Raw genomic sequence first — 212,500 nt, forward strand, 5'->3', positions numbered from 1 at the left:
GGTAATGGGTATGGTGAGTGGAGGGTAGGGTAGGTAATAGGTATGGGGAGGGTAGGGTAGGTGATAGGTATGGGGAGGGTAGGGTAGGTAATAGGTATGGGGAGTGGAGGGTAGGGTAGGTCGTAGGTATGTGGAGTGGGAGTGGAGGGTAGGGTAGGTAATAGGTATGGGGAGTGGAGGGTAGGTAATAGGTATGGGGAGCGTAGGGTAGGTAATAGGTATGGGGAGTGGAGTGTAGGTAATAGGTATGGGGAGTGGAGGGTAGGGTAGGTGATAGGTAGTGGGAGTGGAGGGTAGGTAATAGGTATGGGAAATGGGAGTGGAGGGTAGGTAATAGGTATGGGGAGAGGAGTGTAGGGTAGAGTCGGTAATGGGTTTGGGGAGTGGGGGGTAGGGTAGATAATAGGTATGGGGAGTGGAGGGTAGGTAGTAGGTATGGGGAGTGGGGGTAGGGTAGGTAATAGGTATGGGGAGTGGGAGTGGAGGGTAGGGTAGGTAATAGGTATGGGGAGTGGGAGTGGAGGGTAGGTAATAGGTATGGGGAGTGGAGGGAAGAGGCTCTCAGACCAAAGCCTCTTAGCACTGAGCTGGATACACAGGCTGGGTGAAGGAGGTCACTACTCAGCCATGCGTGTCCAGCATCATATATCTTAAGAATTACTACTTACTTACAACCAAACTCACACTCACACATATACACACACACGAATTAGGGTCTCATTAGCATAACACACTGGAGTCTAATTAAAGCATCCATCAACACTGCCCTAATTAGCTCTCCCACGTCATTACTGAGCAAACGAATTACCGCTAATTTACACACCCGCAAAACAAACACAGCACCGTCTCCGTTGGGAAAGACCGGCGCGCGCCTTGCACACTAAATGAAAGCCTTGTACGGTGCGCTGCAGCCCCAACCAACCAGGCCCCTGGTGGAGCCCGCTATTCATCGGTCTGACAACGCAAGATTTACAAAAGATAAAAATGGAGAGAACGCTGAGAGAATTTTATCATGTGGGCTGAGTTGTGAGGACTAGGACTATCCAGAGTCATGTCTCTGCGCCTCTTTATGTTTAATATGCTTTCGCTGCGACTTTAGGGCTGTTGGCCATTGGACTGACTGACTGACTGTAGCCTGTAGGCCTACGTGTTACCTCTAGAGGGAGTGAGAGTATAGTGGCTCAACCACTGAGGGACCCTAACACTGACCAGCACATACAGGATCCTTTGATTGACAGGTCATTAACTACTTTATCAACCATAGCATCAGGCCAAGCTTTCATAGACTCCTTATAGCAATGTATTTTTTCTAAAGAAGATACAGTACATTATTCACGGCCTACACTTTATATAGACCGCTGTACTTAGGTATGGCCTACATAAGGGTCCATATTGAAAGTGAAAGAACTCAAATGTTTTGCCATTGGTTTCATGTTGGTCAAAAGTGAAAATAAGGAAGTTTGCACACTTCATTAGTTGAAATTGTAAAGGCAGAGGGAAACCCTGTGGCATTTGTTAAGTAGGACATGGTTGTTTTGTAGTAGCTTGGCTTACAGTAGAGCAAAAAAACATTTCACTTTAAAACTAGCTCCACTGTATGCTCCGTCAAAGTGCATGTGTGATTCTAAATAGCTGTCCTTTGTTTTTTAAATGTTTCTATTTATTTTGTTTCCTGGGAAGGTCCAAACTAACCTCTGCTCTTACCCCAATTCTTAACAACCCAGATTTTGCCCCAGGATTGCTGGATGCTGGCTTTAACGTTTGGCTTAATAAGGGCATACGCAGACTAAATGACTTATTTGCGGATAAGATTTTATTGTCATTTGAGCAGATGGTCGAGAAATATCAACTCCCAAAGCAGGACTTTTTCCGTTTCCTACAAGTAAGACATTATATTCTGAAGAGCACCACCTTAATTGGCAACCCTGATATGTCTGTCATTGAAAGAATGCTTTTTTTCCCACAAAGGAAAATGTCTGTAAGTCTGCTTTATGATGCTTTAAGGTCCTTTTCCGCTGTCGATACACAGAGGGTGAAACAAGTGTGGGAGAAAGAACTGTCTGTTACTATTGACGAAGAGATGTGGGAGGACATTTGGAAATATGCAAAAACAATATCTATATGTAATCGTACTAGAGCAATTCAATTAAGAATAATACACAGATTGCATATATCCCCAAACCGCAGACATGCTTTTAGCCCCTCTTCCTCCTCTCCTCAGTGTCTTAAATGTAAAACTGATACAGGCACCCTAACACATTGTTTATGGTCATGTACCAAAATACAAAGATATTGGTCTGGTGTTCTACAAGAAATTGAAAAGATCCTAGGGGTCGATCTAGAATTGGACCCAGTCTCTCTACTGTTAGGTCTCCCTAGTAGGCATGTAACTTCTGTGGGTAAGAGGAGGCTTTACAACATCCTCACCTTCGCAGCAAGGAAAAACATACTTTTACAGTGGATTAGTGATAAGGTTCCCTCTATTAAAGATTGGCATAAGATACTATTTGAATGGGTGCCGCTGGAATATCTGACATGTACATTGCATTCTAAGACAGATCAGTTCTACAAAGTATGGGAACCTTACCTAAATTACCTAGAACCTGAAGTGTCAGCTATTATGCTGCGAGGATTCTCTTAGAATGGTGGTCTATGTATTTCAGAATTACACTGTACGTTCCATGTGGGGAACTCAACTTCTTGGTTTAAACTGAGCTTTTATTTTTTTTAAATTATTTTTGTTTGTTTTATATACACTGCTCAAAAAAATAAAGGGAACACTTAAACAACACAATGTAACTCCAAGTCAATCACACTTCTGTGAAATCAAACTGTCCACTTAGAAAGCAACACTGATTGACAATACATTTCACATGCTGTTGTGCAAATGGAATAGAAAACAGGTAGAAATTATAGGCAATTAGCAAGACACCCCCAATAAAGGAGTGGTTCTGCAGGTGGGGACCACAGACCACTTCTCAGTTCCTATGCTTCCTGGCTGATGTTTTGGTCACTTTTGAATGCTGGCGGTGCTTTCACTCTAGTGGTAGCATGAGACGGAGTCTACAACCCACACAAGTGGCTCAGGTAGTGCAGCTCATCCAGGATGGCACATCAATGCGAGCTGTGGCATGAAGGTTTGCTGTGTCTGTCAGCGTAGTGTCCAGAGCATGGAGGCGCTACCAGGAGACAGGCCAGTACATCAGGAGACGTGGAGGAGGCCGTAGGAGGGCAACAACCCAGCAGCAGGACCGCTACCTCCGCCTTTGTGCAAGGAGGAGCACTGCCAGAGCCCTGCAAAATGACCTCCAGCAGGCCACAAATGTGCATGTGTCTGCTCAAACGGTCAGAAACAGACTCCATGAGGGTGGTATGAGGGCCCGACGTCCACAGGTGGGAGTTGTGCTTACAGCCCAACACTGTGCAGGACGTTTGGCATTTGCCAGAGAACACCAAGATTGGCAAATTCGCCACTGGCGCCCTGTGCTCTTCACAGATGAAAGCAGGTTCACACTGAGCACGTGACAGACGTGACAGAGTCTGGAGACGCCATGGAGAACGTTCTGCTGCCTGCAACATCCTCCAGCATGACCAGTTTGGCGGTGGGTCAGTCATGGTGTGGCATTTCTTTGGGGGGCCGCACAGCCCTCCATGTGCTCGCCAGAGGTAGCCTGACTGCCATTAGGTACCGAGATGAGATCCTCAGACCCCTTGTGAGACCATATGCTGGTGCGGTTGGCCCTGGGTTCCTCCTAATGCAAGGCAATGCTAGACCTCATGTGGCTGGAGTGTGTCAGCAGTTCCTGCAAGAGGAAGGCATTGATGCTATGGACTGGCCCGCCCATTCCCCAGACCTGAATCCAATTGAGCACATCTGGGACATCATGTCTCACTCCATCCACCAACGCCACGTTGCACCAGACTGTCCAGGAGTTGGCGGATACTTTAGTCCAGGTCTGGGAGGAGATCCCTCAGGAGACCATCCGCCACCTCATCAGGAGCATGCCCAGGCGTTGTAGGGAGGTCATACAGGCACGTGGAGGCCACACACACTACTGAGCCTCATTTTGACTTGTTTTAAGGACATTACATCAAAGTTGGATCAGCCTGTAGTGTGGTTTTCCACTTTAATTTTGAGTGTGACTCCAAATCCAGAACTCCATGGGTTGATGAATTGGATTTCCATTGATTATTTTGGTGTGATTTTGTTGTCAGCACATTCAACTATGTAAAGAAAAAAGTATTTAATAAGATTATTTCTTTCATTCAGATCTAGGATGTGTTGTTTAAGTGTTCCCTTTATTTTTTTGAGCAGTATATTTTTTATTTTATTTTTTATTTCTGTTTATGTTTGATTAAATGTATGTATTGAGAGACGCAATGGGGGGGATGGGGTGAGAGAAGCGCTGAGCGGGGAGAGGGAAATGGTGTGTGTGTGTGTGTGTGTGTGTGTACGTGCGTACATACATACGGATATGTGTAAGTGAGTGCTGTTTTTTTTGGCCTTCTCCTTGTTGTTGTATCTCTTAATATGGGTGAAAATTGTAAAACTCCAATAAAAATACTGTTACAAAATGTTTCTATTTATTTTAAGTTTTAAGTGTTCCTGATTTAAAGCACAGAGCAGCTATGAAAATGTGATCTGAAAAGTTTAGGGAAACAACTCCTCGTGAACACTACAAACAAAGGAGATGTTCCAACCAATGCTCCGTCTGAGCTTTCTCACCATTTCACACTCTCTGGTGTCACTTTCTGTTGTTAAGCAATCAAACTAATTGTACCTGCTGGGACGACATTTGCAAGCTTTCACATATTTTCATTCTTTTTTTCTTTTTTTGAATACATGGGGAACCTACACCCCCACCCCCCCTCTCTCTTTCTCACACACACACACACTGTAGTTTTTGGGGAGTTTGGGGGAAAAAAGTGGCTTTGAAGAGAAATAATGCATTTTGTTTTGCTTCTCACAGTGACACACCTCAAGGTTTGAGATTCCTCAATTAATAATGAATAATTAATGATGAAACCGGTCCACTGCAGCCCAGGAGAAGACCAGAATCTCTATCATCATCCCAATATTAGCACAGCTCCTTCTCACACAGCTAGAGACAGAGAGACATCTACTGAGAGTGACAGACAGACTAACCCAGGGAGAGAGAGCGAGATGGGAGGGGGGTGAAACAGAGAGGTGTTCAGAAGAGACAGAGCTCCTGAAACAGTGAGATGGAGAGAACTATAATTATGCCACTAATTATACATGCAATCACAGAGTTGGAGGGAGAGAGAGAGAGAGAGGGGGAGGGGGAGAGGGGAGAGGGGAGGGGGAGAAGAAGCAGGGGAGGGAGCGAGTCTCCACCGTGTAATTACAGTATAAGAACCAAATGAGACACAGAGGAGGAAACACAGGAACATCATACAGTACAGCTCATCCACTTATACATAGTCCACTCTCTCCTACCAACTCACTGTATAGATGTCTCATTACAGCATAGATACTCTAACACAACCCATGGTCAGTTGCTAAAACACACACACATGCACATACAGTACCAGTCAAATGTTTGGACACACCTACTCATTCAAGGGTTTTTCTTTATTTTTACTATTTTCTACATTGTAGAATAATAGTGAAGACATCAAAACTATGAAATAACACATATGGAATCATGTATTAACCAAAAAGTGTTAAACAAAACAAAATATATTTTATATTTGAGATTCTTCAAGGACTGGGTGTAAATCTCGCGCCTGGCCGTACCCATATCCGCAGCAGGTCTCCAAGGTGAACAGCCTCTGGCATGTTCAACTTTGAGGTGTGTCACTGTGAGAAGCAAAACAAAATGCATTATTTCTCTTCAAAGCCACTTTCCTTGAAGAATGTTGGAAAAGCATTCCAGATGAAGCTGGATGAGAGAATGCCAAGAGTGTGCAAAGCTGTCATCAAGGTAAAGGGTGGCTACTTTGAAGAATCTCAAATATAACATATATTTAGATTTATTTAACACTTCTTTGGTTAATCCATTATTCCATATGTGTTATTTCATAGTGTTGATGTCTTAGTACTTGGTGGCAAACCCCTGTTGGCAATCACAGAGGTCAGACGTTTCTTGTAGTTGGCCACCAGGTTTGCACACATCTCAGGAGGGATTTTGTCCCACTCCTCTTTGCAGATCTTCTCCAAGTCATTAAGGTTTCGAGGCTGACGTTTGGCAACTCGAACCTTCAGCTCCCTCCACAGATTTTCTATGGGATTAAGGTCTGGAGACTGGCTAGGCCACTCCAGGACCTTAATGTGCTTCTTCTTGAGCCACTCCTTTGTTGCCTTGGCTGTGTGTTTTGGGTCATTGTCATGCTGGAATACCCATCCACGACCCATTTTCAATGCCCTGGCTGAGGGAAGGAGGTTCTCACCCAAGATTTGACAGTATATGGCCTCGTCCATCGTCCCTTTGATGCGGTGAAGTTGTCCTGTCCCCTTAGCAGAAAAACACCCCCAAAGCATAATGTTTCCACCTCCATGTTTGACGGTGGGGATGGTGTTCTTGGGGTCATAGGCAGCATTCCTCCTCCTGCAAACACGGCAAGTTGAGTTGATGCCAAAGAGCTCAATTTTGGTCTCATCTGACCACAAAACTTTCACCCAGTTGTCCTCTGGATCATTCAGATGTTCATTGGCAAACTTCAGACGGGCATGTATATGTGCAGGATTTCAGTCCTTCACGGCGTAGTGCGTTACCAATTGTTTTCTTGGTGACTATGGTCCCAGCTGCCTTGAGATCATTGACAAGATCCTCCCGTGTAGTTCTGGGCTGATTCCTCACCGTTCTCATGATCATTGCAACTCCATGAGGTGAGATCTTGCATGGAGTCCCAGGCCGAGGGAGATTGACAGTTCTTTTGTGTTTCTTCCATTTGCGAATAATCGCACCAACTGTTGTCACCTTCTCACCAAGCTGCTTGGTGATGGTCTTGTAGCCCATTCCAGCCTTGTGTAGGTCTACAATCTTGTCCCTGACATCCTTGGAGAGCTCTTTGGTCTTGGCCATGGTGGAGAGTTTGGAATCTGATTGATTGATTGCTTCTGTGGACAGGTGTCTTTTATACAGGTAAAAGCTGAGATTAGGAGCACTCCCTTTAAGAGTGTGCCCCTAATCTCAGCTCATTACCTGTGTGAAAGACACCTGGGAGCCAGACATCTATCTGATTGAGAGGGGGTGAAATACTTATCTGCAAAGAGGAGTTGGACAAAATCCCTCCTGAGATGTGTGAAAACTGGTGGCCAACTACAAGAAACGTCTGACCTCTGTGATTGCCAACAAGGGTTTTGCCACCAAGTACTAAGTCAAGTTTTGCAGAGGGGTCAAATACTTATTTCCCTCATTAAAATGCAAATCAATTTATAACATTTTTGACATGCGTTTTTCTGGATTTTTTTGTTGTTGTTATTCTGTCTCTCACTAAACCTACTATTAAAATTATAGACTGATCATTTCTTTGTCAGTGGGCAAACGTACAAAATCAGCAGGGGATCAAATACTTTTTTCCCTCACTGTAGAGGATGTTTTGGCGGTGTTGGAGGTGGAACTACGTTGGAGCCGTCTTGCAGGGGTCCATAGGAACTGCATTACGCCAGTGAGCCACACCCGCCCCACTAGCCTTAGAAGTTCTGAATGAGAAAGTGTAGGCTATATAGAAATAGTTACCCTCAAATTGAAAAATCATTATTCAAAATAATGAGGATTTCTATCGTAATCGAGGTGTAAATTACATCTCACATTTCAGTGTTCAAACTTGTAAACAGGGATGCATGGGATTTCTGTTAATGCGACTCTGTGCGGCCAATGGCAATGTCCGCTTTATGTATAATTCCAGGAGCCGCTTGTGGATTTGACAGTTCTAACGCAATTCCACCTCTGACACCTCCAAAACAACCACTGTGGATGTCGGCTAAAGCGGATCTGACTGAATAGAGCCCTTTAAACCTGAAAATGTTTAAAACAGGACAAATCTGAGGGGGCACATGCCTTTGTGCCTCCTATGGGCATGAAGCCACTGCGTGTGTGTGTCACCGCCTGTCTGTGTGTATTTGTTAGCGTCTCTGTGCATCTGTGTGTGTCTCTGTGCGCGTGAGTTTCCTCATATCATCCTCTATTCTTCTCTATCCAAACGGCTCCTCCTCATAAAGTCCCTGCCTGACTTCCAGATCCTTGAATGTAAAACTCAGTCTCTTCATGGCCGTGGTTTTGCTTCAGCCTGTATCAGTCATCGCTCTCATTACTGCGGCCCAACCCACTCACTCCCCTCCCCAGAGTCCTGGGAGCTGGTTGAACCACCTACTAATCTCTGCACTTTGGGAGATAGGGCCTGTTCTCATGGGCCCCACAGCACTAGGAAAACCCTGTGTGCTCAATTCCATTTGCTTACTCTCTGCCCATCTTCAAAGACCCAGATAACTGAATATACCTTTCATTCATTTCAAGGCTTGGTAATTATTTTTTATTCTCTCTCACCGTATAAATCCTGAGCAGGTCTTTGGGGAATTGACTTGTGAATAAAGTGCTTTCATCTGCAGTATGTTTATTACTGTGTTATGTTATATATGTAGTATTACTGGGGTACTTTACTAATGATTCATATTCTCACTACATTTTTATTCATGTCATTTGATAAACAGTAAAAACTGATGTGCTTTTTATTCTGTTTCTGATTGCCGTTTTTTCTTGGGGACACTTGCGTTTTAGGTGAGTGAACTCATCTGCTATCACAGACTGGCAGAAGGAAAACGCCCGGAGGCTTTTTCATTAAAACAATTACGCTAATTACACTTTACTGGCTGTGGAGGAATGGAAATGCTTTTATTTTAAGACAGAGCGGGAGAGAAAAGAACAAACGTTTGAAAATAAAAATTAAAAGGTTGGGGGGGGATGCACAGGGATATTCTCCCTGCTCTTTTTCTCTCTCCCCCTTCTCTCTCTCTCCCCCTTCTCTCTTCCCCCCTACTTCTCTTCCTCTCAAATTATGAAATGTTTTTTATCTGTACATTTTAGACTGTGAGTAAAGAGAGTGATGTCATTAGTAGTGTTATTAGGTTCCCCATGTGTGTATAATCAGGGTCTTACAATCAGATCCAGGAGATAAAATCACAGCCTGCTGAAGCGTCTTAGCAGCAGTAAGATATCCATTATATCCAACCAATCTGAAGTAGGCCAGATTACATTTCACACTTTTGACAGCTGGTCTTTTTTTGGGGCTTTTGAAGTCAAGTCACAGAGAGCATTGTCTGTATCTGTGTTCTTCTTCTGTAGGAGACATCTTTTTACCTTGCTAGTCTCACCATCACAATCAAAGCCCTAACATGAAAGAAACACCTCTTACATCAACCAAACTGAAAAAAATAAACTCTTTGATGGTTGCTAGATGCTAACTCTGCAGCAGTAGTCATGGGATCAAGTTATGCAGAGACTTACTCAGGATTGCATGGTTTTAGAAACTCAAGTATTACTGTTGAAGAGCCTCCTCGAAGCAGTTAGCCATATGTAACCATTATGTTCTGGCTGTATCCTGGGCCTGGCCATACATTCCCAGTGCTACACTATCCCACCTATCTATTAGGCCCAGTAAATGAGGTACTAAATATGGTTGACTGGATGAACCCTGTGGTGAGAGCCATTTGGCCTAAAACGCCTGTATACTTTATGTGCTATCTGACTATAGTAAGTGAGCATCACTTGGCTGTGACATAAACCATCCGGTCTCCAACACATACGGTTTACCATGGATTATGGGTACGATTTGCCTTTTTTCTCTCTCCCTCTTTCTCTCTGGTCGTTGGTCCATGGTGTTGGTCCGTTGTGTGCTCTGTGACAATCCCACCTGTAGCCAGGAGAGGGCTGCTCAGGCAGGCAGGCAGGTCTGGATGGATCCACGTTGCTCAGCTTCACATAGGAAGTGCAGCAGCAGCACTGTTCACGGTTCACGTGATCGAGAGAGAGACTGCATGCTATAAGCCAGGGTGAGAGGCAGGAGCCCAGGGGGAGGAGTTAGTTTGACAGACAGGTCAGTATGCTCTTGCGTAACACTTGAGAAGAGTCAAGGTGCAGGGAGGAAGGAGGGGAGGATTGGGAACACTCAGACATAATCATGCTTAGCTCACATGGCAGGTAGACAGCAGAAAGCATACACTCTCACACTTATGCAAAACGGCTTACATGCTCACTCTAACACTCCTGGAGACATTTTCACATGCTCACCAACACACAACCGTCACTTGCCAATTCTTGCACACGCTTACACAAACACACACACACACGCACACACACACACACACACACACACTAGTTGACTGGATGAAATAGCAACACAGTGCCGATATGGAGGGAGCGAGAGAGAGAGGGGAAGGGAAGGGAGGATGGGAGAAAAGGAGGTAGAGAGAGGGGGATGAATGCAGCAATTTTGAAAGAGCGTTTGGCTCAATTCAAATAGTTGCCATGGTTTCAAGATGTTTCCATGGAAACACAAGCTGCCAATAAAATGAATTTGAACTGAATCTTTGCAGGGAGATGGCAGGAAGGTGAGAGAAGGGTAGGGGAGAGGATGGCAACGAGGGGGAAAGAGAGAGGGGTACTTCAGACCCTCAGACAGAATGAGCCCCTATGAATACAACAGTCACTTCACCGGGTTTAGGGGCAAGGGCAGAGGTGGGGTGGGAGTTTCAGGTAACTAGGAGGAAGAGAAAAACAAAAACACGGCACGCTATGGAAGCAAAGGGGGTTAAGAGTGGACTATTTTAGGCCACAGGTTGTCATAGTAACAGTGGCCTCACAGCAGAGGTGTGTGTGAGATGTGAGAGAGTGTGTGTGTGATGTGAGGGAGTGTGTGTGTGATGTGAGGGAGTGTGTGTGTGATGTGAGGGTGTACAATCATGATGTTCCATGCTTTAACGGCTCCTCTAAGTACAGAACAAGGCCTTTAATGTTTACTCAGTCAGTCAGCACGTCTGCTTTCGTTCCCCATGCTCCTCTCTCTCTCTCTCTCTCTCTCTCTCTCTCTCTCCTCTCTCTCTCTCTCTCTCTCTCTCTCTCTCTCTCTCTCTCTCTCTCTCTCTCTCTCTCTCTCTCTCTCTCTCTCTCTCTCTCTCTCTCTCTCTCTCTCTCTCTCTCTCTCTCTCTCTCTCTCTCTCTCTCTCTCTCCCTCTCCCTCTCTCTCTCTCCCTCTCTCTCTCTCCCTCTCCCTCTCCCTCTCCCTGCTTCCACTTCTTTCTCTCTCTCACTGTCTCTCTACCTCTCCTTCTCTCTGAAGGACAGAGGTATTCCCACATTTCTCGGTCGCCATGGTAACGCTGCAGCAAACAAGAAAGAGAGGCCGCAAGAGGAAGGGGGAGGGGAGACGAGGCTGGGGATGTGTGAACAATGCTAATGCTACTTCACTGATCATTGATTGTGTATTCCCCCCCTTCTCTCTCTCTCTCTCTCTCTCTTTCCTTCTTTCCACCTCTTTGTATCCTCATTACTCTCTTCATCTCACTGTGTCCCTCTCCCTGTGGTTTTAAAAGCCAATCTTTAAATAGTGCTGTCATTGTTATCATTATCATTATTGGGTCATTTAGCAGACGTCTGTATCCAGGGCAACGTGGAGAAGTGACATTGGTTCCTTGGTTAATACAAATATAGACAGGATCCATCAACATCCCTAGGAGTCATTATCAGTCTAATGGTGAAACTCTTCCTGTCCCATCCCACTATATATAACGCCATCTCATTACACCACTCCCACCAGTCCAGGAGTAAACAGGCGTGTGTGTGTGTGTGACCTCAGTGATGTTAATGCGCTATAGCTATCAGGGCAAGCATAGCATATCACACACCAGCAGCAGCAGAGGCACCTGGGCCTGCGGGAGCAGACAGCCAGGCAGGAAGGTAGGTATACAGGCAGGCAGGCAGGCAGTCAGTTATACAGGCAACCAGCCAGGCAGGCAGGTATACAGGCAGCCAGCCAGCCAGGCAGGCATACAGGCAGCCAGACAGGCAGGCAGGGAGCCAGCCAGGCAGGTATACAGGCAGGCAGCCAGTCAAGCAGGCAAGTAAACAGGCAGGCAGGTATACAGGTAGGGAGCCAGGCAGGTATCTATGCAGGCAGCCAGGCAGTCAGGTATACAGGCAGGCAGGTATACAGGCAGCCAGGCAGGCAGGTTTACAGGCACACAGCCAGGAAGCCAGGTATACAGGCAGCCAGCTGCAGCAGAGCCTGTCTAAGAGGGCTGAGGCTGACTCAATACACCAGGTAGTGGAGTGAAGTAAATAAGAGCCAGTCTCTCAGGATGCTTCACACAGGTGTCCACCGCTGCAGGCTCCCCTAGTGGTTTTACATCCTGTAGTTAGTTAGCCTACCTGCTGTTCTCTCACACTCAGGCACACACACACACGTGCGGACGTATGGACACACACACACACACACACACACACACACACACACACACACAACACACACACACACACACACACACACACACACACACAGTCTTCCAGGACCACATTGTCTGCTGCCTGTCATTACTCTGCAGCTAATCGATGGATTGAAGGTATTGGTTAGAGGGTCACCTTCTCCACCACCACCTCACCATGTCTCCACAGCCCCAAGTCACTCACTGGTGCAACTTTTTCAACCAGTTGACACTGAACCTTTTGATCTGCTGTGTACAGTGAGATTGCCTACCCTCAGTACATACAGTATATAATGCAGCCTAGCCACACTGTATCTGCATGTCAATCACCACAGTAAATTACACTGTGTGCAGCAATCCACTCACTGTCAATTCACCATTTGTGTGTTTGTTTGTGCTGTATCTACGTTGATCTAGCCAATAAGTCGTCTCATCCATGTCAATCATCACTAATGTATAGGAAATCTGTGTGCGCCGGTACCCATAATTCTACAGGGCGTGCGACAAGCCGTCGTTTGTATGTCTAGTGTAGATATTAATGTGTTCATAGCCGGGTGTTCGGATGTTTACCAGTTGTTCTCTGTTCTAGTCTGGAATGCTGAATATGAGAGATAATTATCCTATCACACAGATAACAACAGTGTCAAATCCTCTGTCTGCAACACTCCTCCGTGGTCTCCTCAGTCAGAGCCCTGCCTGTCACACGGCTTCAGGATTTGGGGAGCCATGGAAACAGACGTGTGGATGAGTAGCTGTCAGTGTCACTGGGGTCTGTGCTGAAGCCGTGTGTTCTGTCATACTGTGATGAAAGTCAACAGTCCGCACAACTCTTCCTGCCACCTACTTTCAAGGGCTCTTTACCACGTAGTCACAGTCACACACGCGTTGGCTGGTAGGCTAGTGTTGTGTTATGTTGATAACTCTGGCTGTGTGGCGTGGAGTGCAAACTGTGAACATATGTCTGCCTTCACATAAAAGACGTCTCTTCATGCATAGTTGTCTGTGAAATATGGTCCCTTGATAAATTCCTATAGATATTGCATGTCATGTGTTCTCTTTTCTACATTTACTGATATACGTTCTGTCAAAATGATATTTATAATATATGAACCTGTCGGAGCTGCATGTGGGTAGAAAACATGCAGCTTGTTGAGATGTCAATGTGTTTGTACACTCTTAGAAAAAAGGGTTCCAAAAGGGTTATTTGGCTGTCGCCATAGGAGAACTTGCCTTCGTTCCACATTGAACCCTTTTTGTGAAAAGGGTTCTGCATGGAACACAAAAGTGTACTACCTGGAACAAAACTTTTTTCTTCAAAGGGTTCTCCTATGGGGACAGCCGAAGAGCCCTTTTAAGTTCTAGATTGCACCTTTTTTTCTAGGAGTGTGTGTGTGTGTGTGTGTTATATACTGTCCTGAATGTCCAGTCATCATATATTGTGCTTGTATATTGTATGTGTAATGTGCTTGGTGTGTCATCTCGTCACCTCTCTCTCTCTCTCTCTCTCTCTCTCTCACACACACTCTCTCTCACACTCTCTCTCACACTCTCTCACACTCACTCTCACACTCACTCTCACACTCACTCTCACACTCACTCTCACACTCACTCACCTCTCCTGCTTCATGCTTTCTAATCAATAAGTCCTCTCTCGACGTCGATTACCCTCTTCCCCCACAGGAAAACAAACGTCCTTCCACAGGACAAACAGAGGAAAGTGAAAAGAGAGGGAGGAAAGGGAGAGGATAATTTTGCAAAAAATACTGTAAACCTGATAAAATACCTAAACAGCTGTCTGTGCCACCCCGGAGGAAGGGAGGAGAGCAGGAGAGAGGTGAGAAAGAGGGGGACATTGAAAGGGTAGTTATGGGATGGATGATTACCTCCTGTCTCCAAGGTTACACTTTAAAACTGTATCACCGCAGAGCGAGCAGGGAGGGAGGGAGGGAGGGAGGGAGGGGGTGACATGGACAGTCCATCACAGGGGACTGAATTAAAGAAGGCAGAGGTACCTTCCTCTGATACTGACCTTCACATTGAGGATTAACGCTGGTCCTGACCTCCAGACTAAAACACCATGATCCCTGCGCCACTCAACATGGCTAACACTAACCATGACCAGCAGACCAGAAACGATGGGAAGGAGAGGGATGGTGAAAAATGGGTGATATACAACAGACCTCAATAAGACTGAGCAAGAGAAAACGCTTAGATTCCAGCCAACTGCAAGAATTGACCTTTTAAAAAGGAAAAAAAGGAAACTTGTTTGCTTCTCTCTGTCCCCTCCTCCCTCTCAAATCGCTATCCATCTCCTCTGTGTCCTTTCCTCCTCTCTCCTCATCCTTCCATCAGTTTCTATTTTCCTTTGCGGTCTGCTCGGTTAAAACTCCTTCAAACCAGACAGAACCGATTCTCACCGCAGAATGAATAAGGAGCTAATGGTTGGAATGAGTAAAACAAGTACTGCAATGTTCAGTTCTATTACATACGAAGAGCCTGGATTTCACACAGTCCGTTTTTTATCTTAAATAAGTAGTCGCTGCTGTACCCTTGAGTCATGCAGATCCCACCATCAGAGAGCTGAAAATTATAATTGTTAGGATTGTTTTGCATAATCTATTCAGTGTGACCGTGTACTGCACCATACAGTAGGTAAGATGTATGTTATGGGAGTGATGTATAGCATCAGCAATTTGAAGGGCATGTTCACTCACAAGACTCCCATGATTAAAATGCTTGTTGTTGTTTTTACTTACCTGGATTACTGCACATCTACAGATCCAGAGATAGATACAAGGAATACATGCAGACTCACAAGGGCATGCTGAAGACGCATGCACAAGAAACAACCCGCAAACAAATTTAAAATGATATGTTTAAATACACACATACGGATATGAACAGCACATACGGTATACAAAGCAGGCCACTGGTTTTTAGCTATTTTTCTTCTCACACAAACACACAAACACACACCCTTGGGTTAGCCAAGAATTGTAACCCTGAGTCAGAAGCTGACCCTTTGGCTAACCTCCAGTCCAGCCAGCACGAGAGCAGTGTATACCGCAGGCTAAAAACTATGACACACACAGACTCACACACACACACACACACACACACGACTCACACACACACACAGACAGACAGATGTCAGGCGGGCGCAGGCGGTGGTCAGCCATTAGGGTCAAAATACACACCCCGCAGCCAGCCAGTCCACAGCCATACTGTAGTGTCAAATCAGCTTTAACACACTGACATGACGCCTTGCCTTTTAAACACACACACACACACACACACACACACACACACACACACACACACACACACACACACACACACACACACACACACACACACACACACACACACACACACACACACACACACACACACACACAAAAAAACAGATGCACTCAAAAGGAAAACAAATAATTGACATATGCATTGAAGAATTACATAGTTCAAACAAAAAGCCCACACATATTTAAATCTTACATTTCAAATTCTAATTTCTATACACTGAGATTATACACACTCAATCAGATACAGATACAGCTGAAGTCGGAAGTTTACATACACCTTAGACAAATACATTTAAACTCAGTTTTTCACAATTCTTGACATTTAATCATAGTAATAATTCCCTGTTTTAGGTCAGTTATGATCACCACTTTATTTTAAGAATGTGAAATGTCAGAATAACAGTAATAATAATAATAGTATTTCAGCTTTAATTTCTTTCATCACATTCCCAGTGGGTCAGAAGTATACATACACTCAATTAGTATTTGGTAGCATTGCCTTTAAATTGCTTAACTTGGGTCAAACGTTTTGGGTAGCCTTCCACAAGCTTCCCACAATAAGTTGGGTGAATTTTGTCCCATTCCTCCTGACAGAGCTGGCGTTACTGAGTCAGGTTTGTAGACCTCCTCACTAACACACGCTTTTTCAGTTTTGCCCACAAGTTTTCTATAGGATTGAGATCAGGGCTTTGTGATGGCCACTCCAATACCTTGACTTTGTTGTCCTTAAGCCATTTTTCCACAACTTTGGAAGTATGCTTGGGGTCATTGTTCACTTGGAAGACCCATTTGCGACCAAGCTTTAACTTCCTGACTGATGTCTTGAGATGTTGCTTCAATATATCCACATCATTTTCCTACCTCATGATGCCATCTATTTTGTGAAGTGCACCAGTCCCTCCTGCAGCAAAGCACCCCCACAACATGATGCTGCCACCCCTGTGCTTCAGGGTTGGGATGGTGTTCTTTGGCTTGCAAACCTCCCCCTTTTTCCTCCAAACATAACGATGGTCATTATGGCCAAACAGTTCTATTTTTGTTTCATTAGACCAGAGGACATTTCTCCAAAAAGTACGATCTTTGTTCCCATGTGCACTTGCAAACCGTAGTTTGGCTTTTTTATGGCGGTTTTGGAGCAGTGGCTTCTTCCTTGCTGAGCGGCCTTTCAGGTTATGTCGATATAGAACTCGTTTTACTGTGGATATAGATACTTTTGTACCCGTTTCCTCCAGCATCTTCACAAGGTCCTTTGCTGTTGTTCTGGGATTGATTTGCACTTTTCTCAGCAAAGTACGTTCATCTCTAGGAGACAGAACACGTCTCCTTCCTGAGCGGTATGACGGCTGTGTGGTCCCATGGTGTTTATACTTGCGCACTAAGGACGAACCAGACTTGCAGAGGTCTACATTTTTTTTCTGAGGTCTTGGCTGATTTCTTTTGATTTTCCCATGATGTCAAGCAAAGAGTCACTGAGTTTGAAGGTAGGCCTTGAAATACATCCACAAGTACACCTCCAATTAACTAAAATAATGTCAATTAGCCTATCAGAAGCTTCTAAAGCCATGACATTTTCTGGAATTTTCCAAGCTGTTTAAAGGTACAGTCAACTTAGTGTATGTAAACTTCTGACCCACTGTAATTGTGATACAGTGAATTATAAGTGAAATAACCTGTCTGTCAACAATTGTTGGACCCATTACTTGTGTCAGGCACAAAGTAGATGCCCTAACTGACTTGACAAAACTATAGTTTGTTAACAAGAAATTTGTGGAGTGGTTGAAAAACGAGTTTTAATGACTCCAACCTAAGTGTATGTAAACTTCTGACTTCAACTGTAGATACACATAGAACTTTCTCTGAGACATTCAAACTTCCCTTGTCACTCAAAATAACGACCAGCATCTCAATGGGGATTATGTGAAAAAACAACGTAATTTTTATTCCATAAATGTCTCAGTATGGCACATGAACAGAGGTTGAATGGTCTGAAAAAGATTTGGCACGGAACCTTTAAGCAGAACAAATGACCCCTCCTCCACACACACGTGACATGTGTCCAGTGTTAATACACACACCCATGGTTAGAACAGGCTAGAACAGAGTCATAAGAAACAATCACGAGAACAACCATAGTCAATATTGCAGAAGAAAAGAAGAAGCGAACCAAAAGAGCAGATGGAGTCTATGTTTAATTAAACAGAGGGAAGGAAATATCTCAAGTGTTGGCTTGTTGTAGTGTTAATTTTCCCTTTTTTCCTGAGAGAGGGTTAGGGTTGAAATAACGTGTGCACGCGCGTGTGTGTGTGACTCAGAGCGAGGCAGGGACAGGCAGAGACTGATGCTTTATCTACATTTCTGAGGGACAGGGTGAGAAAAGGGAGACAAGGAGAAAGGGGGTAAGTCAGCCATGCTCCTTCACTTCCCGTGGGTGAGGATTGGAGTCATCGGCCCCTCCAGCACTGGTTGACATATAAGCACCGCAGCGTTTCCCCTCATGTCCCTCTCTCTTCTTCACACACACACAGATACACACGTTACTTGCTCTCACACACGCTGCATACACATGCTCTTATACCCAAGCACACTGCACACACTCATAAACGCACAACTGTGCACAAGCACATGGGAATGCACGCACACATATAGACAGGCACACACACTCGTACACACACAAATATACACAAATACAGTGTATATACACACAGATACAGTGTAGCATACCCAGGCCAGTACCCAGACAGGATAAGGAGTGACAGGACGTCTCAGTGTCCTCTGACAGTCAACCTCATCGCTCATTTCTCCTGCCTCTCTGTCTCTCTGTGAGAGGGAGTTGTCTGCCTGAGGTATACTCTATGGGCGACCATGTTGGATATATGAGGTAAAGCACAGGAGGCTGCTGAGGGGAGGACGACTCATAATAATGGCTGGAACGGAGCAAATGGAATGGCATCAAACACCTGGAAACCATGTGTTAGATGTATTTGATACCAATTCCCTGATTCCGCTCCAGCCATTACCACGAGCCCGTCCTCCCCATTTCCAGGTCTATGCCAAAACAGTTTGAGCTTCTAATTTTAAATATGAATCTCTCCAGAAATAAGTCTCTCACTGTTGCCGCCTGTTATAGACCCCCCTCAGCTCCCAGCTGTGCCCTGGATACCATATGTGAATTGATTGCCCCCCATCTATCTTCAGAGTTCGTTCTGTAAGGTGACCTAAACTGGGATATGCTTAACACCCCAGCAGTCCTACAATCTAAGCTAGATGCCCTCAATCTCACAGAAATGATCAAGGAAACCACCAGGTACAACCCTAAATCCGTAAGCATGGGCAGCCTCATAGATATTATCCTGACCAATTTGCCCTCCAAATACACCTCTGCTGTTTTCAATCAGGATCTCAGCGATCACTGCCTCTTTGACTGTATCCGCTATGGGTCCGCGGTCAAACGACCACCCCTCACCACTGTCATACGCTCCCTAAAACACTTCTGCGAGCAGGCCTTTCTAATCGACCTGGCCAAGGTATCCTGGAAGGATATTGACCTCATCCCGTCAGTCGAGGATGCCTGGTCGTTCTTTAAAAGTCATTTCCTCACCATCTTAAATAAGCATGCCCCTTCCAAAAAATTTAGAACTAAGAACAGATATAGCCCTTAGTTCACTCCAGACCTGACTGCCCTTGACCGGACTGCAATAGCATCGAATAATCCCTGCGATATGCAACTGTTCAGGGAAGTCAGGAACCAATACACACAGTCAGTCAGGAAAGCAAAGGCTAGCTTTTTCAAACAGAAATTTGCATCCTGTAGCTCTAACTCCAAAAAGTTTTGGGACACTGTAAAGTCCATGGAGAACAAGAGCACCTCCTCCCAGCTGCCCACTGCACTGAGGCTAGGCGACACGGTCACCACCAATAAATCCATGATAATCTAAAATTTCAATAAGCATTTCTCTACGGCTGGCCATGCTTTCCTCCTGGCTACCCCAACCCTGGCCAACAGCTCCGCACCCCTCGCAGCTACTTGCCCGAGCCTCCCCAGCTTCTCCTTCACCCAAATCCAGATCGCAGATGTTCTGAAAGCTGCAAAACCTGGACCCGTACAAATCAGCTGGGCTAGACAATCTGGACCCTCTCTTTCTAAAATTATCTGCCACCATTGTTGCAACCCCTATTACCAGTCTGTTCAACCTCTCTTTCATTTTGTCTGAGATCCCTAAAGATTGGAAAGCTGCCGCGGTCACTCTAGACCCAAACTGTTACAGACCTATATCCATCCTGCCCTGCCTTTCTAAAGTCTTTGAAAGCCAAGTTAATAAACAGATCACTGACCATTTTGAATCCCACCGTACCTTCTCTGCTCCTGCAATCCGGTTTCCGAGCTGGTCATGGGTGCACCTCAGCCACACTCAAGGTACTAAACGATATCATAACCGCCATCGATAAAAGACAGTACTGTGCAGCCGTCTTCATTGACCTGGCCAAGGCTTTTGACTCTGTCAATCACCGTATTCTTATTGGCAGACTCAATTGCCTTGGTTTCTCAAATGACTGCCTCGCCTGGTTCATCAACTACTTCGCAGATAGAGTTCAGTGTGTAAAATCGGAGGGCCTGTTGTCCGGACCTCTGGCAGTCTCAATGGGGGCACCACAGGGTTCAATTCTCGGGCCGACTCTTTTCTCTGTATATATTAACGATGTCACTCTTGCTGCGGGTGATTCCCTGATCCACCTCTACGCAGATGACACCATTCTGTATACATCTGGCCCTTCTTTGGACACTGTGTTAACAAACCGCCAAACGAGCTTGAATGCCATACAACACTCCTTCCGTGGCCTCCAACTGCTCTTAAACGCTAGCAAAACCAAATGCATGCTTTTCAACCGTTCGCTGCCCGCACCCGCCCGCCTGACTAGCATCACTACTCTGGACGGTTCTGACTTAGAATACATGGACAACTACAAATACCTAGGTGTCTGGCTAGACTGTAAACTCTCCTTCCAGACTCATATCAAACATCTCCAATCCAAAATCAAATCTAGAATCGGCTTTCTATTTCGCAACAAAGCCTCCTTCACTCATGCCGCCAAACTTACCCTAGTAAAACTGACTATCCTACCGATCCTCGACTTCGGCAATGTCATCGACAAAATACCTTCCAATACTCTACTCAGCAAATTGGATACAGTCTATCACAGTGCCATCCGTTTTGTTACCAAAGCGCCTTATACCACCCACCACTGTGACCTGTATGCTCTAGTCGGCTGGCCCTCGCTACATATTCGTCGCCAGACCCACTGGCTCCAGGTCATCTACAAGTCTATGCTAGGTAAAGCTCCGCCTTATCTCAGCTCACTGGTCACGATAACAACACCCACCCATAGCACGCGCTCCAGCAGGTATATCTCACTGGTCATCCCCCAAAGCCAACACCTCCCTTGGCCGCCTTTCCTTCCAGTTCTCTGCTGCCAGTGACTGGAACGAATTGCAAAAATCGCTGAAGCTGGAGACTTACATTTCCCTCACTAACTTTAAACATCAGCTATCTGAGCAGCTAACCGATCGCTGCAGCTGTACATAGTCCATCTGTAAATAGCCCACCCAATCTACCTACCTCATCCCCATATTGTTTTTATTTACTTTGCTGCTCTTTTGCACACCAGTATCACTACTTACACACCATCATCTGCTCATCTATCACTCCAGTGTTAATCTGCTAAATTGTAATTACTTTGCAACTATGGCCTATTTATTGCCATACCTCCTCATGCCATTTGCAGACACTGTATATAGACTTTCTTTTTTTCTATTGTGTTGACTGTACGCTTGTTTATTCCATGTAACTCTGTGTTGTTGTTTCTGTCGCACTGCTTTGCTTTACCTTGGCCAGTTCGCAGTTGTAAAATGAGAACTTATTCTCAACTAGTTTACCTGGTTAAATAAAGGTGAAATAAATAAAATAAATGTAAGATGCCACCAACCTCCTGTGAGGTAAATGTATGGTAAACGTGTTAAGTAACACCAGGGTTTGAGCGCATTAGAAGCCACACTCTGCCAGCTGGTGGCTGATGGTGTGGAGCGGGGTAAAAATAAAGTATCAAAGGGGGGTGTCAGAGACAGAGGTTGAAGGAGACCAGCCTGAATAAATACATCAGCACCAATGAGGACAGCAGCACACCTCAAAACTGACAGGGGGAGACAACAAGTTAAAAGAAGTGTCAAAGTTAAAAGAAAAAATCAATATCTCCAGTTAAAGGTCCTTATAAATTCACGTTGAAAGACCCCAAACACCAAATGACCTCAGGTTGCATCACTGATGTGTCCATGAGCATCAATAGATGTATTCATTCAATGTACGCATTGATTCTTGAAGAATCTAACTTCTAAATACCTCACGGGCTTAGTTCAACTACAAACTATTAGCTTGTTTTACTCCAATGTTTATAAACAAAGTAAACGTAAACAAACACTGTATAGCCTTAAAACATAGTTAGAGCTAGAGTGTTGATATCATGGATGCGAGGTCAGTACTTGCATCCATAGCTCTGTCTATGAACTTGAGAGTGGTTACATTGCCTATGAATTTGAGAGTGGTTACATTGCCTATGAATTTGAGAGTGGTTACATTGCCTATGAATTTGAGAGTGGTTACATTGCCCAATCCCTCAGCCTTTTACCAAAACAATGGCGGGGAGGTGCTTTGTTAGAACTGAGGGTTGCCCCATTAAACTTGATTTGATATTGATGAATGTTTACTGCTACTCTGCTTCTCCCTTTCAAGTTGGTTCATTGCATTGATTCTGGAGGTAATATAATAGAACAATTCTATGCCATTTAGCAAACGCTTCTAAGCGACTTAGTCAGGTCAGCCCTCAGAGCCCTGACTCCTCCTCCAGCTCTACTCTGCTGCCTGGCTGACAGGGGAGGTTCTGACCACCAGTGTTGGCGTCTGGTTTGAACTTGACCCTGCATCACACTGGGTTGCGGGCACCAGTCTATCCCCACACAAGGAAACGACTATCAACACATGATCCCCTGGCTGCGTATTCCTCTCACACCGTGGTTATTCTACACTGGCCCTCCATAGGGTGCAGCGGAGCAGACCGCCATTTGCACTTCAAAGCTTTGTAATGTACGCTATGGCCGCCGCCCAGCTTCAAACAAACATCAGACACCGTAGAGTGTGAATATGATGGCGAGCCAAGGCGCCCATAAACTGTAAATCTGTGTGCTGTGTTGCTGTGGAGGAGAGGAGAGCAGAGTAGCAGAGGGGGGTGAATGTGTGTTGCTGTTGGGAGACTTGACTGCGAGCTTGTCCTCTGAGAGGAGAGGAGCACAGCTGCTGGCTCAGCACATCCTTTAATAATCGCCGATGGTTCAGGACATTCCAATATGAATCAAACAACTCCACAACACATCCCTGATCAACAGGGAAGGTTCCTGAGCATTGCAGGGGATGTCAGAGTGTTCTAGAACATCTGTCATATGCGGTTCCAATTCTCAAGTCTGGAACACTTTGGATTAGAGGAGTCAATTTCTCTCATCTAGAACTTCCAAAAACAAGGATGTTAATGTTCTAGAACCTTCAGAATGAAGTGTTCCATAATGTTCCTTCTCAGAACAGGGTGTTGCAAGACATGAAGAACAGTGTCCCAGCTGAACACCACAGCTACAGTGTGCTCAGGAAGGCCTAGCCTGATGACCAGATCCATTATGCTGTACTCCACAATTACAGGCTTTTCAGCATGTCCCATTAGAGTGTTGGAGTAACAGTGATGGCTGCTCCCTGTTAAAGGAGAATTTAGGTTTTTTGCAACCAAATCTCTATTTTTGATGTAAATGGCATGTTATAGAAAGGTCCAGTTTGCGGAAACGGATAAGCTCTCAAAATAGTGATGCAGGTCTTTAGATGTTATATACTGAGAGCTTTGCCGTTCCTAAAAGAACGTATATGGGTGTTTTTGGAGAATTTGTTCATGTTTTTTCAGAGCCCCCTTACGAGGATGAGGAAGTGAATCACTGGTTGGGGTAAGTGAAATCTAAATAATAGTAGATTTGGTTGTTAAAAATAAAACTTCCCCTCATATGAACCTCTCCACCTGAGGTTGCCTGACCTCTAGCACAGGACAGTCATCGACAGAAGATGAAGTCATCCACGATGAGACACCGCTAATCTCCCCCGCGTCACGGCACGCTAACACTCACATGTCAGCCGCCCAAGTCAACCAAAACGGACATCTTGTGACAGAGAACATGGTTGCCAAGGAAACAATGAAATAAGCCATATGTTAATGTCTCTCTGTTCTCAAATTAAGGACACCTTCACAGAACAAAAAGCCCCAGCCTCTGAACCGCAGCCCTGCTGGGAGCTGGCGAGAGGTTTGTGTTAAGCCCACCGCACAAAGACACACATCATTAAGAAAGCCCCTTTCAATCAATCATTCACAATCAATCAGTCAGTCAATGTCAGTCAGTCAATTCGCAAATGTGTGTGCGCTTATGCCTATATGTGCTTATGCGTGTGAACAGGTACGTTTGTGCGTAGGCAACAGGGAGGCCTGTTGGATAAGTGGCTGCAGGCTCTTGTACAAATCACACGGACGGCGCAGACTGACGTCCATGAGCATCTTATCTCAACCTCCACAAAACCTCAGAGGGAGAAGATGGACAGGAAATACTCTGAGCCAGCACCACACGCACAACCAGAATAACCAAGAGAGCATCTAAACACCAGCCTCGCAGAAGTAGAGTTGCTTAAAACCCATCTGAAGACCGACTGGCGTCATAGTAATAAAATCACCCACTGACTTCTGGTCTGACCATGATGTAGAGTTAAACTAGGAGACTGGAGACTACAGACACACAGATCAGCATCTGAACGTACCACCGTCTAATCATCATCATCATCATCATCATCATCATCTGAACGCACCACCGCTCTCATCATCATCATCATCATCATCATCTGAACGCACCACCGTCTCATCATCATCATCTGCATCTGAACGCACCACCGCTCTCATCATCACTCATCATCACTGCATCTGCATCATCATCATCATCATCTGAACGTACCACCGTCTCATCATCATCATCATCATCATCATGAACGTACCACCGCTCTCATCATCATCATCATCATCATGAACGTACCACCGCCTCCTCATCATCATCATCATCATCATCATCATCCCGAACGTACCACCGTCTCATCATCATCATCATCATCATCATCATCATGAACGCACCACCGTCTCAGTCGCCATCATCATCATCATCATCATGATGTGTGACAATAGAAGCTGCAAGGTTTCTCTGGGTCTGTATTCATAGGCCATCGGATGGCCATTAAAAAATATGATAGCAATAATAATGCTTATAAATTACAGAGGTTTGACACTTTTGGCCTTGACAACTGGGAGGAACATTTGCATTTGGCGCTGGAGCGTATGCATCATTGACACTGAGTATCAATAATGTAGCGGTTCCACTGTCGTTTCAAACTATTTTTAAATGGAATTAAACTAAACTCTACACGGGAAGATAACAACAACTTAATAATTCTATGGCTTACATCTGTCCACCACCCACATATGGGACCAGCTCCAATGGTGGACCTGGCTGGTTCCCTAAAGGTGTTGTCTCACCTAAACAAGGCTATGCTCACCTCAAGCTCAAATAAGGCCCCTGAAACATGACTATCTAAAAACACAAAGATCACCTCCCAACTCCTTAACTCTTTGTGTCGCACTGCTTTGCTTTACCTTGGCCAGGTCGCAGTTGTAAATGACAACTTGTTCTCAACTGGCCTACCTGGTTAAATAAAGGTGACATAAAAAATAAACAAATTAAAAGGTGCTCTGATCAGAACACAGCAGGTTCTACCAATTAAGATAATTAAGATCACATCCTAAATATATCAAAAGCCTGATTAATATTGTCTCATTAGACCAGGACCTGAGCTAGAACAGCCAAACATGTCAAGATAACCGAGGCCATCGGCCCCTGTCCAATTAAGAAACACTATAGCCTTGATTGTCTGGTTTAACAGTGAGGATAACTAGGGCAGTGTGACATGCGACTTGACCACAAGCTCGTAACCTCTGATTGACTACGAGTTGAGAGAGGCAGAGACCAGTGGAATGCTAAAGAGACTGGCCGTGATAGAGCAGACTTTTGATCTCTTGGGCTTATCCCAATAGGCAGAGGGGAGAGGGGGGAAAAACCCTGCTTAACTAGAAATCCCATTTTTACTTAAAGTGTCAGTGAGAGGATCATAGAACAGCCTGGAGCAGAGGGAAACAGACAGAGAGCTGCTTTAAACTGGGGATTTAAAATGGAGGTCTGACTGGCCCCCTCCCTCCCTCTCTCTCTCTGCATCCTCTTTACACAACCCACACATTACATACACTCACCTAGCAGGCGCATGCACACACACACTGATATAGCTGCATTATAAATAATGGAAACAATATCAAGTTGCCATAGTAATCGAAAATACTACTGTAGATACCATAACTGAACGCACGCACACACACCCTCGCACACATACATACTTTACTTATTCCCTGAATGGTTGCGCGAGCGGGTCTCTTCCTGCACAGTAAACACAGCATTTCCATTAGTGTTAAGTGTGTGTTCAGTGCTGTGTGACTCAGTCACTGCAGTGATGTTACTGGGACTGTGGGGCACTGGCCAAACTCGTTCTGCTACTAAGCCTTTCTAGCTTGGCTCTTCTCTGTGACACTTCATAAGAGCTTCATAAGGCTTCATAATGCTTTCTGAGGTGACAAGACAGGCAGGGAGTCACATCCAGAATACTGGGGGAATAGTTGTTGTGAGAACCACTGAACACACACACACACACACACACACACACACACACACACACACACACACACACATGAATATGTAAATAACTAGTGAGGGGATTAAAGATCCCTGGTGTTGGGAAAATAAATATGTTAATAACTGGTGCATGGGATATGAGTGTTAATCACAAGTGCAAGGTACATGAATACGTTCAGCACTGGTGTAGGAATATGCAACTGACATGTAGAAGTGATATAGACGATGCAAATCACTGCATAAGTAAATCAAAAGTGTGTGTAGAGGATATAGATATAGGATGTAAGTCACTGGAATAAGCCAATGGAATATGTTAATTATTTCCATAAGCAACATGAACGTGCAAATGACTTGCGTAAGCGCCGTGAAAAAATATAAATGTCTATTGTGAGGAGCATGGATATGTTAATAGCCTTCTATACTGTCTGTTCCCTCCTATTTGCATCAGAAACCCAAATCAAGATGCTATGATGAGGACTGTCGCAGCTGCAACAGTTGCCAGGGAAACCTGGAGGCAGGAACCTGTAGGGACATTGTGTTAGGATATGGGCACACTGTGAAAGGTGATTTGCTACTGTTGGAAGAACACAGGCCGGCTTGTAGAGAGATATGTTGTCTTAAAGGAACATGATTGACAGGGGGCATCGGGCACCATATGAGGTGCAAGCTGTGACGCTGTTTGGCGCATTATTCTGAGGGTAGGTAGTCATGGAAACAGGGTGTTGACTTAGCGAAATCACACTCGGAGCACTGATAGCTATGACATTCTGAAAATCACAGAGTGAGAGAGAGCGTGAGCAAGTTTGTAAATCAAAGCAGGATCTATCCTGTCCTCCTTGTTCAGGAAAAGACCCCTCGCAGGCCATTTCACATTCTGTGTGTCATCTCAAGCACAGCTGTATTAGCCAAAGGGATACACACAAACAGTTATATTTCAATTAAATGGAAAAAAACACAAAAAAACTAATGCCACCAAGTTTCACAGAGCTCAACCGCCATTTTGTGTGCCGGGTTTTTTAATTTTTCAATGTGACTTCTGCTGACAGAACATCTTTCAGAATTATAACCAGTGTAATTAGCGAATTATAATAACAATAACAATATTACAATTGAGATAACACTTGATTTAAAAAAAGATAAAGGAAATAATCAAACTAGATAAAAAAACAAAATGAAAAAACACTTATAATAGCTTTTTTTAAGAGATCTATACGTTTCTATATTTTCATTTATTTGTCCTTTTCCTTAAAAAAACAAATCACCCATCACCATATGATTCATCTAGGCTTTCTGTCTCTTCACTGAATAGGTTTCTCTTACCTTTCAAACGCTTCAAAATGCTGTCCTCCTTTAGCTCCCTGCTGCCATGAATTCCATTCACACATGAGAACATTGAGTTCTGATATAATCCTCTACAAACGAGCAGTCTTCGTCAAAGGTTCATGTCCTGTCTTTTACAGAACAGAATAAAATGAGGGGTCCTGATCGGCTGAGACTGGTGTTGTTGTACAAAACAGAGGAGTTTCTGAGGAGGCATGGGCTGTGAGGATGCCATGTGGGAGTAGCCATTTTGAGGACCATGTATTTCCTGTTTCTGCAGGTTGGTGTTTGGTGGAACACAGTCCATCCCCTGTTGTTGGAGTCAATATGGTGGTTTAAGGGATCGTCATCATTCCATGTGTAATCAAATCATTCCCCACTGGATCAATTATAAACATCACTTTCATAAGGATGTACTAGGCTGCTCTGCCACCTATACACTGACCGTACAAAACATTAGGAACACCTGCTCTTTCCATGACACAGACTGACCAGGTGAAGACTATGATCCCTTATTGGTATGACCTGTTAAATCCACTTCAATCAGTGCAGATGAAGGGGAGGAGTCAGTTTAAAGACAGATTTTTAAGCCTCGAGACAATTGAGACATGGATTGTGTATGTGTGCCATTCAGAGGGTGAATTTGAACAGGGTATGGTAGTAGGTGCCAGGCGCACCGGTTTGAGTGTGTCAATAGCTGTAACACTGCCGGGTTTTTCAAGCTCAACAGTTTCCCGTGTGTATCAAGAATGGTCCACCACCCAAAGGACATCCAGCCAACTTGACAACTATGGGATGCATTGGAGTCAACATGGCCCAGCATCCCTGTGGAACGCTTTTAACACCGTGTAGTCCATTCCCCGACCAATTGAGGCTGTTCTGAGGGAAAAATGGGGTTCAACTCAATATTAGGAAGGTGTTCCTAATGTTTTGTACACTCAGTGTATGATAATAACAATAATAATAATAATAATAATAGTAATAATGATGATAATTATAATAATCATTTGTTCTCAATATCATGATATATTGCATACATATATACCGAATGCATGAAGTTGAAACCGATCACATTGCAATTTTAGATATTACCACTTGAATCAGAGAGCATGCTAAACCTATATCTGCTTTTAAGAGTTATCTACAGTATACGGTTGATAAGCATTTACTGAATTATTATAATTATCATCATCATTATTATCATCATTACAATATCCATATTGTTTGTATCAAAGGGTGAAGTTTTGTAATCATATTTCATATGTTCTCATTAAATGGAGAGTAAAGATCCCCCTTCTCCAATGACCCTGTTAATGTAAATGTGGCATGAGAGGGAACGCTTTGTGATGCTACAAAAATTGAAGCCAAAATAAATTCAATCAAACACTGTGCCAGTTTCCAATTTTAGCTCTTGCTCATCCACAGCCTCCACTACAGTATGTCCCTTTCCAGCACAGAATGTCGGCCATCTTGTTTCTAGCCAAACAAAGTTTTCATAGTGATGACCGCTTTGACAGCAGTTCATATATTCTTCAGAAGCTGTGGCTATTTAGTCAGAAACTTGGTAAAGATTCTTCATAATTTATTTCTTCGAATGAAAATATATTTATATATAATATGTACTTTCACAGTTTATTTGTATCTTTCGTAGTCCTTTTTGCTATTACATTTTTTTTACGACGATTCACTCCATATACCTTCCTCTCCTTTAAAGAGAGTAGCCAGTCAGGTGTGAAAGAGAAAGTGAGATTGAGCCCACTAAGTAAAACACAACCGTTGCGGATGTTGTTTCCTCTTCCTACACATTGCTTGTTGTCCGACACTAAACTGTGTTCTGCTCAATGGTTTCCTTTCTGTCCTGTTCCACAGAGTGCGTCTGGGCAGCCCTGTACTGCTCTGACACAGTCCCAAACACTTATCTGCCTACTTCAACAGAGTGACTCAGATCTTATCTCTATATAAACATGGTGACTTGGATTGTATCTGGTAATATACGAGGTGATCTGTATTTAGTTATAACCATGGTGATTCTTATTGTGTCTGAGTATTGAACCTGGTCACCTGATTCAGTCTGGGAATGCTGCTGATGGATATAAAGATTGCAAGGGCTTTTACTTTGGCACAGATATGCGCAAGTTTGGCACATAGTTGTCAATCTCCTAATGCACTGTGTATGTGTTAGCTGATAGAATGTTCCTGTCCTTGTGTCGGGCTGTGTGTGTCTGTGTGTGTCTTGGAGTGTCTCAGAAGATGTTAATGCTTGGACGGGTGTTGAGCAGACACAGTAGAGGTGTGAGAACAATCTCTCCTCTCTCTCGCTCTCTCACTCTCTATGCACTAACCATACAAAGCAGTGTCTATGTAATATTTCATATTCTGCCTGCCTACACTTTCTATCGAAATATGGCCATGGGGATAGTACAATCAGACTCCTCTCTCTCCCTCCATCTCCCTGTTTTTCTGTCTCTTCATCTCTCTCTCTTTTTCCATCTGTCGCTCTCTTTCTCTCAGATCTGAGTCTCTTGCACATTCTCCTTGGAGCCACTCTTGAAGAGCAGAGGCTCGATCTGAGGGTTCTGGCCTTTCCCCATGAGCCCCTTCAGAGAGCTGTGGATGCCCAGCTGGGGCAGGGGCACAGGGGAGGGCAGCGAGCCACCCGTGGGGGTGCTACCACTAGTGGATGTGGGCCCCTGTGCGCAGGAGTTGGGGGTGCTCTGGGTCTGGGAACAAGGGGAGAGGGAGGGGTTGTTGTTGTTGTTGAGGCCCATGCCCAGGCCCATCATGTTGTTGTTGAAGTGGTGGGCCTTATAGTAGTGGTTGAGGTGCTCCTGTCTGGCCAGGTTGGGCAGGTTGACCATCTCCGGGTGATGCATCCTCAGGCTCTGCCCTCCTCCTACTCCTCCCCCATCCCGAGAGACGGTGCCGCCCCCTGAGATGCCGCTCCCGCGTCCACCGGCACCGGCGCCAATCTCGTCCTCCACGTTGATGATCTCGATGGCGCGGGCGGGGCCGTGGTGCTTGTGCAGCTGGTGCTGCTTCCTCAGCTTGTAGAAGACCACCAGCATCACGGCTGCCATGAAGGTAATGGCCACGAAGCAGCCAATGATGATCTTGGTGGTCTTCATCACGTCATCAAGGCCAGAATAGCCCGTCTCGGCAGTGATGGGCGCAGTAAAGGTGGGCCGGGTGGCCCGGGACGAGGACAAGGACCAGGCTGACAGGGAGGAGGCGGTGGTAGGGACCCCCCCCCTCCACTGGTGGCCAGACGGGGTAATGACATATGACTCATTGTGGCTGTTCATGACGCCCGCGTAGACTGTCGGGCCCTCGTTGGGCTCCACCGTCTCCACGGTGACAGTAGTGAAGTAGCTGACGCCAACGTCGGCGGCAGTGACATTAAGCACGGCGGTTGCCGTGGTGTTGCCAGCCGAGTTGGTCACCATGCAGGTGTACTGACCCGTGTCCCTCAGCGTGACGTTGGTAAAGTTGAGCGTACCGTCGTGCAGCACGGAGATCCGGACCCGGTAGGAGCCGTGGGTCATCAGGGTGCCGTTGGGCGTGAGCCAGTTGACTGAGGTCATGGTGGTGCCCGTGCGACACTTCAGCTCTGCAGCCATGCCCTCGGTAACGTTGAGGTCGGTGGGCGGCTCCACGATGACGGGAGCGTAGCAGGTGAAGTGGCTCTGGTCCAGCTCCCCGATGTACCGGCCCTTCAGGCCGGGGGGAGCGTGACAGCGGGCGCAGCACGTAGTGTTACTGGGCACCGTCTCCTTCAGCCACCAGCTGAGCCACAGCACGTCACAGTTGCACACCCAGGGGTTGTGGTTGAGGTGCACCCGCTCCAGCTGGTGCAGTGGGGTGAAGAGGTCATGGGGCAGCGAGTGCAGGGAGTTGTGGGAAAGGTTGAGCTCCTCCAGGTTCTTCAGGTCGTCGAAGGCGTTGCGCTCGATGACCTTCACTTGCGAGTGCATGAGCCACAGCTTACGGAGCGACACCAGGCCCTGGAAGGAGCCAGGCCGGATGATCTCCAGACGGTTCCCAGACAGCTCCAGCTCCTCCAGACGCACCAGGGCCGTCAGGTTGGGGATGTCCTTCAGACCACACATGCCCAGGTTCAGGTAGCGCAGGTTGACCAGGCCCACGAAGGCGGCGTCTGAGATGTAGTCCAGCTTCTTGAGCTCTCCCAGGTCCAGCCGGCGCAGCGAGGGCACGCGGTGGAAGGCGTAGCCCGGCAGCGTCTCGATGGGGTTGTTCCGTAACCACAGCTCCCGCAGCTTGCTGAGGTACTCGAAGGCCTGTGAGGGGACCAGGGTGAGGCGGTTGTCGAACAGCTCCAGCGTATTGAGGTTGGGCAGGCCATTGAATGCTCCCACCTCAATCTGACTGATTTTGTTTTTAGACAGCTGCAGGATCTCAAGGTGCCTCAAGTGCTTGAAGGTGTCTGACTTGATAACCTGGTGGGGAGAGAGGGAGAGGGAGAATGTTAATATCTCACAACATGAAGAGTGACTAGACTGTGTAAACAGGGTGCAGCTCCAGTGGCTGTGACAGCTGGGTAGAGTGTGAAAGCAATAGCACAGGTGTGAATGCAGGGACACTATCAGAACATTACCATAATGTTTTACAAACATGAACATCAACTCAAATCTTACAACGAGAGAAAACAAAAACTTCAAAATCACTGATATGAGCCAAATTAAAATTCACAACACTACAAAAAAAATTATGAACACAGAGGCTGAAATTATTAATTGTGGTGTATCCGTTTTGGTAAATGAACAGACAAGAGACATGGTTGTTTTTCTCAGAGAGAAGATGTTTGCTGGTGCACTTGGACTGGGTGGGCCCCTGGACACCCCACACCAGTATCTGGGCTGTCCAAGCGGAGCTCATTTGGCCAGGCATCAGACACACAGCTAGTGAGCAGGACTAAAATCCCTTTAAATCTATTTGAATTTGAATTTTATTTAACCTTTATTTAACTAGGCAAGTCATCTATGGCTGTGTGAGATATGTGTGGGCAATGCTCTCAGTGAGGGAGGCAGTGAGAAGCTCCTGGAGCCAGGCCACTGCATCCTCCTTATGTGGAGCAGGAGGGGGGAGGGTGATAGGGAGGGTGGGGGTGTTTAAGAGGGGAGTGGGAGCTGTCAAAGCTTTACTCTCAGGGTACTTGGGGGAGAGAAGAGAAGAAATAAGCCAGAGAATCTAGGATGCCTCCAGGTGTTACAATATTTTTAGATTTTTAATCATTTCAAGTGGGGCTTCGGGATACAACAAATCCAATCAGAATCCGTTGGCTAAGAGGGAAGTGTAATGAATAGTGTTATTATTTCTTTATTTTATATTTTAACAAGCTGCATCTCTTTAACTCCGTAAGACCAAACCATGAGGGTTGATGTTCCCTTTTCCTTCTGTAGCCAACATATACAGTTCAATCATGTGCCTCTCTGAGTGAGATAGAATGGCTGTTTGTCCACTTCCTCTCTCTGCAGTCACTTTACTGATTTACCACAAACTTTGCCAAAACTAATGAGCATTAGCCTAAAACACTCTGTATCCAAATTCACAAATGGACTTAGTGTATTCAGCAACCTCGTGTCTGTGAAGTTGTCTAGACATTTCTAGAGTGCAGCACATTTCTGAGCGCAAAGTTCCTAAATACATAAACTGAAAACAGCGGGAATATGTATTCTATTACACGGCTGACATGCTGAGGAAGTTCACATTGGGAAGCTGAGGTTAAATGGAGTGTCCCAGTACAGCTGTAAAACCACAACAACTACCTTGGGGTTCTGACATACAATCTGCTAACACATGTGTTCCTGGTGTTTTGCTGTTTGCTGTGTTACTGTTTGATTTCCATATTAACATGACCTCCCATTTGAATTGCAAAACGGTTGGGGAACACTTGTAGAACACAGGCATTATTCCATGGTTATTATGAGTGAATGACAGGTAATTACATTGAAACAAGTATATAAAAACAGGAATTTACATAATGATTACCAACATACAGTACACGCACACGCACACACTCATGCATGGGCATGCACGCACACAAACACACAGACAGTCAAACAAAACAAATTAACATAGTGGATAATGCTCAGTACAGTCCATATTTACCTCTATTGAATTCTCTTGCAGGTTGAGGTATCGTGTGTTGACTGATATGCTCTCAGGCACCCCATCCAGACTCTGTCTCGTACAGATGACTCGACTGGCCTGATTGGAGCAGCTGCAATGGGTGGGGCAGGGGGAGGCAGCCTCTACAAATTCTGGCCCAGACAGGAGGAGCCGCAGTAACAGCTGGACCAATAGGAGGAGGAGGGGGGAGGGGCAGGGAAGGCAGGTCACCGTGGTGATGCGCATGGCAACTGGGACATGACCCTGCCCTTTCTCCGAAGATGTTGATCCCAAGATGATGGATTCCTCAACCAGGTTGACTTTGCTTAGTTTCTCCAGTGGCAATTTGTTCCTTTTAATGTTTCATTTTGAAAGGTGTTTTATCTTCCGCCTATCTCTGTTTTTTCCAGGGCGGTTTAACAGAAATATGTGCATAAACAGATGTTACTCCTTTTTTTCTGTCGTCTAGGGATTTGAGTGGGGCCTTTGAGAAGAATCCACGAGTTACTGTGAAAGAGAGAGAGAACACAGATATTAGAAATAGTACAGTATATCATGCTGCTCCAATTGTTTAGACACATTTACACTGAGCAAAACTAATGGAAAATAAAATATTCTTCCAGGTATATGTTATTCTGAAAGAACTGTGTCATTGCTCATTAGTAAAGGTCAAGTCTTACAGCAAATCACTATAGTGAACAGCAGTGTCATTATACAACAGACATTTTTACAATATTGCAACTCTGCATCATACATTTCAGGTTACTGTCCGCCCTTGGAATGAAAAGTAATATTGTAATCCTAACACTCATGACTATGTTATTCATGAATTGGTTCTACAGTGTATGCACTCACACGTTCAAGACAACAGTTCTCAGGACGACAGTACAATACCAATAATATTCTGAAAGTAAAGCTCACGAGCCAAAAGTGGTCCCCAAAAATTGCGTACTACGTCACATACTGTTTGAGCAGATATGTGCACTATGTCATTGCTCTCTCTCTCTGTGTGTGTGTGCCTTTTGCTAGCTGTCACTCAAATGGCGAAGGGCTGAAGCTCCTTGGCTATAACTCGAATTTCTAGGGGGCTGGCCCACAAGGGGGAAAATGTAGGGAAATGGCACAGCACAGCTTTCAAACTAGGGATTTCGTGGCTAATTAAGGTAAGACAGTAATTCTACTCATATATTATGCATATATGAACTACACATTGACACATCAAGCCCAAAGCTGGAGATTTTTTTTAAATACTTAGTAGTCGCCAAAGTTCCGGAGCATGTCTTTAAATCCCAGTGTCCAAACACTGAGCTGTGACTTCAACCCAAATCCTCTCTCCATTAGCATTGCACTGGTATTGGGTTGACAGTACTAATTCTATTTCCATACTGGCTCTGCATTACATGCTCTAGGGGCCACAGAATGGTGGTGAAGGGTGCAGTCTTCCTTAACACTGATAGATGGTTAACTCTACCCAGGCTCCTGGAGCCAGCGAAGGAGAATTGTTCTCCCTCTGCAGGTCATTTAGACCTGAATAACCTTAAATAAGGGCATACAGCTATACAGCCCACTATTATTAATGATGATGGCTGTAATGATGGAACTCTGACACGCAAATACATTTCACACGCTTGGCATTCACACTTGGCTCAGGGTAAAAAACAAGAGGAGAGATTGAGAGCGAGAAAGGGAGAGAGAGGGATTATTAATCTGATAGATGACTGTACAGCTGAAGGGAGAGAAGGGAATTATCAACACTACAATAATAGATTAATACTAAACAGTTGCAGAGAGGCAATGGGAGAGGAGAGGGGAGGTGAAAGAGAGAGAAGAGAGAGGGGAGAGTGAGAAAGAACAAGAGGTTGGGCAAAGTGGGAGAGGGAGATAGTGAAACAGAGAGAGATGAGAGAGAGGTAGAGAAATAAGAGATTGGGGAGAGAGGGAGAAAGAGAGGGAGATAAAGATAGATGGATGGAGTAGAGGGTGTGAGAGGGACGCTAAAGGGACAGACGCAGAGGAGAGAGAGAGGGGGGGTAGAGAAAGAACAAGATATTGGGGATAGAGGGAGATAAAGATAGATGGATGGAGTAGAGGGAGTGAGAGGGATGCTAGAGGGACAGAAGCAGAGGAGAGAGAGAAATAGTTGGGGGAATGAAAAAGAGAATGGTCGTAGAGAGAGGAAAAGATGGAGTAAGAAAAAATTAAGATTAAAAAGTAGGAGGGAAAAATAGATAGATAGATAGATAGATAGATAGATAGATAGATAGATAGATAGATAGATAGATAGATAGATAGATAGATAGATAGATAGATAGATAGATAGATAGATAGATAGATAGATAGATGGAGGGATAGAGGGAGGGATAGAGGGAGAGAGAGAGAGATGGGAAAGACTCAATAGAGAGATGAATATAAAGTAGACAGAGATGGAGGGAGGGGAACAACAACAGAGATCCACATAAAACAGAGAGAGCAATGGAGAGATGGAGGGGAAAGACAATACAGAAAAATGAATAAAAAAAGATGGAGATGGGTACACAGAAGAGATTTCTCTCACTGAACGGTAGATGAGTAGGGAAAGAGAGAAGGAGCAAAAGAGGGGTGAGATTGATCAATAATTTCTACGCAGAGTGCAATGACATTAAAACACACACAAGGACACCGTGATAAATCATATCTCCAGCACCATCTCTGTGTGATAGAAGTGAACAGGACACAGGTCCGGTCCTGACCTGCTGCTGCTGGGACAGTCACAGTTCTAGACCAGAACCAGTAGGGTACTGGGACAGTCACAGTTCTAGATCAGAACCAGTAGGGTACTGGGACAGTCACAGTTCTAGACCAGAACCAGTAGGATACTGGGACAGTCACAGCTCTAGACCAGAACCATTAGCATACTGGGACAGTCACAGTTCTAGATCAGAACCAGTAGAATACTGGGACAGTCACAGTTCTAGACCAGAACCAGTAGGGTACTGGGACAGTCACAGTTCTAGATCAGAACCAGTAGGATACTGGGACAGTCACAGTTCTAGATCAGAACCAGTAGAATACTGGGACAGTCACAGCTCTAGACCAGAACCAGTAGGATACTGGGACAGTCACAGTTCTAGACCAGAACCAGTAGAATACTGGGACAGTCACGGCTCTAGACCAGAACCAGTAGGATACTGGGACAGTCACAGTTCTAGATCAGAACCAGTAGAATACTGGGACAGTCACAGCTCTAGACCAGAACCAGTAGGGTACTGGGACAGTCACAGCTCTAGACCAGAACCAGTAGAATACTGGGACAGTCACAGTTCTAGACCAGAACCAGTAGGGTACTGGGACAGTCACAGCTCTAGACCAGAACCAGTAGGATACTGGGACAGTCACAGCTCTAGACCAGAACCAGTAGGATACTGGGACAGTCACAGTTCTAGACCAGAACCAGTAGGATACTGGGACAGTCACAGCTCTAGACCAGAACCAGTAGGATACTGGGACAGTCACGGCTCTAGACCAGGACCAGTCGGATACTGGGACAGTCACAGCTCTAGACCAGAACCAATAGGGTACTGGGACAGTCACAGCTCTAGACCAGAACCAGTAGGGTACTGGGACAGTCACAGCTCTAGACCAGAACCAGTAGGATACTGGGACAGTCACAGCTCTAGACCAGAACCAGTAGGATACTGGGACAGTCACGGCTCTAGACCAGGACCAGTAGGATACTGGGACAGTCACAGCTCTAGACCAGAACCAGTAGGATACTGGGACAGTCACAGCTCTAGACCAGAACCAGTAGGATACTGGGACAGTCACGGCTCTAGACCAGGACCAGTCGGATACTGGGACAGTCACAGCTCTAGACCAGAACCAATAGGGTACTGGGACAGTCACAGCTCTAGACCAGAACCAGTAGGATACTGGGACAGTCACAGCTCTAGACCAGAACCAGTAGCATACTGGGACAGTCACAGCTCTAGACCAGAACCAGTAGGATACTGGGACAGTCACAGCTCTAGACCAGAACCAGTAGGATACTGGGACAGTCACAGCTCTAGATCAGAACCAGTAGGGTACTGGGACAGTCACAGCTCTAGACCAGAACCAGTAGGATACTGGGACAGTCACAGCTCTAGACCAGAACCAGTAGGATACTGGGACAGTCACAGCTCTAGACCAGAACCAGTAGGATACTGGGACAGTCACAGCTCTAGACCAGAACCAGTAGCATACTGGGACAGTCACAGCTCTAGACCAGAACCAGTAGCATACTGGGACAGTCACTGCTCTAGACCAGAACCAGTAGGATACTGGGACAGTCACTGCTCTAGACCAGAACCAGTAGTCACTATGGACATAACACTGGACCCTTATATGGCAAGCTTCTCACAATGTTAAATACAGATAAAACGACACTGGCATGACAAGGAATGGCAAGGAGTGGGATGTTAGCGCAAACAGACTGATAAACCCAGGCTACCTCAGGTTTGGCACCTCCCTGCGTTTGCGTGAAACTTTGAGGCAAATCTCTTAGAAGCATACCTCCACATCATATGCTGTGACGTCCTCATATACATCATCCCCATGACAGTTTCATTTAAATATTGTCTTTCAGTGCCAATCTCACAGGGGGAAAGAATCATTTAAATCTGGATTTAATGTTCTGAAAAACGAATCCCCGTTGTTTCTCTTCTCTATCGTGGCTATTATGTGCATCCCAGCATATGTAACATAACAACAGACTGCAGGCATTACCCTTGAAATGACAGCCACCTCTATGTTTAATTTTAGCCACCATTAGGACTGATGTGTAAGTACGGCAGTTATTTTGGGGAGATGACAGCTGATCCAAATCAAAGGGAGCCAAGGGAGATGGGATGAGATGTGAGGCTGAGAGAGAGATGCAGGCAGATAGTTTGGTTGGTTAGTGGGGAGTGGAGCGGAGTCCATCGAGGAACTGGAAGTAGTTGGAGTTGGCGTCTGCTTCACTGTTGTCGAACTGCTGTCACCATCAACATTTTAGTGGCCTCTGCCTGTCTCCATCTCTCTCTAGGTCACTCTCTTTCTGCTCTCTCCCTCTCCCTCCTATTTTTCTCTCCTCATGTGTTGCTGCTGTGTCCAGTGGCGGTGGAAATACTGCATTGACATCTCAGTTTGATGAACGATTAACCTGCTACACTGACATATTAACCCTTTGATCTCGGTTCTCTGTCTGCCTCGCAGGAGACCACTGTCGCTTCAATCCTCCCCACTTTCTCTCTAATCGAAACCTTAACAAAGAGAGTAACCATGGTTACCTATTCACCACACTCTGCCCCTTTCTCACTCTCTCTTCAGCTGTATCCCACCCTTTCCACATGCCCCTCCCCTCTGCCACTCATTAAAACATTTTTTTTTTTTAAAGGTAGACACAGGCACACCCATAATCACATATTCAGAAAGAAAGATACTAACACTTAGACAGATAGCCAGTCAAACAGGTAGACAAACAGACAGACAGAAATACATCTCCAGTGGTGCTCTGCCATCCTAACAGTTTGGAACTGGGAGCCAGCCATCAATAACGAGTGTTCAGACACCAAGATGTCCGCTCAGTAGACAGACAGAGCTCCTATCTATTCTACTATCTGTATGTAGAGGAGAACCCTGACCTATCTGATCAGACTGACACCTAGGGCTCCGTTCAATCTGGATCACTGAAGCGTAACAGATTGCACGATAGAAATGTTAAGGTCCTTTTGATTGAGTCGACACATGCAGCGTTTACCATGAATGCAGTCTCCGTTAACACGGGAACATTGCCTTTACATTTCAATCACGCTGTAACTCTGTCCGCGACACAGATTGAATAGAGTCCCTGGCCAGGGTTAGAACATAACACCCAAGACGGTGACAGATCACAGGCCTTCTTCTTCTTCACATGTAAACGCTATCTAATGACCTCTCCTGTTACCAACAATAAGTTCAATGTTTACAAACTCATTTTCAAGAGCTCGAGTATCATGAAACTGTTGAAAGTTACTGCAGAGAGGTCTATCATTTCCCCGCCCTCCTGCGTAACTTCCACAGTGAGCCCGCTCTCTGTTATCATGTGATCTACACTGAACAGCTCACAGCGGAGAACTGGAAGATATGATAAATCAGCACTAATATGATTACCCCGTGTGTCTGCTGGTTAACATTGGCTGTTTTTTTACTCTCCGCACTACAAGAGTCCCCAGCCCACAATCTCTCTCTGTTTATCCCTTCTAGTGGAAAAGCAGCTCATGCAGAATAATAGTCAGAAGCCAACCCCAAAATAAAACCATGCCACCGAAGAAAAACTAAATCCTTTGATACAGTATTTATTTGAAACAACTATGTAGAGAACATTTCAAATGCTGTAACTTTAAGCTACTGATTTGTTGTCAGATATTAGCAGCAGTCTTCTTCTTGTCTCTCTATAGTAGTTCTCAGCCATAGAGGTGCTTGGTTCACGTTATTCTACATATTCAACTTCTGTGTAATCCAATAGAATGACTACACACAATCTAGCCTAAAATGTTGGGCTGATGTAGTCATCCTGCTTCATTTTACTCTCACAGTAGACAACTCACTGGGTAGTCTACCAGACCCCAAGCATACTCTATACAGAGGCACTTGTAAATGTTTAAAGCATTTGAATAACAGCCAAGTGAAATTTACTCTGGGACCAAAGACCAGGAGCTTTTACATAAATGAAAAGGAGAATACTGCATCATGACACACTCCCCGATTTAATGGAAAACAAAAAAAATGGTTTTATTCTGCAGGAGGAACACAGTCACGCACAGACTAGTGGACGGAAACCAACGGAAAACACAGTCTATTATTTTCTACTGAGCCAGTTACTCCATGTTCACATTCTTATCTATTATTATTTCTTATTGTTGTCACATTGTCCAGAAGGAACCTGCAAGTCAGCATTTTGTTGGACGGTGAACATGTGTATTCTGTACATACTGTATGACTAATACAACTTCAAACTTGAAAAAAACACACACACACACACACACACACACACACACACACACACACATTCTGTGTGACTGAACACCTTTTCAATAGGCAAAACAAAGCTACACCTGTATGCCACTGTCTTGCTGACCTAGGTACACTGAGAGGAAGCCTATAGGAAGCCTCCTCCACCTTCACCCCTACCCTGATACACCTCCACCTGCACCCCAACCCTACCACTCCTCCTTCACCCCTACCCTGATACACCTCCACCTGCACCCCAACCCTACCACTCCTCCTTCACCCCTACCCTGATACGCCTCCACCTGCACCCCAACCCTACCACTCCTCCTTCACCCCTACCCTAATACACCTCCACCTGCACCCCAACCCTACCACTCCTCCTTCACCCCTACCCTGATACGCCTCCACCTGCACCCCAACCCTACCACTCCTCCTTCATCCCTACCCTAATACACCTCCACCTGCACCCAAACCCTACCACTCCTCCTTCACACCTACCCTGATACGCCTCCACCTGCACCCCAACCCTACCACTCCTCCTTCACTCCTACCCTAATATACCTCCACCTGCACCCCAACCCTACCACTCCTCCTTCACTCCTACCCTAATATACCTCCACCTGCACCCCAACCCTACCACTCCTCCTTCACCCCTACCCTGATACACCTCCACCTGCACCCAAACCCTACCACTCCTCCACCCCTCCTTCACCCCTACCCTGATACGCCTCCACCTGCACCCCAACCCTACCACTCCTCCACCCCTCCTTCACCCCTCCACTTGCACCCCTTCTCCTCCCTTACCCTGATATGTCTCCATGTCACGTGTGCTCCCTCTCCGGCCTCTAGGTCACCAGGCTGCTCGTTAGGGCGCACACCCGTCACCAGCGTTACGCGCATAATGACACTCACCTGGACTCCATCACCTCCTTGATTACCTGCCCTTTATATGTCACTCCCTTTGGTTTCTTCCCCAGTCGTCATTGTTTCTGTTTCATGTCAGTGCGCTGTTTGTGTTCCTTGTTTTGTTCATTTATTTATTAAATGTATTCACTGCCTGAATTTGCTTTCCCGACTCTGTGTACATCGTTACACTCCACCCCTACTCTCCTCCATCCCTACCCTGATGAACCTACACCCTACCCTGATACACCTCCACCCCAACTCTCCTCCACCCCTACCCTTACACACCTCCACCCCAACTCTCCTCCATCCCTACCCTGATACACCTCCACCCCAACTCTCCTCCACCCCTACCCTGATACACCTCCACCCCAACTCTCCTCCATCCCTACCCTGATACACCTTCACCCTACCCTGATACACCTCCACCCCAACTCTCCTCCACCCCTACCCTTACACACCTCCACCCCTACCCTGATTACCTCCCCCCCTACCCTGATACACCTTCACCCTACCCTGATACACCTCCACCCCAACTCTCCTCCACCCCTACCCTTACACACCTCCACCCCTACCCTGATTACCTCCCCCCCTACCCTGATACACCTACAACCCTACCCTGATACACCTCCACCCCAACTCTCCTCCATCCCTACCCTTACACACCTCCATCCTTACCCTGATACACCTCCACCCCAACTCTCCTCCATCCCTACCCTGATACACCTCCATCCCTACCCTGATACACCTCCACCCCAACTCTCCTCCACCCCTACCCTGATACACCTCTACCCCTACCCTGATACACCTTCCTCCCTACCCTGATACACCTCCACCCCAACTCTCCTCCATCCCTACCCTTACACACCTCCACCCCTACCCTGATATACCTCCACCCCTACCCTGATACACCTCCAACCCTACCCTGATGCACCTCCACCCCAACTCTCCTCCATCCCTACCCTTACACACCTCCATCCCTACCCTGATACACCTCCATCCCTACCCTGATACACCTCCACCCCAACTCTCCTCCATCCCTACCCTGATACACCTCCATCCCTACCCTGATACACCTCCACCCCAACTCTCCTCCCTACCCTGATACACCTCCACCCCTACCCTGACCTGCCTCCACCACTAAACTTATACACCTCCACCTCAACTCTCCTCCAACCCTACCCTGATACGGCTTATCCCTACCCTGATAAACCTCCACTCTCCTCCACCCCTACCCTGAAACACCTCCATCCCTACCCTGATACACCTCCACCCTACCCTGATACGCCTCCACCTCCACACCTACCCTGATGCACCTCCCCCTACCCTGACACACCTCCACTCTCCTCCACCCCTACCCTGATACACCTCCTCCCCTACCCTGATACACCTCCATCCCTACCCTGATAGCCTCCACCTCCACACCTACCCTGAATGCCTCCAACCCTACCCTGATACACCTCCACCCCTACTCTCCTCCAACCCTACCCTGATACATCTCCTCCCTACCCTGATATGCCTCCACCTCCACTCTGCTCCACCCCTACCCTGATACACCTCCACCTCCACTCTCCTCCTCCCCTGATACACCTCCACCCCAACTCTCCTCCACCCCTACCCTGATACACCTCCACCCTACCCTGATATGCCTCCACCTCCACTCTGCTCCACCCCTACCCTGATACGCCTCCACCTCAACTCTGCTCAACCCCTACCCTGATACACCTCCACCCCAACTCTCCTCCAACCCTACCCTGATACACCTCCAACCCTACCCTGATATGCCTCCACCCCAACTCTCCTCCATCTCTACCCTGATACACCTCCACCCCTACCTCCAGTGTAATCCGCAGGAGGAGCACTGGCCTTGTTGTTGAATGACAGCTGACAGCTCACATGCCCACACACACACACACACACACTGACACACACACACACAGACACATAATTCAGGGTGTGCTGTAAGCAGCATGACTAATAGTGTGCTAACTTCCTGCTTTGTGTTGGCTCAGTAATACCTGATTTATGTGGATCTCAGGGGAGGAAGCCCCCAGGTTATTGAAATATTGTGCGCAGGGTTCGAGTGGGGATGTTAGTACAGGTAAATCAATAGTGGCAGTCAATACCCTACCTGGGCTAAAGGCACAGGAGGACAGGGGAGGATTGCGCCAGTCAGCTACCAGATTCAGCTGAAAACACTACTATTGTGCTGCATATTGATTTCAACCATCATCCCGCATTTTTTACAGACACAGGTTTCTATAAAGAACATTTTTGTATGTCAGAGAAAACATCTGTTTTTGACGGTTGGTAATCCATATTAAGCAAATTACGATACAACATAATGTGTCATAAGTCATTGAATAACTATTGCAGAGTTCTCGATTTATAAATGATGAAACAAACCTTAACACCTTCAAAATAGCCGGGATAAATTGTAAAGCAAGACCTTATTTGTTGAGACTTAGCACTACACATTCACTGGACTTTACACACACACACATTCACTCTATACATAGACACATCAAGCAGTCTCTCTCAATGCACACACAGTCTGTGGGCTTCATTAGAATTCAGGATGCAAAGTGGAGGCCTGATCTATTCAGAATTGCTCATACAGGACAAAGAGAGAGAGAGAGAGAGAGAGAGAGACAGAGCTAGCCCTCCTCCCCTTCAGAGAGAGGGCCATGAGCAGCAGATTAAAAGTCAGTGTGTTCATCACCCTTCTAAAGCACTCCCATTAGCACACATTACATTACCTTCCCCACATGTTCAAATCCCTCACTGCAAGCTTCATACGACTCATCATTGCATGCCGGGATGAAAGACCTTTCAATGTTAACATCTTAACTCTAACATTCACTAGATGCCTTCAAAAAGTATTCATACCCCTTCATTTATTCCATATTCTGTTGTGTTACTGCCTGAATTCTAAAATTCTAAAATCTTGCCCACCTACACCCACTAATCCATAATGACAAAGTGAAAACATGTTTTTAGACATTTTTGCAAATGTATTGAAAATGAAATACAGACATATCTAATTTACAAAAGTGTTCATACCCCTGAGTAAATGTAGAAGCACCTTTGGCAATTAAAGCTTTGAGTCCTCTTGGGTATGTCTGTATCAGCTTTGAGTCCTCTTGGGTATGTCTGTATCAGTTTTGAGTCCTCTTGGCTATGTCTGTATCAGCTTTGAGTCCTCTTGGGTATGCCTGTATCAGCTTTGAGTCCTCTTGGGTATGCCTGTATCAGCTTTGAGTCCTCTTGGGTATGCTTGTATCAGCTTTGAGTCCTCTTGGGTATGTCTGTATCAGCTTTGAGTCCTCTTGGGTATGTCTGTATCAGCTTTGAGTCCTCTTGGGTATGTCTGTATCAGCTTTGAGTCCTCTTGGGTATGTCTGTATCAGCTTTGAGTCATCTTGGGTATGTCTGTATCAGCTTTGAGTCCTCTTGGGTATGCCTGTATCAGCTTTGAGTCCTCTTGGGTATGCCTGTATCAGCTTTGAGTCCTCTTGGGTATGCCTGTATCAGCTTTGAGTCCTCTTGGGTATGCCTGTATCAGCTTTGAGTCCTCTTGGGTATGTCTGTATCAGCTTTGAGTCCTCTTGGGTATGTCTGTATCAGCTTTGAGTCCTCTTGGGTATGTCTGTATCAGCTTTGAGTCCTCTTGGGTATGTCTGTATCAGCTTTGAGTCCTCTTGGGTATGTCTGTATCAGCTTTGAGTCATCTTGGGTATGTCTGTATCAGCTTTGAGTCATCTTGGGTATGTCTGTATCAGCTTTGCACATCTGGATTTGGGGATTTTCTCCCATTCTTCCTTGCAGATGTCTTTCCACAGATTTTCAATGGGATTCAAGTCTGGGCTTTGGCTGGGCCACTCAAGGACTTTCAGATTCTTGTTCTGAAGCCATTCCAGCGTTGCTTTGGCTGTATGCTTGGGGTCCTTCTCCTGTTGTAACATAAATCTTTGCACCAGTCTATGGTCGTTTGCACTCTGAAGCACGCTAGAAATTGTTTTATACCCTTCCCCAGATATATACCTCATCACAATTCTATTTTGGAGAAGTACGGACAGTTCCTTGGACTTCATGGTATTAAGGATTTGCCTGTATTTGGCTCCATTCATTGTTCCCTCTATCCTTACCGGTCTCCCTGGCGATGAAAAGCATCCCCATAGCATGATGCTACTACCTGTCACATCGGTTGAAAGGAGAGGACCAAGGTGCAGCGTGGTGAGCGTACATATTCTTTTTATTAGAAAAGACGGCGAACAAAACAAACACTACCCAACAAACCGTGAAGCTAAAGGCTATGTGCCATAAACAAAGTAAACTTCCCACAACACAAGGGGGGAAAGGGCTTCCTAAGTATGGTTCCCAATCAGAGACAACGATAGACAGCTGTCCCTGATTGAGAACCATACCCGGCCAAAACAGAAAATAAAGAACATAGAAAAAGGAACATAGAATGCCCACCCTAGTCACACCCTGGCCTACCCAAAATAGAGAATCAAAAACCTCTCTATGGCCAGGGTGTGACACCACCACCATGCTTCAAGGTAGGAATGGTGTTATATGAGCTGTGCCTGGCTTTCTCCAGACATAGCACTTTGCATTCATTTTTACATTTAAGTCATTTAGCAGACGCTCTTATCCAGAGCGACTTACAAATTGGTGCATTCACCTTATGATATCCAGTGGAACAACCACTTTACAATAGTGCATCTAAATCTGGCCAAAGAGTTACGTTTTTCTCTTATTAGACCACACAATATTTTGCCTTATGCTATCAGTGTTTCACATGCCTTTTTGCAAATCCAGGCATGCTCTCATGTGCCTTTTTCTCAGAAGTGGCTTCCGTCTGGCCACTCTCCCATAAAGCCCAGATTGGTGAAGTGCTGTAAAGACTGTTGTCCTTCTGGCAGGTTCTTCCATCTCAGCCAAGGAACTCTGTAGTTCTGTCAGAGAGGTCCTTCTGGTCCGGTTGCTCAGTTTGGTCAGACGGCCAGCTATAAGAAGTCCCCCACCCCCCAATGATGGAGACCACTGTGCTCTTGGAAACTTTCAACACTCTACAAATTGTTGTATACCCTTCCCCAGCTATGTGCCTCATCACAATCTTGGAGATGTACAGACAGTTCCTTGGACTTCATGGTATATATTCTGCTCTGACATGCACTGTCAACTGTGGGACCTTAGAGAGGTGTGTTTCTTTAGAAATCATGTCCAAACAATTGAATTGGCCACAGGTGGACTCCAATGAAGTTGTAGTGACATCTCAAGGATGATCAAAGGACATTGGATGCACCTGAACTCAATTTGGAGTGTCATAGCAAAGGGGTGTGAATGCTTGAAATTAGATATTTCTGATATTTCATTTTCAATAAATTAGGTGAACCAATTATTACTGTCCGCTCTGTTCCGGAGCCTTAGTTGTGAGATTCCAATTTTGTGAACAATTAATCTGTATTTAAGGGTGTTAAGCATGTTGATACAGTCAATTCCTGTGCACTGAGGGGGAAGCCGGAGTCAGCCGTTAATCAAAATGTCTCTCAGCCATTTACAGAGCCATGTAAACGGCACCCTTTCCCCGGCTCCGTTCAAAGCCCCCTCCACACACAGCATAGCTCAGCACTGCTTGTTGCTCCAAGCTATTTTTGTGAGAACTTGCTTCAGCATTTATTCCATCAAACCTTGTTTTTCAAGTTGCCTTTTCCACTGCAGAGGAAAGGCACATAAGCATACGTGTAGGATTGTTTTTGTGGGGTCAAAATATGATGTGTTTTACAGAATGCATAGAATGTGTTTGTGTGAGTGTTTGTGCATTTATCCTCACTTGTTCTATGTGTGTCTACATTCTATGTGTGTAACAATCTATGTGTGTAACATTCTGTGTGTGTCTACAGTGCTATATGTGCATTTTTAAATGTATGTCCTTATGTGTGACCACATATTGTGTGTGTTTGGGAGTGTGTGGCATGTGAATGTTTGTGTATGTGTCATAACACATTTCATATGTGTGTGTGTTAAGATCCTACAGTGCTGTGTGAGATTGTGTGCATTTTTGGCGAATAAGAATAGTGTGTGTGTATTTGTGTGTATATGTTTTGTGTGATAAGTAACACTCCCCCATCCATCCAGGCCTTGCCCCAGCATGCTCTATGACTGACACACTGACTAATACACAGACAGATAAACACCCTCACTGACAAACACGATAAGGATTCGCCTAGGAAACACTGACACCGACTGACTGATGGACGTCTCCATGGAGACCAGTCACCAAGACTGACACCATGTCAGTCTTTATCACAGCAGAGTGCCGTGCCAACCAAATCATTACGAGAGAGAGAGAGAGAGAGAGAGAGAGAGAGAGAGAGAGAGAGAGAGAGAGAGAGAGAGAGAGAGAGAGAGAGATGAATTGAAACATGGAAAACGTACTGTATACAGAGTGAAAAAGGTATTGGCTGAGAATATGGAGGAGTAAATAAGAAAAAAAACAAGCTTGTATACCTGACAGCAGGGCACCTCTTTATCACAGGACACGTCCCTGTCATCCCTCCCTTCTGCTTTACTGTTCTATCATGCCTTCTTGGTCTCACCCCATCATTCACATCTCACTTAGTTTTACTCCATCCACTCCCTCTATCATCCCTCTTCTTTTCCTCTGTGATCTTTCAATCCTCTCTTCATATAATGCTTGTGTCTCTCTCTCCTCACCCCTTTCAGTCCGACTGCTCTTTCCACACCTCTCCTCTCTCCGCTGGTTTCTACACCATTCCCCTCTCCATGATCTCTCTCCACCCCTCTCTCCCACGCTGTGCGAAATAGAAGCGCTCGCGCAGACTTGGGTTGCCATAGTAACCTGCTCACTCACCATCTTGCGTGTCTCCGTCACATCAGCAGCAGGGGTGTCCGTCGCCTGGCTCTGCAGTTCCCAACACGGGGCAGCTCCATCACTCCACAATGAGGACTGGGGCCTGGCCTGGGGGCTGGGGCTCTCACTCACTGGTGCTGCTGCACCCAGTAAAAAACTAGGAGAGAAAAAAATGCAAGAGTAGCAAAATATATAAATAAATGAGTACAACTGAGTCAACAGTCTCCGTATAACCCCATCCTGCAGACCCCTGAGAAGAGGACAAATAAAATAATAAAGGCATGTGTGTTGTTCACCATGGCACTTAGAATAATCATCCTTCCTAACCATAGGGCAGAATCAGTGATTTATCGCAGTAATCATGTATGACGTCACTAGCTGCAGCCTGCCTGCTCCTCTCTGGCCTTCAGAGAGCTCTACTAGGAGACACTGGGGGCTGCTCTCCCCCACTGTCACATTCTCCCTGTGACATCACCAGCCTGGGTGTGTAGCCCTCTGCCTATGTGTCCTTCTCAGTCATGTTCCCACTCAGCTTGTTGAGCATTGTTGGAGTGACCTCACCAAACAGTGACCTCACCAAACAGTCAACCAAAAATACCACGTGGTAAAACACCACACATTTTAGTCATTTAGCAGATGCTCTTATCCAGAGCAAAAAGGGTTAAGTGCCTTGCTCAAGAGCACATCAACAGATATTTCAACTAGTTGGCTCAGGGATTCTAACCAGCGACCTTTCAGTTACTGGCCCAATGCTCTTAACCATTAGGCTTCCTGCCACCCCATGATGCTTTGTGGTCATCATAATCATGGCAAGATCATTGTAATGTCTAGTTGCTGCATTACTACCATTATCATCATCACCATTACACTGTAATAAACATCATCATCAACATCCTCGCAGGCATGCAGGCGCTAACTGTAGTGCTCTCTGATCACACACAGCCAGTCAAGCAGACAGAGGAAAAGCCCCTAGCCTCAGTTTGTCTGACTTTGCATGGCTGTATTGAGCTCTTATGTTGCCACTGACCCGAAACAAACTCCCTCAAGATACTGTGCCTTGATGCAGCCAAGCTGCCATGGCTCCAAAGAAGAGAGGTCACTGAAAGCTTGACTGCTTTCATTACCCCACCACATTTACTAACACGTGATCTAACCAAAGTCCCCCACCCCACTACCATCACCCAACCGGCTTAGCCAATATACGACCAAACCATTTAAAACTGACCGCTTTCATTAGCCAACCAATTTTTAATAACACGATCCAACCGTAACCCTCCTGCTTCCAGGCACCCATGTGACACATGAGTGAGCAGCAGCATGATCACGTTCCATTATGTGACCGGCTTTACTAACACATGGTCGAACCTTATAGTAGAGTCGACCACTCTCACTCCCATGGAGCACATGAAGGAAAATCATCTATGGCCCCCAGTCTCTACCCAGCGGTCCCTACCCAGCCGTCCCTACCCAGCCGTCCCTACCCAGCCGTCTCTACCCAGCCGTCTCTACCCAGCCGTCTCTACCCAGCCGTCCCTACCCAGCCGTCCCTACCCAGCCGTCCCTACCCAGCCGTCCCTACCCAGCCGTCTCTACCCAGCCGTCTCTACCCAGCCGTCCCTACCCAGCCGTCCCTACCCAGCCGCCCCTACCCAGCGGTCTCTACCCAGCCGCCCCTACCCAGCGGTCCCTTCCCAGCGGTCCCTTCCCAGCGGTCCCTACCCAGCGGTCCCTACCCAGCGGTCCCTACCCAGCGGTCTCTACCCAGCCGCCCCTACCCAGCGGTCCCTACCCAACGGTCGCTACCCAGCGGTCCCTACCCAACGGTCCCTTCCCAGCGGTCCCTACCAACGGTCCCTACCCAACGGTCCCTACCCAGCGGTCCCTACCCAACGGTCCCTACCCAGCGGTCCCTACCCAACGGTCCCTACCCAGCGGTCCCTACCCAGCGGTCCCTACCCAGCGGTCCCTACCCAACGGTCGCTACCCAACGGTCGCTACCCAGCGGTCCCTACCCAGCGGTCCCTACTCAGCGGTCCCTACCCAGCAGTCTACTAGAGCCGACCACTGTCACTCCCACAGTACCTTAAATTAACACTAGAAGGTAACCCATCTATGGCTCCCAGTCCCTACCCAGACTCCCCTGCTGTAAGGGACATAGACATGAGCACATCCCCCCCCAGGGGAAATTCCACTATTTCTAATGATGTCAATTCAATGGATTATGGTATTCATTTGATATCATTAACCATTGTCATTCTCCCCAACTATTATTCAATAATTAATGCCAGTCATCATGGCCCCAGAAGGGCCGACACCCAGGCCTAGGCTGGACACTCAATCAAACCAATCACAGCTAATTATATCTGCTCTGTCATCAGTGGCAGGCGGCTTAGCAGCTCTACTGAGAATGGGTCAGTCAGTGCTCATGCAATATCCATGCAATATCCAGACTCTGGTTATTAAGATTGAAGTGATGCCAGATCATGCAAAAGGAAACCTAGATCTTTGTCCTTCCCTCCTGTGGTTAGGACAATGTATAGGCACATGTGGGGACAAACGCTGATATGTGTGACATGATAACAGAGGCTGTAAAGCCATGCGGTTCATCACACTGCATTATTCAGGGACAGCCCTAGGTTGTTCCCACAAATTCAGCCTATCATAGCTGATCTGCAAGTCTCTCCAGCATGCTAGCAGTCAACTTCAACCTCCATCCTGTCAACACCAACAAGTTGGGCTGCTATCAATCAATGACAATACCAGCCTATATAGAGATCAGCCAACTTCTTGCCCTATTGAGAATAGTGCCAGTCTCATCTACAGTGGGGGGAAAAAGTATTTGATCCCCTGCTGATTTTTTACGTTTGCCCACTGACAAAGAAATGATCAGTCTATAATGTTAATGGTAGGTTTATTTGACCCCCTCTCAATCAGAAAGATTTCTGGCTCCCAGGTGTCTTTTATACAGGTAACGAACTGAGATTAGGAGCACACTCTTAAAGGGAGTGCTCCTAACCGCAGCTTGTTACCTGTAAAAAAGACACCTGTCCACAGAAGCAATCAATCAATCAGATTCCAAACTCTCCACCATGGCCAAGACCAAAGAGCTCTCCAAGGATGTCAGGGACAAGATTGTAGACCTACACAAGGCTGGAATGGGCTACAAGACCATCGCCAAGCAGCTTGTTGAGAAGGTGACAACCGTTGGTGCGATTATTCGCAAATGGAAGAAACACAAAAGAACTGTCAATCTCCCTCGGCCTGGGACTCAATGCAAGATCTCACCTCGTGGAGTTGCAATGATCATGAGAACGGTGAGGAATCAGCCCAGAACTACACGGGAGGATCTTGTCAACGATCTCAAGGCAGCTGGGACCATAGTCACCAAGAAAACAATTGGTAACACACTACGCCGTGAAAGACTGAAATCCTGCAGCGCCCGCAAGGTCCCCCTGCTCAAGAATACATATACAGGCCCGTCTGAAGTCTGCCAATGAACATCTGAATGACTCAGAGGACAACCGGTGAAAGTGTTGTGGTCAGATAAGACCAAAATGGAGCTTTTTGACATCAACTCAACTCACCGTGTTTGGAGGAGGAGGAATGCAGCCTATGACCCCAAGAACCCCATCCCCACCGTCAAACATGGAGGTGGAAACATTATGCTTTGGGGGTGTTTTTCTGCTAAGGGGACAGGACAACTTCACCGCATAAAAAGGACGATGGACGGGGCCATGTACTGTCAAATCTTGGGTGAAAACCTCCTTCCCTCAGCCAGGGCATTGAAAATGGGTCGTGGATGGGTATTCCAGCATGACAATGACCCAAAACACACGGCCAAGGCAACAAAGGAGTGGCTCAAGAAGAAGCACATTAAGGTCCTGGAGTGGCCTAGCCAGTCTCCAGACCTTAATCCCATAGAAAATCTGTCGAGTTGCCAAACGTCAGCCTCGAAACCTTAATGACTTGGAGAAGATCTGCAAAGAGGAGTGGGACAAAATCCCTCCTGAGATGTGTGCAAACCAGGTGGTCAACTACAAGAAACGTCTGACCTCTGTGATTGCCAACAAGGGTTTTGCCACCCTAAGTCATGTTTTGCAGAGGGGTCAAATACTTATTTCCCTCATTAAAATGCAAATCAATTTATAACATTTTTTACATGCGTTTTTGTGGATTTTTTTGTTGTTATTCTGTCTCTCACTGTTCAAATAAACTTACTATTAAAATTATAGACTATTCATTTCTTTGTAACTGGGCAAACGTACAAAATCAGCAGGGGATCAAAAACTTTTTTCCCCCATTTTTTTATTTTAAAAAAGTCAAAAGTTTCTCTCTCTCTCACACACACACACATTCACACAACCACATTTATACAGTAAAAGACACGTCTTACTGTGGTATTCTCTCTCTAACGTAACACTCCAAAATGGTGAACAGAGCTGTGCAGATTGACAATGTTCAAGTCTGAAAGCACTTGATTCAGGTGACAAGAGCCCTGACAGAGTAAGGCATTATCTCCCAGTCAGCTTTGCTCTTGGCTAGGTGTGCAGGTGTAATCTCCCCTGTTCCTGTTTGCTTGTTTTCATCTGCCTCATCAGTTATGCAGTGATGTGACTGAAATGAAAGTGCAGGCTGGCCTGATTTCTCAAATGACTGAGATCACCCATCCCACACTTCATTTGTGACAACAACAAAGTTATAACTCTCAGCTTGGTTTTGGCAGTTCAAATTAGTCTGCCAACTGGGCATAGTTGACCTGTCCGCTCTTCTCTTCCTGGGGCAAACAGCCAACCAGGAGCTTGTGTTGATTCTGTGGGCTTGCTAACACAGTGATGTTCCTTTATTCTTAAATGTATAACTAAAATCTAGAGAGCTATATATTAAAATCTAGTGGGATCTATATTAAAATCTAGTGAGCTCTATATTAAAATCTAGTGGGTTCTATATCAAAATCTAGTGGGCTCTATATCAAAATCTAGTGAGCTCTATATCAAAATCTAGCAAACTCTATATTAAAATCTAGCAAGCTCTATATTCAAATCTATATTAAAATCTAGCAAGCTCTATATTAAAATCTAGCGAGCTCTATATTAAAATCTAGCAAGCTCTATATTAAAATCTAGTGAGATTTATATTAAAAGCTATGGAGCTCTATATTAAAATCTAGTGAGCTCTATAATAAAATCTTGTGGACTCTGTATTAAAATCTAGCAAGCTCTATATTCAAATTTATATTAAAATCTAGATGAGTGCCATATTAAAATCTAGCAATCTGTATATTAAAATCTAGTGAGCCCTATATTAAAATCTAGCTTTCTCTATATTAAAATCTAGCTTTCTCTATATTAAAATCTAGCAAGCTCTATATTAAAATCTAGTGAGATTTATATTAAAATCTATGGAGATCTATATTAAAATCTAGCAAGATCTACATTAAAATGTAGTGAGCTCTACATTAAAATCTAGTGAGCTCTACATTAAAAGCCAGTGAGCTCTACATTAAAAGCCAGTGAGCTCTACATTAAAAGCCAGTGAGCTCTATATTAAAAGCCAGTGAGCTCTATATTAAAATCTAGTGAGATTTATATTAAAAGCTAGTGAGCTCTATATTAAAAGCCAGTGAGCTCTATATTAAAAGCCAGTGAGATCTATATGAAAATCTAGTGAGCTCTATATGAAAATCTAGTGAGCTCTATATTAAATTCTAGTGAGATCTATATTAAAAGCTAGCTGACTGGGACAAAGCAAAATGATGTCAAAGCTGAGCAGTGCTCCTTAACAACAACAACTCAGTTTGGGTGAATGGGGTAAGAGTTCAAATTCATGGGATGTCCTACAGCAGGTCAACTATGTCTTGAATAAAATATTCCACTTGCACGCTATTAAGTAATCTCAGTTAACCTTTCCTTGTGAATCATGACATTGTTTAATTTTAATAACACGCATATTCGGTAAAGAGGTGCCAATGGCTGTGCACTGTCAAGACTGAAAAGGATTCTGGGGCAGCCTGGGCCACAGCTACATGACAGATCCCTAATAGTCCCAAGGCCTTTACTAATTCAGTGTAGCAGGTTTCTGGATTTGCTGGGAGTGTGAAGCCCGGGGAAATTATGTCTAAACCCTTCAATCCATAGAGGACAATGCTTAATAAATAATGTTCTTGTTTTCCTCTGACTGTCCACCGCTTGCTATTGGTCACCTTTTGACCCAGTCTGGTTTTAATCTATTTCAAATCATCTCAAGGACATTTTTAGGGAATATCTTTGGTGGGGGGATGGAAGGAAGGAAGGGAAAGAACCACTTGTGTGTGTTTCAAGAGCTAGATTTATCCTTGTCTTTACAGCTACGAGATGTCTTGATCTTTTTAAAACCCTGCCCTTGGCTAAAAGGCCTTGTCTCTAATGTGATATTTAAAGTGACATTCTTCTCCTCCTCCCAGGGCCACTGTGTGACTTGTACTGGTCCTATGAGTGGAGAGGAGAGGGATGTGCACTTTGATTACCCACACAGCTCCACCTCACATGTACTAACAGGTCCCGTTTGATCTGAGCACTTTAAACATCTGCTATAAGGGAAACATTAAAAACTTAACGTCATCTTACATTTTTACATCTGTAGTTACAGGCAAAATGGTTAAGAATAAGCACAGAGGCTTGTAGTTATAATGGCATACATCACAGTCGTTCACTGAGCAATTGAGAGTGAAGCAGTGATACAGTAGGTACTAACAAGCATCAAATCTGACATGGTGCCAATGTTTAATGAAAACAATTTCCACTATCTCCACAGATGTAACAGCAGTGAGACTGGTTTATGAGACTGGGTCTATGTTTAAGACCAGCAGTGGATGAGGTTTGGACGATTGAGTGGACCAGAGATGAGTGTAAAGTCAGACACATGTAGAAAATGTTTTTTTTTTTTTTAAATGTTCATTTTGCTCACTACTTCATTTCTTGGGGAAAATATTCTCTCTAAAGTTGTGTATTTATTGGTTGATTAACTTTTTCTGCCCATTGCTCTCTATTTCATATACTTAACCCTTAAGTCCAACTCCACAATTAAATAACTTTTCATTCTCAGAATGGCAGCTTTCCCCCAGTCATATCTCAAACAGAAATGCCTCTGAGCACTGCTCCAAAATTAGCTTGGAGCTGAAATCCAACTTCAGCCATCCACCACCAGCTGAGTGGCAAGAACTGGCCCAGGACCAGTGCTTGAAGGGCCTCTTTTAAAGCACTCTCCTCTCCCCCATTCTAGCCTAACCACCCATCGCACAACACACTTCACCCTCAATCTAATCCTGCCCAGTGCTCCACTTTGCCCCCTAACGCCCCATTAATAACTTAGCCCCTATCATAAACTCACGAAATCAAACTGTGCCCACTGACTGCTGTGCCAGGCAGCAATCTCATTCTGCCAGACTGCCCACCCACAACACACTGCTGCACATTAGCATTTCAATCTGCTCGTAAACGTATCGTTGTGTTGCAGATAGAGGCGGTAGATCTTCATTCATCAGCCCTAATCTATCTGCTCCTTGTTCTCAACCAGAGGGGCTCCTCTGTGGGCCACAGTTATAGTGGCTTAACCTGCATGCCTCAGTCATGTGCCGCGCACGGTGCCTCCGCATTATTCACACTATTTGGGGACACTGATCATTGTCAAGAGAGAATAACCAAACAAAACAGATGACCGCAAATAATGTGGCTTAATAGTACCCACTGTGCACACACTGGTTGACTCAACGTTGTTTCCACGTTATTTCAGTGAAATTACGTTGAACCAACGTGGAATAGACGTTGAATTGACGTCTATACCCAGTGGGTATAGCGTAATAACTTTTTCTCAGAACAATTGGCCTATTGAATAGGAAATATTTAATATGCCACGCATTAGGCAACTCAGCAGAACTGTGAAATACGAGCCATAACAATACAATTATTATAATTATAGTCAATAATTTTTTTTTTTAAATTAGGCTACTGTAGCCCTGTGCATTTATCAATTGTTATCAATGCCATTTGCCAAAGACACGACACCAATGTCAGAAACAGACAATTTAACGAGACCCGCGTATGTCTTCTTATGAATTAAGTATGAAGTACACGAATCACTTGACTTTCCTGTTTCATTCGTACGCACTCTCACCGAATTAAATGTATCGTCTCGCAACAATTCATGGTTAAAGGCGCCGAAACTCCTCACATTTCAGGACGATAATGTAGATTATCCGCTTGTTTCTTTCCAGAAACATGATTGATATTCCGTCCTATCAATTCTGAAACGCGGTCCTTATTAAAGCAATAGCCTTAACATTTATCAGTTTACATTGATGCGCGTCGCTGCGTGCACGCACAGACGAACGCGCGCACAAACCCACACATACAGACACCGCCGCATTAATTCGTTAACGACAACCGCAAATGAAATATATTGGAACAGCGAAAACTATTCAGCAGATAAAGAATAGGCTGGTCATACCCCAACGATGCTTTATGAAAGCTGAGAATCCAAAGTCAAACAACGGGATTTGTTTAACATGCGACACACGAATAACGTCCCTTATACTCTGATTCCATTTAATGAATCTTACCTTTCCTTTTAATATATTCCTTAAACTGCAGAGGCGTAGCCTATAGTCAGCGTCTTCTCTCCCCTCTCTCACTCTCGTCCTTTCTCTCTCTCTCTCTCCAACCCGCCCTCTCTCTCTCTCTCTCTCTCTCTCTCTCAAATTGATTCACCCTTTTTCGGCGCTTGTACCACAGTGCCGTGTTTTCCCGACCTAAGAAAGCAGAGCCCGTTCATTTTACATGGCCAGATGGAAAAATACAACCACCGAAAGTGGGTGATGGAAAAATCATGACGAAACATAGGCCTAGTAAACTATTTCGTGTAAATACGAATCGTTGAGGATAAATATAGACGTTAATAGAAACATGTCCGTTTCTCCAGGCATGCGTAGGCCACTAATAAACACGCGCGCACGGCTGGAAGGGATGAGAATTTACAACAAACGACAACAAAAAAATGCACCTTCTCCCATTGATTGAGACCAGTCTGGTTGAATAGGATTATTTTCCCTTGTCTCAGAGGCAGGACGATTAATAACTTATATAACTTTATTCAATATGTAGGCTAGTCTCTCATATTATGTAATACAATTAAGTACTGCACCTCTCTTGTGTAGATGCACCTTGACATTCCCTGTATCCGACGCGTAGGTGTTTACTATTGTCCCTATTGCGCTTTGGTGGTGCACATCCCACTCCTCTCATTGCGATGTAACGAGGACGCAATGACTATTGCTATATAGATTCATACACCAGCAGCGTCCTAAACACGTTTTGTTATTGTGCTGAATAGTTTACTTTCTCAAAGTTGGGGCAACAATATCAATCAATATAATTAAATTAATCCCAAAGTTGTTGCGCAAATGAAAGTCACACACTCCAAGACGAAACAAATTGAGTATTTGAAAAGGTGGCCATATTATCCAAGTTTTATGATGCAGGTGTGTGAAGGTGAACACACATTTGTCACGTCACAAATAGCAGATCATGCAAGACACATTCTCACTGCTTCACTGGGTTTAATGGACGACTGGCTCGGATGTGGCAGGGCCTGCAAACTTTTACAGACTACAATGGGAAGCACAGCCAAGAGCTGCCCAGTGACAGAGCCTACCAGACAAGCTAAATAACTTATATGCTTGCTTCCAGGCAAGTAACACTGAAACATGCATGAGAGCATCAGCTGTTCCTGAGGACTGTGTGATCGTGCTCTCCACAGCTGATGTAAGACCTTTAAACAGGTCAAACATTCACAAGGCCAGATGGATTACCAGCACGTGTACTCCGAGCATGAGCTGACCAACTGGCAAGTGTCTTCACTGACATTTTCAACCTCTCCCTGTCTGAGTCTGTAATACCAACATGTTTCAAGCAGACCACCATAGTCCTTGTGCCCAAGAACACTAAGGTAACCTGCCTAAATGACTACCAACCTGTAGCACTCACGTCTGTAGTCATGAAATGCTTTGAAAGGCTGGACATGGCTCACATCAACACCATTATCCCAGAAACCCTAGACCCACTCCAATTTGTATACCGCACCAACAGATCCACAGATGATGCAATCACTATTGTGCTCCACACTGCCCTTTCACACCTGGACAAAAGGAACACCTATGTGAGAATGCTATTCATTGACTACAGCTCAGCGTTCAACACCATGGTGCCCTCAAAGCTCATCACTAAGCTAAGGAAGGTCCCTGGAACTAAACACCTTCTGCAACTGGATCTTGGACTTCCTGACAGGCCGCCCACAGGTGGTAAGGGTAGGTAACAACACATCCGCCACGCTGATCCTCAACACGTTCCAGTCCCCTCAGTCCCCTCTTGTACTCCCATGACTGCACGGCCACGCACGACTCCAACACCATCATTAAGTTTGCTGATGACAACAGTGGTAGGCCTATCACCGACAACAATGAGACAGCCTATAGGGAGGTCAGAGACCTGACTGTGTGGTGCAAAGACAACAACCTCTCCCTCAACGTGATCAAGACAAAAGAGATGATTGTGGACTACAGGAAAAGGAGGAAGGACCGAGCAGTCCCCCATTCTCATCAAAGGGGCTGTAGTGGAGCAGGTTGAGAGCTTCAAGTTCCTTGGCGTCCACATCACCAACAAACTAACATGGTCAATGCACACCAAGACAGTCGTGAAGAGGGCACGACAAAACCTATCCCCCTCAGGAGACTGAAAAGATTTGGCATGGGTCCCCAGATCCTCAAATGGTTTTACAGCTGCACCATCGAGAGCATCCTGATGGGTTAAATCACTGCCTGGTATGGCACCTTCTTGGCCTCCAACCGCAAGGCACTTCAGAGGGTAGTGCGTACGGCCCAGTACATCACTGGGGTCAAGCTTCCTGCCATCCAGGACCTCTACACCAGGCGGTGTCAGAGGAAGGCCCTGAAAATTGTCAGACTCCAGCCACCCCAGTCATAGACTGTTCTCTCTGCTACCGCACGGCAAGTGGTACCGGAGTGCCAAGTCTAGGTCCAAGAGGCTCCTAAACAGCTTCTACCCCCAAGCCATAAGACTGCTGAACAGCTAATCAAATGGCTACCCAGACTATTTGCATTGCCCCCCCCACTGGAATGCTGCTGCTACTGTCTGTTATATCTATGCACAGTCACTTTAATAACTCTACCTACATGTACAACATATTACCTCAATTATCTCAATACCAGTAAACCCACACATTTACTGTACCGGTACCCCCTGTATATAGTCCCGCTATTGTTATTTACTGCTGCTCTTTAATCATTTGTCATTCTTATCTCTTACTTTTTTTGGTATTTTCTTAAAACCGCATTGTTGGTTAAGGGCTTGTAAGTAAGCATTTCACTGTAAGGTCTACACCTGTTGTATTGTGCGCATGTGACAAATACAATTTGATTTGATTTAGATTGAAAAGCGTGTGCTGATGTGAACAGTGGAGGCTGCTGAGGGGAGGACGGCTTATAGTAATGGCTGGAATGGAGTCAATGGAATGGTATCAAACGCATGTGTTTGATACCACTCCATTGACTCCATTCCAGCCATTATTATGAGCCGTCCTCCCTTCAGCAGCCTCCAGTGATATACATATAATCCTGACAGAAAGCTGATAAAGATAAATGTGCATCTGTGTGTTTTTAGTTGTTACTCTACAGGTTATACTCAGGGTTTGAAGTTGGGTAGGTAGAGAGAGAGAGAGAGAGAGAGCGAGAGAGAGAGAGGGAGTGAGAGAGAGGGAGAGATAGAAGGATAGAGTGAGGGATATATACAGAGAGAACATATGAGTGTGTGTGTGAGAGAGAGAAAGTGAGGGGGGATAGAGAGAAAAAGAGTGTTTGGGTGTATATGTGTGAGTGAGAGGTAGAGAGAGAGGAGGGGATAGAGAGATTGGGACAGAGAGAACGAGTGTGTGTGAGACGGAGAGAGTGAGTGTGTGTGTGAGAGGGGGGAGGTAAAGATGCACGTGTGCTTTTATTAGGGAACGTTCTCTGCTGTTTGGCTCTGACAGGTTCCCTTGGCAACGATCAAGCACATACAGTACCTAGAGCCCCACCCCCCAGCACACACATTCACTTATTGCTATGAATCTTTCAGAGCGGGTCTGTGTCCTCTCCATTTAGTATGATTTCTCTCAAATATAAGATCAATATTGTGATACTCAGGGATGGAAGGGGGCGTGTCAGTGGGAGACAGCGATTGGGGGACAGAGAGGTCATTGCAATGAGAGACTGTGTCTGTGGAATTGAGAGAGAGAGAGGGAGGGAAGGGGGGCCGGGGATAATCAGATGGGCGATTAGTGGTGAATTGATAACGTTCTATATTCAGACATGGTGAATCAGTCTTTTTCACAGCCACTCTTCTCTCAGTCTCTCTCTCTCTCTGATACACACACACACACTCAGAACTTCTGTTTGTGCGAAGGCAGCCTGCTTCATTGTCATGTCCTATCTCCCTATACCTTCCTTGTCATTCCACGTGAGTAACGGACCATTTCATGAAAGTCAGTTCGTTACATGTGATTGGGGCTCCCTCTAAGGTCTGTGTTTGGAATGGTGCCCACTCAATGCCCCCATTATGTACATGGCCTAAGCTGCCCCCTCCAACCCCTTACCCCCCACCGTCTCTCTTCCGTTTACCCCACCAGTCCCACTCGCTGCAGTACACAATAGAGCACTCACTCCACTGACATATCTATACCATTAACTTTCTTTCTCCCTCCCTCTTCCTCTTCTCCCTGTCCCCTACATCTCTCTATGCAGTAACGGTGTGGCATTGTTCACAGCCTATAGAATTCCCCTGGAATTCCATACCAATGTGCAGCGCTTTTGCATTGCTCTCCCTAGGTCTCCCCTCCTCCTCCTCCCCTGCATGCCTCCCTCCATCCCTTTCTCTATTAAATTTCCAGTCACACAACAGTGCAGTGAATATCCCTCCCTCTCTCTAACTCACACACACCACATCCCTCCCTCTCTTCTTCTCTCTCTCTCTCACACACAGAGCTGTTGTCTGTCTGCCTGGATCTCTATCACTGCCTCTTGATATTGACTGTTCTTTCTCCACTTTGAACCTCTCAATCTCTCTCACCCTTGATATAGACCGCTCTCTTTTCACCTCCAATCTCTTCATCTCTCCACCCTCATCATTTAAAAGAGCCACACACACATCCACTCCTCCTTCCCTCTCTCTCTCTTTCTCTCTCCCTGTACCGCAGTGTCTGCTCAGGCTGTATGATCAGGAGTGACCCCCCCCCCCCCCTCTCTCCCGCGCTGGGTTCTGTTCTGGCCGTCAGGGGAGCCTATAAGTGACTGATTGAGTGAGTGGACACCACAAGCCGTTAAATGAATAGATGGGAGCCGCTGGAAGGATGCAGTTCATATGAAGGTAGAGCACTTGCAACCTAGTATCTGCGGTTCTGCGTTTTGGTTAAAGCTCTGTCCTGCTACGCTGGGTTGATGTTCCTGTTCCTCTCTGTGTTGGGCTGTGTTAGCACATTGAGATGTGCTGCAATGTTCAGATCTCATGGCTGCGGTGGTGTGGATGTTGCTGTGTTTGTGAGTTAAGTGTCTGTTAGCGTTAACGGTTAGCGTTGGGAGCTGTGCCACGTTAGCACTCCGCTGGGCCGCAGCAACACGGAGACTGTAGGGTATGAAATGAGCCAGACACACCGGCCGTGCGGGAGGCACCCTGTTTCCCTTCTCAGTAGTTCAGCGCTGAACTCTCTGCATCATCTGGAGGTCTTGGGAGACCTTTGGTCTTTATCTGATGGGTTAACAGCATGGACCCCAGCAGTAGACAACAACCTATCCTCTGTGATACATACCAAATTCAACATTCATCTCTCGTGACTAGCCAGGCTAGGATCCATCCATGCTCTGAAGCTTAGCTTTACACTCTGAAAGAGGAGCTGCACTCTGACACAGAGTTAACCAAGCCTGCATCTCCACCACTGAGTCGATAGACCTCCATCACAAACAACACCATCTGGCACCCCACATCCATTAGGCTGCATTGACCTCCACCACCAGGCCCAGTGTACCTCCACCACCAGGCCCAGTGTACCTCCACCACCAGGCCCAGTGTACCTCCACCACCAGGCCCTAAAAAGTAAAGACCAATCCAATTTAAGGCATGATATGATCCCCTCTCCAGGCTAAATGTAGCTGTACCAGAAGGCAGTAAAAACACATCCATTCACCGCTAGGCCTGATAACACTCCTCCTCTCATCCAGCATGCCATAAAACAAACTCTGCCCCCAGGCCCATAAACCCCATCAGGCCCAACAACACTTCTGCCACCAAGCCAATAAACTCCATCTCCAGGCCCTATAAACACCCAGGCTCATACAATGGCCCACTGTCCCCTTGACAACCAGGACGGACAGACCACAGCTAGAGGAAGTGTCAACAGTCCCATTCAATAACATAGGCAAAGAGCTAGGTCACATCTGCTCTAACAACTCAATATATATTACAACAAAATCATCATACTTTACTTTTAGTCTCATGCGTACTATTCTGCTACTTCCCTGCTCATATGGTAGAAGCAACATTTCAAAGACGTGTAGCTGGCATTAAAGGACACGCAGTGATGTCGAAATACGGAGAGATTAACTCAGCCCATTAGAAAGAGAGAAGAGAAAGGGGAAGGGGGAGAGAAAGAGAGTGTGAGAGAGAGAATGTCAGCTCACAGGGTTGTCCAGTGATGGAAGGAGGGAGGCAGATGAGAGATGAACGCCAGCAACTGGGGGACTAGTCAGTGTCTCTGTCTTTCCGTCTGTGTGAGTACGTGAGGGAGAGGTGGAGAAAAAAAGCTTAGAAACAAGAACCCAGTGTCATGGTATCTAAGCAACCATCTCCGTCTCCCTGGTGACAGGGACTGACATTACTTCCCGTCTGTGCATCTGCACAGGGCTAACAATGTGTTGGTCTGTGGGGTAATAAGGTTCAAGTGTACATAATGTTTTGTTTTTCAGCATGTGTATACAGCTCACTGGACTGTGTGCAGTTAGTACAGGTGTCTGTATAATACACGCTACAGGATTTATTGCCAACAATATTTAATGGACGAGTTGAGTTATGTGAGTGTCCGCAATGTGTATGTGTGTTTAGTCTGTTTTTAGCAGTGTGAAGCTCATTTTGGGCACATATGTGGACACTGCCATGTGCGCATGCGGACAGCCGGATTGTGCATTATGCCAGGGAAAACATGGCCAAGCGACGCCATCTGGTAGAACTACTTGGCACAGGAGGCCTCGGTATGGTTCCACAACATATTGGAGTAGTTAGAATTAACACTGACACCATTTGGCAGAAACACACTTCAAACTATATATCGGTGTGTCTATTTTAGTCATTCTCACACACTGCTGTAGTGTTAATACACACACATTCAGACAGACTACTGTCAGAAAGAGTTGGATAACAGGCATTCGGGCACAGATCAATCTATGTCAGGCCTCTCCAACCCTGTTCCTGGAGAGCTACAGTCTTGCAAGTTTTTGCTCCAGCTAATTATTAGAATCAGGTGCACTAGATTAGGACTGTAGTGAAAGCCTACAGGATGGTAGCTCTCCAGGAACAGGACTGTAGTGAAAGCCTACAGGACGGTAGCTCTCCAGGAACAGGACTGTAGTGAAAGCCTACAGGACGGTAGCACTCCAGGAACAGGACTGTAGTGAAAACCTACAGGACGGTAGCTCTCCAGGAACAGGACTGTAGTGAAAGCCTACAGGACGGTAGCTCTCCAGGAACAGGACTGTAGTGAAAGCCTACAGGACGGTAGCTCTCCAGGAACAGGACTGTAGTGAAAGCCTACAGGATGGTAGCTCTCCAGGAACAGGACTGTAGTGAAAGCCTACAGGATGGTAGCTCTCCAGGAACAGGACTGTAGTGAAAACCTACAGGACGGTAGCTCTCCAGGAACAGGACTGTAGTGAAAGCCTACAGGATGGTAGCTCTCCAGGAACAGGACTGTAGTGAAAACCTACAGGACGGTAGCTCTCCAGGAACAGGACTGTAGTGAAAGCCTACAGGACGGTAGCTCTCCAGGAACAGGACTGTAGTGAAAGCCTACAGGACGGTAGCTCTCCAGGAACAGGACTGTAGTGAAAGCCTACAGGACGGTAGCTCTCCAGGAACAGGACTGTAGTGAAAGCCTACAGGACGGTAGCTCTCCAGGAACAGGACTGTAGTGAAAACCTACAGGACGGTAGCTCTCCAGGAACAGGACTGTAGTGAAAACCTACAGGACGGTAGCTCTCCAGGAACAGGGTTGGAGAGGCCTGGTCTATGTGTACACTCACTTTTAAAAAGGACTCTACACATCGGTTGGCTCCTTGACAAAATGTATCTATTTCATCTCAATAAAACAACGTAATATAGCTCAAAAACACAACTTCAGAAAAAGTTAAACCTCAATAAAAAATACATTTCATATAAACAATTAAATGAATGTAAAACAGGTTTCCATACAAGCACACAACAGTAATGAACACTGTCCTCCCATTGGGTTGGCTTCATTAGGTGTGTGATAGGGTGTGTGTTTGTGTGCATATGCATGAGAGTGTGTGCTTGCATGTCCTTCCCTCATCATCTCCAATAACTCTACAGTACAAACTTTTGATATAAAAAAAAAAGAGAAAAAAAAAAAAAGCCAGAGAAGAAACTAGGAAAACTACATCTCCCAGTCTGCCACCATGATGAAACTGAAAATGCTGGTTGCTGGGGGGATGTAGTCTTTTTGGGTCCAAACTCAAATAAGGTCCATGAGAATCTCGTCCTCCATGACGGAAGACACTTGGGGCATCCCGGGGGGCTGGGCTCCAGGGCCCCTCTGACCAGCAGCCATCATCATCTGACCTGAGAGGGAGAGAGAGAGGAGAGAGTTAACCTGGGACAGCAACATGTGCATTGATGACATTACCATAAACACAGTGGTAATAAACTACAGACTAACTACTGATGAGTTACAGGTAGAGTCAGCGACGCACGAAGTAAACAGCATTATCGAGCAGACTTGAGGAAAAACCAAGAATGTGAAGAGCGAGTCTAAACTGCTCAGCTATTAGGTTGCAGCAAAGTGAAGGGCACCATGCACATACTCTATGAGACAGCATCACTCTAATCTGTGACATCCTCAATTGATCCTGCTGCTGGTGTCAACACCATATAGCCCAGTCTCAGTCTGATAACCATAGGCACAGATGGGAGAGATATGTTCAATCAGCCTCCCTTTTGAATTTAGCAGTTTACACACAAAAGGTCAAATCATTAGGAAACAATTGCATTCTAAAGCCAATCCTTGCACTGATGTCTATCTCCAAACTGTCTTCACAGTTGGTGATGTGAGTGAAAGGGTCCACAGCTGTAGCTAACCTGCCAGGGGCTGTCTCCACTGGGCCTGCATTTGGGGGCCCGCTCCTGGAGTAGGGTGGACCAGCTGCCCTCCCAGCCCCTGGTGAGGCATCATGCCCTGCATGTGACCAACACCACCCTGCTGAGAGACAGGAACACAACACCTAGGTTACCATCAATCATACAGTAGGTAGGACCTTCATTCTTATATCCTTTATCATTAACCAATAGAGACAAGTATTACATATTTAGAAGCCTTTCTAGAGTGTGCAGTGGTGATCTAGCCCTGGCTACAAGACGATGCACTATAACAACAAATGTATTTCATGAATGACGGTCAAGGCTGGTAGAGTTAACTGTTGTGTTCTTACTGGCTGCTGTTGGCTGAGGAGGAGACTGCGCAGCTGCGGATTGGCTCCTGGGTTTGGTAGGCGGAGCATGGCACCCTGGGGTGGGGCCTGTCCACCCTGAGTGACCTGGTTGGGCGGAGCACCGGTGACAGGCAGCTGCTGATTAGGTGCGCCGGATGCTCTCATCGTCATCTGGATGAGAAGCAGAGTCGAAGAGGTTTAGAAGAAGGTTGGAGAGATAAGAGGACTAAGTAGAGAGACTTTAAATACAGTGCCTTCAAAAAGTATTCACACCCCTTCCCTTTCCATATTTTGTTGTGTTACAGCCTGAATTTAGATTTTGTGTCACTGATCTACACACAAAATTGAATTTTGTTTGAATAAAATTGTTGAAAATAAAATAAAAATCTAAACTGAAAAGTTTTGAGTCAATAAGTATTCAACCCCTTTTTTATGGAAAGCCTAAATAAGTTCAGGAGTAAAACTTGGCTTAACAAATCACATAATAAGTTGCATGGACTCAATGTGTGCAATAATAGTGTTTAACATGATTTATGAATTACGAGACCATCTCTGTACCCCAAACATACAGTACAACCATCTGTAAGGTCCCTCAATCGAGGAGTGAATTTCAAGCACAGATTCAACCACAAAGACCAAGGAGGTTGTTCAATGACTCACAAAGAAGGGCAGAGATTAGTAGGTGTAAAATAAAAAATAAAAAAAGCAGATCATGAATATCCATTTGAGCATGGTGAAGTTATTAAATAGGCTTTGGAAGGTGTATCAATATACCCAGTCACTACGAAGATACAGGCGTCCTTCCTAACTCAGTTGCCGGAGAGGAAGGAAACTACTCAGGGATTTCACCATGAGGCCAATGGTGACTTTAAAACAGTTAAAGTTGAAATGGTTGTGATAGGAGAACGGAAACCTGTACAGCAGGGATCATAAACTAGATTTAGCCGCGGAACGATTTTTTCTTCAGCGGACGGTCAGGGGGCCGGAACATAATAAATAATTTGTAGACTTCAAATTGGGCTTCTTGCAGTCAAACAGATATAATATTTGACTAAAATATAATCATTTCAAACCTTGCTTACATTTGTACACAATCACATACATCTCTCTATTATACATGGGAATACTTTGGAGATTTCAAAAATTAAAAACACTTGGAGCTGATTTGCTGGTGTTTTTTTCAATCTTATGTCCAACAGAATATATTCCAAAACATGCATCCTGTTTGCATCAAGGCACTTAAAATGTGACAAAAAAATATGAACTTTTTGTCCTGAAAACAAAGCGTTATGTTTGGGGCAAATACAACACAACACAACACATGACTGAGTACCAGTCTTCATATTTTAAAGCATGGTGGGGCTGCATCATGTTATGTGTATGCTTGTCATCGGCAAGGACTAAGGAGTTTTTTGGGATAAAAATAAATGGAATACAGCTATAAGCACAGTCAAAATCACAAAAAAAAACCTGGTTGTCTTCTTTCCAACAGATACTGGGTGAGGAATTCATCTTTCAGCAGGACAATAACCTAAAACACAAGGCCAAATCTACACTAGAGTTGCTTACCAAGACGACAATGAATGTTCCTGAGTGGCCTAGTTACAGTTTTGACTTAAATGGCCTTGAAAATCTATGGCAAGACTTGAAAATGGCTGTCTAGCAATGATCAACAATCAACTTGACAGAGATTGAAGAATGTTAAGAAGAATAATGGGCAAATATAGTACAATACAGAAACTTACCCAGAAAGACTCACAGCTGTAATCATTGCCAAAGGTACTTCTACAAAGTATTAGTCAGGGGTGTGAATACTTAGGTTAGAGATATTTCTGTACTTCATGTTCAATAAATTTGCTAACATTTTTAAACACATTTTCCACTTTGTCATTATGGGGTATTTGTGTGTAGATGGATGAGAAAAAAAGTATTTAATCCATTTTGAATTCAGTCTGTAACACAACACAATGTGAAATAAGTCAAAAGGTATGGATACTTTCTGAAGACACTGTACATATGATTCATTGGAACGGTGTACCGGGTTCACTTTAAAAAGAGACAGGCCGAATGAAACAATGTAACTCGCTGAACCCAGAACATGCTGGGCTAGCTATATTGGTAGCAGTGATCACCCATCGAGACAGTGTGAGAGAGTAGCCAAAACATGCAGAGTAGAGAAGAGCTGCTCACCAACCAGGCAGGTGCCAAAACAAGCACAGGGAGAGTTTGTGCCTGGTAAAGTTCAGTGCATTTTTAAAATGTATTTTGGGTGAGAGTTTTTGTGTATATGTGTGTGTTAGTCTCACCAGGTTGGCCTGTCTCTGCTGTTCCTCCATCAGAGTGACCTGACTAACAGAGGGCATGCCCACCACCACAGACTGAACAGAGGAGAGAGAGAGAAGAGGAGGAAGAGGAAGTGCAGAAGGGGAGGAGATGAAAGTCATTGCGGGACATGCAGTCATTGCGGGACAATAGGAACAGGAGATGCAGACAGGAGGAGTGTGTGAGGGGGGAAGGGAGAGGGAGGAAAGGAGGAGTGCACAAGCTGAGGCACCACAGGATTAATCACAGTACCTGCTGCTGCACGTTGCCATGGGAGACAGGGATGGGCCCCTGCGGCCGGTTGAGGAAGTTCTGATTGGGTTGAACCTGGCCAGGTGGCCCTGGCATCGGCCCTCCTGAACCTAACTGGAGAAGAGAACCAACAAGGTTACTTTTCTAGTGTAAGGTTTACATGTGTAATCAACATCCGTATAACTAGGACACATATGTACATTGTATCGCTTATAATGGTATTCCTGCCTATCCTGTCTAATCCTGCCACTGGATGAGACAACACCACCATCTACGACATGTGTCAAACTCAAAGCCACAAGATGATTCAATCCTGCCAGCTGTTTTTTTTATCTATAATATTTTTTCGGGGGAAAACCAATCTCAATTGACATTGCAATGACTAAAACCAAAACTGTGTAGAAATGATAATTGACCTAGTCAATAATTTATAGTCTCTTCACTCTGTCCAGTTTGCTAACAGTCAACGAAAGCTAGACAGTCAGGGAGCATCGAAAATTCCAAAAGAGATGGAGGAATATTTTTGCACATTTTGACGGCAAGGAAATATTACCCATTTGAAGTGCGGCCCTCCAGACCTCAGTGAAGACAGAATGTGGCCCGCGGGGTGAATTAGTTTGACACCCCTGATCTAGGATCTGTAGTCTCTCAGGATAAAAGCTGTCCGTCTCCTCTCCTCTATTTTCTCCTCTCTCTTCCCTGTGGACTTCCTATTTAACTCAGCAGCCTGCCTAAAAACACCCAGAGCACACATTAAAGGCCCAGTGCAGTCAAAACCTGATTTTACTGTGTTTTACATACTGCGGTTGGAATAATACTATGTAAATTATGATAATGCGCTTTCAGTGTCAGAGCTGTTTTAAAAAGACCATCTGAAATATTGTTTTGGTGGGTTGGCGTTTTGGCGTAGCTGGTGACATCACCAGGCGGTAAATTAGTTAATAGACCAATAAGAGAGAGAGTTCCAAACCTCTCTGCCAATAACAGCTAGTTAAGTTTTCCCCTCCCCACTCAGACCATTCACAGACAGCAAAGAGCATTTTCTTAAGCTAAGAAGCTATTTTTGACAATTTTAACTAGGGATGTGCATGTATTCAAATACTTGTTGAGTATTAATTTTATCAACAAAAAACATATAGGCCTATTTTAACACTGAAAAAGCCTTTTCTAAATTAAAATGTGACATTTCAAATAATTAAAAGATTTCCTGTATAATTTTTTATAAAACAAACTTTACAATGTAGTTTTTATGACATGCTCCCAGAAAAAAAGAAAAGAGGTATCCTTCACGTGTGTAGCTTGTTATTTATGTTGGCCAATCAAAGCTGCGTAGAGGCTCAATGTGTAGAAAATGTAGTGAGAGTTTACTAATACATGAGAGATGGAATAAAATGATATAATAAAAAGTTAGCGAAATGAGAAGGGGTAGGCTACAACGAGCAACCAACAGGTAGGTTGTTATTAGCCTAGCTAACTATAGCCGTCTTTCTCACATACACCGCCCCCTCTGCAGCTGCAGCAATAGTGCGCCAGCCTCTCTCCTTCAGGCAGCAGTGTTCAGGTTAAAGTTTAAAAACCACATGCATTTAGAATATCCAGATCTGACAAATTTTCATGATACTATTCAAATAGTGAAATTATTTCTAACCCACATCCATAATTATAATTGAATACAATCACAGTAAGGTACTTAATTGTTACCCAGAAATGATTTGATATTGAGAGAAAAACAGCTGCATTGGACCTTTAACATCAAGTCATCTGTATGGTTCAGGGAAAATATTCAATTTGGGTCTTTCACGCTTATAAAATCATATCTAATCACCAGTAACACTATTGCAGAGCCTCGTCTGGAAAAAAAAAATACCCCAAACAACGATCAAATAATTGAAATTTTAATTGTGTTGAGATTGCCATAGCAATTCTCCATTAGCAATGCAGCTTTGAATATGTAATAGGACACAAGGTCTCGGTCTTCTCTAAATACACACAGTCTAACATGTTTTTCACATAAAATTAGCAGCATGAGTAGACAGGCGGCATCAACTATAATGGGAGCAGAAAGGCTGTGAGGATATAAAGTCATGCAGACCACAGGCAGGTTGGATTTGTAACTGAGGCATTCCGTTTCTGTCACAAAATCTACACGCTAAATGTTTACCTGAAGGAAAACACGGTATCCTAACGGTTGTTAGAATTGTGTTGGCTGTATTCAAGATCAAACCAGAAATGACAAGAGGCAGTGCTCTCAAACTGGAAAACATTTTCCGCAGGTAGCCTAGTGGTTAGAGCGTTGGACTAGGAGGGCATATGGGGCGGCAGGTAGCCTAGTGGTTAGAGCGTTGGAGGGCATATGGGGCGGCAGGTAGCCTAGTGGTTAGAGCGTTGGAGGGCATATGGGGCGGCAGGTAGCCTAGTGGTTAGAGCGTTGGACTAGGAGGGCATATGGGGCGGCAGGTAGCCTAGTGGTTAGAGCGTTGGACTAGGAGGGCATATGGGGCGGCAGGTAGCCTAGTGGTTAGTGTTGGACTAGTAACCAAAAGATTGCAAGATCGAATCCCCGAGCTGACAAGGTAAGAATCTGTCGTTCTGCCCCTGAACAAGGCAGTTAACCCTCTGTTCCTAGGCCATCATTGAAAATAAGAATTTGTTCTTAACTGACTTGCCTAGTTACCACCTGATTGGCCCAAGACTGCTCTTGGGAAGCCCTTCCACTGTGCTGGCCTAGTATAGCTCCAGTCACTAGTGCGTATACTACCCCCTTTTTCTCCAGGTTTAATCCCTTCATTCCCTCCTAACTCACAGAGTGGTACTGCTTGACCTGTCTGTCTGACGCACCAAGCAGTGTTTGTGGCTGTTGATGACCCGTGTCTGTATGACTCACCGAGCGGTGCTGCTGGACCTGTTTGTGGTTGGTGATGACCTGTCGGATGCCGTTGACGAAGCCGCTCTGGTCGTTGGGGATGAGGCCCATGAAAATCCTCTTCTTGGAGGAGTAGAGCAGCATGAGCACCCGCACCTCACAGGGGGCGCTGTGGGGGAAGTGGACGCACCCCGCCTGCAGCCAGAGGGGGGACATAGGTCAGCACTGCCTGTCAGTCTGTCACAGCCCTCGTCATAGTTCAAGTGATCCAAAACCAGTCAACCTACAGCGTTGAAAATCTCTGTAGTCATTTACTGAATGATGAGCAACATGGTGCCCCCTCAAGTGTTCTCAGAGTGTAACTGCAGCCTATTTATATCTATCTAGTGCACAATGGAGGGAACTGCTGATGTCTATTGTTGGAGACTCCACTGTATTGAATATTGAGATGGAAAAGGATAGGGTCAGATGGCAGCAAAAATAGAGCATGTGAAGCAGAAGAGCTGGACTTACAAATCCAGTGGCCATGATACGATAAAGACCTTTTAGTGACTCCACATCTTTGTTGGTGAAGAGAAACTGAACCATTCTAGAGTTTCTGAAGAGGGGACCGAGTGTTGTCTGGGGAGGGAGAAAGACTTTACTTAGATGTCTGTATTCTCAATGTCATCGAGTAATGTCTGAGAACACACACGCAGAGAGGGTTCTCTCACCAGTAACTGTTGTGGGATCAACTGCATTATGAGCTTCTGTGGCCACTGGTCGGCATTTCTGTCATGAACAACAGGGAACAAACCAAATCAGAACTCTCCATACATATAGCAATACACACAATGACCAATCAGTGCAGCTGACACTGCCATGATATCAAAGATAGTTGCAGTGAAACACTCACAGGTTCTCTCCTTGGTTGACTTGCACCTGGCAGGGCAGGGAGCGAGTGAGTTTGGTATTGGAATCCATAGACGAGGCTTTGGGCTTCTGAAGTGATGGATGGAGAGAGGGTGGGGGAGGTAGGGAGGGAGGAGAGGAATGGAGGGATGTTTGGAGAAACGGAAGGAGAGGTTTGGAAGTTAGCATACAGAGTGACCAGGGGGCTTTGGTCCTACACCCAGGGGCACCGTTTGAATAAAAACCTCCATGTTAGAAATTACCCAACATGCAAAATAGTGCTGCCAGTGGAACATTGTGAAGAGGATGGATGGCGCCAATCCTACGGGAAAATAAGCAGCAGCGTTCATCTTCAGGGGATCAATAGTTAATCAATCCCAGATTGGTCAGCTGTGCTGCAGTCCCTGTTGACCATTACTACTGCATTGTGTTGGGATTAAAGACCAGATGTATGGGTTCTTTATATGTGTACTGTACAGCATTTGGGAGGACTCTCGTGGATTAGGGGAGACTAAGATATGGAGCCAGCAATATCCTGACCTGAACATTACAAAGAACATATACAAATCTAACCTGAATGCTCCATCTATTGATACGTGACTTCAGATGCACTTTAGTGACCTGTGGCAATACTATGTCTATTGTCTACGTGTTTGGTGATTTTGTGGTCTGTGTGTTGGTTACAGTGCGAGGGCTTGCTGCACATTGTTGTGTGATAGAGTTTCATGGTCAACAGAAGAAGTAGTCCAAATCAGTCAATACTTAGTGATTATTGATCAAGTCAAGTTTTCAAAAGGCTTGGAAACACAAAGATCTCTTTAGTATTTTAGATCATTAAAATGCATGTTCCCCTACAACAGGTTCAACCATGTCAAGTAACTCCATCACTTTGACCTGAGGTGAAATCCATCAAAGGTATAGTATGATTATTCACCTCACAATTTATTTATTTATTTTACCTTTATTTAATCAGGTAGGCAAGTTGAGAACAAGTTCTCATTTACAATTGCGACCTGGCCAAGATAAAGCAAAGCAGTTCGACAACATACAACAACACAGAGTTACACATGGAGTAAAACTTGTGTACAGTAGAAAAATAAGTCTATGTACAATGTGAGCAAATGAGGTGAGATAAGGGAGGTAAAGGCAAAAAAGTCCATGGTGGCAAAGTAAATACAATATAGCAAGTAAAACACTGGAATGGTAGATTTGTAGTAGAAGAAAGTGCAAAGTACAAAGAGATAATGGGGTGCAAAGGAGCAAAATAAAATAAATTAAATAAATAAATACAGTAGGGGAAGAGGTAGTTGTTTGGGCTAAATTATAGATGGGCTATGTACAGGTGCGGTGATCTGTGAGCTGCTCTGACAGCTGGTGCTTAAAGCTAGTGAGGGAGATAAGTGACTGTTGATTCGATCAGTTCCAAGCATAGCTTGTTGCAGACCTTATAACATTTCCTTACAAGGTCAGAGGATGACACACACACAAATAGAAGACGTATAGATAGACCTCTTCAGCAACATGTTTACACCAAGTTCTAGTTTCCCTCACCTCTTGCCACTCCAGTACCCCACTCCATGCTACAATCTTATTGGCAACGCCTTGCTGCTGCCCCCCAATCGGATTTGCCTGGGCTGCAGACACACCAGGCTATCAGAAGAAAATGAGAGAAAGAGAGAGCGTTAGATGGAGAGAAAGACAACTTGACTGGAGGCAGAGAAGTTGAATATTGATGTGGAGTATTGTGGGAAGATGATGCAACATATGGACAGGCCTCACCATGCCAGGCTGTGAGGATGGGGGCGTCTGCTGATTGGCTGTGGGCTGCTGCTGCTGAGGGGGTACCGGCTGTTGCTGATTGGGCTGTGGTTGTCCTGGTGGCTGGACTTGTTGCTGCTGCGGGGGAGGGGCTTGTTGCTGAGTCAACATGGGTGTGGAAACTGTGGTGACTGTGGATAGGCTGGGCTGACTGGAGGGAGCCAACTTCACTCCTGCTACAGATGGGAGAGTTGACTGACCGCTGAATGGGGGACCAGGATTGACCATGCCTGGGACTGGATGGGGATGCCAAAAAAAGACAAGGTAACAGACATAATAGACCCCTCATATTCAAATCTGGACCTCGAAGCCAGTTCCGTACTGTCCCCCCCCATTCTAACCCTCTAATCAGGGACTGATTTCGACCCGGTGCATTTAATTATCAGGTAGAACAGAAAACCTGCAGGCTCCGGACCTCGTAGGGTAAGAGTTGAACACCCCTGTAATAGACTAACAATCAACCTGGGCTGATGATCAACCATACTGGTGACAGAGGATAGAAGAATGCAGGCTATTGGTACTCACAGCGACTCTTCTGGTTGTTGGCTGCCTCTACAGCCATCTGTGCAGCTGCCTGAGCCGCGTTAAGGGAAGGTGGGGGCTGACAGGGCAGCAAGAGAGGGAGAGAGAATACTGTGTCAGCTAAGAGCCTGTCAATCCAATGTTGATGGGCTGGTAAAAGCTGCCAAGTTAAAACATATCTTCAGTACCTGATATGGATGGGCCGTGCTTATTGGTGGAGGAGCCTGCGAGGCGGGACCAAGAGGGGGCTGACTGACAGGCAGGGGTTGAGGGGGTAGAATTGGTTTGAGAGGGCCCGATCCTCCCCCTGATGACACTGGAAAAAGAAACATTTTAGAATTTGATGGGCCAATAGTGACTTCAATCAATCTGTTCTCTGTCAAGTATTTCGAGTGCTGCTCCTCACCAGGAAGTGAGATACCCCTAACCAGGATCATATGGAAGGGGTCTTGGCTGTAGTCTGGGTGGGGGTCGACTGGTCCCCCGACTGGTGACGCCCTATCGAACAGCGCCCGTAACGCTGGCAGTTTCCGTGGCGACACCACAGAAAAATGAATCCCTCTCTGAGGAAGAGGCACAAGGTTATTATGGGGTATCAGCAGCCATTAATAAGTACACAAGTCACATCATTCCCCAAAATGGCCGAGCGGGTAGTCTATACAGGCTATCTGAGAGGTGCTATGTTACTTACGTCTCTGATGATCTTGACCAGATTGTCTGCAGTGCAGCCCGTATAGCTGACACTCTCCACGGCAGGAAGCAGGTATGGTGGAGAGTTACACAGCAGCACACAGACTTTGTGTGTCTGACCTCTGATTAATAGAGACAAGAGACATATGCTAGTGTGTGTGTGTGTCTACTAAACTCAGCAAAAAAAGAAACATCCCTTTTTCAGGACAATGTCTTTCAAAGATAATTTGTAAAAATCCAAATAACTTCATAGATCTTCATTGTAAAGGGTTTAAACACTGTTTCCCATGCTTGTTCAATGAACCATATACATGCACCTGTGGAAAGGTCGTTAAGACACTAACAGCTTACAGACAGTAGGCAATTAAGGTCACAGTTCTGAAAACTTAGTAAAGAGGCCTTTCTACTGACTAAAAAACACCAAAAGAAAGATGCCCAGGGTCCCTGCTCATCTGCGTGAACGTGCCTTAGGCATGCTGCAAGGAGGCATGAGGACTGCAGATGTGGCCAAGGCAATAAATTGCAATGTCCGTACTGCGAGACGCCTAAGACAGCGCTACAGGGAAACAGGAAGGACAGCTGATCGTCCTCGTGGTGGCAGACCGTGTAACAACACCTGCAAAGGATCGGTACTTTCGAACATCACACCTGCGGGACAGGATGGCAACAACAACTGCCCGAGTTACACCAGGAACGCACAATCCCTCCATCAGTGCTCATACTGTCTGCAATAGGCTGAGAGATGCTGGACTGAGGGCTTGTAGGCCTGTTGTAAGACAGGTCCTCACCAGACATCACCGGCAACAACGTCGCCTAAACCCACCATCACTGGACCAGACAGGACTGGCAAAAAGTGCTCTTCACTGACGAGTCACAGTTTTGTCTCACCAGGGGTGATGGTCGGATTCGCGTTTATCGTCGAAGGAATGAGCGTTACACAGAGGCCTGTACTCTGGAGCGGGATCGATTTGGAGGTGGAGGGTCCGCCATGGTCTGGGGCGGTGTGTCACAGCATCATCGGACTGAGCTTGTTGTCATTGCAGGCAATCTCAACGCTGTGCGTTACAGGGAAGACATCCTCCTCCCTCATGTGGTACCCTTCCTGCAGGCTCATCCTGACATGACCCTCCAGCATGACAATGCCACCAGACATAGTGCTCGTTCTGTGCGCGATTTCCTACAAGACAGGAATGTCAGTGTTCTGCCATGGCCAGCGAAGAGCCCGGATCTCAATCTCATTGAGCACATCTGGGACCTGTTGGATCAGAGGTTGAGGGCTAGGGCCATTCCCCCCAGAAATGTCCTGGGAACTTGCAGGTGCCTTGGTGGAAGAGTGGGGTAACAGCTCACAGCAAGAACTGGCAAATTTGGTGCAGTCCATGAGGAGAAGCACTGCAGTACTTAATGCAGCTGGTGGCCACACTAGATACTGACTGTTACTTTTGATTTTGCCCCCCCCCCCCCCTTTGTTCAGGGACACATTATTCCATTTCTGTAAGTCATGTTTGTGGAACTTGCTCAGTTTATGTCTGTTGTTGAATCTTGTTATGTTCATACAAATATTTACACATGTTAAGGTCGCTGAAAATAAACGCATTTGACAGTGAGAGGACGTTTCTTTTTTTGCTGAGTTTAGTAATAAACAAATAACTCACATTTGCTCCCTCATCTTTTTGAAGTCATCAAAGAGCTGCAAGGCCACAGACAGACCCTCTGCGATGAGACTACAGCTCTCTGCTCCTCCTCCCATGAACCTGACAGAGACAAAGTTACACATTGATCAAGGAAGATTAATACTAACGAATCTTAACATGTCCTTCTAAATGGCATGACAAAAACAAATCTTACTGGATGCTGTCAATCCATGAGACAAACTCAAAGGCTGAGCTGGTTGGTGCGTGACACTGGACGTAGGATTCAGGAGCACAGTCCACTGTGTTGAACACAACAAGACCATACTGTGTGCCTCCATACTGAGAGAAGAGAAGAGAATTGGCATTGTTGTTCTCATACTTTCTTAAATAAAGAGTAAATAAACAGTAATAACCGTAAGTAGAAAACAAAGTTGAATTAAGACTCACATCTCCTCCAAAGTCTGTCTCTGCTGGAGGACCTCCATTGAAGTACCTGTGATGATGGGACAGGGACCAAGTCAGGACTCCACAGAGCGATATTGTACATACCCAATGAAGCAAAAAGTACATTTGAAGTCCACTTACTCGATTGCAGGTAGTATGTAATGTTTTCTGAGGGATTCAAAATAGGGGCCGAGGTTTGCAGTTCCTTCGATGACGAACACCACGTCTGCCACTTGATTGGCGCCAGGCTTAATGGGCAGGTCCATGATCTAGATGGAGAAAAAAATTGAGTAGTTGAATCAGTTGCTGGGCCATAACAAAAGTTGCTCTCCCTGTGATTACTGGTTGTGACAGGTATGCATAACAGTCTGTGATATGTTACCTAGGTTTACGTTATGATAGCTAACTATTTAACAATACCTCGCATGAAGACTCGATCTTGATAAAACGAAATGCATGGATTAGCAGATGGAAAGTTGCTGATGGAGATCCTTTGGCTAGCATTGGCTTGTGGCCACCTCGCTAATGCTATAATATCTACATGCCCACGATCAATGGAATTTCTACTTCGCTTACTAAAGCTTTTATATTAGTCTATTAAAATGTTTGAAATGTTAACCACATTACCGTTAGCTGGATAACTTCAGTTGTCCATATTGAAAAATAACCAAATCAGGCATAGTACGTTAGGCAGAAGATTAGAACTAGACAGGCGTAAAATGCATAATTAGCTACACTCCTTTTGTCGTTTTTAGCTGGACAACTATAAATAAACGTATACTGATGGACCGCGGCTACTGGTTATGCTCAGTCAAAGCATCCTAAAGTCACGTGTGTGTGTGTCATTACGTCTTGCAACGGAAACCGTTTAAGAACCAAACGGGAGAAAAAAATAATAATAACGGGGAGGGGTCCTACCTGAATTTGCGGAATAGAAACTATTGTTCGTGGCAAAACGTTTTCCGTTTGGAGTAAACGGTAGAATCGGCGTAATGAACACACCCCCAGTCAGCCAACGTTAGCTTAGCTCCTGCTAACTTTTGTACTTCAATGACCAGCAACTCTGACATTCACTATGAAGTTATCCAGCTAACGGTAATGTGGTTAACATTTCAAACATTTTAATAGACTAATATAAAAGCTTTAGTAAGCGAAGTAGAAATTCCATTAATCGTGGGCATGTAGATATAACATTAGCGAGGTGGCCACAAGCCAATGCTAGCCAAAGGATCTCCATCAGCAAATCATTAATTGTATTCAGCTAGCTAGATGGCTACTCACCTGGCGGTATTTAGCCGTCAGCCAAATAATTGTGTTTTAGACGAGGCCAAATACTTAAATTGTACAGTTAATAAAACGAAACCATTGTCATTTTGACACACAAAGTAGGCCGTGCCGAAAACAAACCACTAGTCAAACGTTCTGTTATCGACATCTCAGGTCTGGTTGGGTTTGAAAATGGACCTTAAGGGATGCTCAATCAACAACCGAGCAACTGATCAAGACCTGATTGCTCTCTCTGTGGCTGCCTTTAGGAACCTAAGCTGTAACTGACAGTCCTGACAGTCAGTGACAGTTCTATCATTTATACCAAATTGATGACATTTACAGTGAAATTATAGAGACACATAATATATATGAGATATTATTTATTTGCCATATATGCCATACCGCCTTGTTACACCAGAGGTCAGCACAGTCTGCCAGTCTTAGAAAATGACGAGGCCTTGAATGCAGTGAGCTGCAGGATTTGAGACAACAGGCAAGGAAGTGATACATCAGTGATTATAGCCCCCCTTGTCCATGTATCCAGTACATCAAGCATAAACCTATGCGTCCTGTACGTTTACATAGGTTGTTAAATGGGCCTACAGGTTCTGCCTAACCCCCTTGCCAACATAACCTTTTTATAACCAAGACATGTCTCGATCACCTCCTATCCTCTGTGCTGAAACAAGCACATAATTACTGGGGCGGCCTTCAGCGAGCTAACCTGTTATCAAATCAACACAATGCGCCACGAGCGAAACCTGTGATCGGAACGCAACGGGCGCTGTGTTTCTCTCATCCAACAATAGAATCTATTCCCCTGTGGCACTGTGAGCCAGTCAGCACAGCCCAGCGAACAGCAAAGGGCATCAGAGCTCATCAAACACAATCTCACAGAAACAATGTTCTGAATCCATTTAACCCAATTTAAAGCAGTGCAAGGCGCTGTAAAGAGGCAGCGGTGTTATTTAGGCCATGGGCAAACAGCAAGTGAGGGCCACATCATGGGCGCTGGCTCCCAGTGACCTTAGCAGGGTTTGTGCGGGTCCAGGAGTGTGCCCAAGGCTATCCTTGGGTCCCAAACTCATTAAACCCACACAGCCTTTCATTCTGACTTAAGCATAGTGGCCAAATTAATTCCGGTGAAAGGGACCAGGTGTCCATCCTTTTCTAGGGGACTTTGATGTATTTTGTAGCTTTGAGGGAAGTGCCGTTTGTCACTGCTTTTGAAGTTCAATTGGCAGAACTGGCAGTTCTCCTGCAATTAGAAAAGCTTTCAACTCCTGATGTGGTCGGAAAACAAATTTAGTCACTGTTGTATTTTGACTTCCTCTTGGTGATGAGAAATGGCATATTGCTTTAGGGGACTTTTCTATGGGGTTTGATCATTTTTCTCTATCAGGTGCATTGATTGTCCAGTCTGGTTGTTCCAGGTGGTGTGTAGTATAGACCATCCCTCTTTTGACCGGCTCCTCCAGCTGGGAGAGAGGGGACCATCTGGTCCTCAACAGGTAATCACCACCAACACACTGATACACCTGACATACAGACAGAACTGGGTTACCACAAATAACAGACACTGATTTTGGAAAACAGTATTAGGTCAAAACACAAATACACACACACACACACACACACACACACACACACACACACACACACACACACACACACACACACACACACACACACACACACACACACACACACACACACACACACACACACACACACACACACACACACACAGAGGTTATTTCTAATTCTGGGGTGACATTTATGAACATTTATGGAGGCATAACATTAAGTTGAAAAAGTGAAATTGTATATGGAGTGGACTGAAAAGTGTAGCCATATTGCATATGATGAGTCTTACACCGCACAGTGAATATTTATATTTTTGTCACATAGATATGAGGTTTACATTCCCTTTATCTATATGGTGTTGTTGCTTTCTTTCCTTGCTAAATTCAAAAACACCAAAGACTCACCCACAGCAATGACATCTATATTTAATGAGATAACAGAATACATTACCATTATATATAGTAATGAGTAATATATTAGCAATAACGCGCAGCTGACAGCTTCCTAATAAATCCCTCCAGTGTGATAGAAACAGCTCTATGTATTGTATTGCACACACCTCCCCCAGTCTCCCTCCCTCTCTGCTTCTTTCAGCTCACTGAACTGAGTGAAATGTCTTTCCGACGAAATAATTTTTTTTGCACGGTGGGAACGTTGCCATGGAGACAGCAGTTCCCCGGCCCCTTCACCCCCCCCCCCCCCCCCCCCAAAACAGTTCATGGGGTTGTAGCAGTGCTAACTGGCACTTCTGTGTGTATGTGTGTGTGTTGTTCTGAACTGTTCTCATGCTGCTCACACTGCCAAAGTGCTGCAGGTGCCCCATTCGCCCCTAGACAAGTGTGTCTATATACAGACCTGTTCTCCTCCGCCTCTCCCTCACACACAAACACACTCACTCTCACACACACACTCTTTCGCTTCCATTCCTTGTCTTTTTAATTCATCTCCTCATCCACTCCCTGCCTTCCCCTTTCTCTGTGTCATTCCCCCTCACTCTCTTAATCCTTTCCTACTCTCTCTTTGTGTCACACACACGTACATGCATGAAAACGCACACACACACTTCCCCCTGGGTTGGTGTAGCAGAGTTTAAGTGTGCTGATAGTGGGCATGACTGTAATGCTCAGTTCATAAGGGTATAATCACTGCATGACTTCCCTGGCATTTATATGACTACTAGAAAAGACTCACAAGGCAACAGTAGGTGGCAGACCAGAGAAAGACACTCTCAGGGCAGGCAGCAGCACTCCACTTTGCATTTAGATAAAGTGAGGACACAATAAAGAATTCATGACAAAGTGACTAAATAATTACACACGACTATAATGCACGGTAGGAAAGAGAGAGAGGAAGGTCCTATAGGTTCAGAGAAGATTCAATACAGTATGGATACAGAGAGATAGATATATATATATATATATATATATATTACATAGTGAGGGAAAAAAGTATTTGATCCCCTGCTGATTTTGTGCGTTTGCCCACTGACAAAGAAATGATCAGTCTATAATTTTAATGGTAGGTTTATTTGAACAGTGAGAGACAGAATAACAACAAAAAAATCCAGAAAAACGCATGTCAAAAATGTTATAAATTGATTTGCATTTTAATGAGGGAAATAAGTATTTGACCCCTCTGCAAAACATGACTTAGTACTTGGTGGCAAAACCCTTGTTGGCAATCACAGAGGTCAGACGTTTCTTGTAGTTGGCCACCAGTTTGCACACATCTCAGGAGGGATTTTGTCCAACTCCTCTTTGCAGATCTTCTCCAAGTCATTAAGGTTTCGAGGCTGATGTTTGGCAACTCGAACCTTCAGCTCCCTCCACAGATTTTCTATGGGATTAAGGTCTGGAGACTGGCTAGGCCACTCCAGGACCTTAATGTGCTTCTTCTTGAGCCACTCCTTTGTTGCCTTGGCCGTGTGTTTTGGGTCATTGTCATGCTGGAATACCCATCCACGACCCATTTTCAATGCCCTGGCTGGGGGAAGGAGGTTTTCACCCAAGATTTGACGGTACATGGCCCCGTCCATCATCCCTTTGATGCAGTGAAGTTGTCCTGTCCCCTTAGCAGAAAAACACCCCCAAAGCATAATGTTTCCACCTCCATGTTTGACGGTGGGGATGGTGTTCTTGGGGTCATAGGCAGCATTCCTCCTCCTCCAAACACTGCGAGTTGAGTTGATGCCAAAGAGCTCCATTTTGGTCTTATCTGACCACAACACTTTCACCCAGTTGTGCTCTGAATCATTCAGATGTTCATTGGCAAACTTCAGACGGGCATGTATATGTGCTTTCTTGAGCAGGGGGACCTTGCGGGTGCTGCAGGATTTCAGTCCTTCACGGCGTAGTGTGTTACCAATTGTTTTCTTGGTGACTATGGTCCCAGCTGCCTTAAGATCATTGACAAGATCCTCCCGTGTAGTTCTGGGCTGATTCCTCACCGTTCTCATGATCATTGCAACTCCGCGAGGTGAGATCTTGCATGGAGCCCCAGGCCGAGGGAGATTGACAGTTATTTTGTGTTTCTTCCAACTGTTGTCACCTTCTCACCAAGCTGCTTGGCGATGGTCTTGTAGCCCATTCCAGCCTTGTGTAGGTCTACAATCTTGTCCCTGACATCCTTGGAGCGCTCTTTGGTCTTGGCCATGGTGGAGAGTTTGGAATCTGATTGATTGATTGCTTCTGTGGACAGGTGTCTTTTATACAGGTAACGAGCTGAGATTAGGAGCACTCCTTTTAAGAGTGTGCTCCTAATCTCAGCTCGTTACCTGTATAAAAGACAACTGGGAGCCAGAAATCTTTCTGATTGAGAGGGGGTCAAATACTTATTTCATTAAAATGCAAATCAATTTATAACATTTTTGACATGTGTTTTTCTGGATTTTTTGTTGTTATTCTGTCTCTCACTGTTCAAATAAACCTACCATTAAAATTATAGACTGATCATTTCTTTGTCAGTGGGCAAACGTACAAAATCAGCAGGGGATCAAATACTTTTTTCCCTCACTGTATATATAGGTCCAGTGTGTGTAGGCTACTGTATACGTACATAATACACAAGGCTTGCACGCACACACACCTACTTCACACACAGTGATTAATAAACAAACACACACAGAATGAGGCTGGATGATACATATCCTTTATTTCCATGATCATTGCTTCAGCCACACCATCTCCCACACGTTCACCTACATCATCTTCCTCTTCACCCTCCTCCCCCTAGTTCTCTGGCTGAAACAAGCATCCTGACTGAATGTCTCACTTCTGTTCAAATGTCTATTTATCTGTTTAACCCATATAAAAAGTAAACTTCTGAAGAAATTATATTTTTAAAAAAGATTCAAAAATTAAATCAGGAATAACTATTTAATGAAGATTTACAGGATAACCAATGTTATTTATCATCATTGTTTTGATTACAGAGATAACGATTGCTAGGTCTCCATTTTCGTCATTAGTAGTATTAATATCAAGTTCATTGTCAGGTTTTGCTTAAAGCATCACTTGTTTAATTTTCATTGCATCAAGTTGACATCATTCATGTTAATATAAGCATGCACACACGTTTCCCCATGTCCATTCAGAACTGCACTAACACTGAGAGAGACAGAGGAGAGAGGAGTCCTACACACAGAGAGAGCGGGCAAGATGTGGGGAAAGGGGAGTTTTCAGGAAATAGAGCGGGAGAACCAGCAATCAAAGAGAGCGAGAGAGAGAGTGCAAGAGAGCGAGAGAGAGCGAGGCAGGCAGGCATAGAAAGAGATAAAGGGGCAAGAGAAAGGTATATTTAGAGTGAGCGAGAGAGAGACAGAGAGAGAGCGAGAGAGACAGGTATAGAAAGAGATAAAGGGGCAAGAACAAGGTATATTTAGAGAGAGCGAGAGACAAAGAGAGAAAGGGAGAGACAGGTATAGAAAGAGAAAGGGGAAAGAGAAAGGTATATTTAGAGAGAGCGAGAGAGAGACAGACAGGTATAGAAAGAGAAAGTGGAAAGAGAAAGGTATATTTAGAGAGAGAGAGACAGAGAGAGATAAAGGTATAGAAAGAGATAAAGGGGAAAGAGAAAGGTATATTTAGAGAGAGACAGAGAGAGATACAGGTATAGAAAGAGAAAGTGGAAAGAGAAAGGTATATTTAGAGAGAGAGAGACAGAGAGAGATACAGGTATAGAAAGAGATAAAGGGGAAAGAGAAAGGTATATTTAGAGAGAGAGAGACAGAGAGAGATAAAGGTATAGAAAGAGATAAAGGGGAAAGAGAAAGGTATATTTAGACAGAGACAGAGAGAGGTATAGAAAGAGAAAGGGGAAAGAGAAAGGTATATTTAGAGAGAGAGAGACAGAGAGAGATAAAGGTATAGAAAGAGATAAAGGGGAAAGAGAAAGGTATATTTAGAGAGAGAGAGACAGAGAGAGATAAAGGTATAGAAAGAGATAAAGGGGAAAGAGAAAGGTATATTTAGACAGAGACAGAGAGAGGTATAGAAAGAGAAAGGGGAAAGAGAAAGGTATATTTAGAGAGAGAGAGACAGAGAGAGATAAAGGTATAGAAAGAGATAAAGGGGAAAGAGAAAGGTATATTTAGAGAGAGAGAGACAGAGAGAGATAAAGGTATAGAAAGAGATAAAGGGGAAAGAGAAAGGTATATTTAGAGAGAGACAGAGAGAGGTATAGAAAGAGAAAGGGGAAAGAGAAAGGTATATTTAGAGAGAGAGAGACAGAGAGAGATAAAGGTATAGAAAGAGATAAAGGGGAAAGAGAAAGGTATATTTAGAGAGAGCGACAGAGAGAGATAAAGGTATAGAAAGAGAAAAGGGGAAAGAGAAAGGTATATTTAGAGAGAGAGAGACAGAGAGAGATAAAGGTATAGAAAGAGATAAAGGGGAAAGAGAAAGGTATATTTAGAGAGAGAGACAGAGAGAGACAGGTATAGAAAGAGATAAAGGGGCAAGAGAAAGGTATATTTAGAGAGAGCGAGAGAGGTGGAGGGTAATACTGAGAGCACACTAGCAACCTCCAGTGCTGAGTGAGTACTAACACCACAGTGTTATGGGGCAGAGAATCATGTGGACTGTGAGGGATGGAGACAGAGCCTGGGGATAGGCCAATGGATCAATACTATAGAGGCAGATCAATGACCTCCCAGAACAACCTGAGCTGACATACAGTTCCAGATGGAAAACTTCTGGCTATGATATGGGATATACGGCTTTAATCTGTGTACATACCAAGCATACCATTAAGCATCCCTGCACTTCCTTGGCCTGAAGTTGTAATAGTAACTGCATCCCCCTGAATGTGTTTAAGGGGAAATGGCAGCCATAGCATTAGTAGTGCTAACTGTTAGTTGAGGTTATAGTAGCAGAAGTGGTGGTAGACATGGTTCTCTCATGGCAGTAGCCACATGGTGCTTAAAGAGGAAGTGCAGAGCGTAAACAGGGGGTCGTCGTATTTCACTAAAGATAAAGGACATGGTTCCTCCTCTCTGTCTCCCTGTTTGGAGGGACTGCTAGGGGACATAAAGGAGTCATTACTCAGCCCCAAAATTCTACCTCAAGTAATCAAAACGTATCTAACATCACGGTGCCAACTGGTTTCCCCTCAGACACAGTACACATTTACTAAAAGAAGTACACAACCAACACAGTTACTTAGATCAGGCAGGGGGCACCTTTGAGTGACTGACAGCTGATCTGGGAAACAACACAGACAATACACTCTAATCTCTGTGAGAGTCCGACTGTTCATCAGGGATCATAAGTATCCCACTCCCCACCTAGTGCAATGGGTCCTACACAAAAATGGTTCCTCTAAGACACACAGGACAGAAGACACATTTTGTTCAAAGACAGGAGTTTCAGTCTGTGGATGCTAGGAATGGTGTGGGGCCGCGAGGACAGGTAGAAGATAGGGATGGCATGAGCACAGAAACGTGTCACACAGAAGGTCACAGTGACACACACACAGACACAGGCATACACACAGATACAAAACACACACACACAAACACAGAAATACACACAAATCAAAGCAACACAAATGTGTGTGTCCTTCTAACATTGTCGTCCAGTCGGAGACATGATGGACTGCAGACAATTTTTATCTTTTCAAATTAAATAATGTCTTTCCGAAAAACAAAATCTTGGAATGATAGAAAAATTCGATATAATGGTGAAATCCTTCCTTGTGGGATACATTTCCAGTAAGTGCACTCCAAGCTGAGCAGGTCCGTCCTCATCACAGTTCCCCTGTAGAGTCCTCTGGGATAAAGTCTGCCAGTATGTCCAAACAGTGCAACACTATTCCTGTAACATCCCAAGGCGCTCAAATAGTTCAGGTCTTCAAGTACTCACGGTCACATCCTTAGTGGATCGTAAAAAAAATGGTATGGATAAATTCCTTTCTGGATGATTATATTACACAAACCCCCAAAACCAAACAAATAGAAAAATAAAAGCAAATTCATATTAATGAGCACCATGAAGAAGGTGACAAAATAATGAGGCGAAGGGACACATTTCAAGGTTACGTAACATGCTTCAGCAGATGGGTTCATCCACATTTCTCCCTACCCTGACATCAATAATAACGACCGGCAAAGGTTCCTTCCTCCAGCTAAAAGAAGCCAGAAAAGCCCAGATCCAGAGGGTAGGCCCAAACCAGGCCCCAAGAATGGACTAGACTCGAGTCTCCACAACTGATGTTTGTTCTGCTGAAAACACTACATGGATGTTTCCTAACTCCTACACTTGTATACTAATGGCCTAAAGTAAAGCATTGACACGGTTTGTCTTTTGAAGTCCACACAGTGCAGAAACCTTAGGCCCAGGTTTGATTGGAGGGAGAAATGTGCATCATCACACTCCACCTGGATGAATTACTGGCACTAACCTGAAGCACGGGGGTGTGTGTGTGTGTGTGTGTGTGTGTGTGTGTGTGTCTCAGCGTTCTAAGGGTTGCTTGTATAGAATGTAGAATCTGTTCCCTGTGCTTTGTTGCGACAGGACAGGAGTTGGAATATTCAGCAGTAGCAGTAGAACAGCAGTAGCAGTCGATGTGTCTCCTTATCTCTCTTTGTTTGATGGAGAGAATTATTCACAGATGAGCAGAAAGAAAGGAAAGTCTGGAACTGGAAAGATGATAATAACCTGGGGAGAAAAGGAGAAAGAGAGAGAGAGAGAGAGAGAGAGAGATAAAGTAGGAGAGACAGTGCGGGTGAGAAGATACATAAACAGAGAACAGAGCCTTAGAGTACAGTAAGTCAGGGGTCGGGTACATAACATCTAGATGGTACAGATACTCTTGCCTCACAGCTCGTTAATCTAACAGCCTCTGAGTCTCAGCTGGATCACATTCACCAAGGTTATAATCACAAAGCTGTGGTTATATAGGTCCCTCCACAGAAAGCTATGGAATATTGAACAATTGTGTGTCAGGATTGGGGTCCACTTCAATAAAGGCAATGCAGGAAATCAATTCAATCTAATTCATGAAGCAGAAATTGCCCGGCCTTTGTAATGACGATGTTTTCTAAATCCTACAACTAATTTGTCTGAATTGAAATGGAAAGGACTCCAACACTGGTCCTGGTACTGCATGTGAAAGCATTGAACCAAGAGTTCTACTCACAGTTCTACTCAGAGTGAGGACTGTCCACCACGATGTGAGGCTTGGGAGAGGCTGCGGGACTCTTTGACACAAATGAGGCCACAAGTTTTTCCTGGAAAAATATATTAAAGCAGAGTTAGTATCACCAACACAGACACTGTAAATGTATGGTAAAATAGATATTTCATTACTAATAAAAATATGGTGAGTGGATGAATAGACAGACTAACTGTTGTACAGTATGTATCAAGCATCTCAGAGTAGGAGTGCTGATCTAGGATCAGGTCCCCCCTGTCCGTGTCATCTTATTCAATGTGATCTAAAAGGAAAAACTGATCAGCACTCCTACTCTGAGATGCTTGATACATACGGCCCCCAGACTACTGTATATATGTGTGGTTACTTACAACGAATGAATAGAAAAACAAAGACTAGTTAGAACAGGGGAAAAGAAGGCCAAGTTCAATTACATACATGATGTAGGAAAATAGAATGAGAGCACAGGCCTGCACAAAAAAAGCACTGTAGTCACACACGCCAAACACGCACACACACTCAACGGTACACAGACACACACACACACATCACATCATGCACATAATTACCTCGACGAGCTGGTGCCAATGGTCTATGGGTTTGCGGGGGTTGGCCAGCATGGCTGTCCAGTGCTCCCTCCCAGGACCCTCAGCGTCACTGCCCACACGACACATTCCAATGACCTCATTATGACCAATACTGACCAACCGACAGCCAGGTACACACAGAGAGAGAGCGAGAGAGAGAGCGAGAGAGAGAGAGACTGTGACGAACAGGCAAAGTAGGCCTCATTTATCAGCCTTGAGTGCTGGGAAAATGAATGCGGCCACAGAGGTTGGATATTCAATAGTGAGCGCACAATATACAGAGACTGTTAAAGGTTTCAATACCAATGGAGAGCACATTCATATCATACACAAACACACGCATGCATGCACACACACAAACAAGCATCGAACTATAGAGATGCTATAACCTGGGTTTTAAATGCATAAAAGATAACACACACACACACAGAACTATAGAGATACTATAACCTTCAACATGGGTTTAATAATAGATAAAGAAAACACAAACACACACCAGCCAGGCGATGGTGTGATGATGGAGGGTGTGAGTGCCAGACAGAGAAACACTGGCATGGTTACACAGTGTCTCACCACCAGACACTATTTCCATTAGCATTAGCATAAATCATGTTTATTCATGAGGAGCCCATCCTCATGTAAAACAGGAGGCGTCCGCCTGGAGTCTGACTCACAGGGACAATCAGCTACGTGTTCAACAGACCACTGCTACACACCAACCAAATAACAACGTATATCAATGGTACAGACCCACATAGTACTAACTACACACCAACCAAATAACGTCTATCAATGTTATAGACTGACCCATGCTAGTACACAACAACCAAATAACAACATCTATTAAAGTAACTGTCCAGTGAAAATCACACTTTTCAAAGTTCATATTCTGCTAATTCATACCCAAATAATTGTGTTTATTCATCCTGTACTCGTATTAGTGGCCAAAGCATGAATTGGAGATAAAAACACCTCAAACTTGTATCTCATAAAGACCGTTTCTGTCACAGCTGTCTTCAGGAATGGACCAAGGCGCAGCGGGAATGTGGATACTCATAGTTTAATTCAAAAAAAGACTAAAGCATCCACGGTGAAAAACAATAAGCAAGACAGCAGTTTTACAGGCTATACAAACGCAGTGCAAAAACAACTACCCACAACCCCAAAGAAAAACACACACTCCTATATAGGACTCCCAATCAAAGGCAACTCAACACACCTGCCTTCAATTGGGAGTCCAATCACCCACACAACATTTAACTAACACAAACCCCCTGCCACATCCTGACCAAGACTAACACAAATACGCCCTCTGCTGGTCAGGACGTGACAGTACCCCCCCCTCAAGGTGCAGACCCCGGACTGCACCTAAAAAAAGAAAACACAAAAAAATCCCCAATACCCCAACAAAACCAATAAACAATAACCCCTAAACAATAAGGGAGGGAAGGGAGGGTGGCTGCCGTCATCGACGGCACTGTGCTACACCCTCCCTCCCCAACCCACCTATCCTGGAGGTGGCTCAGGTGCAGGACGTGGACCTCGCTGCACTGGGCAGACGGGCCACTCGGGCTGACCCTGGAAGACGGACCACTCGGGCTGGGCCGGAGGACAGGCGGGCCACTCGGGCTGGGCCGGAGGACAGGCGGGCCACTCGGGCTGGGCCGGAGGACAGGCGGGCCACTCGGGCTGGGCCGGAGGACAGGCGGGCCACTCGGGCTGGGCCGGAGGACAGGCGGGCCACTCGGGCTGGGCCGGAGGACAGGCGGGCCACTCTGGCAGCTCCGGGCAGTCGGGCCACTCTTGACTGGCGGGCAGCTCTGGTGACTCTTGACTGGCGGGCAGCTCTGGTGACTCTTGACTGGCGGGCAGCTCTGGTGACTCTTGACTGGCGGGCAGCTCTGGTGACTCTTGACTGGCGAGGCTGGGCTGACGCACTAGACGCCTGATGCGTGGGGCTGGTACTGGACGTGCCAGCCTGGAGACACGCACCTCCATGCTAGTGCGTATGGCGGGAAACACCGGACCGTAGAGGCGCACTGGTGGTCTTGAGCGCAGGGTTGGCATCACCCCTTCCGGCTCGATGCCTACTTCGCCCTGGCACATGCGGGGCGCTGGTACTGTGCCTACCGGCCTGAAAATCCCAGGCCTCACCACAGCCCCAACCCCAAAGCACGGGACCTGTCCAGTCTGCCCTACAAGGGTACGGGGAGCTGGCCTGGGGCTCCAATCTCGCCCGAGGACAGGCGGGCCACTCGGGCTGGCCGGAGGACAGGCGGGCCACTCGGGCTGGGCCGGAGGACAGGCGGGCCACTCGGGCTGGGCCGGAGGACAGGCGGGCCACTCTGGCAGCTCCGGGCAGTCGGGCCACTCTGGCAGCTCCGGGCAGTCGGGCCACTCTTGACTGGCGGGCAGCTCTGGTGACTCTTGACTGGCGGGCAGCTCTGGTGACTCTTGACTGGCGGGCAGCTCTGGTGACTCTTGACTGGCGAGGCTGGGCTGACGCACTAGACGCCTGATGCGTGGGGCTGGTACTGGACGTGCCAGCCTGGAGACACGCACCTCCATGCTAGTGCGTATGGCGGGAAACACCGGACCGTAGAGGCGCACTGGCGGTCTTGAGTGCAGGGTTGGCATCACCCCTTCCGGCTCGATGCCTACTTCGCCCTGGCACATGCGGGGCGCTGGTACTGTGCCTACCGGCCTGAAAATCCCAGGCCTCACCACAGCCCCAACCCCAAAGCACGGGACCTGTCCAGTCTGCCCTACAAGGGTACGGGGAGCTGGCCTGAGGCTCCAATCTCGCCCCGCCAAACAGCCCTTGTGCCCCCCCAAAAAAAATTATTGGGGCTGCCTCTCGGGTTCCCTTAGCTCCCTTAACTTGTCCTCCCAGAATCTTCGCTCATCCTGCCAAGTCCATCCATCCACGCTGTTCCCCTGTGGCTTCCTCCTCTTCCGCTGCTTGGTCCTTTTGTGGTGGGCAGTTCTGTCACAGCTGTCTTCAGGAATGGACCAAGGCGCAGCGGGAATGTGGATACTCATAGTTTAATTCAAAAAAAGACTAAAGCATCCACGGTGAAAAACAATAAGCAAGACAGCAACAGTTTTACAGGCTATACAAACGCAGTGCAAAAACAACTACCCACAACCCCAAAGAAAAACACACACTCCTATATAGGACTCCCAATCAAAGGCAACTCAACACACCTGCCTTCAATTGGGAGTCCAATCACCCACACAACATTTAACTAACACAAACCCCCTGCCACATCCTGACCAAGACTAACACAATTACGCCCTCTGCTGGTCAGGACGTGACAGTTTCAAAAATGCTTGCTATTTCCTCATAGAGTATGGTGTCATAGTCCTGAAGAGGATGAGCTGGCAAATCAGCGGTCTAGAGGATGATATTTTTAACGACCGGTATACGCCCACACCATTCTGTTGTTGGGGTACGCCCACACTATTCCAACACAGAAAAGCTTCTTAACATACATCATTTAAAAACAATTGGAAGGAAAACTTTTCACTCATATTGTAAGAAATAATAGGTCATATTTAACATTGGACAGTTATTTTAAGGTAACAGAATGACCCATCCTACTACACACCAACATCTATCAACGTAATAGACCCACACAGTGCTAACTACACACCAACCAAATAATAACCACCATCAACATACGTTACACATGATCCAGTACTAACTACACACCAACCAAATAATAACCACCATCAACATACGTTACACATGATCCAGTACTAACTACACACCAACCAAATAATAACCACCATCAACATACGTTACACATGATCCAGTACTAACTACACACCAACCAAATAATAACCACCATCAACATACGTTACACATGATCCAGTGCTAACTACACACCAATCAAATAATAACCACCATCAACATACGTTACACATGATCCAGTGCTAACTACACACCAACCAAATAATAACCACCATCAACATACGTTACACATGATCCAGTACTAACTACACACCAACCAAATAATAACCACCATCAACATACGTTACACATGATCCAGTACTAACTACACACCAACCAAATAATAACCACCATCAACATACGTTACACATGATCCAGTACTAACTACACACCAACCAAATAATAACCACCATCAACATACGTTACACATGATCCAGTACTAACTACACACCAACCAAATAACAATGTCTATCAACTTAACAGAGTGCTAACTACAAGGTTATTATTGTTTATATTCCTATTAGTTTTAAGATTTTTATTTGAAATTCAGTTTTGTTTCAGTTAGTTTTCAGATCTACTTTACCTTGTTTTTTATTTCGTTTACTTTTTATAAAAACATGCATATAGCTTTTGTGTTTTTTGGAATGTCACTTCTTGCCACTGTGGGGCAGTAATGCATAAGGTGAAGGGTCAGGTTATAGGTTAGGTTAGGTTTAAAGGTAGACTCAGGGAGATGACGTAGATGCACAAAGTAAACAGTAGTGGTGGGTCAATTAGACTGCAGTAGACTGCAAGTTTCTGCAGTTGCTCTTCACCAACTTCATCCTGCAGTCATCACCTGCATTGTCAACCAATCATTAGTTTAGCTTGAAAACCATGTTCGATTTTTGCCCCCAAAAAACATAATTCATGATGGTTTTTATTTTATTTAGTTTTGGAGGCAGTACAGTTTTAATTTTTCAAACGGGTTTGTTAATTATTTTAATTAAATTGACTTAATGGTTTTGAGTGATGACCTCTTTAAGGAATACCTGGGATAGGATAAAGAAATCCTTCTAACCCCCCCTTAAAAGATTTAGATGCACTATTGTAAAGTGGTTGTTCCACTGGATATTATAAGGTGAATGCACCAATTTGTAAGTCGCTCTGGATAAGAGCGTCTGCTAAATGACTTAAATGTAAATGTAAATTAGTCATCATTAGTTTTTGTTTTAGTTTCAGTTTACTATAATAACCTTGCTACACACCATAAAAAAACAACTACCAACAACAGGCATACCCTTATCTAACAATTAACAACAGACATACCCTTATCTAACAATTAACAACAGACATACCCTTATCTAACAATTAACAACAGACATACCCTTATCTAACAATTAACAACAGACATACCCTTATCTAACAATTAACAACAGACATACCCTTATCTAACAATTAACAACAGACATACCCTTATCTAACAATTAACAACAGACATACCCTTATCTAACAATTAACAACAGACATACCCTTATCTAACAATTAACAACAGATATACCCTTATCTAACAATTAACAACAGCAGCCATCCAAATAAATAGTCAGTATTATAATGGTATCAATTACATCCACATCCCACACAAACTTATAAAACTCCCATTGTCCAGTAATAAAGTAATAACAGCCCAGGTCTGTTCTTACCAGTCATAGTCCATGACAGCGATGATGATGGACACCCTGTCGATGTCCTCATGAGGGATGTCAAAGACCAGAGCCTCGTTGTAGGTGGGGTTCAAAGTATTCTTCTTAATGGATGTCTTCCTCTTCTTTAGCCTGCGGCCGTCACATATCAGAGAAGCCTTCACGTACGGGTCTGAGAGAAGGAGAAAGAGGGAGGGAGAGGGAGGGGGAGGGAGAGAGAAAAAGAGAGAGAGAAAGAAATAGAGGAAGAGAATGGAAGAAAGAGAAAGAGAGGGACAAAGATATGAGACAAACCTTGAGCAGGCTATTAACAAATTATACTCCCACGTCCAGGCATCTGTCTTTAACACATAAAAGACATACAAATCAAGGCCCCTTGGACGAGGCGGATTAAGGCCAATTACCACAGAATACAAACTGCCGCTCTAGTCCGTTGTAGCACTTACAGAACACTGAGAGTTGCCATTTGATTTTATGGTAGATTTTCTTATACCTTTGTTAGGCATTCTAATAATCTCCTAATCATAAAAGCAATAATAACGGTGTGGCCTCATAATTTAGCGTGTCATTTCATCAGTATAGTAACTGTTACCGTGGTAATGCAGGATCATCACATCCTCACAGGCAGGATTAATAACTCAATTACTTTAGTTAGGCGTTCATTCATTAAATGATCATCAGCAACCTAAGTCCCAGCCATCAATCAGGCCAGGACATGATTGTGTTTAAAGCGTTTGGTTGGTTGTTGGCTGCGGTTTTTAGCACTCCAACGTTTATGATTTTTGCTATTTGCTTGTGTTTCCAACATTGCCACAAAACAGATTTTTGACACTTCATTGTGTTTGGAACAGTTTAACAGTATTTATTTGGGAAATATTTACAGAGTGTAACATATCAATATTCAAATATTCATGAATTCAGTCAATTGATGTGTTTGCTCCATCTGTTTATGCAGGCCTAATTGCATTCAAATAATAGTTGAAATACAAAATGTATGATGTGAGTCTTGTCAGGCTGTTTCTAACAGAAGAGACAACCCCCAGTGCTGTGATCAGTGTGCTGCGGTCAGTGTGCTGCTGTCAGTGTGCTGTTGTCAGTGTGCTGTTGTCAGTGTGCTGCGGTCAGTGCGCTGCGGTCAGTGCGCTGCGGTCAGTGTGCTGCTGTCAGTGTGCTGCGGTCAGGGCTGCGGTCACTGGCGCGCTCAGTGTGCTGCGGTCAGTGTGCTGCGGTCAGTGTGCTGCGGTCAGTGAGCTGCGGTCAGTGTGCTGCGGGCAGTGTGCTGCGGTCAGTGTGCTGCGGTCAGTGTGCTGCGGTCAGTGAGCTGCGGTCAGTGTGCTGCGGTCAGTGTGCTGCGGTCAGTGTGCTGCGGTCAGTGTGCTGCGGTCAGTGAACTGCGGTCAGTGTGCTGCGGTCAGTGTGCTGCGGTCAGTGTGCTGCGGTCAGTGTGCTGCGGTCAGTGTACTGCGGTCAGTGAGCTGCGGTCAGTGTGCTGCGGTCAGTGTGCTGCGGTCAGTGAACTGCGGTCAGTGTACTGCAGTCAGTGTGCTGCAGTCAGTGTGCTGCGGTCAGTGTGCTGCGGTCAGTGTGCTGCGGTCAGTGTACTGCGGTCAGTAGGTAAGTCACCTGAGAAGCCGGTGAGGTCCATGGCTTTGAGGTTGGTGGCCTTGATGACGGTGGCGGTGAGCCGACCTGCCGTGGGCAGGTAACACAGAGAGAAATTCAGCTCCCCCAGGTCAGCCTTCTCCTGTACAACACACACACACACACACACAGAGGTCAGAGGTCAGGGTTCAAACAGGGATCCCAGCAAACGTGTGGTAAACACTCAGCCAGTAATACCCAAAGAGCTACAGGCTGAGAGCAGGGTCTGTAAAAGAGACCACCATCTTGCATTTGGTTTGCTAATGAAGCAGGCATCATTGATAATTGCCACAGAGACATGACAGGTGTCACAATCTAAACGGGCAGCATATTCAAACTGAAGGCAACTGTCATCACAGTACATTAATGAAATGTCAATCTTTCAATGTCCCCAAGAAGATAAAAGTTAAATTGCGCTAGATCTAAAGGCTATTTAAACACTCTCCCCTGCTTCCTCCTAACTCGGCACAGCCAGTGGTCATGGTGGTGGCATAGTGACATAGCAGTGGCATTATAGTGGCATAGGGGTGGCATTATAGTGACATAGCGGCGGCATTATAGTGGCATGGCGGTGGCATTATAGTGCCGGCATTATAGTGGCATAGCAGTGGCATTATAGTGGCATAGCGGCGGCATTATAGTGGCATAGCGGCGGCATTATAGTGGCATAGCGGCGGCATTATAGTGGCATGGCGGCGGCATTATAGTGGCATAGCGGTGGCATTATAGCGGCATAGCAGTGGCATTATAGTGGCATAGCAGTGGCATTATAGTGGCATAGCGGTGGCATTATAGTGGCATAGCAGTGGCATTATAGTGGCATAGCAGTGGCATTATTGTGGCATATGGTGGCATGTGGAGGCATAAGGTGGCATAGTGGCGGCATTATAGTGGCATAGAAGTGGCATTATAGTGGCATAGTGGCGGCATTATAGTGGCATAGAAGTGGCATTATAGTGGCATAGAAGTGGCATTATAGTGGCATAGCGGCGGCATTATAGTGGCATAGCGGTGGCATTATAGTGGCGGCATTATAGTGGCATAGCAGTGGCATTATAGTGGCATAGCGGCGGCATAGTGGTGGTATAGTGGTGGCATTATAATGGCATAGTGGTGGCATTATAGTGGCATAGTGGTGGTATAGTGGTGGCATTATAGTGGCATAGTGGTGGTATAGTGGTGGCATTAAAGTGGCATAGTGGTGGCATTATAGTGGCATAGTGGTGGCATTATAGTGACATTATAGTTGCGTAGTGGTGGCATTATAGTGGCATAGTGGTGGTATAGTGGTGGCATTATAGAGACATAGTGGTGGCATTATAGTGGCACAGTGGTGGTATAGTGTTGGCATTATAGAGGCATAGTGGTGGCATTATAGTGGCATAGTGGTGGCATTATAGTGGCGGCATTATAGAGGCATAGTGGTGGTATTATAGTGGCGGCATTATAGAGGCATAGTGGTGGCATTATAGTGGCATAGTGGTGGCATTATAGTGGCATAGTGGTGGTATAGTGGTGGCATTATAGTGTCATAGTGGTGGCATTATAGTGGCATAGTGGTGGCATTATAGTGGCATATCGGTGGCATAGTGGTGGTATTGTGGTAGCATTATAGTGGCATAGTGTTGGCATTATAGTGGCATAGTGGTGGCATTATAGTGGCATATTGGTGGCATAGTGGTGGTATAGTGGTGACATTATAGTGGCATAATGGTGGTATAGTAGTGGCATAGTGGTGGTATAGTGGTGGCATTATAGTGGCATTATAGTGGCATAGTGGTGGCATTATAGTGGCATAGCGGTGGCATTATAGTGGCATAGTGGTGGCATAGTGGTGGCATTATAGTGGCATATTGGTGGTATAGTGGTAGCATTATAGTGGCATATTGGTGGTATAGTGGTGGCATTATAGTGGCATAGTGGTGGTATAGTGGTGGTATTATAGTGGCATAGTGGTGGCATTATAGTGGCATAGTGGTAGTATAGTGGTGGCATTATAGTGGCATAGTGGTGGCATTATAGTGGCATAGTGGTGGTATAGTGGTGGCATTATAGTGGCATAGTGGTGGCATTATAGTGGCATAGTGGTGGTATAGTGGTGGCATTATAATGGCATAGTGGTGGCATTATAGTGGCATAGTGGTGGTATAGTGGTGGCATTATAATGGCATAGTGGTGGCATTATAGTGGCATAGTGGTGGTATAGTGGTGGCATTATAGTGGCAAAGTGGTGGTATAGTGGTGGCATTATAATGGCATAGTGGTGGCATTATAGTGGCATAGTGGTGGTATAGTGGTGGCATTATAGTGGCATAGTGGTGGCATTATAATGGCATAGTGGTGGCATTATAGTGGCATAGTGGTGGTATAGTGGTGGCATTATAGTGGCATAGTGGTGGTATAGTGGTGGCATTATAGTGGCATAGTGGTGCTATAGTGGTGACATTAAAGTGGCATAGTGGTGGTATAGTGGTGGCATTATAGTGGCATAGTGGTGGCATTATAGTGACATTATAGTGGCATAGTGGTGGCATTATAGTGGCATAGTGGTGGTATAGTGGTGGCATTATAGTGGCATAGTGGTGGTATTATAGTGACATTATAGTGGCATAGTGGTGGCATTATAGTGGCATAGTGGTGGTATAGTGGTGGCATTATAGTGGCATAGTGGTGGTATAGTGGTGGCATTATAGTGGCATAGTGGTGGCATTATAGTGGCATAGTGGTGGTATAGTGGTGGCATTATAGTGGCATAGTGGTGGTATAGTGGTGGCATTATAGTGGCATAGTGGTGGCATTATAGTGGCATAGTGGTGGTATAGTGGTGGCATTATAGTGGCATAGTGGTGCTATAGTGGTGACATTAAAGTGGCATAGTGGTGGCATTATAGTGGCATAGTGGTGGCATTATAGTGACATTATAGTGGCATAGTGGTGGCATTATAGTGGCATAGTGGTGCCATTATAGTGGCATAGTGGTGGCATTATAGAGACATAGTGGTGGCATTATAGTGGCATAGTGGTGGTATAGTGTTGGCATCATAGTGGCATAGTGGTGGCATTATAGTGGCGGCATTATAGAGGCATAGTGGTGGTATTATAGTGGCGGCATTATAGAGGCATAGTGGTGGCATTATAGTGGCATAGTGGTGGCATTATAGTGGCATAGTGGTGGTATAGTGGTGGTATTGTGGTAGCATTATAGTGGCATAGTGTTGGCATTATAGTGGCATAGTGGTGGCATTATAGCGGCATAGTGGTGGCATTATAGTGACATAGTGGTGATATTATAGTGGTATAGTGGTGTCATCATGGTAACATAGTGGTGGCATTGCGTTGGCATTATGATGTCAGGCATGGGCTCTCTCTCACCGCAGTGCCCTCCACGATGTCCCTCCAGACAGGCTTTTCCCCTGTGCCCTCGCTGAAGTCCAGAAGGTTGTCCACAACCACCTGGCCAATCAGGTCGTGTCTGGAGAAGCGGTCAAAGTCGTAGACAGAGAAGTGTAGCTTCCGGGAGTGCAGCTCTGCCAGGGGGACACCGAACTGGAACGTCTCGTTGAAGATAGGGTTTAGGGTCTTTCTGTGGACCTGTGGGAGAGAGGAGAGGGGGGAATTGAGGAGGGAGAGCGGGATAGAGGTAAAGAGGTGTAGGGGGGAGAAAGGGGAAGGAGAGGGAGAGGGAGAGAGGGGGGGAGAGGGAGAGAGAGAACAAGAGTCAACAAGAGAGTATGCTAGACAGCCTAACATATTTATTCAGATTAGGTTGAACAAAATATCAGCTAATTCCAATGTGTAAGGGAGGAGACTATGCATTTATAAATTATAATAAATTACTGACAATAATTTAGAATAAAATCCCAACTTGAGAAACGGCAATGAAACTCCGCACAAATCTCTCGTGGTAATGCATACACAAATCTCTCGTGGTAATGCATACACAAATCTCTCGTGGTAATGCATACACAAATCTCTCGTGGTAATGCATACACAAATCTCTCGTGGTAATGCATACACAAATCTCTCGTGGTAATGCATACACAAATCTCTCGTGGTAATGCATACACAAATCTCTCGTGGTAATGCATACACAAATCTCTTGTGGTAATGCATACACAAATCTCTCGTGGTAATGCATACACAAATCTCTCGTGGTAATGCATACACAAATCTCTCGTGGTAATGCATACACAAATCTCTTGTGGTAATGCATACACAAATCTCTGGGTGACATCAATGGATGATTCACACAGAACTCCAAGTAATGCCTGAACACATTTCTCAATTGGCATCAGAGTGAAACTACACGTTTGTCAGGTTAGTATTTTACTGTGCCTTCAAACTGGACTGAAAACTAGCCCCATTTGTGTGAAAACTGACAAGTGTAATAAATGACAGCCTGATCCCAGATCTGTTTGCACTCTTCCAAGGTATTTATGGTCATTGGCAAGACAGCACAAACAGATCTGGGATCAGGCTTGATAAATGTGTTACCTTGGTCTGGAACTTCTTCTTCCTGTCTGGCAGTAGGTAGATCTTGACGTAGGGGTCTGAGAAGCCGTTGGCGTCCTTGGCAGCCAGGTCTACAGCCTTCAGGATCTTCACCACTAGCTGCTCTGTACTGCAGAAGGGGACACACATATACAATCTATGTTAGACTCACCGTCTGGGACACACACACACACACACAACACAATCTATATGTCAAACTTAACTGGGCAGACATAGGGCTACAGAGTAGATAGAGACAGTGGAGTGGTTAGGAGAGTATGTTGTATCTATGGAGTGGGTCGATGGGGATCCATTGAGGTCTAGGATGAAGCAACCCTTGACACTGATTTAAGGGTTTACTCCCTACTAATGGAGAATTTGAGGAAGGTTGATCTGTGAATGAGAGCAACTTCTACAAGTAGCATAATCCATTGCTACAAAGCTACAGATTGGCTCCAGCAGTTCCAGTGAGAGAAGCCAAGCCATTAATACTCCTCATAGTAGGCTATTCCACTGTGTTATGGTCAGTCTGGGTCACACACGCCCGCACACACACATACACAGTCTTGCACATATACACACACGCGCGAAGACGTCCGTCTAAACCGCCTACGTCCAGTGGTCTGTCTGCAGAACTACTGATGAGGGATTTAATTAAGAGAGTGAAGATGGCTGGCAGGCCTTTAATCAGACCTCATTATACCCTGTCTTTCTGCGTTAACGAGCGTGTCACCACTTCATTACGGGCCTTTAGGAGCACAGCGTGAACTCTGGGGAAGAGAGCACCATCAGGCTATAGCCAATAGCAGCTCAGATAAACACACTGTTTAATCATCTGGCCCAATCAGGACTGAGATAAGCCTGTTGACGACACGATTGCATCCAATCAGGTTTCATGTTTATCTTGCAATCACGTCCAATTAAGGAAATCAGGTAAACATGCAAATCCTACAATCACATCAAATCAGGGATAAGATTTATACCGTTATTAGTAAATTAGGAAGTTATATTTAAATTGGATAAACACGTTAATCAGAGAAACATGTCCAATTAGTATTTCTTAAGTCTATCTACTTACTTTAAGTCCAGTATCATCTCCGCTTGGAAGTCGATACACACTGTCAGTACGTGTTGGGAACTGTAGTCCTTATGACTATGAGCAGTGTAGTTTTATAAAGCATAATTGAAAATGCCAGGTGAGGCCTGTATAAAAGCTGGCCCTGATGGCATGTCACATTCAACATCATTACCTTATTACAACAACAAACACTGTAGTGTTCCTACACTCACATGTCCGTTTGAACATAAAGACAACAAAGAGCAGGAACAAAAGACAACCTTTAAAAATATATATATATTTAACCTTTATTTAACTAGGCAAGTCAGTTAAGAACAAATTCTTATTTACAATGACGGCCTACTAACACGGTCCCAGAAGCACTCAGCAGAAAATACACCTATTACTGATCTGTCAGAGGGAAATTCGCTATACTATTCCTCACAGACAATGGCTGGAAACCACCCTATTCCCACAGCACTAATGTGTCAGCGTTTAACTACAGTGTCAATAGAAAATACATTTCCCAGAGGGCCGAGGGAAAATTGACATTGTTGTCCTGACTGCTATTCCCCAAATGTGCTCGGGTCTAGCACGTTAACATTGATGTATGGTAAATATATTACAATTATCCCACACAGTGCTAACGGTGTGAAAAGAAGGTGACACACATTATATCTCTCTCTCCCTCTCTCTCTCCCACACCCTCCATCCCTCCCTCCCTCCCTCCCTCCCTCCGTGTGTCTGTAATTCGTGCTATAACAGTCTGGTTTTGTTATGTGTTGACAGGATCTGCTGTTTAAAGTAGCTCACCATATATAATTCATGACCCTAACTGCCTCTCACTCCCTTGTTTTTCGAACATCAGCACTTTCTTTCTCCATTGTAATGTTTCTCTGTGTGACGGCAGAAAGAAAGGACCCCACCAGGCAGCCACAGAGCCACACATAGACTGAGATTGAGCTAGCAGACTGTACTACACTGCCCCTGCTCTCTCCCTCCTCTCCTCTGTCCTCCCTCCATCTTCCCATCTTCAACCCTCCGAAGGGGCGCCCGCCCACCATTTACATAAACAGAGCCAGTGCTGCAGAAAACCTACAACGGGGGCATGCATGACTAATGCACTCAAGGTTTGGAAAATTAGACAATTACAATAACAATGTCTATCTATCTATCTTGTGTACACTATTTAGTCCATAATGTAAAAGTATATATGGGTGAAAAAAACGACCCACTGTGTGATACTTGACACTGCAATGATAGAATTTCTAGGGCAAGTACATTAAGTCAGCTGTGATGACAGAGCAGCTGTTGATCCTCTGTCTAAGCCTTAATGTAATGTATATTTAACAGTGCACTCAGACCGAGGTGTGAAGAGGATTAATTAAGTGAATCGGTTCACTCACTTGAAGGCGTAGCGCAGGAGGAAGCTGATCTTGCCGCAATTGTCCCCCGTTTTCCCTTCCCCCTGGTCGCCCCCACGCAGTCTGTAGAGTTCTGGTTTGATTTGGCCAATGCTGGTCACCTGCTCGCTCTTCTCCTCACCATGGAAATCAGGGCTGGACAACTGGTGAGTCATGGGCTTGGGCCTGGGGAGAGAGAAGGGCTTAATAGACACATTAACACTCACTGGAGACAGACAGGGTAAAAGGAGAAGTTCTCTTTTTTACAGCCAAATCTACATTTTTGAAGTAAATGGCATGTTATAGAAGGGTCCAGACACCTTTTTTTGTGATTTCAGTTGTTTTTGAGAAACTTACCCTAAACAGAAAAGCCCTTCATTATCCTCATTGTGCAGTACAGGGGCCCTGAAAAAACATGAACAAATGCTCCAAAAACACCCAAATATGTCCTTTTAGAAACGACAACGCTCTCAGTATGGTGATGCAGGTCTTTAGATGTGGTACATATGAATTGTGTCATTACGAACTTTATCAGCAATGTTATATTCCATTTTGTGCTACTCGAGCCGTTTCCCCTATCCAGCTGTTCCATTCTCTGTTTAGACTGCTGCTATAGGTAACTACCAAATTAAAGGAAACTCCATAATAAAGTGTCTTAATAGGGCGCTGGGCTTCCACGAGCCGCCAGAACAGCTTCAATGGTTCTACAAATGCCTGGAACCTACTGTGTGGAAGTACATTGCAGAATAATAGTGAAGACATCAAAACTATGAAATAACACATATGGAATCATGCTTTCAATATACCTTGTATCCCTCATTTACTCAAGTGTTTCCTTTATTTTGGCAGTTGCCTGTAGAATGGACGGAGTAGTATCGCTCGAGTCGCAACAAAATGGAATAAAACGTTACGGATAAAGTTTGGAATGACACATTTTCATGTGTACCGCATCTAATGACCTGCATCACTATACTGAGAGCTTTGCCGTTTCTAAAAGGACGTATTTGTGTGTTTTTTGGAGCCTTTTTTCATGTTTTTTCAGGGCCTTTGTACTGCACAACGAGGATGAGGAAGTGATTTGCTGTTTGGGGTAAGTTTCCCAAAAACAACTGAAATCACAAAAAAGGTGTCTGGACCCTTCTATAACATGGCATTTACATAAAAAATAGAAACATGGCTGTAAAAAAGAAAACAGAATAAGACACACTAAAAAGATCGATAGGGTTAATTCACAGACATACATTCACTGGAGAGACAGACAGGGTTAATACACAGAATAACACTCAGAAAATGTATACACTAGACAACCAATCACAGAAATGTGATGACCCTTAGATAATATAATTATCACATACTTAAAAATATATACAGTACCAGTTGAAAATGTGGACACACCTACTCATTCAAGGGTTTTTCTTTATTTTTACTAATTTCTACATTTTAGAATAATAGTGAAGACATCACAACTATGAAATAACACATAGGGAATCATGTAGTAACCACAAAAGTGTTAACAAATCAAAATATATTTTAGATTTAAGATTCTTCAAAGTAGCCACCCTTTGCCTTGATGACAGCTTTGTACACTTTTCGCATTCTCTCAACCAGCTTCATGAGGAATGCTTTTCCAACAGTCTTGAAGGAGTTCACACATATGCTGAGCACTTGTTGGCTGCTTTTCCTTCACTCTGCGGTCCAACTCATCCCAAACCATCTCAAGTAGAGGTCGACCAATTATGATTTTTAAACGCCGATACCGATTATTGGAGGACCAAAAAAAGCCGGTACCGATTACTCGGCCAATTTTTTAATTTTTTTATTTGTAATAATGACAATTACAACAATACTGAATTAACACTTATTTTAACTTAATATAATACATCAATAAAATCAATGTAGCCTCAAATAAATAACGAAGCATGTTCAATTTAGTTTAAATAATGCAAAAACAAAGTGTTGGAGAAGAAAGTAAAAGTTCAATATGTGCCATGTAAGAAAGCTAACGTTTAAGTTCCTTGCTCAGAACATGAGAACATATGAAAGCTGGTGGTTCCTTTTAACATGAGTCTTCAATATTCCCAGGTAAGAAGTTTTAGGTTGTAGTTTTTATAGAAATTATAGGACTATTTCTCTCTGTACGATTTGTATTTCATATACCTTTGACTATTGGATGTTCTTATAGGCACTTTAGTATTGCCAGTGTAACAGTATAGCTTCCATCCCTCTCCTCGCTCCTACCATGCAGAGGAAGGGGAAAAACTACTCCAAGTCTCAGAGCGAGTGACGTTTGAAACGCTATTAGCGCAGACCCGCTAACTAGCTAGCCATTTCACATCGGTTACACCAGCCTAATCTTGGGAGTTGACAGGCTTGAAGTCATAAACAGCGCAATGCATTGCGAAGAGCTGCTGGCAAAACGCACGAAAGTGCTGTTTTGAATGAATGCTTACGAGCCTGCTGCTGCCTACCATCGTTCAGTCAGACTGCTCTATCAAATCATAGACTTAATTATAATATAATAACACACAGAAACACGAGCCTTAGGTCATTAATCTGGTCGAATCCTGAAAATATCACGTTTATTCTTTCAGTGAAATACGGAACCGTTCCGTATTTTATCTAACGGGTGGCATCCATAAGTCAAAATGTTCCTGTTACATCGCACAACCTTCAATGTTATGTCATAATTACGTAAAATTCTGGCAAATTAGTTCGCAACGAGCCAGGTGGCCCAAACTGTTGCATAAACCCTGACTCTGCGTGCAATGAACGGAAGAGAAGTGACAGAATTTCACCTGGTTAATATTGCCTGCTAACCTGGATTTCTTTTAGCTAAATATGCAGGTTTAAAAATATATACTTCTGTGTATTGATTTTAAGAAAGGCATTGATGTTTATGGTTAGGTACAGTCATGCAACGATTGTGCTTTTTTCGCAAATGCGCTTTTGTTAAATCATCCCCCGTTTAGCGAAGTTGTCTGTCTTTGTTAGGAAGAAATAGTATTCACACAGTTCGCAACGAGCCAGGCGGCCCAAACTGCTGCATATACCCTGACTCTGTTGCAGAGGAGACACATTTTCCCTAGTTAAAAGAAATTCATGTTAGCAGGCAATATTAACTAAATATGCAGGTTTAAAAATATATACTTGTGTATTGATTTTAAGAAAGACATTGATGTTTATGATTAGGTACAAGTTGGAGCAACGACCGTCCTTTTTCGCGAATGCGCACCGCATCGATTATATGCAACGCAGGACAGGCTAGATAAACTAGTAATATCATCAACCATGTGTAGTTAACTAGTGATTATGATTTATTGATTGATTGATTGTTTTTTATAAGATAAGTTTAATGCTAGCTAGCAACTTACCTTGGCTTCTTACTGCATTTGTGTAAAAGGCAGGCTCCTCGTGGAGTGCAATGTAAAGCAGGTGGTTAGAGCGTTGGACTAGTTAACCGTAAGGTTGCAAGATTGAATCCCCAAGCTGACAAGGTAAAAATCTGTCGTTCTGCCCCTGAACAAGGCAGTTAACCCACTGTTCCTAGGCCGTCATTGAAAATAAGAATGTGTTCTTAACTGACTTGCCTAGTTAAAAAATATTTATAAAAAAATATTTAAAAATCGGCAAATCGGTGGCCAAAAATACCGATTACCGATTGTTATGAAAACTTGAAATCGGCCCTAATTAATCGGCCATTCCGATTAATCGGTCGACCTCTAATCTCAAGTGGGTTGAGATCGGGTGATTGTGGAGGCCAGGTCATCTGATGCAGCACTCCATCACTCTCCTTCTTTGTCAAATAGCCCTTACACAGCCTGGAGGTGTGTTGGGTCATTGTCCTGTTGAAAAACAAATGATAGTCCCACTAAGCGCAAACCAGATGGGATGGCGTATCGCTGCAGAATGCTGTGGTAGCCATGCTGGTTAAGTTCTAAATAAATCATAGACAAGTGTCACCTGCAAAGCACCCCCACACATCACACCTCCTCCTCCATGCTTCACGTTGGGAACCACACATGCGGAGATCATCCGTTCACCTACTTTGCGTCTCACAAAGACCCGGCAGTTGGAAACAAAAATCTCAAATTTGGACTCATCAGACAGATTTCCAACAGTCTAATGTCCATTGCTCATGTTTCTTGGCCCAAGCAAGTCTCTTCTTCTTATTGGTGTCCTTTAGTAGTGGTTTCTGTGCAGCAATTCAACCATGAAGGCCTGATTCACACAGTCTCCTCTGAACAGTTGATGTTGAGATGTGTCTGTTACTTGAACTCTGTGAAGCATTTATTTGGACTGCAATTTCTGAGGCTGGTAAATCTAATGAACTTATGCTCTGCAGCAACTCTGGGTCTTCCTTTCCTGTGGCGGTCCTCATGAGAGCCAGTTTCATCATAGCGCTTGATGGTTTTTGCAAATGCACTTGAAGAAACTTTCAAAGTTATTGACATTTTCCACATTGACTGACCTTCATGTCTTAAAGTAATGATGGACTGTCATTTCTCTTTGCTTGTTTGAGCTGTTCTTGCCATAATATGGATTTGGTCTTTTACCAAATGGGGCTATTTTCTGATTTGCTCAAACGCATTAATTTGCTCAAACACATTAAGAAGGAAAGAAATTCCACAAATTAACTTTTAACAAGGCACACCTTTTAATTGAAATGCATTCCAGGTGACTACCTCATGAAGCTGGTTGAGAGAATGCCAAGAGTGTGCAAAGGCAAATGGTGGCTACTTTGACGAATATAAAATATATTTTGATTTGTTTAACACTTTGTGGTTACTACATGATTCCATATGTGTTATTTCATAGTTTTGATGCATTCACTATTATTCTACAATGTAGAAAATAGTAAAAATAAAGAAAAACCCTGGAATGAGTAGGTGTGTCCAAACATTTGACTGGTACTGTATACACAGTGCATTCGGAAAGTATTTAGACCCCTTGATTTTTTCCCACATTTTGTTACTTTACAGCCTTATTCTAAAATGTATTAAATTGTTTTTCCCCTCACAATACCCCATAATTTCAAAGCAAAAACAGGTTTAGACATTTTTTCAAATGTATATAAAAAAATAAAAATTTGAAATATCACATTTCCATAAGTATTCAGACCCTTTACTTAATACTTTGTTGAAGCAACTTTGGCAGAGATTACAGCCTCAAGTCTTCCTAGGTATGACGCTACAAGCTTGGCACACCTGTATTTGGGGAGTTTCTCCCATTCTTCTCTGCAGATCCTAAAGCTCTGTCAGGTTGGATGGGGAGCGTTGCAGCATAGCTATTTTCAGGTCTCTCCAGAGATGTTCGATCGGGCTCAAGTCTGGGCTCTGACTGGGCCACTCAAGGACATTCAGAGACTTGTCCCGAAGCCACTCCTGCATTGTCTTGACTTTGTGCTTAAGGTTGGAAGGTGAACCATCGCCCCAGTCTGAGGTCCTGAGCGCTCTCGAGCAGGTTTTCATCAAGGATCTCTCTGTACTTTTGTACTTTTCTCCGTTCATCTTTCCCTCAATCCTGACGAGTCTCCCAGTCCCTGCTGCTGAAAAACATTCCCACAACATGATGCTGCCACCACCATGCTTCACATGGTTGCAGGTTTCCTCCAGACGTGACACTTGGCATTCAGGCCAAAGAGTTAAATCTTGGTTTCATCAGACCAGAGAATCTTGTTTCTCATGGTCTGTGAGTCTTTAGGTGTCTTTTGGCAAACTCCAAGTGGGCTGTCATGTGCCTTTTACTGAGGAGTGGCTTCCGTCTGGCCACTCAGATTGGTGGAGTGCTGCAGAGATGGTTTTCCTTTTGAAAGGTTCTCCCATCTCCAAAGGAGAACTCTGGAGCTCTATCAAAGTGACCATCGGGTTCTTAGTCACCTCCCTGACCAAGGCCCTTCTTCCCCAATTGCTCAGTTTGGCCAGGAGGCCAGCTCTAGGAAGAGTCTAGGTGGTTCCAAACTTCTTCCATTTAAAAATGATGGAGGCAACTGTGTTCTTGAGGACCTTCAATGCTGCAGAAATTATTTTGTACCATTCCTCAGATCTGTGCCTGGACACGGAGCTCTCAAACCTCATGGTTTGGTTTTTGCTCTGACATGCACTGTCAACTGTGGGACCTTATATAGACAGGTGTGTGCCTTTCCAAATAATTTCCAATTAATTGAATTTACCACAGGTGGACTCTAATGAAGTTGTAGAAACATCTCAAGGATGATCAATGGAAACAGGATGCACCTGATCTCAATTTCGAGTCTCATAGCAAAGAGTCTGAATACTTATGTAAATAAGGTATTTCTGTTTTTTATTTTGAATACATTTGCAAACATTTCTAAAAACCTGTTTTCGCTTTGTCATTATGGGGTATTGTGAGGGCAAAAAATGATTTAATACATTGTAGAATAAGGATGTACATAACAAAATGTGGAAAAAGTCAAGGGGTCTGAATACTTTCCAAAGGCACTGTATAAATATAAACTCAGAAAAAAAAGAAACGTCCCTTTTTCAGGACCCTGTCTTTTAAAGATAATTCGTAAAAATCCAAATAACTTCATAGATCTTCATTGTAAAGGGTTTAAACACAGTTTCCCATGCTTGTTCAATGAACCATAAACAATTCATGAACATGCACCTGTGGAACGGTCGTTAAGACATTAACAGCTTACAGACGGTAGGCAAGTAAGGTCACAGTTCTGAAAACTTAGGACACTAAAGAAGCCTTTCTACTGACTCTGAAAAATACCAAAAGAAAGATGCCCAGGGTCCCTGCTCATCTGCGTGAATGTGCCTTAGGCATGCTGCAAGGAGGCATGAGGACTGCAGATGTGGCCAGGGCAATAAATTGCAACGTCCGTACTGTGAGACGCCTAAGACAGCGCTACAGGGAGACAGGACGGACAGCTGATTGTCCTCGCAGTGGCAATGTGTAACAGCACCTGCACAGGATTGGTACAGCCGAACATCACACCTGCGGGACAGGTACAGGATGGCAACAACAACTGCCCGAGTTACACCAGGAACGCACAATCCCTCCATCAGTGCTCAGACTGTCCGCAATAGGCTGAGAGAGGCTAGACTGAGGTCTTGTAGGCCTGTTGAAAGGCAGGTCCTCACCAGACATCACCGGCAACAACGTCGCCTATGGGCACAAACCCACCGTTGCTGGACCAGACAGGACTGGCAAAAAGTGCAATTCACTGACGAGTCGCGGTTTGTCTCACCAGGGGTGATGGTCGCATTCGCGTTTATCGTCGAAGGAATGAGCGTTACATCAAGGCCTGTACTCTGAAGCGGGATCGATTTGAGGGTCCGTCATGGTCTGGTGCGGTGTGTCACAGCATCATCGGACTGAGCTTGTTGTCATCGCAGGCAACGCTGTGCGTTACAGGGAAGACATCCTCCTCCCTCATGTGGTACCCTTCCTGCAGGCTCATCCTGACATGACCCTCCAGCATGACAATGCCACCAGCCATACTGCTCGTCCTGTGCGTGATTTCCTTCATGACAGGAATGTTAGTGTTCTGCCATGGCCAGCGAAGAGCCCGGATCTCAATCCCATTGAGCACGTCTCTAGGTTGAGGGCTAGGGCCATTCCCCCCAGAAATGTCCGGGAACTTGCAGGTGCCTTGGTGGAAGAGTGGGGTAACATCTCACAGCAAGAACTGGCAAATCTGGTGCAGTCCATGAGGAGGAGACGCACTGCAGTACTTAATGCAGCTGGTGGCCACACCTGATACTGACTGTTTCTTTTGATTTTGCCCCTCCCTTTGTTCAGGGACACATTATTCCATTTCTGTTAATCACATGTCTGTGGAACTTGTTCAGTTTATGTCTCAGTTGTTGCATCTTGTTATGTTCATACAAATATTTACACATGTTAAGTTTGCTGAAAATAAACGCAGTTGACAGTGAGAGGACATTTCTTTTTTTTGCTGAGTTTATAGATAGATAGATATATCACATCCTGCATATTTTAATCAATCACACACAAATTCACTACTTATACCATAACCTCTTTGTAATCACCGACACAGAGAACACACACAAACAAACAAGCACACGCACACAGTACAGTACTGACCGTGCAGTGACCTGCTGCTGGGAGTGGGCATTGGGCATGTCTTTGTGGGGTGGGGCGGCTCCCCCCTCAGTGGTGGGGGGCAACTCTGGAGACGTCTGGCTCAATTTAAGATTCCCTAGACCACAGACCAAAGAGAAAGGGATAGAGAGAAAGGACAATACAGAAAAAGGAGTGCAGAGAATAGAAGGGGGATAGAGAGAAGAAAAGAGGTGTTTGTATAGAAAGTGAAGCTGGTTCTACTGTAAAGAGATTGTTGTGTCTTATTTCTTCAGTTTATGGGGGGGTTGTAGTGCATTTAGCAATGTGCTGCACCATTTCAAGATGTGTTAATAATACTCTGGCTAGACATACCGTCAGTGGAGTTAAAATGTAATATAGTACAGAACATTTTGTAGATATAAATATGATATGTTGCTATAGTACAAGACTTAAAACATTGACCAAGGCATTATATGACGCAAACTCTGTACACATGCTATAATAAAGCTACTTCAGTATCAGTTGGGTGAAATCAGGCGTTCCTTCTCACCAGCGTTGTTGGGGTAGGAGTCCATGTCCAGGTAGGAGTGTTCCTGGGTCTGTTCCGGGCCTCCCACCACACCCCCCACCCCCTGGCCACTCTCCACCCCCACCAGGTCAGAGAAGTGTGGGTGATGCTGCTGGGGCTGTGCCAGGGAGGGGTAGAGTGAGGAGTGGGACGCCTTCCTCTGCATGACAGGAGGTAGGAGGGAGGCCCCCCCACTGCCGCCCATCCCACCCATGCCCCCGGGCATCAGCCCCGATGTCAAACTCAGGCCCCCACCCTCCTTGTCTCGCCATGGCAACCAACAGAGCTTCCAGGAGACAAAGAGAGAGACTGAGAGAAGGACGATCCCGCAGAACGTCACGATCACTGACAACAGGCTGACAGAGATCTCTGGAGGACGAGAAGAGAGGGAAGGATGGAGAGAAGAGAGACAGAGACAGAGGGTGAGTTTGTTTCAGGCAATGATGGATGAAGACTCAATACTTCAACCTCATCATCTAAAATACCAAAAAGCCTCATGTCACATTAATCAGTATCCTTCACATAGTTTATTCTCTCAATTGGGGCGGCAGGGTAGCCTAGTGGTTAGAGCGCTGGACTGGTAACCGAAAGGTTGCAAGTTCAAATCCCCAAGGCGTCCCCCTGAACAAGGCAGTTAACCCACTGTTCCTAGGCCATCACTGAAAATAAGAATTTGTTCTTAACTGACTTGCCTATCTTGTCCCTGACTTGCCTCCTTTTTCCACTCCTCATCACAAATAGCCCCTATCAGCCGAAAATCCACTAAATCCCACATCATAAGAGCAGAGGGACAACACACTGAGAGCGTAATGTGATACGCCGCTTCAAATGCTAATATACCCATTTTGAATATGGCAGATTAATACATCTAGACGTTCCGCTAGCGGAACACCTGCTCCAATATCCAATGATGGGCGTGGCGCGAAATACAAACTCCTCTAAAATACAAAAACTCACAGCATTTTAAAGACAAGACTCTCCTTTATCTAACCACACTGTCCGATTTCAAAAAGGCTTTACAACGAAAGCAAAACATTAGATTATGTCAGCAGAGTACCAAGCCAGAAATAATCAGACACCCATTTTTCAAGCTAGCATATAATGTCACAAAAACCCAGAAGACAGCTAAATGCAGCACTAACCTTTTATGATCTTCATCAGATGACAACCCTAGGACATTATGTTATACAATACATGCATGTTTTGTTCAATCAAGTTCATATTTATATCAAAAACCAGCTTTTTACATTAGCATGTGACGTTCAGAACTAGCATACCCCGGGGAATTCGCTAACATTTTACTAAATTACTCACGATAAACGTTCACAAAAAGCATAACAATTATTTTAAGAATTATAGATACAGACCTCCTCTATGCACTCGATATGTCCGATTTTAAAATAGCTTTTTGGTGAAAGCACATTTTGCAATATTCTAAGTACATAGCCCAGGCATCACGGGCTAGCTATTTAGACACCCGGCAAGTTTAGCACTCACCAATATCAGCTTTACTATTATAAAAGTTTAATTACCTTTTGTTGTCTTCGTCAGAATGCACTCCCAGGACTGCTACTTCAATAACAAATGTTGGTTTGGTCCAAAATAATCCATCGTTATATCCGAATAGCGGCGTTTTGTTCGTGCGTCCCAGACACTATCTGAAATGGTAAATCAGGGTCGCGCGCATAGCACAATTCGTGACAAAAAAAATCTAAATATTCCATTACCGTACTTCGAAGCATGTCAACCGCTGTTTAAAATCATTTTTATGCCATTTTTCTCGTAGAAAAGCGATAATATTCCGACCGGGAATCTCCTTTTAGCTAAACTGAGGAAAGTAAACAAAGCTTTCGGTCGCCGCGGGCACGCGCCTGAGTCTCACAGTACTGTAACCAGCCACTACCCAAACGCGCTACTTTTTTTCAGCCAGAGCCTGCAAAGCCACGATTCAGCTTTTTACCGCCTTCTGAGACCCTATGGCAGCCGTAGGAAGTGTCACGGGACAGCTAAGATCCTCACTCTTCAATAAACAGAGACAAGAAGAACGACACCTTGTCAGACAGGCCACTTCCTGCCTGAAACCTTGTCAGGTTTTTGCCTGCCAAATGAGTTCTGTTATACTCACAGACACCATTCAAACAGTTTTAGAAACTTTAGGGTGTTTTCTATCCATATGTAATAAGTATATGCATATTCTAGTTACTGGGTAGGAGTGGTAACCAGATTAAATCGGGTATGTTTTTTATCCAGCCGTGAAAATACTGCCCCCTAGCCATAACAGGCTAAACATAACAAACATTGGTGGACCGATAACACCACAATAAAAATACTAACACCCACAATGATATTTCCTGTGATGTGATTAGGCCTGTGCTCGTGGTTATGAGCTTTTAATTACTGACGGCTAAAAGATTTTGTCTGAGGGGAAGGGGGGGGGGGGGGGGGGATGAGTCATCCTGGTGAGAAAAAAATAAAATAAAAAAGCACGGTTTCAGCACCAGTCTGGTGGACAGCTCCTCCAGCCCTATCCAATACACAGACCAGAGGCCTGCCAATCACCTGAGGCCATTGTCTGGGTGTAGAGCGATCAGTGTTGGACCTGGAGAATGTCTCTCTTTATCTGTCTTTCTATCGCTCTCTCTCTTTTTGTCTGTCCATCTCTCTATTTTTCCTTCCCCATCCCTCTCTTTCTATCACCCTCTATCTCTTTCTATCCCTCTTAATCTTTCTGTCTCTCGGTCTCCCCATCTTTCCTTCCCCCCCTCTCTCTCCCTCTCTTCCTATCTCCGTCTCTCTTTTTTGTGTATCTGTTTATTTGTCTTTCCTTCACCCTCTCCCTTCCTTTCCCTGGCTCTGTCTTTCCTCGATTCAATGTGAAGGGGCTTTGTGGGCATGACAAAGACACAAACATTGTTCAGTCATTCAAAAGATATTGAAACTGTATCTATAACTCACTGACAACGAGACTGAGAGTAAATGAGTAAATGAGACAACAGCAGCCAGTGCGAGACACTCCTCTACCCCTAGGGTGCATCTCCTGGAATTCTCTACGCCTTCTGTCTCTCTCTCTCCATCTCTTCCCCCTTTCTTTAGTCTTCTCTCACATCCTCCATTGCTCTCCTTTTTCCATGCTGTCTTATTTTGCCTCTCTCTCCTCCATCTCTCCCCCTATTCTCCTCTCTCCCTTCTTTTCTCTCCTTCTCCCGCCTTTTCTCCATCATTCTTCCCCTCCTCTTCTTCTCTCTCTCCCTCCTCTTCCCCCTCTCCTCTCTCTCTCTCCCTCTCTCTCTCTCCTCTCGCTCACTGTGGTGAATTATTCATCAGTCTATGTATGACATTAATCAGCACTTGTTCAAAGGATATGATCAGAAAGAAAGAGGGAGAGGGGGAGAGAGAAAGCGAGAGAGAGAAAGAATGAGAGAGAGGTGGGAGGGCATTGATGTATCACTGTGGAGAACATGACACAGATGGAGAGAGAGAGAGAGAGAGAGAGAGAGAGAGAGAGAGAGAGAGAGAGAGAGAGAGAGAGAGAGAGAGAGAGAGAGAGAGAGAGAGAGAGAGAGGGGGGAGAGAGAGAGAGAGAGAGAGAGAGAGAGAAAGGGGAGAGAGAGAGAGAGAGAGAGAGAGAGAGAGAGAGAGAGAGAAAGGGGAGAGAGAGAGAGGAGAGAGAGAGAGAGAGAGAGAGAGAGAGAAAGGGGAGAGAGAGAGAGAGAGAGAGAGAGAGAGAGAAAGGGGAGAGGAGCCCTAAGGGAGAGAAGAGAGGTGGAACGAAAGAGATGGTGGGAAAGAAAATGAGCGGGGGGAACGAGAAAGGAAAAAGGGAAGAAGAGATAAGGACAGAGGGAATAGGTGTAGAGCATGATAAGAGAGAGAGGGAGATTCTGAGAGAAGAGAGGGGGGGGAGGAGAGGAGAGAGGCTGTAGGGCGCGGGCCAGATAGAGACAGATTGGTAACCATGCTGAAACAGACATATTGGCTGACTGGTCACATTCAGCCTCTCCATCTACACGTCCAGTCCACCCAGAAGGATACAGCCAGGTTAATATAGTCACCATCCACCAACATGCCACGCCATAGAAGAAGACAAAAACAGATAATGATGGAGAGAGAAAGAACGAGAGAATGAATGATGGAGAGAGATGGAGGACAAACAAGGCAACAAGGATTTAGAGAGAGAACTAAAGAGGGGAGGGGTTTAGGACGGTAGAGAGAGAATAACAGTGTGTGTGTGTGTCTCTACATGCGTGTGTTTGTGCATGTTTGTGTGTGTGTGTGGCAGCTCAGGGGGCATAGATAAGACAGGGCTGTGATCAAGCGTGTGTGGGGGGGGGGACTGTCAGGTGGAAAACGTCACTTATTCATTAGTCTTTCAGGAGGTCAGGTGCTCAATACTGATCCCCATAGGTCAGTCCTAATCCACACAGCCTAACCGTTAACGTGTGTGTGTGTGTGTGTGTGTGTGTGTGTGTGTGTGTGTGTGTGTGTGTGTGTGTGTGTGTGTGTGTGTGTGTGTGTGTGTGTGTGTGTGTGTGTGTGTGTGTGTGTGTGTGTGTGTGTGTGTGTGTGTGTGCGTGTGTGTGTGAGATGGGTAGCTTGGCGGAGGCAGGTGGGGGTGAAACCCAGCATGGGGCAGATTGACACCAGCTGTCAATCAGTAAGTGATGTATCCGACTGGGAGTTTTTCAGGCAGAACATCAAACAGCTCACACCCACCCTGCTTACACAAGCCATTGATTGACAGACAGGCGATGGATGGCGGATCCTGTACTGCCCAGAGGCCCTTGCTTTGGTTTCTCACGTCATTACCCAGAGGCTAGCCGCTAACGCCTCCCACCAAACCCACTGCATGATGACATCCTGCACTGTGTCACACAAATCTCTAGGTGCTCCATGCAGCTGATCCAGCCTAATCTACACTACAGCACACTGATCCACACGCATCCCCTCTAATCTCCACTACTGCACATTTCTGCCACCGCTCCAAAACCTCTCCATGAGAATCCACACAGGACCAGAATGCTGCTGGGACTGCAGCTAGCTAGCTCCACCACTCATCCACTCTGCTGTCTAGAATTCATTCAAAGGGATCTGGGACGATGCTCCATATTTACAATTAGCCAGGTTGGGATTGCACTTGGACTCTTTGGTTTGCCCTATAAACAGAGGGCTGGACCTTCGTTATCAATTTAGAAATGTCTCATTAATATTTAAAGGTTTTCTGGAGGTACCCTGATTAGCTGTGGGAGTGCTAGCCAGCCCCTCAGGGCAACCCTGGCATCGCAACCCAGATAATAACTCTTCAGGATATTCTGCTCTATCCCACAATACCCATTACTATGGCCAGGAGTTTTTCCTGGGATTTTTTCCTGCTAATGTCAATTGGACAGAAAAACCACCATGTCCTATACAGTGAGGGAAAAAAGTATTTGATCCCCTGCTGATTTTGTACGTTTGCCCACTGACAAAGAAATGATCAGTCTATAATTTTAATGGTAGGTTTATTTGAACAGTGAGAGACAGAATAACAACAAAAAATCCAGAAAAACGCATGTCAAAAATGTTAGAAAATGATTTGCATTTTAATGAGGGAAATAAGTATTTGACCCCTCTGCAAAACATGACTTAGTACTTGGTGGCAAAACCCTTCTTGGCAATCACAGAGGTCAGACGTTTCTTGTAGTTGGCCACCAGGTTTGCACACATCTCAGGAGGGATTTTGTCCCACTCCTCTTTGCAGATCTTCTCCAAGTCATTAAGGTTTCGAGGCTGACATTTGGCAACTCGAACCTTCAGCTCCCTCCACAGATTTTCTATGGGATTAAGGTCTGGAGACTGGCTAGGCCACTCCAGGACCTTAATGTGCTTCTTCTTGAGCCACTCCTTTGTTGCCTTGGCCGTGTGTTTTGGGTCATTGTCATGCTGGAATACCCATCCACGACCCATTTTCAATGCCCTGGCTGAGGGAAGGAGGTTCTCACCCAAGATTTGACGGTACATGGCCCTGTCAATCGTCCCTTTGATGGGGTGAAGTTGTCCTGTCCCCTTAGCAGAAAAACACCCCCAAAAGATAATGTTTCCACCTCCATGTTTGACGGTGGGGATGGTGTTCTTGGGGTCATAGGCAGCATTCCTCCTCCTCCAAACATGATGAGTTGAGTTGATGCCAAAGAGCTCCATTTTGGTCTCATCTGACCACAACACTTTCACCCAGTTGTCCTCTGAATCATTCAGATGTTCATTGGCAAACTTCAGACGGGCATGTATATGTGCTTTCTTGAGCAGGGGGACCTTGCGGGCGCTGCAGGATTTCAGTCCTTCACGGCGTAGTGTGTTACCAATTGTTTTCTTGGTGACTATGGTCACAGCTGCCTTGAGATCATTGACAAGATCCTCCCGTGTAGTTCTGGGCTGATTCCTCACCGTTCTCATGATCATTGCAACTCCACGAGGTGAGATCTTGCATGGAGCCCCAGGCCGAGGAAGATTGACAGTTATTTTGTGTTTCTTCCATTTGCGAATAATAGCACCAACTGTTGTCACCTTCTCACCAAGCTGCTTTGCGATGGTCTTGTAGCCCATTCCAGCCTTGTGTAGGTCTACAATCTTGTCCCTGACATCCTTGGAAAGCTCTTTGGTCTTGGTCATGGTGGAGAGTTTGGAATCGGATTGATTGCTTCTGTGGACAGGTGTCTTTTATACACGTAACAAGCTGCGGTTAGGAGCACTCCTTTTAAGAGTGTGCTCCTAATCTCAGCTCGTTACCTGTATAAAAGACACCTGGGAGCCAGAAATCTTTCTGATTGAGAGGGGGTCAAATCCTTTTTCCCTCATTAAAATGCAAATCAATTTATAACATTTTTTACATGCGTTTTTCTGGATTTTGTTGTTGTTATTCTGTCTCTCACTGTTCAAATAAACCTACCATTAAAATTATAGACTGATCATTTCTTTGTCAGTGGGCAGGGGATCAAATACTTTTTTCCCTCACTGTACATGGCTAATTGTTCCTGTATGTTACTGTGTTGTTAATGATTCCTGTATGTTTCTGTATGTTACTGTGTTGTTAATGATTCATGTATGTTAGTGTGTTGATAATGATTCCTGTATGTTATTGTTTGTTACTGTGTTGTTAATGATTCCTGTATGTTTCTGTATGTTACTGTGTGTTAATTATTCCTGTATGTTACTGTATGTTACTGTACCTTACTGTGTGTTAATGATTCCTGTATTTTACTGTATGTTACTGTATGTTGCAGTGTTTATAATGATTCCAGTATGTTACTGTATGTTACTGTGTGTTAATGATTCCTGTATTTTACTGTATGTTACTGTGTATTAATGATTTCTGTATGTTACTGTGTTTTTAATGATTCCTGTATGTTACTGTATGTTACTGTGTTGTTAATGATTCCTGTATGTTACTATGTTGTTAATGATTCCAGTATGTTACTATGTGTTACTGTATGTTACTGTGTTGTTAATGATTCCTGTATGTTACTGTGTTTTCAATGATTCATGTATGTTACTGTATGTTAGTGTGTTGTTAATGATTCCTGTATGTTCCTGTATGTTATTGTGTTTTTAATGATTACTCTATGTTACTGTTTTAATGATTCCTGTATGTTACTGTATGTTATTGTGTTTTTAATGATTACTCTATGTTACTGTGTTAATGATTCCTGTATGTTACTGTGTTTTTAATGATTCTTGTATGTTACTGTATGTTACTGTGTGTTAGTGTGTTGTTAATGATTCCTGTATGTTACTGTATGTTACTGTATGTTAGTGTGTTAATGATTCCTGTATGGTACTGTATGTTACTGTGTGATAGTGTGTTGTTAATGATTCCTGTATGTTACTGTATGTTAGAAAACACTCAGAAGTTTCTAAAACTGTTTGGATGATGTCTGTGAGTATAACAGAACTCATATGGCAGGCAAAAACCTGAGAAGAAATCCAACCAGGAAGTGGGAAATCTGAGGTTTGTAGTTTTTCAAGTGATTGCCTATCCAATATACAGTGTCTATGGGGTCATATTGCACTTCCTAAGGCTTCCACTAGATGTCAACAGTCTTTAGAACATTGTTTCAGTTTTCTACTGTCAATGGGGAAAGAATAAGAGCTCATTGAGTCAAGTGTCTGGCAGTCGGCCATTATTTTAGTTACGCGCGCGGCCATGAGCACGAGCTCAGTTCTCTTTCCTTTATGAAGACAAAGGAATTGTCCGGTTGGAATATTTTTGACGATTTATGATAAAAACATCCTAAGATTGATTCTACACATCGTTTGACATGTTTCTACAAACTGTAATAGAACTTTTTTGACTTTTCGTCTGGACTTTAGTGCGTGCGCCTTCTGCATTTGGAATAGTGAATCTAACGCGCAAAACATTTTTAGGTATTTATACAGAAAGATTAACTTTATCGAACAAAACGAACATTTATTGTGGAACTGGGATTCCTGGGAGTGCATTCCGATGAAGATCATCAAAGGTAAGTGAATATTTATAATGCTATTTCTGACTTTTCTTGACTCCACAACATGGCGGGTATCTGTATGGCTTGTTTTGGTGTCTGAGCGCTGTACTCAGATTATTGCAAAGTGTGCTTTTGCCGTAAAGCTTTTTTGAAATCTGACACAGCGGTTGCATTAAGGAGAAGTTTATCTATAATTCTGTGCATAACACTTGTATCTTTTATCAAAGTTTATGATGAGTATTTCTGTAAATTGATGTGCTCATTCACCGGAGGTTTTGGAGGCAAAACATTTCTGAACATTACACGCCAATGTAAAATGGGGTTTTTGGATATAAATATGAACTTTATCGAGCAAAACATACATGTATTGTGTAACATGAAGTCCTATGAGTGCCATCTGATGAAGATCATCAAAGGTTAGTGATTAATTTTAGCTGTATTTCTGTTTTTTGTGACGCCTCTCCTTGCTTGGAAAATGGCTGTGCGGTTTTTCTTGTCTAGGTGCTGTCCTAACATAATCTAATGCTATGCTTTCGCCGTAAAGCCTTTTTGAAATCAGACACTGTGGTTGGTTTAACGAGAAGATTATCTTTAAAATGGTGTATAATACTTGTATGTGTGAGAAATTTGAATTATGAGATTTTTGTTGTTTTGAATTTGGCGCTCTGCTATTTCACTGGCTCTTGGCGAGTGGGACGCTACCGTCCCACATACCCCAGAGAGGTTATAATGATTTCTGTATGTTACTGTATGTTAGTGTGTTGTTAATGATTCCTGTATGTTACTGTGTGTTAGTGTGTTGTTAATTATTCCTGTATGTTACTGTGTTGTTAATAATTCCTGTATGTTACTGTGTGTTAGTGTGTTGTTAATGATTCTTGTATGTTACTGTATGTTACTGTGTGTTAGTGTGTTGTTAATGATTCTTGTATGTTACTGTATGTTACTGTGTGTTAGTGTGTTGTTAATGATTCCTGTATGTTACTGTGTGTTAGTGTGTTGTTAATGATTCCTGTATGTTACTGTGTGTTACTGTATGTTACTGTGTTGTTAATGATTCCTGTATGTTACTGTATGTTACTATGTTGTTACCTGTTTCGTGCTGCTGTCCCCTCATCATGTAGACGAAGTCTCGGCAGCTGGCTTCATGGCTGTCCTTCGCTGAGGAGTGTAAGCACAACTCCTCCACCAGAGTGAGGGCCTTCTTACACAGGTGGTCTTCATCCCAGTCCCCCGACATCCTCCAATCCGCATTGCACTCCCACCCGCAGTCAACCAATCACAGCACAGCCCTCGCCGCCCTCACCAAACGGACGGCACCTGGGTGAGAAGAGGTTCGATCCGGCCACGTTCCTTGGAGGGTCTGGAGAAATGAGTGACCCAATCCAGGAATAAGGGGAGGGGCTCTGTCAGGCGCTGTCTACTTAGGCGGAGTCTAGCAGAGACCCTCCATGACTGACACGCCCATAAATGTGTGAGCCAAACCCACTCCTTTGGCTTTTCCTGAGATGAATGAAAGGAAAAGATTAGGGAAAAGAAGATGAAAGACGATGTAGAAATAGGTACTGTTATCATTGTAACGATTGGTGACAGATTTTCATGCAAATATTCTCAAATCTACATAAAACAATATGTGCATTTTCCCACCAGAGGTGAGTTTCCATCAAACTCACCCATTGTGGATAAAAGTCTGTGTGTGATAAAAATCACTTTTGTGGTTAAGTTCCCATGCACCGGATAAAAAATATAAGTTAAATGGGGTACCGATGGTTTTGTCACAAAAACTGTTGCGATAAATAGCGAACTTGGCCAATCTGGTTTTGGCTCTTGCTCTCTAGACAAGATTCACTGATATGATAATTGGCAGCCAAGCACCGATCATCATATCCCCAGAATTCTAATAATAGCCTACCCTCGATATTTATCTTCTTGGAAATTTGCATGACCACCGTGCACTTAACCACCACGTGAAGTTCATGATCTGGCTGTAAACCTTTCCTGCTCTTCCACGTCGTGGTGGTAGGTCATCGTGTGACTCCAAGTTTATTTTCCATATGATAGTTATTATATCAATATTTGCGCATGAAGGCGTTCACGTTAGCATTTCTCAGATAACTAATTTTACAAACACAAAAAGATACCAACATGTCGAATGAACAAATTGTCTGTCGGCATTTATGAATTTCAACGGACATTTCCTGTTTTCATCAGCCTTGACTTTTTTTATACGTCAGGTAATTCATCCGCGTTTAATGGTTGGATGGAAACCTGGTTTATGGTACATTTTTATTTCTGTTTTATGTCAACATACCTGTATTAGAGTTGTTTGTAAAGTCTAGGAGTCCCTGTCATGTTTGAAATGTCTTCTCCACCAAGATACATCTGAACAACACTTGGTTATGCTTCCAACAAATTCATAACCTTAGTTTGTGTTCTTCTTTTTCTAATGTCACAGAGATAGGGATAGCTCTAACAGCATTTAGAGCACGGTTCAGCTCTGGGTAATGTAGTTCCAAGCGGATTCAATGGAATGCAGTAGTTTTCCTGGTTTTCCTCCAACCTAGATTCATAGAATGTCTTATAAATGGCTCCAACATCACCTGAAAGACAATGACAACACATTACTGAATGAGGTCAAGAACAAAATCCACAGAGATTGTGATAGAGATTGAATTACAATGGTTACCCAAGGGTATTACATTGAATTTATCTCTTGTTGTTTGGATGCTCTTAGTAGTGCACAGAATGTAAAATCCCAGCACTATTAGTGTTTCAGTGCACATACAGACAGACGTTGTCCTCATTGTCCTTTTGTCAGAGATCTCTATTTCCAGAGCTCCTTAACATTCTCCCTTTGTTTTGAACTCATTCTGTCTCCAAAAAGCAGGTCAATGCCCCAACTTTCTCTTTCTCTATAGCTCTCTCCTTTCTCACAGTCTGTGTGTCTGCAGGGCTATATTGTAGAAATATGTCTAAAAATACATAAATTAATGAATGTCTACATTCACAGTAATAGCTGGCATACTGTAATCACATCTGGCGAATAAGATTTCTCATCAGTGAGGGGTCTGCTGCCAGAACGTCCAACGAGACGTCGTATCAGCGAGAGGTAGGCCCACTTGTCCAATGAGAACCCTGTTCGGCCAAAGGAACATCTATTTATAATTTGATGATTGTGGTTCTGTGAAATGTCAGCATCAGTCTTTGTGCAGTGACTGGCAACCTCCCTAGCAAAGTGTTGCTTATATGTCCATCTATCTCCCTGGCCATCAATCCATCAATCCATCACAGCATTAAGAAGAGACACATTTCAATCAGGACAAGACTCAGGACAGGACATGTTGGTGCCCTTTCTCCTTCCTCATCTCTCTCTCTCTCTCTCTCTCTCTCTCTCTCTCTCTCTCTCTCTCTCTCTCTCTCACTCACTCTCAAACACACTCTTTCTCTATATCTGAAAACTTCTGATAGGCATATTAGGCCTGTCAATTCGTCTGAATCAGGTTCAGAAAGGAAACTCAGACTAAACAAGGTCCATTTATCTGTCCATCTCAGCTCGCTTCATTGTAAAAAATGAGTCTGAGATTAGCGTATTAAAACGCTACCCCCAACCCAACACCCCAGTCTGTATCCCCGCTCCACTCCCCTCCATCCAGACTGAGATAGTAAATCTTTCTGAGTGTGACTTTAAAACCCAGCATATCTCAATCTGAGGAATGGCTGTCTGGCACCAAACTGGTCCTCTCAAATGCCAGCAAGAACATCAGGGGGAGGCAGGAAAAGAGAGGGGGAGAGAAAGAGAATGTGTAGGGATGTGTATGTGAGAGAGAATGAGATGGTATGAGAAAGAGGGGAGAGAAAGGACATTAGATGACATTAGATGAAAGGAGGGAGAGGAGGAGATGAAAGGTAAGTAGAAAGGAATGGAAAACTGTGGAACAGGAGGCAGTGTTGGTGACATAGCAACAATAGTAATCAAGGTCTGGCTGTGCAATTTACTAGAAGCTAAATATTTACAGAGCCTCATTATTTACTGATAAATATGCCTTCAGACACGTACAGACTCATCTCTCCCTCCATACAACACCCTATACTGAGACGCTCACAGCCACAAAGGAACACAAACCTCCCACAGACATTCCATTGACTGCTGCCCTGTTTTAAATCAATAACCTTGGGCAACCAATACACTAACAGAGACCGGTCAACCAGGAAGGTCACTGTCCAATCGCACTACAGCGACTGGACAGCTGGGAAGGTAATTGTCTAATCACACTACAGAGACTGGAAAACCAAGGACATGCTCTGTCCAATCACAATAGACAGACTAGGCAACCAGGAAGGTCACTGTCCAATCAAACAACAGAGAATAGGTAAGCGGTGTGAGGTCACTGTCCAATCACAAAATAGTGGCTGCATTGCAAGTAAATTCACTGCTCAAACACCCAACATGGACTGGGGAACCAGGAAGGTCACGTTCCAATCACAAAACATTAATCTGGCAACAGTAAGGTCACTGTCCAATCATGTAGCAGAGAGCTGCCAGGCACCCACTAAGGTCAGAGACGGATGACCAAGGCTACTGCCCAATCTTATGGCAAGAAACAGATGGTTAGTAATGTCACTGTCCAATCAGAGACCCCTTCCAGCTAAACACATTTAACATGTGATGAATGATGTTGACTGAAAGTGCCCCTAAGCACTGGTTTTAGGCCAGATGTTTCTTTGGGCCTATAATGGGTGAGGCTTGTATTTGCTTGGGACAACTGATTCTGGGCATGCTCTCAGGGGCCTTCTCTCTCTGGAGTGTGATGAATCTCTGGGGTTGTGCCAGTTTGTCAAGAAAAGCTGAAAAGGCAGGAGAGGAGTGAGTGTGTGAACTGTGACACATTGAAACCCAAAAAGTGCGTATTTCACACACAGGGGATCATAGGAGAGGAGCGTAAATCTCAGCTCATTCACTGGATTTCCTCTTCAAAGGAAGGCATCACACCTGAGCCTGATACAGTATGTCTCTCATACAGAATACGTTCAACATCACAGCTTTGCATTATGTCAAAACTAGTATAATATCACACTACCTGCTGTGTAGCGACCATTATGCAGAGATTATGGTAACGTCAGCACGTCCTTTGAAATATTCCACTTTATTTCACATCAGACGTCACTCTTTCTTGAGGGACTTCACTTTTCCTTTCACCGCAACAGAAGCGGTGAATTCGACCAAAGGGCTAAGCAGTTTGGATTAATTTCAGAGTTCAATCAAACATTTGGATGGGTTTAGAGGATTTCATCGTCTCCTTCTCAAATGCACGGCTGACTTTCACGCTACAGGCTCAGCAACTGTTACCTTTTAACAGAATTGCTTTGCTATTCGAAGTAACGCTCTGTCTGAAAAACGACAACCTATGTGTTTGAGTGAGAGAAAATATAAATTAGCAAAGACAGGTTGTGTGAAAATATGCACAATGCAAAAAGAGACAAAGAGAGGTAATCCATGAGGTACAGCTAATGGGATGTTTCAGCAGCATCTCAATGAAGCTGATGGGATTATTTTCTATTAGCTCCCTCTTCTTTTTGTTTTCTTTTACCTGTAGAGTCATCTCAAATCTACCTCTCATTATTTTCAGTAACGTTTTGTTTTCTCCTGAGGAAAGATTACCTATTATGATGTTACACATCTAGTAGCTTAAAAAGCAACAGGATATTCCACCGTATGCAGAGTGTTTGATTAATTTTACAAAATGCATTTTCATAACAATATGATTGTATAGTTTTCTATTTCACTACCTCACTTTAAAAAGCAGAGCTTGGTTCTCTTCTCTTGAGCTCTTTAGTATCCTGCCCTCCTCTACTCTACCATCCTCTCCTCTACCATCCTCTCCTCTACTCTACCATCCTCTCCTCTACTCTACCATTCTCTCCTCTACTCTACCATCCTCTCCTCTACTCTACCATCCTCTACACTACCATCCTCTACTCTACTCTACCATCCTCTCCTCTCCTCTACCATCCTCTCCTCTACTCTACCATCCTCTACACTACCATCCTCTCCTCTACTCTACCATCCTCTCCTCTACTCTACCATCCTCTCCTCTACTCTACCATCCCCTCCTCTACCATCCTCTCCTCTACTCTACCATCCTCTCCTCTACTCTACCATCCTCTCCTCTACCATCCTCTCCTCTACTCTACTATCCTCTCCTCTACTCTACCATCCTCTCCTCTACTCTACCATCCTCTCCTCTCCTCTACCATCCTCTACTCTACCATCCTCTCCTCTACTCTACCATCCTCTCCTCTACCCTTCTCTCCTCTACTCTACCATCCTCTCCTCTACTCTACCATCCTCTACTCTCCTCTACCATCCTCTCCTCTACTCTACCATCCTCTCCTCTCCTCTACCATCCTCTACTCTACCATCCTCTCCTCTTCTCTACTCTACCATCCTCTACGCTACTCTACCATCCTCTACTCTACTCTGACATCTTCTACTCTACCATCATCTACTCTACTCTACCATCCTCTACTCTACTCTGACATCCTCTACTCTACCATCCTCTCCTCTACTTTACCATCCTCTCCTCTACTCTACCATCCTCTCCTCTACTGTACCATCCTCTCCTCTACTCTACCATCCTCTACTCTCCTCTACCATCCTCTAATCTACTTTACCATCCTCTCCTCTACTCTACCATCCTCTACTCTACTCTACCATCCTCTACTCTACTCTACCATCCTCTCCTCTACTCTACCATCCTCTCCTCTACTCTACCATCCTCTACTCGACTCTACCATCCTCTACTCTACTCTACTCTACCATCCTCTACTCTACTCTACCATCCTCTCCTCTACTCTACCATCCTCTACTCTACTCTACTCTACTCTACTCTACTCTACTCTACTCTACTCTACCATCCTCTCCTCTCCTCTACATCCTCTCCTCTACTCTAATATCCTCTACCTTACCATCCTCTCCTCTCCTCTACCATCCTCTACTCTACTCTACCACCCTCTCCTATACTCTACCATCCTCTCCTCTACCATCCTCTCCTCTACCATCCTCTACTCTACCATCCTCTACTCTACCATCCTCTACTCGACTCTACCATCCTCTACTCTACTCTACTCTACCATCCGCTCCTCTAGTCTACCATCCTCTCCTCTACTCTACCATCCTCTCCTCTCCTCTACCATCCTCTCCTCTACTCTACCATCCTCTCCTCTCCTCTACCATCCTCTACTCTACTCTACATTCCTCTACTCTACTCTACCATCCTCTCCTCTACTCTACCATCCTCTACTCTACTCTACCATCCTCTACTCTACTCTACCATCCTATCCTCTACTCTACCATCCTCTCCTCTACTCTACCATCCTCTACTCTACCATCCTCTCCTCTACTCTACCATCCTCTCCTCTACTCTACCATCCTCTACTCTACTCTACCATCCTCTACCCTACTCTACCATCCTCTACTCTACTCTACCATCCTCTACTCTACTCTACCATCCTCTACTCTACTCTACCATCCTCTCCTCTACTCTACCATCCTCTCCTCTACTCTACCATCCTCTACTCTACTCTACCATCCACTACTCTACTCTACCATCCACTACTCTACTCTACCATCCTCTCCTCTACTCTACCATCCTCTACTCTACTCTACCATCCTCTCCTCTACTCTACCATCCTCTACTCTACTCTACCATCCTCTCCTCTCCTCTACCATCCTCTACTCTACTCTACCATCCTCTCCTCTACTCTACCATCGTCTACTCTACTCTACCATCCTCTACTCTACTCTACCATCCTCTACTCTACCATCCTCTACTCTACTCTACCATCCTCTACTCTACTCTACCATCCTCTCCTCTACTCTACCATCCTCTACTCCACTCTACCATCCTCTACTCTACTCTACCATCCTCTCCTCTAGTCTACCATCCTCTACTCTACCATCCTCTCCTCTCCTCTACCACTCTACTCTACCATCCTCTCCTCTACTCTACCATCCTCTCCTCTACTCTACCATCCTCTACTCTACTCTACCATCCACTACTCTACTCTACCATCCACTACTCTACTCTACCATCCTCTCCTCTACTCTACCATCCTCTACTCTACTCTACCATCCTCTCCTCCTCTACCATCCTCTACTCTACCATCCTCTACTCTACCATCCTCTACTCTACTCTACCATCCTCTACTCTACCATCCTCTACTCTACCATCCTCTACTCTACTCCACCATTCTCTCCTCTACCATCCTCTCCTCTAGTCTACCATCCTCTACACTACCATCCTCTCCTCTACTCTACCATCCTCTACTCTACCATCCTCTCCTCTACTCTACCATCCTCTCCTCTACCATCCTCTCCTCTACTCTACCATCCTCTCCTCTACTCTACCATCCTCTACTCTACTCTACCATCTTCTACTCTACTCTACCATCCTCTCCTCTACTCTACCATCCTCTCCTCTACTCTACCATCCTCTCCTCTCCTCTACCATCCTCTACTCTACTCTACCATTCCTCTCCTCTACTCTACCATCCTCTCCTCTACTCTACCATCCTCTACTCTACTCTACCATCCTCTACTCTACTCTACCATCCTCTACTCTACCTACTCTACCATCCTCTCCTCTACTCTACCATCCTCTCCTCTACTCTACCATCCTCTACTCTACTCTACCATCCTCTCCCTACTCTACCATCCTCTACTCTACTCTACCATCCTCTACTCTACTCTACCATCCTCTACTCTAACTCGACCATCCTCTACTCTACCATCCTCTCCTCTACTCTACCATCCTCTCCTCTACTCTACCATCCTCTCCTCTACTCTACCATCCTCTACCCTACTCTACCATCCTCTACTCTACTCTACCATCCTCTACTCTACTCTACCATCCTCTACTCTACTCTACCATCCTCTACTCTACCATCCTCTACTCTACTCTACCATCCTCTCCTCTCCTCTACCATCCTCTACTCTACTCTACCATCCTCTACTCTACCATCGTCTACTCTACTCTACCATCCTCTACTCTACCATCCTCTACTCTACTCTACCATCCTCTACTCTACTCTACCATCCTCTCCTCTACTCTACCATCCTCTACTCCACTCTACCATCCTCTACTCTACTCTACCATCCTCTCCTCTAGTCTACCATCCTCTACTCTACCATCCTCTCCTCTCCTCTACCATCCTCTACTCTACCATCCTCTCCTCTACTCTACCATCCTCTACTCTACTCTACCATCCTCTACTCTACTCTACCATCCTCTACTCTACCATCCTCTACTCTACTCCACCATTCTCTCCTCTACCATCCTCTCCTCTAGTCTACCATCCTCTACACTACCATCCTCTCCTCTACTCTACCATCCTCTACTCTACCATCCTCTCCTCTACTCTACCATCCTCTCCTCTACCATCCTCTCCTCTACTCTACCATCCTCTCCTCTACTCTACCATCCTCTCCTCTACTCTACCATCCTCTCCTCTACTCTACCATCCTCTACTCTACCATCCTCTCCTCTACTCTACCATCCTCTACTCTCCTCTACCATTCTCTCCTCTACTCTACCATCCTCTCCTCTACTCTACCATCTTCTACTCTACTCTACCATCCTCTACTCTACTCTACCATCATCTACTCTACTCTACTCTACCATCCTCTACTCTACTCTGACATCCTCTACTCTACCATCCTCTCCTCTACTCTACCATCCTCTCCTCTACTCTACCATCCTCTCCTCTACTCTACTCTACCATCCTCTACTCTGACATCCTCTACTCTACCATCCTCTCCTCTACTCTACCATCCTCTCCTCTACTCTACCATCCTCTCCTCTACTCTACCATCCTCTACTCTACTCTACCATCCTCTACTCTACTCTACCATCCTCTACTCTACTCTACCATCCTCTACTCTACTCTACCATCCTCTACTCTACCATCCTCTCCTCTACTCTACCATCCTCTACTCTACTCTACCATCCTCTACTCTACCATCCTCTCCTCTACTCTACCATCCTCTACTCTACTCTACCATCCTCTACTCTACTCTACCATCCTCTCCTCTACTCTACCATCCTCTACTCTCCTCTACCATCCTCTCCTCTAGTCTACCATCCTCTACTCTACCATCCTCTCCTCTACTCTACCATCCTCTCCTCTAGTCTACCATCCTCTCCTCTACTCTACCATCCTCTACTCTACTCTACCATCCTCTACTCTACTCTACCATCCTCTACTCTACTCTACCATCCTCTCCTCTACTCTACCATCCTCTACTCTACTCTACCATCCTCTACTCTACCTCCTCTCCTCTACTCTACCATCCTCTCCTCTCCTCTACCATCCTCTACTCTACTCTACATTCCTCTACTCTCCTCTACCATCCTCTACTCTACTCTACCATCCTCTACTCTACTCTACCATCCTCTCCTCTACTCTACCATCCTCTACTCTCCTCTACCATCCTCTCCTCTACTCTACCATCCTCTCCTCTACTCTACCATCCTCTCCTCTACTCTACCATCCTCTACTCTACCATCCTCTCCTCTACTCTACCATCCTCTCCTCTACTCTACCATCCTCTACTCTACTCTACCATCCTCTACCCTACTCTACCATCCTCTACTCTACTCTACCATCCTCTACTCTACTCTACCATCCTCTACTCTCCTCTACCATCCTCTCCTCTAGTCTACCATCCTCTACTCTACCATCCTCTCCTCTAGTCTACCATCCTCTACTCTACCATCCTCTCCTCTACTCTACCATCCTCTCCTCTACTCTACCATCCTCTCCTCTACACTACCATCCCCTACTCTACTCTACCATCCTCTACCCTACTCTACCATCCTCTCCTCTCCTCTACCATCCTCTCCTCTACTCTACCATCCTCTCCTCTACACTACCATCCCCTACTCTACTCTACCATCCTCTACCCTACTCTACCATCCTCTCCTCTACTCTACCATCCTCTCTCTACACTACCATCCTCTACTCTACTCTACCATCCTCTACTCTACTCTACCATCCTCTACTCTACCATCCTCTCCTCTACTCTACCATCCTCTACTCTACTCTACCATCCTCTCCTCTACTCTACCATCCTCTACTCTACCATCCTCTCCTCTACTCTACCATCCTCTCCTCTACTCTACCATACTCTACTCCCCTCTACCATCCTCTACTCTACCATCCTCTCCTCTACTCTACCATCCTCTCCTCTACTCTACCATCCTCTCCTCTACTCTACCATCCTCTCCTCTACTCTACCATCCTCTACTCTACTCTACCATCCTCTACACTACCATCCTCTACTCTACTCTACCATCCTCTACTCTACTCTACCATCCTCTACTCTACCATCCTCTCCTCTACTCTACCATCCTCTCCTCTCCTCTACCATCCTCTCCTCTAGTCTACCATCCTCTACTCTACCATCCTCTCCTCTCCTCTACCATCCTCTACTCTACTCTACCATCCTCTCCTCTACTCTACCATCCTCTACTCTACCATCCTCTCCTCTACTCTACCATCCTCTCCTCTAGTCTACCATCCTCTCCTCTACCATCCTGTCCTCTAGTCTACCATCCTCTACTCTACCATCTTCTCCTCTACTCTACCATCCTCTCCTCAGTTCTGTGCTGTCTGGTCTACTGTATTCCATGGACTTGTGTTATAAGCGCACTATCACTTCCGACCTCTAGACTCATCCTTTAAGACATGAAGTCACTGGATGCAGGGCCCTCCGTGACTCACACAGAGGTCATGACCTTTGCTCACTACCACTGGCTTGGACCTTTGCATCACTTCCTATCTATCGAGGCCAGTGCATTACAGCATCATCTCTGTCTGGGCCAATATCATCTGTGCTCTCTGCTCATCCAACTGTGTCAAACTGATGCACTAGGGTAAATAGATACTACCAAATACCTTTACCGCTACCGAAGAGGACTGCCTCCCGTGTTTGGCTGTGAGATGGCACTAGAAATACAAGGCCAAGATTGAAGACCTTGTATTAATGTCTATTGACTAAAGGTAATAGCTTTGCTGCCTGCGACTCAGCCTTTAGGTTACTCCAGGCTGGCCTGTAACAGCCCATAGGCCAGCTTTTAGTACAACTATCCGACGTTGGAGGTTTCAATATTCTGTTTATGTCCATACATCATCACATAAATACACACACACACACACACATACACACACACACCGAAGTCTGCTGTGCTGCATGCAGGGCTCTCTGCTGCTCCAGGCCTGCTCCTGCGATTGTCTAAATTATCTATAACATCACACAGGAAACGCAGCGCGAGCACCAAGCTGAGCGAGAGGCCAGTGAGGAACCCTGGGATACTGGTTCCGCTCTCTCCCTGTGCAGACTAGAGCCGGTGGAAGAAGCTGCACATCCATATATGCAGAGCAGCTCACTGGTCCAATTCTCAGATGGGCAACATTATCATCACCCACACAGAGCATGTGGATAGCCCTCACTTCATACTTCACTTACATTTATGTCAAAGTCAGTGAGCCATCAGACTATCCTTGTGACTTTGGTTACATATGAGTGTATTCATATTTGCATAATTATGGAAGTCTATCTCATAAAGCCAGAGCCACTGTGCCTTTGATGGGGGGAGAGGGGAGAAGGGAGAGGAGAGAGGGGTGGGGTGAAGGGGGTGTGGGTGGAGGGGAATAACACTCGTTTCAGCTCCTACATGTTTCCCCTGTCTTACTCATGCTGTGTGTGTGTGTGTGTGTGTGTGTGTGTGTGTGTGCGTGTGTGTGTGCGTGCGTGCGTGCGTGCGTGTTTCGCCCTATACACCTATACATGCATTCAAAAGTTGGATTTATCTGAGAGCAATGTGGCTTACATCCCGACAGACATATAAACCCACATACATCCTGTGCACACTGCACACTTGCGCGTGAGATAACCTACAGAGGCTACATAGGCTACTATATGCATGCCATAACGCTCGAACCAATGGGCTATACATTAAATTAGAATAGATTACATTCGCACATCATTGCACAAAATATGCATAAAATGTATCTTTGAACCGGACAGGCATACAGTCAGTTAGGTGGCACATAGCTATAGTATAGACTATAACACATACATGACACAAGATCACACAGGATATTATGGTGAGTAGCCTAACCTATATAACGACACATAGGCGTGTATTAATATGACAACAATGAAATATCATCATGCCTCTATGTTGTATCTGAGACTGCTCTCTCTCCTACCTGCCCTTTTCATCCAAACACCAGCCTATTTTTTCAGATGCGACGCGTTAAAAATCAACATCCCGCCCTCTACCCCAAGACAGGAAAATGGGCTCAAATACTGCACCTGGGATGGAAGGATACGGCGGAGGGGTAGACTGAGAGGGAGAAATGAACAATATGGTATCTCTCCGCTCCCCTCTCATTCTTTCCTATTTTCTTGTCTTGGAATGTGTTTTCTGTCTTCTCACCCTCGTTTTTTCTATCTATTTCACTCTCCCCTCCCTCCCTCTCTTTCCCCTGTGCTCGGAATACTAAACAGGCTCCTTCTCCGCTCGCTGACTGTATCGCGCTACCCGTGCTAAAGACATACTGATGTATATGTGTGGTAGAGAGGGGAGAGAGAGCCGAGCAGAGCCCAGGGATGGGAGGGGAAGGTAGAGGCAGTGTGTGAGGAGGAGAGGGGGTGTTGCTGGAGGCGAGGAGACGCGTGGTGTGATGGGGACAGACCACTGTGGCTCGGCCCACCGCCAAAGGGACACGGCGTATGTGCCATGGAGTCCGGACGATTGATAGCGCGCAGCACCTCTTTAGGATAAAATCATGGTTTCGTGATAATATAATTTCCCTTCATGTGTGTACTGTAGGGCTATCTAACGACGTAACACAACACCCAACACCAAAATAATTGAAAACTGTAGCAATGTTGGCAACTGTAGTGGGAAGCATTCCATTGTAGCCTATATGTGGCGTTGCTAATCTTTGTCAACCCGTGGGCAGCCCATGAGATCTTACTAGAATGAATTTAGACATCGCCTAATTTGAGGCTGTGAGTGACTACGCCTCATTACGTAGGCTACCGGCCATTTCAAGTTATGTAGTAAGTCAAGTCATCCCTCTCATCTGCAAGTTATTCACGGTAGGCTTATTATGGGGTTACTACCTACCGTGTTAATTGTAGGCTGCATTGTATTTATGATTACCCTTTCCTTTTGATTTCATTTACGGTTGCAAATGTGTTTACTGTAGAAAATCACAACTGCCTTGTCCTTTGGCTGGACTAGGCCCGTAGAAGCTGCCTAGATGGCAATGCCTGCTGTCTCAAATAAACGTATCTACACATTATTGATACAGACAGTTGAAATATAGTGTAGGCCAGGCTATATAAGGTCTGTTTTCCTCTAGGATTCCCAGCCTACAGTCGAAATAGGGATTTTAAGCACTTCTCAGCATTTCAAGCTATCAAGGGACATAATGTTTTTTAGGTCAAATAATCAGAATACTCAGCCAGGAGCCATGGCTGATGGACTGAAGGAACATGCCAACTTCTTGGGCTGACATCAGATATGATGCTGTATGACTTTATGCAAATACACCTCAATGAGGATGGTTGTTTTTGGGACAAGAGACTTTGGCTTGACTAACACTGATAATAATAACCCTCTTTGATCACTATAGCTGAAAATAGCTGAGTAATGGCATATTACTGGCTGTACTGTATCCTATGTTATGTACAGTAAATATTCTAGTATTAACACGGCAATTCCCACATTTCTACCATAATTATATGTGTGTAATTAATACTTCCAAGTGATCACAGACAGTCATAATAAGTCATCATTACTTCCCTCCTGATCATCTGATCACAGACAGTCATAATAAGTCATCATTACTTCCCTCCTGATCATCTGATCCCAGACAGTCATAATAAGTCATCATTACTTCTCTCCTGGTCATCTGATCCCAGACATTCATAATAAGTCATCATTACTTCTCTCCTGGTCATCTGATCACAGACAGTCATAATAAGTCATCATTACTTCTCTCCTGGTCATCTGACCACAGACCGTCATAATAAGTCATAATTACTTCTACTGATCATCTGATCACAGACAGTTGTAATAAGTCAAAATTCCTTCTCCTGATCATCTGATCACGGACAGTCATAATAAGTCATAATTGCTTCTCCTAATCATCTGATCACAGACAGTCATAATAAGCCCTAATTACTTCTCTCCTGATCATCTGATCACAGACCGTCATAATAAGTCATCATTACTTCTCTCCTGGTCATCTGATCACAGACCGTCATAATAAGTCATCATTACTTCTCTCCTGATCATCTGATCACAGACCGTCATAATAAGTCATCATTACTTCTCTCCTGATCATCTGATCACAGAGAGGAAAAGAGGGTGATGGTGGACGGAGAGAGCGAGTGTCCGAGTGGAGAAGCCCCAGAGCGAGGGATGACTGACGTATAAATGACGGTAAACAGCTGCCTCTGTTAACTGTCACTGCAGAGCACAGAGCGAGAGAGAGGCTGAGAGAGGATGAAAGAAGACAGGGATGATACAGTGCGAGAGAGGTGAGGAGAGAGACAGAATGTGAAAGCACAGGTCAGAAACAGACAGAGTGGATATAAAAGTGAGTTAGGAAGAGGACAAGTAGAGTAGAAGAGAAAAGGTTGGAGGCAAATGGGATTGAGAAGAGAGAAACTAAAAGCCTGGCCTACAGCAGCAGCCACTGTCCAAACTGAGACTGTGTCGCTTTTAGAACAAGCACTGGCATGACACTTATCTTCCCCTTTAAGAACACACGCACACAAACACACACTTACCATGAAATACTGGCCTTATTGATCGCACACCCACACATACACACTCGTCTTTAAGGGTCTATCCTGTTAATTCCTTTTCTCAAGATCTGTTTATTGACATATTCAAGATTTGGGAGGGATCTGTCATGTTGATCCCTGACCCTGTCCCCTTGACCCTAGATGGTGTGTGATCCCAGCTGACTACAGGTCAGACATGCCACCATATAAAGAGATAGGAGACAGGGTGATAGGAGAGAGGGAGAGTCATCACCATCATTTGAATCTGTGTCCATTTAGTAACTGCTCTGCATTTACTTTTAGTGTGACATTTAATTAGCAGCTATGTTTTTATGTATTTGCCCTCTCTTACCAAAAGTCTCTATTCATCTTTCATCCCTTCATTTTCATGTTACCATGACTACCGTCTCTCAGGGCGAGTCGCCCACACCTCTCTTTCTCCTTCCCTTGCTTTTCATTTCCTTGATGTGACTCCCCCCTCTGCCTCCTAATCCCTTTCCCTCTATTCTGTTCTCTCTCTTTAGTCGTCACCCCCCTTTACTCTCTCTCCCCCTGTTTATCTTCTTTCTCTGCCTCTTTCTTTCTCCTTCATCATTCCATTCTATCCATCTCTGTCCCTGGTCTTTACTTTCTCATTCCTTCATGTCATTAGAAGTCATGTGTCATCGTTAAAGTCACATTAGAAATATAGATGTACATTTTCAAATGAAGGTGTTAAATGGAAGGAAATGTAAATGAGTCATCTTGTGTGGGTCTGTGACGTGTCCCTGACAGACGTGTTTGAAGACTGGCAAGAGAGGGGCCAGTGAAGTTCTATGACCAGTCCTTAGAACAGAACAGACTCCTAACTTGTAATTTAGCACATTCCAAACCAATGCCCAAACTTCATTATCACACTCATTATCATAGGTTCAGATTCCTGGATGTTTGCATGTGTGAGTGTGTGCCTGGGCACATGTGCGTGCATGTGTGCGGTGAGACGTGTGTGTCTGTGAGATTGTGTAATCAAAATCCTATTTCTCTACACACACGTCTCATCCCCTGGAGACACCCGCAGTAGCAGTGGCAGCAGCAGTCTTTCTGTTGATAGAGGCGTTTTTCCTCCACGGTGATACAGTATGCTCTATATATCACGTCACTTTGGCTAAACTGCTCCGCTGTTGACATGTCCATTTTAAAGCTTGATGCACTCTTTCTGTATGGATTTGGCTGCCATGCCAGTAAAGCACTCTGCTCTGAGGAAGGAATTAAACTCCAGAGGTTTTTCTAAGACAGATTAAAGAGGGTATACGGTGGTGGGGGAGACTGAGGGCAACCGAAACAAACAGACCCTGACAAAATGCCAACAGGGTAGGGGGAGGGAACGGAAGAGAGGGAATATGGGTGCGTGTGTGTTTTTGTCTATGAGGGGTGTGGCAGAAAAACAGGCCGGGGATGAACACATAAACAAATGGGGGGCTATGTGGAGGAAGACAGACAGAATGAAAGAGGGGGAATTGGGGGACTGGGAATAAAACACTCAGAGAGAGCGAAAGAGAGAGAGAGAGAGAAAGAGGAGGATTTGTTGCTGTTTTAAATGTTTGGTTACTCAAGCTAATGAGCAGCAATTAGACAGCAGCCAATTAACTCTGACCAGCAGACTGAAACGAGGAGCACAGGGACATGAAGAGAGAGAGAGAGAGAGAGAGAGAGAGCGAGAGAGAGAGCGAGAGAGAGAGAGAGAGAGAAGAGAGAGAGAGAGAGAGAGAGAGAGAGGAAGAGAAAAAAGAGAGGATGAAAGGGGTGACTAATGAAAGAAGAAACGGCCAGGGAACCGTGGAAAGAAAGCTGTAGGAAATGTGTTAGTGCCTGTACCATTTGCATTTATGTTAATGAGTGTGTGCATGCATGCGTGCGTGTGTGTGTGTGTGCTTCTCGCATGCGCGCGTGAGTCCTTGTGTGTGTGTGTGTGTGTGTGTGTGTGTGTGTGTGTGTGTGTGTGTGTGTGTGTGTGTGTGTGTGTGTGTGTGTGTGTGTGTGTGCGGGAGCTCCAGCAGAGGGAGCTGTGTTCGCTCATGTCACTGTGAGTGTTCTACATGACCATCTGGCTCTCACTGTCAGAGCAGACGAGATGCTGAAGTTACAGTTCACTCTCTCACTGTCAGAGCAGACGAGATGCTGAAGTTACAGTTCACTCTCTCACTGTCGGAGCAGACGAGATGCTGAAGTTACAGTTCACTCTCTCACTGTCAGAGCAGACGAGATGCTGAAGTTACAGTTCACTCTCTCACTGCCAGAGCAGACGAGATGCTGAAATTACAGTTCACTCTCTCACTGTCAGAGCAGACGAGATGCTGAAGTTACAGTTCACTCTCTCACTGTCAGAGTAGACGAGATGCTGAAGTTACAGTTCACTCTCTCACTGTCAGAGTAGACGAGATGCTGAAGTTACAGTTCACTCTCTCACTGTCAGAGTAGACGAGATGCTGAAGTTACAATTCACTCTCTCACTGTCAGAGCAGACGAGATGCTGAAGTTACAGTTCACTCTCTCACTGTCAGAGCAGACGAGATGCTGAAGTTACAGTTCACTCTCTCACTGTCAGAGTAGACGAGATGCTGAAGTTACAGTTCACTCTCTCACTGTCAGAGTAGACGAGATGCTAAAGTTACAATTCACTCTCTCACTGTCAGAGCAGACGAGATGCTGAAGTTACAGTTCACTCTCTCACTGTCAGAGTAGACGAGATGCTGAAGTTACAGTTCACTCTCTCACTGTCAGAGTAGACGAGATGCTGAAGTTACAGTTCACTCTCTCACTGTCAGAGTAGACGAGATGCTAAAGTTACAATTCACTCTCTCACTGTCAGAGCAGACGAGATGCTGAAGTTACAGTTCACTCTCTCACTGTCAGAGCAGACGAGATGCTGAAGTTACAGTTCACTCTCTCACTGCCAGCCCCTTCTGCATGGCTGCCTGGGCCTTTCTGGGGCTCAGTCTGGTGTAGAAAGAAACAGGATGTTATCAACCAACTGTTCTAGGATCAGCAACAGATTGGGGTAAATTGTGTTTGTTAAACTGGAGTGAAGAGAGGATCTGTTCTGGGATCTGGTGTTGGTATTGAGGTTATAACTTACGTTCTGGGCTATGAATGGAGGGAGAGATTTGGGGAGAAAGGGGTTAATTTCTGAATCTGACTGGTGATGCAGGAATTCAATCCCTCAGAGTGTATTTCAAACACACTGACGCACACGTAGACACACACACACATGTACACACACACCCACACACAGTCTTGTATAACTAACCTTGTGGGGAAACACAATTCAGTCCGATTAAAATGTTTCCCATACCCTTACCCTAACGTTAACCCTAACCCTAATCCTATCCCTAGCTCCTAAACCTAATTCTAACCCTAACACTAATTCTAAACGTTAACCCCCTATAGCAGTTGGTTTTGTGAGGAATAACAAAATGTCCCCAGTTGGTTCAATTTTTGTTATTTTACTATTCATGCAGAATTAAACACGTCCACAGACACACACACACCGACGTACTGCACACACACACACCGTTCTGTTAGCCATTCTATTCAGTGGCCTGCTGCCCTCTCTTTAATTAGGCTAATTGAAATGCTAGAATAACCATCTTCTTGATTGCTCATTATTTTTGGCCAGTTTAAAATGAAAATGGATGCACACAGAGGCCAAGCGAGCCAGAGAGCCCTCCCCCCTTTCTCCTGAGCTGACCCTCTTGTGTGAGTAGGCCCTCTTCCCCACCTTCTGGTCCTCTCGTCCGCCCCCTGGTCGTCCTTCCTGTGGGTCAGAGGGGGGAGTGGGGCTTTCATCTTCCTATGGGCCATAGGGGGGATTGGGGTTTCAACTCCCTTTGGGCCGTATGGGGGATTGGGGGTTTCATCTCCCTGTGGGCAAGTATGGGGGATTGGGGGTTTCATCTCCCTGTGGGCTGTATGGGGGATTGGGGGTTTCATCTCCCTGTGGGCAAGTATGGGGGATTGGGGGTTTCATCTCCCTGTGGGCAAGTATGGGGGATTGGGGGTTTCATCTCCCTGTGGGCAAGTATGGGGGATTGGGGGTTTCAACTCCCTTTGGGCCGTAGGGGGGATTGGGGGTTTCATCTCCCTGTGGGCCGTAGGGGGGATTGGGGGTTTCATCTCCCTGTGGGCCGTAGGGGGGATTGGGGGTTTCATCTCCCTGTGGGCCGTAGGGGGGATTGGGGGTTTCATCTCCCTGTGGGCCGTAGGGGGGATTGGGGGTTTCATCTCCCTGTGGGCCGTAGGGGGGATTGGGGGTTTCATCTCCCTGTGGGCCGTAGGGGGGATTGGGGGTTTCATCTCCCTGTGGGCCGTATGGGGGATTGGGGGTTTCATCTCCCTGTGGGCCGTATGGGGGATTGGGGGTTTCATCTCCCTGTGGGCCGTATGGGGGATTGGGGGTTTCATCTCCCTGTGGGCTGTATGGGGGATTGGGGGTTTCATCTCCCTGTGGGCTGTAAGGGGGATTGGGGGTTTCATCTCCCTGTGGGCTGTATGGGGGATTGGGGGTTTCATCTCCCTGTGGGCTGTAAGGGGGATTGGGGGTTTCATCTCCCTGTGGGCCGTATGGGGGATTGGGGGTTTCATCTCCCTGTGGGCTGTAAGGGGGATTGGGGGTTTCATCTCCCTGTGGGCCGTAGGGGGGATTGGGGGTTTCATCTCCCTGTGAGCTGTAAGGGGGATTGGGGGTTTCATCTCCCTGTGGGCCGTAGGGGGGATTGGGGGTTTCATCTCCCTATTGGCCGTAGGAGGGATTGAGGTTCTCCCCTGGGGGGGGTTTGTTTGTCTGAGAGAGACCAGGGGAGGAGGTGAGAGCCCATCTGGGAGTGCTGTGTGACTGACAAGCTGGGAGAACACTCATCTGCTCCTCTACTCTGTGTCTTTCTAACAGGGACGGTGAGTCATTTCTACACACACCGGTCTGTGTTTACATAGGGATACCCACAGACACACAACAGCCCACACACACACACACACACACACACACACAAGCACACACATACACATACACTTTCTATGTACCTTACCCTGCTAGACTGAATTGTATCAATGAAGACATATGAGTAACACAGCATAATTGACATCCTCTCTCCCTTTAACATACACTCAGCATTATATGAACATTATGCATACACACAATATAAAAACATGCATTCGTTCGATTTGCCTTCAAGGAAACATCTTGCATTCTCATTCATCTGCAGACAGACATGCACTGAGTCAGACTAACACCAGTTCCAGGGCTTTTAATTATGTTTTTTCCAGCAGCTCTCTCCATGGCAACCCAAAGTTCTGCTTGTCACAACATGAAACATGAGGGAATAAAGACATTTTCCCAATATGCTGCTACACCAGTGAGCATATTTCTCCTTGAGACAGGCCTGCTGTATGCTGCCAATCTGATCCTTTAGCCCCCTCTGTTGGCTGCCTGGTGAACTGCAGATGAGTCTCCGTGGGTGCATGTGCATCTTTCTACCTTGGTGTGTGTAGGATATTAATTAAGTGTAGTTGAACTTCATTTGAACGAGACAGAGAGAGAGAAACGGAGAGACAGAGAGACAGAGAGAAGGAGGATCCACACAAACAAAAGAGATCATTGGGGATCGGATCAAATCACTCTTCTAAGCAAATTGATATAATGATATGACACTGGAGGTAAAGCCACTGTAAACTGACTCTCTCCATTGACTGTCTTCGTGGTGACTGCTGTGAGTGGCAGGAGATGTGATGTCTGACTGTTTCATAGTAAATACAGAGGGCAGAGACTATGTCCTAAGAGTGGTTGGCCACATGTTGACCTGACTAAGATAAATGGGTGACACGATTGACCGGTTTGTCTTTGAGAGCTCACTGGCGTCAATTTCAATGGATGTCAGGGGACCATTAGCATGTAAATGAGCTGTTTCCAATCATAATTGCCGTGACAAACAAGTGAGTGTTAATTGTTATGTGTTGGCATTGCACTTACTGTATAAAATGAGCTCTCTTAATGAATATAAATTGCTGAATTCTATCTCTGTGGAATAAGCTGTGCTCTGATTGGCCAAATGAAGACTCGGAGAAAAGCTTATTGGATAGCAAGGGTGTCGGACTACCAGGAACTTAGAACCTGAATCCCTACAAGGTGAAGGTAACCTTGGGGTTAGCTGACTCTACGGTTCCATGGACTACTATGCACCCTTAAGATGAGGTAAGATGAGGTGAAGTCATCATTTGGATGAAGTATCCCTTTATGCGTCTTCGCCCCTCAAAGTGGCATCATTAGGTTGTGTTTCTATCACACTGTATTTGTGCAAGTCTAAACCATCACGACACACAAGCTAATAATGCATGTTTGCTTGCCTTCACAATGAAACAGTGAGGGAGTGTGGAGAGGGCCAACTATCTATCTACTATATCGAGCCACCTGTAAATTCAGTTGTCCAGAGTTCAAAGGTCACAAACCAAAATGAGAGTAATTTCACAAAAATCCAACAGGAAATGCAGGAGAGTCAATCAACATAATCAGGAAGTCCTTGGTGATGATAGAAAGTCCTTGGTGATGATATGAAGTCCTTGGGGGTGAAAGGACGTCCTTGGGGGTGATAGGAAGTACTTGGTGCTGAAAGGAAGTCATTGGTGATGAAAGGAAGTCCTTGGTGATGAGAGTAGTCCAGTGATCACATTTTCCCAGGAAGATAATTCAAAGAAACAGGTTTTTACAGCACAATTACTCAACTATTTTACTTTCAAACTTTTAAACAAACATTTAATTAATTGTTTCCTCACACCACCACGGCCATTTTGACCCATCCTTCCTACTCACATGACCACATACAGGTGGGGTATCATTTTGACCAATCAACAGATTTTAAACTATGTGGCATACTGTTACGTTTGTCGTAATGATCGGACCAAGGTGCAGCGTGGTAGGCGTACATTTTACTTTATTAAAATGAACACCGACAAAACAGCAAAATACAAAAACGAACGTAAAGTTCTGCAGGCTATACAGCAGCTATACAAAATCAAGATCCCACAAACTAAAGGTGGAAAAAAGTCTGCCTAAGTATGATCCCCAATCAGAGACAATGATAGACAGCTGCCTCTGATTGGGAACCATACCCGCCCAACAAAGAAATGGAAAACATAGATTGCCCACCCTAGTCACAACCTGACCTAACCAAATAGAGAATAAAAGGGATCTCTAAGGTCAGGGCGTGACACATACAAATCATGGCATGGTTCTAGATATACAGTAGACATTCCATTTATGTTTTACCTATAATACATGCATAGCCTTTATTTCTGTTGAATTCCATATCACATTACAATGATACCATCTGTTTGTTTCACTGCTGAGCCACTTACTATGTGCAATCCTTTGAATACAGAATCATCAACATCCAGAGCCATGGGTGATGTGTTTGAATTCTGACCATATGGTAATGTCACTTCCCATCTGGCTGAGAGAGGTGACATCACAGGCAGATGAAGAGAAGCGATTGACCTGAACTAGGTCCAGGATGCCTCGCTCTACTGCACTCTGCTCTACTCCACTCTGCTCTACTCCACTCTGCTCTACTCTCTGACACAGTCTGTGATACACACTTGGGAGCCAGAGATGTCTGTGTCTGACTGCCACTCAGACTGACAACTCTACTGATGTGGCACCATAAACACGCTCCAGAGCCCGGTTCAACACCCAGGCCGATGGTATTCACACACACATACACACACACACGGCTGCAAGCACTTGTATACACACATTCACACACGCACGCGCATACACTCAAACACACACACATATACTGTACATTTAGCTGTTCTCTTCAGTGTATGTGTAAATAAACATTGATACTGTATGTACTGTAGAACAACACAAACACCATCCTTAAATGTGTTATCACTCGTCATCTCCTGTCCAAGAACCTGGCAACAAAAGTTATCAACATTTGTTTTGTTTCATTTTATTCTTTAGAAAGGCACTTACAGTATGAAAGGCTCAAATATACTACTACAAGAGACAATGAGGGCCGAGGCTTACCTTTCACACACATGCATGTATAGTACACACTCACATTTACACACACATGCATGTATAGTACACACTCACATTTACACACACATGCATGTATAGTACACACTCACATTTACACACACATGCATGTATAGTACACACTCACATTTACACACACATGCATGTATAGTACACACTCACATATACACACACATGCATGTATAGTACACACTCACATATACACACACATGCATGTATAGTACACACATATACACACACATGCATGTATAGTACACAATCACATATACACACACATGCATGTATAGTACACACTCACATATACACACACATGTATGTATAGTACACACTCACATATACACACACATGCATGTATAGTACACACATATACACACACATGCATGTATAGTACACACTCACATATACACACACATGCATGTATAGTACACACATATACACACACATGCATGTATAGTACACACATATACACACACATGCATGTATAGTACACACTCACATATACACACATTTAGAAATGGAAAAGAAAAACCAGAACGTGGACAGGCACAGAAATGGCATCCTATCCTTCACTTTGGCAAAGTTTCTATTAAGGGTAGTTGCCATCAAGAAGGCGATGAGAGGAGATCTATTACAGTCCCTCTGAGAGGAGATCTATTACAGTCCCTCTGAGAGGAGATCTATTACAGTCCCTCTGAGAGGAGATCTATTACAGTCCCTCTGAGAGGAGATCTATTACAGTCCCTCTGAGAGGAGATCTATTACAGTCGCTCTGAGAGGAGATCTATTACAGTCCCTCTGAGAGGAGATCTATTACAGTCGCTCTGAGAGGAGATCTATTACAGTCCCTCTGAGAGGAGATCTATTACAGTCCCTCTGAGAGGAGATCTATTACAGTCCCTCTGAGAGGAGATCTATTACAGTCCCTCTGAGAGGAGATCTATTACAGTCCCTCTGAGAGGAGATCTATTACAGTCCCTCTGAGAGGAGATCTATTACAGTCCCTCTGAGAGGAGATCTATTACAGTCCCCTCTGAGAGGAGATCTATTACAGTCCCTCTGAGAGGAGATCTATTACAGTCCCTCTGAGAGGAGATCTATTACAGTCCCTCTGAGAGGAGATCTATTACAGTCCCTCTGAGAGGAGATCTATTACAGTCCCTCTGAGAGGATGATCTATTACAGTCCCTCTGAGAGGAGATCTATTACAGTCCCTCTGAGAGGAGATTCCAATCCTGTCACATTGTACTCTTATAACACACACAGGCTACAGGAGACTTTGCTACTCATACTATTACTGGTCAGGCTACAGGTATTGATGAATTGTGCTCATTGTCAAAGTTTCACTCTGTTCATAATAATCACTGATTAAAGCCTGTGATAAGCACTTATTTCTACATAAATACATGTTTCACTAAAGCGAACAGGAGAGTTTAGCGCTATAAGAACAGCAAACATACAGTATGGCTTCAGCATCAAGTGTTGACATGTACAGTACATGTATGTACCTATAGAATCAGCATCGCATCTCTCAAATTGTACAAAAAAGGCATCATACATCATATAGCTTTCATATAGGTGTCTCAGGTAAATATATTAAACATTTTCCAACATATTTTAAAGAAAAGAAAACCAGGATATTTGATGCCGTGTAGGTATGCCAAAAGTTCATTCAGAGCTATCATATCCCCATAGTGTATTCTCTTTGGATGAAAGCTTTCCTGCAGATAGCATGGACACTTTTTAAATGTATTATTATTTATTTATTCATAAAAAATGTTTTACCTTTATTTAACTAGGCAAGTCAGTTAAGAACAAATTCTTATTTACAATGACGGCCTACCCCGACCAAACCCTAACCTGGACGACGCTGGGCCAATTGTGCGCCGCCCTGTGGGACTCCCAATCACGGCCGGATGTGATGCAGCCTGGATTCATTAAGGAACAGTACACAGTAAACATCAGCTGAGGATCATTTCAGGATCATTTTGTTTCTTATCAAAATGAGTCACTTTCATTCTATCTATTTCTTTTTACAAACATAGTGGTGTAACTACACCGTCTCTACATAGTTGGCTGGGTAGAGTCCCTCTCTCCCTCCATCCTTCATCCCTCTACACCAGCCCTGGTCATCCTCATCCTCAGTCTTCAGAAACTCCTCACCTGGAGGGGAGAGGATGGCCATTATATATCATTCAGTAACAGAGTACCACAGAGTACCACAGACACACTCTCTCTCTCTCTCTCTCTCTCTCTCTCTCTCTCTCTCTCTCACACACAGACAAGTACAGCGTAAAGGCCTACCTGCTTTAAAGGAGAGCTCATCTGTCTCCTGTCCGTCATAGTCATAGAGAGCCCTGACCTTAACTCCTCCAATCATTACACTGAGAGAGAGAGTGTGCGTGTTAGTGTAAATCAACCATACACTAACCCTAACTACAAGCAATTAACACAACAGTCAGTATCTGAACTATATGATTCATCATAATGAGATGGGAAGTGAGTACTACATGTCTCCTGTATCATACTAAGACTGTAACGTAAATTCCTCTAACTACTTCACATCACTGAGATAGAGTTGTACTGTAGGAGGAATCAATAAAGACAGACAGGTGGAGACATGTTTACCTCCTCTCTATGGTGCCTTGCTGTGACGCTACCTCTTTCTCTTTCTTCCCTTTTTTGCTTTTCTTTTCTGGCGTCCACTCCTGAAAGAGACGTTTCATTAGACCCCATTGTACAACAAGGCAGACCAGTCCAGTATATTAGCCTCCAGAGACTGTAATACTGGTCACATTGTTGTTATTCTCAGTATGTTGGACCATGTGCTACTGTTATACAGTCTGCTGCATTAGCTTGTAACACTGTTCACTACATTAGACTAACTCTGACAATAACACAGGGCCGAAGTCTACATCAATCCATATTACAGTACACTATATTAGGCCCCATTAACTTCCATTAGCCCGCTGTGTCTGTGTGTGTGAGTGTGTGCATGTGTGTGTGTTGCACCTGGAACTGAGGCCAGTCGGTGGGCATGCCCGGTCCGTGGGTGTTCTTCCACCAGCGCAGGTCGTCCTGCTCATTGATGGCCATGAGAGTGTTGTGGAGCTCATTATACACAGCCTTCACACTGGGAGAGAGGAGGAGAGAGGGGGAGGGAGAGAGAGGGGGGAGGGAGAGAGGGGAAGGGAGGGAGAGGAGGAGGGGGAGGGAGAGAAGGAGAGAGGGGGAGGGAGAGAGAGGGGAGAAGGAGAGTGAGGGAGGGAGAGAGAAGGAGAGAGAGGGGAGGGAGAGAGAGGGGAAGGGAGAGAGACAGAGGGGAGGGAGAGAGGGGGGATGATAGAATGGGGCGTGACAGAAATGGAGAGTGAGAGACGAGATAAAGACATTTACACAACTACAACAAACACACCCACACACACCATCCTAGTAACAGACTGGCTGCAGGTGTAGCCTACCTCTCGTTGTTGGTGACGTCCAGGTGTCTGTGGACAGACAGGAAGGCCTGTTTGAGGAAGCTGATCCTCTTCCTCTCCTCCTCCTGTGATTGGTCAAAAATACACTCCATCTCCTCCATGTAGCGAGGGGCATAGCGGGTCACCTCCTCCAGAACCTTCTCATAGCGGGCTCGCACCTGTGGGTGTCGCATTGGAGGGAGAGTTACACAGTATTACAAACACAGACTCACACATTCACTTCTCTCCTTCATTCTCTTACTGTCTATCACTTACTTTCTCCGTCTCCTGTTGAGCCAGCTCTCTTTCCTCCTGAATCTTCCTCTGTTTCTCGATGGCCACGTCAGGGTTGCCCTTGGCGTGGACCTCCCGGTCCCTGGCAGTCTGCTCCTTACGCTGCACTTTATGGAATGCACTCCTGGCTTTGTCCAGCTGAGGAGGGGCATAAGGTAACGCTGACATATTAGTGACTGAATGAAGACTCCCATACAAACCCCTACAAGTCATTTACCTCCGCCCTACCCTATATAAAGGTATGATCTTTGAGTCTGGGAATTTCTCAGTAGCGATTGTCCATTCAACGTGGTGATTCATAGTGTCTTAGAGAGACCTCTCTTTGATCTACAGTATTCTAACCTTCTTCAGCCGTTTGGCCCATGGCTTCTGAGCACGTGCGAAGCCAGTCCCAAAGTCCTGGGACTCCTTGAAGCCTCCAAAGAGCTTCTTATGGAAGCTCTCTTTCTGCCAGGTCCTGACGCGGTCCCCGTCTTCCGAAACCAGGGAGCGACACACGGACGAGTGCAGGGCGGCGAGACGGTCGGCGGAGGAGAGGAAACACTGCCACGCCGTCAGGAGGGATCCATATAGCGGGCCTGTAGAGGGAGGAGAGCAGAGAGAGGGATGAAGAGAGAGAGAGAGAGAGAGAGAGAGAGAGAGAGTGGATGGGTATACAGTATCAACAGGGAACATAGTGAGCAAACAGTAAATCTCTTCAGCTGCAGTACTCACTGGAGTCCACTAGGGGCTTCCACTTGTTGCTCCACTCACTGAGCTGCTGAGCGTACTGCCTTTCCACACGGGCTCTCTCCTGGAAGCACAGCACGATGTCATTACACGCCTGGAAGGCATCCTCCGTGCGCTTCACCGTGCGCTGGTAGTTCCCAGGCTAGGGGGAGGACAGAGAGAGCGAGAGGGAGGGAGGGAGGGAGGGAGGGAGGGAGGGAGGGAGGGAGGGAGGGAGGGAGGGAGGGAGGGGAGGGAGGGGGGAATAGAGAGGGTGAACAAGGACGAGGAGGGGGAGGGAAAAGTTTGAGATTGGACGTACAGTAGTAATGTAGCAATGGATATTAACACGAATAGTGAAGTTCCTTTCAGTTAAAAAACTATTTTACTGTTTCCTCTCTACACTCTCGACACCGTGACCTGTAACCTGTTCTCATCCTAATGTCGATATGTTTTCCTTTAGACAAGTCATTTTAATGTTTTGAGGTTTCTGTCAAAGCCTATTGAAGGCACCACGGGGTGTGGCTGGTGAAAACAGGCCCATAGACAGGCCAGTAAAAGGACAGATGAAAACAGGCCCATAGACAGGCCAGTAAAAGGACAGATGAAAACAGGCCCATAGACAGGCCAGTAAAAGGACAGGTGGAAACAGGCCCATAGACAGGCCAGTAAAAGGACAGATGAAAACAGGCCCATAGACAGGCCAGTAAAAGGACAGATAAAAACAGGCCCATAGACAGGCCAGTAAAAGGACAGGTGAAAACAGGCCCATAGACAGGCCAGTAAAAGGACAGATGAAAACAGGCCCATAGACAGGCCAGTAAAAGGACAGGTGAAAACAGGCCCATAGACAGGCCAGTAAAAGGACAGATAAAAACAGGCCCATAGACAGGCCAGTAAAAGGACAGGTAAAAACAGGCCCATAGACAGGCCAGTAAAAGGACAGATGAAAACAGGCCCATAGACAGGCCAGTAAAAGGACAGATGAAAAGGGAGTGATGGAGTAACAGAGGGTAATGACATTACCAGAGTTGTGTTTGTGGATGTGGAGTTTGGAAAACGCTCCATTATTTTCCTGGCTCTATTTTCACCCCTCTGCTTCAGTTTGATCACTTTTATTCATATTTTTTTTCTCTCTCTCTCTCTCTCTCTCTCTCTCTCTCTCTCTCTCTTTCACTCTCTTTTTCTCATACGTACACACACCTTGGCACGTTTCCAAACAATATCTATGTAATTGTCTCTCCTTTAGGTCATCCTCTTCCCGTTCCCTCCCTCTCCCTCTCTCTTTGTGTATGTTGTGGTTTCTACTGACTCTGAGAATTAAGTGAAAACAGCTGAGGAATCTTGCCCAAAGCCAACAGCACTGCTCTAGAACTAGCCGCAGCCATCCAATCACAAAGGCCGAGACAGCCACTACAACTGAGCCTGCACAACACTACAGTATATCACAGAAAACAAGTCATCAGAGATCAGACATGGTTCTCTGTAACAAATCACATTTCATGTACATACCAACACAGGAGAGCAATCAAATGGCTGCATAGTTGTGTACATAACAGGCAGAACTAGAACAATGTGAAATGCTGGGGAAACAACAAAGTCAACCTATAAACTCAAATCAATCAGACAGTACAGTGGACTGTCACTCCAGTGATGGCTATTCTACACACTCTACAGAACTTAACTAGTAACAACTATGACAACACAACCATTATACTCCATAATAAGAGCCAGAGCACATATTCAACCCAACACTTCACAATGACAGGCAGCAGCCAGAAGAGGAGGGCCAGAGAACAGCACTAAGAGGAACTGGGCTGGAAACACATCCAACACAACAGGAGGGAGCCCAAATTACAGAGAGAGAGGGGAGATGAAAGTGGGGCAATGACCAGGAGGCCAGCAAACAGGAAGAGAAGAAGCAGACACTGGTCAGTCGGATGGAGCTGCAACTAGCCAATTGGTGGAGCATAGAAGCCAAACCAACCTATCCTATAGCCATAGCACATTTATCTGCCTATCATGATATGAGCATTATGGAGGATGGTTAAAAACAAATATATTTTTCATTTGAGAAACATATTCGCTATCTGCTCCCTCTATGGACCCCAATAGACATTTATATTTATCAGTATTATTATTGTTTTGTTTTTTTGTTTCATTCACACCTGCACTGTTGGAGCTCGGAGCTTAAGTACTTCACTGTACACTGCAACTAAATAAAAATCTTAAGCATCCAACAACCCATATGTAAAATGTATGGACACATGACTGTAAGTTGGTTTGGATAAAATCGTCTGCTAAATGGCATATATGATGTATTATTAAGTTGTCATAATCCATTTCAGAGTTGTTTATTAACAAGTAATAACATTGTAAGGATTACGATACGTCTGTAAAGAGGTGGGTGAATGATGGGATGATGTCCCAGCTAAAAGGGAAGCAGAACTTCATTTATCTGAAGCTAAACAACATATAGCCAGCCAAGTGTGATAGAGAGGCCTTGTACACACTGACCTATGAGCAGCAATACTGTTTTGTCTGTCACGGGAATCTCTTGTACAAGGTTATCAAGACATCCTGAGGCTAAGTGCTGCTGTGTTTTCCGGTCTGTTTCTTCCCCTTCTCCACTTCTTTCTCCATCTCTCTCCCTCCATTTCTCTGTGCACACACACACACGCACACACACATACTCACCATCCAGAAGCTCTGTTTGGTGGCACCTTCAGTGGCAACCTCAGGAGGGAGAGTCGACATCCTGTCCACTGAAACAGAAAAATATATAGTGAAATAATTTATGTCCTTCAACATTCTGTGCACCTCTCAACATACATTTACATGGTCAGTTGAATACAATGATGGAAATCCATGAAGACCAGTTTGGTTTAGAAAGTCTGAGATAATTATTTTCCTACACAGTAAAGTTTATTCAAGAGATTGTTACATGTATAAATAAAACTGGACAGATAAGAAGATACACTGTAAAGACGTTGCTGTGAATTTGACAGTAACTTACAGGCAGCTCAGTCATAAGTAAAATTCTGTGTTTCATATTGTAGTATACTGTAGTATACCTACTGTAATATGAATACGATATCAAAGCCAGTACACTTCAACTGTGAATGAATGAAATTCACTGAGGGGTGGGGTTTATATTTCACAGTATTGTTCTGTAATTACAAGGGATTAGTGCAAGCAGGTTGGCTGCTGCAGTATGCAAAGTGTTTACACATATTTCTGGTGTTTTATATCACGTGCACTTCCGGAGGCCTTAACAAAGGCTTCCAAACTGTCACGTCCTGACCATAGTAAGTTGTTATTTTCTATGGTAGAGTGGTCAGGGCGTGACAGGGGGTGTTGATCTGTTTTTGTATGTCTATGTTCAGGTTCTAGTTGTTGTATTTCTATGTGGGTTGTTGTTTGGCATGACCTCCAATTAGAGGTAGCTGGTTGTCGTTGTCTCTAATTGGAGGCCATACTTAAGTTGATGTTTGTCCCACCTGTCCTTGTGGGTGATTATCTTTTGAGTAGTGTGTTGTCCTCTCTGCGTCACGGTTTGTTGTTTTCCTATTTTTCAAGTTATTTCGGTATTGCATTAAGTTTCACGTTTAAATATGTGGAACTACAAAAACGCTGCATCTTGGTCCGCTCCTTCGAACAGACGTGACACAAACTGGCTGCAACCACAGAGCAAAACAGACCAAGGACATGGCAAAATGCTAAACAAATTTAAGGTTTAACCTTTTACTGCAGTGGGCTAAATCAGGGTCACACATGGTAGTCTTAAACAAATGTACTTTGAAACAAAAGTATAACCTCACACACGGTTATAGGCTTAAAAACAAGAAGAAACCTGTACAATTGTCACAGGTGTCGTAGGGTAAAGACCATGACGCAGCGGGAAAATATATACTCATGTTTTTATTTGGTGAAGAAGGGAAACACAATAAACGTATAAAAAAACGAACTGGACAGTCTTGTCAGGCACACAGCTAAACAAGCACAATCTCCCACCAACTAACAGGCTACCAAAGTATGACTCTCAATCAGCAACAACGATGTACAGCTGTTCCTGATTGAGAGCCACACCAGGCCAACACAGAAATACAACACTAGACCAGCCCCCTAGAAATACAATACAAGAACATACCCAACAACCCGGAACACCTAAATCAAACACCCTATCTTACATAAATACATCTCATAAACCCCGACCACTTAAATCAAATACCCTTTCTACATAGATACACCACTAAACCCAGAAACACTCTACACAAAATAACCCTCTATATAAACACATAACCAAAAACATGTACAACAAATACCCTCTGCCACGTCCTGACCAAACTACAATAACAAATAGGCCCTTTACTGGTCAGGACGTGACAACAATGTCAGATAATTTAAATGTTTAAAACGTAAATCACAGAAGACTGAAATATAACAAAACTGTTTGACATAGAAACACCATTTTTTCATAGCTTTTTTCAAAAATGTTCTTGATAAATTAGCATATTATAAAAGATATTCATAACATTTCACCCACAAGGCCAAAGGGAGCACTTTGGTCATTGACTGCAGGAAAGGGCTACAACTTGCTGCCACTCCAATCTGTCCCCTATACATTTTAAATTGATGAGACACTGTAACCACATAGGAGTTCAATTGGTACAGCATTCTCACTCATGGGTGCAACAAATATAGCATCTTACAAGGCACGCCTCAAAATATGGTAATGAGCCAGAAACAACAATACCGTGCACCCACTAGTGGTCAAAAGGTTTTTGGTGCTCTAAAGATACGGTATGGTACTGTACTCTGTGGTTTGGAATTACAATATCATTACAAATACAGCAATTATTTCCCCGCCCACAAATTTGTTGTTGTTGATAATACCCCAAATTACCGTATAAATTACAGTTTTCCATTACAGTGTAGAATTGGACAAATGTGTTGCAAAAGCAAAGTATAATTTCTACAGTGTACAGGGTAGACTGATAACTAGCAGTAGGTGAGAGGGAGTTATTCTGGCGTGGTACAGTATCAGTATAATACAGTAAAACAGATACTCACACGCCTGGCATTTAAGGCCCTGAGTCTACCAGCAAGGATGGAATGCCCTCTCCCACAATTCCCAGCTTTGAAACTTGAGCCATCCCAAAATAAACAGGGGGTAAAGGTCACCCCACTGTCCCTGTCTTCCTACTCTCTCCCTCTCTGTGTCTCTGCTGATGGGCTTGTCTTCCCCTCTCGCCCTAGAGAAAACATTAAAACATAGACACACATGCAATACGCACACAACACACACACAAACTCACATGCTCCTAAATCTACAGACACGCACTCAGACAGACAGTGCCGGTTCCAGCAAATAAGAGGTTTCTTAGGGCCCTCGGCCGCTAGCGGGCACGACCCCCAAAAATAGAATTGTCTAAACCTACTATAGAGAGCAAGAATACACCAGGTACAATTTCTAAATGTGGTTGTACATCAGCAGTTTTTCTGCTGCAGAGGAGACTTGTGGGAGGAGCTATAGGAGGACGTCCTCCTACAATGAGCCCGTCCTCCTATAGCTTCTCCCACCAGCCTCCACTGTTCTCTTGTTATGTCAGTCACTGATAGTCACTCAATTAGCCATGTCAGCTAACAATTTGTTTAATAGGTAGTTAGTCTAGCCAGCTATCTAAACACGTAGGGCAAGTGTCCAGGGGCCCTGAACTCCAGGGGGCCCCCATTGATTTTGTTAGTCATTCTCATTAAGATATCACATTAACATGGCATACGTCATTACAAAATGTGTAGAATTGCAGGAAATTAGCTTTAAAACTGCAAAACAAATCCCCAAAAGGCTAGAGGCGGCCCTGCAGACAGACTCACATGCTCAGTGACACAAATATAAACTAGAGAGACAAACCCACATGATCCCAAACAGCTTACAATAAAACCTCTCTCAAGGCATTTTACAGGGAATGTAACGAATCCCACTCTGTCACAAGACTAATCTTTCTCTGCCTGTTTTCCAGATATCTCTATCTCTCCCACCCTCAGTCAGACCCACTATCAGATCCAGTGATTCTTCTGTATCTGCCTCTATTCATGGGTTATCACATGATTCTTCATCTCCACTGAGGGCCTGTGATGAAAGTGTGGATCCTTTCTGTCTCTCGCTCGCTCTGTCTGTCTGTCTGTCTGTCTGTCTGTCTGTCTGTCTGTCTGTCTGTCTGTCTGTCTGTCTGTCTGTCTGTCTGTCTGTCTGTCTGTCTGTCTGTCTGTCTGTCTGTCTGTCTGTCTGTCTGTCTGTCTGTCTGCAGGAAGATGACACAACCCACAGGGTATTTTGTTCCCTATCACTACAGGAGGCCAGATATATAATTAATAATTTCCTTCTTAACCTTTGACCCCTCTTCCTGTTCCCTCACTGAATCCTCTCCCTCTGGGCAGGGCTAAAGCATGCCGGGAATGTTTTAAAATGTAACCTTTATTTTATTCAACCTTTATTTTAGCACGAGGAAGACCACGAGGAAGAACACGATGAAGAACTATCAATGGTTGTTTCTCTGTTGATAATCTCTAAGAATGAGAGGTATCCCTTCATTCCTTTGAGATGGACCGCTAAATCCATATATCCTCTGCGACTGCTAAACCAATTATTAGTTTTTCTAGTGAAGGACCCCGATCAGTACAGATAGTGATAAGAGCATACCAAATCAAGGTATTATTTGAATAATATCTCACTTACTATCTACTGGCATAGATTTGAGTTGATCACAGACCATGCTAAAAAATCTGAAATGCCTGTGTGCTGTCCAAGTCAAACTATTATAAATCTCTGGAGGAGTCCAACATTTTTGAAATAGCCTACCCCAAGAGAAAGCAGAAAGGGGAAATCTTCTGAAACTTATTGAAATGCTGAAGCCTGGCACATACTCCCACTGCCAACTCTCTCACCCCCTGTCTACCCTCTCTTCCCCCACCACAGTACCCATCACCCCCTCTGGCATACACTCTCTCTCCTCCCCCTGTCCCCCGTTTTGGCTGTCACACATAACTCAGTACATACACCCACGCCTAGAGGAAATATATAGCAACATATGAATGCATACTACAAAAATAGACTTGTACAGTAAACTATCAGTGTATCAGGTCTTAATGAAGTTTGAATTCAGCCAGAGAAATCTGGAAAAGTTTCTTACCTCCCACTCGTTCACCGCTGCTGGTGGCCTCACTTTTTTATCTTGCTCCTCTTTTCTGGGTTAAGTTTCTCTCCACCCTCCTCTCTCTCTCCCCTTCTGTCTCTCCCCTTAAGCCTGCTCAGTTTTTTCCGTAGTTCTCTCCTCTCTCTTCCACTCCTTTTACCGTGCTTTTGCTCCCTCTTCTTCCCTTTCTTTGGCACACTGTCAGTGTCGGATGAGTTGGCTGTCTTTTTCCCCTCTCTCCTCCCTCACCCGCTTTCTCCGTTCCCTCTCTCTCTTCAAAACAGCTGCAGAAAACTAATTCTCTGTCTCTCTGTACCACACCACTGGACAGCACCCCTCCCACTTATGCTCGCTTTCCCTCTTTCTCTTTCTCTCTCTCTCACCCTCTACCTCTCTCCATTGAGTGTTAATGAAGTGTGCAGTGTTTTTGGCTTTTAGTGTGTATGTGTGCCTGTGGTCTGTAGTAGCAACCTTTGACTAGGACTGTTACAGAGCACTGTATATGTGTGCTATATAGAGCCTAAGGTTTTGTCATATAACTGTATGTTGTTAAATACCACTACACAAGCCACAGAATCACATATTATATAGTCAAAGATAAGAAGAACAAAATTCCACCCCCTACACGTCCCCCTTTCCTCTCCTCTATACATTCCCCAAGGGTGTTTGGGGGTCTGCCACAGCTGGTGAGGACATCCAGTGTGTGCGTGTGTGTTTGTCTGAGAGTGTGTGTGTGTGTGTGTGTGTGTGTGTGTGTGTGTGTGTGTGTGTGTGTGTGTGTGTGTGTGTGTGTGTGTGTGTGTGTGTGTGTGAGAGAGAGAGAGAGAGAGAGAGAGAGAGAGAGAGAGAGAGAGAGAGAGAGAGAGAGAGAGAGAGAGAGAGAGAGAGAGAGAGAATGTGTGTTTTACTTTAAAGCTGGGGATCTCTGGAGATTAATAGGGGGCCATATTACCAACAGCAGTCACTCACATACCTTATGATCTCACGCCTAATGCTATGCTACACTTCTCTGCTCTGCCTTGCCAGGACTTGTCGTTTAAAACATTAGACAGTTGAGCTGCTGGCACAGTGACTCTGCAATGCAGGCGTGGCATTCAAGCTCATGTTATTGTCATGGTACTTTGACTAAATTTGAATTTAAACAGTTTTGTATTACTATGTTTAACACTTGTTGCTCATCCCAAATGATTCTGAACCTAAAACATTGGGCTGTCATTGAGGGGAAATACAGTATTATCAATCCACACATTATGGTTACAAAACTAGAACCACTCACACAAAGTTACCATTATACTGAACATGTGGTCAGGATACTTTATTGCCAGAGTTACCATTATACTGTGTATTATACTGAAGTGTATTATACTGTGTATTATACTGAAGTGTATAATGGTAACTCTGGCAATAGAGTATCCTGATCACATGTTCTTTTTACAAATGAATCATGTATGCTTTCACATGTATGGCCTCTCCAATGGTTATCTTATCCAAGACAAAATGTTGCAAGTAGTTAACAAATTAAATATGCATATAATACACTTTAAATACATTTTATTTCATAGTTCGACTTAAAGTTGTTAATTCTAAACAAGGTGATTGTTTTTACTTACGGCGCCTACGATAGGCAGCAAAAGAAATGGGGTCCTATTCTTTGGTCCTCCCAGAAATGACATATAAAAGCGGCCATTTTGGTGGCTCAGCTTTTTCCTAGGGTTAGATTGGAGGGTCAGCACGTGGCTTGGTGAGTGTGAAGTTGGACATTTTCGTCTTATTCGAATTAAACGATTTAGCTAAATAGTTCCTTTCCTCAGCAGTCATGTTTAATTTAGTTAGACAGTAAATAAATTCCCTCGATGTGGCTAACTAACGTTAGCAGCTTGCTAGCAAAGTATGCTAATTGTAGAACGTCTACAGGAAGCTCGTGTTGGTAGTTAGCTATAGTTACTTAAACGTTTGTATGAAACTTTCAATTTATAATTTTGACTTGAGGCAAATCAAGTATTTGGCAAATATATCTCGTTTTGATTTAGCCTATACCCAAGAAGGTAAACCTTTCTATGGACACTGCTTAGCTAACAAGTTACTTGGGGCATTGCGGTGTCTGATACGTTGTCTGAAACGTCTCCTATGATGTTTTGCACTGGGCTCTGAAATTCTGTGGCGATAAAGTGCTCTCTGGCTCTGACAGGCCCGAGTCTGAGGATGCTCGCGTCTACTGTAGTTAGTCTTGTCTGCTTGATTGTCCGTTGCAGATATTGTCCTTATGGTAGTCTTTTTCTATTGTCCAAAGGTTACGAGGCTGTCAGAACAATCCACAAGGTGAGTCTGGTTTTCTTTCATATGTACTTTGTTTCCTATGATGTTTTGCACTGGGCTCTGAGTTTCTGTGGCGATAAAGTGCTCTCTGGCTCTGACAGGCCCGAGTCTGAGGATAATGTTAGTCTGAGTCTTGTAGATTTTTAATGTTTATTGCTTATCATTGATTGTCCTAATGGAACTTATTTTCCCCAAAGGTGATAAGGCTAAGTCGATACCAAACTACAAGGTGAGCTTTAAGTACTAATGACAAGCAAATGTAGTCTTTGTTTAAATGTCTTTCTCCTGTGATGTTTTGCACTGGGCTCTGAATATCTGTGGCGATAAGGTGCTCTCTGGCTCTGACAGGCTTGAGTCTGAGGAGACTGATAATAACTCCCATAGGATCCTTGTGTAGGTTGTGATGTAATTATTTTCAGACAGTTTTCTATCACTTTCTTCATGCAGATCTTGGACCTCCACAATGTGGCGACTGCAGACTGTTAACATGGGGTGAGATCTTTAGGGCCCTGTGTTTTGCACGAGGCACTGTTTTAGCTGTATTTCCAGCATTATCCAGCTGGTGTCACTTCAGTCCCTTTTTTTGTTTCAATCAACCAGCTCACCAATTTATCAAAGCATTGAGGATTATTTCCCTAACATGACCAAGATTGGGAAACAATATCCCTTTCTAATAATTCTGTAAATGTGGGAAGAGTTGTTAATAAAAGGGCTGACTCATCAATGGAAATGTGCTGTGTGAGATTATTTTTTATTTATGTTCCTGATTGTTATGTAAGGCTGAAACATTAAAATATTTTGATCAGATACTCTGGGTCATGTCCTTTCTAGCTTTACTGGTGAGCTCCCCCCAGGAGATGTGTTTGATGCAAATGGTCAATTTATTTCTACATGGAATAAATGACCACTCAATTTTATTTCTGCATCTTTATTATAATTCTAATTGATTAATCTCTTAACATTTGACATTCATATATTTATGTTTATATGAATGTGCATATGTATATCACATTCTGTAAGTTACTGTTAATCTGCTCATACTTCTCATCAGTTTAAAATATTCTCTTAAACAAAATGGTGCCTTCTATACAGCCAGATCCTTCCACCTGACAGTGTAATTATACACCTCTTGAATCCCGCTATGAGATGGTGGTGAAAAACACTGCAAAACAAGTTTGTCACTGCCACATTTACCCAACACAAGTAAATGGTAAGGTTGTCATAGCAGCAGGAACAGGCATTCATACCTTGATATTCTAAGAGGAATGTGATAATGAACCCATTGCATAATGCAGTGACTGTAAACCAGCTGAACAGTACATAGTCTCTCACAGTGCAGCAGCTGTGTAGGGGGCTTTCTGCAGGGAGTTGATGCCTGGAGGACATGCACAACAGAGGTCTTCCATAGGGAATGGCGCGAGGGATATAGAAAGCTCTTCAGTTAAATAATGTACCTTCATTTGGGAAGACAGATTCTTTAGAACTTCAGGGTTCGATTTTTTTACATCTTAAACCATAATTGGGATAAGCATTATTTTCATCGTCCTTATTGCTAGATCACCTGCATTAGGAAAACCTTGCTCACCAGCATCATTCCCCATCCTGAACTCTGCTCATGTAAGGCTGTCTACACGGGCAGCCCAGTTCTGATATTTTTTCCACTAATTGGTCATTTGACAAATCAGATTTTTTTCAGATCTGTCAAACAACTGAATTACTGAATTGTTCTGCCTGTGTAAACAGCTTAAGTGTGTCGTGTGTGGGCATAAGGACAAGGATCTGAAGGCCTCACATTCCTCCAGATTGGAGTGAGATGGAAAGCACTCGTATGTAACCTGCCAATACCCACCCACTGCTGGGGGATGTGTGTTTTAGGACTCAAATGTGGTGTTTAGTAGTAAATAGATAATGGAAGAGCCCTTATTTGATTTTAGTGATGGTGAAAAGAAATGTACAACTGATCACAGAAAGCTGAAAGCACCCAATCCAACTAAATGCAAGGTGAAAATAGGTCAATAGTATAATTCCTGTGAAAATGACAAATCGGTGGTATTTAACCTTTCCTTGCTCAGGGACCCCCTCCCAGGGACCCCATCATACATAAGACATTTTTAACGTCTTCTCATCAGGTGATTGGCAATGGAAAGGTGAAGTAATCAACATTTAAAAAATGGATTTGGTAGATAAGTCATTATTTTTGAACTCCCTACATAATTGGAAGTGTAAACTAACACAGCCTATTAGCTAGAAAGGTAATTTAAACTATCACTAAGAACAACTGTTTAGCTGGTTAAACAAAAGTTTGCCATGTGTTGCCAAAAATGTATGTCCAAGTCAACAAAGCTTTCCAGCAGCACTCGCCACACTGGAAACTTATACACGTGTTATAGACTGTTTCAAAGCCTGTCAGACATTACTTATTATTGGCTTCAATGAGTTGATTAATAAAGTTGACTATTATAAAGATATTCTCCTCCACTGTAGGTATGTAATTCAATGTTTATTCTGTTATTGATAGTGATATAAAAATCCTGTTTTGTTTTAGGGGTTTTGCGGATCCCGGGTTGAATAGCCCTGACATAAATTAATGTTTAAATGAGTAGATAAACAATGAAATATCAATAAATAAAATACTACTTTAATGATCCATAATGACTTGAAATGTACAAAATAGAAACATATGATGTGAATAATTCTATGCATCTTTTTCACAATACCATTTGTCTCGTGGCCATTTCCAGGGCACAATAGCTACATCTTGATCAGCATAAAATAATGTGAATAATGACAATGTAGTGAATCTAACTTTGGCTTCCACACAGTGAGGTTTAAAGTGATACGTATATTCACAGCTTTATACACAGACGCTGCCATCACATGAGAGGAAGCTTGGATGGCAGAGGAATTCTTGCATAAAAATATATTTAGGGCTAGATTCAACCCAGAACGCGGAGTACCCTCATTATAGCGTAATTGACATTGAGAGGTCATTTCCAATAGAGCCAACAAATGCAGTGTTTACTGTGAATGCGGGAACATTGTCTTTGAATGCCAATCGTGCTATAACGTGGGTCTTCCACCCTCCGGATTGAATCTAGGCCTCAATGTCAATCTGAAGCATACATCAGTCAAACCTTCATCATTTCAAAATATTATACCGAAACAAGAGGGCAAAGTAAATGTGGTGGTTTTCTGACTAGACAAAAGCCTTGATATGTAAAGCATTCTGTACATCAAACTAAATAGATATTTTTTCTATATTTTTGGAAGTAACAATATAGTTTTATTATATTTATATACATTTTAAATTGTTAGACACCATGGTGTCATAGTTTGACCTACAGTCATGAATCTCATAACAATTTTATAGGATTATAGCGACTAACACTACTGGCAAAATTATGAAAATACATTGCCTAAAATGCAAAAGAGCGCCACCTCAGCCATGAAAGGCAGAACGGGGAACTGCACCTTATAACAGTAAGGACGATGATAGTAATGATAATAGTAACAATAATTCTCTTCATATCAATAGCAGTATTCCAGACCCATTTTAAGTAAAAAAAATTGTTGTAAGAACAATTGTAGTATTAAAACAGAACATATCTCTCCTCCCACTCATTTGGGCCTCAGTTCATGTTCTCATGCTTCTGTAGAAAGAGGTTTTGGAAGGAGTGGGGGGATTGGGTGGGAAAGAGGAAGATTTGGCAGTTTGTTTCTCTTTCCCTCCCCTCTCCTTTTCAGTCTCTCTCCCTTGCACAGAGGACTTTAGAACGGTTGAATAGCAGTTGCTTCTAAAGTCTTTCGTATAAATGGAGACAATCTTCATTGAGATTTTGTTTAAGTCACGTATTCCCTCCATCTCTGAAATCACAGTCCCTTTTAGTATAAGATACATCTTGGATCCAAACAGATATATTTAAGGTGTCCCATTAATTCTAACACAAACACAGAGAGAGAGAGTGTGTGTGTAGGAGAGAGAGAATGTGAATATGTGTGTACATTACGTACATGAGCATTTGTAAGTGTGCATTTCTGTATGTGCCAGTATAGTGATCTGTGTTATTGAGTGAGAGGGTGTACATGTCTGTGTGTTTATTTCTATGCTGTTGGTCTGGGCACTTATTTTTGCTACAGATTTGTAATACAGTGACCAGTCTGTATATAATATGCCGTTATAAGACTTAAGATGATAAAGAAGCTATAGAGAAATAGAATGTGTTTACAGGTCCTAATCGAAGGGCCTTCAGTGAGCATGGAGCCCTCCCATTGGTGAGGTAAAAACAGACAACCAATCACACACAGTCATACAGACAGGTTTCCTTCAGACACAGCCACTACAGTCAAGTGAGGATTTACCCATCAAGCTCTTTCCAACAGGGGACCAGTCATATCATTCAGTCCAACAGGTAGGGGCTCCGCCGATGACACACTGACCCCTACAAGAGGTGCTCCACCTACGACATTACCCAAGACATGCATGTAGGCTGCCACCTTGTTTCATTCATGCCCATATTCTGAACTACAGAATATGGACATGAATATTCATCCCAATAACTCGCTCCAGCAATGACATTCACTCAGACAAAGAGCTCTTAACATTTCTATTCACTCACACAGGTTTTCATTGACTGCACTTCACTAACTGTAAGGGGAGTCTCTCCTGAAACTGAAAACATCTGAACAGCCAGCTATGGAGCCAACAACAGTCAAGCTAGACAGCTACTGTACCTAATTCTAACCCTAGGGTTGAGAGGAGGAGCTAACTAACCCTAGGGTAGAGAGGAGGAGCTAACTAACCCTAGGGTTGAGAGGAGGAGCTAGACAGCTACCTAACCCTAGGGTAGAGAGGAGGAGCTAGACAGCTACCTAACCCTAGGGTTGAGAGGAGGAGCTAGACAGCTACCTAACCCTAGGGTAGAGAGGAGGAGCTAGACAGCTACCTAACCCTAGGGTTGAGAGGAGGAGCTAGACAGCTACCTAACCCTAGGGTTGAGAGGAGGAGCTAGACAGCTACCTAACCCTAGGGTTGAGAGGAGGAGCTAGACAGCTACCTAACCCTAGGGTAGAGAGGAGGAGCTAACTAACCCTAGGGTAGAGAGGAGGAGCTAGACAGCTAACTAACCCTAGGGTAGAGAGGAGGAGCTAGACAGCTAACTAACCCTAGGGTAGAGAGGAGGAGCTAGACAGCTACCTAACCCTAGGGTAGAGAGGAGGAGCTAGACAGCTAACTAACCCTAGGGTAGAGAGGAGGAGCTAGACAGCTACCTAACCCTAGGGTAGAGAGGAGGAGCTAGACAGCTAACTAACCCTAGGGTAGAGAGGAGGAGCTAGACAGCTACCTAACCCTAGGGTAGAGAGGAGGAGCTAGACAGCTACCTAACCCTAGGGTAGAGAGGAGGAGCTAGACAGCTACCTAACCCTAGGGTAGAGAGGAGGAGCTAGACAGCTACCTAACCCTAGGGTAGAGAGGAGGAGCTAGACAGCTAACTAACCCTAGGGTAGAGAGGAGGAGCTAGACAGCTACCTAACCCTAGGGTAGAGAGGAGGAGCTAGACAGCTACCTAACCCTAGGGTTGAGAGGGGGAGCTAGACAGCTACCTAACCCTAGGGTTGAGAGGAGGAGCTAGACAGCTAACTAACCCTAGGGTAGAGAGGAGGAGCTAGACAGCTAACTAACCCTAGGGTAGAGAGGAGGAGCTAGACAGCTAACTAACCCTAGGGTAGAGAGGAGGCGCTACCTAACCCTAGGGTAGAGAGGAGGAGCTACCTAACCCTAGGGTAGAGAGGAGGAGCTACCTAACCCTAGGGTAGAGAGGAGGAGCTACCTAACCTAACCCTAGGGTAGAGAGGAGGAGCTACCTAACCTAACCCTAGGGTAGAGAGGAGGAACTAGAGCTACCCAGAGAAGACAGAAGGAGAAAGCACTAACTAGTGTTAATGAGGACAATCCTCATTCTCTCTTTCCCCAACAACACTAAGAACTGCTCAGATGAAAAAGCTAAACAACATTTGATTGTTTCTCTCAATATTTTGGCCTAAGTTTTGTCACTATTTTACTCCTATTATTTGTTGCCTCAATCTACATTCAGTCATTCCATCCTCGTAGTGTTTGTGTGTGTGTGTTGACATTAGAGTCAGTGCTTGTGTGTGTTACTGTATTTGTGTGCATGCGAGTGTATCTGTGCGAGTCAGCTACCAGGCCCTGAGTACCAGGCATTGGTCAGCCCTTTTTCCATCCCTCATTTCCCCTCTCTTTTCCTGATTGGTCCTCCCTCTGGGTGAAATCGGGTCCTCTGCTTTTGTTGTGTGAATCCATCATGGATAGCAGCAGTTGTGGCCTCTCTCTCTCTCCTGTTCCCTCACTGACTCCATCCCCCTCCTTTCTCTTTCTGTTTGTCTTCTCAGCTCCGACTCCCATCATCCCTTCTTCCTCGTGGTGACAGAGCAGAAATGGGAAAAGGAGAGCTGGAGAGCCTTGGGAAAGAAAAGAGAGATTAAAGTCATAATTTTTTGTTTGTTAGAGCCATTAATGGACGCTTCAACAAGAGTAAGAGCTGCCGCAGTGCCATACTATCTGAATAACACATTCATGAATTTTGAGCCTGATTTCAATTCAAGAGACAGGAGAGGGAGACAGGAGAGGGAGACAGGAGAGCAGGGAGACATGACAGAGAGAGACATGAAAGAAACCAGAGAAAAACAGGAGACAGAAAAGAGAGATGAGAGAGAGAGGACAGAGACAAGAGAGACAGAAGAGACAGAGGACAGAGACAGAAGAGAGAGAGAGAGGACAGAGACAAGAGAGACAGAAGAGACAGAGGACAGAGACAGAAGAGAGAGAGAGAGGACAGAGAAGAGAGACAGAAGAGACAGAGGACAGAGACAGAAGAGAGAGAGAGAGAGAGGACAGAGACAAGAGAGACAGAAGAGACAGAGGACAGAGACAGAAGAGAGAGAGAGAGGACAGAGGACAGAGACAGAAGAGAGAGAGAGAGGACAGAGACAGAAGAGAGAGAGAGAGGACAGAGACAGGAGGCAGAGGTTTACAACCTGGCATAGGATTTGTTTTATCTTTGTTTATTTTACAAGACAGGCCTATCTCTGTACTCTTATCCTCTCACCCTGCTCCCAATCACCTGTCCATCGCTCTTCCCCTTACCTGTCAGTCACTCTCTTCAGAGCACGTTCAATGTTCATGCGGTGTCCGACGCGCGTCACACCCAGGTCCAGATAGTCCTCCTTGGTGAGGGAGGGCAGGTGAGTGCCGTCGATCTCGTTGTCCAGGAAATGCTCCCTGTGCTCGCCCAGGTTCAGGTATCCCAGCCAATCAGCCACGTCGTATTTGGTCCAATAAGGCAGTGGCTTGGAGGCAAAGGGCTTGGAGGGGGACGGGGGAGGGAGGTGGGGGTAGCTCAGGCATGGGGGAGCGGGGAGAGGGTGCAGGGGAGGGGATGAGCTACCAGATAGAAAGTGGGTGGGGGAGAGGGAGCGAGACACCAACAGGGAGGCGTTTGGGGGAGGAGGGGCGCCAGAGGGGGCGAACAGAGGAGGGGAGGGGGAGAAGTAGGGGTCCCCCATGTGGTTAGCGGGCGAGGGCGGGGTCATAGAGCCACGGAGCTCGTAGAGGCTGCTGTAGAGGGGTGTGGTGGGGAGGAGGGGGAGGGAGGAGGGGCGGGGTGGACCCAGTTTGGGCCTCTCTGAGGGGGAGATGAGTGGACTGGGGGCTCTCCTACGCTGCAGGTGATGGGACTCTGCCTTCCTGGACTCTCTACTTGGGATAAACTGGAACTCCAGGGCTTTGGTGCGATACACAGGCCGGTGTTTAGGGGAGGTGGGATAAGGGGAGTAGGTGGGGGAGGACAGGGGGGAGTGGGAGCGTGGAGGGGGCTGTACGGCAGCCACAGGGGGCTGGGGGGAGGAGGGACGGTTCCAGTTGGGGTACTGGGAGGAAGGGGTGGGGGACAGGGACAGGGCGGGCTGGGAGTGGTGGATAGGGGAGGGGGACAGGGAACGAACTGAGGAGGGGCTCAGGGCCGAGGCGGAGTCTTCTGAAAACCTAGGGACAGAAAAGGAGGACTGACAATGACACACCTACGGTACATAGAGGGGCTATTCATAAAACATTACCCAACCTCACCACCACTATTCACTAGTAGCCTAAACCTGAAGACGGACATTGTTAGATTAGCTATCAATATGATGCTCAGGATGTTAACAGCAGCTAATTGCTATTAGAGTTGTGCTGAGTAGACAGGAACTTGCTTTTCTTTTCTCTGGCTGTTGAAACACAGGCAGCAAATTGAAGAAAGGGGAAATGTTTTATATCCAGTCAAACAGACAGTGTGTGAGAAAGGAGGAGTGCAATTACCTGTTTCTGGTGGAGGAGAGACATAAAGCAGACGGAGACAAAAGCATGGGACATAAAAATGGGGAAGAATTTACATAGTAAAACACTCACTCACTCACCCACTTACCCATTCCCACAAAATACATGACAAGAGATCGCTGTGTGATTGATGTTTACAACACAGCAGGTTGGTGGTACCTTAATTGGGGAGAATGGACTCGTGGTAACTGCTGGAGCGGAATCAGTGGAATGGTATCAAACACATGGCTTGACTCCATTCCAGACATTATTATAAGCCGTCCTCCCCTCAGCAGCCTCCACTGGTGTACAAGTAAAACATGTAGGCCTTTGTACTGAAATCTATGGTCTACTGAAGATAATACACTGCTCAAAAAAATAAAGGGAACACTAAAATAACACATCCTAGATCTGAATGAATTAAATAATCTTATTAAATACTTTTTTCTTTACATAGTTGAATGTGCTGACAACAAAATTACACAAAAATAATCAATGGAAATCCAATTTATCAACCCATGGAGGTCTGGATTTGGAGTCACACTCAAAATTAAAGTGGAAAACCACACTACAGGCTGATCCAACTTTGATGTAATGTCCTTAAAACAAGTCAAAATGAGGCTCAGTAGTGTGTGTGGCCTCCACGTGCCTGTATGACCTCCCTACAACGCCTGGGCATGCTCCTGATGAGGTGGCGGATGGTCTCCTGAGGGATCTCCTCCCAGACCTGGACTAAAGCATCCGCCAACTCCTGGACAGTCTGTGGTGCAACGTGGCGTTGGTGGATGGAGCGAAACATGATGTCCCAGATGTGCTCAATTGGATTCAGGTCTGGGGAACGGGCGGGCCAGTCCATAGCATCAATGCCTTCCTCTTGCAGGAACTGCTGACACACTCCAGCCACATGAGGTCTAGCATTGTCTTGCATTAGGAGGAACCCAGGGCCAACCGCACCAGCATATGGTCTCACAAGGGGTCTGAGGATCTCATCTCGGTACCTATTGGCAGTCAGGCTACCTCTGGCGAGCACATGGAGGGCTGTGCTGCCCCCCAAAGAAATGCCACTCCACACCATGACTGACCCACCGCCAAACCGGTCATGCTGGAGGATGTTGCAGGCAGCAGAACGTTCTCCACGGCATCTCCAGACTCTGTCACGTCTGTCACATGTGCTCAGTGTGAACCTGCTTTCATCTGTGAAGAGCACAGGGCGCCAGTGGCGAATTTGCCAATCTTGTTCTCTGGCAAATGCCAAACGTCCAGCACGGTGTTGGGCTGTAAGCACAACCCCCACCTGTGGACGTCGGGCCCTCATACCACCCTCATGGAGTCTGTTTCTGACCGTTTGAGCAGACACATGCACATTTGTGGCCTGCTGGAGGTCATTTTGCAGGGCTCTGGCAGTGCTCCTCCTGCTCCTCCTTGCACAAAGGCGGAGGTAGCGGTCCTGCTGCTGGGTTGTTGCCCTCCTACGGCCTCCTCCACGTCTCCTGATGTACTGGCCTGTCTCCTGGTAGCGCCTCCATGCTCTGGACACTACGCTGACAGACACAGCAAACCTTCTTGCCACAGCTCGCATTGATGTGCCATCCTGGATGAGCTGCACTACCTGAGCCACTTGTGTGGGTTGTAGACCCGCCTGCTACCACTAGAGTGAAACCACCGCCAGCATTCAAAAGTGACCAAAACATCAGCCAGGAAGCATAGGAACTGAGACGTGGTCTGTGGTCACCACCTGCAGAACCACTCCTTTATTGGGGGTGTCTTGCTAATTGCCTATAATTTCCACCTGTTGTCTATTCCATTTGCACAACAGCATGTGAAATGTATTGTCAATCAGTGTTGCTTCCTAAGTGGACAGTTTGATTTCACAGAAGTGTGATTGACTTGGAGTTACATTGTGTTGTTTAAGTGTTCCCTTTATTTTTTTGAGCAGTGTATAACAGTAGTCATTTTACCTGTATCAACACACACAACCTCACCAAATATCCTCTAACATATCATAGAGAGAGTACCTGTGTCTACTTAACGATCTCTGGCTCCCTCTCTGCTGCAGTTTGTTGCTGAGCTCATTGATGATGCTGGCCTTCATGCTGGACATGGGGGGGTACAGCCTCCGGCCCTCTAGGTAGGTCCCCTGGTCCCCTACTAACTGACCCTCTGACCCCCACAGAGGCTTCATCTCAGGGGTCCGGGGCCGGTCAAAGTAAGGTGACGTGGGACGCCCCAAATTCTGTGTCATCCCATAACCCTCCCGTCCTCCATCGTCCTCCTCCTCTCCTTCCTCGCCCTCCTCCTCCTCTTCCTCATCCTCCCTCCGTCTGTGTGACTGGAAGGAGGGCGGGGCGGTACTGGTCTCTCTGCGTAGTTCGGCCGCGCGGCCCCCCTCCCTGAACCTGCCTGATTTGGGGTAGGTGGAGACGGCCGCCGTGGCGTTGTGCATATCAAACGTCTGTCCGTCCAGGTAGCTCATGTACGACTCCAGGAGGTCTGCTCCTCCCGCCCTGTCTCCCTCCCCTCCTCCTCCTCCCTCCCTCCCTCTCTCCAGCCTCTCTTCTAGCCTCTCTCTGGCTCCTCCGCTCATGGCCAGGATGTTGTCCAGGTGGTGGTCACTGCTGCTGCGGCTGTCCAGCTCCTCTATCCCAGAGTCCACCACCATCTCCTGGGACTCACCTGCCTTAGCTGTGGGGTGAGGGTGGTGCTCCCCTATCCTGCGGCCGGCCGCTGTAGAACCAGAGGGGGCTGGGTGTGTCCTGTCCTGGTGGGGCTGGACTGAGGTCCTCGTGGTGGTGGCGGCGGTGGTGGTGGTGGTGGTGGTACAGGGAGCGGTGGAGGTCAGGGCTGCAGAGCCCCGGAAGGGGCCAGAGGAGGCTGCGGTGGAGGAGATGGGAGGGGGACCACGGTAGGATGGGGGCCCTGCAATGGAGTGGGGAGGAGGGGTGGGGGATGAGCTTCTATGGATGGTGGAGGTGCGACCCTGGGTGGGGGAGGAGCGACCCTGGGTGGGGGAGAAGCGACCCTGGGTGGGGGAGGAGCGACCCTGGGTGGGGGAGGAGCGACCTTTGGGAGGAGCAGTGGGGGAGGAACGCCCATGGGAAGTGGAGGAGCGCCCGGTGTGCGTGCTGTTGTAGAGGTGGTGAGAGTGGGTCATGGCAAGGGAGGGTCTGTGAAAGGAGCTGGGTGGGGGTGGGGGGGAGACAGAGGGGGGAGGCGGGGGTCCTGTGGGCTGGAGGCCGGAGGGTGAGGGTGGAGGAAGGGGGTTGGGTGATGTCTGAGTGGGGGAGTTTCCTGACTGGGTCAGGTTAGCCACCTCACTGTCATAGGATGTAAGGCTGGAGGTGGTGGAGTCCCCCGCCTGTGGGGAGGGTAGGGGGGTGTGGGCCGGGAACCCACTGATAAACATATCTTTTGGAGGGGGTGGTGGGGGAGGAGGGGGAGGCGGTGGGGGCTGCTGCTGGCGGGAGGCCAGGTTGTTTATAATGGCGCGGTGTGTGTAACCTGACATTCCACCCCGGTCAAAGCTGTTGGCAAACTCCAGCGGAGGGGGCAGTGGGTCCGCAAACACAAACTCATCATCCACATCCACCGAGGGGGCAGGGGGCGGCAGAACCATGAGGCCACTGCCCCCGGAACCCCCTCCCCCCTGAGGGTGAGATGGGGCGGCTGTAGCGGGGGGAGATGGAGGGGTGAGAGACAGGATGTAGCCTGCCTCACTCTCCATCCTCAGAAACGAGGCCTGGCGAGGCTGCTGGGACGACAGCTGAGGGGGCTGCTGGGTAGGGGCTGTCTGCTGCCTCATGTACCCCTCTCTGTCCCGCTCTCTTTCTCTCGACCTCTCCCTCTCTCTCGACCTCTCCCTCTCTCTCTCCCTCTCTCTCGACCTCTCCCTCTGTCTTTCCTCCCTGTAGGTGGGTTGGTAGTGCTGGGACTGGTAGTGATGTGTGTGGACTGTTTTGTCCTCAGAGAAGCGCACCCTCAGCCCCTCTCTGGCCCCGCCGCCCTCCCTTTCCCGCTCCCCTCCCCCCTCATCGCCCCAGCCTGCACCCCTGAGGATCCTGGGGGAGGGGGGTCGGCCGGTGGAGGTGGTGGCGGCTAGGGAGGAGGAGGTGACCAGGTAGGAGGAGCTGGAGGAATGGGTGGCTGAGGAAGCCGGTGTGGGGGAGGTGGCCTGGGAGGGGAACGCCACCACACTGGACATCTGTCGTACAAACTGGTGCTCGGTCCCTCTCTCCCTCCTCATCCTGCCGTCGTCCTTCAGGGCCCGCTCCCTGGCAGCCAGGGCCAGGCCCAGGGGGGACGAGGGGTCCAGGACCTTTCCTGTCAGGGGGTGGATGAAGGTGGTGCCAGAGGGGACCTGCTGCTGCTGCCGGCTTGATGCCCCGTAGAAGTCAGCCGGAACAGACTTGGGCTGGTAGTCGGGAGCTGGGGAGGAGTACTCTGGCAGGCCGAAGGCAGGGGGCATGCTGCGGGTGTGGTGGATGAAGGTGTCCCCAGAGAACATGCCCTCGTCGATGGACTTGGAGGGCCGGAGGCGTGGGGAGGGGCCACCAGGCTGGGGGCTGAACTGCTGCTGCTGGGAGGCCTGAGTCCTGCCTGCCACTCCTCCTCCTCCTCCCCCTGGCCCCACCTCCTCCTCAGCAGACATGAAGATGGAGGCGCTCTTCCTGCGGGCCTCATGGAAGCGTTCCCTGTCCCGGCGGGCTGCGCCCACGATGGCCGCCCCAAACTGGCTGGTGAAGTCACTATCCTGGCCTCGGAGGGAGGGCGGTGGAGGGGCCGGAGTGGAGGGGGGAGCAGGGGGTTGCGGGGCTGGGGTGGAAGGGGGTCCGTGGAGGGGTTGGGTTCTGTCAGTCTCCCCTGGTGGGGTGGGCTCAGCCTCCACACTGCTGCCCTGGCTGCTGCGGCCACTGCCACTGCTGATGGAGGGGGCCTTGACTATGATGGTGGGGATGGGGATGGAGCTCTTCTCCACTGGGGCCTTGCCCCCCAGCGTGCCCTGGCCAGCACGCAGGTCCTCCACCTTGGACTGCTTCACCAGAGGGCCCTTCCCTCTCCGCGCCCCCCCTCCTTTAGGTACCCCCTCTCCAGCCCCCCCAGCCGCACTGCGGTCTGCCCTCTGGGTGGTCTGCTGCTGCTGGGGCATCACCGTGGCACTGCTGGAAGGTGGGGCGGCGTTACTGTAGCCCCTCCTTAGACCTGCAGCCTTGGCCCCCCCCACTCCTCCTCCCCCTCCAGATCCAACAGGCTCCCCTGGGTAGCCCCCTTTCCTAGAGGCAGTCCTGCTCTGAGCGGAGTGGGCGGGGGCATTAGAGTACTGGTGCGTGTGGTCCACCCCTCCTCCTCCATCGCTGGTACTGGGCCCCGCTGCCCTTTCACGGCCCCCGTGGGTAAAGTGCACAGACTGAGAGTAGAGCTGGTAGTGGGCTGCCGTGGAGGTGGACTGGGACACGGCCACAGAGGGCTGCTGGGAAGACTTGCCCCCTCTCCAGCCCAGGGGTGGGGCGGAGGAGAAGGGGGGGTCTGGCGGGGCGGTGGTGGGGGGTGGGGGGATGTCATCTGGGCCGGGAACCGAGAGACTTCGGGCAAACTTCATGGCCGGAGGATTGAGATGGGACTTCTCCTCTTCAGTCACCCCTGCAGTACACCACAGACAGAGATACAAGAGAGGGATGAAAAGGACTGATGAGAGAGAGAGGGACTGAGGTATAGGGATGGAGGATAGAGACAGAGCAGAGGGATCAGATGGGCGAGGGACTGAGGTATAGGGATGGAGGATAGAGACAGAGCAGAGGGATCAGATGGGCGAGGGACTGAGGTATAGGGATGGAGGATAGAGACAGAGCAGAGGGATCAGATGGGCGAGGGACTGAGGTATAGGGATGGAGGATAGAGACAGAGCAGAGGGATCAGATGGGCGAGGGACTGAGGTATAGGGATGGAGGATAGAGACAGAGCAGAGGGATCAGATGGGCGAGGGACTGAGGTATAGGGATGGAGGATAGAGACAGAGCAGAGGGATCAGATGGGCGAGGGACGGGGTAGAGGAATGGTACAGAGAAAATACTGCTCGAACAAAAGAACAGATGATTAATGTGGGAGGCTGTCTGTCTGTCTTTGTAACTGCCTGCATGTCTGTCTAACTGTCAGGCGGTCCTCTCATTCATCTGTAAGTCTGTCTGTCCTCCAGCAGAGATGATGACCAGCAACGGTCATTTGCCAACAGGGTGTGATGTTATACAGCCTTTTACTTGGCGAGTCACAGGAGAAGTCCATGGTCTTTAGCTGTCACATTGAACCAGAGTTCCAGCTCAGCTTCTGTGATGAACAGCTCCTAGATACAGTGTATCAGCCTACAAACAGTTTAGTACAGTACAACACATATAAACTGCTATACTCCACAGCAGAAGCATACTACAACATGAACCAGAGTAACATGTATGTTAACTGCAGGACAGACAGAACAGGAAGACTAGAAGGACATGGTATGCTACAGCTGCAGACAGTGTGTTACAGCACAGGCCTTTAAGAGTCTAGAGGACAGACAGACGGACAGGCCGGCCAGAGGGCTGGCCAGACAGACAGAGAGACAGCCTCACCGATGGATTTCTGTCGCAGCATACCGTGTGGAGGGGCATGGCCTGATGTGAACTGGGCGCGGTCATAGCCCAGCCCTGTCATCCCCATTTCTGATTGGTCGTAATTTGGCTGCACAGCAAGAGAGGGAAGAGGGAGCAGAGGACAATGTTCAGAAAGGATAGAACTTACAGACTGTGGTACTGTAAGTGCATTAAATAGCTTCACTATTCATGAAAGAGTTGTCAATTATTTGTAAAGTAGTTCATATCTAGTAGTATAGTAGCTTAGGCAGTCAAATCAATCTTATTTGTATGGGTGTTGCATCAAGCTAACCCACTGAATGACATTGTGTAGCATCTCCTAAAGATGTGAGTGTTACCATAGGAACACTACAGGACAAACTGTTCCTCTCAACCTCATGACAGGTGATCGCACCAGTGAACACGAGCGCTCGCACACACACACACGCGCGCCGACACACACACCTCATTGGCGTAAAAGGAGCCCCGGCTCCTGTCTCTCTTTGCCCCCTGACCCCGCATCCCTTGCCCCTCATTGGTGCTGATTGTCTGCTGAGCTGCTGCCAGGATCTCATCTAGTTTATCTGAGAGACAGTAAGAAAGAGAGAGAGAGACGGAGAGAGAGAGAGAGAGAGACGGAGAGAGAGAGAGAGACGGAGAGTGAGAGAGACGGAGAGAGAGATGGAGAGAGAGACAGAGAGAGAGATGGAGAGCGAGAGACGGAGAGAGAGAGAGAGAGATGGAGAGCGAGAGACGGAGACAGCGAGAGATGGTGAGTGAGAGACGGAGAGAGAGAGAGAGATGGAGAGCGAGAGAAGGAGAGAGAGAGAGAGAGATGGAGAGCGAGAGACGGAGACAGAGATAGATGGTGAGTGAGAGACGGAGAGAGAGAGAGAGATGGAGAGCGAGAGACGGAGACAGAGATAGATGGAGAGCGAGAGACGGAGAGAGAGAGAGATGGAGAGCGAGAGACGGAGACAGCGAGAGATGGTGAGTGAGAGACGGAGAGAGAGAGAGAGAGACGGAGAGAGAGAGAGATGGAGAGCGAGAGACGGAGAGAGAGAGAGATGGAGAGCGAGAGACGGAGAGAGAGAGAGATGGAGAGCGAGAGACGGAGAGAGAGAGAGATGGAGAGCGAGAGACGGAGAGAGAGAGAGATGGAGAGCGAGAGACGGAGACAGAGATAGATGGTGAGTGAGAGACGGAGAGAGAGAGAGATGGAGAGCGAGAGACAGAGACAGAGATAGATGGTGAGTGAGAGATAGAGAGAGAGAGAGATGGTGAGTGAGTGAGAGACGGAGAGAGAGAGAGAGACGGAGAGCGAGAGACGGAGAGAGAGAGAGACGGAGAGATGGACAGACCGGCAGAGAGAGAGAGAGACAGACAGACAGACAGAGAAATGGGCGCGAGAAATGGAGAGAGAGACGGAGAGAGAAAGAGACAGAGAGATGGAGAGAGAGATGGAGAGAGAGACGGACAGAGAGAGAGGGGGGGGGTGGACAGACGAAGAGAGTAAGACGGAGAGAGACAGAGGGAGAGAGACAGAGGGAGAGACAGACAGAGAGAGAGACAGACGGAGAGATGGAGAGAGAGAGAGACGGACAGACAGAGAGAGAGGGACAGAGAGGGGGGGTGGACAGACGAAGAGAGTAAGATGGAGAGAGACAGACGGAGAGACAGACAGAGAGAGAGAGAGAGAGAGAGAGAACAAGTGGTATAGATGTTAGAGAAGAGGATGCGACAGAGTGGAGGAGGGAAAGGGTGAGGGAGAGAGGGTCAAATCAAGCCAACAAACACTCCACCACACATCCCCCCACTGAGGGGGAATTTATTGATATGTTAAAAATAAAGCCCGGCTATTCCCCTGATACTGTACATGCATATGAAGTCTCTTACTCAAAGCCATCTGATAGACTGTCCTCTTCTTCTCTGTAACTTGTGAAGACTCGAATTCTGAAAGGATACGGAAAAACCCTGTAAGCTGACTGAATGCTAACTGGCTAGCAGAGACGTTTGCAGTTTTAACAGATAAAAACACAAAGCATAAAAGGAGTTTGTGAATCGTACCTGATTTTTTTTTCCAGGGGGTAGCAGCTGAGGACAAGGCAAAGGCAGGCGTTAACTTTGGCACTTGAGTTACTGTAACACCATCACTTGAGTTACTGTAACACCATCACTTGAGTTACTGTAACACCATCACTTGAGTTACTGTAACACCATCACTTGAGTTACTGTAACACCATCATTGTAAGTAATACTTATATTCCTATGTGTGCTGCAATCAGAGATGTCTGTTTCCTCTTTGTGACACGCACGCACGCACGCACACACACAGAAATCTCTCACCTCTCTCCACTATGACGCGTCCCCACCACAGGGAAGTGCAGTGAGTTCAGAGGAAAGACAGAGGTTAAACAGAGTAGTGGAGCGTGAGTAGACCACAGGGTTCTACAGACGGGTTCAGAGGTTAAACAGAGTAGTGGAGCGTGAGTAGACCACAGGGTTCTACAGACGGGTTCAGAGGTTAAACAGAGTAGTGGAGCGTGAGCAGACCACAGGGTTCTACAGACGGGTTCAGAGGTTAAACAGAGTAGTGGAGCGTGAGCAGACCACAGGGTTCTACAGACGGGTTCAGAGGTTAAACAGAGTAGTGGAGCGTGAGTAGACCACAGGGTTCTACAGACGGGTTCAGAGGTTAAACAGAGTAGTGGAGCGTGAGTAGACCACAGGGTTCTACAGACGGGTTCAGAGGTTAAGCAGAGTAGTGGAGAGTGAGCAGACCACAGGGTTCTACAGACGGGTTTAGAGGGGTTCAAACAGCCACCTGTGACTGTGTGAGCTTCTGTATTGTGGGGACCACGTTTTTAGAGGTGGTGAGTGGTAGGAAAGTAGTTTGGTTAAGTGTTTTGTTAAAATATCTTAAATGTTAGCTGAATTATTTTAGGGTCATTTAATTTCAGACACGCCAAATCATTCAGTTTAGAAAACAACACTGTGTGTAATAACTGCTGAACAACTTTCCAGTAAAAAGAAAGATGGCATACTGTCATTAGCCTTGTAATCGATGCTTAGACTACTGCTTTAGAATTGAAACGTGCTGTTAAAACAACGCTGAAGAACTCAGGTAAGTGTGTGATATCATTTCCATGTTAATGCTGGTGCTATCTTGCAGCGTGGCTTCCAGGTGAACTGGGACACTGCACCAAACATAGAGGTGAGAGAGTTTAATGGGCATTGTCAGAGGTAGCTATATTAATTCATGGCATTAGAATAAGCATATGGCAGAGGCTGATATGGCTCCATCACACATTCTGCTCCTGAAACCTTGCTTTAGGGAACGCGCATATGGAATGAGGAGCAGAAGTTGATCCATAAAGAACAGTTGCAGGACAGACTGTTGTATGAAAAGAGATCTTTATAGCATATGTTTGTTTATGAAGATTAAATGAAACAAATATATCTACTGTATGGTTATGCATTAAATATGGAGAGTATAGTTGCATTATCACCCTGGACAGGGGACATGTATGTGTGGGGTTAAACAGTATATATACTGCTATTACAGCATTAAGGTGTGTAGTAGTGGTACGAGGAGTTGCAACATTGGTGTAGTGTAGGTTTGGGATGTTCCATACTATAGGGGTAGTGATCATTGGTTTACAGGCGGGGGGAGATCAGGGCAGGGCAGGGGGGGTCTGTGGGGGCGGCTGCTCATGCTGTGTGTCAATCAGTCAGTCAGGGGTTTGGACCACAGAGAGGGGTGATGAGGGGATAGTCAGGGGGTTTGGACCACAGAGAGGGGTGATGAGGGGAGAGTCAGGGGGTTTGGACCACAGAGAGGGGTGATGAGGGGAGAGTCAGGGGGTTTGGACCACAGAGAGGGGTGATGAGGGGAGAGTCAGGGGGTTTGGACCACAGAGAGGGGTGGTGAGGGGAGAGTCAGGGGGTTTGGACCACAGAGAGGGGTGATGAGGGGAGAGTCAGGGGGGTTGGACCACAGAGAGGGGTGGTGAGGGGATAGTCAGGGGGTTTGGACCACAGAGAGGGGTGATGAGGGGAGAGTCAGGGGGTTTGGACCACAGAGAGGGGTGGTGAGGGGAGAGTCAGGGGGTTTGCCCGACAGAGAGGGGTGATGAGGGGAGAGTCAGGGGGTTTGGACCACAGAGAGGGGTGATGAGGGGATAGTCAGGGGGTTTGGACCACAGAGAGGGGTGATGAGGGGATAGTCAGGGGGTTTGGACCACAGAGAGGGGTGATGAGGGGAGAGTCGGGGGGTTTGGACCACAGAGAGGGGTGATGAGGGGATAGTCAGGGGGTTTGGACCACAGAGAGGGGTGATGAGGGGAGAGTCAGGGGGTTTGGACCACAGAGAGGGGTGATGAGGGGAGAGTCAGGGGGTTTGGACCACAGAGAGGGGTGATGAGGGGAGAGTCAGGGGGTTTGGACCACAGAGAGGGGTGATGAGGGGAGAGTCAGGGGGTTTGGACCACAGACAGGGGTGATGAGGGGATAGTCAGGGGGTTTGGACCACAGAGAGGGGTGATGAGGGGAGAGTCAGGGGGTTTGGACCACAGAGAGGGGTGGTGAGGGGAGAGTCAGGGGGTTTGGACCACAGAGAGGGGTGATGAGGGGATAGTCAGGGGGTTTGGACCACAGAGAGGGGTGATGAGGGGAGAGTCAGGGGGTTTGAACCACAGAGAGGGGTGATGAGGGGATAGTCAGGGGGTTTGGACCACAGAGAGGGGTGATGAGGGGATAGTCAGGGGGTTTGGACCACAGAGAGGGGTGATGAGGGGAGAGTCAGGGGGTTTGGACCACAGAGAGGGGTGATGAGGGGATAGTCAGGGGGTTTGGACCACAGAGAGGGGTGATGAGGGGATAGTCAGGGGGTTTGGACCACAGAGAGGGGTGATGAGGGGAGAGTCAGGGGGTTTGGACCACAGAGAGGGGTGATGAGGGGAGAGTCAGGGGGTTTGGACCACAGAGAGGGGTGGTGAGGGGAGAGTCAGGGGGTTTGGACCACAGAGAGGGGTGGTGAGGGGAGAGTCAGGGGGTTTGGACCACAGAGAGGGGTGGTGAGGGGAGAGTCAGGGGGTTTGGACCACAGAGAGGGGTGATGAGGGGAGAGTCAGGGGTACAGTAAGCTAGTAGTTACCCAACCATCTGGATCTTATCTTGGCTCTACACTAGAGGAGATAATAAGCAGTGTGTATTGAGGACAGGAGTAATGTCCCAGCAGACTGGCTTGTAAGGGAGAGTGACATGTGGGAGTCTGTTGGAATGAGCTGGAATCTGACCTAGGATCAGATAGGGAATACTCAGAGGCTCCCGCTTGCCTCTCATATTATCTGCTCCCATAAATCATCATCATGGGCGAAGTGAGCATGCTCAGTAGAGACCGCAGCAGCATCTACAGTAGTCTCCCTCCGAGTGACACCCACCCCTGCAGTGTTACCCTGGCAACGACACACTCAGCCAGTGTAGGTGTGTTTGTGGAGACGTGGGACTGGTCTGGGGGTGCTAGGGTTATAGGGCTGGGGGGTGCAGGGGGTCAGGGGGTAAAGGGAGGCGCAGTGAGAAGGATCAGGGGGTGGGTGGGGTCATTGTTTGGGGGGTTACCTGTAGTGGGGGTGCTGGAAGTGACAGTGTGGAACCTCTGAAAGAACAGTGAAATGCATTGAGATTCTCATCCATGTTGGTACCCTAACAATGCTGTCATTTCCCTGGACACTCAGACAGTACATGACAGTGTCACTTCTCTTCCTCTTGCTTCCCCTCCTTTTCTTCCCTCTGTCCATCACAGCATACCTCTCTGTGACTTTGTCTCCCGTTTTTGCCTTTCCCACTGGGCACACTCTGGTTGAATCAATGTTTTTTCCACGTCATTTCAAGGAAATGATGTTGAACCAACGTGGAATAGACGTTGAATTAACAACTAGACGTCTGTGCCCAGTGGGTTCTTTCTTTTTTAGGCCTCCCTCGCTTTTTTCACTTCATGCATCTTAAGCTCTACCAATCCCTCCTGTCTTTCACTTTCTCTTCTCATCATTTCTCTCTATCTATCTCCAGACGTACATCTCCCTCTGTTATACATTCCTTTGTATTCCTTCTAGATGCTAGCTCTTTCCCTCTCCATATAGTCCTGGTCTCCCTTTCCTTCTCTGTCCTTCTGTCTTTCCTGTCTCTACCCAGAACCCAACCCGTCTCCCCCATGTCTTACCCATCTCCTCCAGTTCTGAGGTCATGGATTTGGAGCGGAGAGCGATGGCCGGAGTGCTTAGTCTTTTACTCTGCTGGGGGACTGTGGAGAAAGGAAAGCATCATCATCCTCATCCTCATCATCGTCGTCGTAGTTCCAGACCCTGTGCTGTCTCTTACTTTTCTTTCTTTGGCCATCCTCCATGTCAGGGTTGCGTGTTACCATGACAACCTTGACCATGAGGGCGTTTCCACCTTGCCTGATCATGTTGACCACCTGCCTGTGGCCCACCTTCACCACATTCTGACCATTCACCTGAGGGGGGGAAGAAGTCCATGTAACTGGTTAGAGAGGGTGATTTTTCCTAATAACAGTCATTGTGAAGAATCCAACTACAGCTCCCATCATGCCCTAGCAGCACACACCTCAATGAGGAAGTCTCCCATTCTCAGACCGGCTCTCCAGGCCACGCCTCCTTCGTCGACAGACTCCAGGTACTGCAGTGCTGGGAAGGCTGGGGTGGGAGTGAACTCCTCGATGGGGGTCTGAGCTGAAGACAGAGAGCAGAGGGGTCACCAACATTATGTCATAACCACTGTAATAACTAGACTGATGAAGCCGATGCAGCACAGTGAGACTGTCCAAGTGTGTTCATCTGTGTGTGTGTGTGCCTGTGTGTGTGTGCCTGTTTGTTAAAGGCCTGTCTGTATGTCTGACTGTCTATCTATCAACAGCTGATCGCACGTGTTTCCTTACCCTTGGCTCCTCTCAGCACAAAGCCAAAACCCTCACTGTCTTTTTTCTGCAGAAGCACTGTCTTCTCCTTGATGATATAGTCACTAAGAGAGAGGACAGAGAGAGATGGGGAGAGACACTTAGCAATAACATGAGATACATAAAAAAAAGGAGTGGAAAAAGGGGACAGCAGGAAGAAGAGAAAGAGAGAGAGAGGTAGGAGAGAGAGAGGTAGGAGAGAGAGAGAGAGAGGTAGGAGATAGGTATCCCCCTGCATACATGCACACTGCACCAGGAGGGAGCCTTAATCCTGGGAGAGAGAGGGAGGTGGGAGGGGTCAGGGACCTTCTGAAATGAGGCCACATTTTTTAAGCACATGAATGAATACATTTAACTGACTCTGCCCTGACTCGGCTCCCCAGAGCTGGGCAGTGGGTTTTGTATTTCCTGTGTCCTCTCTGGGGTCAGGGGTCAGCTGATGACATAATGCACCAGACCAGGGGCTCGCTTGGCAGCCTTGTGTCGGCGACTAGGCGAGGTACAGTAAGATTGCTCTGGGTTGGTTGACAGAAAGACCAGAGATGTTGTTCCAGAACCTCACTCTCTAAGATGCTAGGCTACATATGATGATGGCGGTTGCCTGAGCAACAAGCTACTGGACGTAGGATCTAGCTGGTGTAATATAGAGAGGTCTGACTACACTGGAAGACAGAAATGTACGCACAGCTAGGTGCTCTGATGACACAGACGTAGTCATCCAAAGAAGAGCAATAAGATCCTCACATGTAGAGCCAATAAAGAGGTCAGGTTATGTTTGTCCGCCTCGCTAAAATAGCCTCATTAATAAACAGGGGATAATGAGTATGGGAGATGACGATAATTGGCAGTTTCCAGTTGCTATCTAACTAGAGTACATGGAGCTATCATGGAAAGACCACAGAAGAACTGGGAATACCCACAGGCATGTCAGCCACTTGATCCCCTTTTGGAAGACCTAGTTTAGTTAGTTAACCAGTCATCCAATGATTCAACCAGCTACTGTCAACATACTGTTAACCTTTAATAATGTTTACATTCTGTATGTTGCTTGACTGTTTTTCTTCCCTTCTTCTTCTTCACCCATGCCGTCCCCTCCACTGGCATAGCAACTCACTTAAATACAGTCATTTGCCAGCATGAACCAATGAGCACCACACAATCACGGACTACATCCATCTGTAATAACACCTTCCTCATAATTGAGCCTAGTGCACCACTGTTGACCAGAGATGAATGGATCTATTTGGGAATAAGGTGTAATTTGGGACCAGGAACACCATGGGGATTGGTTTGTTAGGTTGGTTATGTTCCTCACGCGAACATTCCTCTGGACTGCAGCCCAGTGGTATCTATACTGACACAAGCTCCCCTGTCATCAAGTCTGTCACCAACTCACGGTTGTGCATACCGTAATAACACAACACAATCATCTAACCATGTTCCTCCAATATACGCATGTCCAACATACATACCTACTGTATCTCCAACATAACTGATCCATGCAACACAATCTATAAATTAGAGCTGGGTGATATGGACAAAAATCCCTATCGTGATAAATTACCTGAATTCATGCGCTAACGATAAATAGAATGATACGTTTATAACATGAATGTGAACCACAGTTTATAACATGAATGTGCACCACAGTTTATAACATGAATGTGCACTACAGTTTATAACATGAATGTGCACCACAGTTTATAACATGAATGTGCACCACAGTTCATAACATGAATGTGCACCACAGTTTATAACATGAATGTGCACCACAGTTTATAACATGAATGTGCACTACAGTTTATAACATGAATGTGCACCACAGTTTATAACATGAATGTGCACCACAGTTCATAACATGAATGTGCACCACAGTTTATAACATGAATGTGCACCACAGTTTATAACATGAATGTGCACCACAGTTTATAACATGAATGTGCACCACAGTTTATAACATGAATGTGCACCACAGTTTATAACATGAATGTGCACTACAGTTTATAACATGAATGTGCACCACAGTTTATAACATGAATGTGCACCACAGTTCATAACATGAATGTGCACCACAGTTTATAACATGAATGTGCACCACAGTTTATAACATTAATGTGCACCACAGTTTATAACATGAATGTGCACCACAGTTCATAACATGAATGTGCACCACAGTTTATAACATGAATGTGCACCACAGTTTATAACATGAATGTGCACCACAGTTTATAACATGAATGTGCACCACAGTTTATAACATGAATGTGCACCATAGTTTATAACATTAATGTGAACCACAGTTTATTACATTAATGTGCACCACAGTTTATAACATGAATGTGCACCACAGTTTATAACATGAATGTGCGCCACAGTTTATAACGTTAATTAATGTGCACCACAGTTTATAACGTTAATTAATGTGCACCACAGTTTATAACGTTAATTAATGTGCACCACAGTTTATAACATGAATGTGCACCACAGTTTATAACGTTAATTAATGTGCACCACAGTTTATAACGTTAATTAATGTGCACCACAGTTTATAACATTAATTAATGTGCACCACAGTTTATAACATTCATGTGCACCACAGTTTATAACACTAATGTGCACCACAGTTTATAACATTAATGTGCACCACAGTTTATAACATTCATGTGCAGCACAGTTTATAACATTCATGTGCACCACAGTTTATAACACTAATGTGCACCACAGTTTATAACATTCATGTGCACCACAGTTTATAACATTCATGTGCAGCACAGTTTATAACATTCATGTGCACCACAGTTTATAACACTAATGTGCACCACAGTTTATAACATTAATGTGCACCACAGTTTATAACATTCATGTGCACCACAGTTTATAACATTCATGTGCACCACAGTTTATAACATGAACGCACACCACAGTTTATAACATGAACGTGCACCACAGTTTATAACATGAATGTGCACCACAGTTAATAACATGAATGTGCACCACAGTTTATAACATGAATGTGCACCACAGTTTATAACATGAATGTGCACCACAGTTTACAACTATGATCCTTTAAACTACTACTACTAGTTTGATGGTTGTCCCATTAACAATCACCCATATTAGCAAACTTATTTCATTTCAAACTTCAATCAATCAATCAAATGTATTTATAAAGCCCTTCTTACATCAGCTGATGTCATAAAGTGCTGTACAGAAACCCAGCCCAAAACCCCAAACAACAAGCAATGCCGGTGTAGAAGCACGTGTAGAACTTCACATTTCTCTGGTATAGGATACATATCGTAATGAACGATAACAACAAAATGCCTGCGATAAGTGATCGGTGTGGATCATTTTGGGTTTATCGTCCCAGCTCTGCTATAAGTATAGGTAACATCATCTAGAAGCAAGGGGGACTGCTACCCATGGCACGGCATGCACCCCTCAAACCACTTCTCATTCTCTTATACCATTTCAGTGCTGTGACATGCACACTACTGTTTGTACACATACACAGGGGCACACATTGATAACACACACACGTACACACACCATATGCAGACACAGTTGAAGCAGAGCCACTACCAGGGACACATGTTATAGATCTGCCTCCTATACCTCGTTCTCAATCAACAACAGCTCACAGACCGTCACACACAGAGACCCACAAACACGACACACACACACATTCTGCAGATGAGAGAAGCAGCAATTATCAGACAGTTGTGTCGGTACTGTATTGCTACTGAAGGCAGACGTACAGACACGTAAAGGAGAGAGAGAGGAGAGTGATTCATGTACATGGAGACACAGCTAGGCTGTAACGTTACTGCTAATGTACCGGGCTGTGCATGCGTCTCTCCTTCCTCACTACACACACACACACACACACACACACACACACACACACACACACACACACACACACACACACACACACACACACACACACACACACACACACACACACACACACACACACACACACACAGACAGACACGGACGCACACACGGACGCACGTACAAGCTCATGCATTGCAACACATCCCATCTGTCTATCGATTAGTCTTCCTAAACACTCCAGTCTACCATCCATGTCCACATGCATGCTCCTCTCTCTCTCTCTCTCCCTCCCTGCCTCCCTCCCTCCCTGCCTCCCTCCCTCCCTCCCACCATCCCTCTATCCTCCAGCCCTGCGACCAGTGAGAAATCAAAAACAGCCCGTACCTGTAAATGAACCAGACACTCCTATTCATGGGGCCTAGCGACGGCCAGGAAGACGAGAGGGAGAGATCCTCCTCGCCGCATCCCCCCATCGCCATTTCCCCCCCCTCCTCCTCCTCCTTCTCGTCTTTCAGCGAGAGAGCAGCGAGTACGAGCCGAGGGAGGGGAGGAGAGGAGGAGAGAGCGATGGAGAGAGAGAGAGCAAGGGCCTAGCTCTCCCAGCCCCTTCATACTTAAGACAGACAGACAGAGAGAGAGAGAGAGAGAGAGAGAGAGAACGAGGGAGCAGGAGAGAGATGGAGATGGTTCACTGTGACTGCGACACAGATAGAGAGAGAGAGAGAGAGAGAGGAGAGAGAGAGAGAGAGAGATAGGAACAAGAGAGGGAGAAGGAGGGAGTGTGTGAGTGAGAGAGGGTGAGGGAAATGGTTTAGCATAAAAAGGGAGAGAGATATGAGGTAATTTTAAGAGAGGGGAGAAAGAGCGGGCCAAGGGGTGATCGGGTTTGTTTGCTGAGTATGTAACTATTTCATACACCAACAGAATATAAAGAGAAAAGAGACACAGACGCGCACACACATACACACACTCAAACATTCACATACTGTACACACAAAACACATTTCTTTCTCTATTTCCCCTTTCTTCTACCTCTGTATATATCTCTCAGTGGTATTCACTGAGTCTGTCTATCACTGATTTCCACCTCAGTTATGATTCACCATTCACAAGAACGGATGCATTTTGGATGAGTTAAGGCCATGTTCTGTTTGACTCCTCTCCCTTGCCGTAACTCACTCGAGATAGGGAGATACTGTATAACGCACTGACTGTTGCTCTGAACTGCTGAGGCTTGCATCCTGCCATCACAATCACAATGTTTTTCACAACTCATATATATATATATAGGCCATTATGATCATTATGATAGATGATTCATCTATTATCAAATTCACATAGAAATGTCTTCTTTGGAAGCAAGTCTAAGAAGCAGTAGATGTGTTCTATGTGCGCTATTTGTATGCTTCCCGTTCTTAAGTTTCGTTTTTGCATCTTTTACTTCGAACAGCTGAAAATACAGTATTTGGGGTTATTGAAAATATATTTCACAGCGGTTTAGATGGTACAATGATTCTCTACACTATGCATTGCTTGTTTTGTCACATGAACTAAAATTAGGAGAACTATTAGAATTTTAACAACCAGGAAATGACAGAGAGATTTCTGCATATTGCACCTTTAATAAACCAAATATAGACAACACGTGAATTCTATATTCTCTCTCTCTTTTTCCCATATCCTACCTCTTTTCACCACCTGTCAACCTATGTCTTTCTCCCATCTCACGTCTCTACCATTTCCCCATTTCTGTAATCTCTGCACTTGTTTTGTCCTACCCCTCTTCCGTCCTCTCTACTTCAATGACCCTACATGCCCTTAAATCACTCTTAACATCTCCCCTTCCCCCATGGCCTTTAATCAATACACACACATGTACACTGTCCCCTCCCCTCTCCTCCTCTTTCCTCTCTCACATTGTCTGTAAACAAAGCAGAGCGCATGAATGAAAAGAGGAGAGCGAGGCAGGGAAACGAGAGGAAGAAGACGCATCAAGACAGACAGGAAGAAGAAGAGAGATTCAGCTGGGGATGAGCAGCAGAAGGAAGAGAGAATTAGAGCGAGAGAGATTCTCTTTAAAAAGGCACTCACATCATCTCTGTCAGTGCTTCGCTCGATGTATGTCGATGTTGTCTTCTGTCGCCTTTCCCTCCCTCCCTCCCTCTCTGCCTCCCTGTCTCTCGCTCAATCTCCCCCTCTCTCTCCCCCTACCTCTCTCTGGTGCCATTCTGCCTTCACTGCCTATTGCTGTTCTTCTCCTCTCTCTCCTTCCCTCCCTCTCTTTTTGTTTCTCTCTCTGCATGTTAAGCTATACTGCTGTGAATTTAGTGTATGGCCGCGCGCGCATGTGTGTGTGTGTGTGTGTGTGTGTGTGTGTGTGTGTGTGTGTGTGTGTGTGAGGGAGGGAGAGAGAAAAAGAGAGGGAGAGAGGGAGAGAATGAGAGAGAGAGGCAGAGAGTGAGAGAAAGAGAGGGAGAGAGAGAGAAAGAGAGAGAGAGGGAGAGAGGGAGAAAGAGTACAAGGAGGAGGGGGCAAGAGAGTGAATGTTGGCAGGTGTTTGGTCATGTTAGTGTGTGTGACTCATGTGTGAGTGGTCATGTGTGTGTGGTCATGTGTGTGTGACTCATGTGTGTGTGGTCATGTGTGTAACTCATGTGTGTGTGGTCATGTGTGTATGAGTGTATGTGTTCATGAGTGTTCACCTATAATGTAAAACATGTACAATGTGCACCAGAATGTGATTTGAAAGCACCTCTTGTGATGGAGGGCAATAATCCACTCTTCTCTAGAATGTGTGTGTGCTTCCTTGTCCCTATTTCACAGACCGCTGCCCCAGAACAGTTGTCATGTGTGTTACTAGGGGAATTCACTGCCATGGGCTCTGAGACACAGGGAGAGAGGGGGCACGGAGGAGGGAGGCTTATTTGGATGGAGGAAGGAAGGAAGGAAGGAAGGAAGGAAGGAAGGAAGGAAGGAAGGAAGGAAGGAAGGAAGGAAGGAAGGAAGGAAGGAAGGAAGGAAGGAAGGAAGGAAGGAAGGAAGGAAGGAAGGAAGGAAGGAAGGAAGGAACAAGTAAAAGAGTAAAGAAGGGAGGATAAGGACAAATAGGGAGGAATGGATTGATAAAGATGGACACTAGGGGTGAAAATGTATAGAGAGAGAACATCTCTCCTCTTCCTCTAATCCTTGTTAATATAATCGCTGTGCCACAATATCAATTTAAGCCATTCATTTAGCTGACTGCCGTCTCGACCGAGCCTTGTTAAACTGTCACAGCTAGTCAGAGCAGTAAAAGCCTGCTTCATTAGACAGATCAGGAGGTGTACAAGATCTCTTACTGTCAATATAAAAACATCTTCCATCTAAAAGCGGATTGAAAGGTGATGAGGTGAAAGTGGGAGAGAAAGGGGGGTTGTTCATTCATGTCTATTTCCTCTCCTGCGTTCTCTCTCCCTTTTCTCTTCTTCGTCTAATTCTACATACTGTAGAATCTCTCCTTCTCTTCACCTCCTTTCTTGCTCTGTTCATCCCTCTCTCCCTTCAGAGTGCCCTTCACTGTCTGTTCTCCAGATGGAAACACCACAGGGGAGGGAGGGTGATGAAGAGAAAATTAAAAAGTACAGGGGGGTGAGTAAAACGGTGATGAATAAAAATAAAGGGAGAGAGAGAGAGAGAGAGAGAGAGAGAGAGAGAGAGGTGGAAGGGGTGACAAAGCCAAATATAGAGGAGTGTAAAAAAGCAGGGGAATAGGTAAGATGGATCCACACTAGTGCTCTGATAAAAACAGACTTAGCAGTGAGTTAGCAGTGAGTTAGCAGTGAGTTAGCAGTGTTAGCAGTTAGTTAGCAGTGAGTTAGCAGTGTTAGCAGTGAGTTAGCAGTGAGTTAGCAGTGTTAGCAGTGAGTTAGCAGTGAGTTAGCAGTGAGTTAGCAGTGTTAGCAGTGAGTTAGCAGTGAGTTAGCAGTGTTAGCAGTGAGTTAGCAGGGAGTTAGCAGTGAGTTAGCAGTGAGCAGCCAGCCAGCCACAGACTGACTAAACAACCTGGAGTTTTATATCGTATGAGAACATTTGTTTAAATATCCCTGATGTGGGTGTATAAACGTTTGTGTGAGTTTCCATGTAGGTGTCAGTCGCTTGGTAGAGCACGTAAGTCTAAATGAAATTATGCAAAATAATGAATGCTTTTGTTGTGTGCGCACTTGTGTTTGTGTGTGTTTGTGTTGTCTGTGATAGCGAGCGGGCAGGGAGAAGGATTATCTGTAAATAATACATGTGATTTATAATGTGTTTATTTCTTTATAAATAATTCTCTCTTCATACAGTCCAAGTCCAGGACCGTTAAATTGGTTTGCCTCATAACAGAGCCTCTCTGAGCCGCCACGCAAAAACATGACATTAAAGAGAAGGACATTACATCACTAGGTGTTAATGAGAGGAGTTACACTCCAAAGTATCAACGTAGCATTCTGGAAGTCAACAACAACAACAACGACAACATAATCAACAAGCACATCAGTAGAGGACACGTCGATGACAGTCTACAGAAGTTCAGATATCAGACCAGTACTGTATGTAACTTCAGATATCAGACCAGTACTGTATGTAACTTCAGATATCAGACCAGTACTGTATGTAACTTCAGATATCAGACCAGTACTGTATGTAACTTCAGATATCAGACCAGTACTGTATGTGACTTCAGATATCAGACCAGTACTGTATGTAACTTCAGATATCAGACCAGTACTGTATGTGACTTCAGATATCAGACTAGTACTGTATGTAACTTCAGATATCAGACCAGTACTGTATGTAACTTCAGATATCAGACCAGTACTGTATGTAACTTCATATATCAGACCAGTACTGTATGTAACTTCAGATATCTGACCAGTACTGTATGTAACTTCAGATATCTGACCAGTACTGTATGTAACTTCAGATATCAGACCAGTACTGTATGTAACTTCAGATATCAGACCAGTACTGTATGTAACTTCAGATATCAGACCAGTACTGTATGTGACTTCAGATATCAGACTAGTACTGTATGTAACTTCAGATATCAGACCAGTACTGTATGTAACTTCAGATATCAGACCAGTACTGTATGTAACTTCATATATCAGACCAGTACTGTATGTAACTTCAGATATCTGACCAGTACTGTATGTAACTTCAGATATCTGACCAGTACTGTATGTAACTTCAGATATCAGACCAGTACTGTATGTAACTTCAGATATCAGACCAGTACTGTATGTAACTTCAGATATCAGACCAGTACTGTATGTGACTTCAGATATCAGACTAGTACTGTATGTAACTTCAGATATCAGACCAGTACTGTATGTAACTTCAGATATCAGACCAGTACTGTATGTAACTTCATATATCAGACCAGTACTGTATGTAACTTCAGATATCTGACCAGTACTGTATGTAACTTCAGATATCTGACCAGTACTGTATGTAACTTCAGATATCAGACCAGTACTGTATGTAACTTCACATATCTGACCAGTACTGTATGTAACTTCAGATATCAGACCAGTACTGTATGTAACTTCAGATATCTGACCAGTACTGTATGTAACTTCAGATATCAGACCAGTACTGTATGTAACTTCAGATATCTGACCAGTACTGTATGTAACTTCAGATATCTGACCAGTACTGTATGTAACTTCAGATATCTGACCAGTACTGTATGTAACTTCAGATATCTGACCAGTACTGTATGTAACTTCAGATAGTCCCCAACACTGTCCAACCCATAACAGATCAATTACAGCCCAGCTTACATCACAGAAGATCACCCAATCACAATCCATCGCACAGTAGATCACCCAATCACAATCCATCGCACAGTAGATCACCCAATCACAATCCATCGCACAGTAGATCACCCAATCACAATCCATGGCACAGTAGATCACCCAATCACAATCCATCGCACAGTAGATCACCCAATCACAATCCATGGCACAGTAGATCACCCAATCACAATCCATCGCACAGTAGATCACCCAATCACAATCCATGGCACAGTAGATCACCCTATCACAATCCATCGCACAGTAGATCACCCAATCACAATCCATCGCACAGTAGATCACCCAATCATAGTCTCTAGTGGATCACTTCCACACATACAACACAGGTGAGGTTAATATACAGTATATTACCCATAGTTCCAAACACAAGTTGACACAGTACTGTAGATCACTCTAACAAAGCCCATCTACCCAACTCACTCCAACATATCCCAAGCATATCCATGGCAAGATCACTCAACTCACTGACATCCAGGTAGACCTCTGAGTATGACACAGTGTAGAGAAAGAGAAAGTCTCCCCATCCTTACCTGGGAGCGTCGAAGCTGTCGTAGGAGCCCACGGTGTAATGCCGGAACAGTCTCTTGGCTTTCTCACTGCGGCTCTCTAAAACACACGACCACAGTGTTATCAGCATGATGGCTGCCTGCATGCCTGCCTGCCTGCCTGCCTGCCTGCCACACTGACCAACACTGTCACTACAGTCACACGCTGCTGTTAGACTACAGCCTGAACCTCGACGGTAAACGTCTCTCTATTGAGTCTCTACATACAGTCAAACCAGCTGTGTTTACCACTGCAGCCTAAGGCCTTAGTGGTGGGCAGACACCACTACTACGACTAGTGTAGGACCTTCCTTCCCTGTCAACCCACACCTTGCTTCTGCTGCTCTAATCATTCTGAGTCTAGAGTGGTATTTCCCCAGTGTTACAACCTAACTACAGACCTCCTGCTAAATGTGTTGTTTTTTATGCCTGTGTGTCTGTGTGTAGCAGCCAGCGCTGCCGAGTGTGGAAGTGTGTGTGTGTTTTTCTGACCAATGAGAGGGGAGAGAGAGAGGCACGCTGTGTATGTCTGCAGGTGTGTGATCAGGGCCTCACCTGAGCGGTTGTCCTGGCTACGGACTGCCACTTCCTCTACGCAGTCTGAGGGGAACCAGCCGGTCCGTCCCTTAACCGTGCCCTCCCAGAACCCTCCCTCGCCCACACTCAGCACTGCATGAGGGGACAGGACAGGGCGTCGCGCGTCAGAGCAATTACCTCACACAGTCAGTATACACAAACAAGGACAAGGAAATAGCCACAACATGTAAACACACACAGAGGAATGTAAACACACACAAACGGGCATGCAAACCTCTCTAGGTACTCACCAAGACATACATACCTGGAAACACCTTAGACTCACTCACAGACACACACATATTCATACCTGCAGACATTGAAGACAAGGACATACAAGGAGCTTACACTCTCATTAAGACAGGTAGACTACATCCACTAGACAGACTCATACATACACCACTCACATCAGCAGACAGAAACCTAGCCTGGGTATCAGCATGAACATTTCATCTCCTGGGCAAATGTATCAGGCTGGCACCCAGGCTAGAAAACACTTTGAATTCACATGAAAAAACACCCAGCCAGACAGTCACACAGCCATTCTCTGACACAGACACACTAAACACACACACCTTTGACTTTGTCTCCCTTGCTGATGCTAATCTCTCTGTCTCCCTGGGCGGAGTGGGAGCGCGTGGCCACAAACACACGTCCTGGGACGGCGCTGTAGAGACGCCTCCGCTGGCCCCCTGCTGCTGTAACCGTATTGCTGCTGACAGACCCCGCCCTGGCCAGAGGGGGGCAGCGTTCAGCATACAGCACATACATTACAGTACACAACCAATATTTACATTTTACATTTTAGTCATTTTAGCAGACGCTCTTATCCAGAGCGACTTACAGTAGTGAATGCATACATTTCATAAATTTTTTCTCCGTACTGGTCCAACTCAGTGGTCTTGTGGTTAGTGTCTGCCTTCACGCTACAGAAACAGGAGATAGGCTCCTGCCCAATGGGCCGTTCTGGCTCGGACAAGGCTTACACTATACACAACCCTCATGCACAGTGGACCCAATCCTAACTTGAGGTCTGCATGGCTAATTTGGACTTTTGTGAAAACCATCTATTGATGGGAGATTTGTGTGCAAATTATTAATACAGATTTCAAGTTTGGATTGGGTGCCATGTTAGAGTCACAGCAGTGAGGGACAACTGACTCTGCTGTAGATGGAGAGAGAGCATGCTATAATGGAACTACACATCAACGGTTCTATCAGAACCATAGTCAGTCTTACCCTCCTGCTCCTCCTCCTGCTCCTCCTCCTGCTCCCCCTCCTTCTCCTCCCCCTCCGCTTCCTCCCTGCCTCCGACTCTGCCGACTCCTGTCCTCCTTTTCCCCTGCTCTCCCTCGGGACGGGGAGCGAGTCCGCGCCCCACGGGGACTACTGGAGCTCCGCATGGTACCTGAATGCTTATAGCCCTGAGAGAGCGAGAGAGAGAGAGACACAGAGAGAGAGACACAGAGAGAGAGAGAGAGAGAAAGAGATTAAGGGGAAACACCGGTTCAGTGGTCTGTACTACAGTATATTGGTGTTGTACTACAGTATATTGGTGATGTACTACAGTATAATGGTGTTGTACTACAGTATATTGGTGTTGTACTACAGTATATTGGTGTTGTACTACAGTATATTGGTGATGTACTACAGTATATTGGTGTTGTACTACAGTATATTGGTGTTGTACTACAGTATATTGGTGATGTACTACAGTATATTGGTGTTGTACTACAGTATATTGGTGTTGTACTACAGTATATTGGTGATGTACTACAGTATATTGGTGATGTACTACAGTATATTGGTGTTGTATTACAGTATATTGGTGATGTACTACAGTATATTGGTGATGTACTACAGTATATTGGTGATGTACTACAGTCTATTGGTGATATACTACAGTCTATTGGTGTTGTACTACAGTATATTGGTGATGTACTACAGTATATTGGTGATGTACTACAGTATATTGGTGATGTACTACAGTATATTGGTGATGTACTACAGTATATTGGTGTTGTACTACAGTATATTGGTGATGTACTACAGGATATTGGTGATGTACTACAGTATGTTGCTGCGTCCCCTCTGACTTCAAAATGGCCCAAGTCGCTCCCCTCCTCAAGAAACCAACTCTCGACTCATCTGACGTCAGAAGCATCCCTTCTTTCCTTTCTTTCCAAAACACTTGAGCATGCTGTTTCTGATCAACCCTCTCGTTATCTCTTTCAGGACGATCTTCTTGACCCTAACCAGTCAGGCTTCAAGATGGGTCACTCAACCGAGACTGCTCTTCTCTGTGTCACGGAGGCTCTCCGCACTGCCAAAGCTGACTCTGTCCCCTCTGTTCTCATCCTCCTAGATCTATCCACTGCCTTCGACATCAGATCCTCCTCTCCACCCTCTCAGGGCTGGGAGTCTCAGGCTCTGCACACTCTTGGATGCTCAAACCCTACACAGGTCGCTCCTACCAGGTGACATGGAGAGGATCTGTGTCTGCACCACGTACTCCCACTACTGGTGTCCCCCAGGGCACAGTTCTAGGCCCTCTCCTCTTCTCTCTATACACCAAGTCACTCAGCTCCATCATATCATCACATGGTCTCCCCTATCAATGCTATGCGGATGACACTCAACTACTTTCCTCCTTCCCCCCTTCTGACACCCAGGCTTGAGATATGCCTGTCAGATATCTCAACTTGGATGTCGGCTCACCACCTCAAGCTTAACCTCAACAAGACAGAGCTGCTCTTCCTCCTGGGGAAATCCTGTCCGCACTCCATCACGGTATACAACTCCACAGTGTCACCCTCCCAGAGTGCAAAGAACCTGTAGGTGATGACCTACAGTATATTGGTGTTGTACTACAGTATATTGGTGATGTACTACAGTATATTGGTGATGTTCTACAGTATATTAGTGATGTACTACATAGCTACATTACATGATACATGATGTGAAACAGTACAGTAGTTCTCCCAGACTAGGTGTCCAGGTGCTAGGTTCCTTCCTCTACCTGTACAGACACAATGTTGGAGCCTGGTGTATTGGGCAGTGCCATCCAGTCAGGCAGGTTCATACTGTTATCACTGTTGGCACGCAGGAAGGGGTGAGGCTGGGGCAGCGCCAGGGTGCGCGGCGCACTCTCTCGCCTCTGAGGGGCGTATTTGGGAGACTCAAGAAAAGGTACTGAGAGAGTGTGAGAAGGAGAGAGAGAGAGAGAGAGAGAGAGAGAGATAGAGCGAGAGAGAGAGAAAGAGAGAGAGAGAGAGAGAGACAGAGAGGTATAAACTAGGCATATTTAGTTCACTTGCAGCACTCATTCAGATAGCAGGGACAGGAAGTATCCCAGTTTGATTGGCACACATACAAAATAATGTAATAAATATTGTGTGTACACACAACGTTGTTTTTAAAGAAACGTGAATGTAGACCCACTCTCACATACTGTCACATACGTTCATAGAGCATGAACTCCCAGACAGCCACAGGACAGAACGTACCTACATACGTGTCCCGATGGTTTTTGATAATCTCTCCAAGCTCAAAATGTCCGGACATGACAGCCACCTGAAACACACACGCTAGCCGAGTAAGGGACAGTTCTCACAGCACCCTCCACACACACACTCGCGCGCGCACACACACACACACACACACACACACACACACACACACACACACACACACACACACACACACACACACACACACACACACACACACACACAGTATGCACATATTCCTTGTTTCAGCTGGCCTTTTGTAAGGAGGACAGAGTACGAGAACCCAGCTCAAGGGGTCAGGCAGAATTCTCCCACCTTGGACCCTCGTACACGTCACAGAACAATATCACTAAAACTGGTACATCTCATCCAATAGCATTTTCTGCTTCAGTAACTTCATCACACACAACCCCATCCAAGCAATGTACATACAAATAGATCATTCCATTAGCCCAGTCATGTATTGTATAATCACCTGAAATGGGTTCTGCCCACTGTTATTCTTTGTGTCTTTATTGGCTCCCCTGTAAAGTAGAATTCGTGCACAGCTGTCCTGTATGGACAAAATACATGTCAATCAATTAGCAGCAAATAACTGTAATACTGGATTACAAAACTACAAAGTCATCTTTATTTGATGTTTGTTTATGACACTACTAGAGAGCACTACCTTGTTGTATAAAGCGCAAACGTGCAAGGCAGTGTTTCCTGAGGCATTCTGGGAAGTGGAGTCTGCCCCGTAAAAAAGAAGGTGCTCCAGATGCTGGGCGTTGCCATTCTGACAGGCCTGGGATCAGAGCAGAGTGAGCACAGAGAGGGAGGGAGGGAGGGAGAGAGAAAGAGGTGGGGGGAGAAAGAGAGAGGTGGGGGGACAGAGAGTGCGAAAGGTGGGGAGAGATAGAGAGATGGGGGTAGAGAGAGTGAGAGAGAGAGAGAGAGAGAGGTGGGGAGAAAGAGAGGTGGGGAGAGAGAGATAGAAAGAAAGAGAGAGAGAGAGGGGTGGGGAGAGGGGGATGACAGGCGATCAGAGGTGAAGAAAAGAGAAATGAATGAAGAGGGAGATAGAGATCAAGGAAATAAAGAGTGGAGAAAGAGAGAGGGGGGTTATACATTGTCAAAAAGAGAGAGAAACAGGAACAACACAAACATCAGAAAACAGCGAGAATACACACTTACAGAGCCTCTCACACATAGATACGCACATAGATCCGCACATAGGTACGCACATAGATACACAACGACAATGCTCAACGACAACAGCACAAATACACACAGACATAATGATGAAAGGATGGGAAAAAATTTGAAATGGAGGGGAAGTTAGTACAGTACCTGTGTGTCTCCAGGGTTCTATCTGCTGTCCTCTTCATACCTGAGCTATGGAATGACAGGGAGATGAGAGATGGGCCTCATCATGGTTAGAGGGGTACAGGGGGGTGAGAGACGGGCCTCATCATGGTTAGAGGGGTACAGGGGGTGAGAGACGGGCCTCATCATGGGTTAGAGGGTACAGGGGGTGAGAGACGGGCCTCATCATGGTTAGAGGGGTACAGGGGGGTGAGAGACGGGCCTCATCATGGTTAGAGGGGTACAGGGGGTGAGAGACGGGCCTCATCATGGGTTAGAGGGGTACAGGGGGTGAGAGACGGGCCTCATCATGGGTTAGAGGGGTACAGGGGGGTGAGAGACGGGCCTCATCATGGGTTAGAGGGGTACAGGGGGTGAGAGACGGGCCTCATCATGGGTTAGAGGGGTACAGGGGGTGAGAGACGGGCCTCATCATGGGTTAGAGGGGTACAGGGGGGTGAGAGACGGGCCTCATCATGGGTTAGAGGGGTACAGGGGGGTGGGAGACGGGCCTCATCATGGGTTAGAGGGGTACAGGGGGGTGAGTAGCAGGAGAGACACATCAGGGTAAGGGAGGCGTACCGTGACATGAATGGATAACATAAATATAGAGATGACATTTACACACTGACATTAACACAAATACACACACACACAAACCTATATACACACAAACACAGTGAAACGCTAATGGACATAGACACTTGAACACAGACTAAACCCCACAGAAAAATACACACACACACAAACACAGACTTACACCTCAACCTACCTGGTGTGTCTCATCCCAGCCGTTCTCGTCCCTGACGGCCAGCTTGGCGCGGTGGTGGAGCAGGGTCTCACAGCAGGAGGTGTCGCCCCCTGTCAGCACAGTGTGGTAGAGCGGAGTCAGCCCCCGCCGGTCCTTATAGTCCGGAGACGCACCCAGAGACAGCAAGGTCTATAGGGACACACCAGGTAGACACACATACATACACTGTTAGAAAGAAGGTGCTATCTACAACCTAAAAGGTTTCTTTGGCTGTTCCCATAGGAGAACCCTCTTAATAACCCTTTTTAGTTCCCTTTCCACAGAGGGTTCTACATGGAACCCAAAAGAGTTCTACCTGGAAGCAAAAAGGGTTCTGCTATGGGGACAGCCGAAAAACCTTTTTGGAACCCTTTTTTCTAAGAGTGTATTAAAAGATTAGTTGAATATCACTATAAAATATGTGATATCATTATAAGAACATCATGACTGTATCTCAATACAAGACACTATGCACAGTGGGTCCATACATGCTCCTTTAATCCATAGATGTGAGTGTAAGGAGGTGTGTGTGTGTTTACCAGCAAGGCTGTGTGGCAGTGGCTGCGGACAGCCTTGTGTAGAGGTGTGAGTCCGTCCTTGGACCTGAAATCAAGATGAGCCCCTCCCAGCACCAGCCCCCGTATGGCCTCCCCTCCCCCCGGCTCACACTGCACCGCCAACGTCAGGGGGGTTTCTACAGGGGAGAGACAGAGATGGAGCAATGGAGGGGCTCATATATTTAATCAGACAGACAGGAGTGGGGCCATGGAGTTATGACATGAACATCACAGCATCATGTCACTCTAGTCTACTGTAGTAGTACAGTATCTCCTATCTGATAGTGGCAGATGTAGAGCTCTCTGCTGCCCCCTGGTGTTGCCAGGTGGAAGTGCACTTCACACTCCCAGCGACAGCAGGCTCTGTTGTGTGAGAGGACTGTTGCAGCACACCCAAAACTGCTAACAGTAGCTGCCTGTCTCCCACCTCGTTATATTATCTGGCTCTTAAAGGAGACTCAAACTAACTGTCTACTTTGCTTATTATAATCCTCTTTAATAAAGTGTTAGATAGATAGAGCTTTGGGTAAGTGTGATTCAGAGTTGGAGAGAGTGTTGGGGGTTTTCAGGTCGAGGTTACAGAGGACAGCCATTAGCCATAGCTCCCACAGCTATCTTGGCTGTTAGCTAATTCAACTTGGATATGAACAGTTTGCTAGCTAGATGACAGGTTGTATGGCTGAAGGGTCTGGAAATGATCTCTAGGATGCTAAAATACAGTGGCCATATGCCCCACAAATGTTATGGGTCACTAAGAAGGATTTGTTAGGGGGTCAAGGTATCAGGGACTACATAGACAGACAGACAGACGGACTAAATGGCTGATTGGTGCTAACTGACTGAGGAGAGGTCACAGGTCACCCTGGCAGCGGACAGCATCTGACAGCGTCTCACCTCCCGTGTCAGGGTCCTGGTAGTTGGGGTCAAGCCCTTTGTCCAAGAACTTGGCCATCTTGTCCACAGAGCCACTTTGGATGTAGTCCATGAACTTCTTCAGACTGGCCTATGAGAGGCATGAGGGGATAGAGAGAGAGATGAGGAGACTGCACTCCTACAAATAAAGCTGCTACCCAGAACCTAAAAGTGTTCTTTGGCTGTCCCCATAGGAGAACCCTTTGAAGAACCTTTTTCGGTTCAAGGGTTCTACCTGGAACCAAAAGGGTTCTACCTGGAACCAAGAAGGGTTCTCCTATAGGAAAAGCCGAAGAACCATTCGGAACACTTTTTTCTAAGAGTGTGCCAGCGCTGCATTCCAGAGAGCAGAGTGGACACATTAATACTAGAGTTGTCTGCCACACAAAGCACAGCACAGATAACAGTGGAGGACACATTAATACTGGAGTTGTCTGCCACACAAAGCACAGCACAGCTAACAGTGGAGGACACATTAATACTGGAGTTGTCTGCCACACAAAGCACAGCACAGATAACAGTGGAGGACACATTAATACTGGAGTTGTCTGCCACACAAAGCACAGCACAGCTAACAGTGGAGGACACATTAATACTGGAGTTGTCTGCCACACAAAGCACAGCACAGATAACAGTGGAGGACACATTAATACTGGAGTTGTCTGCCACACAAAGCACAGCACAGCTAACAGTGGAGGACACATTAATACTGGAGTTGTCTGCCACACAAAGCACAGCACAGCTAACAGTGGAGGACACATTAATACTGGAGTTGTCTGCCACACAAAGCACAGCACAGCTAACAGTGGAGGACACATTAATACTGGAGTTGTCTGCCACACAAAGCACAGCACAGCTAACAGTGGAGGACACATTAATACTGGAGTTGTCTGCCACACAAAGCACGGCACAGATAACAGTGGAGGACACATTAATACTGGAGTTGTCTGCCACACAAAGCACAGCACAGATAACAGTGGAGGACACATTAATACTGGAGTTGTCTGCCACACAAAGCACAGCACAGCTAACAGTGGAGGACACATTAATACTGGAGTTGTCTGCCACACAAAGCACAGCACAGCTAACAGTGGAGGACACATTAATACTGGAGTTGTCTGCCACACAAAGCACAGCACAGCTAACAGTGGAGGACTGCCCCAAGGGCCTGTAACTGCAGACAGACGATGTACAGTCCCACTCACTCACACACACACATGCGTGCACACACACACAGACACACAAGGCGTGTACACACACTGACACGCAAGGAGTGCACACACCCACACACACACGCATAAGTATGCACACACATACACACACACTCCCGCCAACACATACACCTTCATACTGCACCAATGCATGCATGCATACACACACTTACACCCACAACTCACATTGTGCCACACCCTTTGAAACAGACCAGTACCTTAGTGTGCAGTTTAGCCAGCTGTTTCTCATCTAGATTGGTCTGTTTGTACACTCTGGTCTTGTAACGAAACTAGAGAGAGAGAGAAACAGAGAGAGACAGAGAGAACAGAGAGAGAGAGAGAAACAGAGAGAGAGCAGAGAAACAGAGAGAGAGAGAGAGAGAGAAACAGAGAGAGAGAGAGAACAGAGAGAGACAGAGAGAGCAGAGAGAGAGACAGCAGAGAGAGAGAGAGAGAAACAGAGAGAGAGAGCAGAGACAGAGAGAGACAGAGAGAGAGAGAGAACAGAGAGAGAGAGAGAGAAGACAGAGAGAGAGAGAGAACAGAGAGAGACAGAGAGAGACGAGAGAACAGAGAAGAGAGAGAGAGAGAAACAGAGAGAGAGAGAGAACAGAGAGAGACAGAGAGAGCAGAGAGAGACAGAGAGAGACGAGCAGAGAGAGACAAGAGCAGAGAGAGAGAGAACAGAGAGAGACAGAGCAGAGAGCAGAGAGCAGAGAGAGAGAGAAACAGAGAGAGAGAGAGAACAGAGAGAGAGCGAGAAACAGAGAGAGACAGAGAGAGACAGAGAGAGAGAGAAAACGAGAGAGAGAGAGAGAGAGAGAAACAGAGAGAGACAGAGAGAGAGAGAACAGAGAGAAAGACAGAGAGAGACAGAGGAGAGAGAGAACAGAGAGAGTTAATCCTGACTGGAAGGCCTTTTGTCCTCAATTCTCTCAGCTTTTGGCCTAGATCCACATGATGGAGCCTGCAGATGTATTGCAAAATGATGCTTTATCTAGTTTACCCATAACTTCCCTCTTCCTCTTCCTCCTCTCTCAACGAAAAAAGAAAAAAAAGAAAGAAACGGCACAGGTTTACACTACAGTTTCCAGCCACAGAGTGAGAGTAGCCCACAGAGTAGCCCACAGAGTAGCCCACAGAGTAACCATACAGAGTAACCATACAGAGTAGCCCACAGAGTAACCATACAGAGTAGCCCACAGAGTAACCTTTCAGAGTAGCCCACAGAGTAACCATACAGAGTAACCTTACAGAGTAACCATACAGAGTAACCCACAGAGTAACCTTACAGAGTAACCCACAGAGTAACCATACAGAGTAGCCCACAGAGTAACCATACAGAGTAGCCCACAGAGTAACCATACAGAGTAGCCCACAGAGTAACCATACAGAGTAACCTTACAGAGTAACCCACAGAGTAACCATACAGAGTAACCTTACAGAGTAGCCCACAGAGTAACCATACAGAGTAACCCACAGAGTAACCTTACAGAGTAGCCCACAGAGTAACCATACAGAGTAGCCCACAGAGTAACCATACAGAGTAACCATACAGAGTAGCCCACAGAGTAACCATACAGAGTAGCCCACAGAGTAACCATACAGAGTAGCCCACAGAGTAACCATACAGAGTAACCATACAGAGTAGCCCACAGAGTAACCATACAGAGTAGCCCACAGAGTAAGCATACAGAGTAGCCCACAGAGTAACCATACAGAGTAACCCACAGAGTAACCTTACAGAGTAGCCCACAGAGTAACCATACAGAGTAGCCCACAGAGTAACCATACAGAGTAACCATACAGAGTAGCCCACAGAGTAACCATACAGAGTAACCCACAGAGTAACCATACAGAGTAGCCCACAGAGTAACCATACAGAGTAGCCCACAGAGTAACCATACAGAGTAACCTTACAGAGTAACCTTACAGAGTAACCTTACAGAGTAACCTTACAGAATAACCCACAGAGTAACCATACAGAGTAACCTTACAGAGTAACCTTACAGAGTAACCTTACAGAATAACCCACAGAGTAACCATACAGAGTAACCTTACAGAGTAGCCCACAGAATAACCATACAGAGTAGCCCACAGAGTAACCATACAGAGTAAACCACAGAGTAACCATACAGAGTAGCCCACAGAGTAACCATACAGAGTAGCCCACAGAGTAACCATACAGAGTAGCCCACAGAGTAACCATACAGAGTAGCCCACAGAGTAACCTTACAGAGTAGCCCACAGAGTAACCATACAGAGTAGCCCACAGAGTAACCATACAGAGTAGCCCACAGAGTAACCATACAGAGTAGCCCACAGAGTAACCATACAGAGTAGCCCACAGAGTAACCATACAGAGTAGCCCACAGAGTAACCATACAGAGTAGCCCACAGAGTAACCATACAGAGTAGCCCACAGAGTAACCATACAGAGTAACCCACAGAGTAACCATACAGAGTAACCCACAGAGTAACCATACAGAGTAGCCCACAGAGTAACCATACAGAGTAGCCCACAGAGTAACCATACAGAGTAGCCCACAGAGTAACCATACAGAGTAGCCCACAGAGTAACCATACAGAGTAACCCACAGAGTAACCATACAGAGTAACCTTACAGAGTAGCCCACAGAGTAACCATACAGAGTAGCCCACAGAGTAACCATACAGCGTAACCTTACAGAGTAGCCCACAGAGTAACCATACAGAGTAGCCCACAGAGTAACCATACAGAGTAGCCCACAGAGTAACCATACAGAGTAACCTTACAGAGTAGCCCACAGAGTAACCATACAGAGTAGCCAACAGAGTAACCATACAGAGTAACCTTACAGAGTAGCCCACAGAGTAACCATACAGAGTAGCCCACAGAGTAACCATACAGAGTAGCCCACAGAGTAACCATACAGAGTAACCTTACAGAGTAGCCCACAGAGTAACCATACAGAGTAGCCCACAGAGTAACCATACAGAGTAACCTACAGAGTAACCATACAGAGTAGCCCACAGAGTAACCTTACAGAGTAGCCCACAGAGTAACCATACAGAGTAGCCCACAGAGTAACCTTACAGAGTAGCCCACAGAGTAACCATACAGAGTAGCCCACAGAGTAACCTTACAGAGTAGCCCACAGAGTAACCATACAGAGTAGCCCACAGAGTAACCATACAGAGTAGCCCACAGAGTAACCATACAGAGTAGCCCACAGAGTAACCATACAGAGTAGCCCACAGAGTAACCATACAGAGTAGCCCACAGAGTAACCATACAGAGTAGCCCACAGAGTAACCATACAGAGTAGCCCACAGAGTAACCATACAGAGTAGCCCACAGAGTAACCTTACAGAGTAGCCCACAGAGTAACCATACAGAGTAGCCCACAGAGTAACCTTACAGAGTAGCCCACAGAGTAACCATACAGAGTAGCCCACAGAGTAACCATACAGAGTAGCCCACAGAGTAACCATACAGAGTAGCCCACAGAGTAACCATACAGAGTAGCCCACAGAGTAACCTTACAGAGTAGCCCACAGAGTAACCATACAGAGTAGCCCACAGAGTAACCATACAGAGTAGCCCACAGAGTAACCATACAGAGTAGCCCACAGAGTAACCATACAGAGTAGCCCACAGAGTAACCTTACAGAGTAGCCCACAGAGTAACCATACAGAGTAGCCCACAGAGTAACCTTACAGAATAACCCACAGAGTAACCTTACAGAGTAGCCCACAGAGTAACCATACAGAATAACCCACAGAGTAACCATACAGAGTAGCCCACAGAGTAACCATACAGAGTAGCCCACAGAGTAACCATACAGAGTAACCCACAGAGTAACCATACAGAGTAACCCACAGAGTAACCATACAGAGTAGCCCACAGAGTAACCTTACAGAGTAGCCCACAGAGTAACCTTACAGAATAACCCACAGAGTAACCTTACAGAGTAGCCCACAGAGTAACCTTACAGAGTAGCCCACAGAGTAACCTTACAGAGTAGCCCACAGAGTAACCTTACAGAATAACCCACAGAGTAACCTTACAGAGTAGCCCACAGAGTAACCTTACAGAGTAGCCCACAGAGTAACCTTACAGAATAACCCACAGAGTAACCTTACAGAGTAGCCCACAGAGTAACCATACAGAGTAGCCCACAGAGTAACCTTACAGAGTGACCTTACAGAATAACCCACAGAGTAACCATACAGAGTAGCCCACAGAGTAACCTTACAGAGTAACCCACAGAGTAGCCCACAGAGTAACCCACAGAGTAACCCACAGAGTAACCTTACAGAGTAACCCACAGAGTGAGAGTAGCCCACAGAGTAACCATACAGAGTAGCCCACAGAGTAACCTTACAGAGTAACCTTACAGAATAACCACAGAGTAACCATACAGAGTAACCCACAGAGTAACCTTACAGAGTAACCCACAGAGTAGCCCACAGAATAACCCACAGAGTAACCCACAGAGTAACCCACAGAGTAACCTTACAGAGTAACCCACAGAGTGAGAGTAGCCCACAGAGTAACCATACAGAGTAACCCACAGAGTAACCTTACAGAGTAGCCCACAGAGTAACCTTACAGAGTAGCCCACAGAGTAACCTTACAGAGTAGCCCACAGAGTAACCATACAGAGTAACCCACAGAGTAACCTTACAGAGTAGCCCACAGAGTAACCTTACAGAATAACCCACAGAGTAACCTTACAGAATAGCCCACAGAGTAACCTTACAGAGTAGCCCACAGAGTAACCTTACAGAGTAACCCACAGAGTAACCTTACAGAGTAGCCCACAGAGTAACCTTACAGAGTAGCCCACAGAGTAACCTTACAGATTAGGCCACAGAGTAACCTTACAGAATAACCCACAGAGTAACCATACAGAATAACCCACAGAGTAACCTTACAGAGTAGCCCACAGAGTAACCCACAGAGTAACCTTACAGAGTAACCCACAGAGTAACCTTACAGAGTAGCCCACAGAGTAACCTTACAGAGTAACCCACAGAGTAACCTTACAGAGTAACCCACAGAGTAACCTTACAGAGTAACCCACAGAGTAACCTTACAGAGTAGCCCACAGAGTAACCTTACAGAGTAACCCACAGAGTAACCTTACAGAGTAACCCACAGAGTAACCTTACAGAGTAACCCACAGAGTAACCTTACAGAGTAACCCACAGAGTGAGAGCAGCCCACAGAGTAACCTTACAGAGTAACCCACAGAGTAACCTTACAGAATAACCCATAGAGTAACCTTACAGAGTAACCCACAGAGTGAGAGTAGCCCACAGAGTAACCTTACAGAGTAACCCACAGAGTGAGAGTAACCTTACAGAGTAACCCACAGAGTGAGAGTAACCTTACAGAGTAACCTTACAGAATAACCCACAGAGTGAGAGTAACCTTACAGAGTAACCTTACAGAGTAACCTTACAGAGTAACCCACAGAGTAACCTTACAGAGTAACCCACAGAGTAACCTTACAGAGTAGCCCACAGAGTAACCTTACAGAGTAACCCACAGAGCAACCTTACAGAGTAACCCACAGAGTGAGAGTAGCCCACAGAGTAACCTTACAGAGTAACCTTACAGAGTAACCCGCAGAGTGAGAGTAGCCCACAGAGTAACCTTACAGAGTAACCCACAGAGTGAGAGTAGCCCACAGAGTAACCTTACAGAGTAAACCACAGAGTGAGAGTAACCTTACAGAGTAACCTAACAGAGTAACCCACAGAGGGAGAGTAACCTTACAGAGTAACCCACAGAGTGAGAGTAGCCCACAGAGTAACCTTACAGAGTAACCCACAGAGTGAGAGTAACCCACAGAGTGAGAGTAACCTTACAGAGTAACCCACAGAGTGAGAGTAACCTTACAGAGTAACCTTACAGAGTAACCTTACAGAGTAACCCACAGAGTGAGAGTAACCTTACCAAGTAACCATACAGAGTAACCCACAGAGTGAGAGTAACCCACAGAGTAACCGTACAGAGTAACCCACAGAATGAGAGTAACCGTACAGAGTAACCTTACAGAGTAACCCACAGAGTGAGAGTAACCTTACATAGTAACCTTACAGAGTAACCCACAGAGTGAGAGTAACCTTACAGAGTAACCTAACAGAGTAACCCACAGAGTGAGAGTAACCCACAGAGTAACCCACAGAGTGAGAGTAACCTTACAGAGTAACCCACAGAGTGAGAGTAACCTTACATAGTAACCTTACAGAGTAGCCCACAGAGTGAGAGTAACCTTACAGAGTAACCCACAGAGTGAGAGTAGCCCACAGAGTAACCTTACAGAGTAACCCACAGAGTGAGAGTAACCCACAGAGTAACCTTACAGAGTAACCCACAGAGTGAGAGTAACCTTACAGAGTAACCTTACAGAGTAACCCACAGTGAGAGTAGCCCACAGAGTAACCTTACAGAGTAACCCACAGAGTGAGAGTAACCTTACATAGTAACCTTACAGAGTAGCCCACAGAGTGAGAGTAACCTTACAGAGTAACCCACAGAGTGAGAGTATCCCACAGAGTAACCTTACAGAGTAACCCACAGAGTGAGAGTAACCTTACAGAGTAACCTTACAGAGTAACCCACAGAGTGAGAGTAACCTTACAGAGTAACCTAACAGAGTAACCCACAGAGTGAGAGTAACCTTACAGAGTAACCTTACAGAGTAACCCACAGAGTGAGAGTACCACGGCCACAGAGTAACCCACAGAGTGAGAGTAACCGTACAGAGTAACCTTACAGAGTAACCCACAGAGTGAGAGTAACCCACAGAGTAACCTTACAGAGTAACCTTACAGAGTAAGAGTAGCCCACAGAGTAACCCACAGAGTAAGAGTAACCTTACAGAGTAACCTTACAGAGTAACCCACAGAGTGAGAGTCCCCGGAACCTTACAGAGTAACCCACAGAGTGAGAGTAGCCTTACAGAGTAACCCACAGAGTAAGAGTAACCTTACAGAGTAACCTTACAGATTAACCCACAGAGTGAGATTAACCTTACAGAGTAACCCACAGAGTGAGAGTAACCTTACAGAGTAACCCACAGAGTGAGAGTAGCCCACAGAGTAACCCACAGAGTAAGAGTAACCTTACAGAGTAACCTTACAGATTAACCCACAGAGTGAGAGTAACCTTACAGAGTAACCCACAGAGTAAGAGTAACCTTACAGTGTAACCTTACAGAGTAACCCACAGAGTAATCTTACAGTGTAACCTTACAGAGTAACCCACAGAGTAATCTTACAGTGTAACCTTACATCCAGGCTGTATATACCTCCAGATATGGTACCCCCTTCTCAAAGGATTGTGGGTACTCTCTCAGCATCTTCTCCTCCTCCAGGAACTTGGCGTCATGGCCTTCGGTGGCTGGTTGGAACAAACCGTAGTTCAACACGTCCCGCAACGAATCGGTCAGAGAACACAGCACCTGCTGCTTGGCCTTCCAAACGGTCGCATCCGGGTTGAACCGCAAACACTTCTGCAGAGGAGACGGGAGAGAGAGAGAGGGAGGGAGGGAGGGAGAGAGAGGGAGAGAGAGAGGGAGAGAGAGGGAGGGAGGGAGAGAGAGAGAGGGAGAGAGAGAGGGAGAGAGAGGGAGGGAGGGAGAGAGAGAGAAGGAGAGAGAGAGAGAGGGTTCAATGGTGGTGCTTATAGAGAAGAGATAGAGGGTGGAGAGAGGGGGGTAGTTGGGGTTTAGATGAAAACACTAAAGAAGAAAAGAGAGGAAAAGGAAAGCATTGAACTGTAAAGTACAAAAGTGTCAGCAACTTAACAGTCTGGACTGAGGGAAGGGTTCTGGTGCAGTATTAGTGTGTCTGTCAGAAGTGGAGAACCGCTCCTCGCTGCAGTACTGCTGTTATTATCATTCTGAACCACTAGGGAGAGACATTGTGAGTCCACCACAGGGACCAGTGATGTGTATGGTTTTATACAGTAAGGAGATCTGAATGGCTGATTGTACTGTCTCCTCTGACCAGTGAGCTCCTGTATGGTGAGATGAATAGAATGTTTGACTGTGCTGTATCATATGGGCACAGTTAGCATTGGAGAGAGAAGGTCCTTAATCTGTTTCTGTAGATCATGAATCAAACAGTCTTCCTCTCTTTCTCTCTCTCTCTGGTGTGAGTCTGGGCTGAGGCTGAGGTAGAGCAGGCCATTCCCCTGACCTTGAAGCAGCTGTGTGATTGGTCCTTCTGGAGAGCAGCTGGATTTCTTGCTGCTTCTGCATGCATGGATGTATCCTCCACGGTTCAATACATCTCACTAACGTGTTTAACTCTCTCTTTCTGTCTTAATCTCTCCCTCACTGGCTGTCTCACACACTCTCTCTCTGTCTGTCTGGCTATGTGTGTGTGTGTGTGTGTGTGTGTGTGTGTGTGTGTGTGTGTGTGTGTGTGTGTGTGTGTGTGTGTGTGTGTGTGTGTTTGTGTGTGTGTGTGTGTGTGTGTGTGTGTGTGTGTGTGTGTGTGTGTGTGTGTGTGTGTGTGTGTGTGTGTGTGTGTGTGTGTGTGTGTGTGTGTGTGTGAGGGAGAGGGAGAGAGTGAGCATGAAATACTGTACAGAGGTGTAACATGTCTCTCTCCCTCTCTTTTATTCAGTCTGGGTTTGTGCACAGCCAACCGAATCACTATGGCAACCAGTTCATTAGTGGAGCAAGCTCCTTGTTGCCATAGAGACATCCCTGTGTTCCCTTGGAGATGGGGAACTATGGGATAAAGTGAGAGAGTGCCCGTGCCTGTGTGTGTGTGTGTGTTTTACAGTGAGTTGGAGAACGAGAGAGGTGGAGTCAGGGGGAGGAAAGGGTTTATGTATGAGAGAGGGAGAGAGAGGGAGAGAGGGAGGGATATAGAGAGGGAGGGAGGGAGGGAGTGAGAGAGAAAGAGAGATGGAGAAAGAGAGACATTGAAAGGGAGAGTAAAAGAGAGAGGATGAGTAGGTATGTCAGCATGCAATAGATCGTTTCTTCCACACATGCTGACATACTGCACCAACATGTACATTCAATCACACACTACAATTAACACTCAGTCCCATCAAACAACACACACGCAAACAGAATGCAAGCTAGGGAAGCTAAATATAACCTGAGATCATTGAGGAGGAGGACAAAGTTTATCAATACAGCATAATGCATGAAGAATATTCCCATAATCACCATCATTATTGTTTCAATTATTATGACACTCTGTATAATTACTGTAATTCTGCTTTTACATTTTTTAAATGTTTTATTAACCCATCCACCACATAGAGAAAGGAACATAGAACGCCCACCCAATGTAACACCCTGGCCTAACCAAAATAAAGAACAAAAACCCCTCTCTATGGCCAGGGCGTTAGAAAAGATTTGACATATACATTTTAATTCTGCAGTTAATCTTAGGGGCATTAGCACATTTGTTTAAGACAGGAGAGGTTCTGCTCAACACCAAAGCAGGTGGGAGAAGAGGAACGGGTGGACCACTGAACAAGCAACCTGATTGGTCCATTTAGCTACTGATTAGTTGATATGACTCATTGAACTCTCTCCTGAGCCCTCCACTCCAGACTAACTCTTTACGGACTTCTAACAGACAGGAAGACATCTCTGCTTCTGAGTCTGACTGCTTCTGACTTACTGTTATTGATTCAGTATTATAGACTAACAACTAGCTGTAGGTTGAGGCAGCTTACAGGCCAATAAGTGACAATAAGTGACAACAGTCCATATTGACTGCCACTTCTCTCTTTTACACTCATATTGCAGTCAGGGCCGTAGCTACATATGAAGACACCGAGGTCCGGATCTTTGCAATTTTTCAGAATTTGAAAAATATATATTTTGGGAACTCAGTCGTGGTCTCAACTTACTGTTGAGAATTAGAATAGTAGAATACACAAGACATTTCAAAACGTGGTTGTTCATCAGCAGTTTCCCTTCCTGTCCCACACTCACAGTCACTCAATTAGTCCATATCTGTTAACATTTTTTAGATTGATAAATGAATCTACTTAGTCTAGCCAGCCATCTAAAGTAATCATGGTTGAATTACCAACTGGGCACGCAGGGCACTTTCCCAGGGGCCCTGACCTCCAAAGGGACCCCATTGATTTTGTAAGTCACTCTCACTCAGATATCATATTAACATGGTATAAGTCATGGCAAATGTGTGGAATTGCAGGAAAAAATCTAAAAATCTGTAAATCTGTTTACCTTTTGCTAATAAAGTACTTTTTCTGCTAACAGATCCCTCTGTATGTTTTTAATCCCGGTGCTGAATTAATGTGAGTTAATGCGGCTAACTGTATTGCTAATAGGCTATATGTTTGTAGATGAGTTAATGCGGCTAACTGTATTGCTAATAGGCTATATGTTTGTAGATTAGTTAATGAGGCTAACTGTATTGCTAATAGGCTATATGTTTGTAGATTAGTTAATGCGGCTAACTGTATTGCTAATAGGCTATATGTTTGTAGATTAGTTAATGCGGCTAACTGTATTGCTAATAGGCTATATGTTTGTAGATTAGTTAATGCGGCTAACTGTATTGCTAATAGGCTATATGTTTGTAGATTCGTTAATGCGGCTAACTGTATTGCTAATAGGCTATATGTTTGTAGATTAGTTAATGAGGCTAACTGTATTGCTAATAGGCTATATGTTTGTAGATTAGTTAATGCGGCTAACTGTATTGCTAATAGGCTATATGTTTGTAGATGAGTTAATGAGGCTAACTGTATTGCTAATAGGCTATATGTTTGTAGATGAGTTAATGAGGCTAACTGTTTGTAGATTAGTTAATGCGGCTAACTGTATGCTAATAGCTATATGTTTGTAGATGAGTTAATGCGGCTAACTGTATTGCTAATAGGCTATATGTTTGTAGATGAGTTAATGAGCCTAACTGTATTGCTAATAGGCTATATGTTTGTAGATGTGTTAATGCGGCTAACTGTATTGCTAATAGGCTATATGTTTGTAGATGAGTTAATGAGGCTGACTGTATTGCTAATAGGCTATATGTTTGTAGATGAGTTATTGCGGCTAACTGTATTGCTAATAGGCTATATGTTTGTAGATGAGTTAATGAGGCTAACTGTATTGCTAATAGGCTATATGTTTGTAGATGAGTTAATGAGGCTAACTGTATTGCTAATAGGCTATATGTCTGTAGATGAGTTATTGCGGCTAACTGTATTGCTAATAGGCTATATGTTTGTAGATGAGTTAATGCGGCTAACTGTATTGCTAATAGGCTATATGTTTGTAGATGAGTTGCGGCTACCTGTATTGCTAATAGGCTATATGTCTGTAGATGAGTTATTGTGGCTAACTGTATTGCTAATAAGCTATATGTTTGTAGATGAGTTATTGCGGCTAACTGTATTGCTAATAGGCTATATGTTTGTAGATGAGTTAATGAGGCTAACTGTATTGCTAATAGGCTATATGTTTGTAGATGAGTTAATGTGGCTAACTGTATTGCTAATAGGCTATATGTTTGTAGATGAGTTAATGAGGCTAACTGTATTGCTAATAGGCTATATGTTTGTAGATGAGTTAATGGGCTACTGTATTGCTATAGGCTATATGTTTGTAGATGAGTTAATGGGCTAACTGTATTGCTAATAGGCTATATGTTTGTAGATGAGTTAATGAGGCTAACTGTATTGCTAATAGGCTATATGTTTGTAGATGAGTTAATGAGGCTAACTGTATTGCTAATAGGCTATATGTTTGTAGATGAGTTAATGAGGCTGACTGTATTGCTAATAGGCTATATGTTTGTAGATGAGTTATGGGCTACTGTATTGCTAATAGGCTATATGTTTGTAGATGAGTTAATGGGCTAACTGTATTGCTAAAGGCTATATGTTTGTAGATGAGTTAATGAGGCTAACTGTATTGCTAATAGGCTATATGTTTGTAGATGGACTGAGGTGAATGAAGCTAGAGCAACTCAGGCGATAATGGCTGGGTCCTTTTTGCTTGTTTTTGCTGTTCTCAAAATAGCAATTTAGAGTTTTTAAATCGTACAGAAATGCAGTAAATGAGCTTCAACTTTCTTAAAATATTTTGGAAGGAGTGGGATTTCACCCCAACCCCCTCTCTCTCTCTCTCTCTCTCTCTCACTCACTCACTCACTCACTCACTCACTCTATTGATCTATTATATCTGTCCATGTTAGTCTTTCTCCATCTTCCTGTATCTGTGCTGACATTTGTTATCTCTGCAGAATATAGTATGGGCCTCCCTCTCTCTCCTTCCTTCCTTCCTTCCTTCCTTCCTTCCTTCCTTCCTTCCTTCCTTCCTTCCTTCCTTCCTTCCTTCCTTCCTTCCTTCCTTCCTTCCTTCCTTCCTTCCTTCCTTCCTTCCTTCCTTCCTTCCTTTCTTTCTTTCTTTCTTTCTTTCTTTCTTTCTTTCTTTCTTCTCTCTCTCTCCTACCCTCTGGCCCTTTTCTGCAGGGCAAGTGCAGGTGGATTAGCAGCCTTTAATGAGAACTATGGGGAAATAACCACCCCCTCTCTCCCACTCTGTTTAAGTCAATTTCTCTCTCCCTTTCTCCTTTCGGCCTCTCTCTGTCTCTCTCACTACCTCTTTCCCATCTTTTTTCTATGTTCCCCCTCTCTAGCTACCTCACAGTCACACAGTCCTCCTTTCCACATTCCTTTCAGCCCCCTGTTTCCCTCCCTCCTTCCATCCCCTGTCCTCTCCTCTCCTCTCTTCACCCTCTTATCTGGCTCTGCCTCTCTTATCTGGGCCCCTCTTCACCTCTGGCTGAGCACTGAGAAGGCCCTTACAAGGCTTACAGTTGGTGGTCTACTCTAAATGTATGTCAATGGGATGGTATGTTACTATGTTTATACAGCAGGTAAAATGACTGTGTATAGATGTACTATATACTGTATGTGTAGGTAAATATATATCAGGGAGTATGTGGGCACTTCTTAGCCAGTTGTGGAAATCCTCAATTCATAACATTTGTGTTTATAAGCTGCTGCCCGTCTCTCCATGATCTCATTACAATACAATTAACCAGCAATTAGAGTTTATTGAGGGCGAATTAGCTGACATGTAGAACAGGCCTAATACACTGGGATTATACAACCATATTACCCCACTGCACAGGAGAGAAGGAAATAGGAGAGAGGAGAGAAGAGAGAGAGAGAGAAGGGTAGTGAGGTAGGGAGGGTGAAGGGACGGTGTGAAAGACAAAAGGAGGGAAGGACAATATGAGATGGAGGTGAGGTCAGGAGAGAGGAGAAATAGAGGACAGGATATTG

General features: G+C 45.5%; 5 protein-coding genes, 1 long non-coding RNA gene and 3 other non-coding genes across 15 annotated transcripts; 4 read left to right on the forward strand and 5 right to left on the reverse strand.

Moving 5' to 3' along the window:
- Positions 1-27,567: 27,567 nt before the first annotated feature.
- On the reverse strand, positions 27,568-57,522 carry lrrc4ba (leucine rich repeat containing 4Ba). 2 transcript variants are annotated; one of them, XM_014193829.3, is made up of 4 exons: positions 57,400-57,522; positions 48,807-48,963; positions 34,037-34,543; positions 27,568-32,364 (listed from the first exon to the last, which is right to left on the reverse strand). In XM_014193829.3, exons 3-4 carry the CDS (start codon positions 34,280-34,282, stop codon positions 30,418-30,420), a joined length of 2,193 nt encoding a protein of 730 aa, XP_014049304.1. In that variant the 5' UTR covers positions 34,283-34,543; positions 48,807-48,963; positions 57,400-57,522; the 3' UTR covers positions 27,568-30,417. The 2 variants fall into 2 exon arrangements, with proteins under 2 accessions (XP_014049304.1, XP_014049305.1); XM_014193830.3 differs by lacking the exon at positions 57,400-57,522 and adding an exon at positions 57,288-57,399.
- A 7,678-nt stretch (positions 57,523-65,200) lies between these two features.
- Positions 65,201-79,492, reverse strand: LOC106601511 (mediator of RNA polymerase II transcription subunit 25). 5 transcript variants are annotated; one of them, XM_014193747.3, is made up of 20 exons: positions 79,315-79,492; positions 78,175-78,302; positions 78,037-78,082; positions 77,804-77,928; positions 77,611-77,709; positions 75,957-76,077; positions 75,672-75,828; positions 75,454-75,581; positions 75,269-75,317; positions 74,705-74,979; positions 74,477-74,575; positions 72,930-73,015; positions 72,748-72,805; positions 72,548-72,655; positions 72,056-72,229; positions 69,172-69,285; positions 68,904-68,975; positions 66,598-66,768; positions 66,248-66,368; positions 65,201-65,731 (listed from the first exon to the last, which is right to left on the reverse strand). In XM_014193747.3, exons 2-20 carry the CDS (start codon positions 78,297-78,299, stop codon positions 65,625-65,627), a joined length of 2,235 nt encoding a protein of 744 aa, XP_014049222.3. In that variant the 5' UTR covers positions 78,300-78,302; positions 79,315-79,492; the 3' UTR covers positions 65,201-65,624. The 5 variants fall into 5 exon arrangements, with proteins under 5 accessions (XP_014049222.3, XP_014049221.3, XP_014049219.3 ...); XM_014193746.3 differs by having other exon boundaries at positions 72,930-73,012; positions 75,269-75,344; XM_014193744.3 differs by having other exon boundaries at positions 75,269-75,344.
- A 5,510-nt stretch (positions 79,493-85,002) lies between these two features.
- On the reverse strand, positions 85,003-133,880 carry LOC106601510 (synaptotagmin III). Its single transcript, XM_082971723.1, has 13 exons — positions 133,615-133,880; positions 122,548-122,836; positions 121,329-121,739; positions 111,742-112,128; positions 111,213-111,327; positions 103,140-103,322; positions 100,680-100,806; positions 99,558-99,776; positions 96,168-96,288; positions 94,545-94,716; positions 89,109-89,238; positions 88,525-88,615; positions 85,003-88,043 (listed from the first exon to the last, which is right to left on the reverse strand). The coding sequence occupies exons 3-12, from the start codon at positions 121,474-121,476 to the stop codon at positions 88,529-88,531; spliced, it is 1,689 nt and encodes a 562-aa protein (XP_082827849.1). The 5' UTR covers positions 121,477-121,739; positions 122,548-122,836; positions 133,615-133,880; the 3' UTR covers positions 85,003-88,043; positions 88,525-88,528.
- A 9,166-nt stretch (positions 133,881-143,046) lies between these two features.
- LOC106601509 (protein kinase C and casein kinase substrate in neurons protein 3) lies at positions 143,047-156,213 on the reverse strand. 2 transcript variants are annotated; one of them, XM_045715303.2, is made up of 10 exons: positions 155,826-156,213; positions 151,330-151,397; positions 148,639-148,795; positions 148,267-148,502; positions 147,907-148,062; positions 147,634-147,809; positions 147,185-147,305; positions 146,801-146,880; positions 146,477-146,556; positions 143,047-146,335 (listed from the first exon to the last, which is right to left on the reverse strand). In XM_045715303.2, the coding sequence occupies exons 2-10, from the start codon at positions 151,387-151,389 to the stop codon at positions 146,226-146,228; spliced, it is 1,176 nt and encodes a 391-aa protein (XP_045571259.1). In that variant the 5' UTR covers positions 151,390-151,397; positions 155,826-156,213; the 3' UTR covers positions 143,047-146,225. The 2 variants fall into 2 exon arrangements, with proteins under 2 accessions (XP_045571259.1, XP_045571260.1); XM_045715304.2 differs by lacking the exon at positions 146,477-146,556 and having other exon boundaries at positions 146,208-146,335; positions 155,826-156,212.
- A 1,294-nt stretch (positions 156,214-157,507) lies between these two features.
- LOC106601575 (uncharacterized) lies at positions 157,508-158,951 on the forward strand. Its single transcript, XR_001328030.3, has 4 exons — positions 157,508-157,569; positions 158,119-158,147; positions 158,342-158,373; positions 158,592-158,951. It is a non-coding gene; the product is annotated as an uncharacterized LOC106601575 (long non-coding RNA).
- Positions 157,948-158,035, forward strand: LOC123741922 (small nucleolar RNA SNORD88). Its single transcript, XR_006769447.1, has one exon. It is a non-coding gene; the product is annotated as a small nucleolar RNA SNORD88 (small nucleolar RNA).
- On the forward strand, positions 158,177-158,264 carry LOC123741921 (small nucleolar RNA SNORD88). The gene has a single exon (XR_006769446.1). It is a non-coding gene; the product is annotated as a small nucleolar RNA SNORD88 (small nucleolar RNA).
- On the forward strand, positions 158,424-158,511 carry LOC123741919 (small nucleolar RNA SNORD88). The gene has a single exon (XR_006769445.1). It is a non-coding gene; the product is annotated as a small nucleolar RNA SNORD88 (small nucleolar RNA).
- A 1,809-nt stretch (positions 158,952-160,760) lies between the features above and the next one.
- LOC106593626 (SH3 and multiple ankyrin repeat domains protein 1) lies at positions 160,761-207,468 on the reverse strand. Its single transcript, XM_082973121.1, has 25 exons — positions 207,403-207,468; positions 206,511-206,714; positions 199,424-199,495; positions 197,977-198,085; positions 197,065-197,219; positions 196,508-196,675; positions 195,059-195,175; positions 194,864-194,941; positions 194,386-194,452; positions 193,899-194,071; positions 192,119-192,303; positions 191,455-191,609; positions 190,859-190,972; positions 190,289-190,364; positions 180,064-180,146; positions 179,733-179,857; positions 179,487-179,622; positions 179,329-179,409; positions 175,176-175,202; positions 175,005-175,061; positions 173,574-173,692; positions 173,109-173,217; positions 168,528-172,146; positions 165,307-166,203; positions 160,761-164,621 (listed from the first exon to the last, which is right to left on the reverse strand). Exons 1-25 carry the CDS (start codon positions 207,466-207,468, stop codon positions 164,549-164,551), a joined length of 7,065 nt encoding a protein of 2,354 aa, XP_082829247.1. The 3' UTR covers positions 160,761-164,548.
- Between the last annotated feature and the right edge of the window lie 5,032 nt (positions 207,469-212,500).

This window comes from Salmo salar, chromosome 03 (assembly GCF_965601325.2).
Source record: "Salmo salar chromosome 03, fSalSal1, whole genome shotgun sequence".
NCBI classification, from domain to species: domain Eukaryota; kingdom Metazoa; phylum Chordata; class Actinopteri; order Salmoniformes; family Salmonidae; genus Salmo; species Salmo salar.

Excerpts from the sequence above, each read along its gene's own strand:
- lrrc4ba (XM_014193829.3), bottom strand. The coding sequence starts at position 34,282 with ATGCGCATCACCACGGTGACCTGCCTTCCCTGCCCCTCCCCCCTCCTC. Across the intron at positions 32,365-34,036 it reads TGCAAGAGAATTCAATAGAG|GTTATCAAGTCAGACACCTT; the intron begins GTAAATATGGAC and ends TCTCCCCACCAG.
- LOC106601511 (XM_014193744.3), bottom strand. The coding sequence starts at position 78,299 with ATGGACCTGCCCATTAAGCCTGGCGCCAATCAAGTGGCAGACGTGGTG. Across the intron at positions 78,083-78,174 it reads TACATACTACCTGCAATCGA|GTACTTCAATGGAGGTCCTC; the intron begins GTAAGTGGACTT and ends CCATCATCACAG. Across the intron at positions 72,656-72,747 it reads TGATCCCACAACAGTTACTG|ACAACACTCGGTCCCCTCTT; the intron begins GTGAGAGAACCC and ends CTCCCTCCCCAG.
- LOC106601510 (XM_082971723.1), bottom strand. The coding sequence starts at position 121,476 with ATGTCGGGGGACTGGGATGAAGACCACCTGTGTAAGAAGGCCCTCACT. Across the intron at positions 112,129-121,328 it reads GGGACAGCAGCACGAAACAG|AGATCTCTGTCAGCCTGTTG; the intron begins GTAACAACATAG and ends CTCGTCCTCCAG. Across the intron at positions 99,777-100,679 it reads AGAAGAAGTTCCAGACCAAG|GTCCACAGAAAGACCCTAAA; the intron begins GTAACACATTTA and ends TCTCTCCCACAG.
- LOC106601509 (XM_045715303.2), bottom strand. The coding sequence starts at position 151,389 with ATGTCGACTCTCCCTCCTGAGGTTGCCACTGAAGGTGCCACCAAACAG. Across the intron at positions 147,810-147,906 it reads CTCAACAGGAGACGGAGAAA|GTGCGAGCCCGCTATGAGAA; the intron begins GTAAGTGATAGA and ends CGACACCCACAG. Across the intron at positions 146,336-146,476 it reads TGAGCTCTCCTTTAAAGCAG|GTGAGGAGTTTCTGAAGACT; the intron begins GTAGGCCTTTAC and ends TCTCCCCTCCAG.
- LOC106593626 (XM_082973121.1), bottom strand. The coding sequence starts at position 207,468 with ATGCATGCAGAAGCAGCAAGAAATCCAGCTGCTCTCCAGAAGGACCAA. Across the intron at positions 191,610-192,118 it reads GCAGGAGGAGGAGCAGGAGG|GGCGGGGTCTGTCAGCAGCA; the intron begins GTAAGACTGACT and ends CCCTCTGGCCAG. Across the intron at positions 164,622-165,306 it reads CTGAAGAGAGTGACTGACAG|GCTCTCCAGCTCTCCTTTTC; the intron begins GTAAGGGGAAGA and ends TTCTTTCCCAAG.